At 43.7% G+C, this 288,358-nt stretch overlaps 2 protein-coding genes across 3 annotated transcripts; both read left to right on the top strand.

Annotated features, from left to right (window-relative positions):
* The first annotated feature begins 60,787 nt into the window (after positions 1-60,787).
* Positions 60,788-107,136, top strand: Sel1l (SEL1L adaptor subunit of ERAD E3 ubiquitin ligase). Its single transcript, XM_036205890.1, has 21 exons — positions 60,788-61,003; positions 66,784-66,821; positions 67,812-68,043; positions 78,435-78,602; positions 80,000-80,105; positions 80,848-81,010; positions 84,559-84,612; positions 84,700-84,759; positions 86,538-86,619; positions 86,960-87,114; positions 88,460-88,516; positions 92,258-92,326; positions 94,153-94,230; positions 95,205-95,267; positions 96,410-96,497; positions 96,806-96,954; positions 97,673-97,838; positions 98,147-98,221; positions 98,879-99,051; positions 101,163-101,291; positions 103,042-107,136. Exons 1-21 carry the CDS (start codon positions 60,934-60,936, stop codon positions 103,249-103,251), a joined length of 2,385 nt encoding a protein of 794 aa, XP_036061783.1. The 5' UTR covers positions 60,788-60,933; the 3' UTR covers positions 103,252-107,136.
* Positions 107,137-134,318: 27,182 nt separating this feature from the next.
* Ston2 (stonin 2) lies at positions 134,319-282,469 on the top strand. 2 transcript variants are annotated; one of them, XM_036206422.1, is made up of 7 exons: positions 134,319-134,434; positions 169,585-169,859; positions 173,932-174,207; positions 198,501-198,698; positions 270,643-272,484; positions 278,625-278,827; positions 280,961-282,469. In XM_036206422.1, exons 2-7 carry the CDS (start codon positions 169,772-169,774, stop codon positions 281,042-281,044), a joined length of 2,691 nt encoding a protein of 896 aa, XP_036062315.1. In that variant the 5' UTR covers positions 134,319-134,434; positions 169,585-169,771; the 3' UTR covers positions 281,045-282,469. The 2 variants fall into 2 exon arrangements, with proteins under 2 accessions (XP_036062315.1, XP_036062316.1); XM_036206423.1 differs by lacking the exon at positions 134,319-134,434 and adding an exon at positions 153,930-153,956.
* Positions 282,470-288,358: the final 5,889 nt, after the last annotated feature.

Here is a 288,358-nt window from a genome sequence, read left to right as displayed (position 1 = left end):
CTTGGCTTGAAGGCAATCAGATGATAGCAGAGTGAACATCAGTAACGTGGATCAGAACCCTTTGTTTTTAAAATTCAAAGCTGTGAGAAGGCAGTTCTCATCACTGAGTCAAACTCTTCAACCAGAAAAAAAAAAAAAAGATGCTCAAGATAGAAGGTTAACATCCAAACTTACTGGGTATACATAAATATAGCACGATTCTACCTGTGAATACAAAAATATGCTTAAGAGGTAGACTCACTGACAGTTTGGAAAGAAACTCAAGAACACTTATGGTGATTTTCCTTGGAGACTACAAACTTCCTTTTTGGTTTTACTCCTTCGTGCTCTCAGTTTTGACCATGAACTTACTTCTATTTTACAATGAAAATCTAATTTAAAAAAAAAAACAAAAGTCTCATCTGCCACTTGAAATCAACTGCATCAAAATTTATATTAAAATTCCAGTCAAAGAGAGAGAAGATGGATTCTACGAGCAAGGGGCATTAAGATCATGATAGGGAAACCTACAGAGACAACCAAAATCAAATTAGTGGGTGCTCATGAAATTTAGACCAACACCTGTGGAGCCCCCACAGGACTGGACTATGGCCTCTGCATAAGTGAGACAGTTGTGTAGCTTGAAAAATTAGTAAAATATTTTTTAAGTTATATTAAAGTTAATGGGTCAGGAGAGATGGCTCAGAGGTTAAGAGCACTAGCAGCTCTTTCCAGAGGTCTTGTGTTAAATTCTGGACAATCACATGGTGGCTCACAACCATCTATAATGAGATCTGGTGCCCTCTTCTTACAGCCAGGCATACATGCAGGCAGAACATTGTTTACATAATAACAAATAAATAAATCTTTTCTAAAAATTAATGTCGGCTGGGTGGTGGTGGCACACACCTTTAATCCTAGCACCCAGGAGGCAGAGCCAGGTGGCTCTCTGTGAGTTCAAGACCAGCCTGGTCTACAGAACAAGATCCAGGACAGGCACCAAAACTACACAGAGAAACCACGTCTTGATAAAACCAAAAAACAAAATAAAATAAAAATTAATGTCGCGGGGCGGTGGTGGCACACGCTTTTAACCCCAGCACTCGGGAGGAAGAGCCAGGCAGATCTCTGTGAGTTCGAGGCCAACCTGGTTTCCAAAGGGAGTTCCAGGAAAGGCACAAAGCTCCACAGAGAAATCTTGTCTCGAAAAACCAAACAGAAAAAGAAAAAAAAATTAATGTCTTTGCTTTATAGAGTAATCTCTAGACTCTGAAGACACAAACTTGAAAGTCAAGCCCCACACTTCTGTCTGCTTTATTTCTAGGATGAAGAAAAGGAACTGCCCACCTTGAAGAGCACCTTAGCAATGACCTCATCCTTCAAGATACCCATTGCCTTCGTTAGCCGGACTCCAAACCAGCACAGACTGAACTTGCTATCACAAACCACAGCCCTTCTTGTGATTCAGAGGAAAGACTGCCCCTCCCAGGGAGGTGGGATGTAGGGTCTTTTCCCCTCCCCCAGAAACTGTACATAGCCCATTCATTGAAAGGCTTTCTCATTCACTCAATGAATCATTCACCTTTGGAACTCGTCCCTCCAACAACCTGGGTCATGGGATGCAGGTCTCATATATGAGCCTACGCTCCACAGGAACTGCAAGTCTATTAAGCCACAGATACTGAGTAATTACAAGGAAGAGGGAATAGGAATACCTGAGGCTTTCATGATAGGCAGAGGTGTCTCCCCTATGGCTGTATAATAAGTATTATTCTCCAAGCATCATTGCCCCTTTCTCCAACCCCTTCTTTAATGTGAACACCCAGCCGCTGCCAAAGAGCATGTTTGATAATTCTACCGAGAGCTCAGAGGTAGAGTAATTTTCCAGCTTTCCACGCTTCCTGCTGGCGGGACTCCAGAATCGACATTATCCCCCCCCCACCCCTTTTGAGAGAGGGGAAAAATTGAGGTCAAGGAATGATTTATCATGTGGAGACAAACCTGCCCCTTTAGAGCTCTGAGCCCTGAGTGGTCTTTACCCAGAGACTGTTGGTGGGTCCACCTTTACTGTGAAGATCAGCAAGGGGGACTAATGAGAGGAAGTGACCTGATCCCACGGGGAAGACAGCCCTGCAGAGAGATCCAAATCAAACATTTTTTTTTTTTGAGACCCAGGTAGAAATTAAAGGTGAGGACAGTTCTGGGAGGTTAAACAGAGGACCATGGCAGCTTCTCTCAGCAGCAGGTCCAAGTTAGCACAGCTGTAATGAATAGTTCTGCTTCTCCTTTAGTCTATAAGTTACCCCCAAGGGGCCTCCAGAAGGGCTCTCTGCCCAAGAGGAGTAAGAAGCAGCCTCTTCACCTCCATGGTAACAACCATTCAGCCAAGCAGAAATAGCCAGCGTGTCACAAATCCAGTAGGAGATGGTGGCAGGGGCCTCTTGGTATTTTCTAATAGCAGTAGATCTGGGTAGAAGACCATATTGGTCGATGTGACCTTATAAGAAGTAAATTAATGGAGAAGAGATTTATTTTGGATCATGGTTTGAGTTCACGGCAGTAGGGAAAACATAGTGGAGCTTATGACCACCAGAGCATGAGGCTGAGATTGCTCACATCTTGTCAGAGCAGGAAGCAGACAGTAAACAAGAAGGGGGCAGGCTTTACAACCTCAAGGACTGACCAGAGTGTACCACTCCTCCTACCTTTTAAAGCTTCCACTGTCTCCCAAAAGAGTTCTACCAGATGGGGACTATGAGTTCAAAAGCATGAGCCTATGGGACACAATCAAGTCACAACCATGACTGAAGAGATAGAGGTACAAACCTGGTCTTTTGGATTTCCATGGCCTGATCTTACACAACTCTCTCACAATCTCTCTAGAACAGAGTCACCTTATTTAAAAAAAAAAAAAAAATGCTACCACCTTCAAACCTAGAAATGAAGTAATCCAAAGCAATAGTGAGTTTGCAAATAGTGGAGTGGCATGTGTGCTTTGCTCAAACTTAACAAATCCAAACCTCCCCTGCTCTTGGGGAGAGCTGCCCTCTCTGGGATTCACAGTGAAGGAATAGGGAGAGACAGCTACTATGTCTCACAAATGTGCAATGAGAGCTCAGATTTTGCATATGTTAACTTCAAGGGAAGTTAAGCCAATAATAAATCAGATACTTGTCTTCTAAAAGAAGTGAGGTAAATTTCATAATTCTTATTTTATTTTTTTCATAGAAAAATAGCAATTTGGGGGAGAGGAGAGTGTTGAGGGGAAAATCACCACAAGACCCAAGAGGTAAGTCTTGGGAAATTGACTCTACCACTTCTGCCTCAACCTCTTCACCTCTAAGAACTTGCACCTCACAGAGCTTGAGAATAACTTAACACACACTGTGTGCTTAGACAACGTGGATATCTGCTCTATAGTTAAGGGTCCCCATTTGGTGCTCGAAAACTATGATAGAGAAGACTGCTCTCTGATACAGAAAATAGCACAGTTTCCAAAGGAAAGAGTGTCCCACATTCTGCCATTGCTCTCTCTTAACCCTACACCTCCCTTTCATTTTCTCAGCACACTGCCAGAACCTCCTTACTAGGCTCTCTACCTCCTTGTTCCTATCTATTATTTCAACATCATTTTTGGTCATACCTACCTTTCAAATATCAGGCTCCATCCACTATCAATCCCCGTCTACCTATCAGCCATTCCTACCTACAGAGGTGTTCTTCTTCCTTTACAGATCTGAACAAAGGTGACTTCAAATTTTGCCTTAATTTTCCACAGAATGTAAGATATAAGATGGAAACAGTCTGAACAATGCATAGGTAGGCAATTTGTCCTTGTGTGTGTGTATGTATACACACATAGAGTATACATACCCAAATCCAAGTGATACAAATCTATTGCTGAACATTGCATTTCAACATAGTTGACACAGTAGAGGTACTAGAGTGCTGCCAGAATAATGCCACATTCTGTTTTACAGTAAAAGCTTTATGAGTAGAAGCAGTATACCTTAAATAATTAGAAGTAGGTACTTTCATATCACTGTGACCACAATACGCTTAAGGAAGAAAGACTTGTGCTTCACTGTTGCAGAGGATTATGGTTCATCATAATGGAAAAAGCATGAGCAAACAGCAGAAGCTGTTCATACCAAGGTCACCTAGGAAACAGAGTAAGGCAGAACCTAGGGGACAGTTTATAACCTTCAACCTCTGGGAATCTATTTCTACCACCTCAACACTACATCCTAAATTATGTGCAACCCCAAAAATATCACCAACAACTGGAATACAGCATTCAAAACTAAGTTAGGGATAAGAGGATATTCAGATTCAAGTCATAGCAAATGCCCTGGCCCCTAAAGTCGCATAGCTATCTCAAAATGAAAAGTGCATTTATCCCAACTTTTCATATCCCCAAAGCCTTAACAGCTCTAGCACTATTCAAATGTCCACAGATCAAAGTCTCTTCTGATACCCAAGGTAGACTATTAACTGTGAAGCTCTGTAAATTTATTATGAGACCTTATTCTTTGGGGAGATGTTAAAAAAAAAAAAAACTGTCCCCTTCTTATAGAGAACCCAAACAAAACTTTGATTCTACCAAAGTCCAACTTGAGGAAATCAACACACTTACTGGGTTTACTTTACAGAACAGGGATGAAGTCTTACTCACAAGAACATGGGTGACCCCAAAGCAGCTGAACCACCAGAAAGACTCACCCCAGCAGGGATGACAATTTTCCTATAGCTTCTTAGATGGACTCTCCCGCTGCATAGTTAACCTTTCACCCTCTGTATACTCTAGAATCTCCATAGACATTGTACTTGAAATTAATGCAGAATTATATACAGCAGGATAGGTGATGAAGAAGGCAGTGTCCAGAATTTCAGATGACAGCCAGCTGGCCCTCCTTACTCCCTTCTTCCATGAAAGAATGTCAACAGTCAACAAACCCAATTTCAGGATCTTTTGAGAGTAGTCACAGTTGCTTTGATGAAAATAATGGTTCTTGTACTTAGAGGATAGGCCTCTACAAGAATCATTCAAAAGAAAGTTAAACACTTCCAAGACATAATGACACAGAGAAACATTCCCATTCCAAAGTGGGGGAGGGGACAGGAAGATGACAAGGAAAGATTGGACCAAAGCAAGACCAAATTCTAGCAGGACAAACATTATGTAGTTCCATGTCTAGCAGCTGTAACATGTGGTGGCATCACCTGAATTCCAACAAGCTATTTCAGTGTAGTCCATCTTTAGAGCCAGTTCCACTCATTGTCTGTAGCTTTTCTGGGCATATATCAGCATCATAGAGTCTCTATTTCAGCTTAGGCTCCACCATCAAAGCTTTATGAGTTGACCTACCAGAAGATTCCTACAGGGAATACACCTTATTTCATATTACCTAGTCTTATGGGATCACCTCAAAACTCTAGGTGGGAACCTCCATAAACTCTTTCACTCAACTTTCCTACAAAACCAGTACCATGTGGGTGGTGCCAAGTTCTTCCACCAGATCAAGTAATCAAGTCCCTTGGATCATATCTGCAATGGCATATGAGTACCTGGTGAGCTAAACCTGGGTAAACACTCCCTTAGGCAGACTTGGCCATTTTTAATCCAGCCTTGCTCAAATTTTCAGGACATAAGCAAATTAGAGGCAAATTTTTTGCCATATGTAACACAAATGGCCTCTAATTTAATTCCCAATAAAGGACTTAAATTCTGCCTGTACAATCCATATTTCTAGCAGTGCTATTGTCTTTTAAGCTCTCACCAGAATCACCCACTAAATTCTGCTTACAGTATTTTAGGATTTCACTAACCCACATCTCCAAATTTCTCAAAACCCTTGCCTCAAATCATCCCCAAATGTTTAAGAACCACATGATCAGATTTAGTCAGAGCAACAACCCTACTCCTGGTACCAGTTTTCAGTGTTAGTTACTTTTTACAGAATAGTGACAAAATTTGTGACAGAAACAACTTCAGGGAGGAAAGTTTCATTTAAGTTCACAGTTTCAGTTTTCTATGATGGTGTAGACAAGGTGGGTCAGCTCCGTTCAGGACAGCAGAGCATATGTCAGGAGCAAATTAGAAAACAAGGCAGGAACACAAGCCTGATCATAGTGACCTACTCCTGTCAGGCCCCATTCCTAAGCACACACACACACGCACACGCACACACACACGCACACACACACACACACACACACACACCACAGAGCTGGGGAACAGCCTTCAAAATATGAAACTGTGGTGGACATTTCAGACTGTGCATGTACTAGCAATATTTACTCATCATTGTTATCAAGTTTTATGCATTATGCATAATTATATTGCTGTGCATAGGTTTGTTTACACCTCCACAAACACTTTATGTGTTATGTTGTGACATTGCTATGGCTACTATATCACTGAGGCAATAGAATTTTTCAGCTTTGTCACAGTCTTGCAAAATAACACCACCACCTCCTCTCATTGCTGCATATGCAATATGTTGTTGATCAACCACATCATTATTCCATACTATCATCAACAGTTTACTGGAGGCCTCAAGATAACACAAAACACTGGATGCCAGAAAAATCATGCAGCTCCTAGACTTGAATGTCTCTAAAATTTAATTAAGCCTGGTATACTCTAAGAAATTCCTTTCCTTGGGCAGAAAATCTCTCCCCTCCCCCATGCTTAAAATACTGCTTGCTCTGTAATAATCAGGGCCATTGACCAAAGCTCAGAGAGCCACAAGCTAAGGCAAGCCTTGTAAGTGATCCTTTTCTTGTTTCCCACAAGTTCCAATAGGCATGTTAAAAATGTCAAACTCTTTTCAAGAAACCACTCCCTGGAAGAATGAGAATAGATCTACCCACCAACAGGAAGACCAAGCCACATTTAAGCCTGAGCTAGCCCAACCTCCACAGCATGGTATGTTGATTAAGGCTATAGCCCCAAATGTTCACTTCCCCAGATATACCTTCTTCCATTCTTAGAGCCCCTGTAGCTCTTCCTGGCCCCTTGCATTCCTCAGACATCTACAGGAGCAAATTAGCACCCCTAAACCACAGCTCCCTCTTCCCAGCACAAAAAAATAAAAAACACTTCCCTAAAATTACAGCATTTTCAGGTACAAAAACCTGACAACACAAACATTCACGGTTTACTTCCTTAGAGCCACTTCCTCTACAACACTGATTACAGTGTAATTGAAGTCACCTAACAAAAGTGTGTTTCAACTGGTATTTCCAGGGAGCAGAAGCAGGCTGCTTCTAAAGTCTACTCTAGCCATGATATTATCCATGAAAGAAAAACTGCTTAGAGCTTAGAGACACACCAGTTTATCTACTTCTGTCACTTTTTTATATGTTTTGAGAAACTTGGGGTCAAGGTTTAGTAAAAAATCAGACTCCCAGCACCCGGTGTTTCTCGTCTGGCCAAGAAGACAGACTGAGGAGTGGAACCTCAGACCCGGCATTACTGCATCAGAACTCTCTCTTCTTTTTCCATTATTTTCTCCACAACAAGTTGCAGTTTCCCTTTGTAGGTGATAACTGATCTCTCAGGAAAACCCCAGGCTTCCATTTTATGCCACTTTGGAGCCCAAGAAGTATGTAATATTGTACAATCTTTAAAGCATCCTGACACTGGGGATGGCAAGGTCTCCCTGTCCCTGAATGCAAAGTGCCTCATACAACTGTCCATTCTCTTTCTAAATGAATCTCTCATTTTGACACAAATTATGTCGAAGGGGTGGGGGGAAGAAGGCCCAGAGAAACAAATGAGCAACTTCTCAAAAAGCTTTCAAAATCAAATGTAAAATTCATTAAGAAAAGTAATGGAAATTTTATGGCTGGTGCACAGATAAATTCATTGCTGCGTCTAAATTCATCAAGCATACATACGAGAGTGTATACCAAATTAATTGGAACTAACAGCCTCTGAGAAACTCTAACCAGCTGCAGATTCAAGGTAAACTAGTTGGAACAAAACAAAGAACTCCCCCTCCTCCTCCTTCCATATCCCGGATTGAATTAAAGGCTAAGCTTTCTCAACTCTAAAGATGTTGAGCAACTTTATTCTTCCATGATTGCCAAGCCATCTTCTGCTGTTCTGGCTCAAGCAGAGTCAGAACTAGACACAAATGGAAGGTCTTTGGATATAAGGAACTCCAGTCCTACTCACACAGCTATAAGGATACTGTTTGGGAGCACTTGATGAGAAAGAGACTTTAGTAATTGTGTCAGATGCCATTCTTACACAGGTACACGGGCTAAGGAAAGGAAGATTGGATTGAATTAACTTACTGTTGCTTCATAGGACAAGTTGGAGAGCAAGTTCTTGACTGTGACAGTCTGCTAATATTCTAGTTCTCAGTAATGGTTTCCAAGTAGGCCATCCAATAGGTGGAACAGTAAAAGCAAAGGTATTCTGGATATATCACTATAATTATTTATTTGAAAAAAAGAATACGGTAACCATTATAGAGTCTCTAATGTACCCCAAAGACCCATGCATTGAAAGCTTGGTCCCCAACTCATGACACTATAGAGAAATGATAGAACCTTTAGGAAATAAGTTCAAGTGACAGGAAGTTAGTCCATTGGGAATATGTCCTTGAAGGAGACACACAGACTCCAGACCCTGCTGTACAGCTACCATAAAGTGAATAGGTCCTTCAGACACTCCCACAAGGATGTGTTGCCTTGACACAGGCCACTCAGCCATGGACCAAAACCTTGAAAACCATAAGGAAGAATAAAATTAACCTTTTCTCTTTGTAAATTGGGGGAGGGGGGAGGCGGGTGTCCAGAGATCAACCACAGGTGATGTTCCTCAGTAGCCATCCACTTGTTTTTTGAGATGAGGTCTCTTATTGGCCTAGAACTAGCACAGTAGGTTTGGTTAGTCAGCAATTCCCCAGGGATTCTCCTGGCTCCACTTTCCCAGCTTTGATATTATAAGCATGTGCCATCATGATAGGCTGTTTTCATATGAGTAACGGGGATCAAACTCAGCTCTTCATGCTTACTAGGCAAACATTCACCATCTCCCAACCTTGCCTCTTTATAAGCCAATTTATCCCAAGAGTTTTCCACAGTGATAGAAAACTAATGCTCAAACCATGTGCTCCTGAAGACAAGTCAACTCCACCTACCTTAATCTAAAATAAATTCTTTCTTTTTACCTCCCCTCCCATCCAGACATACAACCTCTCTGTCTCTCATTAGAAAATCAATAGGCATCTAAGATACAATAATAAAATAAAGCAACCAGATCAGAATAGGACAAAACAACCAAAACAGAAAAGAACCAAAGAAAAAGCAGAAGAACCACATAATTAGATGTAGACACACACATTCAAACGCACAAGAATCCCATTAAGACACAAAACTAGAAGCCATGATATACAGCAAAGGACATGCAAGGTTAACAAAAATGACCTAACTTCACATTATGAGACAAAGAACCTCCAAAAATGCTATTGAGTTCACTTTGTGTTGACTGCTGGGCAAACTACCTTTAGAGCAGTTTGCTTCCCCTGTGAGACTCCCTTGGAGGAAACTAATTTTCCATGCCCACACAGCTGTCAATTGGCGATAACTTCGGGGTTAGAGATGGGGGCATGTGTCCACGTCTCCTTTCAGCCCTAGGACCCAATCTGGTGCAGACCCTTGTAAGCCCTGTGCATGATGCCTCTGTCTCTGTAAGTTCATACGTATGCTAGCCCCATCAAAAACACCGTTTTTTATTTACAGTTAGTAGAGTCCTGTGCTGGACAGGTCTCCAGAGACAAACAACTCCCTAGTTTGAATGTTCATCCCTTCTGTCTCTACTCCTGTTGGGGAAGGAGAAGCTCAGCCCACCTTCAGAGGGCATCCCTAGAATACAGTGTTCAGTGCATCCATAGAGTAAGTATTTACTGGTGGTCCCTTTCTGTGTGCCAGGCTACCTGAAGATCTGGAGACCCAAATATGAGTGGTTTGAAAAGTTCTTCGTCTCCTTTAAGTAAAGAAAGTGATGTTGCAAAGGAGAAATTGCAGTAATTTTAAATAAGGGGATTCTGGGCAAGAATATGAAGGTAAATGCTTTGATAGTTTATACTTTTTCAAAGATGTAAGATATCTAATTAGGTCTCCTGAGATCTGACAACTTCAGATTTGCAGTGTTTTCTGTATTTGTTTGTTCTAATTGTGTTTCTGGATGACTGCTTAATTAGCTACTTGTAGGGAGTAGGAAGAAAGCAATTGCATGCTGAGTTTTGTCCAGTGGTAGATTTGGAAAGGTCTCCCCATCTCAGATAGAAATCCATTTCTGTACATATAAGAAAATTAATTAATAGTGCCTTACATAGATAACACATTATCTGCCTCACATAAAAATGCTGGAAGTGTTTCTAAGCCTGGCAAAGAAGTCTAAGACTCATTCGTTATAACTCATCTCCCCCACTTTTCTGTGCCATCCTTAACACACTGAACATGTTGACCTTCATCCTCACGATGGTTGCTTCTTGATCACTGAATGGTTGCCACATCACCAGAAAGCAAGTGAGGTCCAGGAAGGAAGTAGAGAAAGAAAAGGCACCAGCCAGTTCAGGCTAACATTGCATTAGCCATCTCTGTCACGTGGCCACAGCTAACTGCAAGGAAAATGAGAAACTTGATGTATTATTTGTTTTTTGTTGTAGTTTAATAGGCAGCCAACTAGAGACAGAAAGAAAATTAACATGTTGGAGGTGAGAGCTTGGTCAGTGAAGGCTGCCTGCCACTGCTATCAACTACAGAAGGCATAGCCATTTTTCAGGGTGTCCAGACAGATAGGGTCTTCCTGAGGGGCGGCTGAAGTCTTGTTAAGTATTCCTTGTTGGCTGAAGGTTGCTGTGAGGGTGTTGACTCCTAGGCATGTTTGAGTTAAGCTGTCCTGGCAACCTCCCAAGGTGCTGGATAGGGCTTTCATGTAGAGAGGTGAAGAGCTGGAAAGAGGGAAAGTCATCAAAACAGTGATCTACTTCAAATATAGAGTGTATATATAAAATTAAGATTTTTAATGCAGTAATAGGAAGGCAGAACCTAATTTGTCAGTACCAGCCTTTGAAAGACCATGTCAAATCACACCTCTGCCTTCCCACTGCTCTTCAGAGCTTCATGGGAAGCCTTGATGATAGATGTTCTATTCTAATAATCAGAGTGAGTCTACAGGCTTCTCCTACCAGCATCCTAAAGGAAAATGAATCATGGCAGTCCTCACATAAATCAGACAAAGAGAATATAAAGTCAAAAGCACAGAGAACATTCTCAAAAGAATCCATAAAGTACCAAAGGACACTGTTCAATGACGTTCACAAAATAAAAAGGACAACCTGAAATTTTCTACACAGACTGTGATTTGTATATTATTTTGAAGACAATCACAGATGTTTTTATGACTTTCTCAGTGAATGTCTTTCTTTGGGTTCCTCTAGCTCTATTGCCCAAACAGTAGCCATGAGCCACTTGTAGATACTGAGTATTAAAATGGAACTGGGCCAGATGGAGCTGTGCTCTAAATGAAAAATGCATGCTAGATTTCAGAGACTTTAGGAAGAAAAGGGATGTATGATGATTCATTAATGATTTCTTTCTATTGAGTATGTGTTGAGATGATATTTTAGAAACACACAAAATCAATACTAAGTTAATTTTTATTCTTTTAATGTTTTAATGTGTCTAATAGAAAAAAATGGAAGTTAACTATGGGTCTCATATTTGTGGTTTATATTACAGTCCTGCTGTCCAATGCTGATATACAAGGTTGTTATTAAAGTTACCTACGACAGATAATGTTAAACTTTGCATAATGTCTCCTAGCACTATTTCTAAGTACATCAGCACTCTCCAAGGACAGATATAAAGTTGTCAAGACTTCCCAGATCCCTTCTCTGGGCCATCTCCTCACCTCTCTACATGAAAGCCCTACCCAGCACCTTGGGAGGTTGCCAGGACGGCTTAACTCAAACATGCCTAGGAGTCAATGCCCTCATAGCAACCTTCAACTGACAAGGAATACTTAACAAGACTTCAGCCGCCCCCCAGGAAGACCATTTTAAGGCCTGTTGTACACAGTAGGATGGAGTCCCAGTTGCCCACACTAAATTGCTGAGTGTTGACACAGATGTTATTATTCTCTTTCCTTCCATCTTTTCCCTCTTGTGCTTTCTGGGACAACTTTCCAAGTCAACTTCTGCCAACTTTTTATCTCAGCCTTTCTCTAAGGAGCCCAAAGTTAAGAGTAATACAAATATGTTCACCATCAACCTCTATGCATCTTGAATGCCAAGTATCCTTGACAATTCATACTTATCCCCTCCCCAGGCTATTATTGGGTAAAAATGTGTTTAATTACTATGTTTTTAGGAATAATTCATTTAGGACTTCATTGTCAGTGGCTTTATATAAAACAAGATTCTGCTCTAATTAAACAAACAGCAGATCATTTGAAAGAGTTCAGTATTTTTTTCCTAAGTAATTTGCTTACATTTAAATCACGCTTATGTGGTGTCGTTTTAATTATCAAGTCATTAACGACATTGTTTTGGCTTTTTGAAATATTTGTTCTGCTGTGGCAGGTTCTTTGACTCAACAGAATCAAACTCTGAAAGACTATTCAGTATGTTTCTTATCAGGTCCACAAGAAAACTCACAACCAGAAAGGCAGCAGCACTGGTGGGGGTGTGTGGGGAAACAGCCACCATTCCCTAGACTCTATAAATAAAGATTAAACAGTTATAGGGATGGCTATAGTATTCTGGATACCTTGACCTTCAAACATAGCCTATGTTACCTCATCTTCTGCATACTTAGACAATGTGAAGTAGCTAAGAAGAAAATAAAACAACTTGAGAACTCAGTAGGTTCAAGTTTAAATCATTCCTCTACCATCTACTAGTGTGACCTTCTTCAGGTCTTTCTTTCTGAGTCTCACCTTCCATATGTGTAAGAGGTTATGCTTAGGACCTTACATTTCATACAATCCCATGTTTAGATTATTTACATTGTCTTAAAACAAAATGTGTGCATATACATGTGTGTAAAAAAAATACAAACAAGGTTTTAACCAATATCCATATATTTCACATTCTTTTCTGGCATGCCTTGAATCTTTATATTGTAGCACTCCGAAGCATACTGAGTAAGTCTTTCTTATGTGCTTCAAAACTGTGTGGTCCAATAGAGTAACCATGAATCACTCATGAACTGGCTCCAATGGAGACATACCTCTCTTGACTCAGACGCTGCTAAGAATGATAATACCTAGCCTATGTACCCAGTAATTCTCCCCACTGGTTCACAGGGAGCAGAAAATTAGAAGTCTGTTACATGATTTCTTTATTACTTCTTGGCCAGCTCTCCATTGGGCCTTCCCCTTGCAACCTCTTTGTATACCTGGACTTCCCAGCACCACATCTGTTACCAAGTCCCTGGCTCTCATATTGGTTTTCCATATAAACTGCTGTCCTAGAAACCAGCATTTAACATGACTTCATAGGGCTCTTGCCTATGAAATATCTCTGGGGAGGACACTGAACATGCTTTTCAAAGTCCCCAGTACTGACCCTAGGATCATCGAACAGAACCATTAGGTAACACAGGCTACAGCATATGGTGCCCACAGCACTGAGTTGTTCCTAGGTCTTTCACCTCTAGTACATTCAGTCTTCTTGCCAGAAAATATAATGAAACTAGAACTTCTGCTCAGTGTTATCTTCTATTTGGAAGAATGATTGAGTATATACAGAACGCATGGTGCTTCTCTACATTCTAGAATAGGGAGAAAAGAGGAGAGTTATGAAGAAGCTTAAGATTCAGCTTCTGCCCATCCATAAATACATAGTTTGTCAAAACTAGTAAGAAAACTACAGTGAGCATTTGGGAAATGTTCTTCAAATGGATGAGATACAGCAAAAAGCTAAAATGCTAGGGATTTGGTATGGTTTAAGATTTTTACTTAACACCACCTAGTAATTCTCAGATCCTGCCTTACTCAGCCTCCCTTTCATACTGTGAATTCTCCCACACAGGAATCAGGAGGTGAAGGACTGTGTCCTCTTTAATTACCCAGAATGCTCCAAACTTGTGAAGGGCTGGCTGAAAACCTGGTTAGGGATGCCATGGTCTACCTGAACATTAAATTGGCCTTTTCTCTCTCTCTAAGCCCAGGCACAAAGCTTAGGATTGTACCACCATCTGACTAAGACATTATAAAGGACAGGATGACAGAAATACACACTGGACAACCACAGGGAGCAAGAGAGTGAGTAAGGACAGCTGGGCCGGTGAAAAGTGGACTGTCCAAATACTGGTTAAGTCACTGAGGACACTAGAAAGAGGCCATACTGTGAATGAATCTTGAATAAACAAGTGCCCTGAACATGAGTAAATATGGCTCAAGCAATGAGTAGGAAGCTGGCTTCCTTCCATGTTTAGTTGAAGCCATCTAACATTAATAAATTAATAAGATAGCAGGCATAAAATACAAAAAAAAAATTTAAAAATTTTAAAAACCTCAAATGCTTTTGCCAGCATTGAAGGAAAGTAATTTTTTAAAAGGTAACAACATTTACTACTGAAACCTTGTGATCCTCCTGCCTCAGCCTCCTGAGTGCTCAGACTATCCTCTTGCTAACAGAATACCATTTGAATGGTTTTTACCTTAAACCCAGAAGAGTACAACATCTAAGATGATCAGACACAGATTTACTCCTCCCTTTCTTTGCCTTGGAACTTTCTAGAGCTTCTTACAAGGGAGCCTGTTATGCATTGCATCTTGACCTTGCAAATTCAATACCTGCTTGCTCAACACATAACCCAATTCTGTGGTCAATTACCAGCCAGCTCACACACTGATCCCTCTTTAAAATACATATAAGCAGAGACCTATTTGGCTGCTTTATAATATGCTTCTCACAACTTCTTTCTGGGTGTTTTCCATAATTGAATCGTCTAACAAACAAAGCAAGAACTGTGGCTTCTAATAGCATGTGGCATTTTGGAGATATGTTTGAATGAAATGTAGCAAATCGCTCTAAGCAAATGTTCATTAACTGTGCAGCTCTGTCTAAGGAAAGGACACTCTTGTGTTTTCAAGATGAAAGAGCTTGAACAAGGTGAGCATGCCTAAGAAGAAATGAGGAAATCTGCTTCCCTAAGTCATGCAGGAAATGCCACATTTGGGCTGAAATTGGTAAAATATTGGTCTCATTTGAATGATATAATATTTAGAGAAGTATTCTGTTTATGTCAGCTTTAGAAATGACTTAGAACTCATGCTGCCTATCCTATACCATCCTGTTACTTATCTCTATTTCAGTTTTCATTCTGCTCTCTCTCTCTCTCCTTCTGCTTCTTAGCTCAGATCTATAACAAAATGTACTCTCTCATCTCTGTCTACATGAACTTATAAAATATAAAGCAAGGATAAACAGAAATCAAGCCATGAACCCATCTTTCCTATGACCTGTCAGCCCCTTCTTGTGTAAGGCACACAAACAATCTTTAATCCCAATAATCTTGCTAAAATAACAAATCCACAAAATCAAAGATTTAAAAAAAAAACATTTTAACACTTAAGACATATTTGGACCTGTCAATACTTGGCTATCCCATTATACTCCACCTTTAAGAGAAGCTTGACACATACAAGTAGAGAGAAGGTTAAGAGAGTTCGGGGACAGCCTGGTCTACATAGAAAGTTCCTGACTAGCCAGAGCAGCATAGTAAAATGGGGAAGGGAGTGCTCTGAAGCACTAGAAATCTCAGATGCTCTAGTTGGCTCCAGCTTTCATTTCTTACCTGTGATGGTTATTTTTCTCTTGCTATGATAGAATGCCATGACAAAAAGCAACTTAGCGAAGATAAGGCTTTATTTGGGCTTACAGATCCAGAGACAACCCATCCTGGCAGGAAAGGCACAGCAATCAGGAAGCGGAGTGGTCGCATCTCATCCACACACAGGAAGCAGACAGAAAGTGGAGGAAGACTAAAAAATCCCAAAGCCCATCCATCCCCAGTGATGTGTTTATACCGGCAAGTCTTCCCCTCAAAATTCCATAACCTTCCTTAACAGCACAAGTATCTGAAGAGCAAAATTTACAAGCCTTTGGGAGGCATTACATATTCAAACCACAATAGTACCCATGATACTTGGGGAAATAGTCAAGTATGCACTAAGGACCCACAGCCTGGATGCCTCAGTGCATACTTGACTAATTAGTGCATGAGCTGGCTGTTTGGAACCTTGGGCTTACACAGGGACACTTTGCTCAGTCTGGAAGGAGGGGACTGGACCTGCCTGTACTGAATCCACCAGGTTTAAATGAATCCCCAGGGGAGTCTTGGCCCTGGAGGAGGAGGGAATAGAGGGGAGGGAATGGTGGGAAGGTGGGGGTGGAGGCGGCAGGGGGTAGGACAGGGGAACCCATGGCTGATGTGTAAAATTAAAACATAAATATAATAATAATAATAAAATAGTCAAGTATGTTTATCATTCTCTATATGTTTCGGTATCCAAAATCTTTCAAAGATTTTGAAATTAATTTACCTGGGTCATCATACTTTGATATCCCCAAAAGCATGTAGGAATCATATACAAATTTTTACATTATTAAATTTAGTTACAGTCTAGGGAAACCAGCTAGACTGTCAATAAACTATAGGGATGAGAACCTTTCATTCGTGCTCTACTATTTAATCAACTGGTATGTACAGTGTACTCCCATAGAAGAGACTTCTTAAATGTGCAAATTAAGAAGCTATATATGACTTAAGGGAAATAACACTGGGCTACATATCACAGGAAGTGATGGAGAAAGAAATTTAACTATCTATAGAAAGATAATCTAGTAAATGATTAATCTGGTTCTTGCCATGCATCTTAGTATGTTAGTGAGAATTCTCCAGAGTAACAGAACCAATAGAACCAATCTCTGAGAAGGAATTTGTTTGGAGACTTGGCTCCTGCAATCATGACAGTTATGATTTCCCTTGACAGCCCATCTGTACGCTGGAAACAGATGCTGGTAAGGGTAGCCCAAGCCAAGGCTAAAGGCCTCAGATCCAGGGAGGCTGATGATGTAACTCTCATTGCAAAGTTGAAAACCTGAAAAGCTTGGGACCTCGGGTTGAAGCTGTAGAATCGAAAGGCCAGAAAGCCTGGAGTTCTGATGTAGTGTGAAGCAAAGAAAGAGATCATTCCAGATTTCTTGAGAAAAACACATTCCCAGCTTGTGTGTGTTCTCCCTAGGTCCATGACTCAATGAGAGCAGATCTTCCTCACCTGGGCCACTCAGCTTCACCAGGCGATCCACTCAGTTGCCCCTTGTTTACAAACAGCAGTGGGTCTCAAAGGTGATCCTTACTAGCAGCTACAGCTCCTGAGCCTTGTATTTACGCATACACACACACACACACACACACACACACACACACACACACACACACACACTGAGAGAAAGAGAGATAGAGACAGAGAGAGACAGACAGACAGGCAGTCTGACTGACTGACTCTGGGAGTGGGGAGCAATCTGCTGTAAGATGCTCTACTGCTCTGCAATGGCTGCTAATGGCAACATAGCTGCCCCAGAGCAAATGGCTCCAAACTACACTGTGGAATGATTTTTTTATTTCACTGGTGGAAATAATTAAAATTTCCTTAACTATCTCATTCAGAGAAATGCATTACATCAGTGTTCCCTAAACTTCTGTCCATGCACAGCAATATCACCTCTACTGACAAAATCTTTCACCAATCCTTGGAAAAATGAAATAAGTCATCCCAAGGGTTTCTCACGATGTTAAAATTATATTCATTGAATAAAATTAAAGCCTTTTTGTGAGATAATATTGCTCCTACTTTTATGTTGTTAAATCTTCACTCTTTTATTGAATCATGATAATAAAAGAGAAGGCATTTTTTAATATACTTAATTGGTAAAATAAATTATTGTAGCATTACATTGGTTCCCAAAAGACTTTTCAAAACAATGTCTTGGTCCAAGGAATCGAGACATCTGTAAACCACTGAAATTGGCAGAAAATGGAGCTTTGTCAGAAAAACAAAAGTCATGTGAATATATTTTCAACTTAGTAACTATGATTTTTGTCTATTGATATTCCAGAAATAAATTGACTTGAAAGTCATAGAACCAAGTTTCAGTAATATATAAATTCAGTGAATGTCTTTCATGTCTAATGATTCTTATTCTAAGATTGTGACTTTCCTTACTTTCCTGTTTGTGGGAAAAATACATATATTTATATAAGTATATAAATAATGTATATGTGTGCATCCTAGTGTACTCCCTTGACAGGTTCTTTTTTAAGACGCCCAAATACCTTTACTCAGAAAATAGAAAGGGTATTAGAGACAATATCATAAATAAACTATTATTATTTATAATGCACATTTTTGTTCTCATGCACTAATACACAATGTTATTTATTAGTTTAATCACTGTTGTAAAGATTGTTATTATTATTTCATGAAATAAAACAGAAAGTGGAAATTGAAAAAGAAAAAAGAGAAAAATACATTTTATCTTGAGGACATGTAATATTTATTTGATCCAATCTATACATAGACAAATTATATTTATGTTGTTCTAACAGCTCATTCATCAGTTCATTAAGTTGCCTCCTAACCCAGAAACCAATGGAGTTTTTCATCGCTGTTAATCTAACCCCTACCGTGTTACTTGTAGACTCCAATACCCTGAGTCTCATATTATTGCAAGGCTCAGTATAAAGAAGCCAGAGAAGGTCAATGGAGATACCACAGCCTTGGTGGTCAAAGGACAAATGGGGGAAAAGATAAAAGCAAAGTAAATTCCAATAAGAAGTCATTAAGGCCAATGGTGTCCAACCAAGTCCACACCACATTCTTTTGTGAGTCTCTCCAACAGATATCACTAATGTCTGCTAGCTCCATTCTCTCAATAAATCCCAAGAACACTTTCCTTGCTCTCCAAATATAAAGAGAAATCCAAGCAAAAATGGCCAGAGTAGAAAATCGAAGTCAGCTGAAGAGGAAAAAGTAACTCTGAGGCTTGGTCTTTCAACCTGTTGATTTCTTTAGAAGGTAGGGCCCTGAGGCAAAGACTACTTTATTCCCAATTTGATTTAGCTAGCTCCCTCACAGGTGCTTGTCTCGTTGGCTCTAAAACTATGCTCTTCGCATGAACTTCTCCAGGCTTAGGGTAAATAAACATCCCTCTTCTATGAGATCATGTCTCCTTTCTATAAAGCATTTTTGTTCCATTCTCCGGGAAATTCTAAATGTGTGCTTTCTCCATTTTGCAAGAAGAAGGACTCTGGAGGAAGGCAAAGGCAGTGAAGGAAGAAGGGGCCAGCGAAAGCTTAAGATAAAATCATGGCAGGGCACAAATCTCAGGCCAGGGCTGTCAGAGCATCCGCCTGGGGCTTCTCTTGAAAGCAGCATATGCTTCCAAGACACATTCGTTCAGTCCCCACAGAAGGGAAACATAGTCAGCAAATCCACTGGCTTCAGGCTAGACACATCTAACAAGTTAGAAGCAGCAACTGCAGCTCCCTCCTGCTATTCGGCCTCTGTGGACCTACATGATTATTTTTTCACTGCTTTACGGCTGAGCTTCTTCCGGGGACTGTGAAATAAATGCCTGTCGTTCCAGCTATAGTGGACAGGGACCAATCTTAGCTCTTGACTGTGCTACCACCAACTCTTCAATCACCATTCTGTACCTTTCCTTCGGTTCCTAATCTCCTGATGGCAACTCAGGTGACAGGGATGATCACATTGTAGTCTTTTCTAGGTCTGTCCTAAGGACATACCTTAGAGAAGAGTCATTAACCAGTAATGTTTCTGCAAGTGGACAATATGCTGATCCTTGTGTGAACCGAGGAGAGGAAAAGATGGTAAAGCACTCTGGAAATATTAAGTGAGAATTGCACTACAGGAAGGAGAGATGGAGATAAGGCACATGCCCTTGTGGAATCATGGCATCTTCAGAGATCACCCTGGCTGATGGCAGGGGTTTTACAGTCAATCTCTGGTCTATTCACTATTGTTATTAGTTATATTAGGATGTGTGTGTGTGTGTGTGTGTGTGTGTGTGTGTGTGTGTGTGTGTGTCAGAGAAAGGATGAGAGAGAGAGAGAGAGAGAGAGAGAGAGAGAGAGAGAGGAGAGAGTAAGTATTCAGGCACATGCATGCCACAGGTCATATGTGGAAATCAGAAGACAACCTCAGGTGTCAGTCCCTGACATCTACATAGTTTAAGACAGGGCTTCTTGTTTGTCACAACCTATGTCAGGCTAGCTATCTTACAAACTCCAGTTCTCACGGCTCCACTTCTTACCTCAAAACAGAAGCCCTGGAACCAAACACTTGCACTCCCATGACCAGCTTTAAGTGGGTTCTGGGACTCCAAACGCTGGCCTCTATGCTTGCATGGCAAGCATTTAACCCACTCAGTCATCTCTTTGGCCCTCCAGCCAATTTTGAATTGTTATGCTTCTCCCTCCATAACCCAGTCTTGTTCAAGGGCACCTAATATTCCACAGTGTGGGTGATTCTTCTAAATCGAGACTGAGTTATTTTGTCATGGCATTACTACTCACTAGTAAGACCAGCCTGAGCAAGTCTTTGCCACTTTGGGTCTCAGCATCATTTCCTGCAATGGAAGATGCTGGATCATCACTGTATCTCCCCTGATCTTGGTACACAAGATGGCTTTGTGGCCTTTGCACACGTGTTATTCTCTTCGAGCTTTAGAGGCATCAACTCAGCAATCTCTCCTCTCCCTCTAAATAAAATTCAATTCATATTTAACTTCATAGGGCCCCCTCCCTGGAGGGGTCCCTGTGTGAACTGAAAAGTGGTCAAATTGGAAATAGGCAAAATAGAAAAAATGCACATTTCAGGTCATAATCACAGTCAGGTCTGTGATCATTCTTGAGAAGGGTTGGAGATTGAGCCCCCCCATGTTGTGTTTGAAGAGTGATTTTCCCACTGAAGTCCTCATCGCGTTGTACACCCACATCATTATAATGTAACCAGTAGTCATAGGCTCTCGCTTTCTGAAGAAGGAAGCTTCTTCTGAAGCTTCAGAAGCTAGGAACTAAAATTTGACTTCAAAGTCCATGCTCTTTGGACTTCTCCACATGTCTTAGCTACTTTTCTATTACTGGGACAAAAACATTATGACCAAAGCAATCTAGAAAAGAAAGTATACAACAGGCTTACAGTTCCAGAGGGTTGGAGTCCATGATGGTGGAGCAAAGGCGTGACAGCAAGTTTGTCATCCTGAGCACTCACATCCTGTCCACAAATAAGAGACAGAAAGACACAGAGTGGAGATGGAGCAATTCTTTCGAAACCGCAAATCCCACTCGCAGTGACACAGCTCCTCCAATAAGGCCACACCTCCTAGTCCTTCCCAAACAGTTTCACCAATTGGGACCGAGTATTCAAACATTTGAGCCTATGGTACAATTCTCATTCAAACCGCCATGCTATGCTTCCCTGTCTCTGGGTACCAAGGAAAGGACAGGGGAAGGTATGGATAGGATGTCACCATCATGCAGCAAATTACCAACCACGCTGATTCTCATCTCTCCTCACTGTTGTCTAACCATCATACCTTCTTCCTGTGAATGTACCAAAATATTCACAAAATTTTGCCATAAAATTATTCTTGTTTCATTAGTTTTCATGAACATACTTCCATCTTGGTTGGATGCTTAATGAGTAGAATAAAATTTCATCCCGGTACAGTGAAAAAAAAAAAAAAGAAAACTAACACCTATGAATGTTCTCAGACTTTACTAGGTGTTAGGCTTCAAGGGAAAAATTGAGTGGGCCATAGTTAAGTGTGTGTACTGATGAATAGGTCTCGCTGTTCTCTTGTTTCTTATAGACCCTTGAAAGAAACCTGGACTCACTAACAGACACTGTCAGTTTTCCCTCTGACCACCTGAGAGTGGCCATGTGCCACACCAGCCTGCCACACAGCCATCTAATTACTACAGATCCAAGAGACCACTTGGGACAGCCAGTTACTCTCCCAGCCTGGCCTTGGATGTCTTAGATAGCCTTGCAGCATAAGTACAATCCATTTGGTATAAAGAAGATAGTCTAAATATCTTTATTTTTCCCTATACAGCTTTAACATTGTGTTTGTGTGTGTATGTGTGTCCATGTGCGTGTGTGCATGTGCACAGGTATGTCACAGCACATGAGTGGTGATCAGAGAACACCTTCGGGAGTTAGTTCTCTCCTTCCACAATGTGGTTCCTGGATATTGAACTCAGGTCATCAGGCTAGGTAGGAAGTGCCTCTCCTACAGAACTGTCTCCCCAGCTCACTCCACAAATACTTTTTGCAAATTAAAAGTACAAAGTAAAAAAAAAAAAAACAACAACAACAACAACAAACAAAAACTAGTAATTATCCAATTGTGCCCTGTCTAGAGTTGACCACTACTCATAACCTGTCATGTTAATTTCTAATATTTATTTATGTATTGGCTTATTTATTTATTGTGTGAGGGGCTTTTGTTTTGTTTTGTTTTCTTGTTTTGTATATTTGTTTTGTTTTATTTGAGACAGTCTCCTGTAGCCAATGCTGGCCTCAAACTCACTTTGTAGCCAAAGATGACGTTAAGCTTCTGATCCTCCTGCCTCAACCTCTTAAGCACCAATATTACAAATGTGCACCCCCATGCTCAGTTTTATCTGGAGAGAGGGTATTTATGTTTTTTAAACCCCTGTTTATGTAAAACAATGCATACCTACGGAATGGAGAAATTGTGCAGTAGCTAAAGCATTTACTGCCTTTACAAAGCCTCCCAAGGACCTCAGTTTGGATCCCCAGCACCTAGACTTGCAGAGATGAAATCAGGAAGATGCCCAGGGCTTAGTGGCCAGATAGTCTAGCCGATTGATATGCTCCAGGTTCAGTAAGAAACCCTGTCTCAGGAAAATTTAGGTGGGAAAGCAACCGAGGAACACTCCTAAGATCAGCCTTGAGTTTCCCCATGCCCATGCATGAACACACACACACAGAGAAATACGTGTCTATTATAAATATTTTAGTGCAGAAAAAATCACAAAGTCAAATGTAATAAGCAAGAATCTAAACCAAGAATCATTCCTATTCATATTGGGTTTAAATGATCCCACATAGCTTTTCATACCTAAGTACAGCAATAAAGAAAGATAAGTGCAGAAAAGAGGGGGAAAGGAAATTTCATTTATAAAAAGTGGCTTATACTTATATAAGCAGTTTTCATTTAAAAAAATATTCATTTCAAATTTACTTTGGCTTTAAAAGAAGTAAAAAAAATTACAGTAACATTAAAGAAATTGTTGAGCTTCAAATGCATGCTTCCCCACCTTTTAATATTTAAAGAATACATCTGGGGTTAAGAAGTGAGTTTTTAGAACATTCAAGGATTGGTATTTTGTGAAAGCTAGTCATTTTGGTAAGGACACTTCTTAGTATTCCCTGCTGCTTGCTAAGAAGGTAGGAGACCTAGTCTCCCATTTCCTGGAGATATAGCTCAGTTTGGAGAGTTCTTACCCAGCATACACAAAGTCCTGGGCTCAGTCCCAGCATGGTCTAACCCTGTGTGGCCTACAGATCTCAGTACTTGGGAGATTCATTAGAAAGATCTGGAGTTCAAGGTTATCCCTAGCTGCACAATGAATTCAAGCAAGCCCGGGATACAGGAGACTCTGTGTTCACTGGGTAAAGTACGTGCTCCATACACATGAGGACCTGAGTTTGGATATCGAGAACTCATGTGAAAGCCCAATGTGGTAGTCCACATCTATCATCTTCATATTGGGAGGGGGTGCCGACAGGCACATCCCTGGAACTTGCTGGCCAGCCAATCTACACAATTGGTGAACTCCATGTTCAGTAAGAGACCTTGTCTCAAAAAACAAGGTGGAGAATGACTAAGGGTGATACCCAATGACAGATTCTAGCCTCCACAAACATGTTCACACATGTACAAGCACACACATAAACACATACCACACATACGCACTAAAAAAAAAGAAGTAATAAATAAGATTTGAGGTCCTTTCTTCTTCTTCTTCTTCTTCTTCTTCTTCTTCTTCTTCTTCTTCTTCTTCTTCTTCTTCTTCTGTTTACAGTTACATTACATGTTTACATTGTCCATGTTTGTAACAGTTTCATTTTGCTCATCAGACATAATCCCCATAGTTGCTTAGAATTCACTATAGATTTTTATGGAGTCAGTGTTTACCAGCTGTATTTACCAAGACTGTGTTCCCCTTTCAGTTCCTACCTCAAGAGGTTTTATTTGCTTGCAGTTCCCTCCAAATTCTTTTAACTGCTGCATTCAAAGAGCTTTTGTTCTTTCCTTATTAGGTTAAAAACACTTAACACGTGGTCTGTCCTTTGAAATGGTACGTAATGCCTCACTATCTCTGGGTAAATGGTGTGTGCTTGATGTCAGAATTAATCATCTCTCGTAACTGAAACATTGTGCTCTTCTGATAACCACTCCCATTTTCCTTTTCCTTCCTGCCCCCATGGTTACCACTGCACTCTCCATGTCCACACATTTGACTGTCTTCCATGCCTCATATGCATGACATCAGCAACAAGTGGATGGCTTATTTTCCTCCAGATCAGTTTATGCTAATGCACAAGGCTCAACCACACTCACTGTTTGCCCATGTAACCTTTTACCACTCATGATGGACATTGGAGTTGCTTCCATAGCTTAGCTGTTGTGGAGACAGTGTGGCCCTACAACGTCATTTCTTCAGGATGCTGGCGTCAGTTCTTTTGGATAGCTATCTAGAGTGGGCATGTGTGATCATCTGGTGCTTCTAGATTTAACTCTCTGAGGAACTTACATGTTTTCTCCAATGGTCTCACCACTTCACACTCCCACTGAAAGTACTGAGAACTGCCTCTGCAGACTAGCCTTGCATGCAGAAAAATATTTCTGCTACTTCCTTAAGTACTTCTTCTGTGGACACCCAGTACTGGGTAAGAGCAGCAGTTTCCTTGGGTTATTTGGGGGGTCTCTTTTCTTGTTTTTGCAGCCCTTGGGATGGAACCCTCCCATATGCAGATAAGCAAGTGCCCTTCTATACTCTGTCCCCAATGTTTTTCCATTTTTTTTTTTTTTTGAGACAGGTTCCCTCTTAGTTGCCCAGGATAGATTTGAATTCACAATCCTCCTACCTCAGCCTCCAAAGTAGCTAATATTACAAGCCTGTACCACCAGACTCAGCTGACACCCAGTGTTCTTGTGCTCAAATCTTTTTAAGCCTTTTATAGATACTAACTTTAATTCCATCACTTTAAGTTTTGTGAGTTTTTATTGTACTTATTTAAATTGCCTCAAGTCTTTCTTCTATGTTAATAATTTGAGCTTTAGCAATGTTTCCATTTTGTTCTTTTCTGTTACTAATTATTAGTCCTATGTTCATATTATACAGTTCTTCAGTTTATTTATTCACTTCCAGAACCTTTTTCTGATTCCATTGTCTCCCAGTTCTCAATTACTACTGTAATTGAATCTTATCAAATCTAATTGTTAGGCCAGGCGTGGTGGCACACACTACAACCCAAGCCCTAGGGAGAATATAAGTTGAAGCCAACCTGGCTTACATAGCAAGTTTCAAACCAGCCTGGGCTATATAACATGACCCTGTCTCGGTGAACAAATTCAATATTCCAATTGTTCTGGACAAAGCAGTTCCAAAGAGTTTTCTACCATTCCTTGAGATGCTTCTTTCTGAAATGAGATTTTCTTTACATATTCTTGCTCAATACTTGGACTCATGGGAGTTTCATGATTTCATTTTCAGTGGTGGTTTACATGATAGCCATGCTGTTTATCTGCATTTTTCTAGGGCTCAGCAGCCCTGTACAGACTTTCTTGCCTCTCTTCTCTCTATGCCTAAAGCCAGTTTAGTTTCCTGTCAAAAATAGAGATGGGAGCCCAGGGGAGTCATGGATAGAAAACTGTCTTTGCTCTTCCTTCCAGCACATGTTCACGTCTCTACTTGGTTATGGGTGAGCCTTGTTCCTACTGCCCTCTAGTGGACTGCTCCAACTATGCCTGACCATGCCGGTCCTTTCCTATGCTGCTCTCTTCTCACGGCATCCTCACAGTTCCTCAGACAGAGGAAAAATGTACATGACACCAGGTTGCTCAGTTTCTTCTGTTCAAATGTGAACTCTGAATGCAAAGTCTCAGGGTTTTGTTGTATCTCCAGTCCAGCTTTAAGAAGTCATGCTAGATTTCTCCCTGTTCAAGCCCCTCATAAGCCTCTTCATCATGTCCAGGTTGGTTGGTTCTTGTGTGTTTTTTGTGCCACATAATTTCTCTTTTTTGCTAAGTTACTACTTAATGAATTTCTCTCTCTCTCTCTCTCTCTCTCTCTCTCTCTCTCTTTCTCATAGATTTTATTATTTCACTGTATTTAGGAGGCAAGGATTCAGATAAGTCTGCAATTAAATTATGCAGGACTCTCCCATGGGCAGCCAGGGTAGTGAGTCATATCTGGCATATGACCTGTGCCTCTTTCCTCTCTCTCCTCCCATTTCAGAATGAACATACAGGAGGCAAGGGAAAGCTGTCCCCCAGTGGGAATAAGCTCCTATTTGGTGGTAGGCACTGCACCAGACACTAAAGCAGAGATGAGACAAACAGGGCACAATCTGAGCCCTTTTGCGACCTTAGCACCTACTGGAACAGGCACGCACAAATCAGGGCAACACAAATAACAAAGTTAAAATGATTGTCACCTTCAAGCAGAAAGAATCTCCGCGGGTATGCAGTGGTGGAGAGAGCAGAGTTTCAGGCATGTGTGTGATGTGGCTGTGTGTTAAAAGTGATGAAGAGAGCTGGGCGGTGGTAGTGCATGCCTTTAATCCCAGCACTCAGGAGGCAGAGGCAAGTGGACCTCTGTGAGTTCGAGGCCATCCTGGGTTACATGTGAGTCCGAAGAAAGGTGCAAAGCTGCACAGAGAAACCCTGTCTAGAAAAAACAAAAGAAAAAAGTGATGAAGAGAGCCCATTGTGGTGACGCATGCCTGTAATCCCAGCATTCCAGAGGCAGAGGAAAAGACTTTTGTGAGTTTGAGGCCAGCTTGGTCTACATAGCAAATTCCTGGCCAGCCAAGGCTACATAGTGAGACCTTATCTCAAAAACAACATGGCTAAAAGTAAATATCCATAGCTTGCTACAGTTTTACAAAATAAGATCCTACAGTTTTACAAAATAAGATCCCTCACTACAGGAGGCAAGAAATGGCACTACAGAGACATCAACAGGCTTACTTAGTTCAGGAGATTTTTCCGGGGGGGGGGGGGGGGGGGGGGGGTGTTGAACTGAAATGTAAGGAATAATGGAATAGAAGTGGTTGTGGGATAACCTTGAACCACTCTAATTTACAAAAAAGATAAATCATTCACAAGTGTGGATACTTTGTTATTGGTGTGACATGATAGCATATTTAAAATATGAACCAATTTTCCCTCCTGTATTTGCTTTCTGCTTTCTGACCTTCCTCTCATGTCCATCCCAAAACCCAGACTGTTTTGTAGAGTGAAAAGAAGCAGAGAGACCCAGCAGGGAGAGGAGCAAACAGCCTGGAAACCTCATTTCTGGATTTGCTACTTCCAAAAAAAAAAAGGTGTCTAGGTAAAACAGAGAATTTGAGAGACAGGTTTTTTGAGACAAATCATAAATTAAAGAGCAAGAATTCCTTCAATTTCTAGATTTGAGAGGATTTTCTAAGTCTTAGTCAGAAAACCTACTGGGGAGCTAGGAGAGTGTGGAGGAAGGACGCTAAGGAAGGGGTTCAGTGAGTGAACCCCTAAATCCCTGAGCAGCTGTTAGGTATTTGAAAACAAGAAAGACGCTCTTTTCTTGGGAAGCATCTGAGAGTCAGCAAGACATAAAGAGGCAATGGCTGCCTGGTGTTTCTGGGACAGAATGTTCATAGGCAGAAATTACTCATAGATTTTGCTGAACTCCAGTGTAAAGGAATGATTCATGTACCGCACCCACGTCCAGCCAGGGCCGGGAGGTACCACAAAGAGCTAATGAGTTTCAAACTGTAAGCGGATAGCTGTCCCTTCTGCAAGCTCAATAAACTGTAACCAGGAACTAAATGAATAACAGACATCTCAAGAGATGCCTGTGAGGCCAGATAATGTCAAGAATTAAAGGACCTTCCTGCACAGGCACTGGCAACCTTACATCACCCTCTGCCCCTTGCCACACCATCAGCTCTAGAACAAGAAACACAAATTGATCCAGACGATTTTCTGCCTTCCTAGCAGAATAAAGGGATGGAATTAAGTTAACATGACTCACAGGACGATAAAGCAAGCTGCAACCTTGCTCATTTCTAGCTGAGATTCATAGTAAAAGAAAATTGTCTCTGACAGACTCCGTAGAGTCCTTAGTGATACACCCGGGTGTCGGAGCGAGAAGGTTTAGAAGCACAGGTGTATATGTTCTCTGGTTGGGGGGGGGGGGTGATATTAGCAGAGCCCTGTCCATCAGCCAGGGGGCAGGGCTGGAGCCAGGAGTGTCTAACAAAGGGACTTGAAGGGGCTGCAGGTCAGCCATGCCTGGTACAAGCAGAAGCAGACGCTGCTCTGTTGTTCAGAAACACCGTACCTTTCTCCTCTGTCACTTCGCACTTAGAAATATGGTAATGCTCAGAAATTTAGTAATGCTCATATATCTTAAAATTTATCCTATCCCTGCCTTCCTCCTCCCTGCATCCCACCCATCCTCTCCTCCACTCCTCCCCCACATACACAAACCTTTGTCTCTAAAACTGAATCCCAAGAATCTACAAAAAGGAGCATATAGTAAGTACTCAATAAGTAAGGGTCTGGTTTATTTTTTTATCCTCCACTTGCAAAATGTTTCCTACTGAGCTAAGCAGGGTTTAGAAAATAGGATGAACTCACCCTTGCATGCAGAGAGGCCTAAGTTTAACAGCTTGGCCGACTCTTCATAAAATTCTCAATGCCCAAAGACAGCCTCATGTTTTTAGATAACCTGGATTAATGTTTAAGATTTAAAAAAAAAAAAAAAAAATCAGATCCAGCTGAGTTCTCATTTCAATAACATTTTTAACATCTGGGGTGGAGAATGTTGAATAGATTGTTCCCATCGATGCCCAGCTGAATAGAAGCCTGGAGGTTAGAATCTGCCATTTTTAAAATATTAGACTAAGCTGTTTAGGCCTCTAAAATGTGTTAAACTCCTACCCAAGGAGAGCTGTGTTGAACACTGTGAGCCATCTGTGTAGAATGAAGCGGATTTCAAACAGTGAGCTCATGCTGCCCTCTAGTGGTAACACAACCTATAACACCATCTGGAGCTTTTTTTTTTTTTTTCCCCCCCCCACCCCCCCAAGGTAAACTTATCTACATTATTACCACTACTCATTGGAATTAATAACTATTGACAATAAAATAGACAGCAATCTGGGTGTCTATGATATCTAAAAATTCCACTTAATCATTATAAATCATATTTGCAAACTACTGTTAACCTGATGTTACAGATGGAAAAACTGGGAGGAGTTAGCCTGTCCAACTCTAGTAAGTGGAAAACCTGGCATTGAAGGCCAGGAGCATCTCATTCCCAAGCATGTAAATCTCCTGGTACACTAAACATTGATTTTTCAGAGCTGTTTCTCTGATATCTCACCCTTAGTGACTACTCACTGCTGTCCTTTGGATCTGAAATGTCTCCCCAAGGCCTGTGTATTAAATAAAGGCTTATGTCACTCTGCGATACCATTCGTTGTTATTATTATTATTATTATTATTATTATTATTATTATTATTATTATTATTATTATGGAATTTTTATTCATACCAACCACAGATCCCTCTCTTCCCTCCTCTTGCCCCTCCAGCCTCCTCCCCCCCAACCCACCCACCCCCATTCCCTCCTCCAACAAGGTAAGGCCTCCCATGGAGAGTCAGCAGAACCTGGTCCATTCAGTAGAGGCAGATCCAAACCCCTCCCCTTGCATCAAGGCTGTGCAAGGTGTCCCACCATATGTATTGGGCTCCAAAAAGCTAGTTCATGCACCAGGGATAGATCCTGATGCTACTGCCAGGATGTCCGTTAAGCAGACCAAGCTACACAACTGTCTCGCTATACAGAGTGCCTAGTTCAGTCCCATGATGGCTCCACAGCTCTTGAACTAAAATGTCAAGAGTTCCCACTAGTTTGGTTTGGTTGTCTCTGTAGGTTTCCCCATCAGGATCTTGATGCCCCTTGCTCACAGAATCCCTCTTCTCCCTCTTCAACTGGACTCCTGGAGCTCGGCCTGGTGTTTGGCTGTGGATCTCTGCATTTGCTTCCATCAGTTACTGGATGAAGGCTCTATGATGACAGTTAGGGTATTCACCAATCTGAATGCTGGGGTAAGCCAGTTCAGGCATCCTCTCCACTATTGCTAGTAGTTTAAGCTGGGGTCATCCTTGTGGATTCCTGGGAACTTCCCTAGCACCCAGTTTCTCCCTATTCCCACGATGTCTCCCTCTATCAAAATATCTCTTTCACTGGGCATGGTGACGCATGCCTTTAATCCCAGCACTTGGGAGGCAGAGGAGGGTGAATCTCTGTGAGTTCAAGGCCAGCCTGGTCTACAAAGTGAGTTCCAGGACAACCAAGACTGTCACACCGAGAAACCCTGTCTCGGGGAAAGAAAAAAAAAAAGATATCACTTTGATTGCTCTCCCATCATTACTCTCCCACTCTGTCCCTGTTCCAGCTCAACCATCCCATTCCTTTATGTTCTCGTCCCCCATCCCCTACCTTCCATTGCCCCCCTCATCCCTAGTTTATTCACGGAGATCTCATCTATTGCCCCTTCCCAGGGTGATCGACGCATCCCTCCTAGGGTCCTCCTTGTTAGCTAGTTCCTCTGGAGTTGGGTTGGTGATACTTCTCTTAAAATGGTGGAACTTTGGGAAGAGAGATTTAACTGTAGGAAGGTAGGTCACTGGGAACATGTTCTTGAAAGGAGGTATTTTCCCTAATGGACACACTGAGACCTCAGCCACTTCCTGTCCCTTTCCTTGCTTCCCAACTGTCATGAAGTGGTGACCTCTAAAACCGTGAGCCAAGATAAACTTTTCTTCCTTTGAAGTTGATTGTCTCAGGTGTGCTGTCTAATGGCAGCTGAATAGTGCACTCACTAACAGTACACACACCATGCTCAACCAGGAATAGCTTAAGGCTAATCTGCACACACCCTTTAGCTTACTGTTTAAAGGCTTCTGGCACACCCTCTAGCTGAAAATAAAGGCATGCACTATTCAACACACACCTGTTGTGTGCCAAGCAGTATCCAAGTTACAGGGAGGTTTGAACAGTTGTAATCCTGTTTCCAAAAGCTCATAGTTGGGTCTGCCGACTTTGTCGATCACTTTCTCTGAGACTTGACTGGACAACCATCCTTTATCTCTTTGCTGTGTGCCACTATTTCAATATTTGGAAATCTGAATTACAGGCAGTTTTTGTAACTGTCAAGGGACCCTGCTTCAAAAGACATGAGCCCATGGTAAGCCCCAGGATTAAAGTATAAAGACCCAAGAGCCACTGTCTGGTTCCTTACTTAATGAGCCGTATCACAGCCACATGCTCAGGAAACACGAGTGTGGAATGGGAAATTCGAGAGAAGGGTATTTGGGGTATCCATGAAGGAGATGTTCTATTCATTTTAAAGATAAAAATATTTGAATATATTATTGAATCAAAGTTCAAATAGCAAGGAATGCAAGTCATTAACTTCCTATTTGTTCAACAACAAAGAAACCAAATAATCACTGGGACCCTTTCCATCTCCAAAATATTCTGATAGGAAAATTGCTTTTCTGCTTCTTTTTCCCTCCAAGGTCAGACAATCAATTTTAAACAGCTGCTATCTGGTTCTAAACTCCAGTCTTCCTTTGGTGACCTCAAATTTATATTCACTCCACAAAGATCTCTTGAATAAGGCTTGAGCCCTGTAAGATAGCTTGGGGTTGGACTTTTAAAGGAAGGAAAGCTCACATCACAGTTTCATGTTCTCCCTCGGGCAGCCGCACTTGCTGGCTGGTCTCAGTCCTAGGGGAGTTGCCAAGGCCTTTCTTTTCTATCTAAAGGAGGTCACAGTAGGCAAGCTGCTTTCCTGAAAATGAAGTCCCAGAACAGTGCAGAGGGGAGACTACACTGTGGCTCAGGTAGTGAGGGGGGCCTTAAGGAGCACATGAGGAGCCTGGCAGAAAGAGCCACGTCCCAGACGCAGCTGGTCCCAGTAGCTGTTCACATGACATCAAGTCTCTGCTCTCCAGAACGCCAAGTGAAAGGAAAACAGCACAAGAGCCTTTGTATTTTCCCAAACAGCTCCCAGCAAGCATGTTTGAAAGAAGGATACTCCTGTGAGGCTCATCCGTCCCCATGGGGCTTCTCTGAAGCCCTCCCTGGTGGGTTTTCTGAGAGCTGAGGATTCCCATAAGACTTACACATGAAGACAAGCCAGTGGAAAGCTGTGAGGGTACACTACGGGTGTCTGGCCACCAGCAGATGCTCCAAAGTTAGGAGATTCCCTCGTACTTCAGGCTTATCCAAGCAATCATTGAGGTAAGGAGACCTTGGAAGTCCCACTGGCTGCTAGCAATCTTTAACAAATACTGACCCATCTGAGTCTTGTCTTAAGGGGGGAGGGGGGGGATTTGGCTTAATTTGATGATCTGCAAGGACCAATCCAGCCTGAAATCTTCCTTTTTCAAAAATTTCAAAAGCAAACTGCCAGCCCTATCTCCCTTTAGTCTTCAAAATCAAACACATCAGAAGCCTCAAATCTGCAAACACGTTCTGGCGTCCACCTGACTCACCGCACAGGATGTGTGAAATTTGCTTGGCTGTGACCTACATGTTTAAAGGTCACCCTGTCCCTACGGCTCAATTTGTCAGCTCTCCTAATACAATCCTTATAAAATGAAATCTAAAGTAAAACTAGATCAATAGATGTGGAACTGACTGGATTCCCAATGTGGACAGAATGGTTTACTTAGCACTGTGTGGTCCTCACGGATCTTCCTTGTAGTGTGTGTGTTGAAATGCCCTCTTTAAAGTAAATCCTACAAACCACACATACCCTTGAACTGGTGCTGTGAAAAAATCCTTTTGTACACTGTGAAGATTTGTCACTGTGATTGCTTTAATAAACAAGCTGACTGGCCAATAGCTGAAGTTAGGTGGGAAAGCCAAACTGACAATGATGGGATGAAGAAAGGTGGAATCAGGAGAGTCAGGAGAGATATCAGCCAGTCCCCAAGCAAGCAGCATGTATAAAAATGAGGTAACAAACCATAAACCACAAGCCAAAGCATAAAAAGAATTATGGGTTAATTTAAGAGTAAGAGTTACCTAGTAACAAGCCTGAGCTACCAGCTGAACACTTGGAAGTAATATTAAGTCTCCAAGTCAATTATTTGAGGAAGCGCTGCCAAGTATTTGGGAACAGGTGGGCAGGAGAGCCAGTTTTTCTTAAAGTTCAAACCCATGAAAGGCTCTTCCAAACAGCAGCCTCACCCACAGACATATCTGGGAAGTTTAGGTTCACGTTCCTCCTAGGTGTGGATTTTGACTTAGCTCCGGGTGGCATTTGTTGCCTTCCTTTCTTTCTTTCTTTCTTTCTTTCTTTCTTTCTTTCTTTCTTTCTTTCTTTTTTTTTGTAAGCCAAGTGTATTGGTTAGTTACATTTCTCAATGTTATGATAAAAATACCTGGCAAGAAGGAACTTAAGGAAGAGAAGGTTTACTTCGGCTTATAGTTCACAGGGGTCCACACCATCGTGCCAGGGAAGGCACGGAGGTAGGAACGGGAGCTCAGCTCACTACATTCATCCACAGTTAGGAACTCTAATAGGAGCAGGAAGTGGAACTAAGCTATATAGCCTATTTCAGGAACTCCCTCCCTCCAGCAAGGCTCTACCTCCTAAAGGTTCCACAGCCTTTCCAAACAATATCTCCATGTGGGAGCCACATGAGCCTGTTGGAGACACTACACATTCAAACCACAACATCAGCCAAGCCTATCACATCTTCCTACACCTCCACTGTCTAACTGACCCTTCACTAACACCACAGGGAGGATCACCTCCAACTCCTTGCTCTCTCGGCTTAGTTAGCACCCATTCTTTCCCATCCATGATCTCAATTTAAGAATCAATCTGAGAGGCCCCCTAATGTCATGTGTCTCAGGCAGGAGAAAGACACCCATGGGGCAGCCTGGGGCCTCATGGTCCAGCCTGCCTGAAGCATCCACATGCCTGGCTGGCACTTTGTGGCATCAGGCAGTACTGTGCCAATATGATGAGCAAGTATATGGTGGAGAAATGGGAGATAAGGAGAAGCAGGATGGTTTGTGTGCTGTGGTAAGAGGCAGTTCTGAAGAAGTAAGAGCTGTGAGGAATGGGCTGATATTGGTGGCTTATTTACCATCCAGGACCAGGATGACATCTGGGCCTGGGCTGCTGCCTATGGCCATTTCTGGGTCTGTAACAGCCAGGGGTCTTTTTTGACGTCCATGACCCATGTTGCTACCAAGGCCACAAGGATGCCCGGGGTGTGGGCCACCACCTGTGGCCATTCTTGTATCCAAGGGCTGTGCTGCCACCAGGGCTATGTTGATCTGAGTGACCTGTGCTGCCACTGGAGAACATGATGACATCCAGGCCTGTGCTGCTGCTGGGGGCTGTGTCCGGGACCATGGCCCTACAGCAGCCAGGGTCTGTGTTGATGTCCATGGCTTCAGTAACCATACCAGTGAAAGCCATGCAGATGACCAGGTCAAACACTTGAGTCCATGTTGGTCTCTGAGAGCCATGCTTCAGCCAGGGCCATGCTAATCTGGATGGTCTATGCTGCCACTTGAGGCCATAGTGACATTGGGTCCATGGACCTATCACAACCAGGGTCTGGGTTGATAACCATGACACCTGATACCACCTAAGGCCATGAAAATACCTGGAGTCAGGGCTGTCACCTAAGGCCAGGTGGGGAATCTACAGGTCATGAGGCAGCAGATCTGAGTATCCTGCACTGCCACAAGGTGTAATGGTGATGCCCAGGCCTGGATTGCTGTAGCTATAAGTTTTCCTGTGCCCCATCCAGTCCTACAAACACTCAAACCCATTAAACACACAGAGGCTTATATAAATTACAAACTGTATGGTCTATGGCAGGCCTATTGCTAGCTAGCTCATATCTCTTAAATTAACCCATTTCTATAAATCTATAATTTGCCACATGGCTTGTGGTTTACCAATACCTTTACATCTTGCTTCTCCTGGTGGCAGTTCTCAGCATCTACCTTGCCTCTCCTTTCTCTTCCTATCTCTCTGTTTGGATTTCTGCCTGCCTCTAAAGCTGCCTTGCCATAGGCCAAACAGCTTTATTTATCAACCAACAAGAGCAACACATATTTACAGCATATGGAAAGACATCCACAGCAGACTGCAGCTGAGGGCCATGTCTCAGTCCATGGCCCTACTGCAGCCAGGGTCTGTGTTGATGTCTGTGGCTCATGATACCATCAAAGGCTATGGTGATGCCAGAGTTCTGGGCTGCCACCTGGGGTCATGTTGGTGTCTGAGTGTCACACTGCTGCTAGAGGTAAAGACCTATCATCGTGGCCTATGCTGCCATCTGGACCGTGATGACATACATCTGAGCCTGGGTTCCTGCCAGGGACCATGTCTGTATCTATGGCCCTTTCACAGTCAAGTTCTATGATGTCCATGGTCTGTGGTGCCACCAAAGGTCACATGGATGCCCAGGGTCTAGGATGCATCCTGTGGCCATGTTGGTGTCCAGGGGCCTCGCTGCCACAGAGGCCATGCCAATCTGTGTATCATGTGCAGCCACACAGAGCCAGGCCTGGACTGCTGCCATGAGCCATGTCTGGGTCTGTGGCCCAACAGCAGCCAGGGTCTGCGCTGATGTCCATGGCTCATGTTACCACAGGAGGTCATACGACCCATACATGGTGAAACCCGAGGGCCATGCTGAGCCAGCCCGGTCCCTAACTGGCCCGGGATAGCTCTGGTCCTGCCACTCTATGGACACTGCAGCAGGAGAGCAGGTGCTTCCCCACCCCCATGGAAGAGGTGACCCCAGAACTTGAGAGAAATGGCCCCACGCCTCACCACAGGCATGGGAGAGTGGCTCCAATGGCATGGGCCTAGGAGAGCTGGCTCTGCCCCTCCCCTGAGGGGGTGGTTCCAATGGCCAGGACTAAGCAGCTCAGCTACCACCCAAACCCACATCCTGGGCCTTAGGTTGGCCCACCCTAACAGCTGTCCCATCTATGACCTGCTGGCGTGTGTGAAGAGACTGATCCTGCGGAACAATAACCACAGGATCTCATGACTCAGGGCGACAGCGGGATATCCGAGAGGAGTCTTGGTGCGGGTCCAGTGATGATGGTGTGCCAGAGGCCTTGAACCAGACCAACAACTCATTGCAATGAACACTTTACAGATGGGGCTGATTGAACAAAAGGGGTACACTGTGTGATACACTGCAGCTCCAATACCACTAAGACGAAGGAAGAGGTATTGGAAAGATGGAGGAGCACGGTGGGTTTTTTGTTTGTTTACTTGTCTGATTTGTTTTGTTTTGTTTTGTTTTTAATTAATTTCGGGGAGGGGTACTGCAGGGGTGGTTACAGAAGGACTAGGAGGTGAGCAGGACTAGGGTGCATGTTGTGAAATTTCCAAAGAATCAATAAAGAATTATATTATTTTTTTAAAAAAAAAGAATTAATCTGGAAGCCACAGTGATAATGACCTAAGTTCCTGGCACTCACCTCAGCTTCTCTCTCTGTGTCTTTCTCTGTGTGTTTTTCTGTGTGTCTTTCTCTGTGTCTTTCTCTCTGTGTCTTTCTCTGTGTGTTTTTCTGTGTGTCTTTCTCTGTGTCTTTCTCTCTCTGTGTCTTTCTCTCTGTGTGTCTTTCTCTCTGTATGTCTTTCTCTCTGTGTGTCTTTCTCTCTGTGTCTTTCTCTCTCTGTGTGTCTTTCTCCCTCTCCCTCTCCTCTACCTCTCTCTGCTTTCATGCTCAACTTCTTCCCCATTTTCCCCAAGGATGGGCTTCTGCTCTGGTGCTTCCATGAGTGACTTGTGCCACTTATTAATGCATTCATTACTAATGTACTATTGTAGGAACAAGAAAGTAACAATTCCTTCTCCTATAAGGCTCTCACACTCAGCTACAAACTGAACAACCAGTTTGAGCTAGTGTGAAATTGATTTTCATAAGATCCTAAAACTAACATACATAGACAAATAGTGTGTCCTGACTACTTTGACAAGTACCACACGGTTCCAACAAGAAAGAGCTTAAGGCCACTGGATGACACTTTGGGTTTGTAAAATGCCTTTCAGCGGCTCCTTCACCAAGCAGAGGTGAGCAATAAAATCTCTTGTCCCATTACCATGAAGAAATTTAAAGATTATCAAAGGGCTATAAAGCCTTGAGGTCCATGACTAAAATAAGAGAGGAAGAAAAGCCCAAGGAAAATCAAAGAATAGAAAAAAAGCACCAGTGAAGACATGAAGAAAGGCTCTGGTAATCATTTGGCCACCAACCAAGCAGCCTCTGCAGGTCTAAGAACTGAGTAGAATTTTCCAGAAGAGAAGTTCAACAAGAAGCATGGGAGAGATGTGGACAAATCCACTCAGTCATGAAGTCAGATGTTCCAAAAGAGAAAGGCAAACGCTCTTGGATATGGAAGTAGGTGGCTGTGTAAGCAAAGAAGTCCTGGATTATAGCATTCCCACCACCAGTGGGACCCCCAGATGCTGCCTTATCTGGAAATATGGACTTGATTCTGGGAACTGGGCCTGCTTGACAGCTTCAAGCCCCAAATAGCAGCGACTCAGAAGATGAAGGGTCCACTCAAAACTCCCAAACTTAGTGCTACCAAGAGAACTCTGGGTGGCAGGTTTGGGATGCCAAAGGACCTTGTGGATTCCAAGAGCTTAAATCCAGAAGGCATGGGTTCTCTCTTTAGAAGTGTGATCATCTCATCACTAGGAATGTAGGCACAGACTTGCTGTCCAGCTCAGTGAATCCGTTGCCAGCAAGTTGGAAGGGAAAGTGATGAGGACGTTCAGCATCATGACTTCCACAGTCAAGCAAGTTCTTCAGGCACAGCATCACATAGGCATGCTCTGGAATATCATGCCTATACGACATTGCCGGCACTTCTGTGTTGTCACCTTCTGTGGTGGTGTTCAGAGAGTAGAGAAGTCTACTAATCTTGCCAAGATTTCCTGCTGGCTTGGGAGAGTCATTTTATCACCCTCATTGCCCCATGATCCAGCTCTGCACACACACCCCTAGAATGTGACTGCTCTACACTGCCCTCCAGAGCCATGACGACCTCATCATCAGTGCAGTTGTTTGAAAAGGGCTATGGCAAGAAAGTCATTGCCCTTGCACATAACTCGGGCTTTTATATAGCACTATAGGACAAGACCGGCTACATACAAGATTGCGGTCCTTAATGACTTCCCTGTCCAAATTCATTACTGCTGGCATAAACCTTAGGTGGTACCGTTTATGGAGATGGCTTTAGTGAGCAGTGAAGCCAAGGTGGGGTGATATATTATGTACCCTAATAAACTTGCCTGAGGATCAGAGGACAGAGCCAGCCACTAGATTAGACATAGATGTCAGACAGTGGTGACACACACCTTTAATCCTAGCACTTGAGATCTCATGCCTTTGCTTGGAAGCACACACACACTTAATCCCAGGAAGTAATATGGCAGGGCAGAGAAAGGTATAAAAGGCATGAGGAAACAGGAACTCTCTCTCTTCCTCTCTTTAGGCTGAGGATTTTGTAGAGGTAAGAACTATTGCCTGTCTGCTCTGCTTCTCTGATCTTTCAGCTATCACCCTCATATCTGGCTCTGGGTTTTTATTAAAAGACCATCTAAGATTCAAACAACACCAAGGGCCATAATCAAGTTTAACACAGTCTTGGTTGACCATTCTTTGACTCAAATATCTTGCCTCATTGATGGTACTGTCATTAACAAATTTGACATGATTGATGACAAGTTGAAAGTTTCTATTGTTATAACATATATCACAAGCAAAACTATCATCTGTGGACACTGTAAATCTACACAGTCTTAATAGTAAGGCCACAGTGGCCACCCTCATACAAATCTCATACAGCTCGTGCCTAATACCAAATTGCTGCCTCCCCCTTTTCCTATATCTAGAATGTACTATGCAGCACATGAACAATTTGTCTTTGGTGTCTCTCAACAGAGGCTTATAGCTCTTTCTAGCTCCACTCCCTGATCAGCCCATCTGCTACCCACCAAGGGGAATGAATCACAGTCTCATCACTGCAGACTCCTGCCTACTCTTTCAGTCTCCTAGCTCTGCTCAGTGGTTAGAAGATGAACTTTGCTAATGCGTGTGAGTACAAAGCCATCTGACCTTAGAAGCAGATTGAAGTCCCAGTCCCATTAAGTTAAGAGATTCCCAGAGGCCCCTCTGAATCTTGACTTGCACCTCTCACTAGAATACACATGTCCCAGGACCAGGATGACAGCTACCTCACTCTGGCAGTGTATGGTGGTCTGTTCTTAATAGTTGCAAATTCTAAATCAGATGATGACCTCCACCCATTGTTACCCAAAGCATCAGCTAGGCCTTGTCATGAATGGGTCAAAGGTGAGCTCCCCACTTCCCTCTGAAACAAAGAATGCTGAGATATACTGTTGCATTGGGCTTCTCAGCCCTTCAACTCTTCATTTCTCCGAGAATCTAGACTTGAGCTTTGGATGTCCACCTTCCTGGGAGAAAGCCAGGCATCAGAAGGACTTCCTTTACCCCTCACCCTTGACCTCCTAAGCAGAATCTGGCTTTTCCTCATCCCTCTCTCCTACTGTTCCTATTGTTAGAACTTCTCTTGTAGCTTCATATTACAGATGTGCTATTACTACAATAAGTAGAGGGCTGGTGCCCAGAAAAACACATAATGTATATAAGAAAATGAGATTCATATACTGCCTTTGGGGTTGTAGGAAGAAAAAAAATAAAGAATTAATCCAGCTCTCTCTCTTCCTTCCAATGAGGAATATCAGGTTCTTCTTCCTTCCTAACTCCCTCCTAGTCAACATCTCCAGGAGTCTCCCACAGCCTCATCAAACTCTATCAAGCTATTCTTTCAAAAAGAGTGAAACTTATTTCTAATACCAGAGATGGCAAGATTCCTGCAAGGTAAAGAATTCTGGAATTGAGGCTGCAGAGAGGACTCAGTGGTTAAGAGCACGTGCTGCCCTTCCAGAGGACTCAAGTTTGATTCCCAGCACCCACATCAGGAGGCTCACAACCACCTGTAACTCCAGTCCTAGGGGACCTGGAACCCTCTTTTGGCAGCAGCAAGCAGAGCTGTCAGAAAGCAGAAGTAAAGCTGATATTTTTATCTGATTCCAGTCTCTTACTTCTTAGTGGATTCTGAACCCATGGGGAAAGGGGAATTTATTATTTTATCCAAGCCTCAAGAAAGAAAACAAATATTAAATGGATAATAGAATACATTATTCAAATTAACTATAAATTGGCATTATAATGGGGAATGTAAGAGGAAAACGATTGTTCATTTGAGGGTGGATATTTTTGAGTTACATGCAGACTTTGAGCTATAAAGAAAGTTCTCTGACAGAAGAATATAACCATTCCTCACTTGATCAAAATTCATACATGATTTTAGGGTTCAGGGCTTTGATGCAGCTTTTGTACTCTTACTGGTGGTGGTGTTTTTAACCTATACATTTTTGGCTGCTATCTTATGAATGTTTTATTTAACTAATTGTGGGAGTACAGTTCCAACATGCTCCCACCTTTCAAAGAGTTCTTGGGTGGAGGAGACAGGACTGAGAAAATATTAAGTAGAAACATAGAAAGAGATGATAAGAAAGACAGAGACACAGATAGCTTTGGGGGGGGGGGGTAGTCAATACCCAACTGCCCAGAGCTTTATTCAAAAGGGCTTTTTATAATATGCCAAGGGGAGAGGCAAAAGACCTCCCCCTTGCAAGATCAAAGCACACTGTACAGCCAAGTGTAGACCTCTCAAACACCTGGTAAAAATGCCCCTTGCCAAATCATTCCATTATGCAGCCCTGCTGGGTAAAGGAAGCCCAGGTTCTCTGACCCTGAGTAAGGTCTCACTAGGAAGCCTCTGTGGCCCACCACGACTAATGATTCTTCAAATGGAAGAACTAAGATGAATTAACACTCAATTCTAAGTCTATCCTTTGGCCCATATAGTTCTGATTCTAGGTGAAGTGCTGTCCTAACTCAAGCAAAAGCGGACTAATCATTCAAGGTGACCAGGAACCTGCAAATGTTACAAGCGGACTAAATACCCTTCACCACTAACACTACCTGAGTTTGAAAAAGATTTTGTCCATTTCTTCCCAAACACCTTAAAACACAAAGCATCTGAAAGACTTTGGGCTTCCCTGACTCCAATATTATTAGACACAGATTCTATGCCACATTAATTAATGTGTCCCTGTCAAAGTCCTAAAATGCAATAGATTCTCTCAAAATAAACTAAATTCTCAGTAGTGATCATTTTTTTTAGTCACATGATACCATGAACAACTCTGAAGAGTCTTACAACTTCCATTACATTCACAGTAGTTATAGAATGTCAAAGGGATGTTTTGTACCATTAAGCAATTCACATCACTTTGGAGGTAGGGAATGATGGTACTGGGGACCGACCAATGCCTTTGAATGAGCTGACCACAGAAATACACCACGGGATAGATACTACTCTTAAATTTGTGGAAATCAATCTCAAAAGAATAAGTATTAAGCTTGACTGATTGTTCACATTGATAACTAAAAGCATAATAAATGTTTAAATTGAAAATGATCTTTACAATTATACTGAGTGTGATTCACTTAAGTTTTTAAAAATATTAAATGTTTCAGTTTCCCAACCAAATTAAAAAACATATTAAAAATTATTCAACATGATCAACAGAACCCAGAGATGCTGAAATAGTTCAACATATGTGAATCAATAAACATAATCCATCACATACACAGACTCAAGGACAGAAACCACGTGATCATCTCAAATAGATGTGGAAAAGGCCTTTAACAAAATCCTACATCTCTTCATGATAAAAGTCCAAGAATCGAGGGATACATGGGACATATCTCCACATAACAGAGTCAATAGACAACAAACCCACAGCCAACATCATGTTAAACAGAGAAAAACTTAAAGCATTTCCACTAAACTTAGGAACAAGACAAGGATGTCCTTCTCAGCATTCCTGTTCAATACATGCCTGAAGTTTTAGCTAGTGCAATGCGACAGCAAATGAGAAAGGGGAAGACACAGAGAAAAAGAAGTCAAAGTATCCATATTTGCAGATAACATAAAGACCCAAAGGTCCCACCAGAAAACTCCTACAGAGAATAAATGCATTCAGCAGAGTACCAGGTTATAAAACTAACACACAAAAATCAATAGCCTTTCCACATACAACTGAAAAATACAACAAGAAAGAAATCAGAGACACAATCCCATTCACAATAACTTCAAAAAAATCTTAGAACAAATCTAACTAAAGAAGTAAAGAAAGATACAAATAAAACTTACAATAAAAAGTTTAAGACATGGAAGAAAGAAATTGAAGAAGATATCAAACTATGGAAAGATATCAAACTATGGAGCAAACTATGCTCATGGATTATTATTGTGAAAACGGCTAGAAGCAATGTACAGACACAATGTAATCACCATCAAAATTTGAAAAAATTTATCTTAAATTTTATTTGAAACACACACACACACACATACACACACACACACACACACACATACACATGAAACAAGAACAAAAACAATCCTGAATGATAAGAACAATGGCTGAAGATATCATCACTCTGGTTTAAAGTTACACCAGGAAGCTACAGTAATAAAAACTGCAAGACACTGGCATAAAACCAGACACTCTGATCGATGAGATAGAGAACCGGGAACCCAGTTCTACAACCATTTCATTTGATTCCAAGAGACCAATAATACACCTGGGAAAAGGACAGCATCTTCAACAAATGGTGCTGATCAAAATGTAAAAGAATGAAAATAAATCATTACCTCTCACCCTGCACAAAACACAGCTCCAAACAGATCAAAGACTTTGACTTAAGACCTGACACCTTGACTCTGAGAGAGTAGAAATATTCTTGAACTCACTGGCACAATAAAGGACTTTCTAAATAGGACCCCAATAGCATGGGCCAGAAACCTGTTACTAGATAGGTCATTGGACCAATGAGAGATCCTACCACTATTATTCTGCTAAAAGGCATAGTATACACTGACTTTTAATGACTTAAAGTTATACCCACTGATCAATAATACATCTCTCAGCCCTCATCAGAAGCTTCTTTTTAAAGTATATGGTGATTTACACAGAGACCTACAACTGGTCAAGACTCAAAGAAAAAGAGAATGTCCATAACCTGGACATTCATAACATACTCCTCTTTCCAGGGCTCAGGGATAATTGGGGAAGAGGAGGCAAAAAGATTACAGAAGTCAGGGATAATAGGTGATTTACACAAAACTGTTTTCCTCACCCAGCAGGCCAGCTGCACACATGTATTCAGAGTAATTTAGACAGCGTGTCTGAAATCTGTACAAGCTCTCACCAGACAAAAATCCCAGCATGGAGAGAAGAGGAAGGCAAAAGTCCTACCCCTATCTAAGAAGCTATTGGCAATTAATGACTGTTGGGAGAAAATTGGAGTGGGGTGGTGGTGGTGGTGGTGGTGGTGGTGGTGGTGGTGGTGGTGGTAGTGTTGCTTTGGTTTTTTTGGTTGGTTGGTTGGTTGGTTGGTTGGTTGGTTGGTTGGTTGGTTTGACTTTTTGAGACAGGGTTTCTCTGTGTGTCCCTAACCATCCTGGAACTCACTCTGTAGACCAGGCTGGCCTCAAACTCAGAGATCCACCTGCCTCTGCCTCCCAAGTGCTGGGACTAAAGGTATATGCCACCGCTGCCTGGTGAGAGTTAGTTTTCTTTAAGGGTGTGGATCCTGGTGAATTAATCATACTCTAGTGGAAGGCCACACATAACAACTGAACATGATTAAAAAACAAACAAACCAAGAACACAAATATGGGTGGGTAGAGAGGGGCGGTAGAACTGGGAGGAGTGAGGAAAGAGGGTGAATAGGATTAAAATAAACCATATGAACTTCTCTACAAACTGATAAACATGAGGGGGAAGTGGAAAGCAATTAAAGATATGGCCTAATTCAACCCCTAGCCACACACACACACACACACACACACACACACACACACACACAAGCTATGACTATCTCAGAAAGCTAACAGTTAAGTGTAGAAAAAAAATGATGGAATTAGAAAATCACTACTTGGTGACTGACATTTTAAAAAATCATTCTGGCAATAGTGAGTGTATAAGAATATTGTACAAGGAAGGATGTTTAAAGAATCAGAAGATTTTTACATAGTTCCATAGTACTCCCTACAAGATACATACTCATTACAAAAAAAGTAAGACTCAATATATAATATTCATCTTTTGTTGATCAAACACCTGAAAATAACAATTTAAAAGAAGGAATTATAGATTTTTGCCTCATTGTGGCAATTTGAATGAGAATGACCCCATAGGCTCAAATGTTTGAATACTTGGCCTCCAGTTAGTGGAACTATTTTGGAAGGATTTGGAGGTGTGGCCTTGCTGGAGGACATGTGTCACTTGGGTGGGCTTTGAGGTTTTTGGGGGGTTTTCTGTTTGTTTGGTTGGTTTTTTGTTTGTTTGTTTTCGAGACAGGGTTTCTCTGTGAAGCTTTGGAGCCTGTCCTGGATATCGCTCTGTAGACCAGGCTGGCCTCGAACTCACAGAGATCTGCCTGACTCTGCCTCTGGAGTGCTGGGACTAAAGGCGTGCACCACCACCACCTGGCTTGGCTTTGAGGTTTTTAAAAGACTAATTCCATTTTCAATGCCTCCTTTTGCCTCCTGCTTGTGGACCAAGATGTGAGCTATCAGCTTTACAATCTCCATGCCTTTGCTCTGCCCTCATGGACTCTAACACTCTAAAACCATAAGTGCAGTTAAGTGTTCTATTTCTAACTAATGTTTATTTAAATGGTTTCATACAATACATTTTTGACCGTACTCTTTCACCTTCATTGACTTCTCCTAGATTCTCCCCACCTCTCTACCCATCCAACTTCATATAATTTCTCTCTCAAAACAAAACAAATAAAACTAAAAACAAACAAAAATCCAGTAATACAAAAATATGTTCTGCATTGGCCAACTATTCCTGGGTCTGGGTCCCTGTCCCATTCCATTAGAGAAAACTTATTTTCCCTTTCCCAGCAGAAAATTATAAATCACTTCTTGGTTAGGAGTGAGATTTTGTGTCTTCCTCCTCTTCTCAGTGTTGAGATTTTGTCTGGATTGAACCTGTGCAGGTCTTGTACATACTGTCACAGTCTCTGTAGTTCATAGATGGACCAGCCCTGTTGTGTCTGGAAGACACTGTTTCCACCTCTGGCTCCTAAAATCTTTCTGCTCCCTCTTCTATAAAAATTGCTAAGCCTTGAGCAGAGGGATGTGATAAAGTCATCTCATTTAGGGCTGAGTGCTCCAAAGTCTCTCACTTTCTGCACACTGTCCATTTGTGGGTCTGATGAGGGTTAAGTGAGGCACTGATTTATAGGTCTAACAATAGCCACTAAGAGTCATTTTATTACTATGTTCCTTTAGCAGAAAAAGAGTAGTAGATTTTCTCCTAGGGCCTGTCTAGCCTCAGCTTCCTGGCCACTTCAGTAGTATCAGGTATGGGTTCTCTCTCATGAAGTGGGCCTTTAAATCCAACCAACAATGGCTGGTTACTCCCATAACATTTGTGCCACTATTACACCAGTAAATCTTGCAGGCAGATCACTGATGTAAGTTGTAGGTTTTATCACTGTGTGATATTGATGATTACTTTTCTCCTCTGCCAGCATACAAGGTACTGTCCAGCACCATGAATGCTAGTCAGTTGGGAATGAAGCTTCTAGTTGAGCACCAGGTAGATTTCCCCATGTATCATGACATAAGTAAGCGGATGTCTTCAGCAAGGAAACCTTACCATCATAGTAGCCTTGGTAATAACCTGTGAATTTTTGGGAGGATCTATAGAACTCATTTGGCCAACAACTAGCACAGTAGAAATACTTATTTAACCAATTGATCAAAATCATCTTTGTCGGAACTGAAACTCACCAGCAGGATTTCCCTTCTGTTTTGATACACTGAGAACTCAATATCACTTCCATGGTGTTCTTACCAAACAGGCATAACCTAAATCTAATGACATAAATTGAAATTAGAGCATATTTTCACAAAGTAACTGGTTGTGCACTTCAGCAGAGCATTCTGCCCATGGGCACAGAGGCAGCACTAAGTGGATTCAGGGGGAGAGTCATGGTGTTGGGAAGCAGGGGAGTAGGGGAAGAATTAAAGTGGGGAGGGAATGGCACGTGGGTTTAATTAAAACACATCGTAGGTATTATGAAATTGTCAGTTAATTTTTTAAAAATAAATACATAAAATGTCAGCATCATGAGACTAGGAAACACACACACACACACACACCCTTCAGGATCTGTTCCAAGTAAAAGCAAAATCATAAGACAAAATAGACATATCTTGTGATCTTGGATTTTTCTACCATTAGGAAATAAATCATTGTATGAAATTGGTACAATCTGAGTAAAGGCTGTGGATTAAATAACAGTATTATGTGGTGGGTATTGTGTTCCTTGAAATATTGTGTGTTCCCCAAAATAAACATATGTGGGGTCAGAGAACAGACAGCCACTAGAACAAAGCCAAAAATGGTGGCTAGAAAATGGGAAGAGTAAGCCATAACAGAAGTTGGGCAGTGGTGGTGCACGCCTTTAATCCCAGCACTTGGAAGGCAGAGCTAGCCAGATCTCTGAGTTCAAGGCCACTTTAGAAACAGCTAATCATGGTGACCCACGCCTTTAATCCCAGAAACCCAACCTTTAATCCCAGGGAGTGGGGACAGAAAGAGAAAGGTATATAAGGTGTGAGGACGAGGAACTAAAGGAGTTAAGCATTTAGTTAGTTTAGCGTTCAGGCTTTGGAGCAACACAGTTCAGCTGAGAACCATTGGGATGAGGACTCAGAAGCTTCCAGCCTGAGGAAACAGGATCACCTGAGGAACTAGCAAGGTGAGATAGCTGTGGCTTGTTCTGCTTCTCTGATCTTCCAGCATTCACCACAATAACTAGCCTTGGGTTTGATTTCATTAATAAGAAACTTAAAGATTCATACTATAGTATTAAGTCAGTATTAAGTACCTGACTTTGCTAATAGATCTTTGAATACATAAGAAAGTTACTTTTTTTTTTCAGGATATACAGGGCAAACCAATTCATGGGGGGAAAGCATCATATCTAAAGTTTAGCTCTCAGTTCCTGAGCTGTAAAGTTTAGTTCTCCATATATATTTACACATGCGTATAGTACATTAATTTCTTTTTTGGCCAATGCAGCTCTTCAATTTGGGTTTACAGTGCAATATAATAGTGGTGTGCATTTACAACACTATTATTTCTCTTATTTGAAGATCTTTCTCTTAAAGACTAATTTACAATTATCCAGCTCATTTTCCACTCAATGCACGAATATCCCCTGAATTACACTTTTGAATAGAATCATCTTTAGTGTTTGCTTTAGTATTGTGCACAAACAATAAACTAGCAAAGATAATAAAGTTGGCCATTCCTGTACAGGCGATGGAAGATCTCCAGGCCAAGCCACACCTGGAGATTGCCACCCTCAAAGTTATCAAAAGCAGCATTCTGCCTGCTCTCTTATTATTGGACTAAAATCCCTAGCCCATCTATCCCCAATGCCTTCCTGGACATCATGTCTTTTTATTCTACCCTGTTTTCTGCAACCATAAGGTGCCTTGATAATCTCAGAATGCAGCAGACAAATTCTTACCAAAGAGCAACTTACTCTCTACACCTGGGAAGCATCACACTCTCATATCTTCATGCCTTATTCCCTCATCACCTCTACATCTTTTCTCAGAAAAAAAAAAAAAAAATGTGGCCCTCACAGGGGTGCTTACCTTACCTTCTCACTTCAAATTTAAATGCCTTCTTTCCAAGTATTCCTTTCTCTACTGTATTGGTTTCTCCATAGTACTCACCACCTTCTAACACGTTCTAATTTACTTATTCCCTTATTCCTGATGTCTCCTTCATTTGCATATCAACTCCATTGGCTTTTATCTATTTTATTCACTGTTGAATTCCCAGGATCAAGATCTGAGCATACCATGGGATTGGTGCCAAGGAAAAGTACAAAGAGCAGTCCCTGACCCTCAGAAGCTGGCCTGGCAATCACGAGTAGGCCATATCCTCCTTGAATTAGACACAAGCCATCTTACAGGACACCAGACATAGACAGGTATTGTGTGGAAATTTCCTTCTAAAACAAATTTTCTATCTAGGAGGGAAGCTCCATAAGAGCCAGGATGTTCTAAAGAGAGGTTAAACATTCGATCCTGCCAAGAAGTTCCTTAAACATCAAAAAGTAAACAACTCAGGAAATCCCTGACCAAAGTTACCAGGCCCCTCAATCCTCAAGTCTATATATAACAGGAAGGGCTGCTGGGAGACACTCCCAAACATAGTGGCCTGGAAGTGGCTTAGTCCAGCCAGTCTGCCTGGAAGAAGCAAAGACTTGTGCTACCTGGAAGAGGTTCAGATCAGGTAAGTTACCTGGAAGAAACATTCTCCAACCTGTACAGGTGACAGCAAGTTAGGCATTGAGCCACACAGGTTTGCGGCTTTCATAAATCATCACCTATGCTGGGGTGGGCTTCAGATGATACAGCCGTCTTTGTCATCTCTGCTTCTATTTATTTATTAATTTTTTTTACTTTACATACCAACTACAGTTTCCCCTCCCTCATCTCCTCCTGTTCCCTCCCTTCACCTTCTTTCTAGCCCCACCCACCAACTCCTCAGAAAGAATAAGGCCTCCCATGGGAGTCAACAAAACATGGCATAGCAAGTTGAGGAAAGACCAAGCTCCTCCTCCCTGCATCAAGGCTGAGCAAGGTTTCCCAACTTAGGGAATTGACTCCAAAAAGCCAATTCATGTGCCAGGGAAAGATCCTGGTCCCACTGCTAGGTGTCCCACAAACAGACCAAGCTACATAACTTTCACCCACATGCAGAGGGCCTAGATCGGTCCCATGCAGGTTCCCTAGCTGTTGATGCAGCTTGCCTAAGCTCCCACAAGCTCAGGTCAGCTCTCTCTGGATTTCCCCATCATAATCTTGACCCCCCCCCCTGCCTTGCTTATATAATCCCTCCTCCCTTTCTTCAACTGGACTCCCAGAGCTCGGCCCAGTGCTTGGCTGTGGATCTCTGCATCTGCTTCCATCAGTTACTGCATGAACATTCTATGATGACAATTAGGGTATTCACCAAGGTGATTACAGGAGAAAGCCAGTTCAGGAATCCCCTCCACTATTGCTAGGAGTCTTATCTGGGGTCATCCTGTGGATTCCTGGGAGTTTCCCTGGCACCAGGTTTCATCCTAACCCCATAATGGCCCCCTCTATCAAGATTTCTCTTTTATTGCTCTCCCTCTCTGTCCCTCCTACAACTCAACCATCCCAGTCCCTCATGTTGCCACCCCATCCCCTCCCCTCTACCTCCACTCCCAGTTTTCCCAGGAGATCTCATCTATTTCCCCTTCCCAGGGTGATCCATGTGTCCCTCTTAGGGTCCTCCTTGTTTCCTAGTTTCTCTAGGGCTGTGAATTATAGCCTGGTTATCCTTTGCTTTACATCTACTATCCACTTATGAGTGAGTACATACCATGTTTGTCTTTCTGGGTCTGGGTTACCTCACTCAGGATGTTTTTTTGTTTTTGTTTTTGTTTTTCTAGTTCTATCCATTTGCCTTCAAATTTCATGATGTTGTTCTTCACTGCTGAGAAGTCCTCCATTGTATAAATGTACCACATTTTCTTTATCCATTCTTCAGTTGAGGGACACCTAGGTTGTTTCTAGGTTCTGGCCATCATGAATAATGCTGCTATGATCATTGAGTAAGTGTCCTTGTGGTATGATTGAACATCCTTTGACTTTATGCCCAAAAGTGGAACTGCTGGGTCTTGAGGTAGATTGATTCCCAGTTTTCTGAGAAACTGCCACACTGATTTCCAAAGTGCCTGTACAAGTTTGTGCTCCCACCAGCAGTGGAGGAGTGTTCCCTTACTCTACATCCTCTCCAACATAAGCTGTCTTCAGTGTTTTTTATATTAGCCATTCTGACAGGTGTAAGATGGTATCTCAGAGACAATTTGATTTGCATTTCCCTGATAACTAAGAATGTTGAACAATTCCTTAATTGGCTTTCAGCCATCTGAGATTCATTTGGTATTTTGATATCTAGTTTCTTGAATTCTTTCTTCAAAAACTTGTTTTTGTCACATAGGTCTTTCACTTGCTTAAAGTTACCCCAAGGTATTTTATATTATTTATATATTTTGGAGACCCTTCCGTCAGATTAATCATGGTGGATAATTGTCTTGATGTGTTCTTGGAGTCTGTTTGCCAGTATTTTATTGAGTATTTTTGCATCAATGTTCATGAGGGAGATTGGTCTGTAATTCTCTTTCTTTGTTGTATCTTTGTGTGGTTTGAGTATCAGAGCAACTGTAGCCTCATAAAAAGTTTAGAAATGTTCCTTCTGTTTCTATTGTGTGCAACAATTTGAGGAGTATTGGTATTAGCTCTTCTTTGAAATTCTGGTAGAATTCTTTGCTGAAACCATCTGCCCCTGGGCTTTTTTTGGTTGGGAGACTTTTAATGACTACTTCTATTTCCTTAGGGGTTATAAGTCTATTTAAATTGTTTATCTGGTCTTTATTTAATTTTGGTATGTGGTACCTATCTAGAAAATTGTCCGTTTCTTTTAGATTTTCCAATTTTGTGGAGTATAGGTTATTGAAGTATAACCTAATGATTCTCTGGATTTCTTCTGTGTCTGTTGTTATGTACCCCTTTTCATTTCTGATTTTGTTAATTTGGATATTCTCGCTCTCTGCCTTTTGATTAGTTTGAATAAGGGTTTGTCTATCTTCTTGATTTTCTCAAAGAACCAACTTTGTTTCATTGATTCTTTGCATTGTTCTCTTTGTTTCTATTTTATTGATCCCAGCCCTTAGTTTGATTATTTCCTGTCATCTACTCCTCCTGGGTGAGTTTGCTTCTTTTTGTTCTAGAGCTTTCAGGTGTGCTGTTAAGTCCCTAGTGTCAGATTTCTCCAAATTCTTTATGTAGGCACTTAGTGTTTGAACTTTCCTCTTAGCGCTGCTTTCATAGTGTCCCATAAGTTTGAGCACATTGTGCATTCATTTTCATGTAATTCTAGGAAGATTTTAATTTCTTTCTTATTTCTTCCTTGACCCAGTGGTGATTCAGTTGAGCATTGTTCAGTTTCCATGACATAAACTTTCTGTAGTTTGTATTGTTGAATTCTAACTTTAAGCCATGGTGATCCTATAAGATACAGGGGGTTATTCCAATGATTTTTTTTAAATCTATTGATTTTTGTTTTATGACCGAGAATGTGGTCAGTTTTTTAGAAGGTTCCATGAGGTGCTGAGAAGAAGGTATATTCTTTTGTGTTTGGGTGAAATGTTTGCTCTATAGATGTCTGTTAGGTCCATTTGAGTCATAACATTTGTTAGTTCCCTTATTTCTCTATTAAGTTTATGTCTGGCAGACCTGTCCACTGGTGAGAGCGGGGTGTTGAAGTCTCCCACTATTAGTGTGTGGGGTTTGATGATCATTTAGGCTTTAGTAATGTTTCTTTTACAAATGTAGGTGTCCTTGTATTTGGGGCATAAATGTTCAAAGTCGAGGCTTCATCTTGACGGATTTTCCTGTGATGAATGTGAAATGTCCATCTCCATTTCTTTTGATTAATTTTAGTTTGAAGTCTATTTTGTTAGACATTGTAATAGCTATATCAGCTTGTTGTTTAGGTTCATTTGATTAGAAAATCTTTTCCAATGTCTGTCTTTGAAGTTGAGGTGTGTTTCGTGCATGCAGCAGAAGGATGGATCATGTTTTCATATCCATTCTGTTAGTCTGTGTCTTTTTATAGGTGAATTGAGTCCATTTATATTAAGAGGTATTAATTACCAGTGATTATTAATTCCTGTTATTTTTTGGTTTCAGTGGTGGTGGTGGTAGTGTGTGTGTGTGTGTTTCCCTTCTTTGAGATAACAGGTGTTGAATCTTATGTTGTCTTTGTCGGATGGGTCTTTTGTTCCTTTATTGTCTTTTGGCCTTGAATGGCCAAGGGTTCTGGTGATTGACTGGTTGTCAGATGAGGTAGGGTTGTCTCAGCTAAGGTTTGGGGGCAGGGGTTTTGGGTGTCTAGATCCAGCATATCATCCAATTCTTCTGGCTGGTGTGGGCTTTGCTTCTGCCTATAGGGTCTGTTCTTCCAACTGGTGTGGGTTGTGCCTATGCCTGTGTGGTCTGTTCTTGCATCTGGTGTAGGTTTTTTCTGTGCCTGTTCTTCCACCTGATGGCACTTGTATAGGGGCTGCTGGTGTTGCTGGAGAGGGCGGTTCACGGAGCAGCTGCTCTTCTTCCAATGGGTGCAGGTGGTCCTTGTGCCTCTAGGGGTTGCTGATTTTGCAGGGGATGGTTGGCCGGGGGATGATGGGTTCAGTGGGTTTGAACTACAGAGTGTGTCTTGTAGATTACAGAGTCCAAAGGGTGGTGGTTGTGGGGGAGCGGCCTGCCCACGGGACTCTTACCTGCTGGCCTGCTGCTGAGCCCATCATCTCCACTTCTTTAAGGAACCCCAATAAATTAATTAGTTCACCAAGCTGGAATTTGGTAGTATCCTGACTTTGGTCTATCCTTGATTCTTTATCTGGAATGACTGGACGTTTGTTCACACCTCCTCAGGAATAGTGTCACATAACAATAGGGAACTCTGACACCAGAGCGTGATTAGACAAAGCAAGGCCATCTCATAATTCTAAACTCAAACAGAACAGTCCCACTGTCACCCACAATATGCCAAGTGCCACCTCTCTTGAGCCAGAATGGTGGAGCGTTTTCTTTTTAAACCAATTAAAGCATTATCCTTTTACTCTCCCTCCCTTAGGCTTTATTGATTCATTTCTACCATATCACAGAAAGCAGAAGCACTTCTCACACTCAACCGAAATCAAGCCTATCTCCCATAGACCTTCCACTAATCACCGACCCAAAGTCCAAATTCTATAATAGAATCCTTCTGATTCCTTCCTGTTAAGATACCCTGTGTGGTAGCTTGAATGCTATTGGCTCTATAGGCTCACATATTTAAATGCAATCGGTGGCACTGTTTGCAAAGTATTAGGTGGTGTAGCCTTGTTGAAAGAGGTGTGTTGCTGGGGCTCGGCTGCAAGATTTCAAAAACTCATGTCATTCCCAAATAGCCCTCCCCCTCTCTTCCTAGTTTCCCTCCTTCTCTCTCTCTCTCCCCCTCTCTTTCCTCTCTCTCTCCTTTCTCTCCCTCATACTTGTCGATCAGATGGAAGCTCTCAGCTACTTCTCCAGCACCTTGCCTGCTGCCATGCTCCCCACCATGATAGCCACGGATTCACCCTCTGAAACTGTAAGATTAAAGTCTCCAATTCAATTCTTTCTTTTCTAAGTTTCCTTGATCATAATGTTTCTTCACAGCAATAGGAAAGTCATTAAGACGCCCTATGCTGTATGTCCTCCCACATTGCAATAACTCACAAAGACAATTTGTTCAACTGCAGACGTGTTCTTGGTGGCCTTTGGTTAAAGGACACTAACAGTAGGCATTGTGGAAGAAAGAGGAGAGCTTAGACAGGAAGACAGGGCACCTGTCTCTTCAGCACCATTTAGGACATGTGACGACTAAAATGTCTGTATTCTCTGCTACAAGTAGCATGGGTTGATAGTCAGTAGCCCCCTTTATGTATCATATGGTCAATAACACCCTTTTGATGTAATTCAGATTAAAGGGGAACCTCCTATGTCAAGGAAAAAAAAATACTGTTTTGCAACCTAAACAAGACCAGTTCAAAGCCAGAGGATGAAATAGAATATATGTAAAGACAACATAAAGAAACAGGAGAACTAAGTGTCCCTGTAATGAGATACATATGCACTTATATAACACAGAAGAACCCACTCTGCAGTTGTGTGCAGGCTGTCCCTGCAGAGCCTGCCAACTCTGAGTCCTAGCTCAGAAAGCTTCTCCAGCCTCTTTCCAGCTCCCTTCTCCTGGCCCCCACTGAAATCCTAAGCCTGCTGGCCCCTAAGTCCAAAGCACTCTCTCTCTGCTCTTTCTAAAGCATCCCCCAACCTACAGAGGTGCCCTGCATGCACACAAGCACCCAGGGCAGTTCCACACACACACACACCTCCACTGCTGAGTCTGCCTGCTTGCACACACACATCACTTCCCTTCTCACTCTTCCTCCTGCCTCCCTTGACCCAGCAGTGGCAGGCACGCCTAGCTTGCCCATCCTGTTGTTTTCTCTCCCTAACTCCAGTAAATCACTCTTGCATTCCCATATGCATTTACAGATCATTGTCTCTCCAAGAACAAGAACCTGCAAAAATGGACCTTGTGTATGACAGGGATGGAAAAGAAGTGGGAAGAAAAGGAAGGAAGGAATTTCCATATGAATATAATGTTCTAAATGCAAAGCTCACGCTTTAAATATATTGCCATTTACTCCAGGGTTATGTATCTGAATTTAATGGGGACTCCCAAGTTTTCGGTCTCCTCATAATATCACCAAATCCATTCTTACTTCTAGTTTTGACCAAGTCTCTCTTAGAACTAGGATTTAACACATCTACACAAAGATTAAACCCAAAGATGCCTATCCAGTTATTCTGGATATAAAAGCATCCTGGCTTTTTCCTTTGTCTGATAAGACCAATAACACCCAGTGAGAAAACATCCCACAAAGTAAACATTCCTTCAGGATGGAGCTTGGTCCACAGCCTGAGGGCCTGCCACCCTCTCACCTTCTGTCAACTTCAAAGTTTGGAACTGGTAAAACCACACCTCCACAATCTATGACCTACACTTAGAACCTGATGTCCTTCAGTTGCAATCACAGAATGTGGCACAAACATCTGAAGGTTATTTATCTGGATTACTTATGACACACCTTCCAGATGCTGTCCTGAAGTTATGAGGGATATAATGAAGCGAAACGCCATTGTTCATTCAAGCTAATAGTCCAGAATGTAAATGAAAACCATGATATGTCCTTGTATCTGGCTACTAGATAAAGGATTTACATTTTATTTACGCATGCAAAACAAACACAAGAGAAATGACTTTAATTTGCCTCAACTACATCAAAGAAAGCACATTGTTTTCTAAGCTCTGAGAAAATATCCTGTTTCTCTCTCCTTAATCCTTCCTTGGCAGACATCACAATACAAATGCTAGCAACCTGTGCATATTACCAACTCAAACCGATCCTGTTGCGTAGGAAAAGATATAAGGCTCAGGTGAAAAGTAAGCTGGGTTGATGTACTGAAGCCCTTCCAGGGGGTTATGCACATTTAAGCACTCCATATCGCCCTCCCTCGGGCTCAGTGCTGTATTGCAGTAAAGAGCAAACAAGTTTTCTGCAATTTAGCAATCTGCGACAGTGACTTAGACATGTAATGTGAGACAGACAGAATAGAGACACCTGAGCAAATACTGGGGACTGACAAATAATATTATGTACAAGCAGAGTGAGTACATAACCTTAACTGGGGTACTGGCAGGGAACATGAAGGAGCATGTGCTCAGACTGGATAAGGCCCCTGAGAATTCACAGACTTTCTTCCCCCAGCCCCCACCCTGAAACTAAACATCATTCAAGGCAGCAGGCTGACCAAATAATTTTCCCACAGTCCTGACCCTACTTTGAAAATGTCAAGTTTCCCCAGAAAGTCAAGGTCCTGTTAGTATTTTCAAAACAGGTCAGTTACTGGTTGCTGGCTAATGGTAAAAGCTCTACCAACTCTAGACCTTTCCAAATCAAGAGACTAAAATGAATTCCCACCCCTTGCAAGGGTGTAAGTAAGAAACAGTAACATTTGTTAAACGCACCAGAATATAGAAAATGCTTTCTCCCTGAATGTGGGAACTGTACAGCAGACCAGAAAAGAACAATTATCAATCAACAATTATCTAGCCCTAGTTGATGATGACAAGAAATCATACAAATGATGTCCGACCTTAGCAAGTTTAAATCCACTTAAAAGGCCAGACTGAAAACATCTGAGAGCTATTTACAGAAATAAAGAGTAAGGAGGACGGGGTTAATCTCAAAAGTCTCAGCCACTAAGAAATACAAGTGAAATTGGGAAGGATGCCAAGCTTGAGACAAAGGACACATCAAGGGAAGGTCCCAAAGGTAAAAGGACCCAAAAGAACAGAAGATTGTATTAATGTAGAAACCTGTCAGGCAGGTAAGAAGCAGAACTCCATCTGCACAGCAGCTAGACAGGGCTCTAACTGCATGAAGTACTCAGGAAAAACAATAAATGAGAAAAGAAAAGGTCGGACCTTTACTAAACAGTGAGCCCTGCCTCCCAGTCTTAGTCATCAGATAACTACCTTTTCCTGTGTGCTAGGCAAAAGTTTCTTCCTCCAAAGAGAACTTTGAACACAGATTCGTATTTTATGTAAGTAAAGAAAACCCTAAATGTTCTGTGTTCTATTGAAATAGAGGCTGATAAAAATTTCAGGCAGTCACTGTATGTGACTTAGGTAAGAGTGAAGGGAGACTGGCATTGGTAAGTAAAGTTACGAGGATTCAGGGGCACCTCCAGGGAAGAGAAAGTGAGGGCCAATAAAGGAGTTCCTATTGAGACGAAATAAAAGATGAGTAATGCCGTACTGTGAGTAGTACAATAATATAAAATAATGTCAAGTATTCGTACAATATAAAAATAATTAAATGCCATAAGGGAACCTGTTGCTTGATAAGTCAATTAAAAGTAAAAGTAAATTTAAAAGATAATCACATGGTTCAAAAGGAAGAGACTTGATAATAGGTATGATAAAAGGTAGGAAAATAAACCATATTCTACTCTCTGATTTCAAAACAGTGGATGTCTTTGTTAGGGTTTCTCTTGCTGAAATGAAACACTGTGACCAAAAAGAAAGTTGGGAAGGAAAGGGTTTCTCTGGATTACATTTCCATATTGCTGTTCATCAAAGAAAAAAGTCAAATCTGGAAAATGGAGGCAGGAGCCGTTACGGAGGGCATGGAAAGGTACAGCTTACTGGCTTGCTCAGGCTGCTTTCTTATAAAGCTCGGGACCACCCGGTCTAAGAATGGCACCACCCACAATGGTCCCTCCCCCATCAGTCACTAATTAAGAAAATGCCTCACAGGCTTGCCTACAACCCAATCTTATGGAGGCACTTTCTTAATTGAGGTTCCTTCCCCTCAGATGACTTTACCTTGTGACAAGTTGACAAAGCCATCCCACACAGTGGAACTCTGAGGGAATACTGTTGATGGCAGAAATGAAGATAAGGAGGCAATAAAAATAAGAACTTGCAGCTGAGCATGGCAGCAAATACCTATAATCTCAGTATGGTAAGAAGACTGACATAAGTTCAAGGCCAGCCTGGGCTACATAGTGAATTTCAGGCCAGCCTGAGCTAGCATATGAAACCTTGTTGAGGGAAAGATGACTCAGACTGTGTCTTAGTTTGCTTTCTATTACTGTGATAAAAATCCATAACCAAAACCTACTTGGAAAGGAAAAGGTTTATTTATCTTACTAGTGAAGGAGACCTAGGCAGGAACCTAGAGGCAGGAACTGAAGCAGAGAACATGGAGGAATGTTGCTTCCTAGCTTGCTCTCCATGGCTTGATTAGCCTACTTTTTTATACAAACCAGGACCCCCTGCCCAGGGATGGCACTGCTCACAGTGGCCGGGACCCATTCACATCAGTCATTAATCAAGAAAATGGCTCCACAGTCTTTCCCATGGTTTAATCTAATAGGCATTTTCTCAGCTGAAGTCCCCACTTCCCACACTATCCTTGCATGTGTTGAGTTGAATATTTACAGTTGGTAAAGTACTTGCTGTACAAGCATGAGTGTACAAGCATCATTAGTAAAGAAACTGTGGTGATATATTGTGAACCCTAATAAACTTGCCTGAGGATCAGAGGACAGAGCCAGCCACTAGATTAGACACAGGTCAAGCAGTGGTGACACACACCTTTAATCCCAGAACTTGAGATCTCATGCCTTTGCTTGGGAAGTGCACACCCCTTTAATCCCAGGAAGTAATATGGCAGGGCAGAGAAAGGTATGTAAGACATGAGGAAACAGGAACTCTCTCTCTCTCTTTAGGCTAAGGATTTCATAGAGGTAAGAACTAGAAGCTGGCTGTTCTGCTTCTCTGATCTTTCAGCTTTCACCCTGATATCTGGCTCCAGGTTTTTTATTAAAAGACCATCTAAGATTCGAAACTGTCAGCATGACCACTCCCTGATCTCTTAAGGTTTTTATTGTATACATGAGAGGGAATACAGCAGAGGCATCTGGAAGAGTTCCGAGCAGAGAAAAGGAAAGCAGGCTAGCATGGCCAGGTCTAGGGAAGTGATGGGGTGGGGGAGACAATAGTGGAGATAGCATGAAATAGCATAGTGAGAGAATAGCAAGAGAAGGGAGAGACAGTAATTGCAGGAATATTAGAGAGTGGTGGTTATAAGGAAGGTGAGTAGATGGAGGGAGGAGATTGGCATAGGGGCTTTGAAATATCTAACAAGTACTTGTGAACAGGGACTGAGGAAGCCTAGAGGCTGACATGGGCTTTGATATGCAGCCACAGGTACATGTCAATGGAGAGCCATAAGTCCCTCTGCCAGAGGTAAGCAAAATGACTGGTTTTGGCAGATGGAAACCATTTTTCACAAGTTCCTGAAGAATGCTGGCTTTTGTCTAACTGCCAGAAGTCCTCTTATAGTTCAGCTTGAGTTAATTTCTGAATATATGGACACCCTGAGACCTAATATTGAGGACTTAGCTCCATCCTGCAGAACCCATATTTTTAAAAAGGCAAGCACTGCATCACGAACTTGTAATCACATTACTACGGAGGAGGAGACAGGATGGTCCTTGGGACTTCCAGTTAAACCAGTCCAGCTGAATCTACAAGCTCTGTACTGAGTGATAGACCCTGTCTCATAAACTAAAGTGAAGAAATTGAAAAAGATACCTGACATCAACCTGTCCTCTACACTTTGCACACACACAAATACACATGTGTACACACACACACACACACACACACACACACACACCCCACATGTTCACAAGCCTAGAGGAAAATTTGTAAGATTTCGTTTCCTCATCTCCTCTGATGCAAATGAACAGCAGCTAATTTTTAGCATCTCCCTAAAAATAAAGACTGTCAAAGGAGATAGAAAACAACTTTCAAAGACACTGAGACAGAGAGGACCTTCCTCAAACCCCAGATGAGTTCCTGGCCTTAAAACCAACTGTATGTCAGTGCTGGGAAATAAATCTCAGCAGAATGACCCAATTTGATTAAGGAGATTGCAAGAGCACTAAGATCCTGCCCTGCGACTCAAAGGAATCATGCACTGCATCATTACTTACTACATAACTATCTCCATGTCTAAAACGCCTTGGCTCTCACCTCTATCTCCACACAATCATCTAATCCCATCTCTGGCCAAGGAAGAAGAGAATATTGCAATACTTCCCTAGAGAAGAATGAGGACAAGTGTTTGAAAAGGTTTTCCAGAGCTGTTGGCACCCTCACCAAGTGGCTAGCAGTTCTGGAGGCAAAAATGAACACAGGAGTTGAACTAATCTTCCCTGGGGGAAATTTCTTTCCTTTTGTTTTATTAGGGAAAAGATGAGCGGCATGTTCTTGTATTGCAGCCTCTGTCAACTACAGGTATTGTTTTACCCAAGCTTTTTTTAAAAAAAAAAGACCTGTGCTTTTCAATTAAATTTTTAAAATACTTAAAATTTTAATGTAGCTGTTGCATATTTATCAGTGCTCACGTCATGTCCAATTCAAATTCTCAAAATAATTACAAAGAAATGTGTAGGAACCTTTACAAGTTCTTAACCGTGTGATAACTGTTCCATGATACTTGTTCTGATTCAAACGCAAAAGAGAGCCGAGAATCCATCCATTCCTTGAGTATCTAACCCAATTCCTCCTCACTTTCTCAGCCACCTGCTGCTGGTACGCTTGCGTTATTCTGGACTACATCTCCCAAGAGCTTCGGCCAAGAGATTCTAATGAAGTGCATGGTGGGAGTTGTAGTCCTAGGTGAGGAGGGCCTTTTTATCCGAGCCCTTACCTAACGCGCTGATTCAGGCGCTACCAATTAGCTGGGGCCATGTCGGTGAGGCCGTGGTCCAACCGGGAAAGCCGGTGTGAGAACCCTGCACAATGATTGGCTAAAGGATGACATAGGAGGCGTGTCCACAAATGGGGCGGAGCGAGCACAGCTATTGGACAAGGGGGCCGGAGCGGCGTCTGGGGATTGGCTGCGCGCTGGGCCAGGGAGGCCTGGGAAGGGGCAAAGAAGGAACCTGAGCAGGAAGAGCGGCAGCGAGGCGGTGGCGAGGCGGCGGTGAGGCGGCAGCGGCTGAGTTGGTCGCGGCGACCGCGACGGCTCTCGACCTCGGAGAACAGGATGCAGGTCCGCGTCGGGCTGACGCTGCTGCTCTGCGCGGTGCTCCTGGGCTCGGCAGCCGCGTCCTCGGGTCAGTATCGGGCCTCGGGAAGCAGGCCCCGAGCCACCGCCCCCCGACCGTGGTGGAGACAGGGCCGTGGGGCTCCGCGATCTGGGGTCACAGTTCGCCCTGACACTGTCACTCGCTCTTGCTTCGGGGCTTCGGTTATCCTGGGCCAAAGAGGGTGCTTAGGAAGCTGGACGTAAAGAAGGGTTGGTCACCCTGCCCACACAAAAGTCTCCCACGCAGCAAACTTTAGGTGACTTCTGACGAATGAGGAATTAACTGATGGGGAGGGATTCCCGACAGCTGGCTTAGACCCACCGGGATTCTTCCATCTTCACGTAGGCGGTGTGTGCACAGGCTCTGGGACACGCTGAGGTTTGCCAGTTGACACACCTGGAGCTGTCACTTTGTGCAGAGCAGGGTTCATGGGGACTAGGATGTTGACAGTGGCCTGGAGGGATTGCTCAACACCTGGTCTGTTAGTCTGGTTTTTAAAAGAAAAACTAACGATATAAATGTAGTCACTCTCGCCCCCACTCCCCTTTAAATAAACCTTCCTCGGGAAATGTGACCTCTGCCACGGTGTTTGTGAGTTTCTTGTAGACAGTGATTTTATGATTTTTGAGAGGGGCTTGATTCTGCCAAGATGAATGGAAAATAGTTTAGCCTTTGTCTTTGGATACGAAAATCTGTGATTATTAATTGATTTTTCAACTGAATGACTTATACTACTACTTTGCAAAGTATTTTTTAATGTTTCGATCTGCCAACATCAGAAAACTTACTATCTTAGGTTTGTTTATTTTAAACACACTTGGGATGTTTTAAGTGTTCATAAACATTGACTACAGAAAGACTTTGAGATTTTAATCAGTTTAATTCAACAAGACAGCAGCTGTTGGGTGGCTTAACTTTTTTTTTTTTCTTTTCTGGAACACTGCAAAATATAAATGTCAACCTTTTTTTGTTTTGTTTTTAACAACAGAAATTTTCCCAGATGGTGATTTGAATTCCCAGATTCACTGTCCTGGTTGTAAATGAAAGCCATAACACCATCCTACTTCTAAAATCAGAGAGTTAAACCAAGACCCTGCCTATTGTGTGCTTTAGATACCATTTCAAAAGTGGCAAGCATATGGTAATCACTTTACTGCCAGCACTGTGCCTGAGGCCGATTCTGCTCCATTTGAGGTGACAGTTTTTGTTGATTGTCAAATCCTTGAAGACTATATAATGCTTGACTCTTGCAGAAATTTTCCCAGTTGTTGTTCAAAAGAAGTATGAAGTGGGGCTGCTGCATGTTCTGGATAAAGACCCTGATGAACTGTAGACCTCCTGCAAATGAATTCCCCTTGGGATTTTCTTAATAATACAGTTTCAGGTCTAGAATACACCACATACCTATATGTGAATAAGCTCTGTGACTCTTCACACTGAAGTTTGAAGGTTCCGGTAATTAAACAATATGACACATATCCCTCCGAAATCCAATTTGCAGAGTTTAAAGAATGTTCAAACTTAACAGCTTTGCTTTCATCTCTGTCGACTGTGTTGTGTGTACTTTGAGCTCTTGGCATTGGAGACAGACAGTAACCAGTTGAGAGTTATTCTAAAGTACTTCGCACTCAAGTGCTTACATCTTAGGGGTGTGTTGATATAATAGAGTACAGAATTTAAGAAATGTCTGCTCTGATTTCTGTCACAGTGACAGCCACGCATTTCTCTGTCAAAACTTAGGCAAAAACTTAGCCAGGACTACAGTGTAAAAATGCCTGATGAGAGAGAGAGAAAGCCTGTGGACCCTGCTAATCCACAAGTTCCATGTTACCAGATTCAGCCAACTTGAGAGTTAAATTGTTGTATTGTAGTGTACCTGTGTGGACTTTTATTCCAATCCTTATTTCCTAAACAGTATAATAACTGTTTAACATTTACCTTGTAAGAAGGGATGAGGGCTATCTGCAATCTTGTTCTGTTTATATAAGGGATTTCTAGGGTTAGGACACCCTGAGGTGTCCTGGAACAAGGCATCTGTGTATATCAAAAGATATCTCTACTCTGCTCACATGAAGTTCAAATATCATTTGATATAAAGCTTTATAACTTAAAGACTTGGATTTTTCTGTTCTCCATGCCATGCATTCAGTTGCTTATTTACATAGGATTTTTGCCTCTTTTGAAATTTAGATTTAAAGCTTTGCTCTTACTGAAAATCCTATTTTTGTGGTCATTTTTTATTTATTAATGTTGCCCAGGGCAGGTTGAACTTACAACTGTATGACATAGGCTGTGATTAGCCAATAAAGCTGACCCTCATTCCATCACTGTTAGTAAACATCATCTAATATGTTGGCTTAGAGATGGGTAAAGCATGGTTCTTGTATTAGAAAGGCTTTCTTTTTCTTGTAAATGAATAAATTAAGAGGCGGGCAAAAGAAGGTATTTCTCCTTAATTTTCTCAACAGTGAAAGGGTGTTCATTTTTCTCACTTAGAAATACAGGCCTTGTTGGAGCTGGGAGTTTGCCTTATTGGTAGTGTCATTGAGGTGGCCTGGGTTCAATCCAAGACAGGGTGATGAGGGACTGAGAGAGATTAGGAGAATGAGTGTTACCGTCTTCACATTAGCTACACTGCCAGGTGTTTGAGGTTAGCTGTAGTAATAGAGAGCAGCTCCGACGTTGCTGAGAATGCTTAATTTCACTGTTCGAGTTGTTCCTCACAACATCATTGTGAATCAACAGACACATGGTGGTATTCCCTTTTGACAGACTAAGATAGTAGAGGCTGAGCAAGCTTTTCATATTGAGCCGTGTGTATCCAAATAAGTATTGGGGAAACCAGGCCTCAACTTTCCAGACCTTAGATTTGGGGTGACTTAGGATCCAGAATTTCCTAGGATCTGCACCCATGTTGAGCAAAGCAGAAGTGGGATGGCTGTTCCCTTTTCTCTAAACCCACTGCTCTTTATGTTTGGAGGTGGATTAATGTGTTTAATATACATGACACATAGTAAATGAATATGTAGAGTCACCTTTTCTTGATAGGATATCCCTAGTCGTGTGCAGTCTTGTAAGCTAGTATAACAAAAAGAAAAATGGGTCTTTCTTCAAGGCAGGTGTACAGTTAAAGTAGTTTTACAGTTACATCTTAGATGTGATACTGATGAATGAGACATTTGGAACTCCTCATTGAATCCTTTCGCATTTTTTTCTTCTTGCTTTGTTTCTGTAGCTGACAAAATGTAATGCCTGATTCAAGCATTTCTGTGCCCTTCCTTTTTTTATGCACAATGCCAGTTTCTTTGATTGTACTTGAAAACTACATTCAGAAGTCCTTAGAGTCACTTCCTAGCAACCTTTTTAAAGGTGTTATGTGTAAATATCGGCTGGAAAGAGAAAATAGCTTTAGCTTATCCTTAAAGCTCCTGTTTGGAGTGTAAGTTTTCCTGTTTAGTACCCGAGAAAGAACTGTTTTGTTGACCACGTCATCTTTGTGTATGCTCCTAGTTTGTGAAAGAAAGAATGATGCAATTCACATGAAACCACCTGATGTCACAGATCCTTTCTCCTGGAGTTCAACAACACGTTTTGCTCCTCCAGTGCCTCACTGTTTTCTGTGTTTCAGATGGGCGTCATTTATTATTTATTCATATGTTATCTCTGTTATTTACTTACCAGCTGTCTCTGTGACTGACTTAGTGATTTGCCCTTGCAGCTAGTCCAGAGGCCCAGCATATAGGGACATATACCATGGACAAGTGTGCATAGCTGGGGACTGATCTTCCCCAGTGTACTAAATAGTTGGTGTTTGTGATTAGCAAATTACATTTATACATACAACACTGATACATAATAGATATGGATTTCCTTCCCCTAGCAAGAGATTTACTGAGGACAGTATTTGAACCACTTAGATCTTCAAAAGCTAGGAGGGAGGCTGATTGGGAATTCATGGACCACTACCGAAGTGTCATGGGCACTGTGGAACTAAGGCATGCCATCCCACCACCATTACCTCCAACTTGCAAAAGTAAAACATCTTGTAGGTCCTCGTAAAGCAAGTGAATCTAAATAGGAGCTACACTTTTTTTTAAATTGGAAACATATGTGGCAAAACTTCACTGGAAGACTTACTTTCTGAGATATGCAAAACAAATACTGTAAAATAAGCTGTATAAAATTCAAACCCTTATGGTATAACCATCTGAAACAAAAATAATGCCACATTATCCAGTAAAAAGTGGTTTTATAGGAAGTTCACTGTGAATTTCTCATATAGTTTGTGGACGAGGGAATAGCGATGCCCCATTCAGAGTAGAATCAGATTGTTTTTAAAGCAGAAGGAAACAGGAGATTATGTGGCTGTTTGTCTTTACATTGGCAGTGACTATGGAGGTCAGACACTTGCACCTGCTGGCACTGAGTTGTTCCCGTTTCTCTAGCGAGCACTGTAAACAGCCCCAAGACTAGTGGAAACAGCCGAGAGTCATGGAAAGGATGATCGAAAACCTGTTTTCTGAGAAAACCAAGCTACCTGTGTGCATTCAGAAGCAAGCTGTCAATAGTGCCCAGAATCACTTTTTGTTTTGCTTTGTTTTTTTTTTTAACATAAACTATTGATTTCTTTTTCTCTAGGTTTATTTTTATTTTTCTGTGTTTGAGTGTTTTGCTTACATGTATGTCTGTATGTGCTTTCCTGTGCCCTTGGAGGCCAGAAAAGAGTGTCAGATTCACCAGAAACTGGAGTCACGGTCTGCTGTGAGCCACTATGTGATGTTGGGAACCAAACCTGAGTCCTTTACAAGAACAGCTAGTGCTCTTAACCACTGAGCCATCTCTACACACTCATGCACTCAGGTTCTCATGCACACACGCACAAGCGTGCACACACACCTTTTAAGAAGCTGTTGATTTCTTGGGGCTGAGGACCTGAGTTCAGGGCCAAGCACCGTGTCAGATGGCCCATAGCTGTCTATACGCCCCAGCCCTCGTCTGGCCTTTGTGAACACCCACATATATATGGCATACACGTACCCACACACATAGACATAAGAAACTGTTGATTTAATAAATACTCTAATACACGTAACACATGATAGTTCAGTGCTACATCTGACCTGTATCTGGTCATTTCTTTAGCAGAGTAAACCACAAATATTAAATATATTTGCCTAAATATGTTTTAACCCCACTGAATGATAATGGTTGTATTAGTGAAACAACAAAATCCTACTCTGAATTAAAATAACCTACCGTAACTCCAGATCCTCAGCAGAGAAATAGAGTGGCTAAAAACCTGGGGTGTGAAATGAGAGTTTCATTTTTATAAATTGAGATGGAGTCTGAAGAAGAGGCTGGTTTTGGGGAGTGAGGAGGGAGCCTTCTGGTTCTCCTGTGTGGAAAATGAAGGGGGAATTTTCTCCTTAATCTCTTGTGAAATCTTTGAATATAGTCAATTTTTAGCCAGGTGGTAATGGCGCAGGCCTTTAATCCCAGCACTCAGGAAGCAGAGGCAGGTGGATCTCTGTAGACGAGGTTTGAAGCCAGCCTGGTCTACAGAGCTAGTTTGAGGACAGCCAGGGCTACACAAAGAACCCTGTCTCAAAGAACCTAAATAAACGAACAATCTAGGTCCATGCACCCAGTGACTGGTTATTATCTGCTGTGTCCTTCCTCCAGGTTTTTCACATAGAAATCCTGAAATACTTGGACTCTTGGGTAGGGGCACATGGTGTCTTTTGTGTGCTTTCTAACTTTTATAGTTCCCAACCAAAAAGATAATTTGTCTTAAAATTTCTTTGCAGATGATGAAAGTAACCAGGATGAATCCATAGATTCCAAGGTAGGTACTAAGATTTGCACTGCACAAATTAAAGGCAGAAGTTATACACCTTAGAAAGGACATACTAATTCTGGGTAACAAAATTCAGTTAAAGAAGATAAGATGACACAAGTATTAATTCTAACTCTTTTGGTTAAAAAAAAGAAAATCACTGACCTATATAAGAATAATAAGAATTTCCCTAAGGAGTGCTGGCTCTTAGGGTGACTTTCAACTTAAACTTGAAGATGCTGTGTGGATGGTGGACATTCACACAAAAGAGCTTTAAGACAGCGTTTTCAGTGCCCAAAGAAAGATTGATTTTACTCCTTGTTTTTCTCCCTAAAGTCTTGTGTAGCTCAGGCTGGCCTCAAACTCACTATGTAGCTGAAGGTGACCTGCACTTCAGGTATACATCACCTTGCCCACTTGTGTGTGTGTGTGAGAGAGATAAGGTCTCAATATATAGTCTCAGCTGGCCTGGAACTCACTATGTAGACCAAATTGGCTTTGAACTTACAGAGATCCATGCCTCTGCCACCCAAGTGCTGGGATTAAGAGTGCATCACCATATCACCATGTAACTTTTAAAATCATGTCAGAGAATGCATCCTCGTGGGTTGCGCAAGTATAGCTGATTCTCACATATCCAAGGAGGTCCACTAGTTTTGAACACTGATCTCTAGATGGAACAGAGATAAAAACAGGAAGTCGTACATAATACAGAGTTACCAAGGGCAAGTATAAAGTAGGATGTAAACAAGGATATAATCCAGACTTTCAGGACTAAAGAAAGCTTATGGAAAAGTAACATTTGAGTCGAAATTGAAAGCTAGTCAGGTGGTGCAGCCCTGACTGTGATAAGCACATCAGAGCCTATAGTCAGGTACAGCTTGGCATGTCAAGAAGCTGAAGGAGACACTTGTAGACATTTGTCAAAGCAGTGGTCAGATTGGCTTGGGGGGAGTCTTGGTCCAGATGATGAGTAACAACTCCATTTTACATTCTCAGAGTTCTTTGCCAGCAGATGAGTCGGTGAAGGACCACACCACCACAGGCAGAGTGGTTGCTGGCCAGATATTTGTTGATTCTGAGGAAGCAGAGGTGGAGTCCCCTCTTCAGGATGAGGAAGAGGGCTCTAAGACCGAGGAGGAAGTCAGTGTCTCAGAAGAAATCAGCTTTGTAGACTCTCCAAATCCAAGCAGCAAGAGTTATGAAGAAGCAAAGAGAGTCCAGAAGCCAGGTACCATTGACACTTTGCTTGATTTTGCATGATGTTGGAAAGAGACAGTTGAAACTTTCAAACTAGGGAACCTGGACAGAGGCTAACGAAAGCTGAGCTTGCTGACTATTGACCACATGGAAAGTGCAAAGTGTACTTTTACAGGGTTTTCAAGGTTTTAGCACATCAGATATTCATTGTGCAGATTTGATATCACATGACCTGAATTCATAGATAAAATTGCATATATTTCCTATTAATATCTTTTTTATATATACTAGCATGTAAAGTCCTCTGAGGAAAAAATTAAAATTACATGTGAAGGTGGGACAAAAAGAAAGAAACACAAAATTTTCAGTGTAGTTGCAGAATTGTGTTAGGATTATTACCGCCCATTCTATCATCCTGTAACTTTTAAGTCTTCCTGGGTAATTTGATTTAGGTCTTGACCTTCTCCCATTGAAACTGAACCCTAATCTTCTTCTGACCTGCACCGGCCTCACAGCTTTACATTCAGAGCTGATTTGAAAACAGTGTGTGTTAAATGTCTGTCCTTTTGAAATTTGGCTCAGTATCCACTCCACCATAGGCTGCCATTTTACCATTTACTGTGTTACTTCACGATGACCACAGCAGCACTTACTTCATTGCCAGCCACTGCCAGGAATTGATCCCACTGGAAACTCTGTCATACTCATTAATAGAAAAATCATTTCTTAAAAATTGAAAGTGCCTAATCCATCAACTAGAAATAATGGTTGACAGTATCCTGGAGTATTCTGACAAGCTTTTCACCAGGTGTATATGTACAGTGAGAAGTCCTTTGCTTTCTTTTTGAGCACTGGTAGGAATACAGAGAGAAGAAACAAATGCAGGCGATTTTCATATACTCGCCAGTTGGTCAGTATTTCCCCACACAGCGAGCAGGCAGTTCTGCAGTGGATGTTACTTGATGCTGCCCGGTTTCCTCTTCTTTACCTCAGTTCCATCACTCTGCCTGGAGATAGAATCAGATCCCCCAGGCCTGCCACCTGCCCCGCTCACATGCCAATTGCCTGTGCTTCTGACAGTCTATGTAAGCCAGAGTCCCCATGACATCATCCTTAGGTTCAGTTAATCTGTTAGAGCAGCTCACAAAACTGGGGAGTAGACTTGTGTTTACCCATTTGTTATAAAGTATATTACAAAGTATATTAAAGATGGAGGTGAACAGCCAGATAAGAAATGTGTAAATTGAGGCAGAAGAAAAACAAAGCTTCTGTGCCCCTCTGGGTACACCACCCCCCAGGAACCTCCATCCTCTCAGCTGCCGAGACCCTCTTGGAACTTGGTCTTTTGGGATATGTATGGAAGCTTCATTAACTTCTGCTCCCCTGATGCAGTGGCTAAGGCTTTAGCCCTCCGATTGCATGCTTAGTTCCCTAGTTTGGTAACTTGGCACCCTGGCTCCCACTCACATTGGTATATAGTAGGGAATTCTCTGTCCCAAGGGAATCTCAGATTCTAGGAACTACAGATAAAGAAACATAGAGGATGAACAAATAGACTTTTAAAAGACCTATGATCTACAGTTGTTCCAGTTCACTCTACAAGGCCATTCTTGTTGCTCAAAGTTCCTTCTTTTTGTCCATTGGGAATACCTTTAGTTTATGCCTTTGTCCTTTGGACTGGGTTCTAGTGATATTTTGTAACTTTTCTCAGGCAGAATAATGTGTCTCAAACTCAGTATATTTCCTAACCCTAAGGTTAACCTCAGCCATTTCTTCAGAAAACCTGGATGCATTTCCATGAGTTAGACCCTGCCTAGATACCTACAGTTCACACTGCCATTGAGCCTTTTCATGGGCCTTTTCAATAGATAAGTTTGCCGGGTGGTGGTGGCAGCGGCAGCCTTTAATCCCAGCACTCGGGAGGCAGAGCCAGGCGGATCTCTGTGAGTTCGAGGCCAGCCTGGGCTTCCAAGTGAGTTCCAGGAAAGGCGCAAAGCTACACAGAGAAATCCTGTCTCGAAAAACAAAAACAAAACAAAATAGGTAAGTTTAGGAATTTAGCGTTTAGGCTCATACTTCCAGTGCTAATTAAGTATTACAGGTGAGGTAATGAGAAGAGTCTGATTGACAAGTTGAACTTGAAAGAATCAGAGCTCTTATCCATTGCCAGACATGGTGCATATTTTCAAAGGGACGCACAGGAAAGGAAGCGAAGGCCATGACCGGCAGAGCTCCCTGCAGCTCCTTTTTTGCCTCCATCCAGAATGGCCAGAGCCAGGTCATAGTGTGCAAGGCCTCCAAGGGACACTGTGGAGTGTCTCTTGCACAGAAGAGAGCCAACTAGATAGCTCCCCTTCATTCTCTGATAATCATAAAATTTAAGATACCCTCTAGGATAGCAGTTCTCAATCTGTGGGTCACAACCCATTTGGGGGGGTCAAACGACCTTTCCACAGGGGTCACATATCAGATATCCTGCACGTCAGATATTTGCATTATGATTCATAACAGTAGCAAAATTAGAGTTATGAAGTAGCAATGAAAATAATTTTATAGTTGGGTACCACCACAGCATGAGGACCTGTACATTAGAAAGGTTGATAGCCGCTGTTCTAGAAAGTGGTGTCTGCATGTATCTGAGGCTTGTGTAAATGAACAGTCTAGATGACCAAGACCATCCTGCTAAAATGTACTGTGATATTTTCTGTACCTTTAACATACCTGATGGCCAGTCTGTGGATAGCATGTTTATAAGGGATTCTGATCAAGTCTCTCTCAGGCCAGTGAAAAGACACAACAGATAGGGTTTCTGATGCTTTTTGTCTCCAGAATGTATTTACTACGGACTTGAGATAGTGTTTTAACTATCTGTTATGTAATTGTTTTTGCGGGTGATTGTACCAACAACTTTATAAACATTACATTCACCCATTCAACTTGTTTTAGTTTTCAGTAATGATTTGGATTGATTTTTTTTTATTTATTCAGAATGCACAACCACTTATGCATGCATATTTAATATATAATCTACACTGCATGAGTTTGCATGGCTTTGTGTGTTCTACTCAGCTACTTTAGAATTAGATCCTATAACAGTCCCTTCTACATTGCTCCCTCTATTAGCTTCAGGTTCACATTGCTGCTGTATTAATCTTCTAAAATTCACATTGGACCCTGCTTCCTTATTTACAGTTACTACCTCCCGTCCACCTTCTGCAACGAAGCACACACTTCTTAGCATGATTCACAGAATCAGGCATGTCAGCAGCTCCTCTGCACTCTCACCCTCCCTAGAACATCCTTTCCCAAAAGTTCCCCAAGCATGCTGTACAGATTGTGTCCTGGGCCTTTCCACAGGTTACCCTCACAGCTTAAAATGTCCTCTCCGCCCCCTTGAACAAACCCAGCTACCAAATTGCTGATCTTCCTTCAGCTGCTCTTGGTGCAGCAGTTTCTGCACCATCCAAGGGTAAGAGCCTCCCTTCTGGCTCAGACTTTGGCTCTTTCCTCTAAAGTGAGTCCTTGACAGCAGGCAGGAAGGCAGAGCCAACTTTCTGCTCACTCTCCTGGGTTCTGTCATCTTAGAATCTAGACTTCTCACCTTTACTGTAGGCCTTACCTCCCTCTAGCCTCCTCTTCTGCTGCTCCCCTTCTCCCACGTGTCCCCAGCCACACCTACCTTCCTACCTCTCCTGAACATTTCCTACTGTGTTAGCAAAACCACAGCCCCCGGGTTAGTAATTCACTAGGAAGAATCTAAGGACTTATCATGTAGTTGTATTCATAGCTACACTTTAATAAATTAATTTTATACACGCACACGCGCGCGCACACACACACACACACACATGCTGTGGCAGGCACGTGCCTCTCCCCTATATAATTCATTTTAATTTTAAAATGCAAAGCACAGTCAGCATAGGAAGAAGTGCATGAAGTGAAGCCTGGGGGAGTTCCCAAGGGTCCTTTCCCAGGGATGTCACCCCAAGTGCACTTAACTCTCCAGCTATAAGTTATAATAACACATAGCAAACATTAGAGTCCCAGTACCGAACGCTGGGGCTGACACAGCACCTGACGTCTTTTATTGGAGCTGGGCAAGGTGCAGCTGTGTACTTGGCATGTACCAAAGTCACGGACATGCAGAGAGAATGCGAGCGTTCGGTATGAATCATACTGTTTGTATAGTTTGAGGGAGCCACTCTAAGAGCTGGCATGGTGGGAGCTCATCAGAAATGCCAGCTAAGGGCAGCCCTTGTCAGCAGACCTTTTCAAGGATGGAATTTAGGCTGATACTTTCATTCTTCTCAGCTCATTCTTTACATACATGGTCATTGGCTAAAGGCATCTGTAGATATAAGGTGTTATCAGTAAGACCCAGGAATACTGAGGCCAGACTGCTGCTTTGCCCTCCAGGAGTCCTGTACTAGTGAATTACAGCAAATCCTATTAGTGGTAATAGATCTGTTGGAAAGCCAGGTGGCTTCCTCCATAAGTTTCTATCTTAACATTTTTGCTTTTAACCTGGCCCAAAGCATCAATTCAGGCACGGTTTTACTATGTTGAAGTAAACCCAACAACCTTCCGGGGCTGAGGTCATGTTATGAGACATTCCGTCCCGTATGGTTCACATGACACCATGGGAACAAAGAGCTGAGAACGCACTGTTCAAGCAGGATGCACATTAAGTGGTGTAATGTGACCTTCCACCACGATGACTCGTCTTAGTCTCCCTGGTCTGGTCCTTGGTTTCAGAGGACTTGCTAGGAGGTTCCACGTGGCTGTGATGTCCATAACCCAGTCATCTACCCAGGAGTCTGAGAAAGGGTCTGGAGGGTTTCTGTGCAGGAAGTGAAAGCTTGGTCACCCAACGCCTTCTCATAACTAGCCTGTCTTTAGGACATAGTACCAGCTTCTAGAAACAGATTCTAGAGATCACGAATGCCCTCTGCCCCTTCTTGCTGACTCCATGTAGGAGTTAAGTTTATTTGCTCAGTTGTTAGAAAATCAGTAATTGCGTTCAGAAACCGTAAGTACACATTTTTTCAGCCATTCCCTAGTTTCATCTAGAGCATTTGTCTAGAGGGATTATGTGGAAGAGGCACAGAACAGTGCCACAGAAAAACATTTTTGTGTAACTGCACCAGGAAGACAGTGCTCAGAAACTGAACACAACAAAATCCCAACTTTTCAAACACTGAAAATTAATGCATGTATTCCCTTACACTTTCACCTTGATCGTTCTTCATTTACCAGTTGGTTCAGAGGAGAGTTGTAATTCCTCAGCTCTTCCGCACAGGAAGTGGGTCATCATCCATGTGGCACAGGGAAAGAAGCACGAGGTCAGCAGCAGAGAGACTTACTCAGCAGGAATCAGGTGGGCCTGCCCAGAGTGAGCAGAGGATCATGGTCTCTGCAGCATGCCTTCTCCAGACTTGTAGCTCTAGGCAGTAATCACACGTTCATGGTGCTGTCTGTATCTGAAGTGGACAGCTGGTCAGCAGCTGGATTTCAGGGGTCCCAGTGCCAAATGAGCCCTTCCCGGTGAGCATGTGAGTGTGGCCATTCAGGCCAGCCAACCCCCCAGAATGGGGCTTTTTCACAGCGGTGGGGCCCCTGAGCAGTGTCCTAAATGTGTGAGTCTTCAGGAGCATCAGTGCTGTTCACTGAGCTCATTCCTGCTTCAAACGAGGCAGAGTTCCCACTGGGGCTGAAAGCCTATCCTGGGCAGTATTGGCTTTCGGCTCAGAATCAAGTCTAGGCAATTGTAAACTTGGGCCTCAGAAAAGGCCAGATGTTAGCACATCAGAAGCAAGGTGCTTCAGGGTCAAAGAGTTGAAAAGGCCAGGTTTTCCTGAGCCCTTTTGTCTAGTCAATCTTTAGCATCTTAACAGAATACTTTCAAGTTGGAAAATCATCCACCTCTAAGAAATCAGACTTTGGCCAGCTCTGGTGACACATGCTTTTAATCCAAGCACTCTGGGGCAGAGGCAGGCCTGGCCTACATAGTGAGCTCCAGGCCAGCCAAGGCTATGCAGTGAGACCCTGGTCACCAAAAAAAAAAAGGAAGGAGGAAGGAAGGAAGGAAGGGAAGGAAGGAAGGAGGGAGGGAGGGAGGGAGGGAGGGAGGGAGGAAGGGAGGGAGGAAGCAATCAGACTTCAGCTTTCACAAGAGTGAATTAGCAAACAAAACCTGATTTTTAAACTCCTAAACAGTATCTCTCTATAGACCACTTTTTTTTTTTTGTTTCCTCCTTAAACAGAACAATCCACATCTTCCATAACAGAAAACATCATCTCATGAGACTTGTCATATTTCCAGTCTCACAGTTTAAATTCTATTCCGTGCTGCTGGGAAAAACCAAGGAAATTGCGTCTCAGTAACATATTCTTCAGTTTCTCTTGACCACGGTGATACCTCTAGCATGTTTAAAGTCATAAGTACTTATTAATATTGGTGTATGAACTTTTACCATATATCCAAGATGTCTAACCACAAAATGAAGCGCCACTAAAAATCCTTCTTCCATTTCCCCCCGTCACTGCTGTCTAGTCATACCCCCGCTAATTCAGCATTTGCTGTGTTTCCTCAAACAGCCAGAGAGAACCCAGCTGGCCTGAGTACAGGAAGGAAGGCTGCCACAGCACTGATAGCACCCAGACTGAACATTACCTGAAGCCCTTTTGCCCTCCTCTGGCTTATCTGCCCTTTTTCTTCAGCCCTAGGACCTGGTTTAATCCCATACCCCGCCCCTATACACACATGTATACATTCTTTTAGAGGAGGGACCAATGTGAACTCTAACATCTTTGGTCCATCCTGGAGAATTTAAGGCCCATCGGAGGTCAGATCAATAAACAAAACTGTTTATATCAGCTAAGCTACTCTTAATTTTCCCTTTCTACAGCCAGTAAAAGCCACAGCAGCCAGAGGATCCAAGCCAACTCTCAGAGTTAAACCCCTTGTTTCCAGCTGCCACGGGCTGCTTTCCTCTTCTCGTGTACACAGACCCACAGTTGCTACCTTGTATGGCTCTGTAACCCACCTCCCTGTGCACCTGGCTTGTCGTGCCCTGCCCTTCCCTCCTCCTCCCTAGCGGTGCTTTTGACACATTTCAGGGAGTCCTGGGCGTTCTAGTAAATCCCACTCGAGGAACCCAAGACAGTTCGGCGATTTGCTAGAAGGAGTCAAAACACGTGGCCAGCACTTCTCAACAGTGGGACTCAAAGCAAAGTCAGTGAAGGGGAAGGGTGCATGTGGCCAAGTAGAGGAAACTAGACACAAGGAGTGTCGGCATCGCCAGAGCCCAGCCCGCCTAGCTCGGCAGTTCCCAGCACATGCTGCCCTTGCAGATGCTGGTCAGGCAGCTTACAACTGCTTGTGATTCCAGCTTTCTCCTGGTCTCCTTAGGCACTGCACTCATGTGCACATGTACACACACACACACACACACACACACACACACCTAAAAATGAACTGGGGAGAATGTATAAACACAAAAATGTAATTTATTTACAGTTTTGGCCAAAACTGGAAAGAGAGAAATTCTCAATCTCTCAACACCTAAACAATGTTGCAAGTTATAGAAAAGGTGAAACAAAAGCCAGCCAGTGTGCACATGTGGATTTAGCCAGGTGTGTCTCAGTTATTTGAACTAGAGGCTGAGTCCTTTCTCCTGGCAGTTGGGCCAGGGTTTGGGAGGTCTAGTCATTTTTATTCCATATGGTATTTGCTGCAGGGAGAAGGAACTGAAAACACGTTTTGCCTAAATTCCCAGGGCCCCATTTCCATCTAGGACTCACGTGGCACCCCCAGCTGCCATGCACAGAGCACACTGGGGTAGGCCATGAGGCACTGCCAGTGGGGAAGCTCATGAGAGACCTAGTGTCTGGTGTTTTGACTGGGAACTAGCCAGTTATTCGCTTTGGCCTAGCATGTGCCAAAACTATAGACTCTCAAGAGGAAAACAGGTGTTGAGCATAAACCACATTTTTACAAACAAGTGAGTCACATGAATGTGTGTGGGGCAGGGGAGCCCTTTTTTTTTCATGTTTGCAAATATAAATGAAAAGCTCAAAATGTCTACAAAGCCTCATTACCTGAAGAAAAAGAATTTGAAGTGGTAGGCAAAGATGATTGGGTTTTTTTCTTTACATTTGCATAATGCCCAGCTGTTTTATGTCATATAAAAAATACAAAAATGCCGGGCAGTGGTGGCGCACGCCTTTAATCCCAGCACTCAGGAGGCAGAGCCAGGTGGATCTCTGTGAGTTTGAGGCCAGCCTGGGCTACCGAGTGAGTTCCAGGAAAGGCGCAAAGTTTTACAGAGAAACTCTGTCTTGAAAAACCAAATAATAATAATAATAATAATTCAGTATAATAACCAGCATCTTGATCTATTCAGCTGGCACACACAAGTTCAGAGAAAGCAAGTTGCTGGGGGATGATACAAAGGTATTCCTACTTCTTTGTTGCTCTGGGGAAGACAGGAAAAGACCCATCCCCTAGTGGGGGATTAAGGAATCATAGGCAGTGGCTTCCAGCAGACCCCAACTTTTATGGAAAAGATTTTGTTGCTATTGACCCAAAACTTTACTCTCCCTCCAAAGGGAGTGAGAAGGTTTATTCTGAGCTAGGTATGAGTGACCAGGTCCTGGAAGCATTGGTTATTCCAGTGTAGAAGCGGCCACAAAAAGTTTTATAGTCTCAAAAGAAAACTACAAATCAATGCCTTTTTTTAACCAAATGATGGTAGCATGAGGATATCGGGTTAGGAGAGTTAAAATGAAGAAATCTATTAAAGGTTCCGATGTTATCTGATGACATTTGTAGCTTTGGAGTTGGTGGAAGCTAATGGTCTGGTAAGCTTATGCACGGCAGAGGTTTTATCTGACAGTCGAAAGGATGTCATGTCAGACATGAGTGAATGAGAAAGGGCTGTGTAGGGACTAAGGATAACCTTGACCTCAGGTCTGAAATATTCCAGCTTTCCACAATCATAGAACTCCTTTGTTAGAAGCAAGTTATTGACTTTTATTATTCATATACTCGATATAAAAAGGAATGTGGTAAACAGGTTAGAACAGTGGTTCTCAACCTTCCTGATGCTGTGGCCCTTTAGTACATTTCTTCATGTTGTGGTGACCCCCCCTACCATAAAATTATTTTTGTTGCTACTTCATAACTGTAATTTTTCCACTGTTATGAATCATGAAATAAATATCTGACATGCAGAATGTCTGATATGTGACCACTGTGAAAGGGTCATTTGATTCCCCCCCCCCCAAAAGGGGTTGTGACCTACAGGTTGAGAACCAGTCAGTTAGAGCCATAGGAAAAAATAAATCTGGGTAGGTCCATGCTCCTTTACATGCCAGTCACCCATGGCAACCCTTTCCTCACACAGCCCCTGGCACACTTGGAGCTGCTGACTGAGCAGGATGGTAAACTTACATCCCCTGCAGCTACAGAATGAGTGGCATCTACCTGATGCAACCATTTGAAACATTTGTTTCTCCCACTGAAAGTATTTTTAAAATTAGTTTCTTAAGATGTGTCTTTTGGGTTGGGGATTTAGCTCAGTGGTAGAGCACTTGCCTAGCAAGCACAAGGTCCTGGGTTCAGTCCTCAGCTCTGGGGAAAAAGAAATGTGTCTTTTGTTTAAACTAAAAACAAAGGAGGGATACCTCTAGCCTTTCAGAGGAAGGGCGTCAGCAATAATAGCAGCTGTCAGTTCTTGGACTGACTATCTTACATGACAGGGCCATATTAAACAGTCTAGTAGGAGCTACATTGCAGGGCAGCGGGGTGGGACTAAGCAAAACCCTCAATAAGTAAGTCCTCTAATAAAATTCCGTCCTCTTAATACTTAATAAAGTGCTTCCCAGAGGAATGTGTGAGTGATTGATTCTACCTGGGAAGCATTATCCAGTGTAACTTTAGATGGTTGAAATTGCTGTGTTCATTCAGAAAAAAGGGAAATGGTCCTAGCAGTAGAGACGATTCCCTTATGTCTGCCTTGGTTTTGTTCACTCCTTAGACAGGAGTTTGGGGAGCTTTTTGGTTGGATTTGTTGTTTTGTTTAGCTTTGCTCTGCTTTCTGAGACTCTGTAGTCCAGGCTAGTCTCAGACTCAGGACAGCCTGTAGGCAGTTTCCTAGTAGACTTTGAACACCATGCTGCTTTATCTTAAGAACTCAAAGTCTAAGCTAGATGTATGTGAGTAGTTAACCAGGCTCACTTAAGTGAACTTGACCTCAAGTCGTCTCCAATCAAATCAGCCCTTCCTCTCCTCTGTCTCCCATTTTAAGTGCTGCGGCGTATCTCTTGGCATTCAGATTTTGGTAGCTGAAGCTTGACATTGTTGAATCCATGCATCACAAAGGTGATTATATTTAGCCTTATGTTTCTTTTTTTTTCCAGTTTTGACTGCCATTGAAGGTACGGCGCACGGGGAGCCCTGCCACTTCCCTTTTCTTTTCCTGGATAAGGAATATGATGAGTGCACATCGGATGGGCGGGAAGATGGCAGACTGTGGTGTGCCACAACCTATGACTACAAGACAGATGAGAAGTGGGGCTTCTGCGAAAGTGCGTATTGCTCAAGTTGGGGCATGCCCTGTTGCTTTCTGTCTAGGGCAGCATTTGGAAGGCATGTTCTAGCTGTCCTTTTCCACATGGATCAGCGTTAGTGACATGGTCACAGCCTTAAAGAACAACTTGAGAGCCGTGAGCATGGAGTATACTTACTTCAGGCTGTCACTCAGCCTTTTCACACTTAAGTCTCATTGATTCACAGGTACTTCCATAAATCCTTGAGGCAGGCTATTGAACTTATTAATACAAAACAGTTCATCAATAATGGAAGCTGACTGATGGCAAAGGTTAATAGTGATCAGAAGAAAACCAAAAAAAAAAAAAAAAAAAGGCTTTGAGTGAAATATGCTATGCTTATGTAACACTTGACATGTGAGTAGAGTTAACCACCCTGTGGGTCATTGTTGCCCTCTGCTGGAAAACTGGGAGCCGTAGCAGTAGGGTACCAGATACCATTTCTAATAGCGTGGCTATCGACTCCTAAGTGTCCCCAGAAGACAGCATCAAACCTCTAGATGTAGGCCAGTGTGATTAGTTTAATATGCCAGGTTTTCCTTTATTACAAAAAGAATTCACATTGTCTTATGATGAGTTCTGTATTCTGTTTTAATGTTGCATTAGTAGCAAAATAGTTTTGTTTTTTTTTTTAACCCACAACTGTCCTATGATTTTTTTTTTTTTTAGTGTTATATTGAGTATGAAAAATAATGAGCTGGACCGGAGATGAAGCTTGATTAATAGAGTGCTTGCTTACCATACACAAAGCCCTGGGATTGGTCCCCAGCGCCATATATACTGGGTGTGGTGGCACATGCCTTAATCCTAGCACTCTGAACAGTCATATCAAAAGTTCAAGGACATCCTTGGTTACATAGGGAGTTTGAAGCCAGCCTGGGCTACAAGAAATCCTGTTTCAGAAAAAGAAGAAAGAAAATAAATAAACTTGAACATTCTATACTAAATTAGATCTACATTTAATAAGAATCAAGTTTCAAGATTTTAATTAGATAATTAAGTACTTTTGTAAATCTACAGCATGTGACCTTTGAATGTGATGGCAGTTTCCTGGCTATTCTCTAGTGGCTTGTTGTTACTATTTTAGCTGAAGTTAGCATTGAATTTGAAGTTTTAGCTGAATTGTATTTTAAAAAGTCATCATCACTAACACAAAAAGGTACTCAAAAGCAGCCTGATCTTGCTGTCTCTAAAAGAAAGTGACTTTGGTGGACTTCAGAAGTCTTTGTCAGTACAGGGCACATTTCAGCTGTCTTTAGAGTCATGTTTGGAAATAGTGAAAGATCCTTCTCTGTTTGTGTTCCTACCTGAAACAGTGAGTAAGCTTGGTACTAGAAAATGAAATTCATTTAATGCGTGTGTCATTTTATTGTCAGCTGAAGAAGATGCTGCAAAAAGACGCCAGATGCAGGAAGCAGAGATGATTTATCAGTCTGGGATGAAGATACTGAATGGAAGCAATAGGAAGAGCCAGAAGAGAGAGTAGGTTGCACTGTCCAGCCCACTTTCCCCCAGCACAGGCCCTCCCTGAGGCCAGTCACTGAGTGCTTTTTCATGTGGCCAGAGACACATGAGACTTCTTCAGTGCTGTTGCAGGAAACCTTAATGTGTTTTGAGCAGACTTAACTCATCAGGGTGAAAAGACTACACATATTGACCATGAGGCTGATCAATGAGAAGGATGGCAACAGTAGATGCAAGTTGTAGTTCTAGGAACTAAGAATGAATGCACTGTTCCAGATTCAAAAACGACATAAAACAAACAAAAGGAATTGTCACCAAATATGTTGATTTTTTTTGTTTTGCTTTGAAGTATTCACCTAGAATGTAACACTCCAAAAGAATTCCAACGTTTTATGTCTGTTTGATTCCTGCTGGCTTTGTTAGTCTATGCATAAGTTAGAAAATTTTGAGTTACTTGAATGTTTACCTGACATTACAATTTTCCATTGCATATCTTATTAACCTGCTCATTAGATTTTTCAGTCATTGTTAGTGTAATTAGATAATTTCAAGATACTAGACATAAGGGAAACTGGCCCCTTAGCCAAATCAAACTATCCAGGATGTTTTCTACGTATATAAATAACATGATAGAGTAGGAGTAATATGTAGGCATTTATTATAAAATAAGAAAATTGTGGTACATTTTAGTAATGAAAAATCTTTTAATGGCTGTCCTGGGAACACAGCTGACTTTCTGTTTGATTACTTCTGTTTAAAGAGCATATCGGTATCTTCAAAAGGCAGCAGGCATGAATCACACCAAAGCCCTGGAGAGAGTGTCCTATGCTCTTTTGTTTGGTGACTACCTCACCCAGAATGTCCAAGCAGCAAAAGAGATGTTTGAGAAACTCACTGAGGAAGGGTCTCCCAAAGGACAAACTGTAAGTGCAGCTTCAGTGGAGAACCTGTCTGCCACAGCACTGGGTTTTGTTGGAGTTTGGGGGGTGGGGGTTGTTGAGGGGGTGTTGTTTGTATGTATGAGTGTTTTGCCTGCATGTGTGTCTGTGCACCCCTTGTGTGCCTGGTGCTCAAGGAGGTCAGGAGAGCATGTCCAGTCCCCTGGAACTAGAGTTGTGAGCCACCATGTGGGTTCGAAAATCAATTCCAGGTCCTCTGGAAGAGCAGCCAGTGACCTTAAGCACTGAATCAACTCTCCAGCCCCCTCCTCCTTTTAATTTATTTTAGCCTTTATTTTAATAAAATGTGATGTGTGTATGTCTGTGCATGCGAGTGTAGGAGCCAAGGGACATGGATGCTGAGTTGAGCTCGGATCCTCTGGAGGAGCAGTGCATGCTCTTATTGCTAAGCCATCTCTCCAGTCGCTCTCCAATACTCAGCACTTAATTCTAATAGCAATTTGTTCTCTCTGTCCTCACTTCTTTCAACAATAGAAGACTGGATGACAACATATCTCTAAATACCAATTTTTTTGACAAACCATTTTACTTATTTTCTTGGATACTTATTTTCCTTCATCTAAGAACATTTCTGGTCAATGAAGATAATTTTATAGCTACATCTTACCACAATTTCTTTTGTAGTTTTGCAGTATTAGATTATATAGAGCAGCAATTCTGTTCTATCTGAAATCATTCTCCACAGTATTTTCCCCCACTTGATTTTTTTTTAAACTGTTTGTGTGTCTGGTAGTTTTAGAGTGTGTGCACACGTGTGTGTGTGTGTGTGTGTGTGTGTGTGTGTGTGTGTGTGTGTGTGTGTTATGGGTGTCTAGGGGACCAGGAGATGCCATCAGATTCCTGAGATCTGGAGTTACATATAGGTGGTTATGAGCCACCTCACATGGGTGCTGGGATCTGAACTCTGGCCCCTGTGATATAACAGCAAGCATGCCTAACAGCTAAGCCATCCATCTCTCCAGTCCACTACTGACGTCTTTGTAAAAAGTCAAACAAAATGTTTTAGGACACATGCTGTAGTCCAGGGAACCCTTGATACTGCTTCTACTTCCTGAGAAGATGGGCTTGCAGGCTTACAGCACCAGACCCAATCGGATGACTTAGTTTCTGTAACCTGGTTCCTTACATTTATTTATTCCATGCAGAAACTGAGGGTTCCTGATGTATAGTGGTTGGATCTAGATTTCTTTTTTTAACTTTATATCTATGTAAAAACGATGCATATTCATTAGAACTTCGCCTCACCCCTGATTTTTTTCCTAGGCTGCAGAGAGCTGGCATAGGCTGTCCTGATGCTGTCAGCCTGAGGACGACAGCTCCCAGGCAGCCACATGCCCATGAGGGGCGCATGCAGCATTGTGAAATGCAAAGCAGAAACTTTATGATATTCACCACATCAAAATTCAAATTTAAGGCTCAATAGAGAGTCCCAGGAAGTGATGGGAATTCATTTACTCATATGCTCATGTGATACTTTATTTACTCATCCATTCTCTCATTCATGGTTTACCAACTCGGGGACATAGCCAAGAAGAGTGTTTGCCTAGCAGTACAAGGCCCTGGGTCCAGTCTCCTAGTACTACACTATTCATTCATTCTCTCTCTCTCTCTCTCTCTCTCTCTCTCTCTCTCTCTCTCTCTCTCTCTCTCTCTCTCCATTCTTCCATCCTATATATACCCATAATATATTGTTACAGCACTGAGCTCAAAATTTTCTTTATCCTGGTTTTGTTGGAACAAGTGTCCATCACAACATTACATTTAAGTTGATATTTATAATTAGCTCTTTGACAGCTGGTTGGGTGATTGCTTTGTTTCCATGTTAGAAGTAGATGATGTCCTGCCTGCATTTGTTGTCTTGACAGCATCCATTCATTAATTTTTCTATTACCTGTATTTCCTATAAGCCAAATGCCACAGCTAAAGGCTAATAAATTTAAACACCTGTTTTTAGCTAGGCTACATTATACGTGAATTTCAGGACCACATTGTACTATATGCACTGGTAACACATCTTCGTTATGTTGTCAATTAATAGTATAAAGAATGCAGAGATTGGCACCTAGGTTTAAGAGGCCATGGGATGGAGACTCTCCGGAGAGATGACTCAGTTGTTAAGAGCACTGGCTGCCCATCCAGAAAACCAGGATTCTATCCAAGCACACACCAGGTGGTTCACAACTGTAACTCCTGTTCTAGAAAAGCCAACACCCTCTCTTGGCCTGTAAAAGTATTGCACTCACATGGTACATAGACTTACATTCAGGCAAAGCATCCATACACATAACATACATACATACATGTTTAAGTTGACTATCCTGTTTATTTAAATTGTGCTTGGTAATTCAGGTTTAATCAAAATATGAGCTATGCCTAAAATTATGTTGTTGGAATACGTGCATATTTGTGAAATTATTTTCAAAGATACATTTTCCTCTTAAATTATCATTTCTGCAACCTAGAAAAATGCCTGTTTCCCCAATCATAATAGAATGAAGCATGTGGGATACATTACTTTTGGAGCTTTATAGTAACAGGCTCACACCCATTATTTTCTGTGAATAGTTAATGAATCTGCTGCTCTTTCTTGGTCTCATTTTTAGTCATAAACAGATGCTGTCTTAACTATTCTTCTGTTTCTGAAGCTTTCTCCCTCATTGCTTCCATCCTATGACCTGTAGACACACGTGCATTCTCTTCAGAGGCACTGATGTCTGTAAGGCAGCATCTCTGCAGTGTCACTGTGCTCATACCCCACCAAGCACCCTCTCTGTGCTAGTCAGTTTTAGCTGAGGCAGCAAGCGGAACCCCCCAGATCAGCACTTCTTGCCCTGCCTGCCGGACTAGATTGAGTTCTTCTGCCCAGATTGCTTTCCTGCAAACAGTGACTCCTGGGCAACAGTTGACCTCCTTTGCAGCCATAGCTAGGATCATCGTCTTACCTAACTGCAAGGGCTGCTGAACTGTGGGTGACCTGCTACTCTGCCCTTATCACCTGTGTGTCATCAGGATAATGCACAGAAGAGAAGGCTGAGTCACCTCAGTACATGGTTTGGTGGTGCTGTCTTAGGAATTCGTGGTTTGCAAAGCGACCATCTCCCTCGACCACTTGATGTCTCTTCACTCCTGAGATTGCTTATCTTGGGACACTTTTGTCGTTTTTCATTCCTTCTGCAGAGAAGGAAATATGTTGATAGAATGCACAAAAGATACTACTTTATCTTCATAATAATAGCTAAAAAGAATAAGTAAGGACCATGTTTAAGTGTGTTCAGCTTTGGACTTTTTTGTTTTTGTTTTTTTCAATACCTTATTAGCTTTCCATTAACCTTCTAACTAAACTTGATGACTTGTTAGAGTTGCACTTAGCTATGTGGTTTGTAAAAGGCTGAGTATATTTCCCTGGCTCTTTAACTGATCCACCATGCAGAGTTGTACTCAAATCTTTTCTCTGTGTAAACTGTGTTTCTTCCCCAAAGCAAGTCTATTTACTCTCCCCCATTTTCCCTCAGGCCCTTGGCTTTCTGTACGCCTCCGGACTTGGTGTTAACTCAAGTCAGGCAAAGGTAATGTTATTGAAGTCTTTCTGTAGAATAGATTTGGAATTGAGTAAGCACTGGCCTGTGTTCATTTACATATCTGCTTTTTCACAGGCTCTTGTATATTATACTTTTGGAGCTCTTGGAGGCAATCTGATAGCCCATATGATTTTGGTAAGTGTGAACTTTAAGACAACTTACATTAAAAGTTGAAATTTGTATCTGTGGTGGCCATAAGTTTCCCAGTCTTTCTGACTGAGCTTTGCTTACAGTCAAATCTTAGATAAACATCCAGCAGATTCTCGTTAATGGCTATATCACATTGAATCTACGTGGATAAAAATTTATGTAAATTGGAATTGTTTCTCAGAATTATTTTTTGGATTGAATAGTCAGAGATTTTGCATTTAAACTGATGAAGGACCTACTATACAAAACTGTCCTATCTGTGTATAAGCTGATAGCATTGATCACGTACATCGCTTAATGATACAGAATCTGTCCACCAATTTCTTTTTGGGCTATGGGGCTTAAGTTTCTTATGTGTTCACTTTGGGATAGGTCATATGACCTGTGGTACATGGTAAACACTATGGTTTTTTTTGGTTTTGTTTTGGTTTTTGGTTTTGTTTTGGTTTTGGTTTTTCGAGACAGGGTTTCTCTGTGTAGCTTTGTGCCTTTCCTGGAACTCACTCTGTAAACCAGGCTGGCCTTGAACTCACAGGGATCCTCTTGGCTCTGCCTCCCGAGTGCTGGGATTAAAGGCGTGCGCCACCACTGCCCAGCAACACTATGTTTTAAATGAATATAAGTTCCTTGTTGCAGGAATGTAAAGGCTGGACTGGGTGGACATGAAACTCAAAGCAGGAAAATAGTCCAGCATCAGGAAGTCTCTCCAGATTTGGTTACTGACAGGACAGACAAGGGCAGTCTGGTCTTCAAGCCAGCTGGGGGAATCATAGATAATTTCAAAAATAACTACAGAGTCATTGTCAAGATCAAATTTGATATGTAGGTAGACAGAGACAGCCTAAAGAGTAGACTGCTGGGAGCTGATACGCAGGGCAGATACGAATCCAGCAAAGTAGACAAGTCGTGCTGAGGAGCTTGAATGCTCTCCCATCCTGAGGCTCTGCCGCTGAAGGAATTGAAGGAAATGGAAAGCAGAGGTCCTGGGCTCTCTAAACATCCCTCCTCCTGAGTTCAGTGTCGTCTTTGTTTAATCTGTGGTGACATATCTCAGTAACTGAAAACCACCTTCAGATATATATTTTTTTAGGTAAGTTTCTTTTGGTGGTGTTGCTGTAGATTTGAGACAGGGGTCTCCGTATGCAGCCCTAGCTGGCCTGCAACTCTTTATAGAGTTGTAAACTTACAGACATCCATCTGCCTTCACCACCACACCTGGCCCAGATAAATTTTTAAGAAATATGAAACAATTTTGTGTGGCAAATGTATATGAAATACTTTAAATGGCCCGCTTTCTTAAACAATGGCTGTAGAATCAGACCATGTTATACATGTGGCTCTACAGTAATGCACTAAGGACTGCTAAAGCTTATGAAGTTTTGAGTCTGTGCAGACTGATTCCCGACAGCTCCTTCCTGCTTCATGTTCTTTACAATCAGCTACTCTCCCCCTTTCTTCTGTAATCATTTGTTAGTGGTGAGACTACCTCATTCTTGTTAAGGTGATGTCCAAACTAAGGCTGACATTGGTTCTTGGTGAAAACTGATGAGGACTACATACATGCTACATTTGTAAAGTTCATGGCACTCCCTTGGTTGCTCTAGAACATTCTTGTCTCGTGCTTAGCTATAAATTGCTTGTTTGAGTACAAGTTGTGGATGGAAGGACAGCAGAATTATATTCTGAGTGTAGTTGACTTTATGTGTCACAAGAACACCACAGAACCCTATGGTATCATCTTCTCACATGAAGGTGTCTTACAGGGTTACCGGTACTGGGCCGGCATCGGAGTCCTCCAGAGTTGTGAGTCGGCACTGACCCATTATCGCCTCGTTGCCAATCATGGTACCTGTTTTATTTTTCTCTCTCACCCTCTAGAAATAAAGTGCAATTCATTTTAAATATGTATGTTCTGGTTGTAGTAGTTCAAATACTGCAAATGACTCTCTGAAGTGTACTTATCATTTAACTTCTTTATTTATCGAGAAAGACATTCCTTTCACCCCCACTTTGTTCTTGAACATGTCGGAGTGGAAGTCTGATGTATTAATGGGTTGTTATGCTGTCACCTGTGGACTACTACAGAAATCGCACCCTTAGCACCGTGTCTGTCAGCATCTGCTAGCTACAGTTGTTACCTCTCCTCTGACTTCACCTCCCGTTCCTTTTTGGCCCCCTCCATCAGTTGCTAGCGATATCTCCCTAACCGGAGGCTCTGTGGTCCAGAGGATACGGCTGCCTGATGAAGTGGAAAACCCGGGGATGAACAGTGGGATGCTGGAAGAAGATTTGATTCAGTACTATCAGTTCCTAGCTGAGAAGGGTGACGTCCAAGCACAGGTATGGGTCGGCATCAGGGAATGTCTACTGCATTGTCTACTTAATCCGGCAGGGAGGGAGGGCCAAGCACCCACATCTGTGCGTAACATTGTCTTCGCTCTGGGTAATTACTAGCTCTGTTCTAGAGGCACCAGTGGGTCCTTTAGAAAACGAACATCCCACACTCTCAACACCTTTCCCTATTCAATTGCGGCTATATGGAAGTAAGTAATAAGTACTAAGGGTAGTTTTAGGCTCCCAGAAGGAAGTCTTGAGTTAAAACTACAGTGAGAAGCAGGTCTGATGTTACTCTGGAAGTTAGAAGACAAGTATCCGTCCATGTTAAAGTCTTCCTTTCGCACTGGGTACATTGGGTTAAATGTTGCGTTACTTGCTGCCTTTGTCTTGCTCTTCTGCATCCCTTTCCTCTGCTTTCTTGGTCTTGGTCTTGGTGCTTGCTGCCGTTGCCTCTCCCCCACCATGAGCAGGACAGTCGGGCCCTCCTCGTGTTACCTAGAGATGGCCCCACAGCCCCACCTCTCTAGTCCAGTGGATAAGCACATCACCGTTCCCAGGACAACATGGAGACCTTAGAACATGCTGAGCATGGTTGAATTCTCCATGGTTTTGTGAACCTCACATTTTTTTTTTTATACAGCACATATTAGTTTAAAATTATTCACAGATTTGTCTTTTCTTTATTTTTATTTCTTCATGTCTAAGCTTCTTAGAGAATTATCTTCATTGGCTCAAGAGCATCCTTTAGTATTTCCTTTAGAGCATGTTCACTGAGTTCAGCATAATTCATCTAAAACCTTTTAGGAACCAGGGTGATGACTCCATAGATAAAGTACTTACTGTACAAGTGTGTGGCCAGAGTTCCTGTGCCCAGAACCCACACAAATGCCAGGTGAGTGTGGTCCCTGCCTTCAGGTCTAGCACTCAGAAGGCAGCCACAAGACCCCCAGAGCAAGCTGACTGGCTAGGGTGGTCTTGTTGAGAGAATCTGCCTCTGTGAATAAGATGGAGAGCAGTTGAGGAAGAATTCTGACATCGACCTGTGTACACATGCCCCTGCACACCTGTGCCCTTACATACATGTGAACATGCATACACTCACAAACACTGCCTGTGTATACAAAGGAATGCTGTTGATTCCAGGAGAATACTGTTTGCTTTAAAGCATGCCTTTTTAGTTCTTAGAAATTTGAGGATAACTAAAAGAGAATAATTATTCAGGATTAAGGACTAGATCTCTAGTCATTTGATTGATGAACAGAGCCTGTTTCCAGCCAGCTGTTGGTCTGATTCTCATTGTATGCCAGATGCTCACTTTCACATGTACATCGTTTTTGTTGTTTTTCAGGTTGGCCTGGGACAACTGCATCTGCACGGAGGGCGTGGAGTAGAACAGAATCATCAGGTAACCACCCTACTGTTCGGCTTTGCTGCACTGTAGCCTAAAATGGTGCTGTGTCTTTGCTAATGAGGCTCATTTCAACCTGTGTCACAAGTGAGTTCTCAAGACCTACCTGATGGCTGATAAACACATTAATAGACCTCAGAAGGGCCAGAGAGATTTCATTATTTTTATCGTGTGTGTGTGTGTGTGTGTGTGTGTGTGTGTGTGTGTGTGTGTGTGTTTGTGTGTGTTTCTCTATGTCACGTTTATGCAGGTGCCAATGCAGTGGCCTGAAAAGGATGTCAGATACCCTGGAGCTGGAGTTACAGGTGTGGGTGCTGGAAACTGTACTCAGGTCCTGTGGGAGAATGCAGCGTGTGCTCTCAACTGCTGAGTTATCTCTCTAGCACCAGATCTTATTACTCTTAAACTTAGCTCTTAGGACTGCCCCAAACATGCTTGCACATCTTGATTTTTTTGTTAGGTATATAATAGAAGTGAGTCTTAGACACCTTTTGGGTCTGGAGAGATGACTTGAAGAGCTCTGCTGCTCTTACAAATAACCTGAGTTCTGCTCCCAGTACCCATGTCCACAGTTTAGAGCTGCCTATAACTCCAATTTCAGAGGACCTGATACTTCTCAGGGCCCTGCAGTTACCCACACTCAGGTACATATACCACACTCAGATACACACATGTACTCAAAATTAAAAATTAATTTTTTTCAAAGAGCAAAGGAAGCCATAAAAAAGGATACCTTTTAAAGATTATAGGGCTGAGGAAGATGTTACTTATTAGAAATCAGAAGCATGCAACCATTCCATTCCGATCTATAGCTGCTCACCAAGTTTTACCTGCTCTCTGTCCTAAATATAACTCATCTCTTCCTTCCCTCCATTGTTATACCTGTCACTTGTGTGACTCATCTGCCACCTGCAGTTTCTAGGTCTCTGTTTCTGTAAAACCAGCCCCTCCCTGACCCTGTGGTTCACCTAAAACTTGTCAGTGTTGGCCCTGTGGTTTCCAGTAGCTTCAAGACTTACCATTTACCATGACCTCCGAGACCTCATTCCAGCCTCTCTGCGTCTCCAGCCTCTTGCTGTTGTCACAGCACACAGAATTGTCTAAGGTCTCCCTTAAGCTCCATCCCCACTCCAGAGAAAGGTCACATACGACAAAGGATGCCTGTAAAATATGTGCTCTTTGTGATCCTTGTCCACAGCAAATCAAACCTTTTCCTCTGCTCCAACCCAAGTTCAAGAAAGCACAGTCATGTCAGCCTTGACTACCACTTTATTCCAGCCCCCAGCAGAGCCTAGCACAGAGTCAGTTCTCCAGAAGTATTTGTCAAACCCACAGGACTCTTATTTTGCTGTCCTACCAGTTAACTAGTTATTTAAGAATGAAATTGTCACAAAAGCACTTGTCACTAACTGTGCCAAACGCCTGTGGGTTTCTTTAATCGGGCAGCTTTTGGCAGCTGTCATTGTCTCTTGGTCACTGAAGTATGAGGTACACTGCTCCTTAACAAAAGTAATGAGAGAGCAGGATTCTGAGGTAGCTTGGCCCAGAGCTCTGCATAGCAAGAACTGGGAATGTTCTTGTGCTGTGTGCTGTGTAAAGCAGCTTTACAACAGGAGGATGTTTCACCAGCTTCAGAAAAGAAAGAAAAGGGTTTTCCAGCACATTTGCACTAATTCAGCAAACATTTCCGTTCCTACTATGTGCCAGTCACTGCCAGGTTTTCAGAATACAATATTGGATGCTTTGGTCATCGTCCTTACTGGGGTTTCAGGTCCCCTGGAATATTGGTTAGTTTTTAAATGACTGCATGATGGAAATGTCGTTCTGTATGCTGTGAATGTGTGTTGCTCTGATTTGGTTGATAAATAAAGTGCTGATTGGCCAATAGCCAGGCAGGAAGTATAGTATAGGTGGGATAAGCAGAGAGGAGAATTCTGGGAACAGGAAGGCTGAGTCAGGAGTCACCAGCCAGACACAGAGAAAGCAAGACGTAAAGACAAAGCTTTAAAAAAAAAGGCAGCTATGGGACCAGCGGGTGAGAGAGATTTGTCCTGACCATAGGCCAGGTGGAACACAAGCTACAACTGCACCAACAAATAGCAAGCATTTAAAGTTGTAATTGTGTTTTAAAGCAGGATCAAAGGCTATAGAAAGTAAGGGAAGGGAGCAACCGGCTGTCAGGGAGACTTCTTTAGGGAGAGAAGGTGGCCTGTTGACACTGGAGGTAGAACCATTTCAGGGCAAAAAGACCACTGTGGGCATGGCCCCTGGAGCAGAAGTGGGCAGGGCTGGTATGCCCATGATGCTGATGTCAGGATGTAATGTAGTTCTGAGACCGGCGGTGCCTGCTCCTGTCAACTTAACCTCTGCACTTCAAGGGACTCTTAGAGCCAGCACGATCAGATTGAAAATGTTGACTTTTGCTGCCATGTGGAGAATGAGTTAGTAGAATCCCAAAATACCATCCATCAAGGAAATCAAAGAGGAGACTATTCCATAGGTTCATGCGAGAGAAAATAAAATGTGGACTAGAACCATGGTTTAGGCAGTTAGCAGATGGATTTAACGTATGCTTTGTGAGTTCCATAATTAGACTAGTTTGGCGCTGCTAGGAAGTATAAATTGAGAAGTTCCAGCATCTGGATGATACATGAAGCCGTAGAGTAGGTAAGGCTGCTTAGAGAACATAAGTGAGAATGGCATTGTCCACTGCACCTCGAAGAACTTGAAGTATAGAAGGCAGGTGATGGAGTAAGAACTAGCGAAGGTGGTTGTGGATGGTGCAGGTACGGACAGGGTAAGGAAGCCAGGAAAGGGTGCATGCGAAGCCAAGCTAAGGAGTGTTCCCAGAGAGTGAGGGAGACTATGTCAGATGCCACAGAGAAGTAGAGTGAGGGGAGAGACTTCTACTCACCGTGAGAAGGTTATTGGTGGCTTAAAGAGCTTCCTTTCGGAAATAGTTGGTGGAAGGCACTCAAGCTTGGAGAATGGAGTGGCGTCCTGTAGAGGATTCACTGGGGAAGCTGCCATGAATGAAGTAACTTGTCTCTTCATTGAAGAGAAGCTGAAACTCTGAAGAAGAGATGCAGCTTGTATTTTGGGTTTGTTTTGTTGTTGTTGTTGTTTTTGTTGTTTTTGTTTGTTGTTGTTTTGTTGTTGTTGTTTTTATAGTAGATTAGGAGAATGTACTTGGACAAGAAAGATTAGAAGAGGAAGAGATTAAATCATCAACAGGAGTGAGGACTACCCAGATCCTTAACAAAAGTCAGCTATGGTAGCGTTGAGTTGAGAGGGGTGGTAATGAATATCTTCCAGCACCAGTGAGCTTACTTATATGACTTTAAATGCGCCAAAACCTTTTCTCTAGGTAATACAAAAGGAAATTGTATTCCAGAATTTGCCCCTGCCCTGTGAATGCCTGTTAGTTTTGTCCTTTCTCCCAGGTACCTGGGTAAAGTAGACATAGGAAGCTGAGCTGCCTAAAGTTTATCCACATTGCCTGTAATAAAGATGTCCTCTCACCCGTGAACTTTAGGGAGCACAAGACATTTCTTTGTGGTCATAAAAACTTCTAGATATATATAGTTCTGCTTAAAATCCTGATACTGGATAGTCTTGTTTTTAAAGATGTTTTATTATAATAAGACTTTTTTTTTTTCCTGGTGTTCTGAAATACATGTTTTGGTTAAAACAAATTCTGTTAAAAACTAATTATTTTTATAAATTCTTCTCTTACAGAGAGCATTTGACTACTTCAACTTAGCGGCAAATGCTGGCAATTCACACGCTATGGCCTTCCTGGGAAAGGTACTGTACACCCTGCAGTTATGTTAAGTAACAGCAAAATAAAATCTCCAGTGCATGTGGATCGTGTCCTGTCTTAAGGTAATGCTGTGTGAAGCACTTCCTCAGACAACTCAGACACAGCATTTGCTCCTAAGTGTGTCCACTGTCTGAGCTCCTAATATTATATCGATTGCACAGTGATGAGGCCTGTACTGCTGTATGGTACAGAGGCTTTAGCTAAGACTCATAGTTGTCTATTTCATGCTTGAGTAAGAGAATTTTTGGGCATTTGTGTGCAGATCTCTTCATTGTCTTAAATATGATAGTTGTTAGCACCTCTCAGTGTAGCTTTTTGTTATTGTTGTTTTTGTTTTTATTGTTGTTTTGAGGAAGGAAACATCTAAAAACTAATGAATAGATTCTGTGTCAGGAAAGAATTCTATTTTCATTATGCGAACATTAATACAGTGTAAACTAATATTTGTTCCTATATAACCAGATCCTAAGGTAAGGAAGTTCAGGTGGAGTCTAAGGATTTTACTGATAGGAAAGTCTCATCCAGACCTACCACATGACTATAACTGGGAGCTAGAACATTGTGTGCAAGCATTCCCGTATGACACAGCATGAACTGTGCTGTGGTGGTGAGGACGTCAGCCTTCCAGCATCGTAACACAGGAACCTTTTTTCTTTGTCTCTTTTTGTTAAGAATTTAAAGTCTTTTTATTTGCAACAGTTTTCCTTTTTCCTTAAATTACTAATTAATCCTAGATCTACAAGCAACTTTAGTGCTGTTTCCTTATATTATATATTATTGTATATTATTTGAATGAGAATCAGTGTTGACCATTTGCTTTCCTTTCTTCGAAGGCCTTACCTAATCCTGTAATTCATTAGTGATTAGACCTTGTTAAATAACTTTTAGTCACTTGTTGTTTTTGTGTATGGGCACACATGGAACATGTGTATATAGGTGTACATGCACATGTGTGTGCCTATGTATAGAGGCCAGAACATAGTCTTGAGCATCATCCACCTTATTTTTGAGACAGGGTCTCTCACTGGCCTGGAACTTAACAAGTAGGCCAGATTGGCCGTCCAGCGATGCTTTGGGACCTGCCTGTCTGCCTCGCAGGCCCTGAGACTGCAGATCCATGACATCATGCCCAGCTTCTTTACACTTGGGCTCGGAGGTTCTCACTTAAGTCTTCATGCTTGTAGCAGGCATTGTACCAACCGACCTATCTCCCCAGCCCACCTTTTAGGTCTGATGCACCATTTACCCTGCTCTGGGGGCAGCCTGGTAGAGGAAAGGGGAAAGCAGACATTGTGACTCCAGACAGTCTGTGTGTGCTAATGGGATCAGTCATCTGGTCTCAACCATTTTAGCCACCTGACTGCCCTGGGTTAAGATTTCTTTTCCTGACCTGGTGAGATGGTTCAGCAGATAAAGACAATCCCCAGGACCCTGACTGTGGATGGAGAAGAACAAGTTGCCCTTGGACCTCCACACATGTACCAGGTTACATTCATGCCCACCCACAAGCACACACAAGCAAATGTAATTTTTTTTAATGTTTTAAGATTTCTTGAGGCAGTCATTAACTGCTTTATATATTCAAATCTATACCTAAATCATATATTTAATAGAAAACCAGATACTTAAAAATATGTAAGTATTTACCAATAAATGTTTGCTTTAAATTCTACACTTCCCTATGGAGAATTCTAAACTTTGTGGGATAATTCCATGAGAGCTAATAAAAATGAAAATGAGATGAGAAACCACAGAAACTGATCTGGAGAAAGGGTGACGGCTCCGCCTGAACTTGGGGTCTGTTTTCCAGATGTACTCCGAAGGAAGTGATATCGTACCTCAGAGTAACGAGACAGCACTTCACTACTTCAAGAAAGCTGCTGACATGGTGAGACTTCCCCACTCGTGTGTTGTTTACCGTGTTACTAGTGTCGGGGGCCTAGTCATAACCAGCCTGTGCCCTAAGTTATTGGAAGTGCTTACAGATACCTGATGAGTTGACCGGAAGAGCTTTCCTTATAAAAACAGTTTCTGTCTTAGGAACTAGGTGGGTGAATGTTAACTCTGTTTACATTTCTTCAAAGTGTTTCCTTAGCAGGAGATACTGGTTTTTAGCAATGAAGTTGGGATTTACATACCCCACCTCAGTCAGTTTAAAAGCTTCCAAAATCTAGTTCTACTGATAACCATGATATACAATTTAGGCTTTCTTTAATGGGGGGGGGGGGGGACGGGGGGGGCAACAGGGGACATGGGACATGTAGGACACTTAAGACCCCGTACGCTTCCTGTGTGTTCACTGACCTCTTCCCAACTATGTGTCATCAAAGTGTCAATTGAGTGTTTTCCTGAGGGATGCTGTGACACATTTTTTTTTTAATGTCACCCATCCCTCTGAGTTTAAGTGAATTCTAGAATTTTCGGTTGTGCATCTCAAAATACTGCTGTCTTTGCTCTGTATCACTGAACCAATAATCTTAAGTATCATTACCACCTAGTAGTATTGTTGCTGTTAATGTGTGACTGTCGACTCTGCTCCATAGCATTGGTCAGGAAGTGACGAATAAATACATAAACCAGATGTGACCTACTTTTAATTTTGGTGAAATGTGTGGTAACGATGGTCAGAAGTCAGGTCACAGATTTGGTCCTAGAGTCATTTAATGTTTTAATCTTTGAAAGCAAATTACTGATAGCCCTCTAGTGTCTAAAAGCCGTTATGTGGACTCTGAATGGAGGGAAGTTTGTTTTAATTGGAAGCTAAGCGTACTTCAATACGCCTCACATTATCTCTTCTGCAGTTGATTTTCCTCCCTGGCTATGATGAGCTCTCTCATGCTGTCTGATTTCTCTGGTTTACAGGGCAACCCTGTGGGGCAGAGCGGCCTGGGAATGGCCTACCTCTATGGAAGAGGAGTTCAAGTTGTAAGTGTGTGTGTGGCCTGCTGAGTTGGGGAGCAGTCGACCAGTGTGGGCAGGAGTGTTCCCCGAGTAGCTCCCCATTCAGCCCTTCAGAGCCTTCACCGCAGGCAGCCCAAGCCCTTCCTTCCCCGCTGTCTCTGAGTTGGCGTGCACCCACACCGCCGTGCCTCACACCTCATCTAACTGTCCTCTCAGGCCAGCTCCGTCTCTGGGACAGCTGAGGGGTAGAGTTGTTTCTCATCCTTTGTGTCTGCTTTCTCCACTCTGCACTCTTCCCATTGCTCCAGGACTTTCTTCCTTGCCTGCTTCTTTACTCACGGCTAAGAAGGCGTTCAAGTCTCCTCTATTTAGAAGAGAGAGGCTTTCCCTTCTGCCCTTTGCTCCTTCTAGCTTCCGCCTCTCTTCTCTCCAGTCCTTCACTGAAAGCCAAGTGTCTCCAAAGAGTGAACCTTAGTAAGCAGCCACTTTAGTTCTTAGTTGTCAGGTTTCTGTCTCATAACCAGGTCACCCGTCACCTCCTAAATGTTAGTGTTGTGTTTGCAAAGCACCTGTTTGTCCTTGGCCATTGTCTCATGGTAGATGTCCCTGAAGCCTGATGTTACCCAACCAACATACTTTCCTGTATCTGAAACTAAGAACTGGGTCTTAAAAACTTATCTATATTTATCCCCTAACGTAAAGGACAGTGATACCTTTGACTCCTGGTCATTAGGATACCAAAATTCAGAGTAATGTATTTAATTTTTCCTATGGATACATATAATATATGGGATCTAAGAACATAGCATCTTGTAGTATACACAGGAAGGGAGCAAATAAGGAGAAAATAATATTCCTTACTTAATATTAGAAAAATTGAGGTTTAAAGGGTTAAGATGGTTAGTAAAAAGAGTTGTTTCTTTTAATTCCTACTCTGGTATTCTATTTGTGTTAATGCTTTCTGAGAGCAAATATATAAATTAGTTCACAAAACTCTTACTTGCTTTTCTTTATAATATGAGACCCTCACTCCCCTGTAACCTGAAGCATTAATGGCTGTTTTTTAAAAATCATAAGACTTACAAAGTTCTTACAGAGGATGACTCTGTACTTCCAAGTGTATCAGTCTTATGTGCTTTCTTACCATTTGATATCTTGTTCTGCAGAATTATGACCTGGCACTCAAGTATTTCCAGAAAGCTGCTGAGCAAGGCTGGGTGGATGGGCAGCTGCAGCTTGGCTCTATGTACTATAGTAGGTATCATCGGAGAGGTAGTGGTGGCTAGAACAGTCTAAACTAGCTTTCCACTAGATGGCACTGGGATGTGGGAATGGGAGGCTCGATTCTGGTGAATTACTGTTCTACCAATCCAATTACTTGCGCATCTTCTCCTCACAGTTTGTACTAATCTACATTGATATATTAACCTGCATTGGTGAGATTGACAAGTATTATTGGATAAGAATTCTGACTTTCACTCCGCTTAGAGAAAGTTTCTCTGGTGCCTCACTAAATCGTGTTGAAGACTGCTCACCTTTCATTTGCTTTGTTTGTCTTGCAGATGGCATTGGAGTCAAGAGGGATTATAAGCAGGCCTTGAAGTATTTTAATTTAGCTTCTCAAGGAGGCCATATCCTGGCTTTCTACAACCTAGCACAGATGCATGCCAGCGGCACAGGAGTGATGAGATCCTGTCACACTGCAGTGGAGGTGAGGGCTTGTCTGCAGCCTGTCTGTGGGAAATGGGTTTGTCCCCTGGAAAGGCCTGCCCTTTCCACTCTGCTACCCGTGATCTGGTTTCTTCCATGGTAGAAGCTGACTCAGCTCACTAGGATTGATATTCTGAGGGAAGAAGCTGGAGATCTATGCATACTGTTGAGCTTACCTGTTGGCTCCTGGAGTAAGCCATGTGTGTGAAGCTCAGTGTAGGCCTCACTAGTATCTGTAGCTCTTCCCAAGTATATGATGCACAGTATCAAACTAGAGAGTCCTTGAAGGAGGCATGCCAAGGGCAAAGCCAGCATCTCCGCTGGGACTGCTTCCCTTTAGCTCTCACACGTGTCCTTGGAGGGACACAGGCAAAAGCTTAGCACGGTTTTGGAAATGCTTCTTTGCTTTATTTAGTGTCCTCACTTCTAAAATGGGGACGTTAATAGGACTCACCTCACGAACAGCTCCTCAGGTAGAGGAATGTAATACACAGAACAGGTAGAGGAATGTGCTAATACCTGCAATACACAGAAATCACTAGAGTCGCCCCTGCCACGGTAAGTAATCTGAGGTTGCTGGTCTTTTGGCAGTGTGTTTGCTTCTAAAGGTAGGGAAAGCCAGCTGCCAACAAGTCATGGAGCAAACTTAATGAGCTTCAGCCGAGAGGCAGAGGTGGCTTTCTAGCACGTCACATTGTTCTGCCTCTCCTCTTCGACAGTTGTTTAAGAACGTGTGTGAGCGAGGCCGCTGGTCGGAGAGGCTGATGACTGCCTACAGCAGTTATAAAGACGGGGACTACAATGCTGCAGTGACCCAGTACCTCCTGCTGGCCGAGCAGGGCTACGAGGTGGCACAGAGCAACGCGGCCTTCATCCTAGACCAGAGTAAGGTCCACTTGGGTCCTGCTGCAGCCGTAACCACATTTGACGATACGTTATCGGAATGAAATGAATACAGAACTGCCCTTTCCCTACCCCACATCCAGGGACTAGTCTCAGTGTTTGGCTGTGGCCAAACCCTGCTCCTGGATGTAACATCACCCTGAATCAGTGATTCCTTTGATGCCAGTGTCTTCTCTTCTGATATTTATTTACTCCCCACGCTAGCTTCTTTTCCTCTTGGCTGTGCTCCATGTAGGCACCCTGGGTTGCAAATGAAAACACTTGACTTTTGTTTGACGTCTTTCCTGTAGGAGAAGCAACCATTGTAGGTGAGAATGAAACTTACCCCAGAGCTTTGCTGCATTGGAACAGGGCCGCCTCCCAAGGTGAGTGGCTAATCAATTGTTGGAATGAGAGTCTTACCCAGGACCCCACACTCTGTTGATGTTCATCTCTCATGAACCCTCAGAGGTACCGTTGCTTATCTTGCTTGTGACCAGTCTTCATTCTTAGATGAGCGGTTGAATGGCCAGTCCTCGATTGGACATTTCCACCACCATTTGGTGGTTAGCTTCAGGCCAGCTGATTGTATAAATTGAGAACTGGAGAGTGTATGATAGAATACCAGCCTGAAATGGAAAAGAACTCTTAAACCTTTCCCTACTTTTTCTTTCAAGTATTTTCCTCACATACTGCTCTCCACAGTAGGCCTCTCCTTCTCAAGTCTACACAGTGCTCAAGCTGGACAGTTTTTTTAGATTCACATGACGTCATACGTGGAGCATGGTCCTTTGAAGCGTGGCATTAGTGAGACAGAGTACCACCCACCCGGCTTGCCTGCCTGCTCTGTGACTGTCACGTGATTTCTACAGGAGAGAGGATGTCTACTCTAAATGCTTAAATTTTAGAACTTGGCTGAGGGATCTGTTTAAAGTTTCCTACTATGAATGAAAATTGTGTGTCACATGAGCCTGTTTAAAAAATAAGTGATTTGTTTTGAGCACACACCGTTTGTCAGCACTTTGCTTTTGACTTTGTTTCAGGCTACACTGTGGCTAGGATTAAACTTGGTGACTACCATTTCTATGGATTTGGCACCGATGTGGATTACGAGACTGCATTTATTCATTACCGCTTGGCTTCCGAGCAACAGCACAGTGCCCAGGCTATGTTTAACCTGGGCTACATGCATGAGAAGGGCCTAGGCATTAAACAGGTGAGCGTGGCGTCCAAGCTGGCACTCGGGTGGCGTTGCTAAGACGGGGGGAGATGCTTCACTGCAGTGCAGCTGGAATTCTGTCAGACTTGGGGCCACAGGATGAGAAGCGGGTCTCTAGTATGTCAGCAGGCTGTCACTACATCTCATTTCCAGCACACATGTGAGTGTGAGCACTGCTGCATTCTGGGTAACACTGCCCTGTTGTAGCCTCTTGTTTCAGGAACTGTATCTACCTTCAGTCAGTGCTGTTGCTTCTGAATCACTGTGAAATGGATTCGAACCTTTTCTACTGGTGAACTTTTTCTGATGCCTTCACCTTCCTAATGAAATCTAATTTTCTTTAGAATAGTTCTGAGTTTTTGCCTGTCCACCACAAAAGAATTTTGAGGAAGCATTACCACTTGTACACTTTGGAGCTAACACTACAATAAAAGTTAAAAGTATTCAGGAAGGGAACCCAGGTTCAGCTTTTGAGAATAAGTACAGATACAAATTCGTAATAATTCCTATATGGCATGATATATATAAGGCATCCTAGTCACCATTTCCATTTTTTTCCTACTTCGTATATGAAGTAAACTTTTTTTTTTTTTTTGATTTTTCGAGACAGGGTTTCTCTGTGTAGTTTTGGAGCCTGTCCTGGATCTCACTCTGTAGACCAGGCTGGCCTCGAACTCACAGAGATCCACCTGGCTCTGCCTCCCGAGTGCTGGGATTAAAGGCGTGCAGCATCACCGCCTGGCTGAAGTAAACATTTACACTACTAAAAACTAATCAGAGCAGCTGGGCGTGGTGGCACGTGCCTGTAATTTCAGCAAGTGGAGGCAGGAGGATCAGGTCAAGGTCTTCCTCGAGTACACAACTACTTCCAGCAAGTCTGGGTTACAAGACACTGTCTCAGAACAACAGCTACAACAAAAGTCAGGTAAGTGAGCCAGGTGGCGGTGGCGCACGCCTTTAGTCCAGCACTCGGGAGGCAGAGACAGGCAGGTCTCTGAGTTCGAAGCCAGCCTGGTCTTCAAAGTGAGGCCAGGAATACAGAGAGAAACCCTGTCTTGAAAAACCAAAAAAAAAAAAAAAAAGTCCAGCCTCAAGTAAATTGATACCAAAGTATAAAGCTTGATGATGATTAGAAAATATAATTTAAGATGTGGTTTGATATGGTTGAATTACCCTGTTAAATCATCCACAGCACAAAGTCTGTGGTAGCAATAAAGTTGGACCCAAGGTTTTGAAAGATTCAGTTGTCAAAAAATGTTTAAATTTGTATTTTTCAATTGAATACTAACCGTACTTTTACTATTAATTGAAAGTGCTGTTCTTTATCATGAATGACACATTTGAGGGCTGAGAACAACTAACGGAAGGTAACTACTTCTGTTTCAATCTGTAGGAGGATGTCATTTCTGATGTTCTCCTTCCTTCATGGGGCAGAATTGGTCATGACTGGGGTCACCCTCTTCAGAAACATTGTAGCAAGATGCCCTGTGGCAGTTTGTATCAGTCAGCACAAGAGCCTCCTCCTTAGGCAGCTGGTGCTCCCTGAGGTTTTCCCACCCCTGGACAATACATGGAGGAAGGAATAGGTCTGTCAGGCTGGAGCGATCCTTTGCTGAGACAGGTTACAGGAACACAGGGTTGACCCCAGACATTTCTGTCTTAGAAAAACACGTAGTAGAAGTTAAGAGACCCCAAATAGATTCCCCCACTTCTCTAGCAAAGGTCCAGTTGGAGCCTCATGAATGTCCTACCAGTGTGAACTAAACCACAACTGCTTATACTGACTAAAGTATTAAGTCAAAGATTAGCTTGAAATTTAAAGGCTTTCCTTGGAAATCTCCGGGTCAGAAATATTATGTGTTAGGGGAATACCTGAATCCAGTGTGCCTACACATAAAATCTGATGTTACATTTCCTGATTTTAAATTTTCAAAATTATTTAATTAGATAGTTACAGAAATTTTACCCAGGTAAAGCTTGGGGTTTTCCTCTAGGTTGGAGACCTTACTTTTAAGTGGACTCTTGAAAGGTAGGACAATTTTTCTGGAACAAAATACTTTTTGTATATTTTGACAAGAATGGATTTCCCTTTGTTTTCTGCATTGTAGGATATTCACCTTGCAAAACGCTTTTATGACATGGCAGCCGAGGCTAGCCCAGATGCACAAGTCCCTGTCTTCCTTGCACTCTGCAAATTGGGTGTCGTCTATTTCTTACAGTACATACGGGAAGCGAATGTAAGTGAGCTGTGTCTCTTAGTGAAAAATACTTATTATGTTACTTTCTTGAACACAGGGATTAGAGTTGGGGGACACAAGCTCTCCCCTTCTTCCCAGGTAAAGTGCAGATGAATTCATCAGGTGGGGTGAAGTGCAGACCAGGCAGTTAGCCGAGTTTTCAAGTAGCACTCCTCAGAGGTCTTAGCACTTTGTCGTTGGAGCAAGTGTTTTCTTATTCAGGGAAAGCTGAGACCTAACTCGACACTCTGAAACAATAATCAAAATTAAGTCAGGTGCTTGCCTGGTAGATACTCAAACCAATACCGTGAGAAGAAAAAGATGGAGGGGAGGGAAGTCAAGAGCTGAGTCACTGTACTTCTGATTCTTCCAACGGTGAAACCCAAGTTCAAAATGCCACAGAGCTTTCTTCTCTGAAGTAGCCTGGAATGATTAAGCATGGAATAGAATCTAACTAGGCAGTGGGTTACGAGTCCCCTTCAGAGCTGCCGTTTTAGTACCAAGACGCACATGGAAGTGCCCTGGTTCTGATGTCACTTGCTGATGTTCCTTGGTGGCATGAGCCAGTGCGCTGTACCCTGCCAGACACTCTGGCCAGCTGACAGTGAGGGCTGGGCGTGGACAGAGACAGAGCAGTCGCCTGACTTACACACGGCCAGCCTGAGACGGCTTGCTGACTCTGCCAGGGCTGTCCCAGACTGTTGTCTCCTGCACTGGTCTTCAGTGATTGCAGTCTGGGATTTAGTCAGGTGCCATGCCACAGAGAGGGGACGTTCACTGATTTTTTTATATAGATCTACAGAAAGGACAGGAAGGTTGGCAACTGAAAAAAGAACAAAGCAATCCCAGCCTATAAAAACAAAACGCAAGAGTGTTAAGTATTGATGATAAAAAGGCCAGACTGGGTTAAAAGGCTCAAAATCCCCAGGGAACACAATTGTCTCCTATAACTCTTTTCTAGGAAATTTAGTGCTTGTGCCTGCAAATATGTATTACAGGAGTTTTGGGGGCACAATTTTACAAAGTCTCGTGGACTAAGAATATAACTTGTAAGTTCAGATTTACGTGTGAAACAGTGAGCATTTCAGTTAAAACATAACCAAAGCCAAGCAGTCGTGGCGCACACCTTTAATCCCACCACACAGGAGGCAGAGGCAGGCAGATCTCCGTGAGTTTGAGGTCAGCCTGATCTACAGAGTGAGTTCCAGCACAACCAGAGCTGCAACAGAGAGAAATCGTGTTTCGAGGAGAAAAAAAATAAATAAATAACCAAAAAGGTGTTTGTTCAACTGATAGATACCTGCTCCTGTAGTCTCAGTCACACTGGAGAAGCACAGCTGTCTGTTGGGTAATCAGGTGGTCATCTGGCCTGCTGTCACTGTGGACAGGTTAGAGATATGCCAGGATGCAGTTTTTTTTGTTTTTTGTTTTTTGTTTTTCAGTTTCTTTTGTTAACCTGGTGATCCTTTCAAATACCTACTGTGAGAAATCGATGGAAATTGCTGTGTTAGATTTCTGATGGAAAGAGTTCACTTGGTGTTGTCAACTGTTAGGACACAGCAGTTCGGTTCCTGAGACACATCACTGTGGGCTGCAGCTGAAGCATTTTAAACCCTTGTTAGGACCGTTACAGTGTCCTAGAATCCAAGTCTTCAAAGCTTGCTGCTTATCACTAGCTCTCAAGTAATTGCTTTCAGAGTTCTTTCAATGACATTGAAGTGATAACACTCTCTGTGTTGTTCTCTTTCAGATTCGAGATATATTCACCCAACTGGATATGGACCAGCTTTTGGGACCCGAATGGGACCTTTACCTCATGACCATCATCGCGCTGCTGTTGGGTACAGTCATAGCTTATAGGCAGAGACAGCACCAGGATCTGCCAGTGCCCAGGCCCCCGGGGCCACGGGCAGCTCCTCCCCAGCAGGATGGACCACCAGAGCAGCAGCCGCCACAGTAGCAGCCGCAGGGCCACCTGGGTCCGTGACCACTAGGGAGCTGCTTGCTGAGAACACTTGTATTTGAAATAGGGCTCTGGATGGTGGCCACCACCTGGAAGAGGCTCGAGGAAGTGTGGGATCCCAGAAGCTGCTTGGAGCCTGCTGCCTTCCTTTTCAGGGACGAGTAGCTCTCACCAGAGCTACAGGGCATGTTTGCTTCAGTGCCATATGGAATGACAACTCTCAGTGGCTTCCCTCCTCCTCCTCCTCCTCCTCCTCCTCTCTTGTTTCTGGAAACATACACAAGACACTCAAGTCATGTCTCCCGTACCCACCTGTCTTCCCTGAGAGTTGTTTTATCATCCTGTCAATGTGTGTAAGTTCCTACATCAATGTCTTTTAAAGTCCTGAGCATTGACAACCTGGGAAAACTCAGTTGCGAGGTTAAACCATAAAAAACATGCTTAAGTCTGAGAATAGAACTTGCCTTGAAGTCAAAAACAGAACAAGCCAAACAGGACGTCTTCAGGGTGTTTGGGAAAGGTCTACACATATTTGGCACTTTCTATACTCAAAGGGATTATGGAGCGGTTTCCTGAACTGGCGACTGTGACACTTCCTAGCAGACTTTTCTTCCTCGAAGACTGAAAGGCTTTGCTCAAGAATTCTTTGTGAGCTCCACTTCTTGTGATGGAGTAGAAGTGAACTGACTCCTTGCACTCACATAGGAACTTGCCCCCAACTCCTCAGTGTGACTTGCTTGTTGGTTTTAGTATAGCGAGTAATCCAGAAGCCAGAGGATGGATGAAATGGAAAAATCAGAAAACAGCCTTAATCAGACTTCTGGGAGATGAGACACACCCTCCCACAGCTGATGCGTTGCTCCCCAGGTTTCATTTTACTTTTCATTTCTTACTTTACAGAGAACATAGAACCCTCTGAAAGCCTTCGAATATGAAATACTATTGTCAAGATACGGCAGGCAGTAACTTACCTTGTAATACTAAAACTCAGATTGTTGAGGATGGGTTAGACCCAATGCATGGCGAAAACCAAGGCCTGGGTGTCCCATTCTGTGTGATCTGGGCACTTTCTCTTTCTGACAGTTTTGTGTGGCTGTAGAAAGTCAGCCACTTGCTTAGCTGTCATGTTACCACCCTTCTATTGTAGACATTAGGAAATATGAAGGTTGTTACACTTGAATATTGCCTGCTTAAAAAGATACAAAACAACAAACATTGAGAGCTTCACATAATCACCTATATGAAGGAAAGCCTAAGGTGAATTTGTGGTTTGTGTAAATGGCAGCATTCAGCAGCCACTGCCCCGTAAGTGAACTGACACCAGCCTGGTCATAATCACCTTTACATTTTCTTCTGTAATCCCTGTCTGCCATGAAACTTGAGTTTATCACTTGTGGAGTTTGTAACACTTTGGGTTTGATGTTGGGATTATAATCAGAACTAGATTGAGTTCTTCTATAGTGAACATGAGGGCTTTAAATGTGAAGTTGTATTCTTTTGTGTGCTTACAGTATTATGGGATACCTGGTAAGCAAACTTTCCTCCCAGATATTTGCCTCCAAGTTGGAAGAGGTGGCCACAGAGAGGCCATATGCATAAAAGACGATCTTTGAGAGGCAGCCAGTGTTCCTCTCAAAAACATAATGTTGCTTTGGGCAGTGCCTGTAAATAGTAAGGCTTATTCGGTGTGCTGTGCTTAAAGATTAGATTGTGAGTGGTACAATAAATTGGGGCCATCACTTCTGCCTCTTCTCCCAGGCCCACTGCCAGCCCAGCGAGATCCATGGTGGCAGCGCTCTTCATTTAGAAGGGACTGTTTTAAGTTATTTGGAGGGACTGGGTACAGTGGTGTACCGGTAGTCCCAGCTCCTTATGGGGCTGAGGGAGGAAAATCACTTTAGGCCAGGAATTCAAGACCAGCCTAGGCAGCCAAACAAGACCCAGTCTCAAAAAATAAATAGTTGGGAAACGCTAAGGTGAATGTGACTTGTGTGGTTTTCCTGTACCACCGTCTAATATCTCCTTGGACAGCAGCATTTTTGTCCATCTTTACTTCAGAGTCCTGAAGTAATTATTTCTTAATTTAAGAAATATTTCTTAAACTAGCATACACTACCTACGGCTGGATGGGACTGCGTGGCCGTGTCCTTTGTGTTAATGCTGCCAATATCCTTTCCTTGGCTTGTTTCCACCTTGTTTCCAACCTGGGTCATTTGCACCCAGAAGTCTGGGGAGCATGTTTGAAATAATTCAGTTCTTACGGCTTCTCTCAAAGATGGTCTCAAAATGCTTTGCTCCTGTTCTCTTACTGCTCATGGGACGTGGTACCTAAGCAAATAGGAATTGGATTTGGTGTTTCTCTCAAAAAATAATGCACAGTACTTACTAATGGCATCCATTTGAATAAAGTGGCAATAAAGCTAGTTAATGTCAGTGACATTAAGCCAACTCCAGGATTCAGGAGTTTTAGCATTAGGATTTAGATTGACAGCTAGAGTGTGGCTTCCTTGCTCCCGGCAGCCCATCCCTCCCGCTGCCTTCTGTGGTGTCTTGTCCTCTCTTGGGCCCCTGTTCCCCTGTGTGCCTGCCCCATTGGGGAGCCAGCTATTTCAGAGTCTTGAGACCACGAACATTACTTCAGTGGTGTTTCCACAAAGGTGAAGTTGTTCTTTTTGTGTTTGAAGTTTTTCTTTCTGGTTTCTGGGTTTTCTTGGTTACTAGCCTATAGCACAGAAAAAGATAAATCAAAGGCTATTTTTCTTTTCAAAAATTCATTAACACCTAAACCAGATTCATGTAAAAATACAGGTCCTAAATCTTGATATTCTTTAAAGTTTGTTCTTCTGAATATAAGATTAACTTCTGAACAACATTTTACCCCTCACCTGCCTTGTCTCTGCCACGGAGAAGCACTAGAGACCCCCTTCAGGGACCTGGTGCTGAGCCGACGGCTAGGTGTTCTCGACAGAGTTTGGTTTGGTTTGGCTGGTTGCTTGGTTTTTCCTCCCTTCTCTGCTCCCTCCTGTGTTTTCTCTTTAGTGCTTGAGAGCACACATGTAGGCCTCCAGAGGTGGACCTCAGCTCGTCATGTGTGTGGCATTTGCCCAGTATCTAATTCCATCTGCGAAACCTTCCTTTCCAGGGGTTTGGACTAACACTTCACGTGTACATTTCAGAACAAGATGCTTCTGGTGGCCCACTCCCTGCCAAGAAGAGCAGGCTTGTGTTTACTCCAGGAACAGCTAGTATTTGAAAGTGACTCTAAAGTATATTAGACAACATTATATGGCCAGAGGTATACAAGAAATAACCAGAGCAAAAGAACTATTTTATGCAAAAAATTTCATTAGTTATTGCTCAGATGAGAGAAAAATATTCCTAGATGCTATATTGTCTGTTTTTTTAAATGGGTAGTATTCTTTGAGGAGAAGCCAAGTGTCTCTACCCACTAGGGATTTCAAGAGAATTTGAAATAACCCCATATACCAATGATTTGTATCTTAAAGGGACTGTTTCCACAAGTGATTTTGTATGCATAAGAAGGGTCCGTTGGTTATGTGCAGGGAGCCATTCATATGTGCTGTCTTACTATTTATTGACGAACAATCTGACACTATTTCTCTTATTTAAAAAACAATGTTGACATGATCAAAGTATGACCACTATAAATGTTGAGGGAACTGTTTAAAGAGCATAAGTTGGCATTGTGAAGGAACACCATAGTAGACTTTTGTAAATGTATTTTGTATGTAATGGAATGCAGTGTAAAGGCTGGTGGAGTGTATTATAATTGTGTACACAAATCCTGTTAATAGAGAGATGTACAGATTCGTTTTGTACTGTATCTTGAAACTTGTGAAATAAAGATCCCACCTCTGGTTATCTGCCTGTGGTTGTGTGCCATGCCCAAAGGCATTCCCATCCAGACTTCTGCTTTTAACCTAGAAGAGTCAACATTTTAATGAACCTTCTTGAAATTCAGAAACAACATTCCAGAGTGCATTCTGGGGAAATTTGAATCTGTCTTTACTTTTTAGCCATCTGTCCGTCAGATTCCCTTGAATTGAACATTGTCCTGTGAAGGACATGATTTTGCCAGGAAGTGATAACTATTTGTGGAATCTCTGGTGTTTGGCCTTAATCTGCCTGAGATGTCTGTAGCAAGCAGGACCCACCTCTATTTAGACTGGTTATAGTATAAGTTGCCAACATACGTCTGTTCATGCTCATCCCAGGTTTTTCAGAGGACTTGCAGACACAGATACAGCACAATAAAGCCTATTGGCAATACGATCTAAATAAAGGGGAAACAGAAAGACAGCATTCGCTGAAAGTGAGCTTTGTACATACAGTCCTAGCTAGGGGTTGGGAGTATGGCAGTTGAAAAGGCTTACCAATGAAGGATAAGAAGCCCTGGGTTCTGTCCTCAGGGGAAAAAGCAAGCAAGCTGGAAGAAAGCTCTAGGTTTGTCCCTCCACACCCTGGCAGGCATCTCAAAGGGGATGAGAGCCAAGCGGTCCAGCAGAGCACCATCAGATCCTTGGGTAGGAAGTCTGGATAATACAGGCTGCCGCATGTCCGATCTCAATTGTTACTCCAAGGATAGCCTTGGCTAAAGTAGAGATGGAGACGTCAGAGTGACCGCCCCTGCAGTCTGTCAGGCTGTCTGGGATTAGGAGCAGTGGCTGTGTACCTTTGATAGCGCTGATGTCGCCATTACACCAAAGTCCTCAGTCTTCCTTGGCTGCCACAGCTCCCCACCTTTAGCTTCCTGGAGGAGACGCGCTTACATTGGCTGGACCTTGGAAATTTGCTGATCCCTAAGCTGCAGAGTTGAGAGTTTACCCATCTGCGTTCCCCAGACTCCTCTACCATGGCCTTGTCCACTGTATCCTTTTTTCTTAGCCATATGTGAACTACATACACTTTTAAAAAGTAGAAACTATGAAAAATGCAGAAGGAAACCTTTTTATTTTCTATTGTCCAGGAATATATGTATTTAAAAAACAAACAAGCCTCTAGAACCTGGTAGTTCAAGAGGACGTGTTCCTGTGCCACCTCTGTTACAGCTTAGAAAGTCAGCAGGTTAAACCTGAGTGTGAGTGGGTTCCAAAAATTCCACTGAACTGGTAATAGTTGGTTAATGTTCCATTTTGGACAAAACCCGCACACCTTCAATCCCAGCACTTGGGAGGCAGAGGCAGGTAGATCTCTGTGAGTTCGAGGCCAGATTGGTCTATAAAGTTCCAGGACAGCCAGAGCTGTTAAACAGAGAACCCCCCCACCCCCACCCCGCTGCCTCAAAACAAAAAAACAGAAAGAAGAAACCATTTAAATAGAACCAGGTACTAATGCCACAGTGTGCATTAAGTTTTATTCTAAAAGAAAAGCATGCATCACTTTCTTACATGAATTGATTAGCATGTGGTCAGTCAGTTATCCACCCTTTGAACATCCATGTTGCTCATAGAAATAATCATCGTGGTTCAACCCGGTTCCCTTTTGCCTTCTCTCTGCCTCGCAGTAGAACCAGCTTCTCAGCATTGAGAAGGCTTTCTCCTAAGTCCTATGTGTGCAGAGAGAGCCACATAGCCTAAGGAAGGACTCAGAATTTAGAAAATGCAGATGTCATTGTTTTACAATGACTTCAGACTTCAGTGTGAATAGAAACCATTCTTGGAAGCAGACTTATTTTGAGCTGTGCAAAGGCAGCTGTGAGTTTCAGAATTTACCCTTCTGGGTTTCCCCACTCCCCTCCCGTGGCCTTGCCCATTCTATGCTTTTCCTAACAAAAATGAATGTTAGGAGCATTTTTGCATTATTCTAAATGAAATGTATCTAGGCTAATCCTGGCTCTTTATATGTGCCCAGCCATGGAGGGCAGAGGGAGCCTCTAGCTGGCCCTGTTCTCTGAGAACAGTTGTTCGGCATTCCCCACTCATGCTGTTTTCTTTCGATTGCTCTTTGAACAGTGTTGTTTGGTAGCGTCTTGCACGATACATGCAAATTCGCTTCTTACAGAGGATTGAAACTAGCACACTATTTCCCGATTACCCTGTTTTGACTTGAACTGAAATAAGTAGAGCTGTCCACAGTGGGGCTGGAAACAGCTTCTTCCTCTGTTCGTTTAAAGAGGCCCTCCCTGTGTTTCATGGGTATCTATTTCATCATCCCAGACTTACAAGTAATTAGGCTGACATTTTCTACACTTGGGCTGAACAAACCAAAGGAGAACCCAATAGGTGTCACCAGGTACAGCCCAGTAAGTTATGGTCAGGACATGTATGCCTTAAATTACTGAGAAGAAAGAAGATGTCTCCCTCTAGCCTGTTAGCTTTGTTAAACGGCTGTCTCATTGCCACCATTCTGGACCAGTGAGACAGGTGGGTAAGGGGAGGGGTCACACACAACCCCCATGGCCTGCAGTTGCGTTCCCACCTCCTTTCACAAGCCCTCTGGCACGGCTTAATGCAAGAGGTTAGTGATCAGCCTTAGTCACACCAAATGGCCCTCAAATGCAAAGGTGGGGGAAAAGGGAGAGTTTGGGGGAGTGACCAGAGGATCTTGGGCAAGCCAATCTACGTGGATCTCACAGGCATCATGTGAATGGTTGAACTGGCAGTGATGGGGGATGCTGTGGAGGTCCTACCCAGCTGTGGAGATCTAAAATGTCAGAGGTGACGATTTCATGGTAGAAATGACACACCATTGTCCTAAATTGCTTAGCTCCAATACTATACAAAGTTCTCCCTTGCACTAAAACAAGCCAGTCCTAAGGTTTACGGCTTTCATGCTCATCCTTCATCTTTATTATATTCGAAGCACTGAAATGAATTTGAAGGTACGTGTGTATGAAAAAATACATTGAAAGCAGCTCTCGGCCTTTAAGAGACATCTTCGCCACTGACTGAACACACGGTAACAGTGCTTTGCATGTACTACTGAACGGAATTGTAAATACTCCATGATGTCAGCCCGTTCCCAGTATTCTCCTAACAGCTGAAGAAGCAAACTTAGAAAAGACTGAGCCTCTTGAGATTGCTCAGCTAGTGCTAGTCATAAAACTCAAATGCAAATGAAAGACATTCCTGGCTCTAAAACCCAAGCTCTTAAACTACTGGGCTATGCCATGCCCCGAATGCAACATGGTAAGACCGATGATGGAGAGGTAGACAGTCCCGTGGGGAACAGGAAAGAGGAGTGACAGGAAGTGTGACATCTGTCCCCTTCAGTGTCAACCTGTCCACACTGTCTTGCTGTTCTATTCTTAGCATGTGCCACCACAGCAGTGTTTCCAGGTATCCGGTGTCATGCTGTCACTTTAAGCATGACAAACATCTGGAGCATGTGAAGGGCTTCCCATCACTGCTCCACCATGTCTAGGCCTAGGTGAAAATGGCTTACGTGGCTGAAGGATCCTTGTGACCAGGATCTAACCCTTCCCCCATGGCTGACATCTACCTGAGACCAGAATAACCAAGGTACCTCCAACACTCATGTGCTTGGATCCTGAGCTAGCCTGACCAAAACATCTGGGGGCCAGCCAGCATCTCTCTATGTGGGGAGAAAAAATAGTCTCAAAGTAAACATCTCAAGAGCTCAAGCAGAGCTGCAAGTCACTTTAGGACATGGTAGCAGCAGCCACATACTTAACGCTTTATAAATTAGCGTGGAAATAAGCAATGTTTGGCTTCCAGATAACTTCTCTACAAGTAACTTGTGCTCGTCAAGATGGGAGTGCAAGGGTGATAGCAGGTATCAAAAAGCAGCCCATCCTGAGAACCTCCTCAACAGCAGCCTTAAGCAACTTCTTGTGCCCAAGCTGTTTCCCTGGTACCAACTTCCAGGCGTTTCTGGTGTAACTGTCACCTGCCCAGTTTGTCTGTAGGTTTTGGGTCTCTCCATCCATTCTGAACTATCTGAGCTACTGAAAAGGATTAGTGGAGCCAATGAGTGCATGTGTGTGTGCACCCCGGGTGCCAGCTGTGGCTGCCTCAGTTCTTCCAGCTCCTCTTTTCCTAAGTACCTTTTCCATGGTACCTCTCTGCCCGCTAGCCAGACCCACTCTCCTCCTCCAGTCTTTGCTCAGACTCCACTGGGTTCCCATTAAGCCAGGCCCATCTGTTATACACCCCTGTGTGTTTCTTTGATTGACCTTCTTATCATTGAGTGCAGCACTTACCTCTCTTACCCTCCCAGCTTGTAAACCCCAAGACAGGCCCCAGTCTGTCTTACTCACCAGCAGGAACCCAGAGCTTGGCACGATGCCCAACATGCAAATTGACTTGTTTCATGTTTGAAATAGCAGATGGACTTCCCAGTAGAAAGAACACCAAAAAGGCTGCTTGACATCCTGAGTCTGCTGGGGGGTTGGAGGGGAGGGGAGTGTGGACATACAAATGGACTTGTAACACTTTGTGTGGTACCCAGCAGCTTAGCCACATTGACTCAGACTCCCCTGAACTCTCTCATTTCCTAAGAAAGATGGTCATAACTCCTTCTTGGAATCTAGCTAAGAAAAGGGACAGGTAGCCCTCATCACCTGGAGGGCTGGCATGCTCAGAAATCAATCTCTCTCTCTCTCTCTCTCTCTCTCTCTCTCTCTCTCTCTCTCTCTCACACACACACACACACACACACACACACACACACACACACACACACACACAGACTGTGTTACAGAAATGGGAACAGAAGGCTTTATTGAATCTAGCCCACTGAAGTAACAAAGCCCTTTCCAAACTAAGAAGGGGGAGGATTGAGTACTTGGAGTATCAATGAAATGAAACCAAAACCACCTCTGTCCAATTTAGCTCTGATGTGCCAACCACACCCAATGCTACCTGAGCGCTTGTTACAGCCAAGCCTGTACTAGGGAGGAGGAGAAGGGCAGCTTAGCCAGGGTTGGTGGGACCGTGAGTGCTGCCAGGAGATGCTGCCTTGGCACCCACTGTCAGGTGTGCACTGATTCACACAGGGCATGGGCTCTACCACACACATCTTTCTTCCCTCAGGAAGTCTGCATATCATAAAGATGAAAAACTTGCCTGGAATATAGTGGAGCCCTTCATTTTCTCAAAAGGCTTATCAAGTAAGTAAAATGCCACACACAAAAAAAAAAAACCTAGGACATTTTCAGCGTCAGATGTCTTCATTCTGTGTGCCCTGTGAATGTAGAATGAATGCCAACGGAGAGAACTGAGTCCACAATCCAGACAGACTCCTCTTGCCCTGTCCAGAATTGCTTCTCTCTAAGCTAAACAGTAACCTGTGCTGAGCTACCGTGTACATGCCTACCAGGCAAGTCCAATTTGCACCCATTGCTATGTACACCCAAGGATAGCCATGAATGCAACCCAACACAAAATCATAAAACTCACTTAGAACACTATGAGATTATTTTGTTACTCAACAGTGCAATTCTCAACTGTGAACTTTGTAGATGATAATGCCACATCAGCATCTACGTCACAAGATCGAATGTGACAGTTCAGAGCGTAAGCTCTTGTGCGTTTGTGTTGTCAACCATGTATCTCACATTGTTTTAAGTCTGGACATCTTCTCAGTTCCTCTCTAGGTAAAGAAAACAAAGCCACTGGGCTATCTGAGCAGAAGAATGGAACTACCCAGGGTGAGGGTGGAATCAAAGAGCATCGGTGGGGACAATGGGGAGGGAATGAATGAGAGCAAAATATAGTGGCACGTGCATATGAAAATATCACAATGAAACCGATTACTTCGAAAACCAACTTAATCATGAAAAAACATGAATGCAGTTTCCAAAATATCCGCTAGAGGGCACCAAAGCGTCACATCTGAAAGAAAGTCGTGGAGGGTTTTGTTGTTGTTTTAGGGTTTTTTGTTTTTGTTTTTAAAAACAACAACAACAACTACTACTAAGTTTTCCATAATTTCTCAGAAGACTTCTCTGAGAAAAGATAAAGTCTGAGGTCAAGTGCTCCTCACAAGACTATAACTACAACTTCTAGAAGCTCCATCGGGCCTCTCCTTGGCATCCTCAGCACAACCTCCTTGTATGTATCATCATGTTTCTGCCCTGTTTGTTTTGTGCGTAGAACAGACGTTGCCTGACGTCAACCCAAGGAGCCATCGGATCTACCCAATTCCTGGGTGCAGTGCCGGAAGAAACAAAGACTGCGTGGGCTTTTCACCCTCTCCCCTGGGTCTCCACGGGCAGCTTCCACAGATGCCAACCATGTGAAGCCAGGAGAGAAGGGAGTATCGAGCATTTGGTATTGGAAAGGTGTCTCCAGTTGTAGATAGTTCAGAGATGAACCCAGGTGGAGGAGAGGTACCTGCTAGAGAAGGTGACTCCGTTTCCCTAGAGAGACTCTCCAAAGGGCCCTGGCTCCTTTTTTGCGTCTGATGTGAGATTGACCACTCCCTAGCCGTCACGCACTTCTCTCTGCTGACTCAATCACGCCTCCTCCCCTTTCCTCCAGGGTTACTGACCCTTGTGGGTTTCTATGGGCTTCTGGGCCACCATCAGGAAATCAACCTCTTGCTGTGACCGGAAGTGCAGCACCTCACAGACGTCAGGGCTTTGTCTCTTTGGACCTAGTGAGTTGTCTTCCTTGCCTCTTTGTTCTACCGTCAAATGTCTCAATGCTTTGCTTTATGGCTCCCAAGGACTTTTGACTTTCTAAAGGCATGCTTCTAACAGAGAAGGAAGACCACAGAAAATAAGGAAACTGATCAAGACTAGACACAGGGCCGTTGACAGGCTAAGCAGAGAGTCATTCCAAGGTGATGGTCTTTAAATATATCTAGCAATCAGGAAAGAGGAGGGATTGGGGACATGGTTGCTTGGGTAAAGTATTCGCTACACACACACAAAAAAAGTCTGAGTTTAGAGACTCAGAACTCAAAAATAGTTCATCGTGGCATAACGCCAGCTCTATGGAGGCAGAGACAGGAGGATCCCTGGCTGGTCAGGTGATCTTGTGGACTCAACAAACTAAGGGTTCAATGAGAGACCCACTTTCTAAAAGGAAGGCACAGGGGAATTGAGAGTTGATGCAGACCTTATGGTTTCCACACTTTGCTTACACACCTGCACACACCGTGCACACACATGTATGTAGCTGAAGTTTTCCTGTGTTCCACCCAGTCCGCAGCCACTCAGACCCAAATAAACACACCCAGGCTTATATTAATTAAAACTGCTCAGCCATTAGCTCAGGCTTCCTACTGACTAGCTCTTACACTGAAACTCAGCCCATTTCTGTTCATCTATATGTTGCCATGTGTTCCGTGGCTTTATCTGTGTGCCATCACATGCTGCTCCCTGGATGGTGGGATGGCATCTCCTGACTCAGCCTTCCTCTTCCCAGAATTCTCCTTGTCTGCTTATCCTGCCTATACTTCCTACCTGGCTACTGGCCAATCAGCATTTTATTTATCAACTAATAAGAGCAACACATTCACAGCATACAGAGCTATATCACCCATCACATGTGCACACACACAAATTAGAATATAATAAGAAAATACATAGGAGGATTCTGAGAGCACCCCAGACTCACCTTCCTTAAAGTCAGCAGACAACCATCCAGGGCTTCTGGATCAGACAGACTCCTTGAATGTGAAAAGAGACCACTTCTCACCCCACCTCCCACAAACACATCTTCCAATCTATGACAGATGTTTCCTGAGAAAAATTCTTGTTAATGTGGCTCCCTCGCCCCCAGTTATAGCCATATGTCCCTGATGTTTTTTGCTTTTGTGTTTTGGCATCATTGGTGGTCAAACCCAGGGTCATATACATGTTGGGTTGTGCAGCCAAGCTCCAGAATAGCCCTTGGCTGACATCCTCCTGCCTCTCCTGACATGAGTTCTCACCAGACCCACCCCCCTTTTGATGAATGGCATGAATAGAAATTGTCCTCTCCTGTCAGAGGCAGGAAGATGGTCCAGCTCCCGGAAGACTGGGCAAGGGCTGGCGAAGGCTTGGGAGGAAGAATACAGACTTGATAGACTGCAAAGGGAAGCAGCTGGGTGTGGTGAGGAAAGATTTCCCTCTCTGTGTGGGGGCTCAAGGTTTCACCAGGAGACACAGAGCCATGTGTGACCTCCACCTCTATTCGGTAGACAAAATGCTCAATGTTCACTGGCCCTCCGTAGAGCAGAAAACCTACTATAATTTTGCTATTGTTTTAACAAGTTAGCATTTTGGGGTGAGGTGACGTGGGTACTCACCCATGTGTGGAGGTTAGAGGACAACTCTGTGGGATGTCATGTCATCAAGCTTGATGGCAAACATCTTTACTGGCGGGGCCATATCACCAGCCCAGTGACCTGGAATATGTTTTTTAATTGGCATTTTGCCCGTATGCATGTTTGTGCATCATTTGTGTGCCTGGTACCCTTAGATGCCAGAAGAGGACATCAGAACTCCTGACACTGGAATTACAGGTGATGGAGAGACACCATGTGGATGCTGGGACTAGAACCTGGCTCCTTTGGAAGAGCAGCCCATGCTCTTAACCACTGAACTATCTTCCCAGTCCTACTTACAATAATGTTTAAGGGGCATGCCTTCATCATTCGGTATCCCTTCATTTCTCTCAAATGCTGCTGAATGCAGCTCCATAGAGAGGAGTAGTTCTAAACCATTATTGAGGCTGCCTGAGTCCAGGGATGGTGAGGAAGGGATAGACTTTGTGGGATGGCATCATTTGTGAGGATTTTTAAAAGCTGGGAAACTAGCCAGGCAGTGGTGGCGCATGCCTTTAATCCCAGCACTTGGGAGGCAGGGGCAGGGGGATCTCTGTGAGTTCAAGGCCAGCCTGGTCTCCAAAGCGAGTTCCAGGAAAGGCACAAAGCTACACAGAGAAGCCCTGTCTCAAAAAAAAAAAAAAAAAAAAGGTGGGAAACTAAAAAAGAGAGAAAAAACATGATGATGATGGTTGAGATGTTTCTGAGTGAGTTCAGAAAAAAAGCATGGCTTTCCTTGGAGACTGTTCTCTCATTCATTCTGTGTCCTGCTCCACATGTCTACTGCAGAGTCTCAAGAGCCTTTCTGGTCCCTGGCTTCTGGGAAGATGGTGATGGACAGCAAGCAATCTTAAGACTTGAAAATTCCTGGAGGGTCTCCAGTGGTCACACCAGTGTCTCTTTGTCACCAGCCTCCCTCCCAGATTTGCTCCCATACCCATGTGTGCACTTCTGGGGGGATGCGTCACCTGGATCTGAGCAGGTCACAGCCTGAAATCCTCTACCACTTTTGATGTTGACGACTGGGCTAAGGAAATAATTACCATTTCTTCATGGGTAGAATCCTAGGAAACATTTTAGATGTTTCCTCAAATTATTTTCCCTGGAATTTTTTTAAAGAGCTATTTATTTAATCTTGTGTGAGAGAGAGAGCTGTATGAGTGAATATGCACCTCATTTGTGCCTGATGCCCTTGGAGCCAGAAGAGGGCATCAGATCCCTGGAAGCTGTAGTTGCCAGCTGCCATGGGGTGCTGGGAACCAAATGTAGGTCCTCTGTAAGAGCACCAAGTGATCTTAATCATCTTTCCAAACCCCATCCCTGGAAATTTTAACAGCACAAACATACTTCGTATCTATTTCTTACCGTGTACATATCTGTACATTTTACCTCAGCTCACAGTTCCACATCATAGTCCATCCTCCAAGGACATCAGAGTGGGGGGGGGGGGTACTCAGGCAGGGTATTAACCTGGAGGCAGGGACTGAAGGAGAACCCATGGAAGAATGTTCATTGTTTGCTCAGTCTGCTTTCTTATACCTTCCAGGACTACCTGCCCAGAGGTGGCACCACCCACAGTGAGCTGGGTCCTCTCACATCAATCCAGAGAATGTGTTGTAGAATATTATTTTAAGGTTTGTTACTTTTTGCTTATGTTGCATTTGTTTAACCCTGTGAAGCTGTGTTACTGTGCTGTCTAAACACCTGATGGTCTAATAAAGAGCTGAATGTCCAATAGCAAGGCAGGAGAGAGAGATAGGCAGGGCTGGCAGGCAGAGAGAATACATAGAGGAAGAAAAGAGATGGAGAATTGGAAAGGAAGGAGCCAGAGAAGGAGGAGGACTTCAGTGGCCAGCCACACAGCTAAACAGATGGAATAATTTAAAGTTAGGTAAAGCTGGCTAGAAATAAGCCAAGCTAAGGCCAGGCATTCATAATTAAGAATAAGCCTCAGTGTGTGATATACTTGGGAGCTGGGTGGCAGACCCCCCCTACCCCCCCAAAAAAAGAGAAAAAAACAACAACATTCTGGTGCCCCCCGTTGAGTACCAATTGTTGTCTTTTTTAAGACAACAACTGGTTGCTGCCTTTTAAGCCACAGCTGTCTGAATCAGCAGCTGCAACTCCACCACTACCAGCAGTGGTTAGTTAGGCCACAAGGGCCGTAGCCAAGGGAAATCGGTTCCCTCTGGCTCTGACTCTTGCAAAGCTAACAAAGGGAACTTAACTACATCTCTGTCCCTCTAAAGAACTCAAGATTTAAAGGTTACGGTGGAATTCTGCTCTTCAGAGAGGCTCAATAGCAAGTAGCTCACCTCCTCTCCTTGCTCGCATCCTCCAAAAAGTTCCTTTGCTTCTCCTGGCCCCTCCTTACAAACCCTTTCTCACCTGGCTCCTCCTTACCACTTCCTGTCAGCTAGTTGCTGACGCAGCCTCCTGATAGCAGGTGAATTTTATTTAATCAAACATATCTTTGCATCATTAGGCAAATGTTCCAGAGCGTAAACGAAAGTAACACACCTTGAAATAATATTCTACAACAAGAATGCCCTACAGACCAGCCTGCAAGACAATCGTGTGGAGGTATTTTCTAATTAAGATTTCTTCTTCCCACAAGGGCCCTAGCTGGTGTAGAGTTGAAATAAAAACTAGCCTGTGCAGGCCTCTGTTGTGCGAGGTGTAAGGATATCACAGAACTGCATAAACGACACAATACTAGAAATAATTGCCCAGCAAAAGAACTGGGAACTTAGAAGATAGTACATTCAAGAAATTAGGTACTGTATGACTACAGAAAAGAATGAGACTTCTCCTATATCAGTGACTCTGATGCTACCACCCTGTAATACAGCTAGCTCCTCGTGTTGTGGTGATGCCCAACCACAAAATTATTTTCATTGCTACTTCATAACTGTAATTTTGATAGTTATGAATTGTAACATAAATACCTGTGCTTTCTGATGGTCTTAGGTGACCCCAGAGGGTCACAACCCAGAAGGTGAGAACTGCTGATCTATGTGGTGATGGCGCATACAAAACGGTGAGAGGGGATGACTGTATGTGTTTTTGCAAATGCCTACATTATGATAGAAAATATGGACTTGAAACAAGTGGAGCAGGGAAGAGATGAAAGAGAAACTTGTCACTGTGTGCCCAGTCCTCAGGATTGTGTTAAAAGTTGAAACTCTGGATTTAAATTAGTATTGATGCGTCATGATACATCTTAGGAAAACATTAGCGTAGCAACATTTGTACTGTCCCCCCTTGGAACACTAGCTGAAAGAGTGTCTCATGAACTGAATCTAAGGACCTGCCAGCAAAGGTCTATTTGCCTCCGCTGACATTTCTATAATCTTGGGGTAAATTTTATCACCTCAGCATCTCCACAACCAAAGAAAGTACTCTGCTGAGCTTGGAATTCTCCTGACTCTGCATTTTTTCATCTCTGTGGTAACAAACATGGTTAATTCCCCTACCACTTCCTTTATTCGATGGCTTTTCACACCTTTCACAGTAACTGTACCCTTGGACAGAGCCATTGTGCCCGATTTCTCCCTAAATATCCCAGCCTTCAATGACTCATGTTCTCGATGCACAGAATCATAGCCACCAAGGCTCCCTCTGAACACTGACTCCATTTGCTGGGTCCTCCTTCTTTTTCCTGTCATAAGTCTGTCAGTCCACTAGATGGCGCTCTATATCAGTCTCCCAACACTTGAGGGAAGCCCTTGTTTGACTTCAGTTAGTCCACCATCAAATATTTTATTATTGATTGGACTGTTGCACATTTTGATGTTTAATTTCTTGAGGTCTTTATATATTCTGGATATCAGCCCTCTGTCAGATGTGGGGTTGGTGAAGACCTTTTACCTTTCTGTAGGCTGTCGCTTTGTCTTGTTGACCATGTCCTTTGCTCTACAAAACTTCTCAGTTTCAACAGGTCCCATTGACTGATTGTTTCTCTCAGTGTCTGTGCTACTGGTGTTATATTTAGAAAGTGATCACCAGTGCCAATGTGTTCAAGAGTACTTCCTACTTTCTTTCCTATCAGGTTCAGAGTAACTGGATTTATGTTGAGGTCTTTGATCCACTTGGACTTAAGTTTTGTGCACAGTGACAGATATGGATCTATTTGCAGCCTTCTACACGTTAACATCCAGTTATGCCAGCATCATTTGTTGAAGATGCTTTCCTTTTTCCATTGTACATTTTTGGCTTCTTTGTCAAAAATTATATGTTCATAGGTGTGCGGGTTAATGTCAGGGTCTTCAATTCTATTCCATTGGTCTACATGTCGGTTTTTATGCCAGTACCAAGCTGTTTTTATTACCGTAGCTCTATAGTAGAGCTTGAGGTTGGGGATCATGATGCCTCCAGAGGCTGTTTTATTGTACAGGATTCTTTTGGCTATCCTAGGCTACAGAACTAAACAGAGAATTCTCAACAGAGGAAGCTCAAATGGCTGAAAGACATTTAAGGAATTGCTCAACACCCTAATTATCCAGGAAATGCAAATCAAAACGACTCTGAGATACCACCTTACACCTGTCAGAATGGCTAAGATCAAAAACACAGAAGACAGCTAATGCTGGAGAGGATGTGGAGCAAGGGGAACTCTCCTCCACTGTTGGTGGGAATGCAAGCTTGTACAGCCACTTTGGAAATCAATATGGTACTTCCTTAGAAAATTGGGAATCCATCTCCCCCAAGACCCAACTGTAGCACTCTTGGGCATATACCCAAGGGATACTCAATCATACCACAAGGGCATTTGCTCAGCTATGTTCGTATCAACATTGTTTGTAATAGCCAGAACCTGGAAACAACCTAGATGCCCTTCAACTGAAGAATGGATAAAGAAAATATGGTATATATACACAATGGAGTACTACTCAGCAGAGAAAAACAATGACATCATGAGGTTTGCAGGCAAATGGATGGATCTAGAAAAAAATCATCCAGAGTGAGGTAACCCAGACTCAGAAGGATGAACATGGTGTGTACTCACTCATAGTAGGATACTAGATGTAAAACAAAGATGACTAGACTGCTACACAACTCCAGGGAGGCTACCTAGAAAATGGGACCCTAGGAAAGACACAGGGATCACCCAATGACAGAGAAATGGATGAGATCTACATGAACAACCTGGAGGACAGTGGGAGTAATGAAGGGCAAGGTGTGAGGGAAAGAAAGGTTAGGGGAGCAGGAGATCCCAGCTGGATCAAGAACAGAAAGGGAGAACAAGGAATAACAGACAATTGATAAATGATGACTACATGAGAATAGAAAGAAGCAAAGTGCTAGAAAGGTCCCCAGAAATCCACAATGATATATCCTCTGTAGACTGCTGGCAATGGTCGAGAGAAAGCCTGATCTGACCTAGTCTGGTGATCAGATGGCCAAACACCCTAATAGTCATGCTGGAACTCTCATCCAATAACTGATGGAAGTGGATGCAGAGATCCTCAGCCAGGCCCCAGGTAGAGCTCCAGGAGTCCAATTGTCGAGAAAGAGGAGGGACTATAAGAGTGTGAATTGTTGAGACCAAGATTGGAAAAGCACAGGGACAAATAGCCAAACGAATGGAAGCACATGAATTATGAACCAAAGGCTGTGGAGCCCCCAACTGGATTAGGTCCTCTGGATAAGTGAGAGAATTGAATAGCTTGAACTGTTTGGGAGGCATCTAGGCTGTGGGACCGGGACCTGTCCTTAGTGCATGAGCTGGCTGTTTGGAACCTTGGGCTTACACAGGGACACTTTGCTCTGTCTGGAAGGAGGGGACTGGATCTGGCTGTACTGAATCCACCAGGTTGAATTGAATCCCCAGGGGAGTCTTAGCCCTGGAGGAGATGGGAATGGAGGGAAGGGGCTGGGTAGAAGGTGTGAGTGGGAAGGGGGAGGCCAGGGGAACCCATGGCTGATGTGTAAAATTAAAACACAAATATAACAAATTAAAAAAGGAGAAAAAAAATTTTATTATTGAGTGCATGCAGGCTGTGGTCTTCCATTCTGGAAGTGATGATGGCAATGGAAGACGTAGTCTAATGGTGTTAGTTAAAGCTTTGTTAGGTTTCGAGGGATGGACCAGTCCAGAACAGAAACACAATCTGAGGATCTGGGGATCAAGATGTGGGTGCAGCCTTTCCAGCTGGGTGTCAAGTGTTCCGGGGCCTTGAGACTGAATAGGATCATGGGGATAGTAAGGAGAGAGGGCCACTAGGGACCGAGTGGGACAGGAAGTGAAGGTACAGCTGACTCTCCAAGAGGGTACCCTAGGGTGAGGAGTGGGGGGGGCAGCCCCTTAAAGTGAGCTTGCTGCAGATACTATTAATGGCGGAGGGGCTAATGCAGGATCTAATACCTGGAGACTGGAGTCCCAGTGTTCCCATTTCAACAAGTGTCAACTTAACAATGCTGTTCCACCCTCTCTTTTCTCACGTGAGTGCCCAGACTCTTAGCAGAGATGGTGAAATTGTAGTCTAGGGTTTTATTTTGTTTCAGTTCTGGAGAGCCCGCCTTGCTCCTTGTGTATGTGAGTAACACTTGGCCTATGATGTCACAACAGCTGAGTCCCTCTAGATGACAGGCACTATTTGCTTCTAGAATAATCGTTTTAAAATTATTTGTTTATTTTTATTTACGTGTATGTACGTGTGTGTGTGTGTGTGTGTGTGTGTCTGTCTGTGTGTCTGTCTGTCTGTCTGTCTGTCTGTCTGTCTGCTTGTCTGTATATGCAGTGTGTTTATGCAGATGCCTATGGAGGCCAGAAGAGGGCATCAGATCCCCTGGTGCCAGAGTTACAGGCAGTTGTGATCCATCCAATGTAGATAATGGGAAATAAACCCTGGTCCTATGCAAAACCAAGTGATCTTAACTGCTGAGCTGTCTCCATTCCCCCAAATTCTCTTATAATGTTAGGGAATCGCCATCATCCACAGCACCTTCTGTTGCCTGAGACATCGTGGATCACATGACTGTATGAAACGTGACACTGATGGAATGAGCCAGGTAAAACCTATTAGGGAAATGAAATCGATTCAATTCTAGGCCCACCCATTTACCAGAGGAGAACAGGACACCTGATTGACAGTGTCAGTGAAACTCTGTGGGTTGGGGAAAGAAGGAAAAAATGGCTGGCTACAGGCCCCGCAAACAGAAAGGAGTTCTGAGCAGACAATACCCATTTCTTTATAAATCCGGGATGTATTCTGTGCTTTGTATTAGTCAGGGTTCTGAAAAGAAACAAAACCAATGAAATGAATATGCATTACAAAGGGAATGCATTAGACTGGTTTACATGCTATGTGCTGGCTAGTCCAGCAGTGGCTGTCTGCATGCTGGAGAGGCTGAGACCTGGGGAGCTGCTAAGATCATGAGTCTGGATGCCTCAGCAGTTCCAATATCATGCTGAAGGAAAGCCACTGGTCCTTCAGTGCATGTTGGAAGGCAGAAGAGGCTGAGTTCTGATGCCAGTGGGGGATGGTATCGATGCCATCAATAGGATGGATGCATTCACAACCAAAGCAAAAGCAATAGCGTTCCTCAGATCTCCTTCTATCCAGTCCACAGTGCTTCCCACTCTGAGAGACCCTCTTCTTCCCTACTTCTAGGAAGTAGCCTTATACAGCTTCCCAGGAGTGTCTCTTAGTTGATTTCAGATCCAATTGAATTGACAACCAAGACTAACTGTCACATGCACCTACAGAATTTTATTCAATGAATAAATTTATTCCTAGCTCTAACCCTAACCCTAACTCTAACCCTAAACCTATTATGAATCTACAAGTCCAGAGGCTTAACTTAAGGGGATTTCAGTCATTCTCTTGAAACCTGACAATCAATGTGAAGCCCAGAGGCACTAACATACCCACCTGTAAACACAGAAACTAACTAACTAGGCAGTGGCCAAGTACAATGAGACATGCTGGTTAGAAAAACGTGATATTACCGACAAACCAACTTTCAGTAGTAATCCCATCAAGACTGTCCAGACCATTTAAGATGGAAGGGTTTATTTTAGTGAGTCCAAACATTTCCAGTGAGAGGATACTTAAGTAATTTCAAGAACCTTCCTAGATAGTTGTCATATTTTTTGAGCTGAGGCTCGAACCCAGGGCCTTATGCTTGCTGGGTAAGCACTCTACCACTGAACTAAATCCCCAACCCAGTTGTCATATTTTTATATGTTCAGTTGTGACTATCTAGATTCTAGTCAGATCCACAAATCCATTTGCCAGTCCCTTGCAATAACACTGATATACACTAGGGGACATCAGTGCACATCTTTCTAACTAAGAGTCTAATCCCACTATTCTATTTTGACTTAAATATATATGTGAGGGGGAAGAGGGGATGGATGATAGATAGATAGATAGATAGATGGATGGATAGATAGATAGATAGATAGATAGATAGATAGATAGATAATTGATAGATAGATACAGACAGGGAAGACAGGACAGATAGAGGACAGACAGACAGACAGACAGATAGACAGACAGGAATGCACTGTCTGGAGGCTAGTGTGGAGGCTAAAGGACAATTTGCAGTTCCCCCCTTCATATCGTCAGAGCTGATGGCAAGTATCTCTCCCCTGCAAAACTCTTTCACCAGCCCTGATAATGGACTTTCCACACTTGACGTAACTGGATGTGAGCTCTCTTCACATTACATGAGTGAGCCTTTGAATAACCTCCTTGGAGCCACCAGAGGGCTTAAAAGATGGGCAATGGCTCTGGGATTTGAAGACCAGATTCCAGTTTTGTTTCTCGGCTTCTTAGCTGGGGAGTGGGGCAATTATGGACGTCACATGGCTGTAACAGCTAGCCCATCCCGTGGCTTCTGAGTGACTTCACCTTTCCTGAGTTGTTGTCCCCAAACCATCTAGAACTCCCCTCCCTGTCACTTCCCAGCCTCCCAGTCCCATGGTACTGAGCTCTGTTGACAAGAAATGGAGAAACCTCAGCTGTGGGACAAAGGGCGGGGACTTGTGGTTGGTGAAGAGGATTCCTGGTGATGGGTTTATAATGAATATTAAGTGCTCGTTCATTTGGTGGCCAACTAGTGGGTGGTAGGAGTCCCGAAACAGCATGTTCCTTGTAAATCTCTCTCACATACAGTAAAAGGTGATGCCAAGGATGGCTTGGTCACATGCTGGTCTGAAGGGAGGAGGTGCAAAGTGTGAAATCCACGCCCGTTCTCAAAGACGTAATGTGAAGAAACAGATGTGCAATATTGTTTGTGTCCATCCTGGCAGCTGTAACAAAGTACCTCAAGCCTAGAAAGCTCATAAACAATACAAATTTGTTCCTCACCATTTTGGAGACTAGAAAGTTCAAGACTGAGGGAGGCTCTGGCAGAATTTGTGTCCAGTGAGAACCTGCTTTCTGGTTCATAGATGCTGCATCCTCAAGTGGTTAGGTAATGAGATGGCCATTCTTGGGCTTCTTTTGATAAGCATTAATCCTGGTCACAGGCATTTGCCTCCCCAGACCTCACCTTCTAATACCAACCATTGTTATGTTGGCGATCAGGTGTGATGGCTGGTCTAGACATTGCCAACTTGACCGGACCATCGATCAACTAAATCTCAAGCGGCTGGGCATTCCTGTGAGGGATTTCCTTGATCAGCTTTATTTGCAACAGGAAGGCCAGTACTAAATGTGGGCAGCACCTTCGGATGGCAGCCCAGATAAGCGGACCTGGAGGAAGGGAGCTTTTGCTTTTTGCCTGCTTGGCATCCCTCTTGCTAGCTAGCATTTCCTTTCTGTAGTTGCTGCTGTCCTCTGCTGATCTTAGAACCAGCTCTTCTGGGCTCCGGTGGAGACTGAGGACCAGGAGCTCTCCAGGAATCCCAAGCCCTCAGTGCCAGATTGGGACCGCTGAGACATCCAACCTTGCAGACCAAACAACTACCAGATTCTCAACCTGTCCAGTGGGAGACAGCTGTTGTTGGACTACCCCGACCACATGCTGTATGTATATATTCAGTCTACTGGTTCTTTTCCTTTAGAGAACCCTAGTGTATCAGGTTTCATCATAGAAATGGGGGTATGTGTAAATATTAACACCTAGCAAAAATATTTTAATAATTTGTATTTGGATATATACTGAGATGTCTTATGTAAGATTGAATAAGTATGAGATTAAGTAAATATATTACGATGAATGTGGCTCCTGGAAATTTCAAATGATTTATGTGGCTCACGGTATGTTTCTAATAGATGAACTAGTCTTGACTCTACATTTTACAAATTTTTATCCTGGAGCTTAGCATATAGCACAATCATATAGCGTGGTGAAGCATCGGCAGGTTCTGGGTTCATGACCACCCCAGAAAAAGGTCTTGTCACCCTGTGAGGTTCCATGATGCAAGAAGCATTTCAGAGTGGAAAAGCAGTTCTCTAAGGCTTGTATCAGCAGCTCCACTCGGCGAGGCTTGACCTACAGAAACAATGGTGTGTGGGCTCCTATATGATACTTTCAGCACAATTAAAAAACCTGTTAGGACAGCCTAACTGTCCACCAACCTAGGACAAATTGTTAAGTGGTCAGTGGTGGTATAGAGGGCCGTGAGACATGGGGATTGCTCATTGGTAGAACACCTTTGTGGTGTATTCAAGACTCTGGCTCCATATCCAGCCCTGGGAGGAGGTTGGGGGGGGGGGGAATACTACATCCATATATGGAGTGTGTGCAACCATTGTAAAGAATATTAAGAATCACCTGGAATATTTAGAAAGAGAATCAAAAAGGAAAAGCCTATCAGACTCCTCCAGGAGAAATTCTTGTTCAGTCTGAGTTGAGACCTGTCAACTTCTGTATTTTAAATGTCCCCCAGGAGATTCTGATTTCCAGACAAGCTTGAAAGATGCTAAAATAGTAAGTGTATGTAACTACACTAGAAAGATGCCAGAGTCAGCAAGACAGTACTCAGAATAATGTGACACGACGCACCACTGTTTGTAACGCAGGTCAGCAAATGCACAGGGGAGGGTGGAACCACACATTCGCAGAGAAGGACTTGAGCCCAGATGGTCCTGGTGGTTGCATCTGGGAAGGGGAAGAAGAAATGGACTCTGCGTTTTTATTTGTGTACTTCAATGTTTGTTTATACTTTGGAGGAGGAGGAAGAACCCTTTGGGGTTTCAGGTTCCCAAGTATGTGGAGCGGATGTGCATGGGAGAAAGTGTCACTCAGGACCACAGCTATGCAGACTGGGGACAGGCCCCTCTTGGGAACTAAAGGTGGGGCTGTGCTCCTTCTGAGGGTCCCAGCCAAGCTCGGCCTCACTCTGCAGCTAAGGCCGTTCTCTTTCTGCTCCTTGGAGCTTAGCGGGGAGAAGCCCAGACTTGGGAAGAGGCCTTTCCAGATCAACTTGGCCCATGGCAGAGCCAGAGTGATGAGGTCATCCAGCACAGCTGCGAACTATTTCAAGGAAACAGGTGGTGTCTGTAGACTCTTCCAGGCTTGGGGTTTTGCTGGGAGAGAGGCCTCCTTCAAGGGCATCCTCCTGGGGAGGCCAGCCTGAGAGGCCTGGGCTGCTGGGAAAAGGGAGCACAGGGTCACAGGGTGACCTCGGAAGCCTGCAGATGTTTGGTCCCTTCCACAACTGAACTCTCCGCGCCGGCTACTAGTTCCTTCACTAGAACAGCTTTGAAACTATTATGTGGGAGCCGCACCCTCGGACCAATAAAACCATTTTCTCTAGAGAGGAACAGTGCAGCCTCGCACACTTTGAAAGCTCTCAGGTCATTTTAATGTGCAGCTGAGACTGACACCTCCGGCCAGCTTTTGCAACTGAAGACCCTGGACAAGAAGCATTCCTTGGAAGCTTGTTGGAAACTCAGAACTTCTGGCCCCGTATTCATCCTCACTAGATAATCAGAATATAGCATCTCCAATAAGAATCTCTGGAGGGTCTGGTGCTCGTTAGGATTTAGAAGCTTGGCTTCTGTGGGCAGTGAGCTAGGGGGAGAACACAGATTCTGGGGTATCACAGAAGGGGTGCAAGGCAGGTAAACACTGGCCTTCTCTGAGATGCTTTGGCCTTGTGGATGCAATAAAGTTAGCACACAGTTTTCCTCTTGTACTGTTGGGTGGTCTTGGTTGGTGGTGCCTGCTGGGTACTTAGTGCATAGTAGATATGGACTCCTATTTTGTCAGGATGGTTACTGTTTATAAATCCTGAAACACAACTTGATTAGGTGGCCGGCCTGTATGAGCATGTTCTGGCCCAGTTTCGAGTCCAGCTCAGCCCCCATTCTGCCAACATCAAATGTCTCCCTGCAGCTCAGAATTGGGGATCAGAAAGTTCAGTGCTCCATCAGCACTCTCTCTGGTTCCAGGTTTGTTTTTTTCCTATTGAAATTGTGTGATTGCCCCATCTTTAAGAAAAGGAAAAATAAAAGACAATAAACGTGTGTAGCTTCTGATAATGGCTGTGGAAGGTGCAAATGGAGGGTGGTTCTCTGTCAGCTGGAGAGATGAAGGGTTTGGACTTGGGGTTTGCCAAATCCCTGCCTTCCGGGCTTCTGCTGGCAGTTCAGCTGTGGATGGAGAATTGGTGGAGCTGTGTGGACACAGCCCTGTGTGGAATTGGTGACTAGCCCACTGATAATGGTGAGTAGCGGAAGACTGTAAACAATACTATTTCTTTAATGACAACGACACTACTTCCAGCAAAGAGACTTAAAAAAAAAAAAAAAAAAAAGCCCCCAAGCCGGGCAGTGGTGGCACATGCCTTTAAATCTAATACTTGGGAGGCAGAGGCAGATGGATCTTTGTAAGTTTGAGGCCAGCCTGGTCCACATAGAGAGTTCTAAGACAGCCAGAACTACATAGAGAGGCCCTGTCTCAAAAAAACAAACAAACAAAAACAAAGATCAAAGACCCAAACAAACCCCTCCCCAAAAAAAAAAACAAAATAAATAAATAAAAGCCCTCATTACTTACTGAGCAAGCAATTAAGCATTTTCTAAGTGCCAAGCATTTGTAGAACTGTCCGATTTAATCATGAAAATTACTCTGTGGTATTGATACAACACTTATGTTTAGGTGAGAAATAGGCTCAGAGATGTTTGGGCCGTGGTAGAAACAGCTGTGAAATCACAGAATGGGGATTCACATCGAGGTGGTCCTGGACCCAGCGTCCTCTCTGGGTCAGATAGTTACTATGTGCCAGGCCTGGCATTGGCGCCTGGAGCTCTTTTTGGCTAAAGATCGGCTTATTTGTTCTTCCTTTGCTTTTTGTTTTTGTTGTTGTTTGTTTGTTTCCTACTAGTGATGGAGACACCATCTCTCCAATTTACTCTGTCAGTCCTTTCTTATAGGATGGAGAATGTCAGTTCAGGAAGGACTCCAGTTTTGCAGCTGTAAACTATCGGAGTTCTAAAAATCATCTCCCTGGCTCTCTTTTACTCAAGAAACATTTATTGAAGATGTCAGGAAACGCACAGGAGAACAAAAAGGAGAGATGGTTTTTGTTTTGAGGGATGGGATTATGAGGAAATGAATCCTGGGTGCTGAGGGAGAAGAAAAATACTTTCTGTTTTTATGGATAAAAAAAAAAAAGGAACTTGAGGCCATGGCAACACTACAAGCAAGGTTCTTTTTGAGGAGATATTGATTTATTATTTTCACAGTACTGGAGATTAAACCCAGAGCCTAGTCGAATGCTCGACCACTGAGCTCCACCCTGAATCTGTTCTGTTCTTTTATTTTGTTTATGATCACTAATATGCGGATTTCTTAAAATAAAAGCCATGTGAGGTTTTAAAGAACAAATTTGATTTTCTCATTAATCAGTTTATTTCCTTTCACCACATGGGCTGGAACTCAGGGTTTCACATACACTTAGGCAGGCATTCTATTGCTGACCTGAGTCACTAACTCTCAAACTTGATTATGAGTTTTAATGATCTAAAATAGAAATATCCACAATATCTAATAAAACCTATCGCTACATACCAGGCACCATCCTAAACACTTGGCCTTTGTTAGCTCAATGCTATTTGGGTTCCTCTTTGCCAGGATCTAAGTGATAATGAGTCATTCTTTCTTTCTATCACACCTAGAGATGTTCAGACACAAAATATACAGGAGCTCCGTAAATATTTATGCAACAAATCAACCTTGCCTTGGAGGATACTGTGTTATAGAATAAAACTTAGAAGATAATTTCATGCCATCCTGTTGATTTCAAATTCAGTGAAAGTATGCTTAGCGATGTATTGAGGGGGTTAAGAATGTGGCAAGGCCTGAGGTGAGGGAAAAATGATCTGACAGATTCTTCAGGGCAATGGGATGTCTCAGTGTGTAAAGACACTTGATCCCAAGCCTGTCGGCTTGTGTTCTACCTCCAGAAACCAAGTGGCAGAAGGGGAGAACCAATTTCTGCAAATTACTCTCTGACCACCACAACTACATGCTATGGTGGTGCCACATGCCACGCCCCCTCCTCCCCCACCCCTCATCCCACCCCACCCCCACCCTCCACCAAAAAAAAATAATGTAATGTTACAAATTGTAAGATTCTCCAACATTAGTACCTTGGTAGTATAATTCTCCACTTAGAAAAGCATTGAGTGGGGGCACTGGAGGGAAAAGGCCATGCCCTTTAAAGGGATTTCTTTAATCTTCCCTTCCCCTTAACTTTCAAGACCAGCCCTTTAAAAATACCTTTTTACGACTTGTTGGTGTGTATGTACCCAAGGAGGTCAAGAGGTGTCAGCTCCCCTAGAGCTTAGGTTGCAGCCAGTTGTGAGTTGTCTGATACAGATGCTGGTCATGAAACACAAGACCTCTAAACACAGCACCCTCTCTTAACTACCAAGCCAACTCGCCAACCTAAGCCAGCACTTTAAAGTTGCCTGAAATTGTTATTCTTTCCTATGTTAGTATGTTCCGTAAATTGACTAATTCATAAATACCTGTGAATGGAAGCACTTTCCATAAAGACACAGCTAACCTCCATTGATCTGATGTTCATGAAGACACTGCAGAGGGAGAGAGGAACAATGAAATACTACTGAAGCGTTTCTAGTGGGTACAGGCTTGAGCCAGGCCATGGGCATAGACAAAGACTCTCCCACTGCCTTAAAAGCTAAGTTGATCTAATGTGGTTTTTTGTTTGTTTGTTTGTTTTTGTTTGTTTGTTGATAGTCTCACTATGTAGCGCTGGCTGATCTGGAACTCACTATGTAGGTCAGACTGGCCTCAAACTCACAGAGATTCACCTCTTGCTGCCTCCCTAGAGGTGGCATTAAAGGCATGCACCACCACACATGGTTCTAATTCTTTAAACCGGCTCAGGTTACCCTGCTGAATTGGCAGTCATTAGAGACATGTAGCTATTCACATTTCAGTACAACTTAAAACTCAGTATTTCAAGTCACGAGTAACCATAGTCTGATAGCACATGTCTAATGACTACTTTATTGAATATCTCAAATTAAAAAAAAAAAAACATTTTGCTGGCTGTGGTAATGTGTGCCTGTATAATCCCAACACTTGGGAGATGGAGACAGGAAGATCAGGACTTCAAAGCCAGCCTTGTCTACATAGTGAGTTCAAGGTCAGCCTAAGCTGTGTGATAAACTATCTCAAAATAACATACCCACAAAGAAAAAGACAAAGAATATTCTCATTTTCATCTACCATTCTATTAGACAACACAGATCTAAGAAGTAAATCATTTCTAAGGGCTGATGAGGTGGGAACACGAGGCCTAACCAAGTTATATTTAGCTTCCTTTCATAGGCCTACTGCGGCCCCTCCCCTTAGAGAAGTGGACTTTTTAGGTCCTTCATTTTAGGACTGAGTGTTTTTCCGAGAGCACTTTGTGCACTCTCAAAAGGTATGCTGTATAATAACAATAGATTTGTTTTCACAAGTCAGCGGACATTCATTCTCTATTTACAAGTTTTTTGGTTTTTTTTTTTTTACCCCAAAGGGGACCTGTTCACCAGTAAGCAATTATTCTTCATTCCCCATCTCCCACTAATCAGCTCTCTGTAATGTCTCTACAGATTTGCCTATTGTAGATATTGTGTAGAAATGCAGCCTTTGGCGTCTGATTTCTTTCACTTAGCATACAATTTGTAGCTGAATAATACGCCATTACACTGGCTATTTGCTTTGTTATTTATGAACAATTGATGTGAATCTTGGCTTTGTACTTTTCAGCTATGATTGATAACAGTACTTTGGATATTCTTGTACAAATTTTTATGCAGACATATGTTTTCAGTTTTCTTTTCTTTTCTTTCTTTCTTTTTTTTTTGAGACAGGGTCCAAATGTAGCTCTGGCTGGCCTACAACTTGCTATGCAGGCTGGCCTCAAACTCAGAAGTCCACCTGCCTCTGTCTCCAAAGTGGTGGGATTCAAGGCATGCACCACCCTACCCAGCCAGTTTTCTTGATTATATAAGTGGAATTACTGGGTTGTGTTCCAACTTTGAGCTTAATTTTTTGAGAAGCCATATATATATATATATATATATATATATATAATCTCACTTCACCTTGCATACATACAATAAGGATATCATTTTTCTTTTTACTTAAAAGCATCCAACATACAGGAACTACTCCTTTACAGTTGGGTTGAATGGATGCTAACTTTAAGTCAATATCCATTCATGCAGGAACTGGAGGGTACCCTGTTGAAATTTAGGATAAGGATGTGGTTAGCACTTTATTAGCCTGTTGGAAATGTGAGTCTCATTCATGTTTGCAGAGTGCAAATTGATAGTAAGTTAGGGTGTGCCTCCTGTATTCTGATAGTAAACTAGGCAGTGGGACTATGCTGTGCAACAATGCAATCCGGTTAAAAACTGTAGCTTGAATTCTAATTGGTCTTAGTAATAAAGACCCAGAGTTAGAATTTGTGCCACAGAAGACAACTTGTGACAGATGGATGGAGCACTGTTACTGTGTGCCTGAGAGACTTGGTAAAGGCCTCACTCAGGAAGGAATATTTTAGTTCAGTCTTGAGTGCTAAGTGCCAGCCAGGAGAGAAGAAATGTCAGAGCTAAGTAAATCGGTTTTGTTTTCCTAGATGGGACAGGGTATAGAACTATGTATAAGCGACCTCGCCCACAAGACAGCTCGACTCCACAGTCTTGATTCTTTCCCTGTTATTTGTGGGCTGAGTTTAGCTCACAGCAGCCAGGATTGAGTAGTTGGACACATCATCTTGGGGGCAGCCTCCAACTCTGGCAGAAGCAAGTGTTTCTCCTTTGAAGTGAGCATATGAGCAATTCAAATGGGACTTCGCCTTTGGCCAAGGCCGCGGCCATAGTGATCAGCCAGGAGTGACAAGTTGCTGCGTGCCTGTGTTTCTGAGACATGAAGAGGGATGCCCCTGAAAGAACTTTCTTCACCTGGGGTTTGTCCTGTTTTACTTCATTTTCCAAGCAAGTGAGGCTCAACCCATGTCCAGTCTGCTCTTCTAATATAAAGGGATCCGTGGTTTGTCCATGAATATAAGTGACAGAAAATGGAGGTAATTTTCTGCTGCAGACTGTGCGGCTCTTAAGTGTGACCTGGGATGGATGCAATCCCTGTTTAGCGAGTAGGTCAAGCTGGATCCCGGCTGGTATCTTTGAAGCACTTTTCTGCCAGCCACGCTTCTTAAGGGTTCTGTGAGCCTACAAGCACAGGAGAGAAATGCTCGTAGAAAAACGATCGCATATGGTGTGTTGTTTACTTGTTCATTAATATAAACGGCTGAAAACGGAGCTGCTTTTACCCACTGCCTATCTGGGTGGCAGAGCAGATGTAAGAGTGGCGGATTTACACCGCTTTTTTTTTTTTTTTTTTTTTAAGAAAGATCCAGAACAGGGAGATGGGAACGGTGACAGGGATAAAGAACTACGTGGGAAGAGATGCATGATGGGAACAGGTATGGTCCCCTCTTCTCCCGGCAGGTTTAAGGCCTGCTGCTGTCTTTCAGATGAAAGTTTGGTCATTTCCAGAGCGTCTGTGTTCTACCCCTGAGGCTCACGCACATATAGATGTCTTTATGGCAGACTTTTCCTGAATTTCTGCATTATAAAAGTGTGTATAAAATTCTTGGAACAATGCCTGCCAAATAATATACACCATGTTAATATTAGGGTAAGTATTATGTTATGAATCAGACTCATCTCTCCAGCTAGATATTAAGTTCTTCGTCGGTGACATCAGCCCATCTTGCTCTTTTCCTGGACAGTAGTTCCTAGCTTTAATGGTCTTAATATATTTGACGGTATTGGGCTCTCCGACAAATGGATTCCCCTTTGTGAGCTCTGGTAGGTAGGGACCATACACAGATTGTGTGTGGAGTTCAACTTGAGTTCACAACGTTGTTTGGCACCTACCGTTTACAGGCATCTGTCCTAAACCCTACACTCTACAGTTTAAAAAGAACGGAAAAAAATTAATGTAAAGTTAAAGTGGCTTGCATGAGAGAGACCAGAAGAGCACCTTTTCCAGCCTGGTGGAGGTTCACAACCACCAGCACGCAGGGGGAGCAGCTGGACTCCATAACGACCCCTAGTTCCCGCCACCCCTGCCACGCGGTTCCTTTCCCCAGCTGCTAGCTTTGCTGACCCCCTTGGGTGCATGCAGAGGGGCTCAGAGCGGGTTTCAGAGTCTGGCTGAACCTAGGTGCGGTGGGGACCAAGGCCAGGGCAGCGAGGCTCTGGGGGTGACTCCGCCCATCCCACTCGTGCTGTCCAATCAGAGCGCGGCTCTCGCATAAGCTGCGACCAATCAGGAGCGGCGGGAGCTGCGCCCAGAACCCGCGGGTGCCCTGCGAGCCCAGAGTCGCGAGCGGGCAGTGGTGGCGCGGCGACCGGGGAGGGAGCTCTGCTGAAGCGGCGGCGGGACGGAGGCCGGGCTGGGGCGCGGGTGGTGGCGCGGACGTCCGCGGACTCTGCTCACGGCGACGCTGGTGAGTACACCCGCGCCGGGGAGCGACCTAGGCGCCGCAGGTGGACGGCGCGGGGCGCCGGCCGCGAGGTCCTAGCGCCTGTGCATCCCTGAGCACCGCGTACCGAGCCGCAGGGGGCCCCCGATTAGGAGGGATGAGGCAAAGCGACCTCCGTGGGGTGTTCCTGGGGAGACTCCCGTGGATCCCCCCGCCCATCGCAGCACTTCTTGCCAGCCAGTGCCTTCCCCTGAGATCCAAGTCGGCCAGGGTGGCTTCGTTGTCCTGAGTGGGGAGGCGACAACAGGTGTCCTTGGAGACGGTGCCTCGCCCCACCCCCCGCTGGAAATCCCAGCCTTGGCGTTGCGCCCCAGCTTCGGGGGTGTTCTGAGACAGGACCCCAGCCTGGCCTCTCAGGCTCTCTGCCCGCTGGACAGCGCCCAGGGGCCGCCCGGACCCGGGGCTTTGGATGGAGTTTCCTGCGCGCGTTGCCAAGCAATTTGCTGGACACCGCCTGTCGCTGGGATGGAGAGTTGAAGATGGGAGGGGGGCAGGCAGAGGAAAGGCGGGGTGGGGGGGTGAGGAGATTTGCTGGACATTGGCCTCTCCCTGCGATGAAGAAGTGTGTGTGTGTGTGTGTGTGTGTGTGTGTGTGTGTGTGTGTGTTCCCACACAGACTCTGCTGAAAGGAGCTGCCTGAGGGCTGCAAGTGAATCATTAACTCTGGTTTTGTGCAGCTACTGCCCCAGCCTGCCTTTCTCTCACTCCCTCTGTCTCCGTCATCTGCGCCTGCTTCGCTCTCCTTATCTACAAAGTGACAATACTGATTGCACTCGGTTGTTTGGAAAATTATATGAGCCAAGTGTCTGAAAAACGTCAAACACAGCACCAAGCATTCAATAAACGCTGGCTCTTACTAGTCATTGTGAAGCGGATGATTGTTTTAAGAGTAAATCAGACCTGTCCAAACTGGCCCAACAGTCATTTGGAGCATTTAGTAGCTTTCTGCTCTCCAAGGAGAAAAATGTTAATGTTACTGATGGTATCGTTTAAAGGTAATAAATATATCCTACCGAGAAAGGATGGGAGAGATTAAATGACTTTGAATTAGTAATCAACGCTTTTGTAACCCTGTGAATGTTTTGCGAAAAGAATTTGTTAAATTCCCTCTTCTCTTCTCTTCTCTTCTCTTCTCTTCTCTTCTCTTCTCTTCTCTTCTTCTCTCTCTCTCTCTCTCTCTGATTGGGGTGATGAAGTAATTTTTTTTAGTGTTTTATGATTTTTAGTCTTTTTATAAGTGTGTGAGAGAAGGAGAAACATAAAGAAAATTCTCAACCTTGTAAACAAAATGCCACCAGCTGACAGAAAACCGACATTTGTGTTTCTGACTTTATGCGGTTGATGGAATGTGACTCAGGTGGTCCAGTTTGGTCCTTTGCCACTGTATCCACCCCACCCCTTTGCTGTTTAAGCTGAGAATCAAATAGACATTTGACTACGTGCTTATTTGTGTTTCTAAACCTAAGATATCACATGTATCACTTGTTGGAGTTGTGAGCCTTCTCCTGCCTCCTCCTCTGGAACAAACCCTTAAAGACCTCTGTGTTCTCAGTGGCCATCTGCCTATCTTGTAATACCACCCCACCCCTGCATCCTGGACCCGGGAGGGGAAAGGTCAAACAGACTAGCCCTGTTTTCCTGTGGTTCCCAGTGCTTCATCTACCTTAGGATAAATACACCATACAGAAAAAGTGAGTGTCTTCTCAGTGCCCAGGGTACATGTCCAGGCTGCAAATCTTGCGAGTTTGAGATTAGTGTGGCTTTCGGCTGTCGTTGCTATAGACTTCTCCTTCCCAGTCGAGTGGGAGGATCAGAAGGTTTGTAGCTTGGGAGGGACAGAGGTATGCAGCACTGGGCAGATTGCTGGATTCAAAGCCAGACTCCCACCTGGGGAGAGCCCTGGCTCTCTCTGTGGCTGGGAAACTTGGGCACCCTGCTTTGATTCTCTGAGCCAGTCTCCTCGTGAGTGATAGTGTTTGTTAAATAGTGAAGAGGTGGTATGATAAGTAATAATAATAATAATAATAATAATGCTACTAGATGGCAAGCCCATAACACAGCTCCCAGGACACAGTTACAGGTCTGGGGCATGTATAGGAGGTTCTAAAAGTGAGGGTGACCATTTAGAGATAAAGGCCAGGTTGAGAGTTAACCACTGGAGCTAAGGATGTATGGGCAGCTGAAGTGAATCATCGAGAGCACAGTAGAACAGAGGGGAGAAGACCCTGCAAGCAGGGCAGGAAGGTGACGAGTGTTGCTGTCGTCAGTGTGGGCTAAATAACAAGTGTCCCCAAATGCCATGGCTCTCCAGTCACTCAAGCTTCTTGCTCAGTGATGCTGCATATCCAGGTGGGTCCTTGTGTGTCTGCATTTAGAGTCCTGCATTAACTTAAGAACAAAAACAAACCAGCTTCACCCAAGGACAAGATTGGCTTCATTTATGGCAAAGGCAAAGACATAAGATGGCACAACACGCCGGGCAGTGGTGGCACATGCCTTTAATCCCAGCACTTGGAAGGCAGAGGCAGGAGGATCTCTGTGAGTTCGAGGCCAGCCTGGTCTACAGAGCGAGATCCAGGACAGGCACCAAAACTACACAGAGAAACCCTGTCTGGAAAAAACAAACAAACAAACAAGCAAACAAACAAAAAAGATGGCACAACACAGTTACACTTCAAGTTTGCTGGGAAGTGAGTGGTGGCTATCCCTACAGCCCCGTGCTGTTGACCAAGGTCAGTGACATGGTCAAGCGTGATGTCAGAGACAGTATAAGCTTCCTGCAGATAGGGAGACATGGCTGTGGAAGAGAACAAGGTGGGGAAGTTATCAGAGGCAGATAATGAAGGATTTTGGGTGGTGAACCAGACACTTGGGAATCTATCTTATGGGCACGATGCAGCCACTGAAGGCAGGTGTGTGTATGTGGGTGGTGTATGTGCACATGTGCATGTGTGCAACCATTTGTGCACATAGAAACCAAAGGAGGATTTGGGGTATCTGATTCTACCTTCTCCTCCTTATTCTCTTGAGATAGGGTCTCTCATTGCACCTGGAGCTAGGCTGGTGGTCAGCAAGCCCCCTACAATTCTCCTGTGTCTGTCCCCCACACCATTGAGGATCACAGGTTTATGAGGCCTTTTACATGGGTGCTGAACACTTGAACTCAGGTCCTCACACTTGTGGAGCAAGCATTATTACCTCCTGGGCCATCTCCCCAGCTCCTATTGAAGGGCTTTAAATTGGGGTTTAACAAGGTCAGATTTTTCAGGACAAACCCAAATCTTCAGTAGCACTGTGGAAAGACGTAAGAAATTGGTGAGATTCGAAGCAAGAGATGGTGAGGTCCTGAGCCCACCCAATTGCCATGTGTCTCAAAATACCCAGACTGGAAAATTCTTCATCTGAGACTTGAGGGGCTCATCGTTTTCACGAGTCTTCTGCAATGCACATGCTCTCCCATCTTGACATTATCTTGTGATATCATCTAAAAACATAGTTCGCAAACTTTAGCTGCATCCACATCCCTTGGAAGGCTCTAGTCAACAGACTGCTGGCTCTGCCCCCAGTCCCATCCCAGAGTTTCTGAGTCAATCAGTCCAGGGTCAGACCTGAGAGTAAGCTTTTCTGCCTTCTGATGATGCTGATGACGCTGGCCCAGAAGCCTCACATTGAAAACTGCTAAAGGCAGAAATTTAGATGTGGTTGAGGGAAGGACCTGAAAGGGAGAACCTATGAAAAGTTCTAGCATTCATGAGGCAATGGTTCTACCATAGGCTGTCCCAGGTCATGAGCATCAGGGTGTGTAGGAGTCCTTGAACCTCCAGTTCTTATTAACTATTTGCTTGCTTGCTTGATTTTTTTTTTTTTTAAACAGAGCCTTATTATGTATCCCTGGCTGGCCTGGAACTCTCAGCAATCCTCCTGCCTCAGCCTCCTAAGTACTGAGGTTATAGGTGTGGACTACTCTGCCCAGCCAGGTTTCTATTAAATGTCACATGCAATTCTCCTAGTGAGAAAATGCAAAGCAGCTCAGAGTTGGAGGTTCTAGAAGCAAATAAGGGTTGCTTTGCCCCACCCCTTTGTAGTTCTGCCCAGCCTCTCCATCCTGTCATTGAGCACACACCCTTTCATCTGGCTCCAGCCCTCTCTCTTCCTGGCCTGTCCACATAGTCCAATCGTAGTCCCTCACATTCATCCTTTGGCCTTTCCTGTCTAACCTCTTCTGGAGCTTGCCCACTGGGTGGACTTTTGGCTGAATCTTAGTATAGTCAGACCAAGACATTGCTTGTCTCATTTGAGGTCACCTTCATGACTAAACATCTGTATGGTGTGGTCACTGCAAACTGCAACCCGTCTTTACCCCCAGATAAATAATCCCTTGAGAATCCAAGAGCAACCAACCCAAAACTATTTGGCTTGTTGTTGTAGGAGGAACAAGTCCCAACAATTCCCTCAACGCTGACTCATCACTCTTGCAATGACAGAGTGTTTGAAAAATGGTTGTTAAAGAGAAAACATGTTGGTTTGTACAGGAAATGAAACAAGAGTTTCTTTTCTTTCTCTTTCTCGATTTCAGACATAACGGAAGGGTGACCTGCATCTAAGAGCCAGATAGCTTCTGTGTGCCCACCCTAATGCTGTTGTTTTTTATTCTTTACTCTTTGGGGTCCTGCCACCCAGCTCGAAGTAAACAAATGGAGAATTATTCTTTCTTATGAATGCCCAGCCTTAGCTTGGCTTGTTTCTAGCCAGTTTTTTTTTTTTTAAACTTAAATTATCTCATCTACCGTTGCCTCTGGGCTTTTACCTTTCTGTATACTTTTCTTTACTCTTACTCTGTGGCTTGCCATGTAGCTTCATGGCTGGCCCCTGGAGTCTTCATTCCCCTTCCCACATTCTTCTCCCTCTATTTTTTCTCTCTGCCTGCCAGCCCTGCCTATCCTTTCTTCTGCCTTGCCACTGGCCATTCATCTCTTTATTAGACCAATCAGGTGTTCTAGACAGGCATAGTAACACAGCTTCACAGAGTTAAAAGAATGCAACACATCTTTGCATCATTAAACAAATGTTCCACAGCATAAACAAATGAAACACATTTTCAACTAATATTCCACAGCACCCTAATATGCAGCCTGTTAACCCATGAAAAATTTTAATCTTAAAGTTTTGAGTACTGGCCAGCAGCCTAAAAGATGCGTTTCAAGGTGAGGAGCATAAAATGGCACAATGGGATATGCGTTGAAAATTCTAGAAGCAGTGTATCTTGTTTTTATAAAATAAGAAATATAGTGAGCCAAAGCTAACACAGAGTGGCATTTGAAAAGGCCTGAGATTTGATAGATAATCACACAAAACAGGTATGTATTTGAAACAGGCAAATCTCCCAGGATTCTGGGTTCCTCTGAAAGTAAATAAGAACTGTTATTATTATTATTATTATTATTATTATTATTATTATTATTATTTGAGACAGAGTTTTTCTGTGTAGCCCTGACTGTCCTAGAACTCAGTCTGTAGACCAGACTGGCCTCAAACTCAGAGATCTACCTGCCTCTACCTCCCAAGTGCTGGTATTAAAGACATGCACCATCACCACCCAACTTTATATATTTATATATAATTTATTTTTATTTTATGTTCATTGATGTTTTGCCTGCATGCATGTCTGTGTGAGGGTGTTAGAAACCCTGGAACTGGAGTTACAGTCAGGGGTGAGCTGCCATGTGGATGCTGGGAGTTGAACCCGGGTCCTCTAGAAGAGCAGCCAATGCTTTTAACCACCAAGCCATCTCTCCAGCCCTCAGAACTGTAATTCCTGTTCAGGAGGCCTGAGACCATCAGCTTCCCTCTCCAAGTAATTCTGAAAAGCAAGTAATTTCCTCTCCTTCTTCACACTGGGCTTCAAAGCACCATTCCCTTGGTCAACTTCAGGAGGCATTAGAACTTTTCCCTTCATGTTAGGTTTCCAGGAAACTTAAAAGTTTCAAAAGATGCCATAAACAAAACCCTGGCCTCAAGAGTGAGAACAAGAGACACTACACAGGAAGAATTAAAATGCTGAGCAGATTTAGAAAGTACGACTCCCCCATTGAATCATGTTTATCTGGCAATTTGATTATCAAGAAATATGTCAAATCTTCAGATACCACTAACACCCAGTCCTTATATGAACAGCTGTAGGAAGTAGATTTACAGTATTATTGTTGTCTTTCTGAAATGCCATAACGAACATAAAAATACTAGTATTGTAATTATAATGATTAATTGTAACATATTATTAATATCTAAATTCTATAGAGTGATACAGAACAGATAATAAGAGGGAAGAATTGAAAACTCAAGGCCTTTGATGTTTTTTCCACCGTGTGCCCCAGCTGACTCCATACTAACCAGGACTTGTCACCTCCAGTGGCATCACTGATCAGATGATGGTCAATGATTCTGATGTTTGTGATGGTCCAGAATAGCCTTTGGAAGGTGACTCATGTGATGACATTGAGTCTTCTGGGTAGAAAACTCTAGAGGATGTGACAGGGAACCCGTGTCTTCCGACACAGCCTCAATTCTGGGAGAGAAGGGGCATAATATTTGCATGAATTATTATTATCAGTTAATGGGGAGACCACCAACATCGAGTGGGCAAAGAATTAAGAGGGTACTTAGTGCTAGGAATTCAGAGTCCTGGCTGTGTAGGTCTGTGCAGGAGCAGGTGCTCCGGGAGGGACTGAGAAGGAGGATTTCGTAAAGGCAAAAACACTGGTTTCGTAGAGAATGAACCACTGTGAACTGTGGGTCAGCCTTGGTGACTCACATCAGGCTCCCTGACAAGATGCTTTGTCTGCGTTCAGAGAGTCGACAGAGAGCAGGGAAATTGGAGCTAATGGCTTGCCTTCCTTGCTTCGTTGCCCTCTGCCTAATATGAATGCTCATGCACATACAAATTTGCATAACCTCCTAACCAATGAATATTATTCATTAGTAGATGAATGGTGTGGGACTCCGATGTGACCTTCTTAACGTGCTCCTTTTATTAATAGGAAAGCCCTTGGGAGCTAAGGATGTCAAACCTCTTTATAAATGAAGCCTAGCCCTACCATAAACGCTGTCATCTGGCAGGCAATCAGTCCCTCTCTATTTCTAAGAGGACTTAAAGGTCAAAGGGGAGGTTCAGAGTCATTCAGGAACCCCTTGGCACTTCCATGTCAACCGACCTACCTCTCCTGACATTAGCTGGTGTCTACTTAAGTTGCTTCCCAGATCATCACAAGGATTGTGACACTTAGGACTTAGGGCCTTGCCATCTAGCTAGGATTTCACCAACTAGCATTATGCACGCCACAGAGGTCTTCGACTGTTAATGCCTGAAGCGCCTCATTAGTTTTAAATTTAGATAATTACACCCTTTTCTTTCAGGCTTAACCATGGCTTTTATTGAAAGAAAGTGCCTTTTTTTTTTTTTTTTTTTTTGTACTTTGGGTCTGTGCAAATACACTGTCTGAATAAAATGGCATTGGGTTCTTTCAACCAAATGTCAACCAGGGTAGTGAGTCTGTCAGTGAGTGCTTTCAATCTGCTTGAACTTGGGAGTGAGACATCAAACCATTACCAACTTGATACAGTCCTCTCTTACCCACCTTTTGAAGGTATTGAATTGGTCTTATTGTTTCTGCTCCCTCCTCCTCCTCCTCCTCCTCCTCCTCCTCCTCCTCCTCCTCCTCCTCTGCCCCTCCCCCTCTTCTTCTTCCTCTTCCTTTTCCTCTTCTTCCTGGTGTGTCTGCCTCTGTGTGTAAATGTGGATGCATGTGTGCCACAGCGTGAGTGGGCGGGTCAGGGACCACCTCAGGTGCCGGTCCTCACCTCCACTGTTTTTGAGACAGGGTCTCTTGGCTTTCTCCTGCATATTCCGGACTAGATGGCCTTCAAGCTTCCAAGGATTTGCCACCTGTCTCCACCTCCCATCTCCCCATGCTGAGATTATAATAGACACCTGTGCTTTGCATCGGGCCTTTCCATGGGTTCTGGGGATTTGAACTCGGGTCTTCACGCTTGCATGGCAACCACAGTTATCCACTGAGCCACTTCCCCCAGCCCAAAATTGCTTTAAAAAGTGAGGTGCTTTAATTAAAAACAGATTTGATTTCACTGTTTGCTTAAGAACTGAGTCTGTCATCTTTCTTGATTGGCACTTTGGAAGCGAAGACCTGTAAGGCTTTGATTAACTGGGTGGGCTGAGACTAGCCAGACAGTGGATTGGGTGATGCATGGTTTACATATGAACTGTTTTTATGAACCCGGGGTTGTCAGAACCATAGCTCACTTTCTTATCTCTCCACTCTTGCCAAACATCAAATATTAATATTTTTCTTATTTCTGCATTTCCTCATTTGGATGTTGAACTGCCGAAGAGTGTAAAAAATTTATATTGTCATTGAGATGATCAAAGTCCCTGCCGATAACCCTCACTCATTGAGTTTTCCTAGGTTCCAGGTCCTCCGCACTCTAGTGTCTTCCATTTTCTGCCCCTGGAGGCCGTGAGGGTCTCATTTTGCAGCTGAGACAGGGCCTGAGGTTAAAATTTGCCAGAGATGGGAGAGGAGCTGGGCTCTGAATCCACCTCCTTTAATCCCTTAGGTTTGGAAGCTGTACACCTAGTCACCACTATGGTGTCTGGAAACAAAACGGAAAGCAGTCTAAAGCATCAGTGGACCATGTGTCCACACTTGCACACCCAAGAAGAGCCCTGTGGAAAGAAGCTGCCTTATTTTTGCACATAGTGAGCAGTGCAGTCGAAGCACACTTCTCTCTCTCCTTTTTACTAGTTCCACTTCCCAAATGTTTGTGTTATAAACTCACCTCCATAAAGGGAGCCATTTGGGAAGGAGGCAATCTATTTGAGTACCTACAGCATGTCCGACTGCCACTCACTCATCCGTCTCTTTGGCGTGAGTGGGCAGGGCTGGCTATAGCAGCTTGCCAGCCCCTAGCATAGTGTTAGGGACGCCTCTACCTGTGCCATCCATCACACTCAGGGCCCTGGCATTCACAGGCTCTGCTGTTGGTGGGTTTTAAGTTCCCTGTGCCTGAGCAGGACTCGAAGATACAGTTCCAAAGAATCAGAGTCATTTAACGTCACATATTAGCCTCTAGTCTGGGTGGCTTGGGTGGTCTCAGCAGTGGCCCCAGGACCAGGGGCTTTGGTCCTCTGTCATTTGGTTGCATACTTTCCCCCTGTGAGCAAGATATAGCGTGTGCACCCCTCAAGCTAGGTCCTTTGCAAAGGTGGGTCCTGGCTGTAAGAAAGCCAGGTAAGAGTGTTTGGGTTAATTTATTGCATATGTATTTCTACTTAGAGGAAGAAAATTTATGGGGGTGGGGATGGGGAATATGTTGCATGGTTGGAACATGGTAAGATGGCTAATAGCCTCTGGCTGGACTGTTCAGTTCTGAATTTCCTAATAAGTTATTTAACCTCTGCATAGCTCATTTTCCTTATCTCTGTAAAGGGATAATAATAGAACCCCCTAGAGTTATGAGGATTACATGAGTTATTTAATTTAGAGTTATAAAGCACTTTGAGATTAATGTCTGGGAGCTAAGAAGGACTTATCAAATAGCACAGAAAATAAAGTGGAAGGGGAATAGTTCTGGGCGGGGGCTGGACAGGCAGGCCCGTGATAGATATGGCTCACGCAGCTGCATCTATAAAGGTCTCCTGGTGAGTTGCGGGCATGTGCTGTCTTACTGGGTGCACTGAGGTGCTAGCCATGTTAAAGAATCTCAGGAGGCACCCTCATAAACTGCCCTTTCAGGAAAGGAACATGACAGAACAGTGTAAGAGGAAGAGAGAAGACAAGGATGAATGATTTGGCTTCAACAACTAGGAAGAATGCTTCTCTCCCTCCCTTTCTCCCTCTCTCTGTACGTGTACACACGCGTGCATGCTCACCCACGTGGGCATGGATAGAGACCAGAAGTGAACATTGGAATTACTTCGCCTCGTTTTTTAAACTATTTCTGTTAATTCCTTGAGAATTTATTTTGAACATATCCACTTCCTCTCCACTCTCCCACCCCCCCACCCCCCCACCACCCCCCCCACCCCCATCTGTGAGGATTCCTCCTCCTCCTTCTTGCCCCCATCGAGTCTAGCCTGTGCTGTCTCACTAGTCTTATCCACCTCATTTGGTGAGGCAGGGTCTCTCTTTGAATCAGGAGCTTGCTCTCTTAGGGAGAGTAGCTGGCCAGAGAGCCTCCAGGATTCCTGTCTCTGCCCTTCAGCACTGGGATTACAAGTGTGTGCTGCTGTGCCTTTGGTTTTTGTTGTTGTTGTTTGTTTTTTGTTTTTCGAGTCAAGGTTTCTCTGTCCAGCTTGGTGTCTTTCCTGGAATTCACTCTGTAGACCAGGCTGGCCTCAAACTCGCAGAGATCCGCCTGGCTCTGCCTCCCGAGAGCTGGGATTAAAGGCGTGCGCCGCCACCGCCGCCGCCGCCTCCGCCGCCGCCACCACCACCACCACCACCACCACCACCTGGCTAACCTTTGGTTTTTTATATGGGTGCTAGGATACAGATTCACATCCGTATGCTTGTTCAACAAAGTCATCTTTTCAGGCCCCTATTGCCGTCATCCTGGATGGAAAAGCTTCTGGGGCTGCAGGAATTTTTGAGAGGGCAAGTCATTGGCCAAGTTTGGACGTTCAGTTTCACAGGCTATTAGACATTGACACGACCTGGTCATTGAATGGAAGCTGGAAATGGGTATATGAGGGTCTGAGGCTTGTTGATGGGACCTGTGGTGGTTTGATTGAGAACAGCCCTCACAGGCTCATATATTTGAATGCTTAGTCACCAGGGAGTGAGTGGAGCTGTTTGGGAAGGATTAGAAGGTGTGCCTTTGTTGGAGGAAGTGTGTCCTGGTTGGAGGAGGTGTGTCCTGGTTGGAGGAGGTGTGTCCTGGTTGGAGGAGGTGTGGCCTCGTTGGAGGGGGTGTGGCCTCGTTGGAGGAGGTGTGGCCTCGTTAGAGGAGGGGTGTCACTGGGAATGGTCTTTGAGGTTTCAAAAGTCCTCGCCAGTCTCCATCTCTTCCTCACTGCCTGCTGCCTGTGGATCAGGATGTAGCTCCCGGCTACTGTTCCAGCACCACACCTGCCTGCCTGCCACCACGCTCCCTGCCATAAAGATAACGGACTAACCTTCTGAAACTGTAAGCAAGCCCTCCGTTAAACTGTCTCTCCCGTCAGTTTGCCGTGGTCATGGTGTCTCTTCAGAACATTGGAACAGTAACTGGGACTCGATCTAATGTTGGGGAAAGGCGAAAGAAGGTCAGGGAGGGAGTGTGGGGTGTGAACAGGGGTCTTTTGAGTTCTGGCTTTTAGAAATGTCAGTCTGGCTCTTGACCTCCCGTTTTCTCTCCTTCTTCCCTTTCCAGTGTAAGAAACGGACTTATTGGGGGGCAGGCATTTTATTTGGTTGTCTGTATCGTTTGAGGTGTCTGGTGAGGGGATTCATGCATGGACCTAAAAAAAAAAAAAAATCAATAAACTAGCGTCAGCTACCATTTGATCTCTCAGCAGCCGTGTGTCCTCGGGGAACTCACCTAGTCCCAGAGACTGCATTTCCGTCCCTGTCAGCCACTAACTGGTGGTAGCAGCCTGTCTTGGGTGGGAGGCCTGTGTGAGTGCCGCGCCAACGCTCTGAAGTGGCTCCTCCAGCTGTCTCCGCGAGCACCCATGTCAAGCCATCGCCTTAGAGGGAGGAACCGTGGTCATTCACGCGTCCTTCAAGCCTTTCGGTTCTCCCTGGACTGAGACTCACGGTTTTACTCGCTGCTACTGTGTTCTCCCCGCGCCCCTCCACCCACACCCCCACCCCCACTTTTGAAAATTAAAAATAAAAGATGGAGGGCAAGGTGATAGTGCGGTAATTTCACACACTTGCCGCCAGTCGCTTACGTTTCTCTGTAATTGAAACACTACATCTAGAGATCAAGCCTGGTCTGTGTTGGCAATTGCTACATGAATCACAGATGCAGAGGCATTCAGAGAAAATACAGGCATTGGGTGGGGGGCGGGAGGGGGGGCGTCCGTCATTCTGTCGCTAACACTAACCTCCTGCGAGATCTCTCTTCGCCACTCTGAGCCAAGAAGGAAGGTCCTCGCAGCCTTCTCGCACACAAGCTCATCTTCCCTTTTCTTGTTAAATTCGGATGTTGTGGTTGTCTGAAACCGCGTTATTTTGATCTGCAAATAATATTCTGAATCTAGTTTTTTTTTTTTTTTTTTTACTATTTATTTTGTGTGTGTATGTATGTGTACGCTTGCTCAATGTGTGAGGGCACTTGTATGTGTGGGTGCACATAGACACGTGCATACGAAGACTTTGGGAGTCTTCCTCCATCACCCCTTACCTTCTAGTCTCTTATTTGAGCCAAGAACTTACCGATTTGTCTAGTCTAGCTAGCTTGTTCCCCTCTGCTCCTGTCCATCCCCCAGTCCACTAACTGTGTCCCCTCTGTTGGGATTGCAAGTGGGCTGCTGCGTCTATCTAGCATTCACACGGGTGCTGGGGATCTGAACTCTGATTGTCATTCTTGCCCAGCAAGCTCCTTACCTTCTGAGCCATCTCTCCAGCCTGTGAGATTTTTCACTCTCTGAAGACGCTAGAGATACCTGTGGAAACTCAAGCTCTCTAGCCCTGCCTCTCATTCTCTAAAGAGTATGTCTGCTGTGTTTGCATTTATGGTTTAGAGGCTTTGAATTTGCGGTTTTTCTGTCTTGCAAGAGTTACTGTCAGTGGGTTGTCTACCCAAAGAAATACTACTATTAGCGATGGCGGGACCAAGAACATGCCACCACGCTGTTTGTTTCTAAATCGATACCGGAGTGTTGTGAGAAATGGTTTCCAGATGGATGTGGGTGTTGTGAGGACTGGGAAAAGAAAACACTAGAAACATCAAAGTAGGAAAATTAATAGGAGAGACCTTCCAGGGATGAAATTTTTTCTTTCTGGTCTTCCAATTTGAGGAAGTAAAAAGAATAGGCATGAATGGTGGGAAATTTCCACCAACTTGGAGGGGGGGAAAACAATAGGTTAAATAATTCTTAGCCACTAAGGTGCTGGCACAGGGAGTCACAAGGTCAGAAGATCCTGTGTCATTTGTCTGTGGTGACAGGCTGTCCTGCCCCCACAGGGAATGCCTCCTGTTGAACAATAGCTATGTCCTCGGGATGTTGAAATGCATGCAAACAGTTATATAAATATAAATCACATCACTTGAGAACAGTGGTTCTCCACCTTCCTGGTGCTGTGTCCTTTTAATTCAGTTCCTCATGTTGTGTGGTGACCCCCCAACCATAAAATTATTTTTGTTGCTACTTCATAACTGTGATTTTGCTACTCTTATGAAACATAATGTAAATAGCTGTGTGTTTTCCAATCGTCTTAGGTGACCCCTGTGAAAGGGTCATTTGACCCCCGAAGGGGTCATGGCCCACAAGTTGAGAACCACTGCTTTAGAAGTAGACCCTGGATGTGTTGTTTGTAGACATTCGCCAGGTTATCTTTAGTAGGAATATATTCTATTTATAATAAAAATAGATAGCAATTTCAAAAACTAGTGTGAACGAGGAAATGAGCTAGAAATGTAGGAGGAGGTGAGCCGTGACCATTTAGCAGGAGTCAGTTGCTCACATCTATGATCTGAGAATTCTCTTATCCCGTAGTCGGGACACTTATAACATGCATGCCCTGGACCTAACAGCTTCCAGAAAGGAAGGGATGTTGGTGCGTTTCACATATCATAACCCCAGAGCCTGTTCTGCCAAAGCCCGGCCAGCCCCTGCTGACATGTCAGCTGTGCCACGCCCACCAGGGTGTCTGGGTTCATTCATCTGTCCTGGCAGTTGGTGACACCCACATGCCTGCCCCTGCCTCCAGTCAGCACATGCATGGGTCTTGTGTGTGAGAGGTCCAGTGCACAGCCTGGTTTACAAGGATAAGGTCACAATCAGGCTGGGGCCCTTCAGCAGCTGCAATTCTGAGGCCCCCTGCTGTGGTCCGAGTTTTTTTTTTTTTTTTTTATGTGTGGCTGTCTTGTTTTGGTTTTTTTGGTTGTCTGCCTGTGTCAGGAGTCTCAGAAAAGGGAAGCAGATCCCCTCTACATTGCTGAAATGGAAATAAGAAATTGTCATCTCGGGGTCAGTGTGGAAGCCACGGCGTCTGGCTTCCCTCTGCAGCTCTGGAATAATTCCGTCTGGTTTTGGAAGGCCTGAAGAGGACTTGAGCTGGACAAGTCATTCTGTGACTGAGACTTACTCAGGGGATCAGAGGTCCCAAGGGGATTCTCAGATGCAGCTTGGGCAGGCTATCCGCAAAGCACTCTTACAACCTCAAATGCTGTTGCAAGGATGTGTGCTCTTTCCTAACTCAAGAGATCCAGAGCACCCCATGCACCTTGCCTGTGGCCCACCCTGGAGAAGGCTTCCTGACGCAGCACACAAGAGCGTGGCTGCGTGAAACCCTTGGGTGCCCCAACAGAAGGCCATGGCCAGGTGCAAAGGGTTGGTCTCTTCGGGACTAGTAAGATGGACACCCCAAACTGACAGCACGACAGTGCTACCCTCAGCCTGCTTGCTTCTGGTTCTCTCTCCTCTCCTGTGCTTAACCCTGGTAGACCTTCCTTGTCCCTGTGTTACCTAAAGGTCAACACTAGTGGGGTAAACACACTTAACTCTTTTCCCTGGGTTTCCTCTGAGTTCTGGCTTTTCCAGTCTTCAGGATGGCGACAGAGCACTCCCCCCACCCCCACACACACTGGTTGCTTATCAGGTCCAACCATAACTATTAACCTTCCCCAGATCCCTTACTTCTCCTAATAGTGTTCACTCTGTGTCTCCCAGCCCAATCCTCTTGCTTCTCATGGCCCTTCAATATGTTTTAGCAGCACCCTGTATTTTTTTTTTTTTTTTATAGCTCTAGACCGAATGGAACAGCTCGGTGGTTGTCACACAGGCCCAACAAACTCATGCACCCAACACTCAACTCACCATATCCCTCTCGCCCCTCAGCCATTCTTCCTCCTGAAGTCCTTGTCTTGGCAACCAGTACAACTTGGTCCCTTCCAAGGCTCTTTTTCATCTATCTACCGATGCGGTAGCCCAAACCAGACTTCATCCCTGTGCCTCGACGCTACACCCTATAAAAACATTCTCCCGCCTCCATCTTGCTAGTTTGAACAGCATAATTCTTACTTATCTTCATCTATCTTACTCATTGCCTCCAAAACACAAACTAAGCCATATTTCTATCATTTGTTTAACTGGTGTCTGTTGCTTTTATTTCAGGACCCAGCCTCTGGGCCCCACCTGCAGCGCCCTGTCAGGCCTTATTCTTGGACTTTCCAATCTCTCATCAGTCTACATTTCTCCTGGCTCCTTGCTTTTCCAAACTGAATTATCTATAGGTCAGAAGACAACATGCTTTCATTCATTAGGCTTTTTATGAGCACTTGGCATTTTAATGAGGGGGATCTTACCAAAAAGCTATTGGAATTTGAATTTCCAAGCCACCTACAAAACAAACATCCTCAAGCCGTCTGTGTGTCCACCACCCCTGCCTTTTACCCCACCCCTTCTATTAATTAGCTCTGAGTGGCAAAACCTTTGTGAATTCTAACCTCACCTTTGAAGCACAGCCTTCCTTCATCTCATTGTTTGCCTATATCTCCACATCCTGCTTTCCCTCTCTCTCTCTCTCTCTCTCTCTCTCTCTCTCTCTCTCTCTCTCTCTCACACACACACACACACACACTCCAGCTTTTATGGTCAGCATGTCCAAGTATGGTGTTAGATAACGTGAGGGCCATGGATGAACTTAAAAATTAGGGAGTCCTGTTGCATATACTTTGGGGTAGTAAACAGCAGTTTTACATGTTATCATGGCTATGTGAGCATGGCTGAGTAAAATGGTACATTGTATTCTCATGGTTTGTTCTTATAGAGACCACGCTGCCATCTGAGAATGTCCTTCTCTCTCACCTGTGTCCCCTGATCCTAGCTAACCTCCATTTTTTTTTTTTTTTCAAAACTGTAGGTGTCATTTCTTCTCACTTGTTCTTAGCTGGCCCCAGATGGAACTATGTGTCATCCTTCTGCGTGCTCATGGCCCTGTTGGATTCTGGTGTAGCCCTAATCATATGATATCATGTTTGTTCATCTGCCTATCTCTTTGAAGAGGTTGGATTTTAGTCATCTCTAGCACCTACATTTCTACAATTTCACTAGATATGCCACACAACAGGGAAGATTGGGATAGTGAAGAAACGAATGGGTGGTGTTCTGTGACAGAGTTCTAATACCCTGCAGAAGCTCCTTGAGCACAGATAACCAAAGGCCCTAAGGCACCTGCTGGGTCATCCCCAGCCTTCTGTGTGTGAGAGATTGTATGCTAACATGGGCTCTTATCTACATGAGAGCTTTCTATATAGGCTACCTCTGAGGCACCTTCAAAGCCCTCACCCTTCTCCAGGCTATTGTGGTGGCCAAGTCTCCTGGAGTGAGCCATTCTGCTGTCCAAGATTGATGCTGGGGTCCACCAACTACTTCCGGGTTCAGATGGAGTACCACACTGAAGGCATGGAATTGTATGTTCCCCTTATGCTGCTACAGGAGCCAGAAGATGTGCCCTGCACATGGGAAGTTGAGCCACTATGCAGTGAACTCTGACCCAAAAGGAACAAAACCAGGCAGCAGCTGCCAGATGTACCCTGCCTCCAAGCACCACTCCGTCCAGTGGAAAATTTAGAGACCAAAGTCCCTAATGTCTTCTGAGACCACCAGGAAGCAAGCTGTGGTTCCTTTGAAGCCAGGCCACTATATCTGGTATCTTGACTCTTGACCCTTTGCATGGACTTCTCTGGGGTTGCCACAAAACCCTGGCATAGCCGGGCGGTGGTGGCGCACTCTTTAATCCCAGCACTCGGAAGGCAGAGGCAGGCAGATCTCTGTGAGTTCAAGGCCAGCCTGGTCTACAAAGCGAGATCCAGGAAAGATGCAAAGCTATACAGAGAAACCCTGTCTCAGAAAAAAAAAAAAAAGCAAGCAAGCAAACAAACAAACAAACAATCCTGGCATAGAAGCTTGACCTTGAGCTCTAGCCTAGCACACATTCAAACTCGACACTCTTCCCTGAGAACCACGGGCAAGGGAAGGGAGGGGAGGAGAGAACGGGGTCCAGGTCTCTAGCTCGAATATCCTACAGATCTTAGATTTCAGCTGTTAGTGCCCTGTTCACCTTCAGCTGTGAAGCACTGAGGGGCACTGGTCACTCTCATTTAGGGGAACTTACAGATGGGCTTACTAGTAGAAAAAGATAGACCAGATTTGGAACCTGTGAACTGGTTATTGTTCAGACTAATGTCTGTCCTATTTAAAAATAACCTTTCTGATTAAAAAAATCAAATATGTATACCTTTAAAGGCCTATAGCTCAATGGAATATTACATAGCCACAAAGTGGGTAATTCTGATTTTGTGATGAATTTTGGGTGTATGTCATAGCTTATCCATCTCCTTGTGTGAACTTGTGAAACTTGGCCCATCCAAGCCTCCATTTCCTTAACTAGAAAATAAATGGTAATAAATGTCCTTTATCTCACAGGGTTCACACAACGCATGCAGAACCATCAATATTTAAAAATTACAGCTTTAGTTATCAGTTTCCTTTTTCTTTTTAAAGTATAATTTGTGAGTGATAGTATTAACACCTGTGCCTGGGGAACACAACTGTAAGGTGAGATTTTAGAGTCATTTAAAGCTTTATTGGGATTTCAACAGAAATACTCTTGGTGTGAAATTTTTTTCCTAGGGAAAGAAAGTCACAGACTCAGCTTTAATCTTGCTAAAAGAGTGGATTTTTTTAAAGGGGGGGAGTTACAGAATTACATGTAAGTAGTGTTGACCCACTAGGTTTTCAAAACCTATTTTTCCTTTTTAGGGTGCTTTCATAGTCTTTATAAAAAGGCTAATATCAACCTTAAATTAGTACATTTTGAGGGGTGGGGCAGAAGGGATCTTGATTTTTACTCTGGCTGGGATGATCCCAGGAAGTAGCTAGCCTCTTGGTCCTCAGGTAGGTTCCAGTTTCTGCCTGCCAGGAAGCTGGAGAAGTGCTTCCTCTTTGGAAGCCTGTAATCAGGGCCAACAGTGTAACCTGGTGAGTCCATCTCTTACAGAACTATATTAAGAGGCATTAAACTTTAGGGCCCACAAGATGACTCAGCAGGTAAAGGTGCTTGCCACCAAGCCTGATGGCCTGAGTTTGATCCCTGGCTCCCTCAAGACGGAAGGAGAGAACCGACACCCACAATTTATCATCTGATCTCCAGATGTGCGCTACAGCACAATAAACCAGTGAATAAATTCATGTATTTCTTTTTCAAGAGTCTTTAAACTGTAGTTATTTTTAACTTTTTGTGATCAGGTCTTCTACTCTTCCACAATTCCAGCTGCTCTCCTTCCATGTGACCCGCACTGGGTGACAAGGCCTCCTCCGTTCCTCCTGGAGTGGACTAGCCAGCCTCTCCAGAGTCACTAGTGACCATCTAGTCCCATTATGTTTTTCTGTGATGCTCACTAGAAAGTCTGCATTTTTTTTTTTTCTGGAAAATTCTCTCTTGCCTCCATGACCTCTTGAAGGATTCTGTTATTTTGTTTCTGGGGTTTTGTTTTTTCGTTTTTTGTTTGTTTTTTGTTTGTTTGTTTGTTTTTTCTTGATTTCTCAGACTTGTCACTCCAGGCCCCCCTCTGTCTTTATGAGTCTCCCTCCCGTGTGTCCATCTGCTCCTAGAGTCAGGCAGCTTCTGACTCTTTGCTTCCTGGAAGTGATGGCCTGCTGCTTCTGCTTCATACACCGTCAGTCCTGGATGACTGTAAAATCCTTTACCCCCAACTTTTTCCACATTTTCTGTAGCCACCCTTTTCTTTTAAACCCTTGAATCTCAGCATATGCCAGATAAAACTCCCTTCCCACCTCTAATTAGCTGCACTCGGTACCAAACCACCCCTGGCTTCCTTAGGATCCGTTCTGGGGCTTTCTCTCTCTCCTATTCCGCTACTAATGGCATTGGCAGATCCCTAATCACCAAGCTTAACTGCTCTTCCTTATCACTCTTCCTTTTATTCTGTTGAGTGATTCGATGACCCAAGGATTGATTCCTTGTGGCTCTAGACGTTTCTTCTCCTTTTATCTTCTTGGTGGGTCAAGGTTTGCTCCTAACAGCATGCCCCTGCTTTTTCTAACATGTGAATGTTTGTATGGGAAGGGGTGTGTGCTGTGCAGGGCTTCTTGGCCACACATCTCCAGGGTAGCATTCAGATAAAGGGACATGTTTTCCTGCAGTGATGTGGATGCCAATGCCCATGGTTACGCAACAAGTTGTGAAGAGTTGGTGGTGCATTCTGTGGTGCTGAAGGCAGATGTCAAGGAAAAGAGGTATGGGGGGGGGCACACCAACCTCGACAGACGTTCTATTTCTAAAAAGAAGGGGGAGAAGGGGAAATGTCTTTTCAGACTGCCCTGTACCTAGGAGAGATGAATTATGTTTTTTTTCTAGACAAGGCTGTGTTGGGCTAATGTCTCCATAGATCTGGACAAGTTTGAGATGTATTGCCTGGAGCTGTTTTCTTCTAGCCATTTTTTATCTTGGTATAGAGAAACTGAGAGGGAGCTTCTAAAAAATTCATGTTTTTGTTTTTTTGGGTTTTTTTTGCAGAAGTACAGTTCAATTGGGATAATACCACACACTCATGTCACAACTACATGCCTTTGGTTATGATTAGCATGCCGCATAGAGGTTCAAGAGCCCCACGATCACATTGATGCTCCCTATTGACTGAGGGGTGAGGTGAGTTGAACTCAGCAGCTATGGCACACCTGGGCTGATTCAATGGCAGATTGTTTCCTCAGCTGTACAGGCTGTGTGGTTCACACTGTATGGTCACTGCACACATAGGTGGCCATGGGGATGGGGCCTCAGAATTGCCCAATGTGGTAAGCTGAGGCAGGATAGAAAGATAGGGCATATTAAGGGGTAAGAAGAGGAAAGAAGGGCCTGGCAGAGAGCCCAAATCTTTCCACACAACCTATGTAACCAAAATTGCCTCCAAAGATAGTGTTTTTTCCAATGTCCTCTCAGACAAGAAAGTAAAAACAGCAGCTATGATTATGATTTGTAATCTTAAATATTATCATATCAACCCTCCTCACATCCATAAATGTAAACTTCATATTCAAAAGACACCTTATAATTCCTTGCAAAAATTATCCCTTAAGAAAAATAAAGCTACACACTTTAAACCTTTATACCTTATCTTACATTTTAAACTTTGTTTAATCATTAGACCTTTTTATAAGTTATATCCCTTGAGACTTGTACTGAGAAAGCCACAAGAACATACATTAGCTTTTATGAAGACATGTAAGATTGACTCTCTTGCTGGGTGCGGTGGCTCATGCCTTCAATCCCAGCATTCAGGAGGCAGAGGCAGGTGGATGTATGTGACGTAGAGAGAGCCTAGTCTACATAGTGAGTTCCAGGACTACATAGTGAGCTCTTGTCTGAAAGAAAGAAAGAGAGAGAGAGAGAGAGAGAGAGAGAGAGAGAGAGAGGGAGGGAGGGAGGGAGGGAGGAAATGAAGGAAGGAAAGAAGGAAGGAAGAGGATTGACCATCTTAAGAGCCAACACACAAGTCTTGGGATGGTGTCTTCCTCTACTATTTGTCTCCCTTTGAACTGGATGCTTTTTTGCCTATAGTCAGGGATCTGGCTTACCTAAGTGGAGGTCCCTGAGGGACAAGGGAATTCTAAGGGCTGTGGGTGGCTATGCAGCAGTGTGTTTCCTTGTGCTGACAGCCCTGCTTCTCATCCAACACTCATTTCCAGGGCCTCGGATCATGCTGGCCAGCTGTTTCCTGTATAAAGCTGAAGCTCTGACCATGACTTCCTTTCCCCCTAAATTTCCAAGGTCTCCCCTTCTCTTCCACTTTCACTTCCTGAAACGCCATCGCTGCCAGAGTCAGGTCATCGGGCTGCACTCTTTCTCTGTACCAAGCTAACTCCGAGTCACCCATGAGTAATGGAGACATCAGTGATGGTGGACACCACCAACTGAGCACTTGCTCTTTACTTTGTGAAACGTCTTCAGTGCAGCATCTATTTTCATCTCACAGGAACCTTTGAGAAGAGATTCTTATCTCTGTCAGTGGAAACCGGCGTAGCAGTCCTAGGAGATATTCCCTGATGCAGCTAACAATGAGGAACTTGGTTGGCAAGCCTAAAGGGCCTGTGCTCTGAATTACCCATTCTCCAGAGCTGTAGGTCAGATAGAGTCCTCTATTATTCCCAGCTCCCTAGACCTATGCTCATCCACCATAGCACCCTACATCATCATCAAGCTCAAAGCATATAGCCCTCTGAGATTCCCCAGTGTATTACAAACTCAAATTCTAAGACAGAATTAGAAAGATCTCTTTTCTGTACCTTTTCATTTCTCCAAATTAACCTTGAATATTTATGCATGTACCTAGAACCCATAATGTCACACAATTTTGTTAAGCATGCAATAACTATAGGAGTCTCAAAGGACACTTATTTAACTCCCCTGCAGAGTAGTCTGGTATTGGGACTTGCATTTAAGGTTGAAAAGAGAGTATCTGACGGCTGTCCTTTCACTGTGATATTAGATGACCTTCAAGGAATGAGGCCATTGGATAGTTGGCATTTCTAGAGTCTGCATTATTTATTTCTTTATCTCCAGCATCTACCAATAGTGTCAGAGTTTAGCAAGGCTCATTATCCATGATGGTTAAATATATAAGTTTGTGAATTGCCTCTGAAGTCAAAAGGGTTTGGGGTTGGAATTCCCACACTACCTGAACCTAAGTAAGCCATCTGACCTCTCTGGCTTCAACCTTGCCATCTCTCACATGCTGACATTAATAACAGTGTCTTCTCTCAAGGTTGATGAGCGGAACACAGGTAATGATGTACCTCATCTGTGGGATGGCAGAAGTGAGGCAGACTGTGACTAATGCTTGGGTCAGAGTTGGGTAATGGGAGAGACAGGCGTTAGCATCCATGTCAGCAAAGCTTCCCTTTCCTGGGACTCTGCTTCTGATAGCCGTAGAGAAGAGTTCATGGCCCCTGGAAGGCTCAACAGCACCTAACTTATTTCCAGAGACAAAGCCCCTCAGGAAACTTAATGTATACACTTTGCTTCTTATAGAAAGCCGTCCACCAGGCATCCATTAACTGATTTAATAACTACTCCAAATTTTGAAATTACCTGTGTTTTCAAGATGTCTCTGCTCTTGTTATGACTTGCCTGGCATCTACTCATTTCTCGATGGCAGTCACCACTGAAGCTATTTCCTTCTATGTTTATTGAATTCATTGGCAGCATGTTTGTGTGTTTGAGTCAAGGAATTTCTTTGAGAAAAACTCTATTTTAAACTCTTGTTCACCAGATAGAGAGTTCCTGAGGCCTTTTGGCTCCTGGACACCCTTTTCTTGAAGGGCAGAACACCACAGCAGTCCACAACTAGGGCATCCTCACTGTTTCAGGTCATGTGGAATCTGCCTCCTGTGAGTTGGATGTAGCCCATAGTGCAGCATCCCAACTGCACTGGGCATGTAAAAGCATGGACCTTTTTTTTTTTTCTTCTTTTGCTACAGTCTCTTTTTAGATGACCAGATCTTTTGTGTGTGATGGTGACTTCTGGATGTGGTTCTTCAGCCCTGAGCTCTAAGTACCTACTAGCTAGTTTTCTCAACATGTAATAAACATCTATAACATATGTAAGTGTATCATATTTTAAAAGAAAAGCTTACCTGGGTATGGTGATGTACACCAAAACTCCCAGCACTCGGGAGGCTGAGGTAGAAAGATGGGATAATTCTAGGAGATATTTTCTTCACAAAAAAAAGAAAAAGAGAGAGAGAGGGAGGCAATGGAAGGGAAGGTATAGAGGAAAGGAGACAAGCTTATTTCACCAACAAATCTTGACTCTTCTCCCAGCTCCAGTCAATGACTCTATCACATACATGTCCTCAAGCAGAATCCCATGAGTGTTTGACATGGTGCCACCAGTGATTCTGCTTTTCCTATCTGTTTATTTTCTCTCCCTCCCACTTCAACCTGTGCCCCAAGGTGATTTAGCATCCCTCACTGGTAGGAAGAACCCTTGGCAAGCATTGATCATTTCAGCTCCAGGAAACCATGGACTGTTCACTGGCACCACGTCTCTGAAGAAGCAAGCTAAGGTTCCTGTGAGCTTAGAAAGCAAGGCAGGAAAAAAAAAAAAAGAAAGAAAGAAGGAAAAGAAAAAAAAAGAAATTTAGCCACTCATACAAAGAATATCCTTGTAATGTGTTCCAAATGCCACATGCATAATTTTGTGTGTTTTGTTTTGACTTTTCTTTGATTTACTACATCCTGTGGCTGCAACAATGGTTGATTTGAGTTGTGGTTCTGCATCTTATCTATAGTGAGATATTACTAAAGAGAGGTCATGATTTCAAATTTTTGAACTCCAGACTGACTCCATTTCCCATTTCTTTTTAATTTTTTAATTTAAAACCTTTTGACTTTTTCCTTACTATTTGAAAACCAGAAGTTTTTGACAATTTACATTATCTTTTTCTGAGGATGCACAACAAATCATTCATCAGAGATGTAAAGAGTCTCTGCTTACTGTCCCACAGTTCTTGAGGCCCCACCTCTGCAGAGCCAGGGTGGGTTCTCTCTCAGCTGAACTCACAGGTGTTAATCAGAGGCAACTGGTGGTGTGCTCACTGGAACTCAGGGGCCCCCTGGGCTTTGACCTGTGGCAGAATTCAGTTCTTGTAGTTGTATGATTGTAGTCCTGCTTAAAGGCTCATTAGTCAGGATGGGCTCGCTTGCATAATCTCTACTTCTTAAGCTCCACTGAATAGTAAACTTAATTGTATCTGTAAAATCCATCTCCCAGGTAGTGACCACAGGAGAAACAGAACCATGGAACTAGTACCAGGGTGTGGGGAGCCTGAGATCATCTCAACACGCTGATTTCCACCATTTATTTCCCTGCCTTTTAAAAATCAGTTAGCGTCACATTCGTCTATCTGAATATATCAGAAAATCTACTTATAATAGTATAAACAAAAATAAATATTCTTCCATGTAGCAATAAATAGGTGAGTGATTGTGGATACTGGTACAGTGGCCTTGTGACATTAGAGCCAATAATTCTGATCCTTCTAATCTCTCCTTCATGTGATCACCCTGCCTCCTGCAACCAATGCCACATTCCCAAAAGGAACAGTCAAATGAGGAGGTTTATAGTCACCTGTGCTACATCCATCCTCTTCTCCAGGACAGCAAAATAAAGATAAGAAAATACTCCTCAGAACTATGTAGCTTACCATATCTCCATTTAAGTCTGATTGGTCAGAACTTGGTGAGACGGCTACCCCAAGGTCCAAGGAGGCTGTGAACACAGGAAAAGGAATTATGCCTGGTTTAAACTGATAATGGAAGCATCCTCAGTGCTGGGTGGTGAGAGGACATAGATGCTTGAATCCTGGTAATCATGTTGTACCTGCTTTCCTGAAGGCTGAATGTGGTACGGCACAGAGTGCAGAGCTTAGAGACTTGTGGTCCTCCTAATTCTGTTGTGACCTTGAACTACCTCTCTGAGCCAGTTCCTTTGTATATCGACTGAAAGAAATGCCTGTTTTAGTTAGTTCAGGATTACTGTACAAATACATTGAGGTCTAAAGTATAGGCCCAATGATAGATGTCCAAGGTCTGGGGTTTGATCCTCAACAAAAGAAAACCCCCAAATAGCCTTAAGAAATTAAAGTAACCCATGAAGATTTTTACATTATGGAACTTTATACTATTTGTAGTTTAAGGTAACTCTGAAATCAGAATGTATCTCATTGACTCTCTATGCAGGACTGAGCATTTCTGGTCACTTCTGGTGTTATAACAAAATACCTGATGCAAGGCAATGCATAAAGAAGAGGTCTATTTGACTTGTGATTCTAGTGGTTGGAAGGTTCAAACGGCATGGCAAACACATCCTAGTTAGGATCTTATGGCTGCGCCACAGCATGATAGAAAAAAGGAATGAGCAGCAGCCATGTGCATAGGGGAATCAAGGCATAAGGCAGCTGCAGTTTCTAACAACCTGCCCTTCTGAAGTGGATTAATCTGTGCATGAGGGTAGAGCCTCTGTGACCTAAGTTATCTACTATGCAGCTCTACCTTTTAAAGGTTCCACCTTATCAAGATTCCAGCACATAAACCTTTACAAGTAACAAAGTCAGGCAGGAGACAAGGAGCTGTAGGGGAAGGGTTACAGGGAGCAGAAGCCTGTTGGAGGGAACTCAGAATCTTTGGTAGGACTGGAGTGCATATCTACTGACTGAAACCACATAAAGCTTCCTAAAGATGCTGTTCCAGGACCAAGAAGGTCACAAAGACCAAGTCGGTCAATACCAAGGGGCCTTAGTGGTCCATCTCAGTCTCAGTAATAGAACCTCGCTAACACATTATTACTATTCCAAGCATCCAGCCAAGATGCAGAAAGCCTTGGGGAAAGACCATGCTCTGAAGCAAATCTTGTAAATGTTTTTCTATAAAGAGCTCCTCATAATTATTTATCTATTTATTATTATTAAGTGGTAAATTATTTTATGTCTGTGTGCTAGACTACTATATCTGTGTCAATTACTCAGCTCTCTAGAGCAAAAACAGCCACAGGCAGTATAAAATAAGAGATGTGACTGTGTGCCTATATAACGTTATTTGCAAAGAAAGAGAAGAGAGGCCAGGGTTAAGCTGTGGCTATAGTTTGTCAACAGCTGCTTTAGGGTTCTGTTTGCACTTGAAGCTCACACTCAGGCAACAAAGACTAGAACTGAGTCTTCTAAGATCTCTGTGGGATACAGAGCTTGGAAGTCAAGCCCTACAGCAACTAGAGGAACTTAAGAAACAAACTCACCCAACAAAGTGACACGCCAAGCCTGCGCAAGCTCCAGGAGGGGACAGAGAAGCCAGCAATCAGAATACAAGTCAGAACAAAAGTCCACACTCTCTGAAGGAATCACAAATCCAGAATGTCTTCAGTGTATCATCAATTATGAACTATACAAAGAAGTAGAAAACTATTGTCTGTGGTCAAGGAAAAACTTGGTCAAGAGAAACTTGTCCTGAATCACTCAGATCCTCAATTTTACAAAGTCTTTACATATCTATTTTAAATATGCTCAAAGGACCCAAGGAAAATATTTCCACAATGAATGAGTATATAAGATATCTCAACAGAGAAATACAAGAAATGAAAATTCTAGAAGAGAAAAGTTGAGTGAGATGAAAATCTCCCATGATACACTTAGAAGACAATGGAGAGACAGACAGACAGTAAACTTGAGGATAGACCGATAAAAGAGAAGAAAGGGCGGTTCTTCATATTCGAAGATCTTGTAATTGAATTATTCCACATTTAAGGAACAAACTGACATAAAAATCTAAAAAGTACTCCACACACTTCACATGAGGTCTAAGAAACCCCAGAAAACTGAAGATTAAGAAGAAAATCTTGAAATGTATTTTTAAAAACACATCTATGCCCAGGTAATTGAAATCAGCTCTTCACCAGAAGTTTATTTTAACAACATATTTTACTTGATCCAATATATCATTTCTATAATAATGAACAATATAAAATTATTAATTAGACATTTTACACCTTTAAAAAACCATTTTTGAAACGTGCTGTGCATTTTGTGCTTAAAGAGTAATTCACTTTGTACCAGGTACATTTCAGTAGTCCCAGCATTTAGTGGCGGCTACCTTAGAACTGAACAATTTCAGATAAATGAGAAAGGCGACTGAATATATTGCCCCATATCTAGATCCTCTCCCAAACTGATATACACTAGTGTTTAAATGTATCTTCCCAAAATATTTGCCATCTCAAAAGCATACCTACTATGTGATTAAACACACTCATTTATTCATTCCAACATTTACTCAACAACCATTTACTAAATAAATATCAGGGCCTACTCTAAGAGTTGGGGACATCTGGAGGACACCAAGAAAACAAGGATCTCTCTAAATCAACAGGACTGAGACACATAAGAACTCAGAGAGACTGAAGCAGCATGCACATGATCTGCATGGGTCTGCGCCAGATGGGGTCCTAGAGCTGAAAGGAGAGGTGGATACAATCCCTAACGCAGAAGCAATCTCCAACTAATAACCACATGCAAATGAAAATGTAGTTTCCTCCAAGGGAGTCAGTCGCACTGAGCAAATAAACTACTGTTTGGGTTTTCCAGACAGGGTTTCTCTGTGTAGCTTTGCGCCTTTCCTGGATCTCGCTCTGTAGACCTTGAATTCATAGAGATCCGCCTGCTCCTTCCTCCTGAGTGCTGGGATTAAAGGTGTGTGCCATCACCACCTGGCTAAACAAACTACTCTTAAGTGTGAGCTGCATGCCCTGCAGTAGATGGCAACAGAAAATGAACTCAGGGGCATCTTTGGAGGTTCCTTGCTGTGATGTCATATCACGGCTTTTCCTTTTAAAAAATTTAAAATATATATATATATCCTCTCCCCTTAACCCTACAGGTCCTTTGACTGTATATTATAGCTTTCAGTTGGGTGCTGTTATGTAATTCCTGAATGTACAAACAAGTAGGTCTCTGTTTCTTGTGCCTTCTCTTGGGCTCTTGCCTGTTGTTTGTTTTGTCATGTTCTGATGTGTTAGTTTTTGTTTTGTCTTATTTTATTTTATCATTATCCCATAAAAGCCTGTTGGTTTTCTAAGGAGAGACAGAAAGGGGGTAGATCTGGATGGGAGGGGAGTTGGAGAGGAGCTGAGAAGGGCAGAGGGAGGGGAAACTGTAATCAGGATATATTATGTGAGGGGAAAAAAATCTATTTTCAGTGAAGGGGAAATAACAACTATTTTTTTTTTTAAAAAAAAAGAGTTGAAAACAACATGAAAGATGTATCCCCTTTCCTTTGGAGGCTCTCAAGCTAGTTGGCAGCTAACTCCAGTAGCAGACACTTTCCTTGTCAATGGATAAATGAGTATAGGTTACAACGATAGCATCATACAGAACAACGGGAAGAGGGCGTGAAATCAGTGGGAGTTGGGTATGGCCACACTGAGTTCTTGAGTCCCCAAACTGAGTTTGGCTAATGTAAGAAAGGAATGATGTACCAGGCTTTTTCTTTTGGGCCACCAACCAGCTCCCAAATCATGACATAGAGACTTATTAGTTTTGAGTGCTCAGCCTTAGTTTAGCTTATTTGTAGCCAGCGTCTTTACGATGAGTAGGAGTCCAATAAATAACAATGTAGGGGAAACATAAACCAAGGGGAAAATTTTAGGTTTATTAAATGGATAAATAATAATATGAACAAATGACCAAATAGAAGAAAGTCTGCATAGAAACAGTCTTTTGTAGAAAATAATTCAGTTTGTCCGGAAGAAGGCGCTCACAGAGGGAGACAGTGGCAAAGGAAATGAGGCTAGACCCGCAGCGCTCCTGTACCAAAGCTGCCGCGTTTATCAATCTCCTTGCAGGTACAGAGTATTGTACTCAGTGCTAAGGGCTCACAGCAGGCAGGCTGTGCAGCCCCCACTCTCAGGGAGCCTTTGTGCGGTTCTCATGCTCCATTCATTTTGTGAGTAGTGGTTGAGGAATTTTTAAGTAGAGCCATAGCATAGCCATTTGCTGGGATTTGAAACCTAGCACAATAGGTTGTATAGTAAGCCCTGACTGAATGGGGTTGAAAGCAGGGGGGACAGTAAGAGACTAGTAACTAGTAGATGAGGGATAGTGGAGGCTGAACCGGGCTTCTGAAGTTGGTTGTTTTACTCTTTACTCTTTGAGGAGGGGCACCTCCGAGCTCCCAAATAATCACATGGACATTTATTCTTACTTAAAATGCCTGGCCCTAGCTTGGCTTGTTTCTTGCCAGCTTTCTTTAACTTAAATGATCCCATCTCTCTTTTGCCTCTGAGCTTTTTTCTTTTCTTCTGTATATCTTACTTTCAGTCTTACTCTGTGGCTGGCTGGGTGGCTGGGTGGTCGGGTGGTCGGGTGGTCGGGTGGCTGGCCCCTAGCATCCTCCTCTCCTTGTTTTTCTTGTTCCTCCATCCTCTCAGATTTCTTCTCCCATTTATTCTCTTTGCCTGCCAGCCCTGCCTAGCCTTTCCTGCTGAACTATTGGCCATTCAGCTCTTTATTAGACCAATCGGCTGTTTTAGACAGGCACAGTAACACAGCTTCACAGAGTTAAACAGATGCAACAGAAAAGACTGCAACACATCTTTGCATCAGAAAGCAAATGTTCCACAGCATAAACAAATTAACACATCTTAAAATAATACTCCACAACAGGCTTCAGCAGTGAAAATGGGGAGAGCTGGCCCAATGGGTTCTTCAGACTCATTCACTGCACCCAACTCTACTCCTTTATTTGGATAAACAAAGTGTAAGTCATTGCAGGCCAGCTGTACCATTGCTGGGTTCCATTCCTAAATGACTTTGTCTTTCCCCTTATGTCCAGAGCACACACTCCCAGTCGAAGGTCCAGGTGAGCCCTTGGTCATCTCTCAACCCATACTCTACACCTGCAGTTCTGCAGGATGGTTCATCAGAATAAGTGACTGTTTAGGTCTCTGAAATTGACTGCAAGCTGGGTGAAGACATTGTTGGTCTGTTGTGTGTCCATGTGCTCTTAAAGTTCAGAACTCTTTGCATCCAGCACAATATGTCTCATATCAGTTCCTGACGGTGTCAGCCCCTTGACTGTAGGGCACACCAGAAATGTTGTGACTAATAACTCTCATTGTCAAGCTGCTGCTGAACACAGTGAGCAATGTTAATCTCCCCTAAGCATGCTCCTGAGTCACTGTCCACTCCTAGACCCTTGGCAGGCTTTCATTTCCCATGGGATCTTCCCTTTAGCTTCTAAGGCCCCTCGGTCCTTCTCTCCCACGTTTTTCCCAATACACACAGCCATTCTCATCAATTTACCAAGCACTTACTATTAATCTTCACTCACACTGATCCCTCTGTCCCCAGAAAAGTCAGACTCTCAACTTTTAGCGTTCCGGAGCCCAGGGCATCCTTCATACCCATGTAACTTGCATCAAGCCCTTGTGTTTCCATCTCTCAGAGATCGCCCCATGGCTGACAGTCACACCACCCCTGCACGTCCTTCAACAGGCAGTTATTCCCAGACTTGTGTTTGCTATTCTGTCGTGTCTCCCCCAGCTAAGTTATGGCTGCCTGAGGATTGCTGTCTCAAACACTTGGCACGGTTCCCAGAGCACCGAGCTCATGAGTGAGTATTGGAGGACCAACCGAAGATGATCTACTTATGACGCCAAGTGCACTCTCCAGCTCCACGTTTTTTAAGGCATAAGTGATGCTGATAAAGAGGGGCCTGTACAATAGCAACCCAAAGACTTCAGTGCAATTTCTGGTATCTTCAAGTCGCTCTTGCTGCTGATTGTGACTCACCATTTATCTGTGGTGACTCCAAGCCTCACTTTGTGATTCACACTCTAAAAGTGGGGTGAGGTTTTTTACTGAGGAACTAATTCCAGTCTGAATCCAGCCTCACAATTACTGGGTTACTCTGTGGGTTTTCAGCAACGAGCCAAGCACTTCTCAGAAGTACCTAGAACACATGTCACAGAATATGCTGGAAGGTTCCCTGTAATAAGTGTTCTGTCAGCCTTTGGATTGTTCAGTATTTACAGCTGGCTCATGCCAGACCTGGGATGGATAAACTACGCAAGAGCAAAGTACTCCTTGGGGGCTCTTCTTCCGTTTATTCTCGCTGAGTGATGGTTTTGGTTTCTCACGCAGAATGTGCTTCTGTCTGAAAAGAGGAAGTTTTAGAACTGGCCTTCTGGGCCCTGTAACCAAGCGCTTAGCTCTCCTTAGCGTCTGAGAGACCTCTTCTAATGAGTGAAAGGGGAAATCACTGGAGAGAGGATTCAGAAGTGACAGAAATGGGGCAGCTCTACAGATCGAGAGTCTAATCCAAACACTTCTCCCAAAGAAGCTGTACCACCTTGGACGAGCCATTGAACCGCAGTGGTGACAACAATGACTAACGTTTCCCTAGGGTTTGGAACGGCGCCCGGCACAGAGTGATCCCTCTGTAAGGTCACCTGCTAGTATCATTGTCACTGTCTTGTTGCTTTCTGAGACAGAGTCTCATGTAAGCCCAGGCTAGCCTCAAATTCTAGGTAGTTAAGGATAGCCTCGAACTTTGAATCCTCCTGCCTCCATCTCCTGAAGGTTGGGATTACAGGCGTGTGCCACCATGCTCAGTTTATGCAGTGGTGGGATTGAGTCCAGGGCCTCATGCACGCTAGGCCAGCAGTCCACCAGATTCTTGTCATTGTTCCAGAGGGTTAATTATGCCCACTACTAAACACTTGGTGTTCTTGATTCCACTGAGTGCTGTAGCTGGAGGCTATTCTGTATCCCACCCAGTCCCACAGCCATTTATAAAATAATCACTCAGAGTCTTATATTAATTATAAGTTTGATGGATTGCTCAGACTTATTACTAACTAGTTCTTACAACTTAAATTAACCCATTTTTATTAATCAGTGTATTGCCACATTGCCGTGGCATTACTGGTCTGCTGGCATCTTGCTCCTTGGGCAGCTGGATGGTGTCTCCCTGACTTCACCCTTCTTCTCCTCATATCTCTGCTTGGATTTCCCACTTGGCTCTTATCCTGCCTTGCCATAGGCCAAAGCAACTTTATTTATTAACCAATGGGAGCAACACATATTTATAGTGTACAGAATGACATCCCATGTCAGAGTGCTTTGAATAACAAAGTGAGTTTTGTTATTCTTGGTGTACAGAGGTAAACTGTGACTTAAAAAAGGTTAAATTATGAGTTCAAACACTTGGACTGGCTAATTTTATTACAATTTGACATAGGCTCTCAGAGTCAGCTGAGAGATGGGAACCCCAATTGAGAAAATGTCTCAGTAAGATTGGCTGGTTAGGCAAGCCTATAGAGCACTTTTTAAATTAGAAATTGATGGGGAGGGTCCAGCCCATTGTGGGTGGGTCCACCTCTGGGCAGGTCGTCCTGGGTTCTATAAGAAGCAGGCTAAGCAAGCCATGGAGAGCAAGCCAGTAATCAGCTCCCCTCCATGGTCTCTGCATCAATTCCTGGCTCCCGGTTCCTGCCCTGTTTGAATTCCTATCCTGGCCTCCTCAGTGATGGACTATTACCTGGAAGTGTAAGCATTTAAATTCTTTCCACCCAAATTACTTTGGTCATGGTGTTTCATCCCAGCAATAGTTACTCTGACTAGGACAGTACTCAGATCTGCACTGGGCCATGAGATGGATCAGCAGGTAAAGGTGATTGCTGCCAATCAGACGACCTGTGTTCAATACCCGGGATGTACATGGTAAAAGGAGAGAACTGATTTCTCCAAGTTATCTTCTGACTTTTTTTTTTCTTTTTTGGAGCTGAGGATTGAACCCAGGGCCTTGCGTTTGCTAGGCAAGCGCTCTACCACTGAGCTCAATCCCCAACACCAGAAGAGGGCACCAGATCTCATTACAGATGGTTGTGAGCCACCATGTGGTTGCTGGGAATTGAACTCAGGACCTCTGGAAGAACAGCCAGTGCTCTTAACCTCTGAGCCATCTCTCCAGCCCTCTTCTGACTTCTATATGGTATGCATGCACACATACACGTTTAAAAACAAATGTGATTCTAAAAACACACTTAGGAGCTGCGATCCTGTAAAGCCCACCTGTTCTTAGGGTTTTCTGTTCCCTTCACCTTTCCTGTCCTTCTCCCTGACCATCCCCGCTTATCCATGGAGTTTGCTGGGCTCACCATTGTGGGATAAGCAGGATGTTTTTTTCCCATTGAGCTGTGACTCGGCATGTGTCAGCACATGCCTTGCATTGTGGCTTTCTTTCTGAGAGGCACAGTGGAGGGGGGTGGGGGGCGCGGCTTTACGTCCAGCTGCCTTTTCTGAGAAGATGAATCTGACTCTTCATGCTGTCTTATCTTGGCTCACAGCCATCGCCACACTGAGTGACTCTCACAGGCAGCCACTCATGGGAACCAGTCCTTGGAGTTTGTGGATGTGTTGCTTGAGGTAAGATCTGGTTTAGGACAGCAGTATTCTCCAGGCTGCTTGCACATGCCCAGTCCTGTGGCTGGTAAGGATCTCAGGGGAGGGCCTTGGAGTACAGCCTTGTGGACATTCCATCCTTTGTGCTCACTGGGTGTTCTGGCAGATCTCCATATGGGGAGTTTGTTGGGAAATACCAATACAATTCTGTTGTAGCTGATGTTTGTAAACTACTTTGGTTGCACGTTGTCTACATATACTCTGTACTGCTTTTTTTGTGGCTGTGACTCAAAGATACAGTGTTTTGGAAATAGAGGACCTGGGCTCAGGGATTCTATCTGTCACCCAGCAGCTTGCTTTTTCCAGTGTACCTGTTTGTTGTGGCTTCTATTTGATCTTTCTTTATATAGGATGTTACCATGGAAAACAAGAGTCCATTTGCCCTGAAACCATGAAGTGTTCCACTTAATAAGCCTAGAAGAAGCATTTTAGGAATGTTAGGGCACATTTTAGTGTTGAATAAGTCACCTAATTTCTCTCGACTCCAATTTTTTTTTTTTTTTAATCTATAAAAGAACTATACCGCCAACTGCCCTGGTCATCTAAAATGGATGGTAAGGCCTGTGAAAACAACTCAGTTGGTAGAGTGCTTGCCTACTGTGCAGGAAGTCCTGAGTCTGACCCCCAGTACCACTTAAACCATGTGTGCTGCTGTACACAGGTAGTCTCAGCACTCAGGAGGTAGAGGCAGGAGGATCAGAAGTTCAAGGTCATCTTTGTCCACCTAGCAAGGATGGCCTCGGGTATATGAGACTGTCTCAGAACAAATAAACAACAACAGACCAGTACATTGACAACTTAAGTGAAGGGTGGTATAACAATAGGTCTATGACAACTATGAAATTTATAGCAGCAGTTGCTTTAAGAACTATAAAACAACTTTTTCTCACCAAACAAGGCAAAACTATCAAATGTTTTCTATTTGATTTTTCTCTCAGTATAAATTGTTCACAGTAGATAACACTTAGAGCAAAGTTTAATGTCTATTATTATTGTGGAGGCTGAGTTACATCACTCTAGAAACCATCAGAATAGTGTATTTGCTTAGCAAGAACAATGGTGTGCAAGACAGATAGTCGCTCATTTGTGAAAGTGCATTAATTTTGCATTAATTCTCATTTTATTCATTCATCATAAGATCAAGAGCTAGGGTTCAAGTTGTAACATGAAGAAAATTGTAAGCCAATTAAATAATCTTGAACATCCACAGAACATAATTGCCGTACAAGTAAAGATTTGACAGTTATACACTAATTCAAATCGACCAAGATTGAAAATGTATTTAACTTGCTTTTTCTTTTTAATCGGTAAAGCAAATATTCCCCAGCCTCCTACTTCAAATGAACAAGAGATGACTCCATTATTTTTTTTTCCTTGATTGGTTAAATCATGTTTGGAGATGCCATCTGGATACAGCTGGGTTTCTGCCAGAGATTCAGATCAGCCTAGCAAAAGTTACCTGCCTGGGGCAAGAAAGTGCTTTGGCTTAATGGGAAGGGGTATGTTTTTATTTCACCAGCTGGGTAAAAACAGAGAAAGCACTCTGAACAAGTTTAATACTTAATAATAACCAATAGCCTTCCATTCTAGATAACAGTGTTTCCGAAACAGAATGATTGGGGAAGTTGGGGAAATTAAACCTAAAAATGCTAAAATGTGAGTGGTTAATTAGTGGTCTGATTGAAATCCTTATCCAAGGATCACGGGGTTAATAGAGGGAAAAAGACGAGGTGAGAGAGACATGGCATGTTGGAAACTACCCCAAACCTCATCATGTTGTTCAAAGCCCTAGACCTTCGTGGATTCAGTGTGATGCAATGTTCACCAATTCCAGTTTCCTTTCTTATTTAAACAGATCTCTGCCTGGAAGATTCACCAAAGGCAAGGAAGACCAATCTTGTCTCTGTTCCGAGTGCTGCCATTCACAAGACTTCTGTGACAGACTGTAGACCCAAGCTCGCTGTACTGCCCTGCTCGCCCCAGACTTCTTTCTGGGGTCTACTTGAGGTCAGCAGTGTGAAGATGAACAGCATCCTCTTAGCATGACGACCTTGGACCATGTCATCGCCACCCACCAGTCAGAGTGGGTCTCCTTCAGTGAAGAGCCACTGTTCCCCACCCCTTCAGAGGGTAAGGACACAATTTCTTAAAGACCCAAGATTTGTGTCTGGTTCTGGGTCATTCATAGGTAGGATTCTTGTAAAGGAAACAAGAAAAAAGCCATTTGTTCCCTTCCAGGGATATGCATGGATTCTTTCATTCAGTAGCCAGAGGAGGTGTCTTCTTAATGTGAGTCAGCACCAAAACCCTGGGACCACCAAAGGCATGGGCTCAATCCTTCCAAGGGATGTAATTTCTAATTGCATATTGCATTACTTTCAGCCATTTTGGCGGTTACACCCAGCAGCTCTTTGGATTTTCTCGATTTTTGAAGTCTAATTGCCCAAAGTGACAGATAGGTTCTGAGCCAGACTGCAAAACCCTAACCTTGTCATCATCACAGATGAATGGTATGCTCTTAGGTGAATGATTTGTGTGTGTGGGGGGGGGAGATGGCAGGTGTTCGGTGCATGCACATGACATGCCCTTCTATGTGAAGGCTAGAGCAGGACGTCCGGTGTCGTCAGTCTCTGCCTCATTGTCTTGAGACAGGATCTACCAACAAAACAAAAGTCCGAGTTTTAGCTAGGCTGGCTAACCAAGATCTGCCTGTCTCTACCGAACACTGGAGTTATAGGCATATACTGCCAGGCCTGGTTTATATATATGTGGACTCAGGACCTCATGCTTGCAGAACAAGCACTCTTAGCCACATGTTTCTGGAACTTTTGGGTTTTTGTGGTTTGTTTTTTGTTGTGGTTTTGTTTTGTTTATTGTTTTCCGGACAGGCTTTCTCTGTATAGCCTTGGCTGTCCGGGAACTCAATCTGTAGACCAGGCTGACCTCAAACTCAGTGATTCACCCACCTCTGTCCCTTCCCCCAAGTGCTGGGACTAATGGCATGTCCCACCACACCACGCTGGTTTTGTGTTTTATTTTTAAGACAGGTTTTTACACTATAATCTTGGCTGTCCTGGAACTCATTATATAGACTAGGCCAGCCATGAATCCACAGCAGTCCTCCTACCTCTCTCTCCTGGGTGCTGTAATTACAGTCAAGTCCGCCATGCCTAGCCTCCAGAATGACTTGTTTACCCGCTCGCTGCATTGTCTGTGTAGAAGCAGAATGATCACAGAGCCCTGCCTGCCTCGGGAGTTCTTGTGAGCATTTAGTCAGCAGATGTAAGATGCCTAGTGGAGTGTCTGGTCCACAGAAAGAACTCAGCATAGTCATCTTGGATCACAGCAGAAGTGGCCATATTGTCCTTTAGGAGATTAGCGCTCAGGAATGAAGGTCAAGGTCCATCCAAGGATATTTGGAGCCCAGGCCAGTGGGTTCTGTTCTATGTCACCTACACCTACTGGCCTCACCTTTCACCTATACAGATGGAAAGTGGCAGTCAACAGGTATACAACCCCTGGTGGTATCCCTGTAGATAGTAACACCTAAAAAGGCTGCAAATCAAAATTGAAATGTTCTGAAAGTGTCATGTACAGAGAGACGTGCATTCTCTGAACTTCAAAGACCTAGTAAAAAATCATGTATCTCAGGGAATGGGAAAATAACTTACTCAGTAAAAGCACTTACTATGCAAGCATGGAGACCTAATTTTAAATTGCCAGGAACCATGCACCAAGCCTGGCATAGCTGTATGCACCTCTAACCCCAGGCCTTTGGAGGGCATTAACTAGGATTGCTGGGACTGGATGGCCACCAGCCTAATTCCAGATCCAGTGAGGGACCTGTCTCAAGGGAATAAGGCAAAGTGTGATAGAAAAAGACACTAAATGATCTCTTCTGGCCTCCACACATGCACAGGCACATGTGTGCACCTGCTCCCACACATGTGCATTCAGCACACACACACACAATTGTATCTCATTAACAGTTTTTGTTGCTGTTTTGTTTGTTTTATGTTTGTTTTTTGGTTTTTTTGCTTTGTCAAGACAGAGTTTCTCGGTGTAACAGCCCTGGCTATCCTAGAACTCACTCTGTAGACCAGGCTGGCCTCACATTCACAGAGATCTGTCTTCCTCTGCCTTCAAAGTGCTGGGATTAAAGGCGTTCACCAACACCTCCCACCTCTTTTTACCTTTTAAATGTGGAAACTAGAAAACTTAAGTTTACACACATCTCACCTTTTATTTTAGTTAGATAGTGCTGAAGGCTTTGACCGTGTACAAGTCACCATGGTTTCCTTATGATAGAGAAAGGATTTTCATATTATGTCTTTGATTTTTAGAATGTTTCATAAATGGGTCAGTGAGATAGAACAGGAGGTAAGTGCTCATGCTGCCACGCTTCCCAAGCTGTTTGGAGTCTCAGATAGTAAAATGGACATTGTTTGCTAAGTGGTTGATGAATTTTGGCACATATATAGATTTGTGTAGTCAACCACCATAATCAGTGTGTATGCTTTATTGCAAAAAAAAAAAAAAAACAACAAAAAAAATGAAGACAAGTTTTCTTTGTCTTCCTGGACACGAAGTCCCACCCTTAGCCAAGAAACCATTTGCAACTGCTACCTGCTGGGAAAGGGAAAAACCAGTTTTCCCAATGCAGTGTCACTAGGTATCTCAATCAGACTCCATGCCCAGATGTAGTTGGCCTATACAAAACAGACTGTGTGTGTGTGTGTGTGTGTGTGTGTGTGTGTGTGTGTGTGTGTGTGTGTGTTCACGCGTGCGTGTGTGGTTTTTGTTTGTTTTGTCTTGATGATTTCCTTTTTTTTAGTTTCCTGTTTTCATTTCATTTTCATCTTTTGTTTTGTTTCTTCCTGTTTCTGTTTGGTTTTGAGGGAGAAAGAGAAAGAACAGGAACTTAGGTGGGTAGGACCTTGGGAGGATCCGGGGGAAGAGTTTGGAACAAATATCATCAAAATATAGTCTATGGAAACAATTTAATGTAAGTTTTTAAGAAACAAGGGCATTGTCTGAAGGGCATTGAATGCTTCAGAACCAACAGGACGACATGAAGAAAAGGAAGAGCCCCTGTGTCACAGCTGTCTGCAGAGTCCTTAGTCCAGAGCAGAGTCTAGATTTTGCATTTGAGTTTCTTTAGCTCAGAAAGACACTTGACTATTTGGCTGTAGGCCCTGCCATCCCCTACTGCTTCTCACTTGCCCCCTCTCAACACAGGAATGTCTCTTGCTTGCCCTCTCTTGCCATCTGAATCTGTGGCCCTCACGCTGGGCACAGATACTGAGATTAAAAATAACGAACAAGGGCTGGAGAGATGGCTGAGCAGATAAAGTGTGCCAGCTGTGCAAGCACTGGGGCCTGGATTCAATCTCCAGGACCCATGGGAAGCAGCCAACAGTGCAGGAGTGCAGCCCCAGCATTGAGAGCGGGGAGGTGGAGACAGGTAGATTTCTGGGTTCATGCACCAGCCAGTCCAGCTGAGTAGATAGATGAGCTCCAGGCTCAGTGAAAGACCTTGACTCAGAAAGTAAGGTGGAGAGCAGTTGAGAAAAACATCCTGGTGTTGACCTCCAGCCTCCGCAGGAGCACACACCGTGCATGCACTGGCTAGTGTACCCCCTCACATGTATACATTCAAATACATCACCCCAAAAAGTAGAGAACAATCAAGAAAGATGCCTGACATCAGCCTCTGGCCTACACACACACACACACACACACACACACACACACACACACACACAAACATATATATATATATATATATATATATATATATACACCCATAAATAAATACAATAATGGGGATTTTTTTTCCTCAGTTGTCTGGGATAGTGACTGGGAACAAATGATATTACAGGGTTTAAAAGTTACTAGGAGCTGGACAGTGGTGGCTCACGCCTTTAATCCCATCACTCGGGAGGCAGAGCCAGGCGGATCTTTGTGAGTTCGAGGCCAGCCTGGGCTACCAAGTGAGTTCCAGGAAAGGCACAAAGCTACACAGAGAAACCCTGTCCCAAAACAAAATAAAAGTTACTAGGGACACAGCCCTTTAACACAGAGATGGATTGGCATGGCTGTTTCATCTTCCAGTGAGTGTTATGTCATCCCTTGCCCTTGGTGGGACACTTCTGATAAGCATCCTTCTGTGCATGATGGTGGTGATTGGTACCCTCCGCAGGAGCCTCTGAAGAACACTTCCCAGGACTGTCATCTTCCTCAGACCCGTCTGAGACGTCCTCTGGGGAGAATCCTGCTGTGGATGGAGGCTGCCGGGACCTTTCCCACTCTGAGCAGGATGACTCCTCTGAAAAGATGGGCCTCATCTCTGGGTCGACCACCCCTCCCGGAAGCCCAGTGCAGCCCACACCTGACTTGGCCTCGGCCATCAGCAACTGGGTCCAATTTGAAGATGACACACCCTGGAGCACCACCTCACCACCTCACAAGGAAACCGGTGAGCTGGATAGGGAGTTAAGGAGGATTCTGGCTTGGTATAGGCTTGGTATAGGCTCTTGAGGGGTCTTTCTGTGAGAGGTCTGTAAGACTTCTAGGGTTCCAGATTTTTGAGCTGCAGATCCTGGAAACCCACAAGAGCAAGCAAAGATCCCATCTCTTTTTAGTTTTTGACAAGGTTTTGGTTGAAATACACACACAAAAGTGCTTGTGTGTTCTGGGTTACTTTCTTGTTTTGAAGACAGGGTTTCTCTGTGTAACCCTGGCTGTCCTGGAACTCGCTCTGTAGACCAGGCTGGTTTCAAACTCACCAAGACCTGCCTGCCTCTGCCTCCTGAGTGCTGAGATTAAAGGTGTTTGCCACCACTGCCCTGCCATTTAAATTTTTTTTTTCATGCAATCGTTTATTATATTTGTGTTTTAATTTTACATATCAGCCATGGGTTCCCCTGTCCTCCCTCTTCCGCCCCTATTTTAAATTTTTTTAACTCCTGTTCCTGGCTACTCATTTGTCTGCACAAATACCTATGTTTTTATGTATCAGGAACTGGAATTACATTTATTCACCTCCGATATTGTAAGCTCCAGACCCACAGAAATGAATGTTGCTCACTTGTGAATCACTCACCATCTCTAAACAGGGACAGTTGTATCTTGGAGACCTCTGGCATCAGAATCCTCAGGAAGGAGATGTTTTTAAGTGGCAGAGCTCCTATTCTGTTGCATTTAAATGGTCAGAAGCTGCACTGTGAACCTCAGAACACAAGGAGTTTTCCTCACCCCTACCCATTCCCCAACCCACACCCCACCCCCCACCCTGACTCCCCATGCCCACCTCATGAACTGACCATTTATTGTGCTGTGTGTTCCAGCATACCAAGTGGGGTGGGATTGTATTAGTCCTTAACTTGCAGCTATAACAAATTACCACAGGCTTGGGTGACTCAAACAACTTGAGCTTATCATCTGTGATTCTGCCTTCCCATAGTCTGACATAGTATTCCTTTTTGTAGATTCTAGGCAAGAATCTGTTTCCCAGACCTTTGTAGATTCCATAGGCCACCCAAGTTTTTTGACCTGGGACCTCTCTCCTCTGTCTCCAAAGCCAGAGCTACCATTGTCCTGTACATTCTGATGTGACATCTTTCTAGTGTCTCCCTCTCCCATTTTTGCGGACTTTTGTGGTTATGTTGGGCTTATATGGATAATTTCCCTATGTCAATGTCTCAGTCAATCTTCTGTTGCTGTGAAGGGACACCATGACCATGGAAGCTCTTATAAAGGAAAACATTTAATTGGGGCTGACTTACAGGTTGTCATGGTGGGAAGCATGTTGGCACACAGGCAGGCCTGGTGCTGGAGAGGTCGCTAAGAGTTCTACATCTGAATTGGCAGGCAGCAGGAAGAAAGAGAGAGACACTGGGCCTGGCCTAAGCATTTGAAACTCCAAACCCCATCCCACTGACACACTTCCTCCAACAAGGCCACACCTCCTCCAAGGCCACACCTCCTAATCCCTGTCAAGTAGAGCCGCTCCCTAATGACCAAGCTTCCAAATCTATGAGCCTATGGGGCCATTCTTATTCAAACCACCAAGCTCATGTTTCTCAACATAATCATATCTGCTGTGTAAGGCAACACATCCACAGGTCTTGGGGGTTAGAAGGAAATCTTATATGCAGAAGGTGGAGGATATCATTCTGTCTACTACAGAGTCATATTAGTAAAAAAGTAAAATTGGCATGTGTTTCTGTTGATGTGTTAAATGTTTTGCTAGTTTTTACTTTCAAAAATATGATCTGACATCAGGCCTAATTGTAAGGCTTGGGGAAATTTAGTAGGACCCTGTCAATAAAAAAAGATTTAAGGGGGCTGGAGAGATGGCTCAATGGTTAAGAGCACTGACTGCTCTTCCAGAGGTCCTGAGTTCAATTCCCAGCAACCACATGGTGGCTCACAACCATCTGTAATAAGATCTGGCATGCAGGCAGAACACTATATAATAAATAAATAAATCTTAAAAAAAAAAAAATTTAAAAGGCTGGCTATATCTCAGCGATAAAGCATTACCTAGCATATTATAGCCGTGCATGCAATCCCCAGTACTGGGGGAAAAAATCCAAAGGATGCCGTGATCTGAGCAGTTTTGTACCCTAGCTTGAGGCTGGATGTCCCTTGAGCCCAGGAGTTTGAGACCAATTTAGGCAACATGGGAAGAACCTGCGGTGGTTTGAATTAAAGCTGTCCCCTATAGGCTCAGGTATTCAAATGCTTGGTCCCACTTTGGGGAGGAACTTTTAGTGGGTGGAGCCTTAGTGGAGGAAGTAGATCAGTGGGGACAGGCTTTGAGAGTGCACAACCTCACCCAGCTTCTGGTTTGTGATCGAAGTGGGATCTCTTGGCTTCTAGATCTGGCTCCAGCTCCGCTAGCATGCCATTATGGATCCTAACCCTCTGGAACTGGAAGCCAAAATAAACTTTCCCTAAGTTGTCCTTGACCAAAGTTCTGTTTGTTTTATTACAGCAACAGGAAACTAACTGATGAAGACCCATCTTTAAAAAGAGATTCCTTTTTTTCTAACATGCTTCTATACCATTAAAAATAATTTCAAGAAAACGTAACAGGGTCTGGAGAGAAGGCTCAGGGGTTAAGAGCTCTTGCTGCTCTTCCAGAGGACCTAGGTTTAAATCCCAGCCCCTCTGTTGGTGGTTCACATCTGTAACTTCAATTCCAGGGGATCTAATGGCCTTCCTTGGGCACTGCTTGCATGTGGTACCCAGACATAAAGCAAGCAAAACACCTATACATACAAAACGAAATTAAGTTGAATTTTGAAGAGAATGTAAAATATGGTCCTGCCAAATAACAGGTGTTTTCATTTTGACAGAATACCTCAAACCTTTGGGTGTAACTTTTCATTTTTAATCATTAAGCTTTCAATGATTTGTTGGTGGTTGAGTCATGATGTGAGAGATCCAGACTGGTACAGTCTAGCTGGGGAGTGAGGGAGTGACTCTTACTGAACATCTGACACTGGGATCTTCAGCTCTACATACAGGAGAATTATGGAACACAGGTGCTGTGGTTTGAATGTTTTGTCTCTCCAGCATTCATGTTGAAATCTAATCACCAATGCATTGGTATTATGGGGTCCTTTGGGAGGTGACTAGGTCACCTTGAGGGTGGAACCTTTGTGAAGGGGATCAGTGCTATTAGAAAAGAGACTCGAGGGAGCATGTCTCTCCCCCATGACAATGTTTGTCTTTCTGCCAGATGAGAACACCAGCTGCTGTCTGTAAAGAACGGACCCTCACCAGGTCCTAATCTGGTGTCTTCATCCTGACCTTCCCAGCCTCCTGACCTGTGTGGATTAAATTTATATTGTTTATAAATTACCCAATCCATGATATCATATTATGGCAACAAGAATAGTAAAGCCCATCATATGAATCAGTACAAAAGTGCAGTTATTGTTATTATTGTTTATTTTTGTAGAAAGGGCTTCATTATAGCCCAGGCTAACCTTTAACTCTCTATGTAGCACAGACTGGCTAGCTTTGAACCTCTGATCCTACTGCCTCCACCTCCAAAATAGTGAGATTATAGATATGCAACACAAGCCTGGCTGTTCTTTGTTGAATGCTGACCCCAGCTCTTTCACTATGCCATCTTATGTCTTCTTTACATCAATAAGATAAGGGAAGTATTAGTATTAAGTCCATTTTTCTGTGAGGACGCTGAGGCAGGGAGTGGTTTGAGAATTTCCTCAAGGTTATAGGCTAAGAAGTGACGGAAAGAGCTTTGACACCTGCATGCTGGCCTCAAGGCCTCAGAGCAGCCAGTGTTGTGCTGTGGTATTTGCCTCGGGCTTCCGCCTACTGTCTCTGCTCTAGGGCCCCCTTCACCTATAACACACCAGAGGCAAGGGAAGGAAGGGGTGGGAGGCCAGGGCTGGGAGGTCACAAAGGGTGGGTAGAAAGAACTCTGTCCTGAGAGTTCATGCCTTTGGGTCATTGATAATATTCAAAGTACCTAGATTCTTTCGCATCTTGTTCAGACCTTACCTTTAGCCTCTAATTGCTTGAAATGAATTGCATGACAGATGGGACAACTTGCCTCAGCTCTTCTCCACTTACTTTTACTAACTTTTACTTTTACTCCAAAGCTGATTTTTGGAGTTAGTCTTAATTATGTTGTTTCCATCCAACTAAGAATCCTGTGTTGTTTTTTGTTTTGTTTTGTTTTTTTGGTTTGGTTTTTTTGTTTGTTTGTTTTTGTTTTTCGAGACAGGGTTTCTCCATGTAGTTTTGGTGCCAGTCGTGGATCTCGCTCTGTAGACCAGGCTGGCCTCGAACTCATAGAGATCCGCCTGGCTCTGCCTCCCGAGTACTGAGATTAAAGGCGTGCGCCGCCTCCGCCTCCGCCTCCGCCGCCGCCACCACCCGGCTCCTGTGTTGTTATTGACAGTGATTTTGATATAGTGTTAAGACTTTATTCCCTGAAGCAATGGTAATAGCTCTGTTGGTAGAATGAGTGTCTGTCTAGCATGTGTGATACCCTGGGTTTGGTCACCAGCACTGTATAAAACTGGGTTTTATACCTGTTCATACCTCTAATCCCAGCCATTGGAAAGCAGGATCAGAGATTCAAGGTCAGTATCGGCTTTGTAGCAAGATCAAGGTCACTCTGGGCTACTTGAGACACCATCTCTAAAAAAATTGATAATTCAAAAATACCCTTGGTGAACAAAATATCACACTTTAAGACAACATCCAGCTAAGGCATGTAAGACTGCAGCTCACCTCAGTCCTGGCAATAAAACTTCATTGACAGCAGCAGAAGGCTAATCTCTGGGCCCTCGTTTGCTGTTTTAGTTTGATATTTTTAAGGTATCACATTTGTAACATGTTACAAAATATTATTTTGACAGCTGAGATTTTTTTTAGGTACACCTTAAATTGTGCACCCAAGCCAATTATTTCACCTGCTTCATTTACCCTAACCCCAGCCTTTCACTAAACTGAAGATGTAGGTGTTGGTGTCACTAGAAGACAAAGCAAAAAGTTGCAACTATGGAAGTCTAATTTTGTCTTGAAAACTGCTCAGGTATCAATAATCTCATCCATTTCCATGTCTGAAAATTTCACTAGCCTTCTGGAGATGGTACTCTGCCTCAAGAGGAGCCTAGAAAGAAGCTAGACTGAATGATGCATAGGGCTCTCTGGTCCCCTAAGACTCCATACAAAGCACGAGGGTGGCTTCAGGGGAGAGGGTTAAGAAATCCAAGAGCCAGGTTCTAAACCTGCCAGTATGCCACTCGACCCATGAGAGAACACACTGAAAAAAGGCTACAGGATACATTCTTATCCTCTAAACCATCCTCTTCCTCCTGGGCCTACTCCCCTTCCCTAGGCTTCCTCCCTTGGACTGTATTTAACAACAAGAAGGATGGCTGGGATATTTCAAGACAAATGCAAAGTAAGAGAAACTGGCCATCAATCCACTCAGTGTGGCCAACGCAGACATTGCGCAGGTTAGACAATTGCTCACTCTGGACATTGGTGGATAGCTCAGACTCTAACTTCAATGTAAAAATGTGTGGATCGGGTCATGTGAACAAGACTGTGCACGTACCTGTAGGCGTCACAGAGAAACAGCCCACGTTTGTACAGCAAATTCCTTCATTGTACTGGAAGCACTTGACACTGCTTGCACTCAGTGCAGCCTGCTCTATTCTTTTGATAATACTGACTTTCCTGACCTACTAGGCTGAATAGTGGCGCCCAGAGGCAGCAGGTCCTACTACCTTGATCCCGTAAATGTTATCGTTTTTTGGGAAGAGTGCTGCAAGCCACAAAAATGAACAGAGTGGGATTTCAGCTGATTGTGACCAGCTAACACCTGGAAGAAGCCAGGGGCCTCCCAGAGCTTAAGCGGAGGCTCAAGGAGCCTTGGTGATATTTGGCTTTTGATTATCAGCCGTTTCCTGCTATGGGTTTCTTGTGTGCTACTGTAGCTTTTCCATCATTGATTGTTCACCATTTCCCCTCTACTAAAGGAATATTTAGATAACCTTGTGCACTGACAGCTATGCACAGCCAGAACCCCCAGTTCAAGCCTCCCTGTAATTATCACCATTGGCAGCATCCGGCCAGGTCCATCCCCAGATGGAGGAAAATACCTTATCAGAGATACCTCTGTGCTCTAACAGACTTAAGCATCCAGTCTATCTGTATGAGAAGGCCTGGCAGATGTGCCAATTAAGCTTTACTTCCTCCTCTCCCAAACCTTACCTCTAGTTCCAGATCTCCCTTTAACTATCACCAGAGGCATCTAGCTGTACACAGGTTGCCTAGCGACCCAGCACTCCTTCCCCCCACCCCGCAGAGAAAAGGGCAGATAGCTTGGACAGATAGGAGCCACAGGAAAAAAGAAGGCTGTTTTATTTTCTCCCATTGACCTAGAAACTTATAGATTCTTAACATTTTCTACCAATCACGCTTAAGATTACAGTTGAGCACATAAGATCCCTCTTCTTAGTTAATACCCGAATTTAGCCTTTAGTTAATTCATTTCCCCATTGGTCACTTCCCTTTGGGGTTGCAAATGATAATTAATGGTTATATTGCCCCTCTATGTGATTCTTATCAACCCTCCATTTGGCCCTGGAAGCTTGGCTTTGCACTGCCAAGGGATTACTGCTTGTAAGTGTATATAGACCAGGACTCCCAGGGCACAGGAGGAGGAAGAAGAAGATTTGGAAGAATAAATGACTGGACTAAGAGCTCTGTGTGCTGAGATTCTATTTCCCAAAAATAGTCCTTGCCAGTTGTAGTTTCTCTCCTGAGACCCTGGGATGTATAATATTAAAGCTGGTCCCTTTATATTATGCAAGAGAAGAGACCCTTGCAGATATAACTTAAAGATTTCAAGAGGAGGAGATCAAGGGCCCTAAATACATTCACATGCATTCTTATAAAAGTAATACTTTGCCCACCTGAGAAGACAGTAGAGAAGATGGAGCAGAGGACTTGAAGATGTTGGCCTTAAAGATGGTATCTACCGGAAGCCAGAGGGGATCAGGAAGACAGTCTTTGCTCAAGCCTTTGGGAGGATGGTGAATGGCTTTGCCGACATGGTTACTAAAACATAGGCTTTCTGGTTTCTGACCTCTGGAAAAATAAATTACCATCGTTTGAGATACCAATATTGTGGTAATCTGTTAGAGCAACCATAGGGGGCCAATGCGCTAAGCTTCATATTCCTGAAGTACAAGCATTTGCATAAGGCTGAGAATAAGTCCGAATGGGCCAGGGAGGTCAGTGCTAGCACAAGCCATTTGTCAAGGTGGTGTGTGCTTTTCCAATCCTCCATCACTTATTCACTTAAGTACTTTCTCTCTGCAGTTCTGCTAAGTGTGGGCATCCCAGTGTGGGCAGAGTGGAGTGCTCAGAACTGCACAGAAATCCAGTCAGCTTCCTCCTGAGTCTTCTAGTAGGAACCCAGAGCCAGCCTGTGACCCTGTGAATCCTCCTGTCCATTTCCTGGGGTGTAATCAACCACATATGTTTCTATGCATGTCTTTCAACTACTTCGCATCTTTTTGTTGTTATCTCTGTTAATGTTTTACATTTCATGGTAGCTGAGAACTTGGACTTGTCTCTGAGGAAGTAATGGAAAAAGTGGATGTTGGGAGAAGTTTGTTTTTGTTTTTGTTGTTGTTGTTCAAGAGCTTCATTTTATAGCCAGGCCCAGCTATTATCTCTTGCAAAGGATTAAACTAAAATTCAAAGCATTGTCCCTTGTCAGTTATCAGTTACTTCCGGGGCTTCTTCGAAGTTCTTACTCTGTTTGCCCTGGACCAGTGGTAACTACTTAGAGAGTTCACAGGTAGATTGTCAGCTTACAGAAAATCAGTGCCTATCTTATGCTTCTCAGGGTCATCTGACAACATAAAAATGTTTTCTTCATCTATTTCCCACTTATCTACTTAAAAAATGTTTTTTCTAAAGTCTTTCTATACATATTCTGAATGTTTTAATTGAACTGTAGATTCCAAGAAAACTTTTTAAAAATTTTATTCATCATCTTCATCATTACCATTAGTGGTAGTAGCAGTAATTGTAATAGTGTGTGTGTGTGTGTGTGTGTGTGTGTGTGTGTGTGTGTGTATAGGAGAGAAAGAGATGTGTGTAGGCTTGCAAGTACCACAGCCCATCTGGAGAGGTTAAGGAACATCTTTCAGGAGTAGAGTTCATTCTGTTCTTCTACTGTGGATGATGGGTAGTGAACTCCGGTTATGAGGCTTCCATGGCAACGGCTTTTACCTAATTGAGCCATCTCACTGTCCCCCATGCAAACTCTGTGCAGGCTAGGTAATATATAAATGAAATGGGGGAGCTATAGAGATGGTTCAGTGATTAAAAGCACTGGCTACTCTTCCAGAGGACCCAGGCTCAATTCCCAACACCCACAGGGTAGCTTACAGGTGTTTGGTACTCCAGTTCCAGGGGAATCCAATGCCCTCCTCTGGCCTCCATGGACACTGCATGCAAGTGATGTACAGATATACATGCAGGCAAAGCACATAGAGGAATTAGGCCAAGAGCAATGTTGAGATGTATATTAAACATAAATTGGGGTTTCTGGTGAAATGTGGAATATGTAGTTCTATCTCATGCAGGTGGTGATGTAATTTTGATTGGTTTGTTTTAATCTTCTTTCCAGTCAGATCAGTAATGGGTAGTTAATTCATTCTCCATGTCTTATTGGATGGTATTAAATCCCTATGACTGAATAAGATGTCTTTGAGCTAAGAGAAAAATGTTTATGTTAGTACCTGTGCCACAGCACTCCCCTGTGGTCCCTGAATTATGTGGCCGTGGCCTAGGAGAATTAGATGTGAGGATGAGGAAAAGGAGACACCCTGATAGAATCATTCCTAGCAGTTGTTTCTACAAGACAAGGGAAGCCTATTCTAGCCAGCTGCTCAATATCTGAAGGTTCAGGCTTGCCAAGAGGAGCTGGGAAAGCAAGGGGAGCAGATACGCGGAGGAGCAATGCTATCTGGGAGACTCCTTTCCTTTCCCCGATTCTTTGAAGCCTTTCTGGCAGAGGAGAGGCAAAAACAAAAGAAGATCCCCACCTAAGCGTGAAGCCAAGAGGCATTGGACTGCAGCCTGGAAATGGAGTGTACTGATTGCTCTAATTAAAATGCACAGAGGCTGTAAGCACAGTGGAGTTAGGGACAAAGAGGCTGCCCTTAATGGCAGATCTTTTATTTTTATGACATTGAAATGGCCAGAGCCTTGCCCTTGGGGAGTTGAGAGAAGCCAGGGGATTGTTAGCTCACCTTGATGACCTCGTCTCTTATTGTATTATGCACTGAAGCATCCCAAGGGTGACTGAGAGCTAGGAGCAGCACCTGATTTGGAAACAGTTCCAGAAGTGCTTAGATCTATCAATGGCACGACCTTCCCTCGGATTTTAACTAGGGCAAGAGTTGAAGTGAATAAAATCCCATTATGGCTGGCCTAGGAAAAAGAGACACATTATTCCCTCTAGAAAAACATGATGGAGCTTGCCTAGCATGTGCATGGCCCTAGGCTCCATCCTCAACACTGCAATAAACAAATACAAGTGAAAAAGGCCCTTTTATTACCATGCATAGATGAAAGCAAGCAAGCTGGCACTCAGTTCTTTGGATGTGAGATCTGAGGGGGTACTATAAGGGAGAGGACCAATAAGTTGATTCCTCTTGACTTGACCCCATGAAAACCCCTGAAATGTGATGGAGGACAGATGTAGGGTGCATCTCTGACTTAATGAGACTAATTGGAGTTGGGCCATTTTAGTAAATGTTCAGTGTCAAAACTTTAGGTGCCAAATACTTAAGACTCCATTGTCACAGAACACCACTATTCACATCTTAGTTTGTATATGTGCTGCGCTACAGCATTATATGGGGCTCAGCAGTTAAGAGCACTGGCTTCTCTTCCAGAGGACCCGGGTTCAATTCCCAGCAACTACCTGGCAGCTGACAGCCATCTGTAGCTCTAGTTCCAGGGTGTCTAATGCCCTCTTCTGACATAAGCACTAGGCACACTTGTTGAGTACATATATACATATAGGCATATCCACATAAAGGTAAAATAAAACAAAATTTAAAAAGAGTTTAAGTGAAAAACTTGTTTGCTGAACCCTTAGCGTGCTGCTCAGATAGTCTGCTAAATTATGAGTAGAACTCAGGGATACAACAAATAAGCAAAGAAACTTCTAGAAAATTCACTCAGACTAACATCGAGTCTTCCTATTGTCTCTTTAGAGAGAGTTTTGAAAAGAAAGGGAGACCCAGCTGTTGTTTTGTTCATGTGGAGCCCATTAGCTCTAGTGTTTCCAACTTTTTGTAGCTGCAAAAGTCTGACTGGCTTGCGTAGGCTTCCTTTGGCTTTACAATTCCATGCCAAGAGTGGAGCAGTGAGCTCACCTATCCCCTACAGTCTTCACAAAGATTCTTTCTGGACCAAAATCAATTTCACCCATGTGCCAAGTGCATGCACATGCTGACTGTGTTTAAAAATGCTGACAGACTGACTTAAAGAACAAAGTTCACCCTCAAAATTTAGAAAAAAAGGATATGAAGGCACTGTTATCAGCAGAGACTTCCTGTTCTCTCATTATCCTGTGTGCTGACCTTCCTCCACGGACGTGACAATTCTTCTGCTAGAACCAGGGCTGAATTGAACCCATTATGCAGATACTGCAGGATATGCATAATTTAAAACATTTCTCAAAACCCTTTCATTTCCGGAACATTTGTCCCACAGCCCAAGTGAAACGCTAATATTCCCTTATCCTTCGTATGTCCTCCCTAGAAGCTAGGGCTGAGGGCTTCCCATTGTGTCTGGGGAAGCTAATTATTTGAAGGCCAGAGAAAGAGCCATTTGTTTGGGGGGAGGAGGGTAGGATCAGAAATGATGTCAGCCACGTAGGAAAGAGGCAAGAGAGATTTCATCTTGAAGACTAGCCCAGTGGTTCATTCTGGCTACTGGGGGTGGGTGGTGGGTAGGGGTGAATATGTAGACATGCATATGTATTTCCCTCCTCAATAGAGGCAGTCTTATTTTATTAGTACCTTGAATTGTTCTTTGCTTCTAGATGTAATCGATGACCTTTCCAGAGGACATACCCAGGAATAAATTTCAGCAGAGTGGGTTCTGTCCCCTCACCCCTCAGCCGCCCCTGCTGTTTCAGACACATTCACTGCTGCTGGTGCTGTTTCCTCTGCCTAGGGGCTCTTTCTCTAGATTTTCACTCAAAAGTCTATATACATGTGGCCTCTTTAGGGAGGCTGAGAGTATTCCACACCCTCAAGCTAGTTTTTCCTTGGAAAGTTACCAGCTGAATGTGGTCATATATTTATTCTTTTACTTTCTTTTTATTTAGTTAGTTTCTTTTTTTGTTTGTTTTTTTGTTTTGTTTTTGTTTTTTTGTTTGTTTTTTTTGTTTTTGTTTTTTGTTTTGTTTTTGTTTTTTCGAGACAGGGTTTCCCTGTGTAGCTTTGTGCCTTTCCTGGAACTCACTTGGTAGCCCAGGCTGGCCTCAAACTCACAGAGATCCGCCTGCCTCTGCCTCTGCCTCCCGAGTGCTGGGATTAAAGGCGTGCGCCACCATCGCCCGGCTTAGTTAGTTTCTTGATGAAGTAAAGTTATCGTTATTCAGAAATAGAGTTTTTGCTTTGTTTTGTTTTGTGACAGGTCACATGTAGCCCTGCCTCAACTCCCGCAGTGCTGGGATTACAGTTGCATACTTGGTTTATGTGGCCTTAGGGATTGAACCCAGAGCTTTGTGCATGTTAGGCAAGTACCCTACCAATAGAGACACATCTCAGCCTAATAAATAGCTTTGATATAGCTTTAAGCAAAGAACTAAAAGTGTGGTGCTGAGCTGGACAGTAGATAGCACAGGCCTTTAATCTCAGCTCTCAAGAGGCAGAGGTAGGCAGATCTCTGAGTTTGAGGCCAGCCTGGTCTACAGAGTCAGTTCCAGGATAGTCAAGGCTGCACAAAGAAACCCTGTCTTGGGGGAGAGCAATGATTAGGAAAGGGACAGTATACACCCAAGACATGGGTAGCAGGCTTCTCAAGAGAAGACTACTTTAGTTGGCTTGGTTATTGTCTCTCTACGAAACAGAACAAAGAACATCATCTCTCTAATTTATGTTCTATCGCAGAATGTGGTATGTGAACTTAGGTGCTTACCTAGTGTCTATTTGAGTAGTGAATGAAGACAGGAGACGTGTGTATGAAACCTACTGTGGACCACTTCAATGACTGGAGTGAATGGGTCTGCCCTTAAGTAGACCAAAGAGATGGCTGCCTTGAAGTCAGTCATCATTGTTGCCATTGTTATCACTGTCACCGCCACCATCATCATCATCATCATCATCATCATCATCAGTTGCCATTGTTATCTTCCTCCATCCTCCCACCACTCCTATTCTTCTTGCTTCTTCTCATTTTTCTTCTTCAACAAAATAGGCAAGAAATTTGTGCCAACCTGTAGTCATCATGCCCTGATTAACTATTATCATTGGTTCATCATTTTCCATCACCATATACTCAATATATATGTATACGTGTGTATCCCTATCCATATATATTATATATATACCCACACAATACTCTATACACATCATAGGTATGTGTGTATGTATACATATATGTATATATACATATATATATATAGTAACACATGTACACACAGGCACCACATAACAACGTAACATTCTTATATGTATGTACATATATACAAATACATCCGCAGATATACATGAACATATATTTTCCTGGGGGCTGCCTTTAAAAGAAAGTATACTTAAAATTATCCTCTGTAACTTACTTATTGTACTGTAAAGTACTTTCATGCTGTGGGAAAAGGGAAAAGTTTTTAAGGTGAATTTTCCTATATCTCTAAACATTAAAATTCCAATATTCTCTTCCAGAGAATATGCTACTCATACAGCAGAATTTGTGGCCTCTCTTACCATTTGTAGAAAGCAAAACATAATAAACTGCCTGAACATGCATCAATTAACTAATGCGTTCATGCAAAAAACATGTAGGTGTTGGGAATACTGTTATGAGACATCTGGACATAGAAGTCCCTGCTCTCCTTCAGTTGTGTTTACCTAACAATTGGGCAATCTGTTACTAATGGGGGCCTCCTAGGAATGAACAAGAGCTCCTCTAAACCAGTGTTGAGGTGTTTCATATTGCCACTCTGAAGTAGCAGGAAAGTCACAAGTGAAGAATGTGTTCATATCTATTTTATATCCATGGCTGGATTCTCAGCATTGAAAAAAAAAATTACACGTAACCCCTGTGATTAGATGTAAGGTATAAATAAAGGACACGCTATCAAAACATATGTAAATATTTAACCTTCTAATCCAGCCAGGGCCCCAAAGGAGAAAAAGACAAATATTGTATCAATTGTATCAAGCATATTAGCTGACAACTTATAAATTTATTAACATTTAACCAGTGTTGCTTTCAGCTTCCTCTGTAAGTCACTATTGGAGGTACTACTGGTGTTCCTGACCCATGGAGCACACGTTCTGCTAAGGAGCCACACCAAACCAGGACAGAGAAGCAGATAGAGTGTGTCAAGTAATGTGGGAAGTTGAAAGGAGGAGAAAATGAGGCAAAAGAAGGGGATGTGGTAGGGAGGCCGTGCAGTTTTTATGAGGCCCAGGAGTTGCTTTTTGAAAAGAAAATATGAGTGAAGACCTAAGGGAATTGAAGGAGCGAGTGCTGTGGAAACAGTGGAAGTCTGACCCTAGCAGAAGCAACCTTCTGGAAGGGTAGCTGAGCTCTCTGACTGGAGCAGAATGGATGAGAGAAGAGACAACCATGAGGCAGGGGAGTCACAGCGCTTCCTCCGGCATGTAGATCCGTGGGCAGGGTGATGAGGATTTTGACTCTTATTATGGGTGTGATAGAAGCTATCGAGAGAGGCAGGATTCAGAAAGTAACTATTAAAATGCTGAGGCTTCAGTAGCTATGATTAAAGGTCTGCATAACCTTGGGTTCCTCAACACTTTGTCATGACAGGAGCGGGGAGCCGAACCCTCCCTGAGGATGTACACAGTTAACTGTAGGTGGGGAAGGGAGAAGTATTTTTTTCAGTGGTGTAGCCACAGGTAAGGTGCTCATGCTCCTGTAAAAAACTAATGAAACGCATTGATCTGTGCACGCCTTGTACGTGGGGCAGGGAGGATCATAAAAGTAGAACAGATGAGAGACAAGTTGAAAAGTAGGGAATTAGCCCGTGTGGGAGGAGAGCAAGAGAGTGGGGAGGGTGAATATGATCAAAATGCATTATGTATATGTTTGCAATGTTATAATGCAGCCATTATCATGTATAATTAATATATGCTAATTCAAACAAAACCCCGGTGGCTTGCCATCACGTAGCTGTTGAGAAGGCTGGCAAGGTGGCCCCCAAATTGATCCAGGCAGGAGTGTGGCAGCTGGGTTGAGGATATCAGCATGTAGCCAGAGATAACCAGATTCCACAGCTTTTGAAAGTAGGTCTTTAACAGAACGTATGATGCGCCAAATAGGAGAAGAGTGGAGGCTGACCTGAATTTTATCCTGAGTAGCTGGAAGGATGAGGGAGCTGTTTGAACAGGATGGCAGTGACTTAGTTTAGGATATAAAGTTAATGATCTGTTGGAGATTTCAAGTCGATTGAAGCATAAGGATACACTGTCACACAGACATGTGACAGCTACCACTATTTAATGTTCAGGTGCTTCCTTTGTGCACAGTGGTTTGTCCTTGACCTGATACCCTAGTGAGGGTTTCACTCTCTTTGGCTCCATTTTACAAGTGAGAAAGTGGAGTAACAGATGGATTAATCCATTTTCTCCAGGCTGCAAGGCTGGGCCAGCCTATGAATGAGGCATCTGGATTCTGAGCCCTTGTTCCCAAACTTGGAGTAGCACAGGGGCAGAGTTTGGTCCTTCTCTCTCTTTATCCTTTGCTGGCTGGATGTGTCTGAGAAGCATCATCATGGCAGCCCACTTTGGGCTGGCTCAGGCATCAAAGGTCTGGCTCTGGGAGAAGAGCCATCTAGCCCAGCCATCTCATTTCAGCAGAGCCTGTGTCCTAAGGACATCCAGCCAAGCCTGCGTAAAATAGATCATCCCAGATTCTGAAGCTGGTAAATGAGTAGAGGGTACAGGACCAAATGAGAACAGTGTGTGAGCTACAGGGCTTTACTTAACCTCCCCCCCCCCCCCCGCCCCGGGCTATCCTTAATTTATCTTTCAAAGGAAATATGGGTGTTTTCACCTATAAAGGTAAAGATGGGTATTGAAATCAGCATTTTTGATATGTGGGTTTAATAAGTTTTATTTACAGTTGAGTAAACAGAAATGAATGTTTTTAAAAATACATTAAAGTATGACGAACAATACAAGCCATGGTCCCACTAATAAAGGGAGTATTGCCATCACTATCTGGAAGTCCTGCGATTCCCCACTAATTGCAACCTCGTCCATCACAGCTCCCCCCTTAGCTGCTCCCCCAGTCTTGTGGTAGTAACTGCAGTACTTGTCTTTGTGTATGTATATATATATATTATTTTTTTGGCAGCTTTACGACCTACACATTTGTCAAGGCAGATGTGATTTAATTTAGTCTGGTTCTGAAGTTTGCAAAAATGAAACAATGCTCTGGCTAGTATTTTGTGACTTTACCTATCACTTGTGAGACTTGCCCACGTTCTTCCCTGTAGCTGCAATCCATTCTGTTTCTACGCCACGCGTTCTGTCACAATTATAATGTTACACAATAGGTCAATTATCAGGCTACTGATGGACATTTGGGTCCTCTCTTCTTTGGCAGTTAACCAAGTGCTTCTGCAGCATTCTTAATGCTTTTTCTTTTTGTCTTTTCCAGTTTTTAATCTTTGCATTGAGACATAGCCTCATAAAGGCAGGCCTCCCTCAAATTCCTTTTGTGACCAAGGATGTCATTGAACTTCTAAAAAATAATATTTCAATGAATTCTTTGAGAATTTCATGCAGTGAATTTTGGTCATATTCATCCTTCTTCCCCAACCCCTTCCCAGACCCAGCCTTTCCACCCTCACCTTCCTACCTATCCAAGTTAGAGTTTTCTCTCTCCCCTTCTCTCTTAAACAAAAACAAAAACAACAACAAAACAGCTGGGTACAATTTGTGCCAACCTAACTACTATTGGGAATGTGGTCAACCTACCAGGGGTCACATCATTAAAGAAAACTGACTCTCCTTCTCTAAGCAGCCATCCAATGCCAATAGCTTCTCTGCTGGTGGTGGGATATCATGCCTGCCTCTTCCCCTTCATGCCAGGCTTCTGTCCGGCCTGAGTTTGGACACACTGTCCCATCCCCTGTGACATTCATATGTGTATCTGTCCAATTGGACCCAGAAAACAATTGCCTTAAAGTTACCCACCACCTCTGGCTCTTACAATATTTCCACCCCCTCTTCCTCCAAGATCCCTGAGTCTTAGAGGTAGAGAAGTAAGATAGGTACATTCCATTTAGAGCTGAACAGACTACAGCAGTGATCCTCAACCTCCCTAACGCTGTGAGCCTTTAACACAGTTCCTCACATTGTGTGTAAACCCCCAACCATAAAATTATTTTCATTGCTACTTCATAACTAATTTTACCAGGCAGCAGGGTAGCTGAGGTGACAGGTGACTGACTTAGAACTTCTTGTGATCTGAGTGTTGGGATCATAGGTGGTGTGGACCACCACGCTAGGCTTTAGGCGGTGCTGGGGACTGAACTTAGGGCTGCAAATGCAAGGTTTGTACATACCAGGCAAGTACTCTACCAATGGAGCTACATCCCCTGGGCCTCCTTGATGGTTTTTTTATGTGTAAGTAGCCTCCAGCCTGGCAAACATATGCAAGCAGTTCTGTCATATACGAAAGCAGGAGGGAAATGACAGGCTCTCCTCTTCAGACCAATGGGGTAACACATACCACTGGGTTTATAGGCATGCACCACCAAGACTAGCTGAGTCAGAGTTTCTGGTGTGGGTTAGGGTTTTATTTTTATTTTTTATCTCTTTAGGCTTTTAAGACAGGGTTTCCCTGTATAGCGCTGGCTGTCCTGGAACTTGCTCTGTAGACCAGGCTGACCTTGAACTCAGAGATCTGCCTGCCTCTGTTTCCTGAGTGCTGGGATTAAAGGTGTTCAGTGGGTGGTAGGTATTCCCGTCTACATCATACATAGCCTTTGTTTTAGTCATTCATTTTATTGTAAGTGCATTTGACCATTGTCATCTATAATACTTCTTGTGTAGCCGTTTACACCCTGATGTTCCATTCACCTAGAATTGGTTTCCTCTATACAATATAAAGTACAAGTTTAATCTCATTTTTTTAATACCTAAATGCCATGTTTTCTTAATGCTGTTTTAATGGCAACCAAGCACAACATGCTGAGTTCAATCACTGGAACCCATATTGTTCAACTCACTCCTGAGAGTGGTCCTCTGGCCTTCCCTTGGGTGTGTACCATGGCATGGGAAGACACACATGCAAAGAAACATAAAAAAACTTACACAAGAATTCTCAAAGTTCAACAGTAAACAATTCAATTGAAAATAGCCAAAAAAATATAAACAAATGTGCAAATAAGATATACATATATCGATATGGTAAATAAGGATATAAAAAGATGCTCTTATTAACCATTAAGGACATGGAAATTAAAAGACCCTGCCACTATTAATTTTTCAGAAAGACTGCATTAGCTGGGGGAATGCCTCAGTTTATAAGGAGCTTGCTCTACCAGTGTGAAGACTTCAATGAGAGTCCCCAGAACCCACATAAGCCTGGATGCTGGAGGGCACTTCTGTAATCCCAGTGCTCTATGGTGAGATAGAAAGTGGAGACAGGGGAATACCTGGAGGCTCACAGGTTAGGTAGCCTGACTCATTCAGCAGTAGGTAAGAGACCCTGTCTCAAAGTAGAAGGCAAAACCAATATCCAAGGTTGTCCTCTGGCCTCCCCACATACATCATGGCATGTGTATACCCACAATCCCACACATAAACATGTGTGTGTACAGTTTCTCTCTCTCTCTCTCTCTCTCTCTCTCTCTCTCTCTCTCTCTCTCTTTCTCTCTCTCTCTCTCTCTCTCTCTCTCTCTCTCACACACACACACACACACACACACACATTTTTTAAAAGACTAAATTAAGAAGTAATGACAGTATTAAATGCTTAGAAACTGGATCATATTAAATGCTTAGAGAGTGGATTGTTCATATGGATCATCTATATATTACTAGTGGGATAATAAAATGCAATAATTGTAGCTGAAGTTTTGCTGTGTCCCACCTGGCCCGTGGTCTGGACAAATCTTTCCTACTCACGTTCCCCAAGTAAACACACAGAGGCTTATATTATTTACAAACTGCTCAGCCATTAGCTCAAGCTTATTACTGACTAGCTCTTTCACTTAAACTAAGCCCATTTCTGTGAATCTATGTCGCCATGGTTTCCGTGGCTTTACCTGTGTGCCACTACATGTTGCTCCCTGGATGGTGGACTGGCATCTCCTGACTCAGCCTTCCTCTTCCTAGAATTCTCCTTGTTTGCCTATCCTGCCTATACTTCCTGCCTGGCTACTGGCCAATCAGCATTTTATTAAACTAGTGTACAAAAGCATTATCCCAGCCATGTGGTGGTGGTACACGCCTTTAATCGGGAGGCAGAGATAGGCAGATCTTTGTGAGTTCGAGGCCAGCCTGGTCTACAGAGCGAGATCCAGGAAAGGGACAAAGCTACACAGAGAAACCCTGTCTCCAAAACAGAAAACAAGAAGGTTGATAATTTTATATAAACCTAGTCATGCGATTACTATGTCACACAAAACTGTACTCTTGAACATTTGTTAATTCCATGGAAATGTAAATTTACCTCCATACAAACTTGTGTACAAATGTTTCTAACAGCTTTGATGTAATACTCAGATCTGGAAATAGCTTGGATGTTCTTTGATGGATGGATATATGTGATGATGGGTGGTTAAACTAACTGTAATAATGTCTATGCCACAGAGTACTACTCATCAATAAAAAGGAATGGCTTGTTAATATCTACAACAATTTGGTTATGTCTCAAAGACATTATGTGGACTAATGAAAGCCAAGGCTACACAGAGAAATCTTGTCTCAAAGAAAACATGGCATATCTTTCTAATAATGAGACCGTTCTTTATTTTTACTGTAGTTGTGGAGATTAAATTTTCACATTGCTAACACTATAAAACTAAATACACACACATAAGACTAGGGAAATGCTGTGGAATAATCTTGGTACACTGTAAATATGTATTACTCTCATTGGTTAATAAAGAGCTGACTGGCCTCTAGCTGGGTAGAAGGAGATTAGATGGGAGAGCCCGACTATAAGGATGCTGGGAAGAAGGGTGGAGTCTCAGGAGAGGCCAGACAGCTGTGGAATGAATTGAACACAAAATAGAATAGAGGTAAAAGCCACATGATAGAACACAGATAAAAATATGGGTTAATTCAAGATGTAAGAGCTAGTTAGTAACAAGCTTAAGCTATCAGCCAAGCATTTATAAGTAATAAGTCTCTGTGTGTTATTTGGGAATTGGCTGGCAGGACAGAAAAGTCCACCTACATCTGACTAAGACTGTAGGATTGGATTAATATGTATTTCTTTGTTGTGATATTCTACTGGAGGAGGTACTTCAGGAAAGAGAATGATTATGTAGGGGCTGGGAAGATTGCTCAGTGGTTAAGAGCACTGGCTACTCTCTCCTGAGGTTCCAGGTAATATTCCCAGCACCTACATGGAAGTTCATAACTGTCTGTAACTCCAGTCCCAGGGGATCTGATGCCCTTTCTGGCCTCTGTGGGCACTGAGTACACATGGGGTTACACTAACATACATGCAGGCAAAACAATCAAACACATAAAAATAAATAAAATTTAAAAGAAAAGGAATGGGAGGGAGGGAGGAAGGAGAGGCTATAGAAAAAAATGACAAAATTTCTCAGGAAAACAATAATGAAAAGAGGTTGAGGAATACTGCATTCAGCCAACCTTGTATGAGGGGAGTGAGTGCAATTTAGTTGTGATGTTAATGCTCCCATTAGTAAATCACAAGAGCCTCTAAATTAGTGTTTGGGAGTCTTAAATCCAGGTTCACAATTAAAATTAGCCTGTAATTCTCATTTAATTGGTATATGTTGGATCTGTATCATCAGGTTAGTATAAGGAAATTCTAACCTCATAAAATAAGTTGGTGATTGGGCCTCTTTCTATTCTCTGGAATAATTACTGGAAGATGGAAATTTATTTTTTTGCCATTAAGGTTTGACCTTTCAGGCAAATATACCTGGCCAGAAACATTGCTTCTGGAAACTCTGTAAGTACTGGGTCACTTCATTTCACAGTTATTAGACAAATCAAGTTTTGTTTTGTTTTTTAAACTTTCTTCATGAATGAGATTTTAAAAGCTACAGGTTCCAGACTTCTACATTTTATCTGTTTTCACATTTATTATGTAAGGATATTCATTATTTCCCCTTATTGCTTTCCCTATATATTATTACATTATTTATACCTGAGTACCATTTTTGTACCCTATGGTTTTTTGTTTGTTTGTTTGGTTGGTTGGTTGGTTAATTTTTTTGAGACAGGACCAAGAAAGGACCTTGATTTGTAGCTAAGGCTGGGCATGACATCCCCCTCCTCCTGCCTCTATCTCCTGGGTACTAGGACTATAGGTGTGCACTGTTATGGCTTACCTGTATTCTTGACATGGTTACATAAAATATTTTCTGATATTTGGATTGCTGAATTGATCAGTGAATCATTTAGAAGACTATTTCTCAATTTTCAAATAATCTTGTATCACAGTTAGAAAGCCAGGTGCTAGTTATCTAAGCAACGGGCTTATATGAACACTAATCACATTATGATCAGTACTTTAGTCTGTATACCAATTTTTTGACACTTCCAAAATTTGCTTCATGTTGCAATTTTTGGCAACTGCTCTTGACGGTTCTAGGTGTAGGTATAAAGAATACACACTCTCTATTTCTTCCTTTGCTGGTGAAGGCATTTCTCCATGTCCTAGTTAGCTTTAACCATCAATTTGACATGGCCTAGAGTCACCTGAGAAAGGAGTCTCAACTGAGGAACTGCCTAGATGAGATTGGCCTGTGGGCCTATCTGTGGGAGATTCTCTTAATTGTTCATTGATATAGAAGGGCCCAATCCATTGTGGGCGGTACTGTTTGCTGGGCAGGTGGTCCTGGGCTGTATACAAAAGCCAGCTAAGCATAAACCCAAGAGCCATGCAGCCAGCAGCATCCCTCCATGGTTTCTGCGTCAAGGTCCTGTTTGACCCCCTTCAGTGATGGACTGGAAGCTGAAATAAACCCTTTTCTCCCCTAATTGCTTTTGTTTAGAGTGTTTTCTCACAGCAATCAGAAGGAAGTAGAGCACCCTGGGTGAAATTCTGTCCTGATGCTGAGCCTGTATCAGCATGCTGACATGTTCATTGGTGTCTCTTCCTGTTGAGAAGGTGGTAGACCACCTTTGAAAGTAATATGTAGTTTTTCGATAGCTTTTATGATTTCACTTTGTCTTTAGTCTTACATGATTGTGGGGTCTACTTTTAGTTACTCTGCTTGACATTCCTGGGTGTTTCTAATCTGAAAAAAAAAAATCTTTCACAAATTCTGGGAAATTCTCAGCCAGCAGTTTTTCAGATGTTGCCCTCCTCTTATTCTCTCACATCCTTAGGAACCCAGATATATGGTTGAGAACTTGTTGGGGAAGATTATTTTAAGATGTGTTACTTTGTTTGTGTTGCATTTGTTTAACTCTGTAAAGCTGTGTTACTATGCCTGTTTAAAACAACTGATGGTCTAATAAAGAGCTGAATGGCCAATAGCAAGGCAGGAGAAATAACAGGTAGGGCTGGCAGGCAGAGAGAATATATAGAAGGAGAAATCTGCAAGGAAGGAGCCAGAGAAGGAGGAGGACTCCAGGGACCAGCCACCCAGCTACACAGCCAGCTACCAAGTAAGAAACAAAGGTATACAGGAATAGAAAAGGAAAATACAAAAAGATAGATGGAATCATCTAAAGTTAAGAAAATCTGGCTAGCAATAAGCGGAGCTAGGACCCGACATTCATAATTAAGAATAAGCCTTCGTAGGTGACTTGTTTGGGAGCTGGGTGGCAGGCCCCCCAAAAGAGCAAAAAACGAACATTTTGGCACCCAATAAGGGGCACAACTTGTCCTTTAAAAAATGTTGCTGCCTTTTAAGCCATGGCTGTCCAAATCAGCAACTGTCACTCGCTGCTATCAGCTGCAGTTAGGCTGCAAGAGCCACAGCTGGGGGGAAGTCTGTTCCCTCAGGCACCGACTCTTTCAAAACTACGAAGAGAACTTAACTAAACCTCCCTCTAAAGAACTCAAGATTCAAAGGTTAAGGTGGAATTCTGCTCTTCAGAGAGGCTGAATAGCAAGTAGCTCACCTCCTCTCCTTGCTCTTGTCCTCCAAAAAGCCCTCCTGCTTCTCCTGGCCCTCCTTAAAAACCCTTCTTCACCTGGCTCCTCCTTACCACTTCCTGTCAGCTAGTTGGCAGGATTCAGCCTCCCAACCACAGGTGAATTTTATTTAATCAAACACATCTTCTCATCATTAAACAAATGTTCCAGAGCATAAACAAAAGTAACCCACCTTAAAATAATATTCTACAAGCAATTCTTCTTTTCCACCATGGGATTTACTTCTTTTCAATATCTTTCACATTATCTCTTTGCCCCTTCATGCTATCCATTATTCAATTATCCATTATTTGTATTTGGGGTAGTTTATTTTCCTCTTCTTAAGAAATCCATTTAGCTGTATCTCATTACTACTTTCTCATATTTCCAGCTTCTTATTTCCTTAAACATACCACACCTAGTTGCATATCCCGCTTCCTCAACCCACTGTCTGAATTTTTTGCAGGGCTGACTCTACCTGCTTACCCCGTCTGATATCCTCTTAGCTCTTGTTCATGGTAACTTGATTTTCTTTTGTGGTTTATTATGTTTATGTTTTTACTATCCTCTTGGGACATTCTGCCTAAGATGGCTAGCTTACAGGCACTTTCTTCCAGGAAGGGTTAGTATTTGCCTCTCCCAGGTGTATGAGGCTACCTGGAAATATCTCAACTGAAATCTAGGCTGAAGATTTTTCAGACCTACATGAATAGTCTACACACAAATCCCTATGTGGGACCTAATATCAAGAGATTTTAATTTTTCCCCCACCCCTTGGACCCAAATCTAAGATAAACATTGTTCTTTGTATCTCTAACAGAAGATAAGGGTATTCCTGATGTACTCCTTTTAGCCTCAGGGGAATTCTCATTTATGCATCTGATCTTTTGTTAGTTTGTCTGTCTTGAGTTGACTGAAGGTTTGTTCTTTATCATCACATGAGCCATACGTACTCAGACTCAGCAGGAGAACAGGGGTGGAGGGTGGCTCTGGTTTGTTCAGTGGTCCTCAGGGTATGAAACTCCTCAGCTAAGCTTTGCTTACCTTTCTAGTTTCCAGATTTCACTTGGCCTCTGGTAATTCTTTTCTTTCTTGATAGCTAGGTCTATGCTGTGCATTAAATAATGTTAATATACTTTACCTAAGAGCTATTTTCCATAGTAGTCCAAAGCACCTGATCCTAACCTAGGGAATGGCGGTGCTATAACAAACTTTTACAAGCTCATCTTGGCTCTCTTGTTTTCTATTTGTGTAGTGGCTTTAGAGGTGATGGTCTGGTTTTGACAGTCTATGTTTAATACAGACTGTCAGGGAATGACTTTGGTGCTTCTTCTGACATAACCAACAGATAGTGAGGGTCTGACTTGTGGACAGATAAATGTCCTTCCTCCCTAGCAATCTCGAATTCTAGCTGAAGATAGGGATATAGAGGGGGGTATTCTCATTCAGACTACCATGCCAACTAACCCATCTCTCCAGCCCCTTGACATGCTTTTGCTAGTGACTCCCTGTGAGACCTCGGTCAACCCATTTTCTCTCTCCACATCCCAGGTGTTTCCGTGCCCTCTGTGACAGCTGCCATGGCCTCGGATCTGAGCGACACCAAAGTAAGACAGATGTGATAGACGTAAGCAAAAGACAACTATTTATATTGTGCCCTCTTGGATTTTCGTCTGTCCTCAGCCCTCACATTGACCATGCCTTGCTGGACGTGCCCTTCCTTTGACTCTTTGAGAAGATGCCCTTTGACCTCAGAAAGCAGCTGGACCACCCATTCCGAGGACACCAGCAGTCCCAGTGTTGCTCCTTCGTACACGGACCTGCAGCTCATCCATGCGGAGGAGCAGGCGAGCGGCAGGGCGTCCAGGACCGACTCCACCGGTAAGCCAGAGTTCCAAGCTAGAGCATTCTGCGGATCACTTGTGGTGCACTCAGATCCTCCTCAAGCTCTTCATTCCCCGCCAGCCAGAATGAATATATATGTGGCTGTCCAGTTCGAAAGCCAGCACCCTCAGTGGTTTGCAATGGCATGGGGAGAATGAATAAAGAAGACTGGCTGGTTGCTCGGCCAATGATTCACATTGGGAAACCGTCTGATGGTGTATCTTAAAGTGTTGCTCTCCAACTGTTTCCCTGTCAATGTATTCTCTCTTCCAATTGCTGCTGAGCTCTGTGTGATATTCACGAGGGTCAATCTTTCATCCTACCTCCCACACGTCCTTCCTCCTGAGCAAGAGGAAGGTGAATTTCCACAGAGCGAAATTAATTAGGTGAAACAGAATGAGAATCTGGGTTCAGCCACACTGCCCAGACTGCTAATGATTTCGCAGCCAAAGGCCTGTAGCACTGTGCCTTCACCGGGCCGTGCGCTGGTCTTTAATGTGCCCACAGTCTCATTTGGAAAGCTTTGCAGGAGGCGTAGGATGGAAGTCTGGCCTTCATCGCTGGTGGAAGTGGGGTCCGCCAACAAGCACTGTATCATGGGCTCTTTGGAATAGTAATGGAAAGATGTAAGGTCTTGTTTTTTGTGCCAAAGGATTGTTTTCCTTTGAAAGGGACAAGAATTCCTGCTGGTTGCTCTATGGGTGGATGGGTGGGACTATTCTAGTAGATACCCCACAGTGTCAACGGTGTTTTGTTTTCCTTCTCAAAAATATTGTGAAGTTTGTCCCTAGCTCGTTTTTTAGGTTCAGGTAACATTTTCTCTCAGGCAGTATGCTGGTAGATTCTACCAGCATTAAGAGTGATCCTGTACGGAAAGTCAAAGGTTCAGGCAGGATTTGCTTTGGAATTTGATAAAATGGCCTGCCAGCATAGTCCACCAAAGAATCTATCTTTACCAACCATTGTTCTTTGAGGCATTTTGTTTTCATATACATCCCTTCAGTCTGTGTTAGTCTCTGTGACTGATGTGGCTGTTAAATGCCTCGCAACATTTCCACCCTGGGACCATCTCGTGCATAGGAGGCACCTGCAGCAGCTGGGGCTGTTGGGGAAAGAGGCTGAGCATCCTCTTCACCTCTCATTGCCTCCCGCTTCCTCCTCAAGCCTTTAGTGGGAGGAAGCACACACTCTTCGTACTGTTTATGGACGCTCACAGTCATCCGTTCAAATCCTGGTTCTGCCATATACCAGCCACATGCTCTTCGGCAATCTTTACACTATATACAATTATAGATGCACATAGACGTGTGTGCATGAGTGTGTCCCCATTTTGACCAAATGCCTGACAAGGAACAACTTAGTGGCAGAAGTTCTTATGACTTGCGGTTTGAGGGGACACAATCCGTCCCAGTAGGCCAGGCACAGTAGCAGGTGGCTTCACGGTTTCCAGAGCATGTGGCAGGGACTCCTCACCTGCTCATGTCTTGGTGGAACAGGAAGCAGACAGACAGGAAGCAGAGCCTAGTGAATTTCAAGATCCACCCCAGTGACCCCACTCCTCCAGCGACCATCTACAACCTCCCCAAACACTACCACCTGCCAAGAACCCAGGGGATAATCACATGGGACTATGGGGAACGTTTATGAAAACTAAACCACTGAATGGGGGATGAGAGAAGGAGAGAGAGTGTGTGTTTGTGGCACTAGGGATCAGACGGAGGGCCACGTGCATGCCCCTGTGCTACACCAGGCACATCTCCAGCCCAAGACCCTTACTATCTTTACGACTCAATTTCATCATCTGACAAATAGAAATAATAGCAGTGTGTACCTTACCAGGTGAGACAATTTATATAGAACAACTTCCATGATGCTTGACTTGGAAGAGCTGATACCAGGGATAAAATTTCCCTGCCAGATAATTCTCATGACTCTGGGGAGGTACAAATTGGGCCCTTTACTGAAGACAATGTGAAAGTTGAACTCATTTGCTAGGCAAATGCTCTATCATTGAGCCACATCTGACTCCAAGGTAATATATATATATTACGTTTTTTTTTAGATGGTTTCTCTGTGTAGCCTTGCCTGTCCTAGAACTCACTCTGTAGACCAGGCTAGCCCCAAACTCACAGAAATCTGCCTGACTCTGCCTCCTGATTGCTGGAATTAATGGCATGCACCCCACACCCAGCAACTATAATTTTTAACATCATCCTTTTCTCAGTAATATTGTTAATAGTTCATCATCAAGAACACCTCCTTCTCCCGGCACTCAGGAGGAAAAGGCAGAGGGATTTCTGTGAGTTTAAGGCAAGGCCAGCATGGTCTACAAAGCAGATGCCCATTCAGGAGTGTTACACAGAGAAGCCCTATCTTGAAAAATCACAAGAAAGAGAGAGAGAGAGGGAGAGAGAGAGAGAGAGAGAGAGAGAGAGAGAGAGAGAGAGAGAGAGAGAGAGAAGAAAACCTCCTTCCCAGTTTATCAGGGTCCTGGAAGGAGGCAGATGATACACCAGGAGGGGCTTATTTATTAAGAGAGGATTGATTGAGGAAGCAAAAGCTGGAATCACAGGACAGCTCACTCCCGTTCTCCCTGGCTGAGCAAGTATGATGACAGCAGCCAGGACAGGCACTCTGTGTGTTGTCACCTTAAGGTAAATACATGTGTGGCACTCAGGCACGGCCAGCTGGATAGTAGATTGCAGGGAGCTGAGTCCCAGCCTCCTTCCTCCCTGTCATCCATGCAGGAGTTCTGCAGGGATTTGGGGCCTCACACGACCTCATGATTTGCAGTGTAATTGCAGAGGGAAGGGTTCTGTGCCCAGCCTACACTTTCTTCTCCATTTCCCACCAAGGGGACAATTAGAGGAGGAAAACAAACAGTTCCCTGGAGTTGGTAGATTCCAGGGATGGGGTGCTGGAGAGCAGAGATGATGTTTTCTCTAGAGATCGCCGTCCCAGGGCAAATGACAGGAACATTGGGTCCCCCAGGTCTCCCTTGCCTAGACAAGAAAGGCACACCTGTCACCTTCCCCAGGCAGAGAATGCCACAGCAATTACACACGTGATCAGCCAGAGGATCAAGGGAAGGCGAGCAAGCCTCTTCCTTAACCCTGTTCTAAGCAGGGAAGTAAAAACACGGAATTATGTTTGTAGTAGTTACATGCAACTTTAAGTTGTAGGCTTAGGCTCTGGTGTTTGCTTGTGCAAAGGAAACGTGTAGATTTTAGTGTGAGAATGCACAACTTTAGGACTAGAATGTCTGTTAAACGGAGGCAAGAGTTATCACCATCCTAGATGCCTGGATGTTGTTCATATCTAAGAGTCCAGCATTTCCCAACCTGTGTTCTACATTGCAATAGAAACATGAAGCAGGATGCTGGGAGCCCTTGGGTTAGGTCATGCTGTGGTACCTTTCTGGAGATCCATGATGTGTAAAGTTCTGAAACATATGCATGTACTGTGTATAAATACATATATGAACATATGTGTTTATACACACACCCACACACACACACACACACACACACACCCACGTATTCAGTTTTCTGTTGAGTTATTCTGCCTGTCTAGTCAGATGTCAATATACAGAAACCTAAAACACATCAGTTAGCAAGTTTTACCTGGAATTACATATCTGTACTAGAGAGTTAGGAAAAAACAGAACTTGGAAAGAGATATTTCATGACCTCCTCAGATGAGTTAACTTTTTATAAAGTCAGCTGCCCTACTTTGTCTGTGTGTTGCTAAACCTCTTGACCTTTTTAAAAAGAGCTGTTGTTTTAAGTTCTAGACCCAGTAGATCTAAAAGTGCACTTTGCTATGTTTCCTTTGTATATAAACCATGCATACCTTTATATGTAAAGTCATGTATTTTAAAACAAATGTAGACCAGATGATCGTGGTTCATTTGCATTTTACTGACTGAGGCGGAATTCTGCCAGAGAAGGAGGCTATCCCCAGAGAGGACCCTTTGTTTTTCTTTCTCAGAAACAAATGTTTGTTAGATAAAGAGGTATGGGCTGAAGTCTTTAAAGTGTTTTGCTTATTTGCTGCATCTTCCTCTTCCCCACCCCCTTCCTCCTCTTCTTCTTGGCATGTGTGTATATATGTGTGTGTGTTATGTATGCAGGTGTATGTATGTGCACGCATGCTCATGCACGAGTGTGTAGGGCTGAGGAGTTGATGTAGGTATCTTCCTCAGTTGCTGTCTGCTTTCTTTATTGAGGCAGTCTCTCGCTGGCTATGGAGCTTACAAATTCCAGCTAGTCTAGCTAAGCACCGTGTCCAGGGAGGGGATCCTCTGCTCTGGTTGGCACTACAGACAGCCACCACACTTGGTTGACACAATGTCTCTGGGCACTCAAACTGCTTCTCATGCTTGCCTGGCAAGTGTCCCCCCCCCCCCCCCCGCTGTACCATCCCCCCAGCCCATGGAGGCCCTACATTTGGGTGACACCTACATTTGGGTGACACCTTGTCAGTGTATCAGGAAGATTCTCTTGTCATTATTTGCTGAGGTTAGTGTGAGAGTCTTACCTACCCTTAGGTGCATGTCTCTTTACAAGGTAGAACTCGCTTCTCTGTCTTGTCCATAAGCATAAACTAGAAGGAGGACTAGAGTCCTAGGTCACAGTGATTGCCATATGCATGATGGGACTGAAGTAATTTTTGTTAATGCAAGACACGTGTATATATCCTCAAAATTCTTTCAGCTAATTTTCATAGCAGTATATAATATGTGTGTGAAAAACAAAACCACTGTTTTTTTAATTCCTCCCTCTATGCATTTCAGAGACAATTATAACTGTTTAAAAAATTAATGACATTTCTTTCTTTGTTTGTTTAGTGCGTGCGTGCGTGTGTGTGTGTATGTGTGTTTGTGTGTGTGTGTTTGTTTAGTGTGTGTGTATGTGTGTGTGTGTGTGTGTGTGTGTGTGTTTAGTGTGTGTGTGTGTGTGTGTGTACGCACGTACAGTAGGGATTGAATTCAGGCCAACGCAGGTTTGGCAGCCAGCACTTTTACCTGCTGAATCAGTTCTGCCTGATGATTATAATCTTGTGAATGATAGTTTCCTTTCTCCAAATTCAAGAGTAGAAGAATCGTTTTTTTAAAGCAAATTACATATGTTTTCTCTTTCATGAAAAACACAAATTTAACCTGAACATTTGTTTCTGGAGTGTCTGCATCTTCTTTCGTTGCACATTTTGTGGTGGTTTTGGTTTTGGTTTTGGTATTTTGGTGTTTCAAGACACAGTTTCTCACTGTAGCCTTGGCTGTCCTGGAACTCACTCTGTAGACCTGGCTGGCCTCAAACTCACCTGCCTCCGCCTCCTGAGTGCTGGGATTAAAGGTGTGTACCACCACTGCCTGGCACATTTTGTGTTTTACATTTTCATGGGTATTAAGAAAATAGCCCTCCCTCCAACAAATACTTCCAATGGCTGCTTTGTTTGAAACTCTCTCCAGAGAAGCTTGAGAATTTCTCAGAGCACAGATATTAACAGAGTCTTGACATTTACCAGTCATGGAGAACAAAGAAGATTATTGGATAATACTTTCCCACAAAGAACTGGTGGTCTGAAAACAGATCTTCATTCTCATCATTAAAGAGATTTTCACATACAATTTCAGAATATTTCTCTTTTTATAGAACATCTGTTACGTGCCAGGCAGGAATGTGCTGCACACTTTATACACACATTATCCAATCTTCACAGTCTTAGAAGCCCATGTTACCACCCCATGTTATAAATGCAGAAATAATACCTAAAGGGTCCCAGAACTAAAAAGAGAAGCAGTGTGATTCAGCCCATCTCTCTGCACCGCTCACCAGCCCGGTGCCTGGCAGGCTGTGAAAGGCCAGTGCTAGAGATACAGTAAGCTGTGGGAAGGAGCAATGACAGAGCCTTCCCCGGGGTTGCCCCAGCTCTGTCTGCCTCTCCCAGGAGCCGCATGTAAACCTCCCTTATGCAGTTAATTCAGGGGAGGAGAGAGAGTTAGGAGTCCCCCACCAGACAGAGCCTTCCCTACCCTACCTCTCCAGCACTGCGTCTGGCATGTTGACATTCCACAGTGGAGTTTTGTGGAATAAAGTAATTATTTTAATTCAGGGCTAAAAGGCCCTCATTTGCAAGCTTATTTCCAATCACACAGGTTTAAGTGTCTTTGCTCATTGAGCAGAAGTGCAGGGCTAGGTAAAAGGGGATGAATAGTTGGGACTAGTGTGGTAATGAGTCTCCTTTCGATGTCTTCAAGTCCTGAGCTGTTATCTGTGTGTGGCGGCGGGGTTGGAAAGAAACTGCCAACACGGCTGCTCCATGGTATGGTTAAGGGGAAGGAAGGTCTTTATTGGAGATAAGAGAGAGAAAATATCCAGAGACACCTGGAACGGTCCAGAGCAGAGAGAGAGAGAGCAGCAGACTGAACATGGCCAGCAGACTGAACATGGCCAGCAGACTGAACATGGCCAGGGCTCTCTGTGAAAGAGAGAACAGCAGAGGACAGAGAACGGAAGAAGAGCAAGGGCAGAGACAGAGCAAGCACAGGGAGACTAGCCAGCGTTATAAGGAGGGTGAGTGGCTAGGAGGAAGGAAGGGCCAGGAGACCGCTGTGGGGGCTTTAAATGTAGAACAAGTACTTGTGACTAGGACCGAAGGAGCCTGGAGCCCAGCATGGACCTTGACATGCTGATAGGTGCCACAGGTATACATATGTTCACTGGAGACCCAGATGTCCATCCCTTCTGCCAGAGGTAAGGGAAATAACTCCTTTTGGGAACAGTCTTCACAGGTTCCTGAGGAATGCTGGCTTCTACCAAACCACTAGGTTGAGCTCATTTCTGGATGGTTGGACTGGCTTCTGGAGTTTGGGGAACTGGAGTTTCCTTTGGACCTGACATTAACTAGTTTGCTTGTACTATTCATTTAACTTTACTGTAGATTGTTTTTAATCTTTTTTTTTCTTTATTATTATGTGTTTTAAATTTTATACATCAGCCATGGGTTCCCCTGTCCTCCCGCCTCCCGCCCCCACCCCCACCTTCCCCCACCCTCCATTCCCATCTCCTCCAGGATCAAGGCACCCCTGGGGATTCATTTAAACCTGGTAGATTCAGTACAGGCAGGTCCTGGTCCCACAGACTGGGTGCTGTGAGCCCCCAGCTGGATCAGGCCCTCTGGATAAGTGAGACAATGGAATAGCTTGATTTACCGTAGTCTTTTAATTAAAAAGAAAGATTAGAGAGTGTGTGGGTGCAGGGAGGGTGTGCTCTGAGTTTGGATGCCTCCGAATCTGACTGTCCTACACAGTCTTTGACCAAAGCAGCCACATTTCACCCCACCCCCATTTATTCACCTCAGAGTGTGAAGAAACTGAGTGGGAGAAAGCTTATTGCCATGATATTACATTTGGTTCTCAGGCTTTAGGAGCCATCTGTCTGGGGCAGAAAATCTAAGAAGAGCAAAGCTATGGTGTGATATTTCAAATATTATCAAAATGGCATCTGGAATGTCTGAATAAAGTACCTGAGGTTCCCCAATTGAGATTTTTTATTATTATTATTATTATAATTCCCTTCTAAAATTGCTTAGGTGCTGATGCTGAAGTGTGTGTTGGGGGTGGCAGGGAGGAGGATGTCTGCAATGCTTTGCAGTGATTACCTTCTGTGGTGCTTGCTCTTCGTGTAAACGAAGACACCAGTGTCCACGGTCATATATCAGTTAAGAAACAAAATTAAGATTGCTGCCTAAGGTTTGTCAATGCTGCATGGCTCTGCCTGTCCCAAACCTGGTCTTCCGGAATCCCAGCCAAGCCAGGCACCATTTTAAGCTGCTGTGTTTCCTCAGTCCTAAAGCGGTCATCAGAAGTAGATACTTGGAATCGCTTAGCATCCAGACAGTTCATGAACTTGGGTGACTGTAACCCGCATTGCCCCTCATCTCTGGGGAGCATTTTCCTTGATAGTGGGATGTGGTCAGCAAATCAAAGTACTATTAACAGTGTATCTTATATAGTCAATACCTATATCAGTCTTTTCTCATCACTGTGACAACAAACATCTCTGACAAGGGCAGCTTAAGAAGAAAGGATTTCCTTTGGCTCATAGTCTGAGGGTACAAGCCTTCATGATGAGGGAGTCATGGGAGCAGGAATGTGAGGCATTTGGTCATGCTTGCATGTGCAGTCAGGATGTAGGATGAAGTGTTAAATGGCCTTATTAATAAAAACCCTGATGAGCACTTAAGATGTGGCTGGTGGAATAACTTAATTTTTCACTTTAATTCATGGGAATGTAAAGACCTGCATGTAAGTGGTGGCTATGTGACAGGCTGGATCCTAAACTCAAGGCAGGCACAGACAACATAGGACTTCAGAGACAAATTCATATTAAAGAATTTTAAATAGCCAGGTGATGGTGGCACACACCTTTAATCCCAGCACTTGAGATCTCATGCCTTTGCTGGGAAACATACACGCCTTTAATCCCAGGAAGTGATGTCTGATCAGAGAAAGGAAACAGAAACTTGCTCTCTTGAGGCTAAGGATTTCGTAGAGGTAAGAAAGTAGCTGGCTTGTTCTGTTTCTCTGATCTTTCAGCTTTCAGGTATGTTTACCCCGATCTCTGGCTCTGGGTTTTTTGTTTTGTTTTGTTTTGTTTTTTAATTAATAAGACCTTTTAAGATTCGGTTACACCTCTGTAGACCAGGGTGACCTCAAACGCACAGAGACTGTGCCTGCCTCCACCTCCCAAGTACTGGTATTAAAGGCATGAGCCACCACTGCCCAGCAATTCTGAATTATTTTATTGGGAGTTTTAAATGTAGATAATTTTTGAATAAATGACCAGATAGCCTGAGAAGGATAGTGTCTGACATGTTAAGTAGCTTTCCAGATAAGCAACATAACAAAATTGGTCTAAATAAAATTATAATTTGCTCACCAAAGCTCTCGTTCAAACTATTCAACACCAGAAAGTTCAGGCGTCAGAAAGAATTGTATGCTGTGCTATTTTTAAATAAGAAAATGTTAAATTTAATAAAATGGCCATAGATATAAATTCCTGAAGCCATAGTAACTGGTACATAATCCTTTATCAGGTTTTTTATTGTTATTTTATTTAATTACCACCAAAGCCTTTCTAAATAAACGTCTTTCTATTTGTACATGGGCTCATAGTGATCGGTAGTATTTTGTTTTGTTTTGGTGCTGGGATTGAATCCATATGCTAAACACATGCTGTATTACACCCCCAGCCCATTTAGTTCCTTTAAAAAAAAAGTTATTTGAAACAGAGTCTTTCTATAGAGCCCAGGCTGACCTCAGCCTCTAGGTAGTTCTCCCAGAGGCTGGGATTATAGGTATATGCTGTCGTTCCTGGCTCCCATTTAGCCTCTTTGTAAGTTCAGCCAGGTATAATGGTGCACTCCTTTACTCCCAGCATCCCGGAGGCAGAGGCAGAAGGATCACCCTGAGTTAAAAGCCAGCCTGGACCACATAGCCAGCCAAGAACTTAAAAGTGATTGTCTAGTAGAATTTCTGCATTTTACACACAAAAAAACACCAGTGCCTAGAATATATCATGAGCAGAACCCAACTTTCTACCTCACCCATTTGGTGAATGTGTTGCCACCTCAGAGACTGGTCAGGGAGCATTGGTAGGCTGCTGTCTTACTTAGGGTTTTCTATTGCTGTGGAAAGACTCCATGACCACGGCAGCTCTTATAATGAAAACATTTAAGTGTGGTGGCTCACTGACAGTTCAGAGGTTCAGTCCATTATCATCATGGCAGGGAACATGGCAGCATGCAGGCAGATGTGGTGCTGGAGCTGAGAGTCCTACACCTTTGACTCAGAGGCAACAGGAAGTCGACTGACAGTCACACTGAGGGAAGCTTGAACAAAAGAGACCTCAAAGTCCGCCCGCCCCTCACAGTGGCACACTTCCTCCAATAAGGCCACATCCCCTAACAGTGCCACTCCCTTTGGGGGCCATTCTCTCTCAATTCACCATAATTGCCTTTCATTTGATTACTTGCTAAAAGTCCCCCCCCCCAAAACCCCTAAAAAAGTGGATTATCTTTCTTAAGGTTTTAGTTCACTCATACAAAAGGTAAAAAGTAGTGGACCAATGACTAGGAAAACCCTACCAGAATACATTATTTTGCTCTTAACAGCATGTTTGACATCATGAATATTTGGCCATAGAAAATCTTCTGACTTCCAAGTTAATGTATGTTAGACTCTGCACCACTGCTGCTGGTTCCGATGTACTGTAGGTACAATGTCTTGGTCTTTCTGTCTCTGGGGCCTCCTGTGTGGAGACCTGCAGTCCATCTTCCCACTGGAGATGAGTTGGAACTCTACACCAGAGAACCTTTTCTCAGCCTCCCAGCTTCAGCCTTCAGCCCTCCCTTCCATTCTCAAATGGCCCAGGTTTTCAGAAAGCTCCTTGTAGGTTATATGTTAACACAGATCCTCTCCCCCCCCACCCCCACAGACACACCAATAACATGACAGTTGGTTTTCATTTTCCTTCCAGGGAAAGCCTGAGTTCATAGCTTAACCTTGGTCAAGTGACAAACGTGGCCAACGGCCCAGGAGGCAAAGCTTCCAGAAGAGAGTTAGAATTCATTGCTCTTGGGTTTGGCTGTCACAAGACTGAAGAGCAAATGGATGCCGTCGCCTTGCGGCATATCTGAAAACACAGATGACCACCACAGACAGAACAGTGAACATGAACATACTGTCCCTGTCTGGTAGCAGCACCCAAAATGTTCATTGTTTCTCTTGTCTTTTCTGTGAGCTTGATAGTTGACTTTTCCTCAGTCATTTGTGGAGTGCAGCATGTATTCATTGGCCAGGGCTGCTGTAACAAAATACAACAAGCTGGGTGGCCGAAGCAACAGAAAGACATTTTCTCACAGTTCTCCAAAATCAAGGTGTCAGTAAAGTTGATTTTTTTTTTTCCTTTTTCCTGAGGCCTGACTCCTGGGCTTGCAGTGGCCAGCCTTCTTTGTGGGTGTTCAGATGGTTCTCCCTGTGTGTGTCCATGACTGTGATGGCTTGAATAAGAAATGGTCCCTACAGGTTTGAGTATTTGAAAACTTGGTCCTCGTGGTGGTTTGAATAGGAATAGCCCCATATCCAATAGGGCTCATATATTTTAATGGTTAAGTGTTGGAGCCCACTAGGTTTCCTAGTAGCTGTACCCAGCAGGACTGCATAAGAGGTTGATTGCATCACAGGCCTCAGTATCAGGTGTTTGTAAGGGTCTACTCTTGACTGTAACTAGCAAGGGGGAGGTGTTTGCTCCACCCCTTGGCATTGTTATAAATAGAACTTTGGAATAAAGTTCGGGGCCAGTGGATAAGGATTCAGGCCCACTTGAGTCTGTCCTGTGTTTTCTCTCCCCTCTTTATTTCTAACTAAGTCTCTTATTCCTCATTTCTCAAGAGTCCCTGGGGTAAGTAAACGTGGGGGCTGGTCCGCCACAGTTAGGGAGTGGCATTAGGAATTATGGTCTTGTAGGAGCAGGTGTGGCCTTGTTGGGGTGGGAGCGGCTTTGTTGGAGGAAGTGTGTCTGTGGAGGTGGACTTTGGGGTTTCAGAAGACCAAGCCAGGCCCAGAGGCCCTCTCTCTTCCTGCTGCCTGCCAATCTGGATATAGAACTCTCAGGCACCTATCCAGCACCATGTCTGCCTACCTCCATCTTTCCCACCATGATGTTAATGGACTCAACTTCTGAACCTGTAAGCCAGCCCGAGTTAAACATTTTCCTCTATAAGAGTTGCCATGGAGGGGTTGAGGATTTAGCTCAGTGGTAGAGCACTTGCCTAGCAAGCACAAGGCCCTGGGTTCAGTCAGTCCTCAGCTCTGGCAAAAAAAAAAAAAAAAAAAAAAGAGTTGCCATGGAGCCAGGCGGTGGTGGCGCACGCCTGTAATCCCAGCACTCGGGAGGCAGAGGCAGGTGGATCTCTGTGAGTTCGAGGCCAGCCTGGTCTACAGAGCTAGTCCAGGACAGGCTCCAAAGCTACAGAGAAACCCTGTCTCGAAAAACAAAAACAAAAACAAACAAACAAACAGAGTTGCCATGGTCACGTTGTGTCTTCACAGCAATAGAATCCCTAAGTCCCGAGTTTGTGGTAGTGTTTGGGGAGGTTCAGGAGATGCAGACTTGCTGGAGGAAGTATGCCACTGGGGGCAGCTTTGACAGCTTAAAGCTTTGTACCACTTTCAGTCCACTGTCTGCTCAGTGCCTGCTGTTATGGATGTGAGCTCTCAGCTTCCTGCTCCTCCCACCATGCCTCTACCCCACCACGCTGGACTTGTCCCTCTGGAACCATCAGCCCTAATAAACTCTTCCTTCTATACGTTTCCTTGGTCAATGTGTTTTATCACAGCAATAGAAAAATAACTAATGCAATGGCCTAACATCCTGCACATCTAAATATAGTCATATTGAACTAGAGATCACAAAATACCTTCATTTTTAACTTAATTGCTCTTATAAAGAACTTATTTCCAAATATAGTCACATTTTGAGGTTAACTTCAACATATACATCTGTGGGGATACAGTTCAGCTTGTAACACTATGTGAAGGCAACTCAGAAGTCCCCTTCCATCCCTGTTGAAGAACAAATTGAAACTGTAAATCCATCCCATATAGTATTTCTGCAGCCGTCATAAGTAAGGTCACTTGCTATAGAAACTGGATCTTGGATCTGACACTTTGTACATCGCCTTCTTCTCATAGTTGTAGTAAGGAGAAAAGAGGTGTCTCGGCCTACTAAGCCCCTCCATCAGTGTTTGTAGCTGCTTACCTACAGAGAGACTGGGTGGTTTTCTGGGAGGGTGACTAGTTTACCCTGCTGGACTCATTGGCTTATATGCTAGTCTGAAACTAAGTTTTACAGGAGAGAATGCAAAGTGGCGGGAAGAAATGATTCCTTCTCATCAAGTGAGCAGGGTAAATGATAATGTCTATTGTCCTGGTAAAGCTTAAGTGACTGAAAACATCTATTTGTTGGGATAGAAGAGATGAGGATTTGCACACAAGGACAGTGGGAAGCGCTTTCTGGAGGTATTCTAACAATCCACTCCAGGTTAAATGTCATACTCTTTATTAGTTTATCCCAAGGAAATAATTATTCATGTGTCTGTGTGTGCAGTATAACACTGCTTATTTTATTTATTTAGTTAGTTTTTTTTTCAAGACAGGGTATCATTATGTAGCTCTAGCTTTCCTGAAACTCACTATGGAGACCAGGCTGGTCCACAACTCACAGAGAGCCACCTGCCTTGGCCTCCCAAGTGCTGGGATTAAGGGCAGGTGCCACTATGCCTGGCAGGCAGCGCTATTTATGTTAACAAAAGCAAATAATCACAGCCCAGATACCAAGTATCAAATGAAGTGTGACCAAGTATCAAATGAAATGCTGTGTAGGCGTGACAAGTATCCCAATTACATCATTAAAGGAGAAGGAAGGTTACCTTCCAGTATTGTGGAGCACTCTTGTGATTCTAGCTTTGTGGTGTTTGAGGCAGGAGGGTCATGAGTTTGAAGACAGCCTGGGCTATACAGCAGGTTCAGGCCACCCCAAGATAAATAATAAGCCCCTGACTCAAACAAACCCACAAAAAGAGCAGGTTACTAAATACAACGTGTCACCATTTTGTTGAATTGGCCACTATGTAGTTTTAGAATACATTTACATACATTAGAAAAGTCTGATGGGATGTATCCTGAAGTAATGATGCTACCCTTGACTGAGGTGCACTGTAGGGCTCTTAGGACTTAGCGTGCCTGTTTCTGCTGGAGAGATGGGCTGCTGTAGTTGTCTGAGGTTGGCCCCTTTGCTTTGGGAAAGCCAGCTCTGCCAAGCTGTCTTTTCTGTGTGAGAGAGAGCTCTGTGGTCATTCTTAACTCTTCTCTGACATAAGGCAAGTTACTAATTCATAGCAGAAAGTTCCATCAGCCGGACAAACCAGGGCTACACACTAGCTCTATCATCCCCGAATTGTTTGACCTCATTGTTTGACCTTTAGCTCCCTCACCTATAGAATGGAAGTCATAATAGCATAAGGTTGAGCTTGTAGATTTGTTCTGAGCGTTGAGACCAGGCACATGAAATTCCCAGAACACAAGGATTCACTTCTCTGGTGATAGCAATATAATACACGTTAATTTTTTTTTTTAATTTTTATTTTATGTGTATGAGTGCTCTGCCTACATGTATTTATGTGCAGCACCTGTGTGCCCAGTGACTCTGGAGGCCAGAAGAGCTTGTCAGATCCTATGAAACTAGAGTTACAGATGGTTGTTAGACATCATATGAGTACTGGGCACTGAAGCTGGGTCTTCTGCAAGAGGAACCTGTACCCCAAACCACTGAGCCATAGCTCTACCTACCCCCATATATACATTAAGAATCTTTATATTCTAAAGCCAAGGCTTAGCAAGTAGAAAGAAAAAAAATTATCATGTAGAAAGAAGCTAAATTTATCTAGGAAAAAAAATCCCTCTTTTATGCCCTTTGCTACCTTTCTCAAAAGATCTTTAAAAATCACCCTTTATTACATTTTTATATATTTTATGTTATTGCACACAGGTGGAAGTCAGGGAACCATCATTTGGGTTCCTGGGATGAAACTCAGGTCAACAGACTTGGCAGCAGGCTCCTTTACCCACTAAGCTGTGCCGGCTCATTTTCTATAAGTTTACTAATATATTAATGGCCCAGTAACTTCGGTGTGATATTTTCATGCGTGTATACACTTCGGTTGCGTTCACTCCCATCTCCTTCCCTCCCACTTCCTTGTCCCACCTTCTACTTTCATGTCTCTTGGTTTGGGGTTTGGGGTTGGTTGTTGTGACCCAGTGACTTTTCTTGTTTGGTTTGGTTTTTGACCTGAGGATCTAACCCAGGGCCTTGTGCTACCACTGAGCTAAATCCCCAACCCAACCCAGTGACTTTATCAGGGTTACGTGCAGGAGCAGAGTCAAAAAAAGGGCTCCTTACAGGAACATGGACAACTTACCAGGGACTACACCACTGAAGAAAATGTCTCCCCAGTAACCTATAAGCGTCAGGGAGAGGCAGGGCCTCCTGAGCCCCTCCCTCCCCCGTGAAGGACTGTTGAAAGACCCAGTCTCATGCATATCTTATACAGACAATTATAGCTTCTGTGAGTTAAAGAGTCCTCAGCTAGTTTTTATAAACCACCCTTATTTTTTTTAAAAGGTGATTTCCTTCTCTTGTTGTTGGTCTTTTGTTTTTAATTAAGTTTTAAGTTACTGTGCAAAGTTACATTGTTTTCATACTCCTCTGTCACTGTGTTTTGCTTGCATTCATCGCCCTGTACTCCCTCTTGCTAGTTCTTTATTGTGCTCCCCAGGTCACATATATGGGTGGTTTCTTGTATTCTCTTAGTTCACATGACTCAACCCAGCATGTTCTGTGACCCAGCTGGTGACTGGCATTGCACTACAGAATCAGGATCAGCAGCTCTCCTGGGAGAGTGAACAGATAAGAGTCCATTTCCACCCAGGACCCCCAGGACCAAGTTCTCAGCACAGAGGAGATTTATTTGCCCCAGGGGGACAGAGGGCAGAGAATAAGAGACAAAAACAGAAGATAGAGGAAGACAAGGACTGCCTCTGGATAGAGAGGAGACAGATGTGGCCCATAGGCAAATGTCAGTTTCTAAAGGTACAAAGGGAAACCCTGTGTTAGGATGAGGTGTTTAATTTTAATTGGGCATGTTACATAAAATCCCAAAGGGGCTTTTGATTGCTGGGCTTCAATACTTGGATAGCTGGACTTCGGTAGTCAGCTTCAGGAGGAGGAAATAGCCAAATAAGGGAATGGACCTTGGGGGCTAGCTTCAGGAATGTAACCCAAAAGTTTTTAACAAGGCAGAGGGAAGGGGAGAGGAGGGCAAGGCCTGCCAGAGCCATGAGTGTCCTTCAGAGAGCAGCCAGGTCCCCTCCACAGGATGATTGACCCAGCACCTTAGTTTGCCCCCGAGAGTGTCCCTGGAGACTTACTGCTTCCCTTCTGCCGAGTTGCTATCCTTTGCAGCAGAGGGTGCTGGGAGGGAAGGGCCCTTTCCCACTTTGGTACTCCGCAGTCCCGAACTCTTCCTTGCACTGGGGATCTACTGTCGACAAGGCTGCTTCACTTCTCTGCTCTTTCCAAAACAACTAGTTAATCTTTACTTTCAGCTCTTGGACTTTATTCTCCTTCCTTAACACTTCAGTCCTGGTGACTAAGAAAGATTACATTTCTCGTGAAAACATTCCATTTGCCTCCCAATGACATAATAATCGTGTCACCGCCACCACCACCGCCACCACCACCACCACCACCTACCGCCCTTCTGACAGGGTGATGCTTTCACCCTGTGGATGTCAGGCTTTACCATGGGACTTGCTTATGGGTTACTGCCAGCAGCAACTGCCCTGTGCTCCCTTTGTCCTGTCAGAGCTGATGGGTGATTGATAGCTGTCAGTGATGGGTGATAGCTCACAAAAGCTGGGAACCCGGAGCACGCTGCACAGCCTACAGGCAGCTCAATAGGTGGAAGGGTGTCCTTTCCAGGTGCCTACCTCAGTCAGTCTAAACCTCTTCCAGGTAGCTGGCCTGTCTAGTTTCAGAGTCGTCTTTGCAGCTTTTCTCCTCTGTGTCTCTTAACGTTACAGCTCAGTTTTACTTCACCTGAGAGGGACTCTTAGCTTTTATTGATTACTCTGGCATGGAGGGGCCTAGTGAATTTGGTCAGTTTCAGGGACTTCCTGAAGTTGTTTTGAGTTATTTACCCTCCTGCTTTAGGAGCTTCCCAGCAGGATAGAATGTTACAATATCAGTAGAAACTATTACACAACAGAGATGAGAAGGGGGGCCACATACCAGCAAATAAGATCTTTAGCATTCTGTATTCATGCACACACGTGCACATGCATCTGCACACATATGAATATACATGAACATACACACACACACACACACACACACACACACCTATACAAAAAAGGAAAAGAAAGGTGTCTTGGCTTTACCTAATGTTAATATATGATTTTAGCAGAACTTTTTGCCATGATATACACAACTGTATTACCCAGAAGAGTCTAGACGACATCTCAAGGGCTTTGTGGAGCTCTGGGAGTCAACAGGTACGTTCCCCCAAATCCACGTAGTTGTTGTAACTGCTACATCTCAATTGCAAGAATCCGAATTTACTCTGAGACCTAATTTCCATCAGTGATGGCTTAGATGACCAATATTTGATTTTTCTAAGAATAGGACTCAGGGCCAGACTTTTGAAGAGGGGCTTAAACCCTTAGATATGACTAGTAGTTGGTACTATTTTTTTATTTTCCAAATCTATCCCTTATTTATATGCTTACTTTGAATGAATCCACAGTTCTATATTCTCACCCTTGTATTAAACAGAACTGTCGCAAGGAATGTTTTTCAGATCATTGTGGTGATCAAATTCAATGGGAGGAAGCTGCTGGGACACAGCTTTTCTGACATGGATTGAGTTATCCAGTCCTCACTCGATGGAAAACCAGGAACTTGACTTAGGACTCAGATCATACTTCACACAAGCAGTTATGGTCATCCCTGTGTATTGTGAGGGGTAGATTCAGTTTTTAAACCTTTCAAATGCATGACTTTATTCATTCTTTGTTGCAGACTGTGAGAAAAGCAGGAAAATCAGAATCTCTCTCTCTCTCTCTCTCTCTCTCTCTCTCTCTCTTTCTGTCTCTCTCTCTCACTCTCTTTTTTCTTAAACCAAGGAAGCAACCAAGACTTACTAGATTTTAATGATTTGTACTCTGTCCTATCAAAATTAATATTAGTATTCAGAATATTATCATATCAATTGATATATCAGTATGTGTCATTCATTACTGATGAACCTGTAATGTGCTTTGGATTATATACTTACATTTAATAATATTTAAATAACATATATAATTCCTTTCTTCAGAAGGGCTTGTGGCTCTGTTCTGTCCCCTGCCTTCATGTGTGCCCATGCCTACTATAGACCCAGGCTCATATATAGGGGCTTCCAGAATCGTCTATGTAGACGGCCCCAGGGCCTCTTCCAGGATCTATATACCCAAGTATAAACACCTTTAGACCTCGGAGGGTAGGACTACATTGTCGCAGTGGACATGTGGATGGGGCCTTGATGCCAGTGAACAGGGCCTTCCCCATGAGGACTCAATATAGTCCAAGGCCACCTTGCATTCACAGTGCCATTAGTGCAGGTTGGAACCAGGGCTGAGCTCCAGAGCACAGGGAGCTTCTCCAGCTCTTCAGGGTTTCTGTATCCAGTGGTGGCTGGGAAGGAAGGCAGAACTCCGGGCAGGGCCACTCCTTGCTATTAGAAAGTCCAAAAGGTAGGATGCAAGGCTGTGCTCAAAATGAAGCTACAGATGTTCACAAGACGTCAGTGTCACAGATACTATTGAAGTTTGTGTTGCACATCTCCTTGATCAAAGGGGCTTTCACTAAGGACTTTGCCCATGTATTGTCTTTCCCCAGGCTTAAATTACAATCCGATGCATTCTGACACATGTGCAGCCGTTGAAGTCATTTTCATAATGAGGATAATGAGCATCCCCTTTATCCCCCAGCAGTATGGAGCATCGTCACTGTGATCCTTTCTGTTCTCTTTGTCCCCAGCCCCCTCCTCAGATACCCACTACTCTACTTACTATCAGTACAAATCTGTGGTTTTTTAATCTTGTATGAATGAACTCATAAGTAGGCTCTCCACTGTGCCTGGTTCCTTTACTCAGCATAATTATTTTGAGCACATCAATGTTGTTTTAATCTTTAATCCTTTCTATTAGTTTGGGTTTTTGGTTTGGTTTTTTTGTGTGTGTGGTTTTTTTGTTTGTTTGTTTGTCTGTCTGTTTGTTTGTTATTTTTGTTTTTTGAGACAAGATGTCTCTGTGTAGCCCAGCTGTCTTGGAACTCGCTTTGTAGACCAGGCTAGCCTCAACTTCAGAGGTCTGCCTGCCTCTGCTTCCTGAGTGCTGGAATAAAAGACATGATTTATCTAGCTAGTGAGTAGTATTCTACTGTATGATTATAGTGTTTCATTTTATTGAAAGACAAAAAACAAAGCTAAGATTTTTTTTTAGTAATTTTTTGAGATTTTAATACAGTTCTTTATTTTCCCCCTTCCTTTTCTCCCTCCAAAGCCTCCCAAGTACCCCTTACCCCACGCTCTCTTTCAAACTCATGGCTTCTTTTTCTTTGTTGGTACATACTTACATACATACATATATACAATCTCCTAAATACGTGAATACAATCTGCTCAGTCCATATAATGTTATTACTTGTATGTGTTTTCAGGGCTGACCATTCAGTGCTGGATAACTGATGATTGTGTTCTTCCCAAGAGAGGACTATTTCTCACTGGTTTCAGCAATCCTTAATTGCCTGTAATTCTTTGTTTATCATTGAGGCTTGGTGAGCTTTCCCATTTCCATATTAGTGTTTCCATTGGTGTCTTCCTTGAACACAGAGATGATGTTTGTGATGCTTGAGGACCCAAGTCATTGCTTTTGATATTTTGCCTCTTGGTTTATGATGGCTAAAAATAAAATCCTCACCACTGGACAGGCTAAAATGAGCAGTCCTGAACATTTGGTATATAACCATCGTTACAAAAGAAGGACTAAGCCCGGTGTGGTCATGTACATCTTTAGTCCCAGCATTTGGGAGGCAGAGACAGGCATATCTCTGTAAGTTCAAGTCCAGCCTAGGCTACATAGTAAGTTACAGGCCTGCTAAGGCAGTAGTGAGACCCTGTGTCCAAAAGCAAACAAACAGACAAACAAAAACCAAAACCCAACACACAAACAACAAGAGGAAAGTGACTAGATTGGGCAGGTGCTGCACTATCTTTGGCTCTGAACTTCAAGCTACATAGACTGGTAGTCAAGTGCTTGCTACCTGATACTGGCCTGGCATCATATTCCAGACCCTCAGAATGCAAAAGAAATAAAACAGCTCATCCCAGAAGATTCAAGAGATCTTCACTGCCATTTGCTGGTGCATGCCATATGCCTGGCTAACCCAGGGCACAACTCTGCCTATGTCCCATGTTTTCCTGTGCCTAAACTCTGACCTCTTTAGTCTGGAATGTCGCTCTGTTACTCTGTAGCCCAGGTTGGCCTGTAACAATATAATCAAGCTATGTAACCCAGGTTGACCTCAAACTTATGGCAATCCTCCTGTCTCAGCTTTCCAAGTGCTGGGTTAACAGGCATGAATCACAGTACTCAACTAAGATTTCCTTTCTTTCTTCACCCCCTCTTTCCCTTTATTTTTCCTGCCTGATTTTCAATTTTCAGATTTAATGCAATACCTATCAAAATTCCAAGTGGGCTAATAGAATGAACACAGTTACACTTGACCTTAGCCAAAAGGCCGAGAAGCAATGAACACACAGTTAAAAAAAAAAAAAGAAAGAAAGAAAGAAAGAAAGAAAGAAAGAAACACAAATGGCCAATAACTATTTTGAAAAGTGTTCAGCATCCCTAATTATAAGAGAAATGAAAATTAAAACTACTTTGACATACAGCCTTACCCCATTGAGAATGGTTATCATAGAGGTAGAGGGAGAAATCATGGGGATAGCTAAAAACCAGGTGTTAGGAAAGTCCCCAGGAATCCACAAGGATAACCAGCTTAGACTACTAGCAATAGTTGAGAGGGTGCCTGAACTGGCTTACCCTAATAATCAGATCAGTGAGTACCCTAACTGTCATCACAGAGCCTTCGTCCAGTAACTGATGGAAGCAGATGCAGAGATACACAGCCAGGCTGAGCTCCGGGAGTCTAGTCGAAGAGAGGGAAGAGGAATTCAAGATCATGACAGGGAAACCTACAGAGACAACCAAACCAAACTAGTGGGAACTCATGAACTTTGGACCAACAGCTGTAGAGCCTCTATGGGGACTGGACTAGGGCCTCTGCATAAGCAAGACAGTTGTGTAGCTTGATCTGCTGGAGGGGCCCCCTGGCAGTGAGATCAGGATCTATCCCTGCTGCATGAGCTAGCTTTTTGGAGCCCACTACCTATGATGGGACACCTTGATGCAGGGGGAGGAGCTCGGACCTACATCTACTGAATGGACCAGGCTCTGCTGACTCCCCATGGGAGGCCTTACCTTGTTGGAGGAGGGGATGTGGGGGGGAAGGCTGGAGGGGCAGGAGGAGGGAAGAAAGCAGGATCTGTGGTTGGTATCTAAAATAAATAAATTCCTTAATAAAAATAAAAGGGGAAAGAGAGAATGCTTATCATCAAGAAATCTAACAACAACAAAAAAAAAAACTACTGTAGAGGATGTGAGGGAAGAGGAACCTAGATTCATCATTGTGGACATCAATTGAGAGGTTCCTCAAATAACTAAAAATCAAACTGCCATATGACCCAGCTCTTCTACTCCTGGGCATATATCTAGACAGCCCCATATTCTACCATAATGATTTTTACAGATCCATGCTTATCACCACTCTATTCATGATAGCAAGGGAATGGAACCAACCCAGATGTCCACCAACAAATTAATGGATAATGAAAATGTGCTACATGTACAAAATGGAATACTACTCATCTGTGAAGAAAAATGAAATCATGAAATTTATAGAAAAAAAAAAAGGATGAACGTGGAAGCATAATATGAAGCAAGTAACCCAAACTCAAAACAAACTGCACTGTCTCTCCTATGTGGATCCTAGCCTATAGCATGTACAGGCATATATGTAAACAGCTGTCAGTATGCCATTTAGAAAGGAGACCAAGAAAAGGTAATAATGTTAGTTGATGAGGAAGGACAGAATGCAGGGAAAGAACACATGAGCCATGAAAGAGGATAGAAAGCTTTGATTTTTTTTTTCTAGTTTCAACTCCCATGGTTTTCTTTTTCTCAAGTACATAAAAATGTAACTGATAGTCAAAGTATAAAACCTGAAGTGAGCCTGCAGTGGTGGCACACACCTTTAATCCGATCACTCTGGGAGTCTGAGGCCAGCCAGGTCTACAGAGTGAGTTCCAGGACAGCCGGGCCTACACAGAGAAACCCTGTCTCAGAAAAACCAAAATCAGTCAAACAAACAAATCCCTGAAGTGAAGCTCCATGGATTCAGATGGCCCTTCTAACCATATAGAACTTCCCTGAGATGCACAGGGTTTGGGACTGGACAAAAGTGTGTTTGAGTGGCTTCCTTAGTCTATCTGTGTGATGTTTTTGTTTGTGGGTTAATTACAGTACAGTGACTTTACTGAATAAAAAAATGAAGGTTAGGCCAGGCGGTGGTGGCGCACGCCTTTAATCCCCGCACTCGGAAGGCAGAGGCAGGTGGATCTTTGTGAGCTCGAGACCAGCCTGGGCTACCAAGTGAAATCCAGGAAAGACACAAAGCTACACAGAGAAACCCTGCCTTGAAAAACCACAAAAAAAAAAAAAAAAGTTTTTGTTTTAACATGTGTTTGGTGGGTTGGTTTTGCCTCTGCTTTGGGTTGTAGAAGCAGTTCCATCCCGCTTTGTTCCTGCGCTCACACCTCCTGTAACTGCTATTCAACTTGGCTTGTGGTTCCTCTTTACAGTGGATCCAAATACCACCCCTGACAAGCACCCCTGGGACATCTGCCTAGATTTATTAAGTGCTCTTGTAAGTGATAGATAACCCAATTTTATTCTCAGCATGGAATACTTCACCTCTGAGAGTTGAGCTATGTGGGAATGTCTGGTTACCAACACCCAGATGTCCACCAGACGCCTGAATGTTCTACGATTTAACTCCTTTCTGGCTCGGGAAATAGTATAATGACCCAAGGTTGTTGCTCAGTCCCATGACTGCTCCTCTATCAGCTGTCAGTCACTAGGGTGCCAGCTAGATGTCTGTCTGACTAGACTTACATTGGGCATTCCCATGACCCCTACTTTGAGTTTGATTAATTAGCTACATGCTGTCACAGAACTTAAGGAAACACTCTGGAACATTGGCCAGTTTAAAGGTTAAAAACCCTATGGAAGAGATGATAGGGCAACCTTCATGGGAAATGGCATGGAGCTTTGTACCCTCTCTGGGCATGCCACCTCTCAGAAATCTCTTTGTGTGCAATCTGGGGGATTTGTAGAGGCTTTATTAAGGAGGCATGTCAATTACATCAGTGGCTATCGCTTATTAACTCAGGCTTCAGTCCTTACCAGAGTTCTGGGAGATGGACCCAAAAAGTCCAACTCTGATCACATGCTTAGTTTTCCTGACAACCAGCCCCTCTCCTGAGGCTCTCCAGGAGTCTACCAAGAACTGCCTCATTAAAACAAAAAATGTAGTCACTCAGAGAAATCCAAGGAATTTAGAAGTTCAGTGTCAAGAAGTGAGCTCAAGGACCAATCATTAGAACAAAAGATTTTTCCCAGCACCCTTCTCTACAAGGGTTCTTGGAGTTCTGCCTGGGGAAATGGGGCAAAAACCGCATATAAATGTATGCCATGATAGCATCCTTTCACATACATGCTAGTCCTACCCCAAGGTAGGAGCCAGTTCTGTTACAGCCGGTCACATTATCCCCTCTGTGTTGCCCAGAACACTCGGCATTCTTGTGTTCGTGTCTGCCAGCCTTGCTGTTTAAGGCTCTTTCACTTGCTGTTCTTTGTCTAGAAACCTGTTCCTGGTGACTGTCCCAGGCCCACTGCTTACTCAATTTCTTTGTTCCTGAAGAAAGCCTTCCCAGATTGACCACTCCACTTAGACAGGGTCTCCTCACCCTACTTATTCTTGACCTCTTTGCCCTCCTTTTTCTCCATTGCGCTTACCCATCCATGCAATTCTCTTATCATACCAGCACTCTCTTGCTCATACCTACACACAGGAAAACACAGACACATACAATTAAAATAAATTGTTGCTGGGCAGTGGTGGCACAGGCCATTAACCCCAGCACTCTGGAGGCAGAGGCAGGAGGATCTCTGTAAGTTCGAGGCCAGCCTAGTCTGTAGAGTGAGTTCCAGGACAGGCACTAAAACTACACAGAGAAACCCTGTCTCAAAAAACAAAAAATGAAATACAAAGAAATTGTTTAAATTATTACGAAATTTTTGAGGTCCATAATCATCATCTGGTGCTCTTTTCCTTTAGGCCCCTTCTCTGTCGTCCTGGTAGACAGACAGACATTTCCCACATGGCTGTTAACTGGCAGATCGGTTGTACCCTTAGGACTTCTGTCCTCTTGGGAGGGGAAGAAGAAGCTGTTCTTCTGTTCTGTGCTTTTCTCCAGATCCCGCTCACTTAGCATATCTCATTAAGTGGGAACCGCGGACTGTCTGTGATGTGTGAGACTTGGACAGTGTGAGAGGGTCATGATGAATGCTTGTCTGAGAACCAAGATATGGAAGTAGAGAGAAAGAGAGCATTCTGATGTTGCCTCCCCCAGCGTATTAGAAGGGGGGTTGCAGCCACTATTCTAGAGTTTCCAGAAGCTCGATCAAGGGTCTCATTTCAAGGATTCAAGGCTGGAGAGTGAACTTAGCATATCTTCTTCTTCCTCTGTTTTGAAAGGTTTATCATGTGTGGTGGGGCTTGAATTGTGTCCTGATATTTAAGTAAATGAAGAAAAGGGAAAAAAGAAAGAAAAATTGAAGTCTTTCAGAAAGTCTAACATCTCACTTCTTTATAGATGTTCCTGAGACAAAAGATGCTTAGGAGACTCTGTACTTCCAGCACAGAGGAACTGAGTAGGGGATGAGGCACCTTGGTGAGGTCCCTGAGGTGGCTCAGGGGCCTAGAGAGTCTCACCTGGATTTTGAGGGTCACGGTCCCCTCTGGTCCCACTGACACACGAGAGCCTTGACTCACATTCTGACTAAGAATCATATGAGATGCAGGAACCATGTAGCCTCAGCCTGACTGATGAACTTCTTGGCTTTGGAACAGAAACACTGGGGAAGACACCTCTAACCACCCACTTCCAAGAAGACAAGAAGCAATTTCAGAGCGGGTATTCAGAACCAAGCTTTCTCTTCAGATGGAGATTTGAATGTCACTTATAATGACAGTGATTTCTCCTTCAGGCTTTTGAATGACATATAACTTCCTGACAAAGGTGAAAATATAACCATAGGATCGGTTAGACGTTAGAAAACCATATTGATGCCAAGTAGCTCCATGTAATGTAAATATGAATTCATCACCAGGGACCTGAAGGGGTGACCGGCCAGTCACAAGTGTACCCTGAGTTCTCACTTCAATGGTCCATGCCTGTAAGACTTACTCTCTGGGTAGCAGCCCATTCCAAGCTCATACAACACTGCACTGAGCTACCTGTCATATAGCTATCAACTGCCTGTTTGGGATATTTCCTTTGCTTCTCTGAAGGATGCTGGACCTCGTGAAACACGTATCTCTAAGATTAAGGGTTTCTTTCAGCTGCAAAACTAGAAGAGGAAAATTAAAATGGCATAAAGTTGTCGTGAAGTGTGTCACTTTTCTTGTTCCATTGATAAAATAACAAGGAAAAAAGGACAAAGTAGAAAGGCTGCTGGGAAAGTGGGGGGGGGGGGATGCACACCTTTAATCCCAGCACTCGGGAGGCAGAGGCAGGTGGATCTCTGAGTTGGAGGCCAGCCTGGTCTACAGAGTGAGTTCCAGGACAGCCAGGACTATATAACGAAACCCTATCTCAAAAAACAAAGAGGGGAAGGAGGAGGAGGAGGAAGAGGAGGAGGAGGAGGAGGGCCTTATTTTTACCTGGTTTAGGGATCTAGTCCTAGTGGAGAAGTCACATTGGCAGAACCATGAGGGAGCTGCTCACGTTGTGTCTCTAGTCTCTCTAGTCAGGAGACTGTGGATGCTGGTGTTCTGCTTGCTGCCATTTCTGTACTCAATACTGGACCCCAGAGGGAGGGATGGCACTGCCCACGCTCTGAGTGGACACTCCTCTCCCTTGTAATCCTTCATAGGGAAGTCCAGACACATGTTTCTGTGTTGATTCTAAATCCCATTAATGTGATAGTAGAGATTATCACATGGAGATTGACAGAAAATGGTATTTAAAACTCTTAGGATTGATACAATAAGTATGCTTAGAGGACATCAGTTCATCCAATAAAATAATAACTGTCTCTTTGCAGTCACCATTATTATCCCTCTATCTGAAATCAATAAAGAATAACTTCAATCTTTTTTATATGTCAACTTACACTGTACTTGAAAATAGCTAAAAATCTTCAGTCTACAGTTTACTTGTAAACTTAATCCTGCAAAGACGAAACAGTAAAGGACCTACCTGAGTTAGGTTTGGTATGATGCCATGTAGAGAACTTAACAGTAAAAGTGTTTTTAATATCTTAATAACAGTGACTTTTCCTTGAAATTTCTATCCTCAAAAGAGAGATCTTAGTATTAACCAAGAAAAACAGTTTTTCATTTCTATATTCAAAGATAGAATTTGCCTATGATGTATGTAAAGACATGGACTCTTTAGTGTTATTTACTTATAGAATCATGGTTGTTTTTTAGTGTGAATATGAATCACCCCAAACCAGCGAAGCAAAGCTGGATGCCCCTGTTTGCTTCTGGATGGTCCTGGGTGAGGAGGCCCATTCTTTGCAGTGTCCAAGTAAAGGAGCTTCTCCTAAAATGTGCCTCAAGTCTGTGTCAGCAGCCAACTGCAGACCATGCCCTCCACATACTGATGGCGGCCCAGCATTGAAGACAGAGTCTTCCTGTGTCCCTACTGGTCCCGCAGCAGCTCCGTCCCAAATACACATACAGAGGCCTTATTAATTACAAACTATATGGCCTATGATGCAGGCTTCTTATTAAGTAGTTCCTATAACTTAATTCAACTCATTTCTATTCATCTATATGTTACCATGAGGCCATGGTGTTACCAGTCTGCTGGCATCTTGTTGCTCCTTGGGCACAGGGCTGGCGTCTCCTCCCACTCTCCTTTCCTCTCTCACTATCTCTCTTGGATTTTCCCATCTGGCTCCATCCTGCCCTGCCATAGGCCAGTGCAGCTCTATGCGTTAGCCAATGGGAGCAACGTATATTCACAGCATACAGAAAGACATCCCACAGCACAGCATCCTCAGGAGCTTTGCTTTGCCAGGTCGGGGGGTTAGGATAAATCCAGTTGCCTATACTGAGAAGTTAAAACCATGCACAGTCCATTTAATGCTGATGACTGCCCTTAAGGGAAATTCTGCTATTTTGTTAGAGACTAAAATTCAGCATCTCTTAATGAGATTTGTTCCCTGCAAAGATGTCAGGCCAAGTCTTCATTAAACTGTTGAACAGTTGTGAGGTTGGGGCACTCACTCTTCCTGCAGAAGCTGGGCTGGGATGTGTGGGACTCTGGTAGTCTTTTGTTTAGTTTCCATGGCTCTGACCTCAGCTAGCTATTCCATGTGAAGAGGAAGGAAAATGGTGGTTGTTAGCTCTAGTCAAGTAGTTTCCTCATGGTTCCCTTCTCTCCCTCTGCCCTGTGGCTGGATTTAAGTATAGAGACCACCATTGTGATGTGACTTTTTTTTTAAACTTTATTTTATGTTCATTGGTGTGAAGGTATCAGAAACCCTGGAACTGAAATTATAGACAGCTGTAAGATACCATCTGGATGCTGGGAATTGCACCCTGGTCGTCTGGAAGAACAGCCAGTGCTCTTAACCACTGAGCCACCTCTCCAGCCCCAACTTTGGGATTTTAGATCAGAGTTCACTGCTTGCATTGTGGACAGTGCATGAAGATGTGGGAGAAGAACGGCTGGCAGCCTCATTTGTGCTCATCACTGGTTCTGTGGCTCTCTCCCCTCCCGCCTAGCGGTGTCTGTGGTCCTGCGGCGCTAAATGACATCACTCAAACATGGTATCAGCCCTGGCTCTGCCTTCTCTAAGCAGTTTCCCCACCAGTGACACAGGATTAGGGCTTCTATGAAAGGCTACATAGAAAAAATAAGAGATCAGGAGAGTAAAGATGTTAGCACACATAGTGGCTTACTGCTGGGACTCCAAAATTCAAGAGGTCAGGGAAGAGAACTGCAAATTTGAAGCCAACTTTGTCTACAAAGCAAGTTCCAAACCAGCCTTGGTTACATGATGGGACTTTGGCTTTAAAAAGCAGAAAAAAGGAGTAACACACACACACACACACACACACACACACACACACACACACACCTCAGCACAGTGTAACACGTGACAACCATGTCCACATTTCCAAAGACACATGGGACTAGAATCTGCTACTGGCAAGAACCAAGTGTCAGTGGTGGTTCTAGAGCAAGTCAGTCCCAGAAGTCACTGAAAAAGGCTGGCTTTTTATTTCTGTAGAAAAAGATAATGTTTTAGCCTTGAACACACATGTATACACACACACACACACACATACACACACACACACACACACACACACACACACACACACACACACACACACACACCAGTGTCATGCATTTTTGTTTGTGTTTGTTTTTTGAGAAAGGATTTCTCTGTGCAATAGCTCTATCTGTCCTGGAACTCACTCTGTAGACCAAGCTGCTCTCGAACTCACAGAGATTCGCCTGCATCTGCCTTCCAAGTGCTGAGATTAGAGGCGTGCGTCCCCCACAGCCCGGTCTGGATACTATTTTGTTGACTCAGAGTTGGATATTTTAGTCCCACTTAAATGTTTTGCCTATAGTTTTAGTAGCTTCGTTTTGTTGTTGTTGTTGTTTTTGTTTTGTTTTGTTTTGTTTTTGTTTTTATTTTTTGTCGGAGCTGAGGACCGAACCCAGAGCCTTGCGCTTGCTAGGCAAGTGCTCTACCACTGAGCTAAATCCCCAACCCCTAGTAGCTTCGTTTTTAGGGCAGCAGTTCTCACCCTGTGGGTCTCGACCCCTTTGCCTGTTGCAGATCAGATATCCTGCATATCCAATATTTACAATATGATTCATAACAATAGCAAAATTAGTTAAGAAGTAGCAACTAAAGTAATTTTATGATTGGAGGGTCACCACATGAGGAACTACTGTACTAAAGGGTCACAGCATTAGGAATTGTTGAGAACCATTTTGGAGATCCAATAGGAAATGATTAGTGGACCCCAAATGTGAGCAGAAGTCTTAACAGCCTTTTTTACTTCCTTCCTTGCCCCAAAGTAATCACTAGGCAGTTAGTTATGACTCATTTTTCAGAGGGAGGGGGATAAATCTGCATGCAAACCCCCCTAACCTCGAGCACTGGAGTCGGGAGCTAACAGATGCTCAGAAAGGAGGTACCTCCTGCTCTGAAGGAGCTAATCTGGGGAAATAAACCCAGCACATCTGAGATAGTTAGCCATCAACTGAACGCTAACTAACTCATGTGCTATTGACCCCTTTAGAATTCAGTGTGGGTGTGGGAAAAGGTGGAGATGGTCACGGGCACCTACCTCCTTGGTAGCCAATGCTACCAAATAGAAACCCGCAAAGATCTGCTTGCAACCTCCGACCAACTTATCAGAGCCGAGGCTCATGTCGTCTCTCAACATCCTACTCCATGCACAGAGTGTTCAAGGGACACGAACAACCGCCACCATCATTTAGTGTCTTAAATATGCAGGCAGTGGCTTTGTCACAGGTGTCAGGGCAGCACCCTTGCTTGCCACGTTCTCCTCTTCATTATTGTGATGAATTCTCAGTGGTGGTGGCTGGCTGACCTTTTGCACATTTCAGTAACTTAGCATCTTGCTTCGGTGCACATATGCTCCCACTAGGTCACAGACGCTACCCCAGATGCAGTAAGGGCTGAGTGAAGGATGCCTGGGATAGGACATCCCCCCCACTCATGATGCCTGGGTCCTGTGCATGCTTCCCCTTCCCCACCTGAGAAGGGGAAAGCTGCCAAACTGCACAGAGAGCATTCTCATCAGGACATGTCTGTGCCGGCAGGTGGTGTAGCTTCTGCCCACCTGCCTTGCAGGGAAAGTGTCCTAACTTGTCGGTACTTGTGCAGCTTTGAAGAGTCGGCTGTGTGGTTGGTGCCTTGCTGATGTTAGGCACATCGAGCTGATTCACGTTCTCGCCTCTGGGATCTCCACCCACACCCCACACACCACCGCTCTTTCTTCCTGAGCAGTTTAAACCACAGTAGACTGACTGATCTATGTTTTGGATCTGAGTGTTTTGTTTCTCAGAGATGTTGTAGCAAATTAACAGGAACTAGGTGTCTTCACACAGTAGCAACGTATCCTTTTGCAACTCTAGAGACAAGCAATCCAAACTCCATGTGTTTTTAGGGTATCAAGTGACTTCCCAAAATCTCCAGCATTCCTTGGCTTGTAGTAACATAACTCCAATCTCTTCCTCCATTTTACATACCCTTCTTGTCTGTATAGCATTGCATTTCTTACAAGGAAAACTCTGATTAAACTTAGGGTGCCCACCCTAATCCATCATGACTCATCTTGAGTCACCTCTGTAAAGTCCCTGTTTCCAGTTAAGGTTCCATTCACAGGTTCTAGAAGGCTAAGACGTCAGCCTGCTGTTGAAAGGACACAGTTCAACCCACTGTAGAAGGCAAGCTTTCAGTTACCATAGTGAGATAATCAACTTACAATGAGAAAATATTTACCTCGACTCGGTTTCAGAAGTCCTTGTCTGTATTAGTTACTTTTCCTTGTTGTGGCAGAGGGAGACTCCATGACAAGGGAATTATGGCACCAGCTGGCCTTGTTGCTGGCAGAAACAAGAAGCTGAGAAATCACATCTCAACGACACAGAGGAAGTAAAGAGAGCAAACCGGAAATAGAGCAAGGCTCTAAACTCTAGAAACGCCCCTCCCCCCTCAAGTGACATTCTTCCTCCAGCAAGAATCTATGTCCCAAAGTTCTTAACTTCAAAAAAAAAAACAAACCAGCACTACCAATCAGGGACCACATATTTAAATACATGAGCCCATACATTTCTCAAACCACCTGCTCTCCATGATCAGTTGCCTCTGTACATCCTGGTAGGAGGTCATGGCAGAGTAAGATTACATAACCTCATGGCTATGAAGAACAAAAGAAAAGGGTAAAGGTTCACAGTCCTCTCCAAGCGAACTTAGGACCTTCTGCTAGGTCCCAGCCACTAAGGACTCTACTACCTCCCAGTCCCCCTAGGATTGAGCCTTCAGTACACGAGCAGAGGGACACTTGGCCAAACCATAGCACTAGATGAGTCTTAATACACCTCGATTTTTGAATTGTTAAGATGATGTATGTGGAAGCTTGTTATACCTTTCTCTTCACTTTTATGTATGTTTGAAATTTTCCATAATCTGAATGAGGAAAATCATTTGGCAAATAAATATCCTACTAAAAAGTGATTTGAAGGTCTGATAACAGAAGAGGGATGGAGGAAAAGTTCTGTCTGTGTCCACATGGAAATAACCTGGTCCCATTTTTCCTCCTGAATTCTTCTCAACTGCTAGTGGTTTGATGGAGCCCCCTGTTCCGAACATCAGCCAAGCAGACCATGTTAGGAGGGGAAGGGTAGAGAAGAGCAGAAGTCACTTCATTCCTCTCTGACAGCAGCGCCAATACTCCGCCATCACTCTTCAGAGCCCGGGCAGTGATGGACCAGTGGTGGTCAATGTTCAGCACTTGAGCAGTGCTCTGCAAGGTACAAGATGTTTCACAGATGCCTCTCAGCTAACCTTCCGTCACAGCCCATCAACCACCTAATATTATCCTCTCTTGAGAGACCAGGAATCTGGAACTCCCAACGATGACTCATCAGAGCATAGGTAGCAGGGTTCCAATGTTGTCTTCCACACCAGTGTACACTTGGCTGTTTCTTCCTTCCCTCTGAGTCTAGAACAGCTGAAGATGCAAGCAGGCATTTCTATCATTCTAGCTGACTGGGGCACAGCTGTATTACCGACTCCAGATGTTGCTGTCTTTCCAGATGGGCAGTGACTGCTCAGGATAATTGAGAATAAGAACAAAAACACTTGTTAGCAGTGATCCCATTGGACATGAGGAGTCCTCTAAGTTAGAGGAGAGAGCGTGGGAGGTGGGAACAAATACTCCAGTAGCTGCTAAGCTCCTGTGTGTTCTGGTTCTCTGAAAGTTACAGTCTACTCTCATAGTGGGAGCCAAAGGGAGGGTGAAAATGGGTTAATTTCTCTGTCTCTTTTTTTCTGTCTTAGAGTGAAATGTATAGCATTCACTCAATTGTAGCCACCACCTTCCAGGAATGTAAGTCACTGCTGTCCCTTCTGTTAGTCTGGCATCTGTCACTTCGTCTGCAAGGCTTCCCTTGTTTGGGAAGATGTGTAGAGAAATGGAGCTTAAAACTAAGCCGTGGAGATGCTTCCAAAGTCGCATTGGGAGGATTGAAACCCAGGGAGCTGTTTTTGAAGGGCTCTGTTTTGTTTTGTTCTGAACAGAACTATCTGTTGAGAAAATAAGATGTTGACTCATATTATTTCTGGACAGTTTCTTCTAAGAGTGAGTCAGTAAAGTCATTCCTCAAATGATTTTAAAATTGCAGTAGGTAGATCTGGCCCACGCCTTTAATCCCAGCACTCAGGAGGCAGAGGCAGGCAGAATTTGAGGACAGCCTGGTCCAAAAAGGGAGTTCCAGGACAGCCAGAGCTGTTATACAGAGAAACCTTATCTGGGGGCGGGGCAGGGTGTTTAAGTGGCAGACAGGAAAGATTATTAATAACAGAAGTGCATTATTTATTACTATAACCTGCATATTGCCATCATATTTATGACGCATTATGTTTCTAAGTACACAATGTGTTAGAGTCTCTTGTGTAGTAAGGGGTTCAGGTGCATTCTCAGTTTAGAATCGTTTCATTGCTCAGTGTAAGAAAGTATGTATGCATGCCGAGAGAAAACTCATAATACCTATTAAACATTATTTCTTTTGGTAGTAAAAAAAGGGGCTGTCTAAACATGGCATCAGAATCACCTTCTCCGAGGCTCCTGAAAAACCCCAGAAGAGAGGGTCGAAAGAACTCGAGAACCAGAGAGTGGGAAGGGGTGCTGTGAGATGCTGTTTTCTGGACATGACATGGCTGTTGCACCCACCATGCACCCACAGACACAGCAGCAGTGCTTGACTGCACAAGCTGGGCCTGCCAACAGGGCGCGTGGAAGGGGTGTGGTCAGGAGGCCCCACCCCTCCCTGAGCTGCAGTAGACAGTTAATGGTTGCTGGGGAAAGGGAGTCAGCTTTCTCCGTGGTGTAGCCACAGGTAAGTCACCCTTGCTCAAATGAATAATCCCCTCCTATGCTCATGCAACTGAATATAATTATATTCAGCGGGGGACTCACACACATACATACACACACTCATACTCACATACACACACACACACACACACACACACACACACACACACACACACACACGATCAAAGCATGAAAGTAGAGAGAGGCTTGCTGGGAATAAGAAAGGTTTGGTGGGCCAGGCAGTGGTGGCACACGCCTTTAATCCTAGCATGTGGGAGACAGAAGCAGGTAGATTTCTGTGAGTTCCAGGCCAGCCTGGTCTACAGAGCGAGATCCAGGACAGGCTCCAAAACTACAGAGAAACCCTGTCTCGGAAAAAAAGAAAGAAAGAAAGAAAGAAAGAAAGAAAGAAAGAAAGAAAGAAAGAAAGAAAGGAAGGAAGAAAGAAGGAAGGAAGGAAGGAAGGAAGGAAGGAAGGAAAGGTTTGGTGGGAGGGAGAGAAGAGTCGATGATGTAAGTGAATATAAACAATGTACATTATCTATGTATGGAAGTGTGAAAGAAAAACATTTAAAAGTAATTTTTAAGAAGGAGAGATTATGTGAGGTACTCTCTCAGTTTCTGTTGTAGGTAAAGGCACTTGCTGCCTAACTTGATCTGAATTACATTCCTGGGACCCACATGGTAGAAGGAGATGACTGACTCCCATAAATTGTCTACACATGAGCTACAACATGTACGTGCAAACGCACCCCTCCACACACTCAGTAAATAAAATGCAATTTTAGAATATGCACTTTTAATTATGTGTCTGTGGACACATAAATGCAGGTGCCTAAAGAGGTGTCAGGTTGTCCTGGAGTTGTGGGTTGTCATTGGCTGTGAGCTGCTTGATGCGGATCTTGGGAACTGAGCTTGGGTCATTTGGAAGAGCAGGATTCACTCTTAACTACCGAGCCATCTCTCCAGCCCCCAGATGTAATAATAGTAATAAAAAGGCCAAAATAGACCTTATTGATTATGTCTGGAATTTGTAGAGCGCCAAGCTGAGATCCTCCACCAGAACCCTTACAGCGGGTGCTCCTCCAGGCAAATGACGTCATAATCCCACGTGAAGAACACCTGGTAGCAAAATCAGGACCAGGGCCCTGGAGACTGTTTTCTTCGTTAGTATGTCAGCTTTAAGCATTTCCTGGGCCCTTCCCTATGCTCACTACACACAGTGGTGGAGTTCTTTCAAACAACAGCCTCTGCTCCACAGGGTTCTGGGAAGAAAGGGTGGAGTCCACACATAGTGGGACTTTTTAAAAAGCACCGAGCTCATAGTAAGTGCTCAGTGAGCATTTTCCCCCCATTTTTGTTGCCACCATTGCTAGGTCTTTACTGTAAGGTGAGGCAGGTGCTAGAGTCTTCCCCCTTCTACACCAAAGCCTCAAGGCAGATTCTTGAAGCTTACCTTGACACACGTAGACGATACTTTTAATTTTAAAAAACAAAAAATAAAACAAAACAGAACAAAAAATGTTATGTCTATGGCCGTTTGGCCTGAATATGTGTCTGAACACCACTTGCCTACCTGGTGCGCTCAGAAGAAGGTGTCTGAGCTCTTGGAACCCAAGTTACAGTCAGTTGTAAGCCCACAGGTGGGTGCTGGGAACAGTTAACCTCCGAGTCTTCTCTCCAGCCCTTAGGGTACTTTTTTGTTTCTTTGTTTCCTTGTTTCTTTTTTCAAGACAGGGTTTCTCTGTGTAGCCCTGGCTGTCCTGGATCTCCCTCTGCATCAGCCCAGGCGGGCCTCGAACTCACAGAGATCCGCCTGCCTCTGCTCCTGAGTGCTGGGATTAAAGGCGTGTGCCACCCTGCCCACAAGAACAGTTTTATAGTGCAGTAACCCCATATTTTAGACTCCCCCTTGTACTTTCCCTTCCATCCTCCCAGTGCTGGCAATCAAATTCTGGGTTTGTGCATATGCCGGGCAGGAGCTCTTCCATTAAACATCATCCCCAGCCCTGACCTTTGCCCTTCTTGACTCTGATGTGCTAAGAGCGGTTCAGTATGCTGATATGGAAAATATTCTCCTATATCATTAAGTTTTTTTTAAAAAAAAAAAAAGTGCTGCATAGCACAGCAGGGGTGTATTTTAGCCTGGGTGTGTTATTTGAAAAAGTGTATTCAGTGTGGCCAGAAACATAAGGAATGTTAGTGGAGCATTCCTTCCCCTGAGGATTGAGACTGGTTGGGGGATAATGGGGGAGTTACTTTGTACTTTATGCTCTTATACACCACTTGAAAGTTTTCATAATTCATTTTTATAAGTTTAAAAATAATTTTTGAGAGGAAGAGAAAAGACAGTAACTTGTTTCCCTATTAGTGTTTGTTGAATTCAAACCATCCCCTCTCCTCAAGAAAAACAAAACCCAAACCCCTTTGAGAAAGGCAAGCACAGGCCCCCAGGCTTGCAGATTCACAATATATATTAGCTTTTTAATTTTTTTTTTTTTTTTTTTTTTTTTTTTTTTGGTGTGTGTGTGTGTGGTGGTGGTGGTGGTGGGGTGGTTCAAAATAGGTTTCTCTGTGTAACCCTGGCTGTCCTGGAACTCACTCTGTAGACCAGGCTGGCCTCAAACTCACAGAGCTCCAGCTGCCTCTGTCTTCCAAAGGTGTGTGCACCGACAGGCTGCTGCTGCTCTTTAAAATATATTTTCAAGGTTTATTTCTAGTTACATGTGTGTCAGTGTGAATATATACCATATGTGTGCAGGTGTCCTTGAATGCCTGAAGAGATTGTTAGGACCCCTTGTCGGGGTGCTGGGAATTAAACTCCCCCTGTCCTCCCTTCCCACAGCTTTTTAAAATTCTTTTCTTCCTTTTGGAGACAGGGTCTCACTATGTATCCCTGGCTCATCTGGAGCTCACTGTATAGACTAGGCTGGCCTTGAGATTCTCTTGCCTCTGCGTGGGATTAAAAGTTTGTATCACCATAGTGATCCGGCTTATTTATTTGTTGAGATAGGATCTCACTAGGCAAGCATCAAATTGGTGTCCATCCTCCTGCCTCAGAAAGTGCTGTGAGTTCACACATGAGTCACTCCACGTTGCTTTATTTTTTTTCCCCACAGACTTCTATCTCATGAAATACCAGTTTTGGGGGAACCTATACCAATTTGAGAAAAGGTGTCTTGGTCTTAGGTAAACTGAAGGGGTGCTTTGTGTACTGTAGGGCAACCATGCCTGGTAGTGTCCTGGGACAGTATGGGGTCTTGAATTCTGGCAAACCTGGGCCCCAAATCTAGGCTTTCTACTCAGCAGCTGGCTGCACCTGAGCTCATCTATGAAGGAAGAAGCACACCGCCTTCCTAAACGAGTTTTAGGATTAAATGAGATAAGCATCTGGTGTGTAGAAAGTACCAAGGCTGATTCCCTTGTTCTCAATCTTCTTTGAGTTACCAGGGCTGTGTTTGTTTCCACACACCCACAAATACCCTGACAGACCAGTCACAATATGGCCCCTTTATCTGAGAAAGGCTTCCTTTCAGGATCTACGCACCACCAGGCTATCAGGTGACAGTTTTTGCATTGATTATATGGCTCCATTTCCATCATCTCCGTTTGGAGATTTCCATCTCAACAACGTGCATCTTATACAAAATGCAGTCCAGAGCCTGTAGGAGACAGCTGAGCATCCCATTTCTCTAGGATTGTGTCGACAGGTTATTTTATAAGTACTTTCTAGTTTTCTTTCTCCTGGTTCTTCCAGCTTCTGCCCCAGGGTAACCATTCACTTTTCTGTTGATTCAATGTCAACAACGTAAACACAACAGGATCGAATGTGTGTGTGGGGGTGGGGTGGGGGGTTCAGTCTGGAGGTGTATGTTTAAGTATCTTCCTTTTGAAGCAACCTTTACATTACATTCTTGCAAGCTAATCACCCACCCTTCAGCACCCAGTCTCAAGCCGACTTAGCTCAGAGTACAGGAAGTAATAACAAAAGGAATCAGAATGAGCTCCCAGGCAGTGCCTGAGAAGAATCTCCCGGTCGGCCTCGCCTCTCCCTCCTCCTGGGTGTGTCTGCCTGGGAAGGCCAGTGAGTAACCTGCACTTTCCTCCCCCCTCATCTTGGCCCTTCCCACCCAGACAAGAGGACTGAGTGGCAGACAGGCAGCCGGGCAGGCAGACAGCCGGAGTCCTGTCGAAGCATGCACGGAGCACACCTCTACCCGCACCCACTACCAGGACCCCTCGTCACCACCACCTCCTTGAACCGGGAGGACCCAGAGCCCGGGCCAGGGTTCCCAGGGGGACTCTGCTCACAGTGGTAAGGGCTACTACCTGCAACGGGATCTCTCCATGGACCTTGTTGGCTCTAGTATTGGCTTTCCTGTTCAATTGTGATAAGGTGGGAGAGTTTCTGAGAGGTGTTCCGTTTGGTTAGTTTCCAGTGGTCCTGAGACAAAGACATGTCTTTCTCTGGCACAGTTTATTAGAACCTGTAACCTGATAGCCTGGCTTAAACCAAAACTTAACACACTCATGACTTCTGATTGGTATAACTTACCCTTTTGGCCTCGTAGAGAGTATCCACGCCAAACCTCACCCCCACCTCTCTACTCCCTTGCACTTCACACACACACACACACACCCCACACTTCCAAATTGCTCACCAAATGACCAAATAGGTTTTGAGGGGAAAAAAAAAACAGTGCTAAGGGCTTGTGGTCATTTTAATACATGGGCCCTTCTGACTAACTGAAGTGTACATCTTCAATTATTACTATAGCATTAAAGTAAACCAGCATAACATTTTGTCTGAAAAGCAGAGAGAAAATCCTATTTTAAAAGGTTTTACTGTGGGGAGGTGACAAGAGGTGGTGTTTTTTTTTTGGGGGGGGGCTTAAGAGATAAGTGAGTTTAATTAAATTTCTGTGAGCACAGGAGAATTAAATTAAAGCGGCAACACCACACGCCAGGCAGAGAAAGGGCTGGTGTTTGATGTGGGGCCTCGTGTGGTATTTAAGGGAGAAAATGGAGATCTTTGTTCGGTATGCTCGGGACTCAGAGAGGAGGGTCGCCAGGCAAACGGAGGAAGCTGTGAAGCAGGTTTCTTGTCCAGAGCTTGGGCCACGGGCTTCTCTCCCAGTTCCATGGGCGAGAGTCATTCAGAGGAATCAAGCTGTGCATTGCTAACAGTCTCTTGTGCTTCAGATCTTCTGAAGACAAGCCAGAGAATGAATGCCCTGGCGTATGAAGAGCTCAGACCGCTGCCTCTGTTTCCCGGTCCAACCTAAACCTGAGTAGCTGGAGAGAGAGAGAGAAAAGAAAGAAACAATATATGAAAGGCAAGATAAAGCAATGGGTAAAGCTAGTTCTTTCACACTAGTATGTTTGAGACGTGCTGTTCTTTGAACAGCCCCGAGGAATTACCGCATGATTACAGCAGAGTGGGAAGACGCTGAGCTGAGAGGCGAAACTATCAGAGTAGAAGCTATGATAGAAATTGCCCTAAGCAGAGACACCCTGCCTGGTACATGTGGGTATCTGGCACATGCCCAGGTGCCTGCCTCTCCAGTGCAGCATCCTTGGGCACCTTGGTACGGGCAGCTCCTTGTGCTGCTCATACCAAGAAAACCTGGGTTTTCGAGCAGCAATGAACAGCATTTAAAAAAGAAAGAAAATGAAGCCAGGAGAGCACTTGAGCATAAAGTTGGTTTGTGAAAGTGGAGGGGGAGGGGAGCTGGGCGAAAGGACTTCATGCTCCCCCTCCAGGCCGTAGGAAGCCCTGAATGCGTCCTGCTGCAGAGTCCTAGCTTGCCTCCATTGTCATTATCGGTGTTCCTGGGGTGATAATGCCAGATGTTTGCTTCCTTATCCGAGTGGCTTCCCCCTTGGCTAATTAAAAGCCGAGACTAACTGACTGCCTCCCAATCAGCCAGCTCTTCATCTTCTGATCCAAGTGTGGCACTTGTTTTGAAGCCAAGTAATTGAGAAGTGGAAGTGAGAAACATTGTGTGGGCGTGGGGGGTGGTTTCACCTGGAAACTCCTGGTTTAAATCCGTGACGGTCCAGTTATGACAGAGAGCAAATGGACAAGGACCGAGCCATCCTGTGCCGTTCTGGCTCAGGCTTTGCACACAGAGTGCAAACCCAACCTGACCACCAGGTTCTCCCAGCATCCCTCTCTCCCTACCTGTTACAGGGTATGGCTGGCATGCCCTACCCTCTACCCCCACCCCAACTCGCCAGCCTAGGCCCCCCAGCGGCTCTTCCCTGTATAATCCAGGCATTTTGGCTGCCCCACTCTTTTTGTACCTTTGCCCTCTTGGCTGATGCACCTGGCCCTCCTCTCTCCCCTCTCTTTTCCCTCCCCCCTCTCCCCACATGGCCCAGCTCAGACAGGTTCACGTCCACTCCGCACTCTCCCAGATGTCCCTGCTTCCGGCTGTGCTCTCTTTTTTATGTACAATATACTTTCTCCTCGACCAATCCAGGAAAAGTCATGTCATGTCCTTTTCTTGCTTTCTTTCTTTCTTTTTTAATTCAACATTAATAAGTCAGAGTTAGGCTATGTATTCCAGACAGCTTTGTTTTTTGAGAAAGGTATATTTTCCCCTTCCCACTTGAAGAATTCCCTCCCAAGAGCCTTTGGGAACTACCTAGTTGAGCCTATTCCTCTGTTGCGCTGTGTTCGGCTGGCTGGAATTCTTTCTTCTTTCCGCCCCATGCTGACCAGACCTCACAAGTAAGCATTTAAAGCATTCAGTGGCGGTGGCCAGTGGCATTCTCCGAAAGGTCATGGTGGTTTTTCTAGAAAACAAAAAAAACAGAAGCAGTACCTTATTGGATAATAACTGCTTCTACGTCTCGGCCAGGCTGCATACACGGCGGAACTTAGATGGGGGGGGGGGGGGGGAGAGGACACAGTTGTAGACGTAGTCAAGGTAGTCTTTGCATGTTTTCCCAACTGGTAACCATGGAGCAAGGGTAAATGAAGTAGGAAGATAGAGGGAAGAAACTAGCCAGCTGGGCCAGCAGTCTGTGGCTAAGGTATAATAGCCATCAGCCTGTAGTCTCCAGCAAGCTCCAGTGTTCCTGCTTCCCTGGGCTGTTTGCAGTTCTTACATGTTATCTTTGTCATGCAGCATTTCTTCCCATGCTCTGGTGCTCCTCACCTCCGAGGATGTAGCTCTCATCAACAGCGTCACATTTCATGTCTAGTCACATACCGCGCCGAGAAGAGACATTGCAGAGAGACAAGTTTCCCCTGGCCAGATTCTCATGTCGCCCACATCTTCAGATGCCCCCAAACAATGATAAACAAAGTGCTGGAAGCACACAGATTGCTTCTGCTTTGGTGCAAGGCTGAGGTCGTAAGGATTTTAAGGGGTATGTGCATGCATATGTAAGCACAGGCAGAAGCAGAAATAGGGATGAAGGTTTAACGTGAGAACCAAAATGATGGGCCTTGCTTAGGAATCACACATGGCTGAAGCTGACATTTCCCCCCCCCCCATTCTGTGTAATAAATTGATTGCAAAAAGGAAAAAAAAAAAAAAAAAAAAAAGAGGAGGGGGGTCCTGTCATTCTCTTTGAATCTATTCCATTGCAGCATGATTTTGTGGTTCCTTTTACCAAGTGGTGCTCTTTGTTTTTGCCAGACTTCCAAGCCAGGCTTGACTTCATTACTTGCTTTGGCCAGTAGACCTGCAGAAGTGAAGTGTGTGCTCCTTAGTCCAGATCTTAGGAGACTTCATATACTTGTGCTTACTCTTTTGGAGTAGATGCTCCTTGGATGGCTTATAGTGAGTGCCTCAGAGACCAGCTGATATCCAGCCAGATATCCAGACACTAGGATGGCCCAGCTGAGATCAGACAAACCACAAACGGATGACCACTAACAAATGCCTGTTGTTTTAGGCTAGAATACAGATTGGTTTATTACGCAACCCTCAATTAACCGATACATTTGGTCTACCCAGACTTGGTTCCCTGTGCACATTTTTGTATCAATTAATGTCATTACAGAATTGATTTGCTCAGCACATGGAGTTCTGTTAAATTGGTATTGGGTGAGAGGTCCTCAATTCTTATGATTGTTAACACTGCCATGGTTGTTTTTAACAGTACAGGCCTGTGTCTTGTGCCAGTATTTCATCAAATATCTATTGATGGTGATTTAGACTCTATAGTGTGCAAAGCTCTAGTGATTGGCCAAGATTAACAGCTAGCAGTAACTGGTTGGTTTTGCCAATCCACTTGATTGTCATCACTGCGAGTGCAGTGATTCCAGTTTGTCCAGTACTTAAGCAAGTAACACTTGGTGCTTCAGAATTTGTTACTGACTCTACTTTCAACTGCAGAAATATACTTTTATTATTATCTTCAGGGAAAGCACATTGGCCCTGATGCTAGATGGAGAAAAAAGTCACAGGTGCAGATTGATAATTAGAATTATGTCATCTTTACCCTGGGTTCTCTGGGGCTTAGAACATGGCATGAACTCATGAGTCTTGGGCATTAGAAAGGTAATAGGACTCCCATTTTATGGAGTAATGGAGAAAACTACCATAGATGTCTTATTTTTATTACATGTTGAGGGAAAGCAAAGTTAACTCTTTGACTACAGGTAAAGTGGTATTGGGTTGGGTGTATTGGTTGCTGCCACAGACAACTACAGACTGGGCACACCTTTAATCCCAGTCTGGTCTACATAGTGAGTTATAGGCTAGTCATGGGTACACAGAGGAACCCTATCTCAAAAAAAATCAATACTACGACAGGATCCCTGTGAAATACAATAATGCCCATTTCTTCACCCTGATGCAGGTTGTACAGGGGTGGCAGATAATTCTAGGCTGAGCTCAGGTAGGAGTAGCTTTAGTAACATGCCTCTCATTGTACTTATTCCTGGTACCAACTGTTAGTGACAGCATATATTCTCATGGTGATGGCAAGGGCGAGCACACAAGCCATCTGTGGTGTTCCATTTCCAGTTTCTAATTGTGTCCTCAAGCTCGAATCATCCTAGTACTCGGAGCATGTTACATGACCAAGTCTAGTGTCAAAGGTCAGGGAACTAGAGCTACTTTCTCAGCGTGGGGAATGGCAGTAAGATGATTAAATCTCTCCTTCTGTGGGGAAATGGCATGTGAAGGAGTCCTACCATTTCCTTCTTTGGAAAGGATCACGGAGTTAGAATTGAATCCCTGAGTAGCCAAGAAGCAGGGAAGTGTCCACCTTTGGAGCCAGTCTCTTTGTTCCTAGAGATGTGGAAGTAACCTCAGACTCTCTTGTGATCTATTGGATGAGATTTCAAGAGAAAGGAAATGCTGCAGAGAACTGACTGAAATCTCTATGGAATGTCTCCATTTCTACCCACCTTGTCCTGTAAATCATAAGCCCGTAGATCACTCGGTGGGCTGTCTTCTCCCCAGCTCCTGGAGACTAGCATCCGGTGACATCATTATTCCAGGTCCCATGACATCCCTTAGTTATCATTTATTTTCTCTAGTGAAAAATAACCAGTTCACACTGCAGACCAGGCTGGCTTCAAACTCAGAGATCCCCCTGTCTCTGACTCCCAAGTGCTGGGATTAAAGGTGTGTGCTACCACCACCAGGCTTAAGGAGATTGCAGCCGACAAAAATCAACTAATAAGCAGTGCTCATAGGGGCTCACGGAGACTGCATGGGTCTGTGCTAGGTCCTCTGCAAATATATTGTGGTTGTTAGCTTGGTGTTTTTGTGGGAGTCCTAACAGTGGGAGTAGGGTATCTTTGACTCTTTCTCCTGCCCTTGGGACCCTTTTCCTACTACTGCGTTGTCTCACCCAGCCCTGATTTGAGGGCTTGTGCCCAGTCTTACTGTAATTTGTTATACAGTGTTGGGTTGATATCATTGCAAGGCCTACTCTTTTCTTAAGGGAAACAGGAGGAGTGGATCTGGAGGGGAGGAGAGGGGTGGTTGGGTCGGGGCTAGGAGGAGTCGGGGGAGGGGAAACTGGTCAGGATGTACTATATGAGAGAAGAATATATAAGGAGGGGGGGAGGAGAGAGGGAGAGAGAGAGAGAGAGAGAGAGAGAGAGAGAGAGAGAGAACCAGTTTCTATCTAGTCCAGTTATTGGAGGTCTTATCTCATCTCCTAACTAATGTTGCTGTGGTTAAGATATGTAGGTGAATGTCCTTTTCTGAAAGTTCATCTAACCTTCTTATTTTTTTTTTTAATTTATTTATTATGTACATAGTGCTCTGCCTACATGCATGCCTGCAGGCCAGAAGAGGGCACCAGATCTCATTACAGATGGTTGTGAGCCATCATGTGGTTGGTTGCTGGGAATTGAACTCAGGGCCTCTGGAAGAGCAGCCAGTGCTCTTAACCACTGAGCCATCTTCCCTCCTTCTTTAACTCCTGGTGAGATAGGAAATCACTGTTTTCATGCAGGATTGTGGTTCTCAGATATTCTCCAGGGCGGAAACCATAGTGTACAGTGTTACTAAGAACAATAACGGAGTGTTCTATTTCAGGCCACTAGTTGATAGTCCTTGCTGTTGACCATTCTTTGCTTTTGCATCCTGTGTGTGGCATCACATTTACCTCATAGCTCAGCACAACTGAGAAGGAAAGGATCACACCTAGCGGCCAGCTCAGAGGAGCTTTGCTTCTGTTTTGAGACAGGGTCTCACTACATAGGCCTTGCTGGTATTGAGCTCCCAGAAATCTGCCTGCCTCTGCCTCCCAAGTGCTGGCTTACACCAGCCCCTACCTTACTTTTTTGAGGCACTGAAACTAAAGCTCTCCCATTTTGGCTAGGGTGGCTGGCTAGGGAGCTCCAGAAATCAGAGTATTCCCCTACCCCACCCCCTCCATGCTGGTATTACAGGAATGTGTGACTGCCTGACTTTGTGTGTGTGTGTGTGTGTGTGTGTGTGTGTGTGTGTTTGCTGGGAATTCAAATGCATGTCCTTTTGCTTGTCCAGCAAGCAGTCTTACTCACAGGGCACTCTCCCCAAGCCTTAGCTCTAGCTTGCCAGTCTGATGGCTACTGCCTTGTTTCACCAGAAGCTTATGAGGTAATATTATCTGCTTACCTCGGTTAGCCTCCTGAGAAGCTCCGCCTTCCTTCTGTCTGTGCCCCGTGAGAAATAAGGAAGTTGAACAAAGAGGTGTGTTTGACACCGTGAAATTTCCACTCCACAGTGTAAGGAAAGAAGTCTGGATTAGACATGGGTCATTTCTAAGGTGTATTTCCCAAAGCTTTTTCATTGGCGTCTTGAACATAGACATGAACTGGGGGTGGGAACTGTTTCAGAAGGCCTGGACACTGCTTCTTTGTGTATTTTCTAAGGAGTAGTACCTGGCCTCTCCGTTGCCAGGTGACTGTAAATGAGGAACCATGGCCTTGTGTTCAGCAATCATGTATCAGAAGTCTCTTAACAGATTATGGGGGCAGGGGAGAGGGCTTGGTTTAATTAAACAACTTTTAAATTAATTTGTGGGAGGCATGAGAGCATTGGGGCAGGAATTTTTAGTGATGTTGTTTGTCAAATCAACACCCACAAACGTACAGAGCATACAGAGTCTACTGCAAGTACAGAATCCTGATTATCTTGGAGAGATTGTTTTCTGGTGATGTCTTTGCTGAAACTTCATGTCTCTCAAATATGCTAATGCTACATAATGTACTGTGTTTTTAGCAATAACTTAATATCCACCTCTTCCTTCATGCTTAATACCAAGGGCTATGCCTGGCTTGTTTTCCATGAAAACTCAGGACCCACATAATGATGTGTAAGTCAACAGACATCCGATGGATGACAGAATGATTACAAGTCAAGATGACTGCATCCAGCACCCAGGAAAACAGGGTTCTTCCTGGGTGTTTCTGCCCCTGAAAAGGGCCAGGGAAGGGTTAATGTTCTCTCCTCAGAGCTGGAGGGATTTGGATGTGGATCTCAGCAGAGCTGCCTGAATCACATTCTTCCTGCTACTATAGCAACAAGTTGAGAATTCTGCCAGCCCTGTCGCCTGCCTGCCTGCCTACTGGAAATGCCTGAGCTGCAGGCAACTTCATTGTCTGGGGGACAGCTGCTTTCTGTGACGTTTCAATGAAGCAACTCTCGGAAGAAGCAAAGCCGTTAATGCAAGTCTAGAGCTAAGAATCATGGGCAGGCAAAGAGAAATCGTATTTTGATTGGAGAGGCATTTCCAGTCTTTTGTCCCTCAAAGAGGTGTGAGGTAGTGAAGGAGTCATGTAGTCAGTAGAACCTTTTCCTCCATTTTTAATGAAGCGATTCTTTTCAGGGACATCTCATGGCCGCGTTTGGAACTTTCTTTTATTCTGTTTGCTACCGTTCAGAGATAGAGAGGCTCCTGAATTACTGTTGAGTTTGGAGATGTCGGAGTGGGCCAGGATGTGGGTTGCTCCTGCGCAGTTATCAGGCCTCTGACTAATATACTGCCTGTGTTGTTTACTGCCCAGAGCTAAACAGGAGTGAGAAATGGAGGGGTTCTTTTATCCTGGATGGGGAGTGTTGTGATAGGAACATTGGGAAGGAAAGTTGGTGAGTGGGACTGACTTCAGGACAGGTTTCACAAACAGAAATGCCCAGCCGATTACTCTGGGCTGCAGCTTAGGGCCTCTATTGAGGTAAGGAAATCTCAGGTGTGGGAATAATCAGAGTTTGGAGCTAATTCTACTTCCTTCTGGGATAATGAATAAAATTAGTGCATCCTAATCTAAAAAAAAAAAAAAATGTTATGTGTATTTGTGATTTGCCTTTACGTATGTCTATGTACCACATGTGTGCCTGGTGCCCGTGGAAGCCAGAAAGTGGGCATCAGATTCCCTTGGACTGTAGTTTAGATATTGAATTGAATCCAGGTCTTCTGGAAGGGCAGCAAAGTATGGAATTTAACAATAATTTTGAATTAATTGATCTTATTACACAGTACTATTATTACCTCCACAACTCAGTTTTCACTTTGCTAGCAGACATGCACACAGAGAAATCTGCCTGGTTCATTCTCTGGATCTGGTTTACAAATGCATGGTGATTAAACAGCATATTGAGTCTTTCTTCAAAAAAAAAAAAAAAACAACAACAACTGGATTTTATTATTAAAAATGCACTTTTAGGGTAAGGGAGGAGCTTAGTGATAGATCACTTGCATAGCATGAGCAAGGCCGTGGGTTTAATTCCCAGAAGTCCTCACCACCAAAAATTTCAACTGAGTTGTTTTTTATACTTAAACCACAATGTACCTACCATTCAACATAGTCCAAATTCTTCATCTGACCTAATGATGACCCAGCACTCATCATTGCAGCCTTCAATTCCCTGGTGTCCTTTGAACTAGCATCCACAGACCATGTAATTATAAGGGTACCATGCCCCGGGCCGCAAACCCATGGCTTATCCTAATCAGTAATGACCTTGGCTGTTGATGTGGGGGGTTAACATAATCACACCATGTGGATAATGAGAGACTTGAAAGTGATTTCTAGGCCGGGCAGTGGTGATGTACAGCCTTTAACCCCAGCACTTGGAAGGCAGAGGCAGGTAGCTCTCCAAGTCCGAGTTCAGCCTGGTCTACAGAGTGAGTTCTAGGATAACATTTTTCAATGATTTTTTTTTTAATTCCGTATGACTGGGGTCACAGGGAGCGCACCCATCTGACTTGCTCACTGGTGTCTGTCCTCGTAGAGTCACTCAGTGAAGAGAGGTGAATCGCTGTGTGTACCAGGCTTTACAGAGTCCTTATGAGTCTTATCTGCCACAGCCCTCAAGAGTCTTTCGATTTGCTTTCTCTGTCTTTTACCACCCCGCCCCCACCCTTACCTCAGACCTAAAGCCTGAATTCTTATCACTGATCTGGTTGTTAGGTAGGTTTTCATTTTCTTTGACCTCCTTTTGGGGCAGAATCTGTGAAATGAAGAGAGGTCTTGGATGATCACACAAGCATATCAGAATGGAAAAGGTAGAAGAGAAAGATAGGGAGGGAGGGAGGGAGGTGGAGAAACATGGGCTGAACCTTGGTGATTATATGCCAGTAGGGTCCTTCTTTTTTAACTAAACAGAATTCTTTTTTGTTTGTTTGTTTGTTTGTTTGTTTGTTTGTTTTGTTTTTCGAGACAGGGTTTCTCCGTGTAGTTTTGGAGCCTGTCCTGGATCTCACTCTATCCCAGGCTGGCCTCGAACTCACAGAGATCCACCTGGCTCTGCCTTCCAAGTGCTGGGATTAAAGGCGTGCACCACCACCGCCCAGCCAGAATTCTTAAGAGAAGTGCTGAGTTTGCTACCAAAGGATGATTATATTTAAAACAAAACAAGCAAACCAAAAAATAGAAACAACCAGAAAGGTTATTTCTGTTTTCAAGAGAATTGGCAGGTTTCTGTAACTTAGTGCAGTTATGGTAAATACAAACCAAATGATCCATGAAATCAAAGCTAGTTCTGCCCCCCCCAAAAGACAACAAGAACCCAAGGGACCATTTTGATTCTTAGCCCCAAGGTTTGTCTAGGTGCCGGGAAGGAAGGGTGAGAATTCCTCAGGTTTGAGGTGTGATGGACTGTTATCACCTGGGAAGAGGAAGCTTGGAGGGAGTTGATCACTTGAGAAGATGCAACTCCTTTGGTCTCAGTCAGTCTTCCATTTCGGAGGGAGTCTGCCTAAGCAAATTAGGTTTCAGTCAAAAGGCTGAAATCTCTAGGCTCATAAAGCCTGGTATCCTCCATTTATCTTAAGAACAAGCCTGGTAAGAGTTAGGGTGGGTAAAACTGGTTGTTTCTCTTGTGGTTCAGAGGTCTAAGGACAGAGTCAGTTGTCTGAATCGATGTTGCTGGTGTCCTTTTTACCAGCACCTGCTGGCACAGAAATGTCCTTAGCCTGCCTAACCTTTAAGCTTGGTCCCACCCACTCTAAACAGATTCAATCCTGGCCAGGTTCTGGTCTTCCCTGAGCCACTTCAGGAAGAGAATGATTCAATCAAACATAATCTCTCTTCCTTATAGACAGGAAGGAATTTCAGCCAAGAATTCAAGGTGTGCCTGGTGGCCTTTATACCTAACTGCTGCACAGATGCTACACACAATGCACATAGCTTATTTACTTGGGTAGAGGCAGTGTGGTGTGTCATGCTGGCCGGAGACCAGGAAATAATTGAGTTGACAAGCAGCCAAGTCATGAGGCACATATCTCTTCCCGAGCAGTATGGCTGGCTGCTCCTTCCTTTACAAAATCACACCAAGTAGTACGGGAGGTCATGGTGCTTTCCTAGCTGATGTCCCTCGGCTAGTTCCAGAGAAGGTCTGCTATAAACACTCGCTGGCTTTCCTAGCAATCTGCCTGTTTGTGGACTTACCCAGGAAAACCTGTAATAAAGCAAATTCAGGTCTTCTACTATACACCTAGCCCCTATGTCATTTAACTGCTCTGCTCCTCATTGTATTTATCTTACCTTGAACTCATAACGATATCTTTCTCATAGAGTAGTTGGGAGAAGCAAATATCTAACAACTTTTTTCCCTCACAATAACCAGACCATTGTGTTAATTTGTTTGTTTGTCTGTTCTTTGACTTTTCAAGATAGGGTTTCTCTGTGTGACCCTGGCTGTCCCGGAACTTACTCCATAGACCAGACTGGCCTTGAACTCAGAGATCTGCCTGCCTCTGCCTCTGGAGTGCTGGGATTAAAGGTGTGCGCCTCTATGCCCAGCGGTTAATTTTTTTTAATAGATATTTCTGAGAGACAGGACAGCCTTTTCTCTTTGGGCCATTTGCAAATGGAAACATCTCTTCATCTTTGACATTTCTTGGTACCCAGGTTGGATTGGAGCACGGTAGGAGGAGAGTTGAGCAGAGTAGAGGTGGCCAGGCAGGACTGGGGATTTTGGAAACCTAAACCCCATATTCTTCCTCCTGTATCGTCTCTCTTGCATTATGCTATACAGTTTGAGCATCCATGATGGCCTTTTATTTTATTTTAAAAAAATTTTTATTCACTTTACATACCAACCACAGATACCCCTCTCACCCCTCCCCTCCACCCCACTCCATCCATCCCCTCAGGCCCATCCCTCATCCTCTCCTCCAAAATGGGGGGACAGCAAACCCTGGTACATTCAGTTGAGGCAGGACCAAGCCCCTCCCCCCTGCATCAAGGGTGAGCAAGATGTCCCACCAGAGGTAATGGGATCCAGAAAGCCACCTCATGCACCAGGGATAGATCGTGATCACACTGCCCTCAAACAGACCCGGCTACACAACTGTCTCCCATATGCAGAGGGTCTAGTCCGATCCCATGCAGGTTCCACCACTGTTGGTCTAAAGTTCATGAGTTCCTATGAGCTTGGTTCAGTTGTCTCTGAAGATTTCCCCATCATGTTCTTGACCTCCCCCCCCCCACCCACTTGCTCATGTAGTCCCTCTTCCCTCTCTTCAACTGGGTTCCCAGGGCTCCACCTGGTGCCTGGTTGTGGGTTACTGGATGAAGGTTCTATGATGACAGTTAGGGTATTCACCAGTTCAGGTATCCTCAGCACTATTGCTAGTAGTCTAATCTGGGGTCATCCTTGTGGGTTCCTGGAAATTTCCCTAGTACCAGGTTTCTCCCTTACCCCATAATGTTTCCCTCTATCAAGATATCTCTCTCATTGCTCTCCCACTCTGCCCCTCCCCCAGCTCAACCACATGATGGCCTTTTATTATATGAGGTGCAAAAAGGAATATGAATTGTACTCTATCTTCCAGGAAGTGAATATAGGTTCCAGACTAATTTCCCTTCTTCAAGTCCTCATGTGTTTGCTCCTTAGCTCAGATCCTATCCCAAACCTGCCACATAAATGCCTATCCCAGATGAAGGAGGAAGGCAGACCAGTGTTGCCAGAGGACTTCATGCTGGAAGCAGATAGGCAGTCACACAACCACTCGGCACTTAGAGGAAATGCTTTTTTTTAAAAAAAGCCAAAGAGCAGACCCGGGATCAAACTTTCCCAGGCATCTGACCTCAAAGGACTTTCAGGCTTGTGAGAAAGGGATGTGAACCACAGGACCTGGAAAAGAGGACACAGGGGAAAAAGGAAGCCAGAGCTTTCCTGTCACCTATGCCGTGAAAGAGTTGACAGCCCATTGCAGGTGGTCAGGAACCTTCTCCATCACTAGTTTTCTGAGCACCGATGGAGCATTAATATGGTGCTTATATAAAGCACGTGACCCGAGGGCTCGGCATACAGTAAGTCCATGATGGATGTTAACTATGATTAACTTTTGCATAACTCCTGGAGGTCCACGAGACTTCCCAGCTTTGTGTAACTCAAACTTGCCGGCCATGGCTGATGTTGCCACCCCTCCTGTGTGGACCACAAGAAGTTGGTAGAAGGTGCTGATGCTGGCCTATCTATCTGCAGCTTCACAGAGTCTTAGCTGCTCACAGGTTAGAATTAAAGGATCCAGCGTGAGGGTCCATGGATACTGCGTCTGTTGTTGGCACAGATGGCGAAAGAGACAAAAAGTGACAAGCTGGCTAGTGTGATGATGATGATGAGGCCACTGTCTTTGTAGTGACCCGAGGAGAGCACTGTATATACATGCTAACATGAACTTCTGTTTTATTATCATTTGTTCATCATTTGTGCCTCATCAGAGCTGTGAATTGGTAAAAATGCTTCCTGATAAAAGTTGCACTGGCCGGTGGTGGCTCACGCCTTTAATCCCAGCATTTGGGAGGCAGAGGCAGGCAGATCTCTGTGAGTTTGAGGCCAGCCTGGTCTACAGAACGAGATCTAGGACAGGTACCAAAACTACCCAGAGAAACCCTGTCTCAAAAACAAAAAGAAGGAGAAGGAGGAGGAGGAGGAGGAGGAGGAGGAGGAGGAGGAGGAGGAGGAGAAGAAGAAGAAGAAGAAGAAGAAGAAGAAGAAGAAGAAGAAGAAGAAGAAGAAGAAGAAGAAGAAGTCAGGTTGCATTTCATAATAAAAAAAGAAGAGTGAGTATGGGAATGGAAATATGGACATGAATTCATCCTGTCATTAATACAAGATCATTTGAACCATCTCCCCTTATTTTAAAAGGTAGAGTTGAAGGTTTAGGGTATTAAATGAATTCTGTAACCAAAGGGCAGGACTTTAGGGACCCATAGGTACAATCTCTTGGCCTATTATGTCCCCATCATTAACAGGTCATAAAACAATTAGAGAGCCACTGTTTTGAAATGTAAGGAAGATGACCTGTGGGGAGGATTCTCAGGTGACACCACCTCTGGCTGAGTCTCTCCCAGTCTTCGGCACTTATCTTTGACTCTCCATGGGGAAACCCATCAGTCTGTTTTCCAAAAAGACAGGAATGAGAAAATTAATAGTTCCTGTTTTTTCCCACTGAGAGATTCCCACAGACTTCATGCTCCTGCATACACAGCCATGGTTACAGTGGTGCAACGCCTGAACTCCTTTATGATCCAGAGATTGGCCTTGTAACACTACTATATGGTAGGACTTCATCCCTTACCTTACCAGAGCACAGACCCTAGATAATCTACTAAACTACTTAAAAAATTCTCTTAACTAAATCAAGTTCCAAAGTTTGTATGGGTTTTAAAGAGAAAGTGAAGGGCTAGAGAGATGGCTCAGGAATTAAGAGCATGAACTACTCTCCTAGAGGACCTGGGTTCAAGTTCCAGCAACCACATGGTGGCTCACAACTGACTACAATTCCAGTTCCAGGGGATCCAACACATTCCTGCCTCCATGGGCACCAATATGCACACAGTACACAGACATACATGCAGGTCAGACACCCACACACAAAAAGATTTAAAAATAAATAAGAAGAAGGCATAAGGAAACATTTGAAGAAACACCATCCTTCAAATTATAGTATTTGATCAAAGGAATTCAGCAAATTAAGAATGTTCCAGACTAGACTAAATGTTTCTCAACTATAATTTAGACCCAATATTTGGTATTTTCTTCTTTGTGTAACAACATCTCAGTCAAGCAGCAATATGTGCCAGACAGCATGATGAATATTTCTTCTGAGATCTCATTTAATTTTCATGGTACTGGGAAGTCAATATGATTTCTTTTGCTGAAGATACTGAGACTCAAAGTTACTTGATCTGCGGGGTATGGGACAATCTATTTCTAGTCCCATAAAAGCAGGGCAGGCAAATGCCAGGGAGAGATCGTACCATTGGTTTTCCTATTAGGTCAGCCAGTTCTACCTGGCCAGCACTGCACAGCAGCCAGCTGTCTCGGGTTTCGAAGACACGGCCCCCTAAAGCTTACTAGCGAAAGAAAGGCGCCTGTCCCTATTCTCACTAACAACCCCTCCACATCTCTGCATAGAACCGTGTCTTCTGGGCACATGTATTCCTTGAGAATGTCTGTTTCCTCCATTCATTCTTTTGTTTTTGAACTGGTCTGAAAAACTGCCCTTTTTTTTTCTGGCTCCCTCTACAGCCCACAAGATGCTAGGTTCAGAAGCTGTTAGACAGCCAGCAGAATCCCTATGGCTGAGCTCCCTACTGTTAGCACATGGTTGCTGTGGTTATGCCTGGTTGGCTCAAGGTACTAAAAATAATTCCGAGTCTGAGCTGTATTGCACAAATCCAGAGAAAATGTAAGTCTTGACGGTGACTAATGACCATAATAATAGTTGAAACTCATAAAATTCTGTTAGGGAAATCTTTTCCAAACCAATTTATATTCAACAGGCAAAAGCCATTCTTCTTCCTTGCAATAATAAAATAAAAGACATAATAGCTCTAGATATGTTATCCTATTTATCAACCGCACCCATGCCATACAATATTAATCCCTTGTGATGCGTTAGGAAATTGAAGCTAAGCTTCCCTGTCAGACACCAACTAAAAGACAGTCAGATCCATATTTCTATACTGTGCTGTGGTGCCCCTTTAAAAACAGAAGCTTACTCATCAGCTTTAATTCTGACTGTTTTTGAAATACTACATTCAGTCAATGCCAAGGGATGAAGCTTTGCCACCACTTGGGCAGGCTGAAGACAACATCGGCGTTCTGAAAGCCCTTCCAGAGAGGTGCCATGGAGGCATGCCTCGTATCCTAGTTTGCCCTGTCAGTGTTTGTGTGGTTCACTAGCTCAGATGCATTAGTGCTGTTTGTCAGTCTCATGGTAGTGTTGGCCCTAGAGGATTGGAGAGAGTGCTCCCGCCCCCATGCGTCCCCAAACACCTTTCTTAGGTGTGTGCTTCCCCCATGCCTGCTAACTGATGCTTACTTAGCAAGGCTCCTTTAAACTACCTAATTACTGTTTGCCCTTCCATTTCAATAAATCAGTGTTTGTTATGATAGCCAACAGCTGAAAAGATAATAACTACGCTACTTGGGCACAGCTACTGGGATGTCTTTGCTGCTACTTGTTAGAGGGTGAGTGTTCTGTTGTACTGTCTTGATACCCAGTGTTAGCTGGGTTTTCCCTGTCTTCTCTGCCCTAAAGGCTAGTGACAGGAGCATGCTATTGTTTCTCCTGGGCATCTCAGAAGCCTGCCTGTTCTTTAAAGTCATCCTGCTGTAATCATGGGTGGACAAGGACTGAGTTCCTTGAAGGTGAACTTTCCATTCATATAGTGAAAAGCTGTGCTATCACCCCTTAACAAACAACCCAGTTAGTCAGGATTATTCAAACCCAGATACTGCCAGTTTGCCCTTTCTCATCATGCCCCTGTCTCCCTCCCTTTTTCCCACTTCTGTTTCCTTAGATGCATCCTCACCATTTAGCTCAGGTAGGCCTGGCATTTACCACATAGCCCTGGCTAGTCTCAAATTTACAGAGATCTTCCTGCCTTCACCTCCCAAGTACTGGGATGATGGACCTACAGCACCAGGCCCAGTTTTCCCTTTTCGTTTTGCAAACAGTTTATTAAAAAAGCTTAATGCATTTTGTGAAGACATTAATGGATCCAAAGCCAAAACACAGGCAGCACTCAAGAAGACTTCACACTGTCCCATTCCTTCCGCCAACGGCCCCTTCTCATAATCACTCTTGTGACTGTGAACATCGTAGGGTACCTTGCATGATTTTGAACTTTCCATAAGCAAAAGCCGACAGCATACTAGTCTTTATGCTCAGGAGATTCATTCACATTGCTGCATGTGATATATGAACACTTCTGTATTGTATTCAAGTGCATGAAGATAACAGTTTATCCGTTGGCTTGTTTGTGGATATTTGATAGCTTCCATATTTGGGCGATTACAGCTGGTCCCTCAGTGTATGTTCTCATACATATTTCAGTACACACAATGTATTTGGATGTATTATTTGAGTATGCTAAATGGGACTGGTCTGGCACCCAGTATGCAAAGCCACTGCATCAAATTATACTTCCATCCACAGCGTCTAAGTGCTCTGTCGGTCTGTATCTTTGCTAACATTTGACGTGGCGGCCATTTTCACGTTGGCTGTGGTGGTGCCTCTGCAGCATGTTGTACGGCAGATTTATTTGGCTTTCACTGATAACTAGTGAGGGTTACGTCGCACCCTGTTGCATGTTTGATTGGTGATTTGGCTACTCTCTTTTATGAAGTACCTCTTTAAAGTAATATTCATTACTATTGTGAGAGTGTCTGACTGCATCACAGCATGCCATAACCTGCATGTGGAGGTCAGAGGACAGTTCTGTGGAGATGGTTCTCTCCTTATTCCGTCAGGTGGGACTTGGGAATTGAACTCGGGTCACCAGGCTTACACGACAAGCACCTTTTCCCGGTGAGCCATCTTGTTGGCCCATGACACTATCTTTACAAGGCTTTTGTTTGTTGTTTGCTATGTTCCTGCTTATTCACAGAAGTTTATTTACGTTCTGTAAGTGAGTTGTTTGTCAGATATACCCTTTGGCAACGTTTCTTCCTACACACTGGTTTGCTTTTCACCTTCTTAATAGGATGGCTTTTAATTAACAGACACTTTTAATTCAAATATGATCTAATTTATTGATTGTTTTTCTTTATGGTTAAGTGTTTCCTGGGTCTTATTGATGATTCATTTGGAAGAGACTTCTTAGAAAGACTGACTTGTGGCCACTGTGTACTGTAAGTCACTGCGGAGATCTTTTCCTGGGAAGGAGCTCTTCAGGAAACCAAAGAAGCATGTTGTTCAGTCTCCAGGGTGGTGAATGCTTAGAAGAACTGCCTGCAGGCTCTAGCCAAGGCTGCTTAGGGGGATTCAGTAACATAGTCCACACATAGTACTTAAAACAGTGTAGTAAGAAGTAAGTCGAATACAATACATAATCGTGTAGTGACTTGCCTGGGCATTCCTATTTAGAAGGTTCTAAAAGTCTAAAATCCAAAGGTTTTCCAGATATCACACTAGAAGTAGACACATGTTCGAGTTATTTAAAAATATATAAAATTGCATTGGGACTTTATGTATAAAGTGCATATGAAATAGAAATGAATTTTGTGTTAAAACTTGGATCTAATTTCTAAGATACGTCTGTGTATTTGCCCATATTCCAGAATGGACATTTCTGGGCTCCAGTGTTTGAACCTGTACAGAAGCCTGGTCTTGAGGTGAGGTTAAAATCATCATCAGTAGAGACGAGTCAAATATCAAACAGTTGCCTGGCACATAAGAAAGCACTGGGCACTCCATATTAATCATATTGATAAGGAAAATATGAACTTGGAGCTGGAGAAATAGTTCAGAAGTTAAGAGCATTTGCTGTTCTTGCAGAGGACTTGAGTTTGGTTCCCAGCACCCAAGCTTGGAGGCTCACAACCACCTTTGACTCCAGCTCCAGAGGATTAAAATGCCCCCTGACCTCCAAGGACACCTACACTCCCGTGGTGCACAGAAACTCTTTGCGCGCGCACGCACGCGCGCACACACACACACACACACACACACACACACACACACACACACACGAATGAATGAGTAAGCTAATCTTTAAAAAATAGAAAAATACAGCAGGACTGTGGTGACATAGGCCTTTAATCCCAGCACTGGTGAGGCAGAGGCAGGCAGATCTTTTTGAGTTCAAGGCCAGGCTGGTCTACAGAGTGAGTTCCAGGATAGCCAAGGCTACACAGAGAAACCTTGTCTCAGAGAGAGAGAGAGAGAGAGAGAGAGAGAGAGAGAGAGAAATTCAACACAAGGAGTGATTACTACAGATTAAACTGCCCTGAATAAAACTCATGGAGTGGTTATAGAAGTAGGTTAGTGTTCACCCTTCAGGGGACTGGCTGAAAGGAAGTACAAGGCTCATGTTTCTCATGGAGATTCTGGGGACATGAATGAATGTCCCCAGACATGTACTGTTGTGAATGAATATCTATGTGTACCTTTCTCTCTGTGTGTTCTGCTTCAGCTTGATGAAAAGGATGATTCCGAAACTGATTGGAAACTTTCTTACTCAAAGACAAGTTGCCTAAGCTAATTTTTTCTTCATCTATAGACAATGAAACCTTTCCTTGTCCTTGAGGATGAATTAAGTCAGAGCCGTATAGTGTTTTATGTTACCTCTTCAGCTCACTGGGGACAGTGACAAATTGGGACAGATTCTTCCTGTGTTGAGATTTGAAGCCTCTCCTGGGGCTTTGCTTTGTTCATGGAATGACCTTGTGTCACTGTGAATGGACCTGTCACGGTGTGTTTGTTTGGTAGTGCAGTGACTGCAATGATCAGGGCAAAGGGCGCTTCTGCTTGTCGGTACGATGGCTTGTCCCCGCACCACGCTGCTGGCTTCCTTTTCCTGTGTTTACTCACAGACACACCTGCAAGTGAGCCCAGAGCCTGATCTAGCAATATCTTAGATTCTAACAGAGAGTTTAATAATGAACAAAAACAGTGGGAAAGATAAAATGAAATGCGGGAGCCTTTACCTTCAAAATGTTTATAGTCTGGTAATAAAGTAGCTTGTGTTTCTTCTGGGAGCTGCAGGTTTCCTTTTCTTCTTTTTCTCTGCTCATCCTCTACTCGGTACATAACGTTTCACATTCTCATCCCAGTTATTATCTCCTCTCAGACTGGTATACCACATAAACAAAGCTAAAAGCCATTGGGCTCAATATCTCTCCAACGGAAGCCATCCATTCATAGCCTACATCTTGTTCCCACCACTCACAGCCATTACTGGCTGTACATTACGTTAATTATAATTCCAGAAAGAGCTATTTCTTAGATGTCCATACTATGCAAGGCACTTGCCAGGCACTGGTTTACATTATCTCTAGCTGTTACCACATGGCTACAAGGCATTGTTTTATAAGTGAGGGCCTGGGGTTTGGTAAGTGGCACCTACTCTCCCCACCCACAGCCTGTTGATGGCACAGTACCAGCCCCCATTCTCATGGACCTCACAGAGCTGTGTGAGGTGTTTGCTCTGCTGATCCAATCATGTCAACACCTATCTGCCATCAGTTTATCAGTTATACATATGCAACACTGTGTGGTTGGCAAAGGTTGGCACTGTGGTCTTTGGCATCGTGGGCATGTTCTTCCTTTCCTGGTTCTAGTTTAACTGGGATGTCAATAAAGAGCCAGATGAGCCTTGCATAAAGATTCTGAGCTCATACTGCAGAAACGCTTTAGTGCCTGCTATACCATCACGGGCACCACACCTACGCTGCTATCTATATTAAAATCTTAGGTGCACCCAAGCCTTCTAGTCTCTGCAGAAAGGGCCCTCCTGTATTGAGAAAGCTGTGCTATTTGGGGCCTACCTCACTAGGCTGGCTCTATCCGAATGACTTAATGCCTGTTGCTGGCAGGCATCCTTTGCCAACATTTGCAGATGGGCATCCCATGCTAGTTAAGGTGAGTATTGCTGTGAGCTGGGCACAAAACCAGCAGCTCATAGGTAAACGCTTCTGAATGGGTACTTAAGGAGGCATCTGCTGCTCTCTCTCTCTCTCTCTCTCTCTCTCTCTCTCTCTCTCTCTCTCTCAGGTCCTATTCTGCTAACTTTCTCATAAACCACTCAGACTAAGACAGCCTCTGCTGGGTTCACAGGGTCGTGCCGTAGGTTATGGCTCAAGCCGTGTTCAAGTGAGCAGGGAGTCTCAAAGCTAGCAAGTCACTGTTAGTTTCCTGGGTGATACTCTCATAACGGAGAAGTTATGACAGGCTTCTCTCTAGATACTCCCATAATGGAGAGGTATGAGTGGCTTCTCTCTAGATACTCAAATAATAGTGAAGTACAAGGGCTCTTCTCTAACTTCTCCCTGGCAGCTCACTAGCCAGGGTGGGAAATGAAGTGCATGGCAGAGCATGCCAGTGTATAGTGTGACCAAGGCATAGGCCAAGACTTAACTATGCCTGCAGGGTTAAGCCTCTAACAAAGAGTGGCTTTCCCAGTGGTGACTGTCTAAAGGCCGCCTCTCAGAGTCTGGCAGTTTAAGCTATCTGATGCAGTTGAGACTTCTGTGGTCCAAAGTGGACACCCCTCTCACACTGGCCTTCGGTGGTATGAGGAATGGGGACAGGAGTTGAGCTCTCAATTCCAGCTGCATGCTTTGTTTTTGTAGAGTAGGAAGTCATTCTCTAGAGAACCACAAATCCTCTATTGTTCATTTCTTCTTCCCCAAAGGGATGTGTCTCTTGCTTGCTAGAAGTTTCCGTGGGTCTTGTTCATGGCTCTAGCGTCCCTACCGTGGGCCCATACTAAGTCACAGTCTTGTCCAAATAAACATTATTACTTTTTCCTTTCTAGTGACAGGTTCCTGGATAGATGGATCACTTTCTGCATATATTGAGATGGTTTCAATATTTAATATACATAGCAATGAACATCACTTTTTATCATCTTTTATTGATTACTAAGCTTAGAACCTTTTTTTGTTTGTTTTTTGTTTTTAGAGACAAGAATTCTCTGTGTAGCCCTGGCTGTCCTGGAACTCACTCTGTAGACCAGGCTAGCCTTGAATTCACAGAGATCCACCTGCCTCTGCCTCTTGAGTGCTGGGATTAAAAGCGTGTACTACCACTACTCGGCTTAGAAACATTTTTAAACTGAAAGACCATCCAACTTCCTGTCAGGATGCACACCTGTTCTCCCAGCACTTAGAAGACTAAGGCAGGAGACTCTTCAGTTTAAATATAGCCTGCATAATAAGACCTTGTCGCCAGGGGACACTGGGAGATGGCTCAGTGGTTAAGAGCACTGCCTGCTGCTTACAATTGCCCTTAACTCTGGTTCCAGGGGATCAGATATCCTATTCTGGCCCCTGTGAGTACCAGGCATGTATGCAGCAACCATACACACATGCAACCAAAACACTATACTACACATCAAATAAATCTTTAATTAAACAACAAACAAACAAACAAAAAACACCTGGGGCTAGAGAGATGGCTCAGTGTTAAAGAGCAATGGCTGCTCTTCTAGAGGCCCCAGGTTCAGTTCCCAGCACCCACATGGCAGCTCACAACTGTCTGTAGCTCTAGTTCCAGAGGATCTGGCACCTTCACACAGACATGCACGCTGGCAAAACACCAATGCACATAAAATAAATAAATCTTTTTTTTTTTTTTTTTTAAGCACCTGAGTGAAATTTTTAAAATGGCACTCAAATGTATCCATGCATCCTACTTGGGCCTCACATCCATTTTGCAGTGTGTAAGGTAAGTTATTATCTTTAAAAGGAAGAGACTGAGACTCAGAAATCAAGAAAGGTACCAGATGCGGTGGCACATACCTGTAATCCCAGCACTCAGTATGTAGAGACAGGAAAATCAAGAGTTCATAGCCTCACCTACCAAAGGAGCTTAAGGCCACCCTGGGCTAGATGAGAGCCTGTCTCATCCCCCTTAGGCCCCCCAAAAGAGAAAACAATGAAGTTGCTTGGGATTGGCAAGTGACACTAAGTTGCAGTAGCCTCAATGATGTGTATAGGCGGGTCCTCTGACCAGACGCTCCAGGTGAATGCACTTCCTTGGTTCAGATTATAGCTTCTCTGCTTGTGTGACTCTTGATGGTCACTGAAACTCTATGCCTTCCTGTCCCCATCCCTAAAATATGGTTACAGTAGGGCCTACCCTGGGTAGGTAGGTGGATGTCTCAGGATTAAATAAAACCATTTGGGTTCCTCACGGGACAGAATACCTGGCATATGTAGTAGTAGTAGTAGCAGCAGCACATGTTTAGTGAGGATTAGCTTGATTTCTTCTGTTATATATGCAAATATGAGGTGACAGGTACCCACATACTGCTCTGCTATGTGTTTAGCTGCAAAGGAGATTCAAGCTGATCCCTAGGAAATGCCCGAAGTATAGGGCACAAGGTTACTGTTTTAAAGAGTACAAGGCAATCTGTTTGTCAACATGTCCCAGTGTGTCACAGCCGGGCAAGAAGCTTTAGATTTGAAAATAGCAGCCTGATCACATTACCTCATCACGGTGTACTCTAGCCCCTGTCTCTAAATGTCAACTGGAATCAGATTCACTTCATTAAACCAATCCAGCAATATCACTCATCCTCTGTCTAGTATCATACTTTATTACTTTTCATGTGTGAGCCCATGGAGGTGGCCAAATCCTTCATATATACATACCAGAATGGATATTTTAGTGGTCCACCCTCCATCCTCGTCCGGTGTACCTGATGTGTCTGTTAACAGCCTAATCAGGCTCTGCCAACAGCTGCTTCTTTTCCTGTCTTTGCACTGCTTGCTTTTGAATGTTGTCCCCTGAAAATTCTCACCCAATGTTTATTTCATTTTGATTTTTGAGACAGGCTCTCATGGAGCCCAGGCTGGCCCTGAACTTGACCTGTAGCTAAAGCTGGCCTTAAACTGCTGCCTCTTTTTTCCTAAATAATGGGGTAATGGATGTTGCCACCATGGCTGGAAAGCAGGCTCTAAACCCGAATTTGCATAGTAACACCTACACGTGTGCTTATGAATGTTTGTGTGTGAAATAGACAGCTTGAATATAGCACACTACAGTAGTGATGCTGATCGTTTATTTTCTAGTTTGCTGGCTGGCCTTATGCCAACTTGACTCACAAACTAGGGTTATATCAAAGAGGGAAAACTTAATTGAGAAAAATAGCACCATAAGATCCAGCCATGAGGCATTTCTTAATAGATGAGAGAGGGCCCAGCCAATTGTGAATGGTTCCATCCCTGGGTCTCCCTGGGGACATACTTGCTCATGGAGTCTGTCATCAGTTGACTGGCCAAGCACAGTATCAGTTCTCTTCCACATGATGACCCATGCCCTTGGAAGGTCACTCACACAATGGTATCAGGGTCTCAAGTGCTGGAAAAAAGTAAGACCCAAATGGACAAGCATTTCAATTTCTACTTGTAGTACGTAATTTAATACTTAGTGGGGGTACATTACAGCACCATACTCATAGTCAGTGGGGGACAGGATGGACCCAGAGCATGGGTAGAGATGGGAAGAATCCTGGCCCTTTTTGGTGTCCCCCAGATATAGTCAAGAAACTTGTCAGTAAAGACTTATCTGGGGGCTGGAGAGATGGCTCAGCGGTTAAGAGCACTGGCTGCTCTTCCAGAGGGCCTGAGTTCAGTTCCCAGCAACCACATGGTGGCTCACAACCATCTGTAGTGGGATCTGATGCCCTGTCCTGGCATAAAATTGTATGTGCAGATAGAGCACTCATTCTTAACTTATCTAGAAGGAGAAAAGTTCCCTAATGAACAGTTATGAAGCTGTGATCCAAAGGAGTAGGGGAAGGGTGCAGAGCATGCAAAGGATCGCCCCCAACACACACATCTGCCTTGCTCATTAATTATTAAGTTATGTTATGTGGTCTTGCTCTGGACCTTGCAGGAACTGTAGGACTTTACTAGAAAACAACAGTAAAAAGCTGTTTGTTGAACATGAGATTTAAACATTTAACTCAAAACACACTTGCAATAAAGCACCAGCCAAGGGAAAAAAACTAACAAACAAACAAAACAAACAACAACAACAAAAAAAAAAACCTGTCCTATGAGGTTATATAGCCCATGACCCTGGCAGCAACTATAGCAGTTATTTATTCAGGTCACTTTTATAGTTTCCACAGAACCAGAAGGCTAGCTTTCAAACTTTATAGGAAGCAAAGAAGGGAATGGCAGAGCCACCAGCTTCATTAGATTCCACACATCAGAGAAAGCCTTAACAGGGTGTTGGCATTGTCACCAGGGAATGGAGGCCTGTGATTGATTTAGTGCCCAAATAAATGAGGGCACGTTTAAGGGAATAATAGATCTTATTTGCGATGACTATTTTTCCTTTTGGACTGACAGCTAAGACCATTTTTCTGATTATAATGGCCATTCCTTACAAAAGGATGGGAGGAGGGTGTGTGTGTGTGTGTGTGTGTGTGTCTGTGTGTCTGTGTGTGTCTGTGTGTCTGTGTGTCTGTGTGTGTGAACCCATGCCAAGTATGTGAACCACGCATGCCTGCTGCTCCGAGTTAGCTTTCTCCAAGTGTTTGATCCAAGTGTTTCTTTAAAAGCTTTAATTATGTGCTGCTAATATACCTATATACTTATTGACAAATAGATTGCATTTTGTCTATAAAAACCAAACTTGGTAGATGTTTTAGTTAATGTTTTATAACATTAAAAGAAGATATTCTAAAATACTTTCCTCCACACAGCAGTGAATCATGCAGTATCCTTCTCATCTGGACCACTTACCCTTACACCTTTGCAGCCTCCTAGACCCTCAGGGATAATGGAAAGTTGGGGGCTTTGTCTTGTCCAGAGTGTGTTTGCGACTGGACAGTTTCATAATGCCATAAATTGTCATTCTTTGTCAACAATGGCTTTGTGGGTGTCAGTGTCTGCAATTGTGAAGTGCAGGCACTTGTAAGCTTCATAATGCTCATCATTTCTGAGGGTTTATCTTTAATAATTATAGAAAGATGTGGGCTTGTGGAAACTTTACCTATCACTGTTTCCCTTCCTTCCATTCTTTGTGCTTTTCTTCTATTGGATTAATAATAATATAATTTAAAAGACACTTTCTTCCCTATTTCCTCCTCTCTTTCCTTTTTCCTTTTTTTTTTTAAATAATCCTGAAGTAATTATAGACATATTTCCTATTACAGTAACATTTATTGACTATGGGCCAGGTGCTTGCTCCTTCCCTCTCCCTTCCCCCTCCTCATCCCCCATACTTCTCGCTCTTTCCCCCAAACTGGTGTTGCAGACATATGGATGCTGGGAACTTACCCTGAGTCCTCAGTGACCCATCACTTCTCCAGCCCCTATCTACCTTATTGTTTTGAGACAAGGTCACACACTGCCCCTGGAGCTCACTGATTTGACTAGACTGGCAGGCCACTGAGCTCCAGGGACCCTCCTGTCTCTGCCTCTCCAATACTGGAATTGTAGGCATGTGCTGCTGAGCCCCACATTTTATGTGGGTGCTAGAGATCCAAACCCAGATCCTCATGTTTGCATGGCAAGTATTTTACCAACTACGCCATCTCCCCAACCTTATAGGCCAGACATCCTTTTTTTTTTTGTTCATTTGCTTTTGTTTTTCTGAGATAGGGTGTCTACACAGCCCTGGCTGTCCTGGAGCTCACTCTGTAGACCAGGCTGGCCTCAAACTCACAGAGATCCGCCTGCCTCTGCCTCCTGCATGCACCACCACACCTAGCCAGGCCAGACATTCTTAAATTCACTGTCCTTAATGAAACTCTTGAAATTGGCAACATTACTGGGTGATGCTGAAGTGTATGGAGGACTGAGAAGCATTCCTGGGAGCTCAGTTATCATGTAGTAGAGCAAGGTCAGTCTGATTCAAGAACCTCACTTTTACCCTATTCTGCCTCGTGATGACTCTAAACTGGCAGTAGATCCAGGCATGGCTCAGGAAGTCAGTCGAGCATTAGTACAAACCCCCTCTTCAGCCTTTCCCTCGAGAGCTTGTGTCCACCCAAGAAACACTTGTGTATATATATGGAAAAAATATTGAGCAAACGAACCCTCTAGAAATAGTTTATAACTATTCTCCCACAGATTATCTTACACAGTTGCTCAGAAAATTTAAGAGATTTGGAAGTATACCTAAATCTCTACCTGCTAAGTGAATCCACTGAATTGTTACAAAGTAGTTTTTTTCCCTATTTGTCTAAGATACTGTCTTGATATATGCACAGGTTTCTAAAAAAAATATTTTAAAGATTTATTTATTATTTTATGTGTGAGTGTTTTGCCTGCATGTCTGTGGACCACATGTGTGCCTGATGCCCTCAGCGGTCGGAAGTAGGCTCAGATCCTCTGAAACTGGAGTAAAGGCAGTTGTATGCTGCCATGTGGGTGCTAAGAAATAAACCCAGGTTTTCCACAGGAGGAATGGGTGCTCTTATACCGCTGAATCAGCTCTCTAGCCCCTATTACTTTTATTAATTGAGGTCTATAAGATCATCTCCTCTGATCTTACTAAAAGAAAATTAATAAAAACAAATTATGCAATTCGGGAAGTCCACTTGAAAAGAAATGGCCTGTTGCATACATGAGGTGTTTGGTTATTTTGTTGTTGCCAATGTTGCTAGAAAACAAACACGAAGAGAAGTAAATTTGGGGCAACACAGGAGACTGGATTCATAGGGTCCTTCCAGCTTTTAAGGCTTGCCGCTAACATTCTTATTGGTGATGTTGCCGCCGCCGCCATGATTTCTGGAATTGCTTCAAGAAACTGTATTACAGCTTAACAAGGTCAACAGAGGTTAGTTATCCAGACTGATACAGACCTAGAATGTCTGTTCCTCTCATCGCTATACGTGTGTGCACAAGCCTATGTGATAATGTAAGAGCTCCCAGCTTTGTTTATTGTCATGAACACCTCACCCCAAACAAATGGACAGAATTCACTTTGATGAATCAGAAGTGCCCATCACTAGGGCTTATATGATGAAAACATACCCAGAAGTACTACATGTGAGGGCTGGGGAGGTAGTTCAAGTGGTGAAATGCTTACCATCCAAGCATGAAGACCTGAGTTCGATTCCCAAAACTCATGCTTTATAAATAAATAAGTAGGTAAGTGAGTGAATAAGTCAATGCAAGCCAGGCATGGTGATGTATGCTTGTAATTCCAATGCTGAGGAGGGGGAGACAGGCAGATCCCTGGGGTTTGCTGGCCAGCCAGCTTTGCCTACTTGGTGAACTACAGGCCAGCGAGAGACTATTTTAGAAAACAAAGTGGGACACTTATGGGACCATAGGTGAGGTTGGCCTCTGCCTTCCACATGCACGCACACAATCATGGGCATGTATGTGCATATACACAAGAAGTGCTATCTATTAAATGGATGGTAAGTACCAGCTCTGCCGGGGCATATACTGATGATAGAACATTAGTGGCCTAAGAGTAGAGTACTGTGGGTGTTACGGACAGAGGCCCTGATCAGACTTGAAATCTTCATTTCATTTGGGTTTTGAGGACAGGGTCTCACCTCATAACCCAGGCTGCCCTCAAGCTCATGGTCCTGCTGACATTTGGTCTCTGTGACATCCTCCCTGAGGCTTAGCTTAACTAAGGTAACCAGGAGAGTAATGAAGCCCTCATCGTTAGATGCTCTAATCCTCTATAAATCTGTCCTTTTTCTGTAACCTAATTACTGCAATTAAATGGTTGTGAAGGTGATAGTGTGGTGTGTCTTTAACTTCCTGAGCAATCTCAGGATCTGAGAATTGTCTTATGATTGTACCAGACTTTTACCTACTCACTCAAGAGAGATGATGCCATTAGAAATTGATATCACTGAACAATGCAAGATCAGGATTCAGTTCCCTTCGCAACAGTTTTGGGTGTACCGATTCACCCTAGGCCTTCACTGACTTCCTGGAACTTGCCTTGGTATCTGGAGATTCCTTGGAGCATATAGATGCCCTGGGTGGTTAACTGGCATACAGCTGGATGTGGTGGAGGGGAGAGATCATGAGGATATGGAAGCACACGAGGGAGACTTGTGTGGAGGTAGAGCATAAAGTTCTGATGAGTCACCTCCAGTCAGAGCATTGGCACTGGAGTCAGGCAGCTGCTTCTGGGGACTTGCCAGTGCTCTTCCTAGGAAGTCATTGTCCTGGGTGCCAGGCCTGGTAGCTTCTGGGTATAGGAACTGTGTTCAGTAAGACAAGGTGGAGGCTCCTCCCCTCCCCTGTTACCTCCTACCATACATTGCCCCTTACAGTGACGTCTCTGAAATTCTCGAGCCACAGAGCGCTTTCCCGCTTCTTTCAGAATCTATCTTTGAGTCCTGCTGCTGACCCTCTGCCAGGCAACTGAAGTTGGTCCTGCTGGCCACAGCAAGATGTTAGAGCCATGTCTCTCTGAGCTAGAGAATGGAGCTTTTCCTCTAAGACATTAGGAGAAACTAAGATAAAGACAATGCATATTGAGCCAGGGAACCAGTATGCCCAGGTTGGTTGAAGTTTACCTGTTAGAGGACAAGACAGAAAGTAAAAGACGCAGAAACTGAGTATTGGGTAGTTACAGAAATGCAGTCCATGATCAAACAGAGGCCAAAGTCTGGAACTCCAGAGAAAAGACCAATCCCTGGCCATATGTAAGGATACACATTGGCAACTTGCAGGAAAATGGAATTTTCCTGAAACATTTGACAGACTCCAAATTCTGATGCCCGCTTCTTTCCTCTACATGTCGGGTCAGCCAGTCTTGATAAGCAGAGAGATAAACTGGCAGGAAGCCTGTGTCCACCATTTGAAGAAGGCACTTGGTAGATCCAAAGGAACGTCTTATTGCGCGTGTTACGTGTGCTGAGTGGTGGTTTGATGCATTTGTTCCTGCGTTCGGGAAATCTCTGGCCAGGTCACTTTACCAGCATGAAAGCATCATCACCTGGACAGAGGTGAGGGAAGTAGAGCTTCATCTCTGGCCGTGTTTTATCGTGGAGTTGAATGATCTCACTGTACTTTTTAAAGTTAGACGCTCCTCTGAGAAGTTCGTTCGAGTGACTCTTTTGCCCTTACACATTCACACATTGGGGTTAACATAGTGTGTGACTTTTTGCCTGGAAACTTCTGTGTAAACAAAGATGTCAGCCTCTGTTTAATTACCCTCTTTCCCCTCAAATTGGATGAAACCCCTAAGAAGTTGATGTCAGCATGACTGTTGCCAGTCTCCAGTGGAAAACCTTAATCAGATTTTACAGTAGTGAGCCGTGCATGAATGAAATAATGGTTAATGGAAATTTAAAGCAAGAAGGCATGAAAATTTAAAGCAAGAAGGCTTCTAATCTCACTGGAGAGGCAGTTTTTCTTTTAAGATTTATTTATTTTTATTTTACATGAATGCATCTTTTGCCTGCACGGATGTATATGCACCACACGAGTGCAATACTTAGAGCTAGGAGAGGGTGTTAGAGCCCTGAACCTGGAATTTCATATGGTTGAGAGCTGCCATGTGGCTGGCAGGGACCCAAGTTTTAACCACTGAGCCATCTCCTTAGCCTCTGAGTAGTTGTCTTAAAACCACCACACCATGGTCTTCTCAGCAGAGAAGGGGTTAAGTTTTCCTATCTCTAAGAAATGCTGTGTTCCTCTTTTCACACCGTAGATTGCTGTATGGCCGCTTAAGTGCCTGACATCTAGTAGAGCTGGCTACAACCCTAAATGTTTCCTCTTATATAACTATGGTTGTTTTCTGATGTTGAGAAACCTGCAGCAGAGAACTTTGCTCACGCCTCTCCCAACAAATTCAGTGGGCATCTTGCAAATAGGTCTCCTGCATGATGGCATTACATTAATGAGTCTGGTTAACAACCATGTTGGGGGGGGGCAGATAGTGGTGGCAGGGTGTCTACTGTGCCCCAAATATAGAGACTGTAGCTTGCAGAATCTGAATTCAGGGCCTCACACTCATGTGGCTGGTACTTGACTCCCTGAGGCATCTCCCCAGGCCCAGTTTATATTTTTCAATCCTGTTTTTACTCCGTGAACCATTTGTCTCCAAAGGCTTATGAAATACTGAACCTTAATGTTTTCAGACACCTAGTTACTTTATAGATGAAATTTATTCTTCTAGGGGTAATGGGAAGAGCAGCCACTCAACATTAGGTTCTTGACCTATCCAGTAGGATTTAATAATTTTCTTAAATTTCATTTCATATTAAATAAATAAAAATAATGTAATAATATTTAGCCCATAGATAGAAAACTGAGACACAGAAGTTAAAGATATACCCAAAGTTAAGTAGCTTTAGTAAGATCCTGACACATAATTAAAACATGAGCAATTCAAATTCAGATCGTAGGGACTTGATTTGCCCTCCACAAACCGGCAGCAAGAGCATTATCTCAAAGATGACACAGGGTTCTATTTTAAGGGCACAGCAGTTTATAGAATGGTTTTCTGTTGTTGAAGTGTTTGCTATTTATAGCTCTTCAGTGATCTAAACATTGCTATGATAAGCTATGATAAACATCCCCTCTGTACATTGTGACAAACTTGCTATTTTCTCAAGTAAATTCATGTAAGAATTCTTGAGTCACTTTTAAAAGAAAAGTGTGTGTGTGTGTGTGTGTGTGTGTGTGTGTGTGTGTGTGTGTGTGTTTTGATGGCTGAGGATGTAGCCCAGTGGTAGAGCGTCTAGCATGAGTGACAACCTAAGTTCAGTCCTCAACGCTGAAATTAATAAATTGTGCATTGACTCTAATGCTTCAGTCCCTAATGTCTAGAACTTTAAATAAATTGGCTTTGAGGGGAATTTATTATAAGAAAATTATCTTCAGTAGAGACACAAGCCCTTTCTTCCTCTTTCCTTTTCCTTTTTTTTTTTTTTTTTTTTTTTAATTTCTGTCGCAGCAGAAGATGAAGGGGACTATTTTCTGGACAAGGTTTTCAACAGAAGGGAATCCCTTGGCAAGAGTATAAACAGCTTTGGCAAAAAGCCACCCTCCAAAGGGACAGGGCTCAGCTTGTCTTAAGCCAGTGAGTGAGGATGAACTCAAGGCAGAAGGGATGTCCCTGGGAACAGCGATGGCCAGCAAGGGACTGTATGGGTGGCGACACTGCCTTCCAGGGAGCTACCACATTGAGACTCCTGTGAGCTGTGAGAGGTATGACAGCTTTAAAGAAGTTACTATATTTTACATGGATCCACAGTGTTCCCCTTATCTCTCATTACAAACACAATAAAGATTAATAAATGGGCTGGAGAGATGGCTCAGAGGTTAAGAGCACTGGCTGTTCTTCCAGAGGTCCTGAGTTCAATTCCCAGCAACCACATGGTGGCTCACAACCATCTGTAATGAGATCTGGTGCCCTCTTCTGGCCTGCAGGGACACATGAAGGCAGAATACTGTGTACATAATAATAAATAAATAAATAATAAATAAATAAATAAATAAATCTAATAAAAAGATTAATAAATGTGTAAGGTATAAATACTATGAGCTTAGGTTGTTTCCTTCCCCCCAGTGAATAAGTAAATAAATAAATTCTATGTCTACAAAAGCACATCTGAGGGAAAGTCATCTCTACGGTGTTACACATACAGAAAGTGCTTTTTGCTCATTGTATTCTGGGTGGGCTCTGGATAGGCATGTATTCATACTGTTTGTTTATCTTGTCTTTTCAAAATGGGAGTGTGTGTGTGTGTGTGTGTGTGTGTGTGTGTGTGTGTGTGTTAGAGTTGTAAAGCTATCGTCTATCAAGAATCTCCCTATATTTTTAGTATAAGTTCTGGGATTCAAAGTCAGATCCTTGAGCTTGCAAAACAAACATGTTACTGAAACCTTCAGCCCCTTCTTTTCATTTCCCCCTTGGAGACAAAACTTTGCTGTGCAGTCCTGGCTGGTCTGATTCTATCTAGTCCAGGCATACCTCAAGTTTATGCCACTCCTCCTGCCTCAGTCTCCAGAGTACTGGAGTTCCACCATGCCTGGCTTTCAAAATGACCCTTTTAATGAAAGAAATTGCTGTATGTTTGAATGGATTTCTTGGAAGAGTGGAGAACAAGTCAGCCATCCCTTCCATGTGTAATTAATTATGTGTGCAATTGTGTGTAGCGTGGCTGGTTTGGCACAGTTGGATGCGAAACGCATGAAGGATTAGTGAGACAGTCATAAAACTCAAGTGTCTAATTCCAGCTGACCCCTAATGACTGGCAAGAGAAACAGTGGGTGGCGACACACACACACACACACACACACACACACACACACACACGTGTGCGCGCATTGATCTACCCCATTGCAAAACTTCTTTCTCATCTGGGCAGTAAAACTCTGAATATTTACTATATGCCTGACATTTTTTTATCTGTCTGAATCCAGCCCTCCTTGCTAAAAGCCTGTGGCCCCTGCCCCACAACTTCCTCCTACACTTAGGGACTTATGCTTCACAAGTTTGGACCATCCTCTTATTAAAACCCAAATCAATTATTTTCTTTCTTGAAGGCTCCGTTAGGGCAGAATTTTAATTGTAATAACCTTTTAAATTATAAAGTACATAAACCCAGAGATGGAAACTTTAGAGAAAAAAAAAGAGATTATATCGTGATCATTTCCTCGTGTTACTACAATTTTGTAAACACTGTAATGGTTAGGTATTATTCCACTGTGTGCTTAAAGTTCTTTTCTTTCTTTCTTTCTTTTTTTTTTTTTTTTTTTTTTTTGTTTGTGTGTGTGTGTGTGTGTGTGTGTGTGCTTCAATTTCTTAACAGTCACCTATTTATTGCTGTAAAGGCAGTGGAATCTGGGAGAATGGAGCCCAGAACTGAAGCCGACTAAAGTCTCATGCAATAGCTAACTTTATTCAGAACATCAGACAGTGTACCCTGAGGGTTAAGGAAGGTCATATGAGTAAAGTGCTCATGAGTTCAAGCTGTGCACAACCACAAGAACAAGCCACATATGGGGAAAACGTATTTTTCATTAGAGGCATATGAATTAACAACAGCTGAAGTAAACTCACTCCTACCCCACTGCACCTGGAGGGAGCATGAAGCTACAGTCCTAGAACAGTTCCTTGTTTTTGGAGAAACTGAGGTCACAAGATTCTTGTCTTGTGTTCTTGAAGTTTTTTCACAAGCACGGAAGTCCATATTTTGGACCATGTTCTGACCAGTGACCAAATTGTTCAGTTGTGTGGATTTATTACGTGCACATTGAAGGTGCTCACATTTTGTCATTCGTTCTTTCAGTTTGTTGGTTGGTTTTTTGGTTTTGGTTTTGTTTTGTTTTGTTTTGTTGTTGTTGTTGTTGTTGTTGTTTTTGAGACAGGGTTTCTCTGTGTAGCTTTGGCACCTTTCCTAGAACTCACTCTGTAGCCCAGGCTGGCCTCGAACTCACAGAGATTTACCTGTCTCTTTGTCATCCATTCTTATTAATCATATTTGGGACATAATTAAGGCTCTGTACTATCATTATGACTGATAGACTATAGTTTAATTTTAAAAAGTCAGTTTGTATCATTTCACATGGGAGAGACATTTCAATGTTTATAAATTAAGAGCACACACTGTAGAGCCAAGTGCAGAAAGCATCTGTTACACACATTAGTGCATCTGTTTTACAAAGCTGTCATGTTCTTACTACATTTAATGTGGTGGCACCTCTGGAATGTCACTGCAAAACCATGAGACTTGTGCTCAGAGTATTCACTTTGTGCACTGGAGACATGTAGTAAACTGCTTGGGAATTCACTGGGTTCTAGATAAAATTCCAGTAATCTTTGCCTCCCTGGCTTCAATTTCCTTTAAAGATCTGTGTGGCAGCTCCTCATGTCTTTCTCTTTTTCTTTCAGACAATTCTTCCTCCCTCCAGGAAGATGAAGAAGTAGAGATGGAGGCCATCAGTTGGCAGGCTGGCAGTCCAGCCATGAATGGGCACCCTGCTGTTCCTCCGGGGACCACTACTACTCGTTTCCCCAGCTGGGTCACTTTTGATGACAATGAAGTCAGCTGCCCTTTGCCGCCAGTCGCCTCTCCCACGAAGCCCAATCCGCCATCTGTTGCAGCTGCAATCCCAGATGTACCTTACAACTCAACTGGGTCATTTAAGAGGGACCGTCCCAAGAGCACGCTGATGAATTTCTCCAAAGTTCAGAAGCTGGATATTTCCTCCTTAAACCGCCCACCGTCTGTAATCGAGGCACCACCCTGGAGGGCCACCAATCCTTTCCTGAATGAGACTCTGCAGGATGTGCAGCCCTCCCCTATCAACCCGTTCAGTGCTTTCTTTGAAGAGCAGGAACGGCGCTCCCAAAACAGTTCAATTTCCAGTACCACGGGCAAAAGCCAAAGAGATTCTCTCATTGTCATCTACCAGGATGCCATCAGTTTTGATGATTCAGGCAAAAGCCAGTCCCACCCTGATGCTATTGAAAGGCTCAAGCAACTCCACATTGATGATCCCGATCACATGGGCAGTCCATCCCTGCCCGATGATGACCCCATAGCCTGGGTTGAACTAGATGCTCACTCACCCGCATCAGCTCCGTCTCAGCCCAGAGATGGATGGCCAATGATGCTGAGAATCCCCGAGAAGAAAAACATCATGTCCTCCAGGCACTGGGGGCCAATCTACATCAAACTGACAGGCAGCGGTTACCTGCAGCTGTATTATGAGCAGGGGCTAGAAAAACCATTCCGCGAATTCAAGCTGGAGATCTGCCATGAGGTTTCAGAACCCCGGCTCCAGAACTATGATGAGAATGGGAGGATCCACAGCTTGAGGATAGACCGTGTCACTTACAAGGAAAAAAAGAAATACCAGCCCAAACCCGCTGTGGCCCACACAGCAGAGAGGGAGCAGGTGATTAAACTGGGCACCACCAATTACGATGACTTCCTGAGCTTCATCCACGCAGTTCAGGACTGTCTCATGGATTTACCTGTGCTGTCCATGGACTTGAGCACAGTTGGCTTAAACTACCTCGAAGAGGAGATTACGGTGGATGTGAGGGACGAATTCTCGGGCACCGTGAGCAAAGGAGACAAACAGATCTTACAGCACCGTGTCTCGACCCGGATCCACATTCTGAGTTTCCTCTCCGGGCTCGCCGAGTGCCGCTTGGGCCTCAACGACATCCTTATCAAGGGCAACGAAATCGTTTCTCGTCAGGACATCATGCCCACCACCACCACCAAGTGGATCAAGCTCCACGAGTGCCGTTTCCATGGGTGTGTGGATGAGGACGTGTTTAACAGTTCCCGGGTTATTCTCTTCAACCCTTTGGACGCATGCCGGTTTGAGCTAATGAGGTTTAGGACCGTATTTGCTGAGAAGACGTTGCCCTTCACACTCAGGACGGCAGCGAGCATCAACGGGGCAGAGGTCGAGGTGCAGAGCTGGCTGAGGATGTCTCCTGGCTTCTCTTCTAACCGCGACCCTCTGACTCAGGTTCCCTGTGAGAACGTGATGGTTCGCTACCCAGTGCCCAGCGAGTGGGTGAAAAACCTCCGCCGGGAAAGTGTTCTAGGGGAAAAGTCTTTGAAAGCCAAAGTGAACCGGGGGGCAAGTTTTGGCTCTGCTGGTGTCTCTGGCTCTGAGCCTGTCATGAGAGTAACTCTGGGAACTGCCAAGTATGAGCATGCCTTCAACGCCATTGTGTGGAGGATACACCGACTGCCAGACAAGAACTCAGGTAGGTGGGGCATCCTCTAGAAGACAACCACTGAGACTGCTTAAGAGCTGGGGTCAACCTACTCCAGCCTATGGCTGTGTGCAGCATCCGATGATGCCGTGGGGTGGAAATGGTGGTAATAGCGAGGGGAGAATAGGAGACCAGGAAATCTGCACGTAGTGACAGCCAGGATGACCTAGTATATGTCATCTGTTCCCTACCTTAGCATCCTTCATCTCCCATAAATGTACTGTATACTACTCAGCTGAGCCGCTAAACAGCTTTCTAGGGAAGCTTCTGAGTTGTGTGTGTGTGTGCATGAGTGTGTGTGTGTGTGTGTGTGTGTGTGTGTGTGTGTATGCACATATGTGTAGAGACCAGAGAATGTCATCAGATGCCACTGGTAGGGGTGCTAGTCACCCCGTTTGTGAGAAAGCGTCTCTCACTGGCCTGGGACCCAGTTTGCCATCTCAGCTATGTTGACTGACCGGTGAGCCCAAGAGACTCACCTGTCTTTGTTTGCCCTGTTGTGGTTCGTTTTGTGGTTGTTGGAATTATTTTACTGGCTTGTGTATGGGTGTTTGGGCTCCATACACGTCTATGCACCGTGTGCACATTGCCTTGCAGAGGTCAGAAGAGGGATCCAGATTCCATGGAACTGAAGTTACAGCGGATTGTGACTCACCACGAGGGTGGTAGGAATAGAACCCAGGTCCTCTGCAAGAGCAGCTAGTGCTCTTAACCTCTGAGCCATCTCTCCAGCCCATCCCTGGCTTTGGGATTATATACACGCACCGCCACCCCTGGCTCTTTTACAATACTTCCTAGGATCAAATGCAGGGCCTTATATTAGCATTGTACTTATTGAGCGGTCTCTCCAGCACCTTGAAGTTTTGTTCTTCTGGAACTCATTAAGTGTTAGCTGTGGTGCCAAATGCAATTCCCAGATGATGGAAAGCTCGTGGGTTCTGAAGAGGAATCTTTATCCCCTTCATGAAGGTGAAAGAGCCACTGTATATCCAATCACATACTCAGTATGTGGGAGAAGTGAGCCCTTCTGCAACCAGCTACTGTCAATCATCATATCTCCAGTCCCAGGGTTTGGCTTTGGGACTCTTGATGGAAAAGAGACTAAACATCCAGGATATCAAGGTCCAAAGGGCCAGAGTTCCACCAGACAGAGAGTAAAGAAGGGAGTGTTCGATTTAAACAAACAAACTTCCCAGCCTAGCTGTCCTGCTCACTGAGGCTGTGCTGCTGTGTCTCAGGAGGTCCAGAAGGCAGCTGCTAAGGAGACTTTGTGAGTGCCAAAACAAGGCAGCAATAACCAGCTGTAATGGCTTGATTTTTTTTTTTTTTTTTTTTTTGAGTATGTCTAAGTGACCTCAGTGGCCCGTGAAGAGCCTGTGATCCCACAAGCCTTTAAACCACTTCTCTTCTTGTCTGTAATAAACTGTGCCCATCTGTTAAGGAAAGTGGATTAGCTTAGTCAGGCAAAAGCAAGAAAAAAAAAAAAAAAAAAAGCACTGGCTTGAACTTCTGGTTGAAACGCCGTGCCCACCCCATGCCCAGGCTTTCTTGCCTTACCACCTTGGAATGATTACCGTGTATTCAGGGCGTTCTGCTACAAGTGCAGGATGGCTGCATTATCATATCTTAAACGGAATTTGATGAGATAGCAAGAGACCGCGCAGTCTAATCAACTCCTGAGGCTGCCTGGGGAGCAGGCAAACACCGGGCATTCTGTGTCAGACACTGGGTGTAGCAGTGTGAGCTGAGGAGACAATCGGACCTCTGTGCCGGAGGCTGGGGCGGCCACCCTCTGCTTCTACACTGACGGGATTTGGAGAACAGCCTTCCTCTCTGCACATGCCTACTCATTGCTCAGCACTGTGCTTCTCCTGGTGCTTTTGTGCCTGCCGCCTTGGCCATCGGGACTGAGCTCTCCCCAGTGGAAACGAGAAGCCCTGGATTCTCTCTCCTTTGGCACAGAAACCCTGGGGAAAAGAGAGTTACAAAAGTACTGGGCTTCCAAGCTGGGGCCTCAGATGAAAGAGTAAAACCTAAGAGATGACTTGACTCACCTAAAGTCACAAAAAACACATCCAGGGTTCTCTTCTTAGTACCCCAGGTCCCCTTTAGAGATGAAGCCAATTAGACACATGCCTCAAATAATGTCCACCATTGGAACAAAGATCTGTAGTTTCTCAGTGTAGACAAATAATCTCAAAGTGAAAAAAGTACTTAATAGCACTGTGTGAAGGATTTTAATTATAATATGCAACAAGGGCTGACCTTAAATGGGAATAGGGGTGGGGGAGAGGGGCCTTCACTATGAGTAGGTCATTGAAGTGAGGAAAGCTTAAACAACACATCATCAGAAAAGAGAGCTCCAGAGCAGCACCAGTCACAGAAACTCATAGTTGTCTCCTGGGTACAGCCATGGAGACACATTTTTGTAGTGGGTAGCCATCCCAGCCTTGGCCTGGAAGTCCCAACCCCCATTGAGGCTTTGGTAATGGTCATGCCCACAAGGCGGGGCTGAGGGAGGAAGCTGAAGACCCAGGATTGAGAGGAGAGCTCTCTCTTGGTTCTGGGACCCTGGACGCTGGAGGTAGACCGAGCGGAGTTCTCCAGAGCACACCGCTGGACTGCGCCATACCTTTCCCAGACCCTACAACCTATCCCTTCATTTGTAAGTTACCCCACAAAAAAAACCTCCCTTTTAACTACATGGAGTGGCCTTAATAACTCCACCAATACATTTTTAGTATCATTTTTTGGTCCTTTGGGCCACTTGGCTCAAGTTGACAAGTGACCAGAGCGATCAAGATGCAGAGACCATGGCGGGGTGCTGCTTACTGGCTTGCTCCTCATGGCTTGCTCAGCCTGCTTTCTTATAGAGCCCAGGACTACCAACCTAGGAATGGAATGGCACCAGCCACCATGGGTTGTGCCCTCTCCAATCAACCACTAATTAAGAAAATGCTCTGCAGGCTTGCCTACAGCTCCATCTCATGGAGGCATTTTCTCAATTGAGGTCCCTTCCTCTCTGATGGCTCTAGCTTGTGTCAAGTTGTCATAAAACTAACCAGTACAGCTGCCAATCATTGCCCAGCTTCTGCCTTCCTATTCACAAAACCAGAGAGCTGGTGATGACCTACTGACTCCACCCCATTTTCTGAGTTCTTTGTATAGGTGTTACCCTTGGTAAATTGCCATCTTGGGGGGTTGGTTTTTGATTTTCAGGGGACAGGGTTTCTGTGTAGCCCTGGCTGTACTGGAACTTGCTTTGTAGACCAGGCTGACCTTGAACTCACAGAAATACACCAGCCTTTGCCTCCCGAGTGCTGGGACTAAAGGAGTTGTGCCACCATTGTCCTGCTGGTAAACTGGTTTTTACAGATTGTTTTTTCATAACCACAACCTCCATTATCATCAAAGTGTCTGGATCCTAGCAAAGGCCCAAAGGTCCAAGCCCCTCTGTGTCCACTGTATCCTGGTCCTACATGGGGACATGCATGGCCCACAGAACGCGCTAAGAGCTGAAACATTCAGTCCTGAACAAGTACCTTTTTAATTTTTTTTTTTTTTTTTCTGGTTCTGCTTCTTATTGGTCTAGGTAAAGAGAAAACACACCCAAATGTGATGGCTTTTTTTTTTTGGAAATAAATCAATTTGAATTTTAATGCTCAATTTCATCAAGAAAGACAAGTTAACATATATGTGTGTGTTGCCATGAATTAAACAATACCAGCTTTCAAATTGTTTTGCTCCAATGGTCCACCACCCTTACACATTCAATAATTGAGGTTAGGAATCCAGGACAAGATGTATGTGGCTTACAGAGTTAACTGTTGAATATGCTTAAAGACAATCTGAGGAAGGAATCACCTTTGAAAAAGAGAAATGTCAGAATGCCAGCAATGTCAAATAAAGCTAATTAGATAAAAACAGTTGTTTGAATATCTGTTTAAGTGAAGAGACCTTCTGCACTGTAGTAAGCAAATCCCATAGCAGTGTACCAAGTATTTAGAACCTGCTTTGGAATCAGAGAGATCCGAATTTTATTTTCAGCCCTCTGCTTAATGGTGGTGTGACCTCAGGCAATTTACTTAACCCTTTCAGAGGAATCTAATTTTTCTCATCTACGAAGTAAGATTATTAATACCTAGCTCATTCAAAATGAAATTGGGTGATGCTTTTAAGTGTGAGGCAGAGTATTAGTGATGCTGATAAGTGATAGATAGCTCTATAATTAGTCTGTGGCACACAGAAGGATAGATTGAACAGATTCGTTCTCAGATGCCATCATTTTTATTATTTATGTATATATCTTATTTCAATTCCTTTCCTAAAAACCAGTGCAAATTTTTCAGTTAAATTTCCTAGCCTTGTTCTTTAGAAATGACCATTAAACTATATTTCATTTGTGAAACAGAAAAACAAATACTTCACTCTAGTGTTCTCCTTGGAGAGAGGGTGTGTATCTCCTTACTCTCCGAGATTGAAAAATCCTACCCAGAGCAATAAAGAAAATTGGAGTGGCTGACTTGGAGGAGCAGGGGAGATTTATACAATTCAGTCAGAGCCATGTCACACTGCTCCTCTGCAGCTTGCTGCTCTCCAGCTCCTTGTTATTGTCCCACAACCTGGCCTCTGTGTTTGGGGACCGTGAAGTCATATGACTCAGACAAAAGGATGACAACCCACAGTCATAGACAGCTCTGCCAATTTCTAGCTGAGACCTCTGGTAGCTTACTTTGCCTTCCAGAAACCTCACTGACCTTAAGACAGTAGTTCTCATCCTTCCTAACACTGCAACCCTTTAATACAGTTCCTCATGTTGTGGTGACTCCCGACCATAAAATTATCTCGTTCCTACTTCAAAACTGTACTGTTATGAATCGTAACGTAAATATCTGAGATGCAGGATATCTGATATGTGACCCCCGAAAGGGTCATGACCCACAGGTTGAGAGCTGCTGCTTTGAGGCTTTGTGGTGAAATTCAGCAGGAGGGTCCGTGTGGAGCAGCTAGCGTCATCCCAGGCACAGGGCACCCAGTCGTCCCCACTGTGCCTGATGAAGGGTGGTAATGCTTGAATGTCATAGCTGCAGAGCTCAGCTCTAACTTGCCAAGTGAAAAGCAGATCCGAATTCTACCTGTAAGTACAGTTGACCCATCGATACCGAGTTACTACTCCTCTCCATAGCACCCTACTGCAGTTTAATTCTGTACTTATTGTACAGCCCCTTTTCATGCATACCCCTCCTAATGACTCCAATTCCCAGAGGAGGGATTCGGGTCAGAAGAGAACAAAGGACTTTTCCACTCTGAGAACTGCAGGGCGACCAAGGCGAAGTTATGACTGCAGATCATCAGCTTGTCTGTCCATTGCACTGTATTCCCAGATTTCAGGCATGCATCTGCGAGTCTGTCACTTTCATATATCACCCACCCACAGAAACATGCCTGAGGCATCTCTGAAATTTAAAATGCTATTAAGAAAATTCATCTTGGAAAGGCAAGCGGTTTGCCCCTGGTGGCTGTCACTGATGTTTTATTAGGTGCCAAGTGCTAATCTCCTTTCTTCATTCTTCCTCTCAGGCTGTGCTGCATAGCTACATAGCTCTTTGACCTACACACGCATAAAGACCCCAGTTTCTCAGACTGTGGGGTTCTGGTTCTGGTTCTGTTTACAAATAATGTTTCGTCACTTTGATATTTATTTATTTATTTTGTGCGTGTTGCTGTTTTGTCTGTGTGTATGGCTTTGTGAGGTTGTCAGATTCCCCTGGAACTGGAGTTACAGACAATCGTGAACTGCCATGTGGGTGCTAAGAATTGAACCAGGTCCTCTGGAAGAACAGCCATTATTACTTTTAACCACTGGGCCGTCTTCTAGCCCCCTCAGACTGTGGGTTTTATGCTAGTATTCCAGGCTGCGGTAATCAAGAGACATTGCATCCAAGGGTCTGAGGCACACAGAGGCTGATGTCTGCCTACGGAAGCCCTCTTGCTCAGCATTGGACCCTCCAAAAGCACCAGGTGCACAGCCTGCAGACCTCCGTTATTACCAAAGTGGCTGTATAGCTTCTTCTCCTTTTTAATTTCATCTTCAAAGAACTTGACCTCTGGATTCTTTCTTTCTGTTCTAGCTTCTGGTCATCCACACTGTTTCTTTTGCCACCTTGAACTTGGCTCGGACCGGGAAGTGCCTTCCAGATTTGCCAATTACGTAAACGTCGAGTTCAGCATGCCCACCACTTCTGCCTCCAAAGCAGCTGTGAGATCCATCTCTGTGGAAGACAAGCCTGGTGTCAGGAAGTGGGTCAATTACTCTGCCCACTACAGCTACAAGGTAGCCTCGGGGGGGGGGCTCCGGGCCGACGTTTCCAAGTCCATTTGTTCGTTCGCCCCCTCCCCCTTACTCCTTTCAGCAAATGCTTCTCATATCAGGGCACCTTACATTCATAGCTGGGGATGAATCGCCTCTGACTTTAATGAAATGTTCTCTCCTGGGTAAGAGAAAGGTTTGGGGAAAAAAAAAAAAGAGAATTAAGGGGCTGAAGACAGAGAAGAATATAATGTCTGCCATCATGAATAATAACAAAAAGAGCAATGGGACCAAGCAACAATTTTTACTCATCCATGACATAATTCGAGTTTTGGAGTGAACTTGACAATGGAGGGAGTACTGGCAACATGACCAGCTGAAGCAAGTATTTCATCTATAGGAATTGTGTATCAGAACACGAAAGAGGCAGGCACAAGGCAGTAAATAAAAGCCAAAGCCTTTGACAGTGATAATAGGATTGGGGCTATGGGAGATGTCTGCCATCGATGCTGGAGAGCTGGTTTTCCTGATGGGGAGTGTGTGTGTAGCGGGGAGGTGTTTGAAGACAGAGTCTCCCTCTGTAGCTCAGTCTGGTTCAAGTTCTGTTTTTCTACCTCTGAATGCTCAGATTATAGGTAGATCATCCTCAAAGGAGGACTTATAATGTGAAAAGGTAGACGTTTGGTAGAAGATCGACTTCCAACAAGGGGGGAGAAGGAGGCTTTAAAATTTCGCAAAGTTGTTTGATAATTTCCTGTGAATAATGATTCTCACAGATTTATGTAACTTATTATGCCTTTAAATATTTTCTCGGTTGTGTCATCTAAAACCGTTCAACTACCAAAAAGAACAAATGCCCCATCTTGTGGCCAGGAAAAAAACTAGCACTCCCCCCCCACCACCACCATTCCCACAGCCATGGACAGTAATCTATCTTCAATTGTTGCCTCCAAGTGGAGAGGCGTAATATTCAATGTAAGGCTGAGGAGCGGCCGGAATGAGATTCCTCAGTTCAAACAGTCCCTTCCTGCCTTACCAGAGGCTTTAGTTAAGGCATGTTGGTCTTTTAAAAGATTTTATCAATTATTTATTTGATGTGTGTGGGTGTCTTGTCTGCATGCATGTCTGTGCATCACATGTTTGCAGCACCCGAGGAGGCCCCGGGACTGGAGTCACAGACAGTGGTGAGCCACCGTGTGGGTGCTGGGAAGCGAACCCAGGCCATCTGGAAGAGCATCCAGTACTCTTAACCACTGAGCTGTCTCTCTAGCCCAAGTCATGTTACTTTCAAAGGGCAGCTTCTTGAGAGTATTCTGCAGAAGACAGGCTAAGCAGTAAATGCTCCAATACTTAGCGGCTTAGAGACTTCGAAGAAAAGAAGTAGTTGAAGGGGCTGAAGTGGTCAATGACAGAAGGATTTATCCCTTCTGTAAACTGTCGTCAGTCGCTACCGGATTTCTACACTGTTGGATAAAATGAACTAGATCTTGCTCCTATCCCGTGAAGCCTATGGAATAGCAGATCCAGGGATACCAGAACTATTCAGAGGAAACTCAGTCTCCCGACTGAGTGAGGAGCAAAGGTACTTGTAGTGGATAGCCATTCCAGCCTTGGCCTGGAAGTTCCAACCCCCATTGAGGCTTCAGTAATGGTCACGCCCACAAGGCGGGGCTGAGGGAGGAAGCTGAAGACCCAGGATAGAGAGGAGGGCTCTCTCTTGGTTCTGGGACACTGGATGCTGGACGCAGGAGGTAGATCAAGCAGAGTTCTCCAGAGAACACTGCCAGACTGCGCCATACCTTTGTCAGACCCTGCAACCTACCCCTTCATTTGTAAGTTACCCCACAAAATAAACCTCCCTTTTAACTGCGTGGAGTGGCCTTAATAATTTCACCAATAGGTACTTTTTGAGCAATGCTGCCAGACAAAGAATAAGAATTTCCCAGAAGGACTGTGAAGAAGAGGGAATTCCACACGCTAAAGGGGATCATGGTATACTCAGGACTAGTGGTTCCATTATGGCAGCAGCCCAGAATATCCACAGAATTCCAAGTAATCCCAAGGACCTTTGCAAGGTTCTTTTGGCTCGTTTGCTTTTGTGCTTTTCCTCTCCCTTGCTCTTATTCCTGATGTGTTCTCCATCTTTTATTTTGCCAGGTGGAGATTGAACAGAAAAAGAGTTTGAAGCCAGACTTTGAGGGAGAGGAGTTGGAAAACCCAAAGGAATGTGGGGTACAGTGACAGTGGCCTACTGCGTAAAGAACTGAGGAACGCTGACTCACGCTGGGTGTCTTCCTGAATAACTCAAGTTTAAGTCCACACCTGCTGTGGCTGCTCCTTGTTGGGGGTGGTCTACTACCGTTTCCTGTGTGCAGTTACCTGTGTGTGACAGGAAATCCTGAGGGGGTTGCTTCCAATAGACTCCTTGACGCTGAGCACGCCTAAAGCATGTGGTGCACCCGGCTTTTGGAGTTTATTGTATATTGAGCCTCCTCGTCTCTTTTCTGCTTATATCATGGCACTGGTGTGTGGTTTGTGGTGACTATTAGAGACCCAAAAAGAACGGCCAACATCAGTGTTGGCATGGTTTACTCCCAATATCCATCTGTCACTTGGAAGTTTCTGGGAAAAGCAGCCTGGAAAATTAATCAAGGATCTGTCTCTAGTGGTCCCTCTGTGAAAGACTCAGAGGACTTTCAAAACTATTTCCTCTTTGGGCCTGCTAGGCCTTTTCTAAAACCCTCCATTCTTTCGAGGCTGGTTTTACTCCACAGAGGTTGTCCAGAGGTTCCCCTTCTGGTTCCAGATTGTTCAAGATCGAAATACTTTTTTCAACTTCTGTTTTTCCCATCTGCTATCCTAAGTCATGATAGACAGTGGGAAAAGCCAATCTGAATTTTTTCAGATTCAGAGATTGGAGCTTAATTCTGCTAGTGGACTGGCTTGGATTCACAGTCTGTTGAAGAGAAAGGAAAGCTGAACTTGTTTTTCTTCATTTGAAGGAAAGGGAACATTAAATGTAAGTTTCTCTTCAGTTCCGAAGCCAGCTTCAATCATAATGAACTGCCAAATTCTCACTGATCACTTCTAATTCCTGAAATACAGGCACAGCTGTAAGAGAGGCTTGTGAGAGAGAGACACTTGGGAGTTCTTTTCATACCTCATAGGCAATGACTGTTACATGTCCCTTTAATGCGAAATTTACAGGAAATCGAAGCTAAAGAAATCACTGTAAAAGCTTAATTGGAATGAGTTTTGCCCCAAATTCAGAGGTTGGTAGTCACAGTGTTATGACAAGTTCAAAAAGGCAGAAGGCTCCAGGGTAGGGCTGGGGAAAGCCAGTTTCCCAGTGTCATGACCATGAACCCCTAATTCCAAGAATCAGAGCGACCTCTTTTTCGCTCACGCCTACCCACCGCTTCCCACTCCCTGCTTATTGTACCTTGGTGTTTCCTCTCATGGAGAATAAAGGGAGGGGACAGAATGTATATTTTATCAGACTTGGGAAAATACCTGCAGTTTGGGACTGACTGATCCAAGATTTGTGTATTCAGCTCATATTTAGTGAGATTGAACTGTGTACTGGCATTTGGCATCCTTGCAGTGTTTTGAACTATGGTTTTTTTGTTTTTGTTTTTGAGACAGGGTTTCTCTGTGTAGCCTTGGCTGTCCTGGAACTCTTCTCTGTACACAAGGCCGGCCTCAAACTCAGAGATCCACCTGCCTCTGCCTCTGGAGTGTGGGGTATTAAAGGAGTGCGCCACCACCTCCCCGCTTGAACTATGTTTTTAACTAAGCATTAGATTGAAACGAAAGGGACATGCTGCATAGGCATAGATGAGGAGACCTGTATTTTGAGTTTTTAAAATACAACCCTTTCAGGTTTTATAGCAGCTCATATAGAAATGTTTTCTTAAGGAAATAGGAGTTCATTTTTGAACCAGGAATATATCATGGCCATTCACAAGGCTAATGCATTCCATCTGTGGTGGTAGGTGTTTAAACAGCTCTGCATAGTGATTGGCCAGCCCACGCCCGAATGGAGGGTTACATTCAATTGTAGAGAGACATTAATATGTTGAATGTGTCCACACGCAGGTGACCAAGGTTGTGAAGACCGTGATTATATAAGGAACAGGGGGGTAGGTGGGAGTGTCCTGCAGAACAGGGGGTACAGCTGGGAAGGGAGTACAGAGAAGTTGGGAAATGATGTAATAGCTGCCACAAAGTTTCTGCTAAGCTCTAAAGAAGAGGGGTTAGATTTGTTTTGCATAACTTCAAAGACAAAAAAGAAAACGATCGAACCAGAAGAGAACTTTACAGATGACAGATATTTGCTCAATATCAGAATCTTCTAGTAAGAAGTGTTCTAAAGAAGGAGTCAAGTAAGATCTCCTGCTGTAGCAAATGCCCAGAGGTTAACGAAGCCACCTATCCCAAGCGCTATGGAAGAGACCGTCATGTTGGATTTGGCCACGGTGGTAGGAAAGTGTTTTCCAAATAGTCTTCATAGGAACGAGGCTCTCTGGCTCCAGATAACCTTTCCTCTGTGTTTTCATGCTGTTGGAGGACAGTGGGATCCTCGAAAACATTGTCACAGAATTCCATGTCCTTTCCGCTGCTGAGCTAAAGGCCGTGAGAGTTCTCGGATATCCATGTGCTTGGAGACTTGGCAAGAGGAATGAAGGTCCTCCCTAGCTCAGCCCTGGCAGGGGCCATGCCCCGCTGGTAACGTAGCATGCACATTACCTGTGTTGTCTTCTCTCCCACCCATTTGGTCAATTCTTCTGGCCTTGGTGCTTCTCCTGGACTGTTTGGAATTTTGTTGTTGCTTTGCCTTAATCAAGCCTTGAAAAAAAAAAAAAAAATCTGCCCCCTCCCTGTACCATTTATATTTAGCAAGCAAATTATCACTAATTTTTAAAAATCTACTACCTTGGTTCCATCAAATTCATTTTGCCTCTGCTGTGCTTAGGGTCATTATGGATTACATGTAGGGAACTGAGGGGCATAATGAAATGTATTTTAGGGCTTACTAACAACCTCCATAAAAACCATAGTTGGACAAATTATCCTTTTGATAGGCAGAATTTGTGCTTGCCACGTTGGACTTCAGTTTTTATTTTTCTTGTGGTTACAAAAAAAAAAAAAAAAAGGCTATGTTATCAATGATGTAAAAAAGAGGATGGATTTTTCCAGTATAGTTAGAACATGTTTGGTGTCATATGGAATCAAAAACTATTTATTTTTGAGTCCAGGGCTTGTATACTTACTCTACTCTATCAGACAAGAGGACTGGTAATGTAGCACAGTGGTAGAGAACTTACCTAGCATGCACAAGGTCCCGGGTTCAACCCCCCAGTACCACATAAACAAACAACAAAAAAGAGAGTAGGGGGTGTTTTGAGGACACATCACTGAAACCCCACTTGTAGATGCAGTGTTGGCTGTTCTCATCTAAAGTTAGGCCTTTGTTCTTGTTAGATTGTCTAGACTGTTGCTGTTCCTGCTGCTTCGTTTCATTTTCTGTGGGCTTCCCCCTCTACTCACTCTAGAAACATGGTTGGGATCAGGAATGTATGTCCCTAACAAGCTCTATTCCTAAGAAATGTGATACATGAAGACGAAGAACCCATCACTGTGGTTCAAATGCCTGTCACCAAGTGTGAGCTACAATACGGTCCGGCCACCTTAATTCCTTCCTTCCAAGTCAAACACACTCATTAAATGAATGGGAATCGTTGGCACTTTGACTCTGAGACTACTTACCCTCTGCTTAGCATCCAACGCTCACATGGTAGCTAGCAAGCAGCATTTATTTTCCAGAGGACTTAAATAACTGCCTGGCTTTATCCCTGCCGTCAGTGTCAACCAAGTGTCAGGACAGAGGCACGTAAGGAGTAGCTGACTCTCACCCGAAGTGTCCCTTGTTCACACTGGGAAACACTTCAGAGGTGGAGAGGTGCAGGTGCTGCCCACAGTTAGGCCATTGATCCATTTTATTGCTGCCAGTAAAACAGACCTGTGAGCCTCGGCCCTGCCCATGAGAGTGACTAGCGGATGGGGCTCGCAGCCAGTCCTGCTGGGTCAGGGCTTTCTCCTCCCAACTGTAACCACTGACCAATGCTACTGTGCACATCGCGTCCCCGCATGAGATGGGGGTCTGAGACAGGAAGTCATGATTTCAAAGCTGATTTCTATATTTCTGTTTTATCATCAGTTTAGGGATTAAAATAAAAAGAGATTGAGGTGACTCTTTTCTGTTTTTCCTTAAAAGTCCTAGAAATTAATTATTACAAAAAGGAAGTGCTATCATCCAACCTACTTTTATAAATTCTCTTTATTAAAAAGTGGTAAATTTAACTTTTGGGGGGGGTATTTCGAGACAGGTTTTCTCTGTGTGGCTCTGGCTGTCCTGGAACTCTGTAGACCAGGCTAGCCTTGAACTCACAGAAATTGCCCTGCCTCTGCCTCCTGAGTGCTGTAATTAATGGCCTATACCACCATCACAAATTTAACCCTTCTAAGAATGTCTGATTTAAATTAATCCTGGCATGTCTGAAGTTGAGATGTGATTAGAGTTCAATAGAGAATCCGTGAACAGCTAACAAAAAAATTAAATAAAAATATGCCATCTGTCAAATGAATCTTGTGTTAACACTTTACTACCAAACTACAACAGCATTTTATATAAAATTAGTCAGTATATTCTCACTATGATTCTAATGGATGTCTGCTAAACATGACCAGTGTCGATTTACCAATTCCCTACACATTACCACATTTTAATTATGCTCTTTCTAAATGAGATTGGCTTTGGCTATTATCATTCATAACTGTGTATTAAAGGAAATAAAAGTGAAGGAAGATATAGACGGCAATCTTAAGCATAGGAACAAATGCATATATTAGTAATATTCCCGTTGTCAAACAAGCCAGAACATGGAAGTTTTATATTCTCGTGTGCCTTGGACAATTTGCTAATGAAAGTTCAGCCCTATACTTTAATATCTTGCAATTCCAAGCCCATGAAGGTAAAAAGTGTCAATAGTACTATGTTCTGCAGATGTAAAAACTGGATGTAATGAAAAGCTGCTAAAGAACAGATTGAAGAAAATAATAATTTCAGTATGAAAAGATGTGGAACATATAGAGCATTGACCACCAAGATTCAACACGACCTGAACTGGAGGCCATCTCTTAAAGTCAGAATCTACAGGAAAACAGGACTAGACAACAGAGCTCTTCAGTTTTGCTCAGATTGCATCAAGTGCTCTGGTTAAGGGTCTGTGTTTGCAGCCAGGCACAGTAGGACGCTGAAGACTGTTGTTGGTAGCCATGCTGTGATGGCTTTGTTAAGGGAAAAGTTGGGCTTTCTGTAACTGTGCACATGCATGGGGACAATCACTATTGCTAACTCACCTGTCATTTTCCCAACATGACTTCGGTTTCCAGAGACAAAAGAGAGAGGGCTGAATTTCTGTTTCTTTGGTTATTTTTTTCCCCAGCTGTGGTTTTATGGGTTGTTTCACAGAATATCCTTTCCTGCCACATTTTTGTGGATAATTGCATGTCCATATGATTCTTTATATATGCCTAAGAACCAAGAAATTTAAAATATGTAAGCTGGAGAGATCAGCTAGTTTATCTTTTTCCTGCTCTAAAAATTCCTTCCCTTCCCTATCTGCTTAGATGACAGAAATGCAGGAAAGCCTGCAATTCTCTGTTCTGCAGTTGACTTCAAAATACCAGTTCAATACAAAGGTCAAAAGGGCAGTCTCCCAAGTGGATCTATAGGGATGTGAACGCCAGGTAAAATATAAGTAGGTCTAACGTTCCAAGTCCTGAAGATGTTAGGATGTAAGATGTTCAAATGACCTATGATTCATAGATACAGCCTTTTAGGTAGATGGCTATAGGAGGAGGGGGAGACAGATTAATCTGCGGCCATCTGTAATTATAACAAAGTCAACGAGAGAATACCGCCTGTTAAAATGTACTTAATGTGGATCATTTTAAAATAACTTCTCTGTGGGGTATGTTTGCATGTGACTTTAGTTTCTTCTCTGGTTATCCTTACTCAGATATAATGGGTCAGTTCTAATTGGTTGGATGGAAATCCCAGCATCCTCTCCTTCTTCGTTCCCATGTTCCACCTCAGACGAAACCCCAGTTCTCACTGTGGACACTAGCCACACCGTGACTGAAGCCTTAGGCACCACCTTAAGCTCACCTCTGTATGCTTTTGGATGGGCCATCCCAGTGAGACTCCACAGCGGCAGTTCCGTGGACGCAGGTGTACACGGAGCTCTCTGTTGGATTTAAGGGTTTGCAAGAATGGTGTGTGAGAAGGATGAGGTGACTCCCTTCCCCTACAGCCAGCATTCTTTATTAATAGTTTATGTTCACTTGCCAACAGAAACTGGAGAACCCTTTGCCATTTTCAGAAGGCTAATCAGGGTCAGTGTTTGAGAAAAGGAAAGACAGGAGCCTCCCTCCTCACCCTCCATTTTTGTGATATACACGTGAATTTCAGTGTGTCCAGGTAGTTGAACCCAAGATCCAGTGAATGACTTGACTGATCTAAGGCTTGTATTTCCCCTCCCTGTCACTTATCCTCACTCAGTGTAACTTCTTGCACTATTGTAGTTAATTTTATGTAAAACCAGTTAACTCTAAAAAGAATGTGCCTATGTAACAGAGTCTACACACTGGCTATTTCTGTAGAGGTGATGTTTTGTGTTTGATGTTTGTATTTGCTGAATAATCTGTTATGTCTTTTTTGAGCTATGAAAAGGAAGTATTAATAAAAAAAAAAATTTAAGCAAAATGTCATTGCAGTGTTTAATGAATAGAGGCATGATAAAGAGTACATGCTTCCCAGATATGGTGGCACATGTCTTTAATAAAAAAAGAACAAGACTACATGCTTATTAATGAGGTCCATTACCCAGCCGGTATGGTTTTTCGTCATACGCTGACAAGTAATTTGCTTAAATTATTCTAGGTAAATTCATCATTTATGCAATTTAAGTCAGTTCGAAATACATTAATTACATTTCATTTTGTGGCCGAGTACTATGAGAAAACAAATGGAACATATACAGTCCCCAAGGTTTCCTTGAAAGTAAGTAAGTATATAGAGCCCATAGATAGTGAGTGTATGCAAATCCTGATCTATTGCCAGTGCTATACCAATAATTAATTGATGAATACTAATTACTGATGTCAACATGTGGACTAAGATATTTAGGTAGTTTTTATGGGAAAGGTAGCTTTTGGGAGAGGCCTACTGCTTATAAAAAAGACTAGTCTGTCAAAAACACATTGAGTGTTTTAGGCTGTGGGAAAGATTAGAAGCAGTAAACAGAGCATAAATAAATAAGTAAGAAAGCAGCATTGTGTTTTGTTCCATTCATGTTGACCAAGGAAGAACATCTTATTACAAAACACAAGCATGTACTGTGAGAGAGAGCTCAGACTAGTTCAGTGGCTCCTGCTGTCCAGAGAGGTCTGTTCTGAAGTGAACACAAAATTCCACAGTCTATTCAGTAC

This window comes from Onychomys torridus, chromosome 14 (genome assembly GCF_903995425.1).
Source record: "Onychomys torridus chromosome 14, mOncTor1.1, whole genome shotgun sequence".
In the NCBI taxonomy this organism is placed as follows: domain Eukaryota; kingdom Metazoa; phylum Chordata; class Mammalia; order Rodentia; family Cricetidae; genus Onychomys; species Onychomys torridus.
Note: the sequence above shows the minus strand (reverse complement) of the source record. Positions and strands in the feature narration are given on the sequence as shown.

Coding starts and splice junctions, on each gene's coding strand:
- Ston2 (XM_036206422.1), top strand. CDS start 169,772: ATGACGACCTTGGACCATGTCATCGCCACCCACCAGTCAGAGTGGGTC. Junction 272,485..278,624: donor ACTGCCAGACAAGAACTCAG/GTAGGTGGGGCA, acceptor TTTCTGTTCTAG/CTTCTGGTCATCCACACTGT. Junction 278,828..280,960: donor CTGCCCACTACAGCTACAAG/GTAGCCTCGGGG, acceptor TTATTTTGCCAG/GTGGAGATTGAACAGAAAAA.
- Sel1l (XM_036205890.1), top strand. CDS start 60,934: ATGCAGGTCCGCGTCGGGCTGACGCTGCTGCTCTGCGCGGTGCTCCTG. Junction 68,044..78,434: donor AAAGAGAGTCCAGAAGCCAG/GTACCATTGACA, acceptor TTTTTTTTCCAG/TTTTGACTGCCATTGAAGGT. Junction 78,603..79,999: donor GAAGTGGGGCTTCTGCGAAA/GTGCGTATTGCT, acceptor TTTTATTGTCAG/CTGAAGAAGATGCTGCAAAA.